This window comes from Pogona vitticeps, chromosome 2 (assembly GCF_051106095.1).
Source record: "Pogona vitticeps strain Pit_001003342236 chromosome 2, PviZW2.1, whole genome shotgun sequence".
NCBI classification, from domain to species: Eukaryota; Metazoa; Chordata; class Lepidosauria; order Squamata; family Agamidae; genus Pogona; species Pogona vitticeps.
The window spans coordinates 112,579,569-112,867,926 of record NC_135784.1 but is presented as its reverse complement, the minus strand read 5'-3'; the positions used below and the strand labels follow the sequence as shown (position 1 = coordinate 112,867,926).

The 288,358-nt window shown below is 42.4% G+C and overlaps 3 protein-coding genes across 20 annotated transcripts in view; all 3 read right to left on the bottom strand.

The window, feature by feature from the left end:
* The window catches only part of GRPEL2 (GrpE like 2, mitochondrial), a 14,277-nt gene extending 11,390 nt beyond the window's left edge, over positions 1–2,887 (bottom strand). The window contains exon 1 of the mRNA XM_020780460.3: positions 2,649–2,887. Within this exon, the coding sequence (XP_020636119.2) occupies positions 2,649–2,734 (86 nt within the window). The 5' untranslated portion in view covers positions 2,735–2,887. The remainder of the gene's footprint in view (positions 1–2,648) is intronic.
* Positions 2,888–13,389: 10,502 nt separating this feature from the next.
* On the bottom strand, positions 13,390–104,458 carry AFAP1L1 (actin filament associated protein 1 like 1). Of its 2 annotated transcripts, none has more exons than XM_020780459.3 (19): positions 104,270–104,458; positions 50,136–50,264; positions 46,934–47,017; positions 44,906–45,003; positions 43,084–43,195; positions 41,903–42,001; positions 40,408–40,619; positions 39,206–39,385; positions 35,196–35,291; positions 34,195–34,288; positions 32,996–33,148; positions 32,267–32,478; positions 30,377–30,522; positions 25,402–25,480; positions 23,213–23,324; positions 21,547–21,711; positions 17,960–18,138; positions 16,082–16,210; positions 13,390–14,997 (listed from the first exon to the last, which is right to left on the bottom strand). In XM_020780459.3, exons 1-19 carry the CDS (start codon positions 104,283–104,285, stop codon positions 14,974–14,976), a joined length of 2,319 nt encoding a protein of 772 aa, XP_020636118.2. In that variant the 5' UTR covers positions 104,286–104,458; the 3' UTR covers positions 13,390–14,973. The 2 variants fall into 2 exon arrangements, with proteins under 2 accessions (XP_020636118.2, XP_020636116.2); XM_020780457.3 differs by lacking the exon at positions 104,270–104,458 and adding an exon at positions 94,852–96,143.
* A 9,411-nt stretch (positions 104,459–113,869) lies between these two features.
* ABLIM3 (actin binding LIM protein family member 3) lies at positions 113,870–275,282 on the bottom strand. 17 transcript variants are annotated; one of them, XM_078385807.1, is made up of 24 exons: positions 274,624–275,030; positions 271,833–271,955; positions 191,306–191,446; positions 180,371–180,554; positions 177,162–177,274; positions 169,752–169,878; positions 167,577–167,670; positions 149,191–149,278; positions 144,068–144,126; positions 141,753–141,824; positions 140,997–141,152; positions 139,024–139,053; positions 138,507–138,636; positions 137,423–137,521; positions 135,497–135,547; positions 130,366–130,500; positions 129,853–129,917; positions 127,538–127,685; positions 123,919–123,948; positions 122,044–122,102; positions 119,662–119,722; positions 118,328–118,335; positions 116,433–116,513; positions 113,870–114,575 (listed from the first exon to the last, which is right to left on the bottom strand). In XM_078385807.1, exons 1-24 carry the CDS (start codon positions 274,634–274,636, stop codon positions 114,462–114,464), a joined length of 2,181 nt encoding a protein of 726 aa, XP_078241933.1. In that variant the 5' UTR covers positions 274,637–275,030; the 3' UTR covers positions 113,870–114,461. The 17 variants fall into 17 exon arrangements, with proteins under 17 accessions (XP_078241933.1, XP_078241918.1, XP_078241917.1 ...); XM_078385792.1 differs by lacking the exons at positions 113,870–114,575; positions 116,433–116,513 and having other exon boundaries at positions 117,287–118,335; positions 130,366–130,485; XM_078385791.1 differs by lacking the exons at positions 113,870–114,575; positions 116,433–116,513 and having other exon boundaries at positions 117,287–118,335; positions 191,306–191,443; positions 274,624–274,985.
* Positions 275,283–288,358: the final 13,076 nt, after the last annotated feature.

Genomic DNA, 288,358 nt, shown 5'->3' with positions numbered 1-288,358 from the left:
GGGCAATCAGGCTCAAAAAGGTTAGCCATCACTGTCCTAAACCTTCATTCTATCCACTACACCAGAGTGGGCACTATGGTGGCTTACTATGGTCAGTTTTAATATATTATTGGTTTTGTTTTAGTTATAACTTAATGTGGTTTTTCTTCTGTAACACAATCGTTTATCAATTTTCTTGCAGTAAGCTGCATGAGTGAACATTTTTCCAGAAAAGTTGGACAGAAGGACAAACAACATACAAGACAACACAGATTCTTCTGAAAGCAATGTTACTGGCTAAATCAGATTCTACTTTTACCATGCCTTTCTTCTCTTATACCAGTGTCCACACAGGACACAGAAAACTATTGCACGTTTATTATTTATCACTGGAGATATCGATCTAAAAAGCTCACAAGAGAATGCCAAAGTATAGCTATGCAATCTTCTGTGACAATATTTTCTTAAACATCACACTAAACTAAATTTCAGCAATGTATTTGTAGGCTGTTTGTCTTTTTACTTTTTTGTTTGTTTTGCTGTTTTGCTATTGCTAATGATTTTCTGAAAGACTAATGCTGAGAAATAAGGATTCTTCTAAGATATGAATACTCCACAGAAGATAATATGAAGAATCGATTTTGTGGCCTGAGGCTCATCGTACACCATCTGTTACTAATTCCTGAATGTCAGAACTGAATCTAGTTATGTGCAGGATGTCAACAGACAGGAAAGCATGTAGAAACTGAACCCAGGTGAGGTGATTCCTCAGCAACACCCCCTCCTATGCCTTTTCTGCAGCAAAATGACCAAAGTGTCTGCATCCCTCTCTGGTGATAGGCATTCTTCAGTCTCGAGAGACTATGGTATCGTACTCTGCATGGAGGACTTGGAACAGTGTCTAGTGTGGCTGAGGAGGCCAATTCGAGAGTGACAATCTCTTCCACACTGAAGACAAATCCAATCTGTCCCCTGTCCAGCTCCCTGATTTTGCTGCTTTTGTGACGTCCTCTTTGCCTCGGCCTGCTGGGCAAGGGTCTCTTCAAATTGGGAGAGGCCGTGATGCAATGCCTGCCTCCAGGCTGAACGCTCAGATGTCAGGGTTTCCCATCCGTTGAGGTCCATTCCTAAGGCCTTCAGATCCCGCTTGCAGATATCCTTGTATCACAGCTGTAGTCTCCCTCTGGGGCGATTTCCCTGCACTAATTCTCCATACAGGAGATCCTTTGGAATCCGACCATCAGCCATTCTCACGACATGCCCGAACCAACGTAGACGTCGCTGTTTCAGTAATGTATACATGCTAAAAATTCCAGCTCGATCTAGGACTATACACAGGGAAAAGGGGAACACCTTAATGATGCTGAGATGGGAAGAAGAGATGAAATATGGGGCAATGAACCTGCACACTTCAGTCCCACTCAGATGTCATACCAGACCTGCAGGCAACTCTCACCCCATCCTCGCTGTGAATATGAAGAAAGTCTGAAGGAAAACTAACCATGCTTTTTGGCTGAACCGAGGGACATTGGTCTTGTGCAGTGTGTGTGATTGAGGAGAATTCTCCAACTGTGTGGAAGATTGTAGCCACATTGCAGCACAGGGAAACAGGAGATAGAAAATCATGAATCTGCCTTTGCAACACTTGAAGAGCTCTATCAGCAGCAATGCAACAGAAAGCAAATACTGTACTACTGCCCTGTGGAGGTAGAAATAAAGCTGATGGAAGACAAGAGAATTGGATGTGAAACAAGATAGGGACAAAAAAGGAGAGAAAGGAAAAAGGGGGTGCAGATTTGCCACACCTACTTCTATTGTGGAGACTGAAAGGAAGGGAAGGTATGCAGCCCTCAGACTGAGAAAAGTTTAAAAAAAACCACACCTGGATCAAAGAAAGCCTTGTGGTCTGATTCAAGGGCCTGCAACGCTCTATACATCATTTTAACGGCTACACCGAAGGAGGAGCAACTTTTCCTACAACGCGGCGCTGATGGGGCGCAGGAGGGAGACAGAAAAGAACCCACCCCCCCAAAAAAAACAGGGAGAAAACCGGGCCGAGGGTGGATCTCGAACCCTGTCTTCTTTCACACAAGGCCACCTCCCGAGCCCGCTCGTGGCGCCTCCCATGTCTTGGCACAGGAGGGAGAGGGAGAGGGAGAAGAAAAGGAGAAGGCGCCGGAGCCGCGAGGCGAGGCGAGACAAGGCGGCGGCGGCGCCTTGGCCTCGTGATCCCTCCGGCGGCTGAAACGGAGCAGGCAGGCAGGGAGGGCGCTTGAAAGGAAGCCTCGCCCCTCTCCGAAACAGCCCCGCCGGCCCCCCGCAGCGCGCCTGGGCAGCAAGACCCGGCTTGGCAAAAAGCGGGAAGGATTAAAAAAACACACACACACAAACGATGAACTCCAGCTGGACGGGTGTGTGGGTGTGCGCACCGGGTCACACACGGTCGCCCAGCTCCGGCCCCAGGTAGCCCCCGCGGGGTTACCACGGGGACAAAAAGCCGGTCTGTCTGGCCCACGGGCGCGAACGGGGGAGGGGGAGAGAGCAGCCAAGCCGGAGGAGAAAGGGGCGTCCGGTCCCCTCGGGGGTCTAGGATGGGTCGGGGAGAAAGAGGCAGTGCAGGCAGGACGACATCCCCCCCACCATCCCGCGCCTCCTCTTCCTCCTCCTACCTGTTGTAGTGAAGCTGGGGGTGGCCGAAGGGACGCAACGGGTGGAAGCAGTTCCGCGCCGCCCGCACGCACCGGCTGACGGCCATCCTCGCCACGGAGCTCAGCCAAGCCAAGCCAAGCCAAGCCCCGACAGGAGGGAGCGAAGGAGAGAGAGGCACGCGTCCACGCCCGAGCACTACGAATCCCGCCAGCCCCCGCGCGCGGGTCGGGCAGAGGGACTGTGTGACTCCCGCCCGCCCGCCTGCCTACGCCTTGGGAGGAAGCTCCGCCTTTCAACACCGGTTGGGATGATTTGTGATGTGCTGCTGTCCGTTTGTTACAGGATTCTTGCGTCACTATGACCGCTTGACTTCCGAAAGGTCCTCCTCTTGAACAGCTGTGCTCAGCATGCTGGGCCAAAGGCTTTATTTACATCACTTAGGATGCAGGATGCAAGATTGACAGACCTCTCTGGAAGAAGGGATGTCTGAGTTTGTTTATTCATTTATTTGAAATATTTTTAATTCACCTTTTCTGTTATAAAGGACCAAAGGCGGTTTAAATCATTAAAAGACAATGTGTAAATAGTAAGGACAGTAAGTACACAAATATTGAAACAACAAAAAAAAAACGGCAAACAGAATCAACACAAAAAACAGGCAAATCAACAAGGCACAACATCTCTCATCTCATAGGCATCCTTCAGTCTCGAGAGACTATGGTAACGTGCTCTGTATGGAGTACTTGGAACAGCGTCTAGTGTTTTGACGCTGTATGCAAAGCTGGAGTGTCCTCTCCAGGGCACGAAGCCTGGGTAAAATAATATGGAGGATAGGCTGTTACCCAAGCAGCAAATCCCTCCTCTCCACGTCACTGAAATAGTCCAATGGAAAGGCAAGAGCCAATACAACTGGTTTCAGTGACATCGCAGGAGTTGACAGAATGACACGAACTGCCACAACGCTTCACTTAAAAAACCCACGCATGCAGCTGGCCATTATGGGAAGGCTTGACTGCTTGCAGAAGGACAGCAAAGATGGGGCCAGTCTGGCCTCCTGTGGGAGGAAGTTCCACACTCTGGGGGTAGTGACAGAGAAGGCCCTCTCCTGTGTCCCCACCAAGTGCACCTGTGACTGTGGAGGAAGGCCTCTCCTGATGATTTTAACACCCAGGCAGACTCATAAAGAGAGACACAGTCCTTGAGATAGCTTGGGCAGGAGCTGAGGTCCCTTCTCTCAATGGTTTTTTGTTTTGGCTCATGAATGACTGCTGTTTTTCACCCTAAAGATAAGGACTGTGTAAAGTCTGTCTAATCTAGCACTCTTCCACAACCTTATTGTTTCTGACCCTTTCATTTTTCATCTTACCTGAAAAATCCATTGAGAAAAAACACAATAGATGCAAAGTGCCTTCTTCCTGAGGAGCCTTTCATCTAATTCTCAGGAAAAAAAATTCAAAATGAAAACATGCACAACATTATACCTTGTTAGGATGAAAGAAGCAGAGACAATGAGCGCTGTCCTTTTAGGCGGAAGTGACTGGCTATTAACTCAGAATTGGGTCATCCCTCTGGTTTGAGCATATAGTATTTAACTCTTGAAATATACACATTACAAACTCCCCCCCCCCATCTGTGTGTCAGCAGGGCTACAGCTGTAAGAGCTTAAAATGGCTTGTGCTGATGCAGCTCGAGCTGCATCCCAAGTGAGACCATTTATTTCTGGACTAGAATGTTTATTTTTTACTTATTTCACAGCTGAGAATTAAACATTTTGGAAGTTTCCCCCAGATGGATCACAGAATTGTAGAACAGTTGAGTTGGAGGGGGCCTAAAACCCATTGGGTCTAACCCCCTGATCAACACAGGAGTCCAGATTAAAACAGATCTGACAAATGGTTATCCAATTTTCTCTCGAATGCCTCCAATGTTGGAGTACTCACCACCTCCTGAAGTAATCGGTTCCATTGTCAGACTGCTCTAACAGTTACAGTAAGAACAGTTTCCTGATATACAGTTTAAATCTGGCTTCCTGTAGCTTGAGCCCGCTATTACATTAAAAGTGGCTGCATTCTGGGATGATTGAGAACAGATCCTGCCTCTCCTCTGTATGACTGTCTAGTATTTGAAAAGTGCTTTCAGATCTCCCATTGGTCTTCTTTTCTCAAGGCTAAACATGTCCAGTTCTTTCAGTCTTTCCTCATGCAGCTTGGTGTGGTGTTCACCCTTCGTGCCCCTGCCTGACTCTCCAAACACAGAGCACACAAAGGCAAATACTTCTTTTTACCCGCTGCCACCAGTTGATCACTAAATCATCTTTAATGATGGAAGGATGAAGATGAAGGTCCAAATTTCATTGTCTTTTAGATAAAACTTCTTTATTGATTACAGATGTTTGATTATTAATCATAGGTAATTTCTATTATCAGCGATCTCAACCTGTCATAATAGTTCTTATTCACTCTTCACTCTAATCACACCTCAGATCTCCCAAATACCACACTCTGTCTCTCCACTCTCTCTGACTCTGACTCTTGATTACATATCTCTTGGCTTCGCCTCTTAGCAACATTAGTCTGCAACATGAATATGCATGACTACTACATAATAAAGGTGAATGCTACATAACCCCCCCCCCCTTAAATATGTTTGTTTGGGAGGGGAAACACGTTTTTTCTCCTAAACAAACAGGCACAATTGCATTAAACTTTACTTACCATACCACACAATTCTATAGGCAATACCACATTTAATATAACAATTACTATACCTTATACACTAAACATTTCACTATTATTCAGTAATATACTTTACCTTATCAGTGACAATTATTAATTTATATTTAACATTACCAACCTTACAGAAATATCACAATCAGGAAATTTGTACATAAATAATTAACCTGTAAATCATAGTCCATTTCAGTTTATTTTAAAAGTCCTTGCATCATTCACTTAGCCTCCTGGAAAGCACATCCGTGACAATGTTGTGGGCTTTGAGGCATGATCTGAGTCTCCCTTGCAAAGTCGAAGTCTTTCACCTTCCTGTTGTAATAAGGGGCACCGTGGACTGGTCCGGTTGTTATCATCTCCTTCAGCTGGACACATGTTTGCTGGCACACAGGAATCTCTCTGTTGATCACTGGCTTCTTCTTCCGCAACCTTTTCCATCAACTGGCGGTCATCGGCCACTCAGTTGTCCACTGGATGTCGTCTGCTGGTCATTTTATAGTGAAGCCTACTTTAAGTCTGGCTCGGGGCTTCACTTTCTCAGCTGGGGAAAGGGTAGGCAGTTCCCTCTCCTCCTCCCGATGTGTCCCTCTTTAAGGCATCAGGGCTTACATCTTCCTCTTTCTGAATTACATAATTGACAGTGTTCATTTTTGAAACTACTTTATAGGGAACCCTCCCAAGCTAATTGTAGCTTGTGACCCTTGACTGGCCTAAGTAAAAGAACTTCATCTTCTGGCTCAAAAATTATTTCCTGGGCTTTCCTGTCATACCAGGTCTTCTGCTTGGTCTGGTCAGCCTTTAGGTTCTTTCTGGCTATCTCCAGAGACCTTTGCAGGGTTTTTTGCAACCTGTTCACATAGTCAATTACTGACTCTGGGTCATTTTCACTATGGTCTTCCCAGTTCATGCGAAGCAAATCTAACGATCCGCGCACCTCCCGTCCTAGCAACAACTCGAAAGGATTGAATCCAGTGCTTTCCTGCGGAATGCTCCTATAGGCATATAATAGGGGTTGCATTTTGCAGTCCCAATAATTTGGGTTCTCTGCTAATTGGCCTTAATCATGTGCACTAATGTGCCATTAAAATTTTCAATTAGTCCATTAGTTTTGGGATGATATGGTGTAGAGTTGATCTGGATTATTCCACAAGCCTTCCATAACCTCTTTATCAGTCTGGAGGTGAAGCTAGTTCCCAAATCACTGACTAATTCACTAGGAAATCCCAATCGGCTCATGTAATTTATTAAGGCATGTGCCACCATGTCCGTTTCCATGTTACATAATGAAATTGTCCCAGGATATCTAGTGGCAAAATCCATAATGGTCAGAATGTACTTATTCCCCCTCCTGGTGGCTTTAGGCAAAGGGCCCACCAGATTGATTCTCAGCCTTTGGAATGGGGTAGAGATGACTGGCAAAGGACATAATTTGGCTTTAGTCGTGTCCTGCTCTGTCCACCGTCTCTGACATACATCACAAGTTCTGCAATAATAAGTAATCTGTTTACCCATACCTGGCCAAAAGAAGTTCTGGGCAACCCTTCTTTTGGTTCATGCGATCCCCATGTGTGCCCCAAAGAAACTACTGTGAGCTTGATTTATGATTTTCTCCCTTTATTTACTTGGGACCACTAATTGCTTTTGGGGTTCTCCTTTTCCTCTGTATGGGGTGGCTAAAGTTTCCTTATACAAAAGGTCTTTATACATACAAAATCTCTCAGGGCATTCGGGAGACAATACAGTGGACGTTCTGGCTGCTTCAAAGCAAACCCCCCCCCCCCGGCTAATCTCCTTCTGCTCCTGGGCAAAATAATTTTTATTGGGATTCTTCAGAAGCATGGAATCAGCTTCAGCACCACTATTAATCTGGTTATTCAAGGGACTCTCTCCTGGTCTTCCTCTGCTGCTGTATCCAATTCTGCTGCAATGGGTGATGTTTGCCCCCCCCCTTTGAGTGTGTAAGTACAAAAGCACTCTTGACATGCTCTGTTAAGTCCCATCTGATTAGAAAAGCAGCTGGCATTTCATCTGAAACTGCCACCTGCCACTTTCCAGACCAACTCCCGTAGTTTATCTGAACCTCTGCCACTTTCAGCACTACAGATTCTTTCCCAATTCCTTTTAGGGTCATAGTTCTGCCTGGAATTATGTCATCCTGGGCTATCAAATCAGAATGTACTATAGAAATTTGAGACTCTGTGTCCCTTATAGCAATGCATTTCTTTCCTCCCACTAATATCTATTCACCAGTGTTTTTGAGAAGAGTATTGTCATTTTTGATATAAAAACACTGGACTGTAGGGGCTACAGGAATGTCTTCTTGCTCAGTTGCTGTGGTTGCCATGGAGACAGAACCTTGGCCACAGTTTCCCTCAGAGGCCTCCACAGTTCCCAAGCAGTATACTTTCTTGATCTGGCCATTATTCTAAATATTTTAAGGTTTATTTTTTGTATAATTGAATTGTAAATGACCAGGCTCGCCGCATTTGCAGCATCCATAATTCCTTCTCTCATCCTGAGGAGATCCATTAAACTTTTCCTCAAGATTCATTTGGTTCTGAGAACTAGGCTGGGGCAATGCAGGTGAAGTACTACCCTGGCCTTCTTTTCCTGTTGTTTTGCAGAGGTAATTTTTTATTAAAAGGCTTCTTATTGTCGTCCTAATACTGCTTGATAAAATTTACCTCAGATTTCATTTGGGTCTGAGAACTAGGCCATGCTAATCTTTTCATTTCTATTTGAAATTCCATTTGTTTTAACTCCAACTCCATTTGTCTTTTTTCCTGCTCAAATGCCATTTGCCTGGCCTCTTGCTCAGCTTTTCCTCTCCTTTCTAATTTCCTGGTTCTTTCTTTGATCGTGAATTCTTTCAATTTAAATTACTGTTGTAATTTCCATTTTTGAAAATATAGGGATCTTAGGACACCTGGTCTTTCTGAAGTATTTTGCTCAGTCTCAAACTGCTCTCCTGGAGTTAAAGGGTCCCCATTTCCCTCTATTTCCTGAGGTATTAAACTTTGCGACTCTTGAGACTCCGTTTTCACAATTGCTGGTCTTTTAGTTCCTTTGGGAGGCATATTTATCTGAGTTACTTATTCTCGGGTGTATTTATACTGATTTTATAATGGACCTGTCTTTCTTCATTTCCAGTCACTGAAATGATTTCTATTTCAAGCAAAGGTTTTTTCTTCTATTCCCTCAAATCTGCTCTGACCCCTGGCTTCTGCTTTTTCCACAAGCGCTCTCTAAATTCTTAGAGCCTTGAACCTTAAGCTAGCCCACTGGGTCTTCAAATCTTGAGGTAAATACACAGGAATTATCTCTCTGAGTCATTCCCTATCTTAGACCCCCCAGATCTGGATTCAGAAGCCCCCACCACTAAGCTTTTCCCAAAAGCTCTAGTGAGGAACCAAACTTCTTTACTACAGACTGCTGTCTAAAAGAAAAATTCAAGAAAAAATTCTTGAAAAAATTCAAGAAAAATTCTCTTTAAACTTAGGCTTGACTGGATTTCTTCGTATCCCACCGCTGGACACCAATTGTGGCGTTCACCCCTCATGCCCCTGCCTGACTCTCCAAACGCAGAGCACATGAAGGCAAATACAGTACTCCTTTCTACCTGCTGCCACCAGTTGATCACTAAATCAACTTTAATGATGGAAGGATGAAGATGAAGGTCTAAACTTCACTGTCTTTTAAAAAGAATGTTTATTGATTACAGATGTTTGATTATTAATCATAGGTAACTTCTATTATTATCAGTCTCAACTTCTATTTGTCATAACAGTTCTTATTCACTCTTCACTCTAATCACACCTCAGATCTCCCAAATACCACTCTCTATCTCTCCACTCTCTCTCACTCTGACTCACTGACTCCCTCTCTGACTCTTTATTACATATCTCTCGGCTCCGCCTCTTAGCAACATTAGCCTGCAACATGAATATGCATGACTACTACATAATAATGGTGAACACTACACTTGGTTTCCAGACCCCTGATCATCCTTGTTGCCCTCCTCTGAACTTACCCGTTTGTTGGTATCATTCATAAAGTGCAGAGTCCAGAACTGGATACAGTACTCGATATGAGCCCTAACTAGTGCTGAATAGAGGGGGACTGGTACCTTGTGGGATTGGGAGAATATACTTCTTTTAATTCATCCAAAATTAGCATTTGCCTTTTTTGTAGCCACATCATACTGTTGGCTTATATTCAGCTTTTGATTTACAACAAATCCAAGATCCTTCTTGCTTGTAGTATTACTGAACCAAGTATTCGCTATCTTGTAATTGTGTGTTTGGTTCCCCCCCAGGTGTAGAACTTTGCGCTTATTCCTGTTAAATTTTATTCTTTTGTTTTCAACCCAATGCACAAGCTTATCAAGATCTTTTTGAATTTTGTTCCTGTCTTCCAAGGTACAGTATTTGCTATTCCACTCAACTTTTTGTTATCTGCAGATTTGATAAGTATTCCCTGCACCCCCTCATCCAAGTTGTTAATAAAAATGTTGAAGAGCCCTTGTGGTACCCCACTTCTTCCCTGCTCCCACTTTGAGAAGGAGCCATTGATAAGCACTCTCTGAGTACGATTCTGTAACCAACTTTCTATCCAGCCCACACCTAGTGTTAGTTTACTAATCAGAATACCACGGGGCACTTTGTCAAAGGCTTTGCTGAAGTCAAGATACAGTATATCTACAGCATTCCCACCATCTACCAGGGAGGTTAACCAATCAAAAATGAGGTAAGATTAGTCTGGCAGGATTTGTTGTTGACAAATCCATGTTGGCTGCTAGTTATTACTGCATTGTTTTCAAGGTGCTTGCAGAGTGAGTACTCCAGAATTTTCCCTGGGACTGATGTTATTCTGACTTGTCTGTAGTAACCTGGTTCCTCCTTGTTGCCTTTTTTGAAGATAGGGTTGTTAGCCCTTCTCCAATTATCCTGTTGTTAGATTACAAGAATTTCAGTGCATGTTGCTAATGACACTGCTAAGTAAACAACAACACAAAATATTGGCCTTTTTGTTCTTGTTGAGTTATAAAACAATCTTATACCACCTGGCAGTTTTTTCTGTGAGGCATTTTGATGAGCTGACACACCCTTTTCAAAGAGGATCAGAAATCTGTCAATATTTGTTACCTCCTTATTCTAGACTAGTTACTGTCAGCAGCATTATTATAAGAAGTAGTGGCTTGGGCTAAAACATATTTATTTAGTCAAAATAAGACTAAGTGACCAGCAATTATGAGGGGAGGATATTCTGAAATGCCTCCCTGAAAAGCAAAGTTTTAATGTACTTCCTGAATATTAGGAGGGAAGAGGCTTAGTGAACCTCCACAGGTAAAGGATTCAAGAAGGAGGTGACCACCACTAAGAAGACCTGGTTCTTAGTTGTAGACTTCCTGACCTCCCTCAGCGTGGCCACCCACAGCATCAGTGCTCCGAGGTGCAAGTGGCATAGGAAGCTGATCTTGGGGAGATGTGCTCTGATAGGTATGGAGCCCCCAAACTGTTATAAGTCATCACTAGTACAGTACCTTGAATTTGGCATGGAAGCAAACTGACAGCTAATGCATGTGAGCCAGGTCTGGGGAAATACAATTGTATCTTGAAGTTCCCGAAATTAGCCTGGCTGCCACATTTTGTACTTGCTGCCGCTTCCATGCTGCCTTCAAGGGCAGTCCCATATAGAGAGCATTGCAATAGTCAAGCCTCGAGACTACCAATATATGAACTAGTGTTAACAGGGACTTCCTACCTTGGCAGGGTCTCAAGTACACATTCTGCCTAAAATGAAAAAAGGCAGACCTGGCCAGAGCCAAGGTCTCTTTTCTCCATCAAAAGGGCTAGATCCAGAAGCACACCCAGATTAGGAACCTCTCTTTGAAGGTTTCCTGTATGGTTCCATTGCACTGGCTCTAGATTTGCCAACAATCTATTGCTTTTACTGGCACAACCTGTAAAACACAAACAGCAGACCCATTTTCTGGTAGATAACCAATAATATTGTCTGAAAATGTGACCGCTGTTCTGAAATATTTTTCTTTTGCTCAATTTTCTGGTTTGGGCAGTTCCTGCCCTGCATCTTTATGAAGAGATACTATTTATTAACTAAAGCTGCTGGCATTACACCCTTCCCTATTCATTCCTGCAATGTACGGACAGTTTTGTGGCCCACTGTGCCATGGGAGTAGGAGCTGTTGGCTGGCATACTAGGGTCAATCCACACTCAGTGCCCAGTACCAAGATCTAGGTGGGTGGTACAGTGCTGCAAATCATCTTGTCAGGATCATAAACAATGTATATGTTATATTTTGGTATTGGGATGGCAACATGTCGTTCTTACTATTTAAAATTACTGTATGTAATGTACTTGTAGGCCAGTAGATACTATTTATTAAGTGGGTTGTGTACTCCTGTATTAATTTAACAGAGACAACACTTTACAGGTGCAAAGTTAGATTAATCAAAGCCTGTCATCTGCTTAGAGGGCTACTTGCCGGCTTTGTTAGAAATAGGTTGGGTCTGCTGTCTTAGCAAGGCTAATGGAAACTTTTATAAGATGAGATATTGAGCAGATACTTACGCATGTAATTTGCAAGCATAGCAAAGTTAGCTGATGGTTGACAAGAACTGATAAGAACTATAAATAACTGTCTGGGAGTGTTAGTAACAGGAGGGAGTACATCTGCTAGGGACAGACTGTTAGGATGATGGTGGTGGGAAGAATGCATTCTCTAAATTTTGGTTGATGTGATTATGTTTGCTTGTACTTTGGATTTGTTAAGTTCAGTAATTTGATTATATCTTGTTAACCAATAGTCTTTAACTTAAAGAATCCTGAAGCATTTCATCTTAGACAAAGTTGCATTAATTCATTTTTTATCATTGTACTTAGTCATGTAAATACAGATTTTGTAAGAAGCAATTCACTTGCAGCTTTGAGTGTTTTTGTAGAATTAAAAAAGAAGGAAAACCAGAGATTTTTTTGAAAGTCAGCCTATCAATCTTGTTGGGGAAAACAATTTAAAATATATTCACCATGAAAAGAAAAAAGTTACATAAAGTGTAAAATTTCATTCTGGAATTAACCCTTTATTGGGATAATACCAGCTGTGAAGAACACAAGCTTCTGATTTTCTTCCTGGAGGTCTATTAAGTTTTGTAGGACTCTTAGGGAAGTCTCGGGTGTTCAATTCTATAACCTGATACCCTAATCCTGCACTTGTTTGCAAACACAGTTGCTTGCAGGGCTGCATTATTTCAGAGCAACCTACCATCTTGATACCCGAAGCCAGTTCTCTTGAAATTAGTGCTTAATGCCTAAAACAAGATTTAAGAGGCTGGTTTCTCTACAGACAGTGTGTGAAGCTTCTCCTTTAGCTATCCAAGCAACTAGAGATAATGGCTACTGTGCAGGAAGGATCATGATTCTGTGAAGAACTTGGCCCATAAAAAAGAAATTGCTCTTGGGGGTTGATTTCCTCTCCTTTTTTCCATGTTTTAATAATTATAAGCTCTAAAATGGGTGTGAAGCTTCAGCCTTTGGAGCTGAATCCCACACACCTGGGGTCCTTAGTGATCCTCTAGCTTTCCCCAGATGACCACATACATTTCCCATGGCTCCATCATTAGGTGGCTTCCCATACTACTGCTTTCCCCTTCCAAATGTGTCTTTGAAGGCTTAGCTACTGGCTGAAAAAGTCTTAAATTAAAATATATTGGCATTTTGTTTCCACCCATTTGGTTCTAAGCTTTGCCCAACACTTGAATGTCCTTACCCACCAGAATTCCTGAAATTCTGTCCTGATCTGAAAGGGTTACCCCCCCTTACCTCCAAGAATAAGCATTAAGCATCTTCTTTCAACCAATGTAGCTGCATACATATTCACAGTCACTCTCCCACCAAACCCTAAAAGATGGCCATGTATGCACAGATGTATGCCAGAAAAAACTCAGGTGCCTGTTTGCAATCCAAACTTGCTTTAGAAGTCAGAAGCCAAAACAAGAGAAGATCAACGGACAGGTCTGTATAAAGGGTTTTTTTTTATTGGGAGGAAAAGCAGGGGGAGAAGATGCAGATCGTAAAGTGCAGACAGTTCTTAAATAACAAAAAGTATGCCACAGTATGTATCCTGACAGAGACGAGCATCTCGCCCACCACCCCCTGTGAAAAAAAAAAACTAGGTCGCTCCAGTTTCTGGTCTGCTGGAATGGCACAGCAGTGAAGAACTACAAGCGTCTGCTCCTCGGGCCTTGCTCAGATTATCATCTTCCACTATTGAAGCAGGCCTGAAATGGATGAGAGACCTTATGCACATGAAGGCAGGTGGACACCACGGCTTCCAAAATGACCTCACCCACCTACTCTCTACTAAAGAAAAATATGCTTTCTTTTTAATAGAAATGGCAGTATCACATCTTTGTGGTTTTGAGAGTGCAGACAGCATCTTCCAATGGCTGATTTACAGAGGAAAAAAGCTTTCAGCAGCCTTGATGACTAAAGAGACAGTCCCTTTTAAAAAAATAGCTCAGATGCTGGGAAATGTTTTGCAGCAGTCATTTCTCCTGCTGCCTTTGTCCTTTTGTTCATGCCTCTTTCTCTCCCATCACTACGAGTGGGAATCCCAGCTCTGCTGTTTAGCAAAAAGAGCAAGGATGAGTAGGGAAATGGATTGCAACAAAGGTAAGGCAGGAGAACTGAAAAGACTGACCTTGGATGGATGGATGGATGAATGGAGAAAGGAACACTCCCTGTGCCCTTCTGTAGCTATTGATTCTATTTTTCACATGTAAAATGTTACTTAGTAGCCTGAGAAAGACTATGAAGGTTGACAAAAGTATTCTTAGCACATGTCAGTACTGGCCGTCCTGAGATTTAAAATAAAAGGCTGGGTTGTCAATGACTTTTCTCTCTCTGGCTTTCTGTTGTTGCCCTGCCTGTGGGCTAAGTTATCGGCAGCTGCCCAGATCGGGATCGTGAGACAGGCTGTAAAGAGCATCCTTCCAGAGGACGGATTGCAAGGCACTTCTGTGTCATGCCTCGTTTCCTGGAGGTGATGGATGCTCACCTGCCTTCTGATGGGAGGGGAAAGGCAACAAGGAAGTTAAGAAGGTGACTTGCCCAAGATCATTGCCTGGCTTGACCAAATGAGGCTCTCCTGAACCATGTCACCATCACCGTCACCTCCCCACCAGACCAGAACATCCACTTTCCTGTTGCATCATCACCAGGAGCAAAATGGATCCATCGAGATAGCTGGCATGCCAGGCCTATATGAGGTACCCCTCTTAGGCCATTCAGAGAAAAAATATTCTGAGAACACACTTAAGAAAACAAAATCCTTGAAAGGACTTCCCTTCCCCCACCCGGCTTTTCCCAAGCTCCCTCCCTCCCCAGTTACCCAGACCCATTCTCAACAGCCTGTCTGTTGGTTAATCCTTCACTCCCTGGAGGGCGGGTGCTCTCCCTGTTGAAGGGCACCAAGTTCCTCAAAATCCTTCCGCAGTTTCCTTGAGGGATGAAAGGCGCTTGCATTGCTGTAGCCTTTCCCAAATGTGTCTCGATGCTTGAGAGGAGATCTCCTCAGGGATGGCGGCCTACTGACCCTTTATGTCTTCTTCATTTCCCACTCCTAGAAAGAAGGAAAGGCAACAGCTCTGAGAACTGCTACTTTGCAGAGTGGATGGCACGAAGCCCATGAGGCATGCTGAGGGGCATGAGTCCTGAATCCATGCAGGTTTTTTGGGACTGGATTAGGGTGGGGAACAAGTGGGAGTCCAGAGATTCCTGGACTGCAACTCCCATAATCCTCATAATTGGCTATGCTGACTGGGGGCAATGGTGTTGTGGTCTAAACAAGATTATGTATGGCCACACATTCTCCTTTATGGTACTAAATGAAGCTTCTTAGAAGGGAAAACCCAGTGAAACTCTATAAAAGGACTACTTTTATACTGACTTGGTAAATTTTGTTTTTTACATTAGTTTTGGATCATGTACAGGAAAAATCTCCATATCTTTCCACAAAAATGGCTCATCTTTGCTTTCTGAATTTTTAAAATGTTTGTGAGAAGAAAAGATGTGACATTTAATGCCAGGAAACCCACATGCAAAGCATTACGAAGCGCATGTGCTCCGTCTCATCTACTGCGTTCAAGGTTTTGGCAGTCATGCCCCCTCCAGATGTGTCAGAAAGCTAGGTAGGCACCTTGACCAGCCATGATGAGAGTTGTAATTTAACAGATCTGAAGGACACACAGGTAGGAAAGACACAGCTATGCTTCTTGCAATATATAGGACTGCACAGAATTTAGAAATACTTGAGAAAGGATTGGGTTTGCTGTTGGAGACCTGGAATGTTGTTTTGACTGTGGTGCAAGATCTGAACAATTAGGATCTGCACTGAAAGACAGGATGTTGTCTAGCATGCAACACACCCCTGATTACCAGGACCTATTTATACTGGTTCTGGTTTCTGAGCCACTGGCAAATTCTGTCATCATGCTTATTATTTTCTCACTCAGCATCAATGTGGGCAAGAATCTTAGTGAAAAAACAGATATTCCTGGAATCCCCTGTCCTCCTCTCTTTTAGTTCAAACAAGAGCTCAATAAAATTATTTAGATGTTTTTACATTAGCCTGAACCTTTGAGGAGTAGGCAACATGGACGGAGGGACTGCAGTACGAGCATTTGTCAACCAAGCGGGGCCTTCACCTTGGCCTTCTGGAGCACATTCCCTTTGTTGGCTGGGACAAGGGAGGGGCTTCGCTTCCTCATTTCTGCTGCACAGTTGACTGGGACCAAGGGCTCTGGAGGGTTTCCATTTGGCTGGATGGCCGTCTCCTGCAAGGAGAAAGAACACAAAAAAGAAATATATTTAAAGACATGGGCAAGATGCCTTGAGAAACCAGGTTACAAATTGTTGTTATGTGCCATCAAGTCGCCTCCGACTCATAGGACCCTATGAATGAGCGATCTCCAAAATGCCCTCTCCTCCCCAGCCCTGCTCAGCTCTTGTAAACTCAACCCTGTGACTTCCTTTAGGGAGTCAGTCCATCTTATATTTGGTCTTCCTCTTTTCTTGCTGCCTTCCACCTTTCCCAGCATTATTGTCTTCCCCAAAGAATCCTGCCTTCTCACGATCTGCCCAAAATCGGACAATCTCAGCTTCGGTATTTTTGCCTCCAGAGATACAGTAGTTCAAGCTCGATAGTTCAGGTTACAAATTACCACTCCAAAAAGATTATTTGCATCGTAGCCAGTAATTTTCTGTATGGCCAGTGGAGTTACAGAAGGGAAGGGGGGGAATCTTGTGAGAAAGACTGCCTTTTCTCACATAAATCTGCCTGAGGATGAAGATAATCTCTGGAGACCATTCTAAAGCTCTCTGTGCTTTCTAAGTGTATGTTGGTGGCAACGAGGAAAAGGGTCTTCTCCATTGTGGGGCTTGGCCTTTGAAATGCTCTCTCTCCTCAAGGCAAGCTCACCTGGTGTCTGAGTAGGAGGCAAAAGACTTTTTGGGCTTAGCTAGGCAGCTCATTTGGAATAGGCTGGTGTGGGATAAATAGGGTTGCTTAAAGTCAGGTAAGGGTACAATATGGTATGTGGTATGATCTTTGCATCCACATGGTCTATGCACTTCAAGCAACCCTGCTTGGACCACCTCCAAAAAGGAAAAGGAAAGAAAAGAAATCCCTCTCATTGCCTTTTTCTGACGCTTCTTGCTTCTGGGAGAAAGGTTTAATTTAAAAAAAATCTAAAAAAGTACAACACATAACACTACCATAATAGGCTTAAAAACAAACCAACCAAAAATCTTTGCTGCTTCTCTCTGCCCCTCCATGGAGGACCAGAGGATTGGAGTTTTTAATTCTGGGAATAGATAAGGGAAGCCCCCCGGAAATGTTAGGATACTTACACTTTACTATCCTCAGTCACTCAAGTGGTCACCCCCTTTCTCTGTTCACACAGGTCAGTAAAACATCAGTTTTCCTGGTGGCTCATTTCTAAGACAAAATCACTACCTCAACAACATTCAGTAGAAGGTTTATTTATTGGATTATTCTTGCTCTTGCTTTTCTGACTGAAGTAGTAGCCTCCTGCCCAATTTCCATTTGCTGTCCTTGAATATCTTTGTCATCTGCCTCCCTTACATGATCTAACCATTTCCAGCGACCTTTCTTTCCCCATCATCTACCAGGAGAAAGAAGGGTAGGAATCAAGTCACCTCAATAGTCGCCCTTTCCTGAGGTTTTGGGGAGCACTACCTTGTTAAAATCTGGGCTGAGCAGGTAGGTAAGAGGCTGCAGGTTAGCACCACCCATGGACTGGGATTTCCCTCGCCTGCTTTAGGTGCAGGAAAGAAAGCCCTACCATACCACATCATTTCATTTTGCAGAAACATAAATAATATATTTTTAAACTCCTTAGCAGAGAATAGAAAATTCATTGTACAGTAATGGGTTAATTCAGACTTGAAAGCGTGCATCATTATAAGCAATACATTTTCATGACTTTCATGTGACCATTTTATGTTGAAATGGCCCTAACTTGAGGCCAAAGGAAAAAGAAGAGTCCCCGCCCCTCTTTTACCTTGTTTTCTGCTTTGCTGGTCACAGTCAGTCCCAGAGCTGGCCCTCCTGCCAGCGACTGCTTCAGCCTGTCCTTCACCTCTGTCAGCTTAAGCTCTAGGTCCACACGCCGTGCCTCGTTGGCTTTGCATTGCTCCTCCAGGGCAGCGACACGCTGCTCTAACTCTTTGAGGTCTTTACCTGTTTTCCAGCACAGAAATGTGGAACAAAGTCTCAGTGAAATTCTTAACAACCCCTGATGATATCTGTGAAGATTCTCAGTCATTCAGGTGTGGGTATCTGGAAGTTGAGTCATGGCAACTGGACTTCTTTCTTGTTAGGTTGAAATGTTTCACTACTCATCTGACTGAAGAAGCTACGGTACTTGGTTGAGTAGCGAAACTTTTCAACCTAACCAGAAAGAAGTACAGTTGCCATGACTCAACTTCCAGAATGACTGATGATCTTGCAACTAGCATTCTACAGTAGGACTCAGGCATCATGACAGCTTTCAAAGATGATGTTCCAAACCCAGAAAGCATGTCAAAGTACCAAAATAGACTCCACACCATGAGTCACTTAAGTGAGAAACCATGATATGTTGAAATAGCCCCAGTCTGATGCTACAGGAATAAATTAGGAGGGGGTGTCCCTCAGAAAGCAGGGAAAGACTTGTTCTCAACTGTCATGAAAAGCAGGACTGGATCTGATGAACTTAATTTACAGGAGGGTCAGCTTGGGATAAAAAAAAAATTAAACTGTTGGACTTTAATTCTCAGCCAGTGCAGTAGAAAGTAAGGGATTCTGGGACTTTTAGACTAACAACATTTAGGGACTTAAGTTTGGGAATTACTATTGTAGATTGTAAGAGCAGTTGGACAACAGAACCATTTATCTAGGAGAACAATGGTCTTTCCCCTTACTGGAAGTCTTCATATAGATACTGGAGAGCTGGATGCTGTCAGTGTTCTAGTTCTCAATATTGTTGGCCTGGTATTCTCGAAACATTGCCTCTTAACAGCCCAGATGACTACAAGAAGCATTGGGGAGTAGAATAGACAGAGATCCTGTCCACCCCTAGACTTCTATTTCCTCTTGTGTCTGTGATGGTTGGGCTGGTATTCTCAGGGGACATCTATCAGTCTCACTGCCCTTCTTTTCCTGACTCTCTGAGGAGCAGATATGTTGCTGGCCATCTCCCATGTGCCTTTCAAGGACATGTGTCTTATCTAGTTAGAATTAGGGTTTAGCTTCTTTTATCTCGTACATAAGTTTTGCAGTAAAGATTAGTTGTTTGTTTTAACTGCTCCCACCTGCTTTATTGCGGGTCTAACAGTCCGCATGTCTACACAGTGCTTACTCTGCTACTGAGAGGGAACCTAAAAGGTGATCTCTCACACACGCTGTGAACATTCACAACACGTATGGCTCTTTCTGACTTTATGGTTCACTGCCCAGCACTTATAGTGTGGCTCCCGGTTCAGAGGATTGGCATAAGGAAGATAAAGGCTGAGGAGATTAGAGAAAGGTTGGAATTTTCTGACAGCAAAAGAGAATCAAGCTCAATTTTATACTATACTGCTGATGATACGGTTGGGAAACGGGTCGTGTAAATATTCTGTATCATCTTCTAACATTATTGTGTCCATGAATGACAAGAATGCTGTCATTCTGCAACATAAGTGGCTAGATCTGGATTTTTCCAGCTTCCAGAGAATCAGCCACACAATATTGAAAGGTGAAATTCTTCTTCCAGTAGATGGTGCACTTTGGCTTTCCTCCACTGAGAAAGCTTGGCAACTGTGTTTTTTTCACCAATTTCCAGCTATGCTGAGTTGGCCGCACTTAGTAGATAGATGCCAGGCACATATCCAGCATGGAATAGCATGTGCTGAGGCTAAGGAGTAAGACCCAAAGCCAAGCAGCAGATGTTGACATTGTGTGGAGGTGAACACTTTGCAACAAACGCCTTGCATCTTGGCCTTTTTCATCACCACTTAGACCCTTTTGTAGTTAGGAGTTCTAAAGGTAGGAGGCAAGATTTTCGGCAGAGGCAGCTGCAAGCAGCAGCTGGGAAATAATTAGTCCCTAATTTGTTAAAAACTTTAAAGCTTGCCGGCTAAAATCCTGTTGTTTTAACTGGCGTTGCAGGGGGAGTCTTTAATTTCCAAAAAATCACTGCTGGAGATGGTACCTATTAGAAATTGAAGACACCATGCCAGCCTGCAGCCCCCCACAGCTTCCCCACCCTAAAAGGGGATCCCAAAGGAGCCTCAGAACTTTTGAGTGGGGAGGAATTGGAAATATTTAATTTAAGAAAAATTGCCACAGCTGTCCTTCACACAAGGTTACACAACAGCATTTCAGCCGTTATTTTAATAGTTATTGACAGTGACATTACTTTTGATTAATGATGACTGTTTCTTGCTGCTTTAATTCATTGATAGCCAGTTTTAGTCACTCCAAATTGCATTCTTAATTAACTAGCCAGAATACTATTGCCAACAAACATATCCAGAAACTCTATCAGCACTTAGTTAATAAGTGACAATATCTTGCCAAGAATTATGCATTTTATCCTCGGCAAGAGGATTTATCAAAATAATTTTATAAAACACTCTTAATTCAATGCACACAATTTTTTTTTTAAAAGCAAAGCATGCTGCTTATATACCACCCCATAGTGCTTCAAGCACTCTCTGGGCGGTTTACAAGTTATTTATGCAGCCTACACATTGCCCCCCCCCCCAAATTAATGATCTTTATAGGCAATATTAATACACTAGAATTAAAAATAATATTGGCCAACCCCCTGCTACATGCTCAATGCTGTGTTGGATTCAGCAGGTGAATACAACTCAGAACAGAAGTATCTACGCAAAGTGACTGGCAGTGCAGGAGAAAAGATCACAGAGATATGAAACCATGGGCCTTCCTGACAAAAAAAAATATAGTAATTTCTGGATCTCTGTGTCCCTCCCAGCTCAGGCTCCTTCACCAGCTCCAGTCCAGATGACTGGCATTATTGCTTTCATTCTATGCATTGCAACTACAAAGATAATGGTGGGGATCTTGCAAAAGCTGGGAGAAGGAAAATATTGTGATGCAAACACACACACACCCCAAACATTGTGCACAGGCAAAGTAAGAGTCACTTTTAAAATTCTACCCACTTTTGGTCCTGGTCCCATCAAAGCAGTAACAAGGAATTCTGTTTCCTGAGGCAAAGGACAAGATGGCACCCTCCCCATTCCACTAATTGAAGTGAGCAAGTTTGGCAGATGAATCTCACATTAACACCAGCAACAGAACAGAGTCTTCTGATGTATGCAAGAGCTACAAGCCACTTTAGGAACCATGAGACAGGCTAAACTAAACTAAACTATATTCAGGGGAATAAAACAAAATAAAATATATTCAGGGGAAGAACAAGTGGGCAGGTGCCAGACGTCATGTCACTCTAGTCAGGGATAGGCTTGAACCCCGATTCCTGTCAGCTTCTGGCTCTGGCCACATTGCAGCCAGGATGGGGGCTCTTGGCAAGTTTCATCCAAGGAGACACAGACTTCAGTAGGTGAAAGGTTCTCCACATCTGCAGTAGGGGCTTACCTGAGCTGTTCTTCATGGCCTCTCGTAGCTCCCGCTTTTCTTTGCGCAGACCTGTAAGCTCATTCCGGATGGACGCCTTTTCTTTCTCCAATTTCTCCTTCTCAGTTAGGAACCTCCTGGCATCTTCTTCAGCCCGGTTCTTGCCATACTTGTAGTTGTTGGCATCTGGACACATGCAAAGAGATAACAGTATGGTCTTCCATTAAGGTGTCTCAGGAAGGAAGTGGTCCTACTTTGCTTTGGCAGGACAGAAGGATAAATGTAGGTTTGAGGTTAAGCAGTGGTAGTTCAGTGCAAGCTCTAAAGTTAAACTAAGCTAAAATATAAGCAGAATGATACATATCCTCCTGGGGAATTCTTGGAACACATCACCCCTCTATTGCTCTCCCAATATGACTTATTATGCTGTCCTGTAAGCATATGACAAGCATTCTTATAAAACTGATTCAAACAGTATACAATTCACAAGATGCATCACTATTAGGGCATTTCCTATGTTTTGGAACAACACATTTTTGCAGCTCAGACTTCACTTAAACCTGCACAGAAATCCAAGAGGGATTAGCCAAGAACTCCTTCACAAGAATACAAACGAATGAACAAACAAAAAGAACATAATTAACAAGTTAACATAAATCCATTTAGACAATACAATTAAACAAAATATCTTGTAGTTCTTTAGGAGGTGCCCCCTCATGAACCTAAAAGACAGTGAGATTGCAATTTCCAGGAAGCACTGCAGCAGCTTCCTTTTAAAAAAAAGTAATAAAAGAAAGCAAGGGGAGAGACAACTATGAAATTTTGGCCCTGGTCCAGGTGAATGAAATTTAAGTATCCATAAAGTGTTTGTAGGTGTGGGTCTATGGGCTGGAACTTTGAGAATTCTGCCTGTGGAATTCTTGGAAAATTCTGGGGTTTGGAGTCCAAACAATGAATGGAACCTCTCTATTCATTACCAAATCTGTCGCACCCCAGCAACAAGAACTAATCTTTTTCCTCTCAAATATTTGCTAAATGTACCCATTCTTTGATTTGTTTTTAAGTTACAATATTTCAAATTTCAGATAAAATAATTGGGGGGAATCAGGTTGATGAGTGTGTGTGAAATGTTAATATTTATCAAAAGGAGGCATAGGTTAAAAAGTGTTGGGAAAGACTGATCCTGCTCAGTCCTCTGTCCACACAGGCAATAGCTTTCCAGGATTTTAAAGAGGGACATTTCCCAGCCCTGCCTACAGATGCCAGGGACTGAACCTGGGAGTGTCTATGTGCAATGTCTGTACTCTGACCCTGAGCTTGGCCCTTCTCTTCCCAGTCGTTCTCTTATTTCTACCAGCAATTCCCCACAGAAAAACATCAGTTACTGCAAAAGAAAATGGCTGACATTGTACTTTAAATCCCACTAGACAGGGCCTGCATACTTACATGCCTTTGTAGTCACAGGTACAGTATAAGCAATCTGTGCCCATTTGGAAGTGGAGCACCAAAAATAAGTAAGAGGCAGAAGCATGCCGTAGTTAAGCAAAGAGTGAGTGGTGCCTCATGTTAAGTAGTTGGGAATTGTTTTTCAGAATGGCAGGTCTGAGTTGATTCCCCGCTACCTCTCAACCTGTTTAATAAGGGAGCTAAGGCAAACCCTTGGTAGCTGGCTCATGCCCAAACCTACTTGAGGCATGTCGCTTGACTTTAACTTGTGGATCCACACGGCGGGATTTCTCACTGCAAGAAGAGCCATGGCGCTTCACCTGAGATCCCGAGGGCCTCCCTGGCTTTTCTGGCTGCATGCGGGAAACAGAGAGGCAGAACGAAATTGACATTTCAGATGACATCATGAAGGACATCACTGATCGGTGTGAGCAGCAGTTCCACTCCTCCTCCCCCCCCCCCAATAGTAGAAACTCAACCAAGTGCCTTTGCCTCAGAATTTTCTCCTTACTAATTGCCAAGCATATGTGGATCAGTGGAGGGTCATATGCTGATCTGAGAAAAGGGAGCTGTCAGGGAAAGTACGAGGTGGGATAAGACAGGACTGTCTTCTGTTTTTTTAAGCTTTTTTTTTTTAAAATCTGCTTTCAAAAAAACATTACCTTTGAGTTTGGAAGTAATTCATTACAGGCAACCTGGTTACCTATAACCATTAAATTTTGGCAAACAAGCACTGTAATAGTCGGTTACTTTTAGGTAATACAGTACCTAACATGTAACACCTAAGTTACTTAAGTGTAATTGGTAACATCTACTTATATTCCAAATTTACTTTTAAAGGTAATTTCAACACATTTTGAAAAGTATTTTCACAGGCATTTTTCAGGAATTATGCCTTTTTCTTATCAATGTAATTGAAGGACTCTTTGGTTTCATCTTTCCTATTTTTAAAATATATCCATAATGCAATATATGGACATGGACAGAAGCCAGGGAGTATTTCCCTATTCAGTGGGCCCTCGACTTATGAATGGCCCTAGTTACAAACATTTCGGGTTACGAACCCGATCTCATCGCAAGTAGTAAACCCTACTTGCGAACGCAGATCGGGTTACAAACCCAAAAGGCAGGTAGAAAGGGCGGGAAATTTGAATTTCCTGCCCTTCCTCCCTGCCTTTGGAGCTTTCAAAAGGCTTCCTCTGATATTGGAGGAGGCCTTCTGAAACCTCTGAAGCCAAAAAGGCAGGGAGAAAGCGCAGGAAGTTCGAAATTCCCGCGCTTTCTCCCTGCCTTTTTGGCTTTGGAAGCAAGCTGGGCGGCTAGGGAGAAATTGGCTCCCTCCTTTCACCTGATGCTGAGTCCCCTTCGCGCTGGGCTGAGCTCAGCCAACGCAAAGGGGACTCACCGTTGGGTGGAAGGAGGGAGCCGATTCCTCCCTGGCCAGCCGGCTTGTTTCTCGTTTGAAAAAGCAAGCCGGGCGGCCAGGGAGAAATTGGCTCCCTCCTTTCACCCGATGCTGAGTCCTCTTCGCGCTGGGCTGAGCTCAGCTGGCGCGAAGGGGACTCAGCATCGGGTGAAAGGAGGGAGCTGCTTTCTCCCTGGCAGCCCAGCTTGCTTCCGAAGCCAAAAAGGCAGGGAGAAAGCGTGGGAAGTTCAAACTTCCCACGCTTTCTCCCTGCCTTTTTGGCTTCAGAGAGCTAGGAAGCCTCCCATCGTGGCGGCGGGGACCCCCAGGGAGGTCTCCCAGGGCTTGCATGCCACCATGGGAGACCTCCCTGGGGGTCCTCACTGCCGCAATCGGTGCCTTCAGAGGTTTCAAGGGGCTTTCCCCGACATCGGAGGAAGCCCTTTGAAAGCTCCAAAGGCAGCGGAGCGCCGGGCGGCTAGAGCAGGCCGGGCGCCTGGCCGCTCGCCACCGGCCGCGTGGAACCAGCAGAGCGCCGGGAGGCTTCAGACTGGTAAGTCCTTTTTTAAAAAACTTTTCTGTGTGGGTTTTGGAGGGTGGGTTTGGACTGGAGGGGTGTTATGTTTCTGTGGTTTGCATATGTGTGTGTGTGTGTGTGTGTGTGTGTGTGTGTGTGTGTGTGTGTGTGTGTTTGCAGTCCCAACGTGGGACTTGCTCTTTTTATTTTTATTTTTGTATTTGTTTTTTGAAATGCTGGAACAGATTAATTCCGTTCCCATGCATTTCAATAAGAAATGGTAGGTCGACTTACGAACTTTCCGACGTACGAACGTCCTCCCAGAACGGATTAAGTTCGTAAGTTGAGGGCTCACTGTATTCCTCTGACTGCCAGTAAGAACAACTCAGTATTCTTAATGTGATGCAGTGCAACAAATCACTTATGTGAATGGGAGCAATGATGATGGCAGCTTGGTTGCCAAGAAACGCAATGAATCCCTTCTGAGATGTTCTGAGCTCTGATTTACCTCCACCTTCTCATAGGGGACTTCATCATATAACACACGGGATGAATCCATTTGGTTCTCAAGGGAAGAGCTGGCCCACCTTAAGAGGCAGAGAGAAAGAAAAACTGATTTATTTTTGTTTGCCGAAGAAAGTGTCAACATCCTGATAAGCAAAGATTTTTTTTTCTTTTTTTTTTTGAATTCTTTTTTTTATTTAATTATAACTATAACAAAAAAATCATATACATAAAACATATACACTTACAACACAATAACAGTGTTCCCCACCACCATATACGGGACCTCTTGCCATATTCTTCTTTTTCTTCTTCTTCTCATTCTTCTTCTTCTATTGTCTTCCTCTCCAGAACTGCATAGATTCTTGATTTGGAGCTCTCCCTTTTCCCCTTATTAACACATATTCCAAAAATTTGCCCCATATTACATAAAAATTATTCTTTTTCAACTCTCCTTTCTTCATCTTTAAATTACAAGTTAATTTATCATTTAATGCTATATTCCATATTTCTTTATACCATTCTTCAATTTGTAATTCAGTCTTTAATTTCCACTGTCTAGCAATAATCAATCTAGCTGCTGTTATTAAATTAGTTATCAATTCTTTAATCATTTTGTCATATTCCACATTCTCATATATTGATAACAAAGCAATCTCAGCCTTACATTCTATATCTTTTCCACAGATACAACTTAATTCTTTAAAAATTTGTCTCCAGAAACTTTGTACCTTTTCACATTCCCACCACATATGAAAGTATGTACCAACTTCTTTCTCACATTTCCAGCAGACATTCGGATGACTGGTGTTGATTTTGTTTAATTTTACTGGTGTTAAATACCATCTTAAACTAAGTTTAAAAAAATTTTCCTTTATTCTTACTGACATCAATCTTAAAATCCTCATTTTCCATATCCTCCTCCATTCTTCTTCATTTATTCTTTTCCCAATATCTTGTTCCCACACCAATTTCAATCCTTCTTTCTCACTTTCTTCTTCCTCTAAATTAAGAAGTGAATAAATTTTACTCACTGTACCTTTTACTGAGTCAGTCATCTGAATGTCCTCATATGAGAATAAAAATTGCTCAAATTTTGTGTGTTCTCTACCTTTATTATATTTATTTGCCCATTCCTTAGTCCATCTTTCCAGTTGTACATAGTTCAACCATGAAATAGTCTTGTTTTGAAATACTTGTTTCATTTGATCTATCGATCTCATTTTATACAGCCAATCTTTCAGTCTAATCACTTTTTCTTCTTTAAATAAATCCATATACACCTTCATATTGGTAGGAAAATCTTCTATTTCTGTCACTAATCTAAATGGAGAGTATGATGAACATAAATTCTTTTTATACTTATACCATATATTTAACAGTGTCTTTAAAAAGGGATTATTAACTTGACTTATTTTGTCTTTCTTACCTTTAGCAAATAAATATTTTTCTATATTTCCTTGTAATTCTGATGATTCCATTTCCCACCAAATTAACCTTTCCGGATTATATATAATTTCACCAATAAATCTCAGTTGGTTAGCTAAATAATAGTTTCTTATATTTGGTAAACCTATACCACCTTTTTTTGTTGTTTTATACCAATACTTTTTATTTATTCTAGATTTCTTCCCTCCATTACAATATTTGTTAACTATTCCTTGCCAATATTTCAACTCATCCTCTGTTAACTGCATTGGTAACATTCTGAATAGAAAATTAATTTTTGGTAAAATTTTCATTTTTACCAATGCAATCTTTCCAAACCAAGATAATTTGAACTTATCATATTCTTGTAGTTTCTTATTAATTACTTCCTTTAGTTTGTTATAATTATAATCCTTTATCTTTTGAATATTTTTCGCTAAATCTATTCCTAAGTATTTAATTGTTTTACATATTTTAAAATCATGTTTTTCAGTAAACTTTTCTTGTTCTATTCTACTATAATTAAACAACATTAAGTCAGATTTTTGCCAGTTTATGTTTAATCCGGTTATTTTTCCAAATTTTTCTAAGTGTGTTTTAATTTTATCTATACATTCTAACGGGTTTTTCACTGTCAATAAGGAATCATCCGCAAATAAATTAATCTTTATCTTCTTTTTTCCTATACCTTCAATTAAATCATCGTTCCTAATTACATTTGCCAACATTTCAATAACCAGGCAAAACAGAACTGGAGAGAGAGGACAACCTTGCCTAGTACCTCGGCCAAGAGCTATTTGGTCTGTCATCCCATCATTAACTATTGCTACAGAGGTATTCTCTAAATATAATTGGTCTATTATCCCCCTAAACTTTTTTCCAAAACCCCAACCCTTTAACAAAGTCTTTAACGTTGGCCATTCCACACAATCAAATGCTTTAAATATATCTAATGATAAAATGCCAGCCTTCAGTTTATTTTTTTCTATATTATGTATAGTATTCAAGACTCTCCTTGTTAAGTTTTCCATTTGCCTACCTTTCAAGAAACCATTCTGATCCTCTTTGATATATTTTATAATAAATTTATTAATTCTATTTGCAAGTATTGCTGTAAATATCTTTGCATCCTGATTTAGTAAAGAAATAGGCCTATATGAACTTGGGTCTGTTAGATCTTTATTAGGTTTTGGGATAAGAGTTATCAATGAATGTTTCCATGAATCTGGTATCCTCTCTCCTTCCAAGATTTCATTATAAAGCATTTTTAATTTAGGGATCAATAGTGATTTAAAGGTTTTATAATATTCCGAACCTAATCCATCAAAACCTGGGGTTTTACCATATTTTAGTTTATTAATTATCTCTATAATCTCTTCCTCTTTTATTTCTTTATCTAAATCTTTTTTATCGTTCTCTGATATTTCACTCTTAACATTTTCTTTAATATAAGTTTCTATATCTTCTTTTGATGCACTATTACTTTTATATAAATTTTGATAAAAATCTTGTATAATCTTTAATTTTTCTTTCATTAAACTGCAGTTTTTTCCTGTTTTATCTTTAATCACACCAATGTTGTTTTTTGTTCTTTTGGTATGAACCATTCTAGCTAAAAGTTTTGAATTTTTATTACTATGTTCAAAAAAATTCCTTTTAGTGTATATCAGGTCCCTCTGTACTTTTTCTAATTCTAAGCTTTCCAATTCCTTTCTTTTAGCTTGTATCTCTAATAATTTTTTATTGTCTCTATCTATAAAATATTTAGTTTCTAAATCCTTTAATGATTCTTCAATCCTTTTTACATTTCCTTCTCTCAATCTTTTTAATCTACAAGATTCTCTTATAGCAATTCCTCTCATAACAGCTTTCATGGTGTCCCATAACACGCCTATTTTATTCCCACCCGCTTCATTAAATGACCATATTTCCAACCATTCTTTCTTGACTTTGTCTATCACCTCTGTATGTTGAAGAATATTGGAGTCTATCCTCCATCTCCTAGCTTCTCTATAATCTTTCTTCACTTTTATTTCCATCACCATCAATGCATGGTCTGTTATCTTTATCACATTAATATTTGTGTCTACTACTTTTGAAATTAAATTTTGTGATATAAACATAAAATCTATTCTAGAGTAACTTTTATGTACCGCAGAATAATATGTAAACCTCCTTTCATCTCCCTTCAATTCTCTCCATATATCTTTCAGATCGGTAGTATTTATTATCTTACTCAGGGGGGTATCCCTTTTATGCAATTCATCTTTTTTATGTGTAGATTTATCTTTCAACTTATCTAAGACCATGTTGAAATCTCCTGCCATAATCACATATCCTTTCCTAACTTTTTCCATTTCTTTAATGACATGTTTGTAAAATTCTCCTTGGTTCATATTCGGTGCATACACATTTACTAATGTGTATTCTTCTTCCCCCATTTGTCCTTGGATTATCAAATATCTGCCATTACTATCTTTTATTATTTCTTTTACTACAAATTCACAATGTTTAGATATTAATATTGCTACCCCTCTAGATTTGGATGTCCCAAATGTTTTTTCATATATATGTATATTTTGCAATTTCAGTTCATTGACTCCAAAGATTGAGCTCTTTTTTCCCCACCTGTTGTGCTTAAAAAACAAATTCAAATACATGTTCCTTTGGCACTGCTTTAATAGCCTGTAGATGTTGTCCCATCCTTTGCCACCTTTGCAGCCAAATCCAGCATTTTACATAACGCAGAAGAGGTTATGATTCTTAAGGAGCAAAGAACTGAGGCACGGAAATGACATGGAAATGTGTGAGGTGCTTCACACATATCTAATTGGATGCACATGTGAAAAAAATGCACAGGGGACATTGAAGCTGCTGTGTGTAAATGTGACTGTGGTGTTTCTGTCAAGAAAGCAGGATTGCCTGAGGTGCCAATATCTATGACAAATCTGGGTTTGTTGTTGCTTCATGTGATGAAGTAGGCTTGTTTGCACAGAGTGTGGAGTTTTTAAACTCTGAGTGAGAATATAATTAATGAGTAAACACTTTGGACTGTGATATTGTCTCTGTACCCAAGGGTCATTGTCACACATAGACAATATCACACAGTTCGAAGTGTTTACTCATTAATTGTATTCTCACTCAGAGTTTAAAAACTCCACACTCTGTGCAAACAAGCCTATTTCATCACATTCTTGATTACTCTTTGAAACCTGAATTAGCTCGACTCCACAGTTACAGCTATAATACAAAGCAGAAGTCATGAACACAACAGGTGTTGTCTTAGTCCAGCACCTGCTTTCACCATAACTATGGCCTAGACAAGATACTTTCCCCCACCTTTCTAGCATGTTGTCACTTTTGATTTAACTATGTTTTAGAGGCATCAGGAAATCAGCCCTGACAGATTTGTGGCAGGTGTAGATGGTCTTAACAGACAGCTTAATTATTCAAGGTATTTTCAGGTATAAGGGAAAAGTCAGATGGCCTGTCTACACAAAGCTGTTTTCCCATCCAATGAGATCCAAAAACACTACAGAGGAAGCCCTTACATGTAGGAGTGTCTCACAGCATTAATGATGTTGGCTATTTTCTCCACATCCACATAGTCGTAGTGCAAAGCCTCTGGTGTTGTCTGGGAACCAGTTTCAACGAGCAGCAGCCCAAGCCAGCGCCCCAGATCTTCATAGCTGCTCGCCTGAGGGGTTAGACAAGTGTCAAAAGGGAAAAGAAGCACATATTTCTCTGGGTAGCAGTAAAGACTGTTCTTTTTCCACAAGTAAACATGGTCAAGGCTAGGTCTTTACAGTAGCCATTGCCTTTTAATCCTTAATTTCTTGTTTTCCTAATGTACAGCTTAATAGCCCCATTCAGGGATTTAAATTTTTTTAGTTAATTTGAAAGCACATGCAGGAAGGAGTTCTAGCCCTGACCCCTTGCCTGTTGCTGTCTCAAGGAATGGACAAAGAGGGTCTATTCAAGAGGAAAAGCTTGTATAATATGTGGAGTCTCTCTGTTCAGAAGGGAATCTTGGCAAATCAGGGTTGCTAGTAGCATGGAGAGGCTGTACACACAGAAGACTGTCTCCTCTTCAGACTATTCTCTCTCATGTGGAGGTAGCAAATGGCAGAGGGCAAGGTTAGAACATTCTCCCTGCCTGGACTTTCAAATGAATCCTTGCCTGTGTTTCTGAACAGGGCTATAGTCATGTTCACTGCAAGAATTAATCCAAGACATCCTGTGCACAATAATCACACAGCTCTGAAAGTGAAGCTTCTCTAAAGAAGCTGTTCCAGATATTGTTGAATTGGAGTTCGCATCTTGTGTTCCAAATAACCAACCTGGTTAGGGCTGATGGGCACTACAGTCTAATATGATCTGGAGGACCATAAGATGCCTGTCTTCGCATAACTCATTAACTCATAATCATTGCTTTTCCAGCTCTCTGTTTCCACTAACCATTTCCGCTGTTCTTTCTAGGCAGAAACAGACACCCAACATGCTGTTTTGCAGAATTCTGAGTGATCCTGAAACCAGATTGTCACCGAGTCTGATAGTACGTGGCAGAATTTGAGCATGGAATATTAAAAGGAGTCACAATATTGTTTCACCATGTACACCTTTCCACTGTCGCTCTACTACAAGCTGATATTTTGTCTTACCACCACGCATGAAAACTTTTGCAGTTGTGTAGCAAAACATCAGCTTTAAAGGAAAGTGGCAGGGGATGGAAAAGGAATCAAAACAAGCAAGTAATCAAAGAATATAAATACTTTGCATTATGCCCGAAACAAGGTTCTAACTCACTATTCTCCTTGATCACCTGGTTTATCCAACCCTGCACTTTTTTCTCAATATATACAGTATTTTATAAGTTTGAGTATCTGATTGGATTACATTAAAATCCAGATGAAGTTAGGTTGTGTAAGTAGACGTGTAATGCAAGATACATATCAAGTTTCATGATAATTTATGAGACAAGCAGTATGAACTATGTTCTTTCTGAACAGATGATGAAAAATGGCTTCTCACTGCTGTATATAAATACTGCATGTTACCAAAGAGGAAATGTCAATATTGAGATCACCTGATGCTCATAAAGAAGAGCACTGTGCAGTGAGCTCTGGCTAGAACATTCATCTTGTTTTAATGCCTGCCTTTGTCAGATACATCACTCAATGCAAATGGATTTCACATCTTGGTACAGCACAGGAAGGACTTCCTGAATTTTCCCAATATCCTAGGTCTTTTTATGGAACTCTTGGGTTTTTCAAGATATCTTGCCCTGTTTTCTCTCTGTAAATATGGCAGAAAAGATTGCACTCCAACATGCACATAGGCTGGCAAAAGTTCTGCCAAACTCACCCAGACTTTTTCTCTGTAAACATGTTTAGGATAGCACTATTAGGCATTCTTACTCCTCCTCAACAGTGAAAGCTCACCTCCAAGGCAGAAACTTCTTGTCCATTGCGAAGGATGCGAAAAGCAAGAGGGTGTTTGGGGCCCAATCCTGGTGCCACCTCACAACCCCGCAGAACAACGGCATTCACATGCGTTCTCAAATCAGTGCGGTCCTTGTGGAAATACAGGGTGTTGCCTTTCAAACGGCACCAACGTTCCTTCCAGCATTGGTTCACCAGAACATTCAAATAGCCTGCAAGAAGACAATAAAGCATTTAAGGAGCAGTGCAATGACTAACACACTTAGGACAAAATGGGAGAAATCTAAAGTCTAAACAACCGTTTCCTCAGAGACCGGAAAGTGTAGAGCTAAGGTATGACAGATCTGAAATGAGAATTATGGGATTCAATTGTTTACTTTAATTTAGGGGAAGGAAATAAGTGGCCCTCCAGTGGTTTCTGGGCCATAAATCCCATCATTGGTCACGGCAAATGTGGCTGATGGGAGATCAGGTTTAGAGTTTTATAAAGAAAAATGCTGTTCCATGTAGCAGTTCCTCTGTTATCAACTTGTGATGCCTGGAAAGAATGGGATAAGAAAGTTATGAAACCATCTTATGAGAGGGCTGGATTCCTGTACCTTCAATAATGGTGTAGATAAGCGAATTTCAGCAGATGCCACTATTAAAAGTGCAGAGGCCTCTTTTTTTTTTAATCTGACTATCCAACTCTCATTCACCCTCCCCCCCCCCTTGTATCCTGCTACAAACCACAGCATGGGATGTCTTCCTCTGTAGAAGATGTCTGAGTGTCCTCAGGGGATGGCTTCTTCTTAGAGAAGCTGATAATCCTGGTGATTTTCCTCCCAGCTGCTCGACTTACGGAACCCTTTAACTCTGCCAAGCCGCTCTTTTTACCTTTCCCTAGAAGGAGGCAGAGAAGCAGAGTTTAAAATCAGAATATGGTTTATCTGAACCCAGCTGAGGGCTCTGCTCCCAATCACACACTCCCATACCACCAGAACAGATTATAATAGAATTTGAAGGGTCATGAAGGAAGTGAAGGGTTAATTATGTGTTGTCAAATTATAGCAATCCTAGTAGAGCTTTCAAGGTAAGTGAGATATTTAAGGAGTGGTTTTACCCGTTCCACTCCCCCAATGAGTTTTCATGGCCAAGTTGGGATTTGAACCCTGGTCTCACAAGTCCTAGCCCATCATCCCATCTATGGTACCACACTGGGTACTCCAGGAAGGGGAAAGGTGGGGAAAAATTATTGGATTGGTGTACAGTCAGAACTGACAGGCCTGGAAGTATCACACCGGGGTGTTAAGGTTTAGTTAAAATTGAGGCGGCAACATGCAGGGCATGTTTAAAACCCAACTAAAAACATGGTTCTTCACTCAGGCCTTCCCTCCAGCCAACTCTTGATTTTCTTCTTCTTATTTTTCCTATTTTTATTTTTATTATAGCTGTTTTGTATGTTATGTATTTGCTGTGTTTATTGTTTAAATTTTATGTTGGAAGCCGCCTAGAGTGGTCCATTGGTCCAGATAGGCAGGGTACAAATCAAATCAAATCAAATCAAATCAAATCAAATCAAATCAAATAAATAAATAAATAAATAAATAAATAAATAAATAAATAAATAAATAAATAAATAAATAAATAAAAGGTCCTTTCACCTTTGCAGTGTGAGTTTTACTAAATTAGTGTGTAAAAACCCCAAAGTAAAAGGCTTGTCCTAAACTAACTATTACTGGCATTGACTGTTAAAACAAGTTAGTTTTGCAGGAAATAGAACCAGAATTTTGCCCTTCCTTAAAAGACCTTTTCATATCTTACACCCTCCAAAGACAGGTGGTTATTGGCCCTGCACTCAGTGCCCACCTGTCGTGTTGCATTTCTTCCGACCTCAGTCAAAACAGCCCCTGGCTCTTAGAAAAGGGAGAGAAGCACCAGGGACTCACCTTGCTCATGGGGCTCCCTTCGAGCCGCAGAGGAGCAGTTTTCTGCTGTTGCCACACTGTCAGAGTCAGAGGTGTGTTTGTCCTGTGAAGACCTCTGAGCAAAGGAGAAAAGGACATGTTCAGTTGTTCCCTGGTTCTCTATTTCCTTCTAGTTCTCTTCTGGTGTCAGCTGAAGACTTACAGCCTGCAGGTTGTTCACTGAACCAAACGCATCATGAATGGGAAGGGATGTTGAGCAGTATTCAAACTACTGTAGTACCCAGGTATTCTTTGTGTTCAAAACATCTGCTAGTGAATAGCCAGGCATCTGCAGTGGGACAGTTTGTTACTCAGTTTCCTGAAGCCCTGGTTTACTTGGCATCCCAAGGAGACTTTGGGGGGGGAAAATCTATTTTTGGGCAGCAACTACACCCTGGCTGTGCTGGGTAGGTAATTCTGGGAGTTCTATCCAAATAAGGTAATTTTTCCAAACTCCAATATTAAGAAAGATGATAGCTTCCTCCCTTTGAAAAACCAAAACACACACACACACACACACAACAGCAGCCAAAACTAACCCAGCAAATATGAGAGTTTTCCTTTTCATACACCCCATGACTTCAATGCTGTAGCCCAAATATGGTTTTACTGTTGGTATCACAACACACTGGCCAGATCTTAAAAACTGCAGCAAATGTGACTTTGTGTCACATGCATTTTGCCATGGGAACAGCATCAAGAACCTGGGGCTGGAAATGAGGGGGTCAACCCTTTTCCCCCCTCTAATAATCAATATGGAAATGTCCCTCCTGTTGGAAAAAGAGGGTTTATTTTTGTTGGCGCTATGGTGGGATGAAGTCTGTTACACACCCTTTTTCGTCCCTGCCATCCCAGTGCTCCCTCCACTGGCTCCTCACAGCTAAAATTTACATGGGAAAACCACATTTATGCAATTAACTTGGTTTGTCCCTGAGAGTGTCTGAAAAGAATATTAAAAAAAAAGGAAAAGGAAAAGGAACTACCTTGTCATGGTCCACCTTGCACAAAAGTACAGGAGATGTGGGAACTTCAGCTGCACTGGGTCCGCCTCCACTTGGACTGCTCGCTTCCTTGATCACCTGCAAGAGCCCAGTATTAAGTGCCAAGAGAATGGAAATGCTGATGCACCCCTCCCACGATGTATTACTTGTGCCTTACAACAGGTGTAGTCCACTCTTCAGCTGGATGAGTCTCCCCTTAAAATTTAACAGTAGCAAGACCAACCTCTGCCTCCCGGAAACATTGTATGTCTGCATTAATTACCCTGGCAAATTACAATCAAGGTTACCATAAAATATTTTCTTATACATTAAAAAATTAATTTAAATTTTTAAAAAATTCCTAGGGGAAGTGATGGAATTAATTCACACCATAATTTTTCAACTGTCTCTGGGATTTATTATTTTTTTGCAGTGCTCAGCTATTTTAAAGGGCACATACTCTGTGAAACTCTTCCCAGTGCTACAATTTCCCACTTTATATAGCCTGATGACTCACAACATGGTCAGTGAATGTGGTAAAGGACCACTTGTTTGGTGTGGTGATTAATGCATTGCGCACAAACACAGCAATTGGCTAGCCTGACCCACATAGAGTCAACCTACATGGTTGATGGGGACACAAGAGAGGGCCTTTTCTGTGGTAGCTCCCCGGTTATGGAATGCTCTCCCTTGGGAGATTAGGTTAGCGCCTCCCCTTTTACGCCTCCATCGACAGTTGAAGGCCCACCTCTTTTAATACTGTGAGCCACCTTGAGCCCCCTTATCAGGGGAAAGGCAGCCTATAAATAAGACAAATCAATCAATTTTAGTATTTTCTCCCAATTTAACTCAATCAGCAGAGGGAGAGGGATAGAGAGAGATCATGAAGGCCCATTACTATCTTGCCAATTTACTAATTAGATGACAGTGATTTTCTGCTTTTCTTACCCCTGGTTTCTGTAATGTTTCAACTAAGGATGCTAACAAAAGTGATTATAGAGGATTCGTTTAGGACTTGAGGTACCGCAGGACATTTTCTCCTTTATTTCTTCAGCACACCCTCTATACTTGTCCTGTCACATTCACACTAGGTTATCTTCAGGCCCCCTAACAGGTCTGGTAGAATTCAGGTTATCTGCTCATGTATATTATTTCAGGGCAGGCAGTTTCTCAGAGCCAGGTTTGTTGAACCAGTGCTGCTGGATCATTGCTGAGAGAGTATTTAACATTCTGAAGAAGGGAGGATAGTTGAAGCCCAAGACAGTGGGGTGGGTATACTTAAGAGGTAGTGATGTATGCCCCAAGGGCAAGAATTGAAAACTTGAATAAAATCATCCACAAACAAGCAAGGACATTTAAATGTTTGCTGTGCTGGACAATATCCAACCAAAGAACACTTGCTTGGTCAAGACAGAAACAAAGCTAAGGAGCAGAGTACAGTGGTGCCCCACATTACGACGACCCCGCATGACAACGAAATCGCTTGACAACAACTTTTTTGTGATCGCTATAACGATAGCAAAACAATGGTTCCTGTGGGGTTTTTTCACTTAACGATGATTAGGTCCCTGATTCAGGAACCGTTTTTTCGCTTGACAATGATTTTCCCAGTTGATCGTCGGCTCCGCAAAATGGCTTCCCACTGTTTTCCGACCCTTGTTTCAGAAGGCAGGCATTAAAAACAGCTGATTGGTGCTCACAAAATGGCCACCCTATGGAGGATCTTCACTGGATGAGCAGGTATTTTCCCAACTGAAATGCATTAACTGGTTTTCAATGCATTCCAATGGGGATTTTTTTTTTGCATGACAATGATTTTGCTGTACAGCGATTTTGACAGAACGGATTATCGTCATCATGCGGGGCACCACTTTACATTATTAAATGAAGCCTCTTCTATTCTGGTACTTCAGATTCTAATGAATGCTACGTAGCTTACACATTTCATACAGCTCAATCCTTCTAAGTCCTGTCAAGCATGAATTCCAAGAGGAAAGAAAACAAATCCTGTGCAGTTCTATTCAGTCATTCTTTACTACATTGAATCAAGACTCATGGAAAGGCCCATGGAAGCCTATCCCTTTTGTCTCTAGTTCTGTTCCCTTTCTATGTGTGGTGGGCAACTAGCCTGAAGAGGCAGAGTGATATTGTTTGAGACAGTATTTTCTGAAAATACTGAAAATCAGTATATCCTGATTTTCAGGATTCCAACTCATGGGGAGAGCCCATTTCCTCTTCAGATGTGTTGCACTCCTCGTATAGGAAGGTGACAGAGAGGACAACCCTTCAGTTGAGGTGTGGGCGGAAAAGCTGTCATGCCAAAATATTCACATTTGTGCCCTCAAGCTGAACTGTAGAGATACTCTAACTGCCTTCCATGGAGATCACATCAACACCCTCCCACATGCTCACTGTCCATGGCCAACACACTTATTACAGTAAATAAGTGCTGTGTTGTATCAGCTGCTGACCTGCTACCATTTCAGTCCTGCTCAAGGACTCATCAGCACACAACATGGAAATGGCTACTAGCCTGAATTTAAACAGGTACTTAAAAGAGAAATCAGACACGTCACCTCTCTGAGTATTTTGACTTATAACCTCTGATCATTTGCTGTCCTGGCAGGGGATGATGGGAATTGCAGTCTATAACATCTGGTGTGCATGCGTGCATGTGTGTGCGTGTACGTGTGTGCATGTGTACGTGTGTGTGCGTGCGTGCGTGCGTGTGCGCGCGCGCACCAGATTGGTGAAGGCTGCATTGGAGGAACAGCTAAAGAACAGCTTTCGACTACTTAGTAACTATTGTTAAGATTTAAAAACAGTTTCACAGGAGCTGAGATTCTTGATGAAAGCATCCATTTTCTGCTTCCAGGGACTCAGTGTGAAACACAGCATACCTTTTCCCTGGAAAGATTTGGGGTGCAAGATTATGTGGGGCCTTTCAGAGAAATAATGTAGAACAAAATCATGGGTTTATGGCAAAAGTTGTGAACAACTAAAACTGATCACCATCAGGCAAAATTTGTAATATTTATGTCCAGCCTTTCTTCCAAGGAGCTCAGGACAGTGGACCTGACCATCCCTCTCCTCACCCTGCAGATTTATTCTCACAGAAACCCTATGAGGTAGTCCAGGGAAAAAGAGAATGACTAGCCTGAAGCTACTGCAGTCCTAATCTGACCTAATGATTACAACACACTGTTGTACAGGAGTCCTCAACCTTCCTCAGCTCCAATTCCCCACAGACAGAAATCTATATTCTGCCCACTCACTGCCAATGCCAGACAGCTCCTCTCTTCCTGACACACACACATGGAAAGAAAATAGGGCTTTATACTTGAGATGTTTCTTATTGCAATACATTTAGAAGTTGGAGAGAAAAGAGAAATGAACAGAAAAAGTCAGCAACCAAGCTGCTGGGCTTTTTTAAAAGCATCCAACCTCTGTGTTTAAAACAGATTGAAGTAACCAGGCATGTAGGGCAGGGAGAAAAGACAACCCTCTCGTGCAATTTTTGATGTCCCGTCTTTCCCAGACACAGACGTCAGGCTGAGGGGGGTGACTTCATCTTGCAGAGCTTCCTACTGAATCAGTACTGCTTTAGAACAAAAGCAGGAAAGAATGGAGGCGGGGTGGGGGGTTAAGCAAACACTTCCTCCCCTTGCCGCCCTGTAATTCCAGACTTTTGGAGGAGGGGGGCAGGGTGGTAAGGGTCTGCCCTACCAGCTGGCTTCCTCACCCACGCCCACCCCATTACTGATGCTGCAGTCAGGCAGACCTGATAAGAAGACTGGTAGGAAAGCTCCCCCCTCCCCAAAGAAAGATAACAAATGATCTTTTTCCCGTGGGATCCAGGCACTTTTGCCCATTTAAAAAAGTTCTCTTTCTTTCTTTCTTTCTTTCTTTCTTTCTTTCTTTCTTTCTTTCTTTCTTTCTTTCTTTCTTTCTTTCTTTCTTTCTTTCTTTCTTTCTTTCTTTCTTTCCACAATACCGAGGGCCCCCCAAACTACCTTCAACCACTCTTCAGCCTGCTCTTTGCTCTGCACTGCCAGCACCAGGGCTTCGGCTCCCGGCAGGGAAAAACGCAGCTCATGCTTCTTGCGGCGTCCATCTTTTGGCACGTAGACGACGTTGCAAACACCCATGGGTACCTCAAGGTGTGGCTCTCGGTGCTTGGAGCTTTTGTAACACTGCAATGGAAAAAAAGGGAAAGTTTTATGTTCATTGAGTTCAATATTGCCTGCATTTTTTTTCACAGCCCACCTCAGCTTGGCAAGAGCAAGCCATTAGGTGCTGGGTTTGGGGGTGGGGTGGGGCAAAAGGGGTCAGCTAAAAAGAGGAAAGAAGAGAAACATTCAGGAACTTCCATTGCTTGGTAAGTGGTAAGTCCATCAAACACACTGCCTTATAACCAGAGACTTTTACAGATAATATAGAAATTCTCAAATGGCCTGTTAGCCAGTTCTGCTCTAAGATTCTCTCTTTGTATTTGTTTCTCTTAAAATAGCCAACTCTCCCAGTAAAGGCCCACTTCAATTCTCTGCCAATCTCCAAGAAGAATCGATATTCAGCAGTCATATTCTTTTATTTTTTATATATATAAGAATCTCTCTCTCTCTCTCTCTCTCTCACTCTGTATATACATACAGTGGTGCCCTGCATAGCGAAGATAATCCGAGCAGCAAAAATCACTGCAAAGTGATTTCGTTGCTATGCGAAAAGAAAAATCCCATAGGAATGCATTAAAACCCGTTTAATGCGTTCCTATGGGCTTAAAACTCACCTTTAAGAGAAAATCCTCCATACGGCCGCCATTTTCGCTGCCCGGTAAGCGAGGAATCGGCGCAAAACCACAGTGGGCGGCCATTTTGTTTACCTGGCGGCCATTTTAGAACCGCTGATCAGCTGTTAAAAAATCATTGCTATGCGATAATTGGTAAGCGAAACAGCATACCGATCATTGCATTTAAAACATCGCAATGTGATCGCAAAAGCGATCGCAAAATCTTCGTTGCTATGCGGATTCATCGTTAAATGGGGCGCCCGTTAAGCAAGGCACCACTGTGTGTGTATATATATGTGTGTGTGTGTGTGTAAGTTTCTCTTCTTTCCTCTTTTTAGTTGACCCCCTTCACCCCACCCCCAAATACACACACACACACACACACACACATATATACTCTCTCTCTCTCTCTCTCTCTCTCTTACTCACCAGAAGTTTGTTGTCCTTGATGACCGTCAGTTGTTTGGCCCACTGCCCAAAGCGCTTCTTCCGCAAAAGGAAAGCACAAATCCTGCAGTCCTTCACCAGGTTCATGGATGCTTCCTTTGAGGGCCACTGGTGTGTCAACCGCTGGCCCTTCCCATCCTCCTCTTCCTCATCATAAGACTCATAAGAGCTGCTCATTGCATCAGAGTCATTGTCTACAAGGAAGCAGGGAAAGCTTTGTCACCTAGGATGCCTCTATCAACTTGGGTTGGCCTAAGGCAGAGCAGCAAGAGGCACCCCCTTGAAATATGTTGCAAAATCTGGTGCTTGAGGCAGTTGCCTTATTATCTAATAATAGCAGAATTGGGCCTACTGCCAAAAAACCAAAATACCAGGACAGGTTGTTTTATATCAAGTTAGACCATTGATTTAATACCTTAGTATTGCCTACAATGACTGGCAATAACTCTCCACAGTTTCAGACAAGAGGAAATTAACAGGATACTTTTGACTCTGTGTGTGTACGCACGTATCTTAAGTCAATAGTCTGGCAGGTGGGGACCAGGAGGCAGTTTCTGGAACATATATGGTCTGCATTTCTTTTTTTTTTGTGTGTGTGTCTTTCTGAGTCCATCTGCAGCCCAAGTTCTTCTGTGGAGCAACTTATGGACTGGATGATGGGGAAATCAATATTGCAGATCCCAGCAGTTTCATGTAGAAGTAGTATAGGAGATAAAACTGAATCCTGGGCAATGCCACAGGCCAATGACCCAGGTGACAAACCGTAGTCCCCCAGCAGCACCATCTTCTGGGTTCACCCCCCCCCCAGGAAAAGCCAGAGCCGCTGCAAAACAGTACTGAACCGTGCCTTCAAGTCCCATTTGAAACAAGCGGCCTAGAGGGGTGCCATTGTTGGTGGCACTGAAAGCCACTAAGAAGTCCAGCAGAACCAACAGAGATAACACTCCCACTGTCTAGTTTCTAACATAGATGATCCACCAATTGACCAAAGGAGCCCCTGTCCCATAGCCAGGCTTCAAGTATGGTTGAAAGGGATCCACTGGCCACATACAGTTCCTGGGGTGCTCTTTTCCCAGCCTTCATGACTAAGGAACAATCTTCTACAGCTCAACATAGTAACAGAAACAAAATTCTCTGGACAGGAATGCTGAAATTGACATGTAGAAAAGCATGCATGATGTTCTGTCTATAACAGCTGACATTGTCCAGTGAATTGCCCCACCTTACTACTGCTAACAGAGAACCTCCTTGTTTATTGCAGTGTGTGAAGACAAGAAGATTCCACATTCCTCATTTACCATTCCGTGCATAACAGACGGGCTGCAGTACCACGGGCAATATGGTGGTCTAAGACTTTCAGAAATCATCTGACTGCTTGCATTCTTCCCCACTCCTGGGCCAACGGTTCAGTACTTAACAGTCAGTGGTTTCTGTGCCCCTGTGGTTTCACAAGGCATATCTTTGCAGCGCTACTTACAAGAGTTTTTCTGTTCTCCATTCATTCTGGTGACAGGGTAATTACTATCTGCATCCTCATAATACCCATCTTCGATGGAGTTGGGGGGACTGGAGCTGTCTGTATGGAAAAGCAGATGGAATAGTTCAGCCCACTGGCTAAGTCAAGGCCTCCAGCGTTTGGTAGCTCCCTCTCCCACCTTTGGCACAAAAGTTATATGAAATGTTTCATTAAAAGAGAGTGAGAGTAGAACGTCATTTTTTTAAAAAAAGAGCAAAGATGTCTAAATAAAGAACTAAAGTTTTTTTAATTTTTGTTTTTAACTAAATCTAGGGGCTACCTCCAGCAAAACCAAACACCATTGCATCACCTTTGTCTGTAGCTGTTGAGCACTGTGTTCGAGCCCCTTCGCTTTGGTTGTTGTATGATATCTATTAGAAATGTGAATGTTTTGTAAAACTACAACTCCCAGAATTCCACAACCAACATGCCCAATAGTAGTCTAGCTACAGGACCTGAAGAACCATAGTTCAAGACAGAAAAAGAGAGAGAGGAATGCTTCACATCTTCATGTTTTATATACCCCACCAGAGTTCAGAAAACATGGCAAGCAGAGCCCCAGAGCCAAAAACTGCCTCCCCTCAGTCCTCTCTGAAGCCTCCACATCTTCTTCTGGACTTTCCTTGTAGGGCTCACTTGTTCCTGATATTAACCATGGCATAGATGCTGTGAGACACCCTTAGCTCAGTGAGGAATTTTTACTTATTTCTGCTCCTGCTCTGCTAGATTAAAGCTCAGTGTTTATTCCAGTCAAGAGAAAGAAGAGCAGGTGCTGGGTTCTCTTCTCCGCTTTCCCTAATCTCTCAGACAAGCTGAGGGAGAGGTTGTTCTTAGGCAAGCCCATCACTTTCCTGTCACTCAGGGTTCACTGGTATGTTTCCAGGCAAGCCTGAGCAAACAACTGCTTGTGACATCTGAGAGGCTGGGGGAGGGCAAAGAGGCAGGAAAAGGAGCGTGACAGCTCCCACACAAGTGCCGTTTCCTCCCTGGGGCATATAAATTAGAAGCCTGTCACTTGTCAGACACCTGGGAGGAGACTTTGTTTTTTAAGGCCAATATGGGAGTGCCAGAAGACAAAAGGGGGTGCCAAGGCCCAGGCAGCTGTCTGTTTCCTTCCTCCTGCAGACCCCAAGTAGACTTACTGTGAGAGGTAATGTATTCAGGGGCTTTGCCTGGGCCCAGGGGCAGGGCCTCCTCGTAATAATCTTCAGGGGGTGGAGTGGTGGGCAATGGTGGAGGTGGCTCCCCAGAAACCTGTGAGGAGATAAATCAAAGAAGCAGCAGGGTTGATGATGAAACAGAAAAAGTCTTGTGTTGTGGTTGTTTACCCTCAGCACATACATCCCAACTGAGTGTGTTCATGCACTGACCTTGCCAAAGTTACTTCAGGAGCCCTCTGTGCATGTGGATTCAGAAGAGAGAGAGAGAGAGAACCTGCATGAAAACTCTGTGTTCCCACAACTTGGCCAGACTGACTGGGGGATATTGGAATCTGAATATCCCCCTGTCAGTCTGGCCAAGTTGTGAGAACACAGAGTTTTCATGCAGGTTCTCTCTCTCTCTCTCTTCCGAATCCACATGCACAGAGGGCTCCTGGCTAAAGCCACCTACCCTCTTCAAACCCTTGTGGCTGACTGATGGCCAACAGCACAGTCAATGTGGACTAGACAGTTTGCACGGCCATTGGTGCATTTTAAGCACAGAGAAATCTCATGGTTTTATGAAAGGAACACAGTCTTTAGTGCAATGAAAAGCAAAAAGAGGTTACACTCAACAGCACTTCCTAAGGAAGCCTTCCCCAACTAGGGAACTTCCAGGCGTCAAAGACTACAGCCCCCACCATCCTCCACCAGCTGGTGGTGATGGCTGTTGTAATCCAGTAAATTGGGGAGGAGTACAGGAAGATAATTAGGTTGAATTTCCTTAACTTGCATCTTTCTAAATGTGCTGGATTACAACAGACATCATTGCTTCCTGGCTAGGGATGATGGGGACCATAGTCCAAAACATCCGAAAACTTCTCAGCTGGGGAACACTGACATAAAGAGTGCTGTTCAATATAATCTGTTCTTGCCCTCATCCATTGGAGCCATTCCTATCAGAACCAAAGATGGGTGATTTGTCTGCTTCTCTACATGTATCGCCTCTTTCCACAGATACAGCAGGTTTGGTTCCAAGATTTTCTCTTCAGCCGGAGACAGACATTTTGTTTTGAGAGTTGAAAAATATCTGAAAGAAGCTGCTCTTTCATTGTTGCAAGGTACACACAGTTCTTTGGGCCCAGTACTGCATCCTGCCAAACAGGTTTGAGAAATAATGCAAAAGGTAGCAAAATCAAAAGGCAAGCATGGGCTGGGTGTTTTGTGCTGAAAGTAGGAAAACGCCTCCAGTTCTCAAAAGAGAAGTAGGTCTCCAGCCTCCTCTCACATCCTACAGTGACGGTATCTGTTGTCTCAAGGTAGAGCAGGTCTGGACCAATATCAAGAGTACAGCTAAGGTTTTGTTTTGCTCTACTTTGTTTCTCCACATACATAAATCATGTGAGGGGGAAAATAGCACAAACATATATGTGTCTCCTCTTTGCCATCATATTTCTGGAAATATCACAAAATGAATGTATTTACAGGTATCACAAGGTCCAGCACATGCTCTCCTTAAGACTTTATTTTTTGCTATTTGCTTCTGCCTCTCTGCATGGGCAACAGGATGTGCTGGATGGTCCCGTTCAAGACACAAAATGCACCAGTCAAAGGTATTTTGAGGCCTTATAGTTGGGGGCATAGTGTAGTGGCCAGGCAGATGCTTTGCATCCAGACAGTCCCCATTTAAATCCCTGCCAGCTCCAGGGAGGGCTAGGAAAGAGTGAAGAGAAAGGATTGATGACCAATGCCCCGATCCGTTCCACCTCAAGGCAGCTTCACACATTCGTTTATGAGGTACAGGGGGATGTACCTCACAACTTACACTTTTAGCAGACTGGCTCCTTGAAAGCTCTAAGCTGACGCCTTCTTTAGCCTCACCATCATCTTCTTGCATGTCCTGAAGATTGCTCAGGTCACAATCTGGGAAGATCAGAAGGCGGGAGGGTGTTGGAACAATGCAGTCATGAAATCAAAACATGCGACTTCCCTGTTGCATGACAAGAGTCCTCTATCTCAGTAGCTGGAGGTATTGCAAATCTAAATATTCTCACATGTGCAAGGATACAAAGTGGTGGATGGTTTGGTCCTTTTCTTCTGAGCCACAGTAGGGGAAAGGGAAAAGAAGGTGAAAGCTGTCTGAGAGCAAACTGGATAAAATTCAAAGGTGCTCTCTGTATCTGGAGTTTTGAGGAAGAATGGAATTTAGGGATATTAGTCTAGATGAAACTTCTACCAGGAACCTCTGGGCCAAAGGAAGCACTGATGGGGAAAATATCTGTGAAGATTCTCAGTCATCCAGGTCTGGCTATCTGGCAGCTGAGTCATGGCAACTGGACTTCTTTCTTATTGGGTTGAAAAGTTTCGCTACTCATCCAAGCACTGCAGCTTCTTGGATGAGAAGCGAAATGTTTCAGCCTAATAAGAAATAAGACCAGTTGCCATGACTCAATTTCCAGATGACTGATGGGGAAACTTAGGAGCAACACAAGAACAATTCTCCTATAGCAGGGATCCCCAACCCACCCACCCCCCCGTCCGCAGGCCAGTCCTGGTCTGTGGCCTTGCCAGGACAAATCTCCTGCCCCCCCACATGCAGACACATGCATGCCCCTCCCCCCACAGCCCCTCCCATGCAGACACGAATGCACACACACACCCCTGCCTGCATGCTAAACTGGTCCATGGAGGCATAAAGGTTGGGGACCACTGTCCTACAGGACCAAGCAGGAAGGAAAGAGATAAATCCTAACCTCACCTGCTGTAATCCCAAGTGGCTACAGTTGTTTAAAAATACACATATCAAATGCATGGACACTGTTCAGATCCAGTTCTAATTGGATCCTCGCTTTGTACAGGAAAGGAAGGGAATTAATTCAGGATATGCAAGGATTTCCGCTTGAGGCAGTGGAGCCAGTGAAGGTATTGCAGGAGCTGGCAAATTTTCACAAAACCATCCTGACTCTAAGCACTTATTAATATTTTTGTGACTTTGCTGAAGCATCTTAATTAGTTAAAAAAAAATATAGAAGCCAACGGACCTATTTATTAATCCTTTCTTTTTGAGTTCTATCTATACTCTGCCTTTTCCCCCCCAAAAAATAAAAGTCAGTGCATGTGGTTTTCCTCCTTGACTCTCCACCTTCGGAAATCCATCCCTGTGAGGTAAGTCAGGCTGAGGAAGCACCGCTGGCCCAAGGTTTCCCAATGAGAGGTGCAAAGACTGGAAAGGAGGCTTACAGTGAGCTGACAGGCACATGGGAGTTTAAGAGCACAGTAATCGAAGAGTGCTTTCCAATGAAAAGGCTCACCATTTTGTTGAGAATGAATTAGGAAAAGGCCGTGTGGTCTTTAAGGTTACACAAATGTAAGAGTAGGTGATGCCTTTTATTGGACCACTAAAAACAATCAAACTAATTGCAAGCTTTTAAGGAGAAAATATCACTTCATCAAAGCTAAGCACTACCACTTCATGGATGGTGCAGAACAACTGTAGATAAGAGTTCCAAAAATGGAAATTTAAGGAAGGTGCCTGTGACAAATCTGTTTGGAGATGTGATTTCAGACTCAGGTTGCAAATACTGTCTTGGGGGGGGGGTGCAGTCTCAAGCACCATCTCTTGTGGCATGGTTGGAATTTTCCACCCGGCTCTTAAGACTTTGTCATTGAGGTTTCTGCTTTGCAGAACAGATGGAGGGAAATGCTTTTAGGATTGGAGAATGATGCAAAGAGCAAATTGATGTTGAATGCCACAGTTTTGTTGTGCAGGATTTGGGCTTGGAGCTCAGGCACATGAAAGCCAAAAAGGAAATGAACATGAGGGCAAGTGGTTGGAGCTATGTGCAATACATACCAAATCCTTCAAAGAGTGACTCTACAAAGCTAGTGCCATTATGGAGAGTTGCTGTATTCATATACATGTAGTTCACGTCCTTTCCTGTAAGAGAGAAGACAATGTTACAAACAATAAGACATGACAGCATCAGACAGTGCTCTAGACCAGCTGGCTTTCAAACTTTCTTAGTTCAGGAACTTCCTTTTATATCAGCATCTCTAGCCAGGAATCCCAATATATTCCACAAGATTTTGGGAAATATTTTACTGTATGCTCCATGCCTGCAGGGTGATGGCTAGGCCTATTGGGTTTTAACAACACTCTACATGAACAGATTCAAATGCACACTCAATGCTTTTCTAGAACTTCCTGTTTTAGGACAGCGATCAGTAACCATGAGATAACAGTTTTCCAGGAAAGCGCACCTCCATGTGGCAATGAGATGGAAGATGAGCTGTCCTGCAAAATCACTACTCCCAAGGCCAGGTCAAGATCTAGAGGTACATGTCAATACAGAAATATGTGTTTTCAATGCTTATGGTTCTTTCAGTTCCATATCTACTGAAATTATTGGATTCCTGGTAAACAATGGGCCTGGCTCATAGAGGCAGAAGATACAATACGATTCTCCATCAAATGTCCCAGAATCCAGGACACAGGTTGGACTGGCTGGACCACTGCTTAATTTCTTCTTTCTTTCCAGAAAACACCAAATTCTCCTTTTCTTTGTGGGGTGGTGGTGTTTGTGCCCAAGCTTACTGGGTTGGAGATGGCACTACTTCGCCAGGGTGCTAAGATTGCAACATGGCTCTGCTTTGGAAGGCTAGCATTAAAGCTTACAGCTAATGAATGAATACTGTCATCTGTTTCCCTAGATCCCTGAAAATCCTCTCCTGCCAAGCAGTTACTTGACTCCAAAATGAAGCAAGCCAGCTAAGTTTACATTGATAGCTGCTCTCTACTGATGACAAAAGGAGGACCAAGCTCACCCCTTGGGAAAACCCCAGGAAGGAAGAAGAAAGAACTATCCTTCAAGAAGATGAGAATCATCACCTTCTTTCAGAGATGACTGTTTGGTCAAGTCTAACACGGAGATATGCTGGCTGTTGTTGCAGGGGGACAACAGATGAGAAAATATGTGACATTTGCTATTCCCATGGAAATCTCCCTCTCAGCAGAAATCAACCGGCAGGAAAGCTACTGGGAACACACATTTCCACAGGAAACACCGAGCACTTCCTGTCCAGTTATAGTGTAGCCAAAAGGTGCTATTCATACTGTCTGAGGGCTCAAGTGCTATAAGCATTCTTCTCTTCTCTTCTCTTCTGTTCTCTTCTCTCTCTCTCTCTCTCTCTCTCTCTCTCTCTCTCTCTCTCTCTCACACACACACACACACACACACACACACACACACACACACACACACACACACACACACACACACACACACACACACACACACAAGGAAAGGAAAGGCATAGCCACCTCCTTAGAACACCTGAACATGGAAATGCTTCCACTGTTTGAAGCCTGGGGTCCCACCTGCCACATACAAGAGATGCCATAAATATTGGGAAAATCCATGTAGATTTCTAGAGTTCAGATAAATCAAGGAACAGAACTGTTAGTTTTTAATGCCTGTTTATCTCTGCTCCTCAAGGTCAACCAGAGGACTTTATCATCACTGAACCTTCCACCAGGGGGAGTCCTGGACTTCTAGCAATAATCAAGTACCATAACATTCATTTTATAAAGGATTATTTTAAAAAGGATGATGGGACAGACTAGACACGAGGAAGAAGCTGCAGGACAGCAGTTCCAGAGAATATAGAGCAAGCAGATTGCAAAGAAGGCAGAACTGTTTAGCTTTGTAAGTAGCTCTGTATTTCTATTTCATCCTTCCCATTTTCTTACATGAAGGAGACAGAATGGCACAGGCAGAAAAACTGTACAGCCTGAGGTATTCCCCATGCTTAGTCCACCGCAGACAGCCATATCAGATGAGATGTGGGAGAGCAGGGAGCAGGGTCGAGCAAAAGTTTTTGACAGGGACTGGGGAGGCAATTTTGGCCAAGACTGAAGTGACAGGGACGTGGGATGGTGGCAGAGTACATATCATCACAACCCCCACCAAGAGGTTCTCACTGGCCTTCCCTTTCAGAGCTGCAATTTCCATCATGAGGGCAAGCCAACACGAGGGCAAACTTATAGGTACACTTTTTTAGCTAACTGTCTAAGAAGGGAGAGGATTGCCTTCCTATGTGACTTCAATGTGAGCCACTCCACCTCGGAACTAATGTCACCTTTGCTCTTCTTCTCCATCTGCTGCACTGCTGTCTGGGAGTCACACTGGGAATCTGAAGGCCCATTTGCAGAAGATCCCGGATGCCTGAATTAGCATCTGCAAATCTTCTAACACAGAACCCCAAACCCATTTTTGGACAAAAATTGTCACCTCAACCCATTAACATTTTTTCAAGAACAATATGAAAAATTGTTATTTAAATCATTAAAGAGCAACAGTGCTATTTCTGAGCAAGGAGTAACAGTTCTCATTACTTCAATTCATTGCTGGTCATTTTAAAAAAGGTATTTTCAATGGCATTGAATGATTTAATTAGTTCCCACACACATTAATTTTCTAAAGCCCTCTAAACTTTCTTTTAGCAATTTACTTTTAAGTCATCAGTGTGCTAACACAAACATTTCTAACCTGTTTTACCTCCCCCCCCCCCTTGAATGGCATTTAATGAGACAACAAGCTTTTAGCTCCATAGAAGCCCTTAAGGGAAAGCCAACAGGCACCACTAGGCACCCAACCTGCAGCTGTTACACTGGAGACAACCAGCCAGGAAACAGGCCAGCCCACCCCACCTCTCTCTCAGACTTAAAACAGAAGAATCCTGCACAGAGAGAAGCCTGCATCAGCATGTCAAGAGCCAGAAATATGTCACAACCTAGGAGGCAGGGAGACAGGTTTTTGCTTTGTGTGTGTGTGTGTGTGTGTGTGTGTGTGTGTGTGTGTGTGTGTGTGTGTGTGTGTGTGTGTGTGTGTGTGTGTGTGTGTGTGTGTGTGTGTGTGTGTGTGTGTGTGTGTATTCGTTCTTTAAAGTCACGTAAGCCTTAGGAATAACGCAATCCAGCTACAAGCACAGCAAGAAGAAGAAAAGGAGTAAGCTTGTTGTATGGAGATGACCAAGGACAGCAAAGGCTTCCTGACCTGCTGGGGGCTGCAGCTTCTGCAAGATATTTGAGACGGTTGTTTTCTTCTCTATGGTGGTGGAGCTCAAGTATTCATGGTCTAAGAGCTTGAGAAGCACAGTGAGTTCAGGGACGAGTTGATCCAATACTGTTGGTAGAAAAGGAGAGAACAGAGTTAAGAGTCCATCCACTTTCACCCACACTACATAGAACATAAAACATGGGTCAGAAGATGGACACCAATGTTATTAAAGTCAACATTCTGCCTCCTGAGAGGTATCTCCAAGTTCCTTCCTTCCTTCCTTCCTTCCTTCCTTCCTTCCTGCCTGCCTGCCTGCCTGCCTGCCTGCCTGCCTGCCTGCCTGCCTGCCTACCTGGAAAAAGTTCAAAGGATGCTAGGAGCAAACAAGAATATTTGCAGTGCTGACAGAAGGCATTATGAAGGATATAACATTAAGTATCTACTCAGGCAACTGCCTTCCAGTAATGTAGCAATACATTTCAGATTAAGCATAGCGCTATTAAAAGTAAATTATAACCTTAAGTGCAGGGATCTATGAAGATATGCCTTGGATCTCTGTACTTGCCCCAAAAAACTTGTTGAGATACAATCATGAGGAAATACAATGTCTCATCAAAACAGTCTTCTCAGATTATTAGGTTCCAGACTGGCTGTCAGGGTGGCCCCCTGTGTAAATTCTAGGAGATGTAAAACTGAGATTGCCATAAAGAAAGTGTGTTGTTGTTTTTTTACTAGCTTAAACAAATTTGTGTGATATACAGTCATGTGAAAAAGAAAGTACACCCTGTTTGAATTCTCTAGTTTTATATATTGGGACATAATAAAAACCATCTCGTCCTGAGCAGGTCTGAAAATTAGGTAAATACAACCTAAATACAACAACACATGACATATTACACAGTGTCATTATTTATTTTACAAAAATAGAGCCAAAATGGAGAAGCCATGCATAGAAAATGAAGTACACCTTATGATGAAGTAGTTTGTACAACCATCTTTGGCAGCAATAACTTGAATTAATTGTTTTCTGTATGACTTTATTAGTCTCTCACATCATTGTGGAGGAATTTTGGGCTACTCTTCTTCACAACATTACTTCAGTTCATTGAGATTTGCACGCATTTGTTCATGCACAGCTCTCTTAAGTCCCACCACAGCGGTTCAATCAGGTTCAGTTCTGGACATTGACTAGGCCCCTGGAACACCTTGATTCTTTTCTTTTTCAGCCATTCTGTTTTTATGTCAAGTTTTGATTTTAAATTACAAATTGATTTTTATTTATTTATTTATTTGGTTAAAAGAGGTCAGGATGACAGTAACTGAAAGCTGTGAGGACATGACAGTTTCTCAAACTTCAGAAGCATCCGAAAGGGAGTGTGAGGCTGAAAAGTTTGGGAATCATTAGCTGAAATCCTGTTGCTTGGTGTAGTAAGTTGCAATCAATGAGATGACTCATCAAATCCCCACTGATTCAGTGAGCCTACTCTAGTTGTGATGATGCTAACCAACAGGAGTTCAGCCATTGTCTTAGATTATCCTAGCTCCAGAGCCTTACTTTTGGAAGCTTAACGTCACGGCTGGCCCTTCAGCTGTTGGATGACAACTATCATCAACTGATGCTCCTTACCACCAATTATGCTGGCTAGAACTGGTAGAAGATGCAGTCCAAAAACATTTGGAGGGCTACCAATTCCCCATTCCTGCGTTGTGTAAACCAGTGGTTCTTAACCTTTGTTACTTGGATGTTTTTGAACTGCAGTTCCCAGAAACCCCAGCCAGCACAGTTGGTGATGAAGGCTTCTGGGAATTGCAGTCCAAAACTCCTGAGTAACCCAAGGTTAAGAACCAGTGGTGTAAACCACCTCTCCTTGAGGATCAGATTTACATGCTCCAAACTTAGAGCCAACATCTATTTTATCAGAAACATGGAAGTGGAGAAGCCGGAAGGGATGCCCTACCCAGTTGACTGGCGAGCTGCACCCTTTCATTATGCTGTCCCTTTTAAAAGGCTCTCAATCTCAACTTGGAGGGAAATCTTTGAATTACCAGCTTGAAAAGACAGAAGACTCCTCCTTTGTGCTCGGTAATGGGAACAATGCATCCGCTACAGCACAATAATGATTACCAACCTTAAATGACACATTTTCCAAAAGGTTTTATACTGGCAGATGAGGGAGGGAAGCCATTTCAAGCAAACAATAAATGGAAAAAGAGAGGCTACAATTAATTTTTTGAATCCCAGCTCAGCCTGTTTTAACTTGACACCCAGCTGCATGCACAAGGGTGTTGCTTAACAGGCCACCTCACCCTCAGCACTGCTTAAAGCTTGTCTCTCCCAGCATAATTTAGAAATATTTTTTCCACTCTAAAGTTAGCTTCTTTATCTCCCACAATTTATTTATTTTCCCAAGGCAGCTTACACAATTAAAGACAATATTAAAGCTAAAAACAGTAAGTACAGTATTCAAATACTAAAAAGGATCAAACAAATAGCATACAAAAAAAAAACAAACCCAAACCAAACCATAGGCCACACCAAAATGTGTTTTTCAAGGGCTGTTGACCAGCACAATTACCAATTGCTTTCTAGGCACCACTCAAGGTGTTGGCTTTTAGCATTTGAACCCCTAAATCGCTTGAGGCCCAGCTATATAAGTGACCACCTCTTTTGTTATGAACCAGTGTGGATGCTAAGATCTTCAGCAAAGGCCAACTGGAGAATACTGCTGCCAGGTTTTACAGGCACTTCAGAGGGGACTTTTCCTTGTCTTGATCCCAGACCATAAAATACATTCCCCTCAGAGCTGCAGTTCCCCTTTGAGTCTTGCTACTTTTGGAAAGGTTGCAAAGATGCGGCTTTTCAACAGGGATTTGTGAACTTTTAAAAATGATTATTATGGTGATTCATTTTGAATGATTTTTTTTCTTTTGCAAAAAAGTGAGACATTTCAGTTCCAATGCAATGTTTCCAATATATGATACACTTTGAGACTATGTATTTCACCTGATACCATATCCTGTTGGGATCTGTGCTCCTGTTTCTCTCTCTATTTTTGAATAAAACAAAGGTGAAGGATAGAAAATAGGTGCCACTCTTACGATGTCACATACTTCTTTTCAATCTTATCTATTTAAATAAACTTTAAAACTTCATTTTGAAGAAAAAGTCAGCTCAGATAATCAAATTATTTGCCTCATAATCTCAGTTTTGCATTCTTTTATTTTTCTTGAATGAGCAATGAGATGTTCAAGAATTTTTTTTAAATAAATTGGGTTCACATAGTTTTAACATTTGAGCATCAGACACTATTTCATGCCAAAGATATGTGCAGGCAAAATGTTAACTTGTTGTGAAAAATGGGATGGGGGTAGGACGTAAATGTCTTTCTTGTGAAACAGAAGGGTATTTAGAGATCCTGATTTCCACATGTGTATCGAGGAACACAAATTTAGTTTCCAAGAACAAAGAGGTTCAAATATTACTACACACATTTTATGAAATGGGTCTTATGATAAAGATATTACAAAATTAGGACATCATTCAGCCAAAATGAAATATCTCAGGTCTCAATGATTTAAGCACAAGTAAGTCAAATGCATACTTAATTCTGTGATTGAACTTGCTGGGACTTTAAAAGTGCTTAACGTTGGCTTAGAACAGTGGTTCTTAACCTTGGGTTACTCGGGTGTTTTTGAACTGCAACTCCCAGAAACCCCAGCCAGCACAGCTGGTGGTGAAGGCTTCTGGGAGTTGCAGTCCAAAAACACATGAGTAACCCAAGGTTAAGAACCACTGGCTTAGAAGGGAAATGTGCGTGCAGCAGATGTCCTTGCCCTCTGCTGTGAGATATTCACTGCCTAACAGTGTTATTCTTTTAGATTATAACTTGCAGAATCCTCCAGAAAGCATGGCCAGTGACTGTCCTGGCTGGGGATTCTGGGATAGGTTGTCCAAAAGCAGTACGACAATAAAAGCAATTACCTCAGGAGATGGTGAGTGCTGCAACGCAGGAGCCATTCAAGAGAAAATTGGACAGCCATTTGTCAGATCTGTTCTAATCTGGATCCCTGCACTGAGCAGGGGGTTGGACTCGATGGCCTTATAAGCCCCTTCCAACTCAATTATTCTATGCTTCTATGAAAACATAGCTTTGCATTACAATTACGGTAAATGTCATTTTTTTCTTTTAATGTGCAGCTCCACATCCCTGACCACTGTATCCAATGTTTGTTTGTTTGTTTGTTTGTTTGTTTGTTTGTTCGTTCGTTCGTTCGTTCATTCGCAGGACTGTACCACTTGCACAAGTGTTGTGATTGCACAAACGAAAGGCAGATTTTCCTCAGGGAGATAACTGCTTGCACAATAGCAATGTCTGCACATATGGCACTGCCCCACATTGGCAGGACTTTCCACTTAGGGGAAGCTCAATAGAATAGTGGCCAAAGAGGGGGACTTTCATTTTAAATAAAAAGTAAGAAGAGAAGTGCACTGCACTGAGCACTGAGGTGAGCAATTAGATTCTTCTGTGGAAAACATAGGGTTCTAACCCTCTGCCATTCCATTTTCATGATTAAACTATTTCTGCAACACCAGCTTCTGAAAATAAGGAATTTAGTATGTGTAGTGACACTTCCTTGCTTTGCACCCAACAATAGTTTGTATCAGAGCTTTTCAATATTGGAATACAACTCCCAGAATTATCTGGAGGATTGTTGGATTTGTAGTTCAAAAAGCTAACTTCACCAGAGTTACAAAGTGAGCATCATAGCAAAAGTATGTTTGTCATGTAAACATCGGAACAGCCCATACTTTGGTTGTTGTGGGTTTTTTGGGCTACACAAAAAGACCAGCTAATGACACCCATCAATCACAGTGACAGATAATCTCTCCTCCTTATCACAACAATACACCCACAACAAGACACACTAATCACCCATCTCCTGAAAAGGACAAAAGCTGATCTCACAGCCATAAATACTCAACTCCCAAGCAAACTACACCAGAGCACAGAGTGCTGTCCTTTGAAGATGCCGGCCACAGAGACTGGCGAAACGTTAGGAAGAACAACCTTCAGAACACGGCCAAAGAGCCCGAAAAACCCACATCAACCATTAGATCCCGGCCGTGAAAGCCTTAGCGAATACATAGCCCATACTTTCAATGGGAGGACTCAAAACAATATTGCTCCTTTCCTCTGCCCATATCCTGCTATCATCTCCTTCAGGCTGAGCATGCAGCACTAATTCTAAGTGCAAAGCACATAAATCAGGAAGTCTGGTTCCTGAATCTCTCTCTAAGAGTCCTACAACACTTTATAGACCTCCACAGAAATATCAGACACTTGTGTTCATCACAGCTATTCATCACACACTGTTGCTATGCTGCTACATGATTGTTGTTGGCATTCAGTGTATGTGGTGTGGCATGTTCCCTTGCAATGTGATGTTTCATCTTTTGTTGATGAGTTGAATGTAGCTGTGTGTGTACTACCTATATTTATATTTCTCTAAGATGTCTAGACCTTCACCCCAATCTCTCAACAATCTCTTTTCCAGGGTCTGCTAGTTACAGGGGATCTGATGCACCCGCAGAAATTTTATAATAGGAATCTCTATTGTTCCTGCACCTCATGTAACTAAAAGGCCTTATAACTCAGAATCTGGCAAGCTGCCATTATGATAATAAACCTAATTGTCATGACTAAAATTTGCAAAGCCTGGAGGAATAAAGGCATGTATAATAAAGGATCTCACTCACCAAGTTACTATAAAACTAGAGTATAGTAGTTACAGAAGATGCAAGTTGTAGGACAAAGGCAATCTCTGGTTAACACACTGCATATTAACACATTGCAACAAAAAAACACATTTTATTTATTTTTAAAAGTGCATTTTAATACCCCTTCGATTATCTCTCATGACTCAACTGACAGCTATGAATATAATTCCTTTTGATAGACAGTGTTTATATACAGTGACCTTGCTCCCAGGCTTGGTGGGAGAGCTAGCTAACTGTTTTGCAATGACATTTGGTAAACTGCTGTTCAATCCTCATTTTTAAAAGCACATTCATTGTTATAGTATAATGCACATTTCCAGGATTGAATTTTCTACACTCACTTAATTATTTTAATACTCTACACACATACAAATTCATATCTTGTCACCCAGATGAGCCACATAATTTAAGAAAGCAGCTCTAACTGAATGATGTGCTTATTCATGTTGGAGGAAAACAGCAACAGCTAAAATAGACCAAATGCCGAATTCGTGGTGACACCAGTCTCTGGGATGAATTAACTGGGAGAGAATATTAGGATACTTTTCCTGACTTTGTGCTAACTGATTAAACTGAAGAGCTGGAAGAAAATATACAAGTGATGGTATAAAAATGAGATTCTTTCCACATAACTAGAAACCTTGAAAAAGCCAAGAACTACATCCACTGCACTCCAGATGGTTTGGATTATAATTCCAATCACCCCCCCCCCCAGCTAGCAGACTAATGGAAATTGTAGTCCAACATGCTGAAGGATGGCAGATTGGGACAATCTGACCCATGCAATACATATGGATTCTTTCCATGTGTATTGTATGGAAACTCTTTCCAGGCCTTTGACAGAACACCTGAAGGTCAGGATACACTCAACACCCTCCCTCCATTCCTCCCCCCTCCCCAAATTCACTGAATGCAGAATTGTTAGCTAAACAGGTATATTCTGCAGGTGACAAATAAATTAAGCAATGCACTCAAAGCAAAGTAAAAGCAAAATGTGCTGCTTATATACCACGCCATGGTGCTTAAAGCACTCTCTGCATAGTTTACAGTATAATTAGGCAGGCTACACATTGCCTTCCCAGCAAGCTGGGTACTCAGTTTACCAGCCTAGAAAGGATGGAAGGCTCAGTCAACCCTGAGCTGACACCCTGAGCCCACTGGGATTGAACTCAGGTTGTGAGCAAAGTCTTGAGTGCAGTTTAACCACTGCACCATGAGGATCTTCACACAAACATTTCAGGCGATATAGAGGTGCAGCGAAGTTCTGAAAGTTGAAAAGAGTTTCAAAACAACTGATCTAATCAACAAGATGACATACCTGTGGCAGTTTAAAGAGCCTCCACTAAGGGCCTACTTTTACAACATGTCTTGTAGAATTAATTGCTTCTGGTTGTGCTTATGGAGTGTGGGATGCATCATTCTGCATGGATCCTCTCCCTACCCTGCACACTACCACTAGAATTTTTGAAAGGACTCACAAAAGAGGAGGCAAAACCAGACTTTTTGCAGAGATCCACAGCTGGCTGTTAAGCAGACATCATTGTGCAAGACATCACTGGCTGCAGTGTGCAAGAGAGACAGAAGAACAGACCTTTAATCCCATCATAGATTCTACACTGGCAATAAACATTAGCCAGATTATCTCTGTTATGATTCACCATTTGACTAAAGTAGGTTCCCCAGAGAGGTCCTGGTTTCTGCAAGGAGAGGTCTTGCCGCAGGCAGCAGGCTCACAGGAGCTGACCACTGCGGGGATTCCAGTGTGTTGAGCAACAAAGATGGTAAGGAAGCAGGGGTGTTCAGGCATATGCTTCACATTCCTATAGCCATGCGATCAGACCGAAAGAACCCCAGTCGTCCTGTGAATATATATGTCTTATGAGAAGTGAGAGAACTGACAGCCCACAAAGCTATTCACCCATATTGCTTGAAAAAGCCCTGATATTTTCATGATTATGCCAAAGTATATCTCCCAAAGGTCTGGCCTTTCTTGGGAGCAAGAATAAACCCAGGAGAATATTGGAGTGGGGCCAGTCACCTCAATAAAGCAAGAGTGCCAGCTTTGTCCCAGGGCTATGCATATTTCTCAGCCTTCTATCCTTCCGAGGTCGGTAAAATGAGTACCCAGCTTGCTGGGGGGGGGGGGGGGGAATGTGCAGCCTGCATAATTAACTTGTAAACCACCCAGAGAATGCTTGAAGCGCTATGGGGTGGTATATAAGCAGCACACTTTGCTTTTGCTTTGCTTTTCTGCACTCAAAAGGAGACAAGCCATCACTGGAAGCTCACCCATTAAGGCAAATGGGGCACTGCCCCACCTCAGGTTCAAGATATCCAGTTAGCCCAGCCCTTCCAGACTTGCCTGCCCCTCTCTGTGTTCCTGTGTATCAACATATTCTTTTTCATCCTTGGTTCTACCATCACCCCTGGCTCCACTCCGCTTTGCTGTGCCTTGCCCTTCACCAACCAGAATACCCACTGGACACCATTCCAAACTGTACAAATTTGTATACAGTGGTGCCTCGCTTAACAATTGCCTTGCATTACGACGAATCCGCTTTACGGAAATCTTTTTACGATCGCAATTGCGATTGTAAAACGATGGTCTAAATGGGGGAATTTCGCTTAGCGATGATCAGTTCCCTGATTCGGGAACCGATTTTCGCTTTACGACAATCAAAAACAGCTGATCGACGGGTTTTCAAAATGACCTACGGGTGCTTAAAATGGCTCCCCGCTGTGCTTAGGGACAGATTCCTCACTATACAGGCAGCGAAAATGGCCGCTGTATGATCTTCGCTGGACAGTGAGTTTTTACCCCATTGGAACGCATTGAACGGGTTTCAATGCGTTTCAATGGGGTTTTTAATTTCACTTTACGATGTTTTCGCATAATGGCGATTTTCCTGGAACGGATTATCGTCGTTAAGCGATGCACCACTGTAATCTCACTTTACCACCAATTCCTCAGCAAATTTGAACATGGACGGACAGAAAGTCTTTTGAGTATTTGAAATTACACTAAAGCATACGCTAATGTAGCATCACTTGTGACTCAGTGGAGATTTCCTCTCTGCCACCAGGAGGGGCTAACTATAAGCCCTGTTTCTCACCTGTGCACACCTTTACCTGCATGGGACCTACTTCTGCATGACTTTTCCCATCAGAATAACTTTGTTCATGTGGAGCAGGTCTTATCCAAACATGATCCCTTACAGCATGACATTGCACAATGTGAAAGAAATTATGTGTATTTGTATTAGGGACGGACAGACAGAAGTTTTAACTCATGAGTAAATTGAGCCAATACTCAAAGGAAGACTACATACTGTATATGTCCAGCTATACCCTATTCTATCTGTCTACTCCTGCTCCTGCTCCTCCTCCTTCCTACCCTCCATTTAGATCCAAAGATTCCTGGTCTCTTGTTGCTGGAAACAGGTTTTCCAAGCCCAGTTCACAGCAAATGCAGGATGCAACCATCATATGCCTTTTCCTGCAACCTCCACTGATGCGCTTTTATCTCCATAAGCCTTCTGTTTCCTCCTCTCTCACTGGGGCCAAGCTAAATAGATTGTTAGGGTAGGTGGCTATAAAGAGAGCAGAACCCAGCAAAGGGATCTGCTGGGAATCCCTAGGGAAGGGGGTTACACCTAGGAGTTGCCTGCAAGAATAATGGTGTGGGAAGTGGGGGAGGAGGATGTACCTGGCAAGCCAGGATGTGGAGATAGTAGCAAAAATCATTTCTATTTCTAAGATGCGTGGCTAGTCCAGATTCTCACAGCAAAATCCACAGTTTGATCTTGGTCTGTTTCAATAAAGTATATAAATCAATGCACTAGAACTCTCAAACTCAGTGCAGATGTTCTATGACTTGTGGTCACAGAACATCTGAACTGAGAGATGGGAGGTTTAGAGGAGAGCCCGGGAGGAATTTCCCCAGGTTCTGCTTTAAATGAATACCTTTGGCCTCATTTGAACAGACACACCACCCCAAAACACACCCTGGAATCAATTTAAATCAGAAAGTGGGCGCTTTCCACCCTATTTTTGAAGCTGTGCCAGATGGAGAGAGGGGGAAATGACTATGCTTGGATTCAAGGGGTCTCTTCCCCAAGATGGAGAGCTATAGTCATTAAGCATGACTTCTGATTCAAGGCACGGTCAGTACTAGCATATCTTTAAGAGAAGAATGGCCACATAAAGAGTCCATGGTAGGCATCACTCAAGTCAGTAGCTTGACTCACCTGCTAGTTCCCAGCCACTATGTTAAATTGTCTGCAGAAGTGGACTTGTCCACAAAAGCTCATTTTAAAACATAGCAGTCTTTGAAGTGTTTCTCTTATTTTTTTTTTCATTTTCATTTTGCTTTTGGTGATATGTTAAATTAGTGCTTCACAGTCCCTAGACACAAATATCATTTTTTAAACATGACACCGCAGTTTATGGTTTGTACCGAAACGGAAAACAAACATTTCCATTTGTGCCCTCCGCTTGTAGATACTCCGAAAACCAGGCACCTGGGACGATCTTTTTCATGATCAAGAGGAGTGTAAGGCACCTTGTACAGTATGTGCAGATCCGTCCATCAACTTCCTCTTCAAACTCCCACTACATAGTAAGAGTGACCTGGATGTTCATCTTGCTTTGACCACAACGTTGCCAGTAAAGTGGGCAAAGAGAGAAAAATATGCCAGTCTGCCAGTCTTTTGACTGATAGGCATGTTTGTTGCAATCAAAATTTGCAAGCCTGTGAACTCATGCAATGCTGTCTTAATACATGGCTCTGAAGATGGGGTGTCAGCAACTAGGAAATCAACCAACACTGTGCAACCTCATTTGTTGTCACTTCTTTCCTTCTTTCTGCCTTGTTAAATGTATGGGGGAGGGGGAATAAAGAGAAAAAGAAGCACTATTCAGAGTGTCCTGTTATGTGGGGCACCTAGCTGCTGATCTGAGGCCAATCAAGAGAGAAAGAAGAATGGGAAGACAATGGTTGTTGTGGGTTTTTCGACCTCTCAGGCTTTCAGTTTAGAGGTGGTGACTGTGGGAAATGCATAAACCTCTGGACAGGCACTTGAACAGATGAATCACCTCTCTTTCTTCTTACTCGTCTTTTTAAGGTCCAGTTGCCACTATAGTAAGCATTTCTGCAAGGGAGTACTGTAGGTTATAAACATTTCCAAATTTGGCTTCTATATGGGGCACTCATGTAGACCATTGTGAGCTACCAGCAGGAAAACTACATGATCTGGCTAAATGAGAAAGGGAAGTGTCAAAGCAGGTGACAAAAGAATCAATCAGTCAGAAGACTCTACCAATAACTATCAAATGTAATTTATAACAATGGTGGAACAGAACATAATAGCCAGAATCCTATGGATCTTCATGAACAGTTTATGTAACTTGCTGTGGCTAACTGCAATTAATTGACAAAATGCCAGGATGTATCCCAAACATTTACCTGGTCACATGCCACACTGTACAACCAAGATGCATTCTGGCACCTTGTCAGTCAGCTGCAGTTAGCTGTAAAAAGTTACACAAACATTATATGAGCACCAACAGAGTTCTGGCCAGTGAATGTTCCAAAAACATAAATCTACATCTGAGCCGCTTGGATCATCCTTGAACTCATTTTTGACACATTAACATGCAAAGGCACTAATTCCCTCCCTCTTCCTTCCATCAGTTACTGAAGTGCAGCACATGTTCCTTTCATCGCTTCAATGGGAATATGATTCCTCCCATATTTTGCACATGGATACCTTGCATAGAAAGAAGGAATCCTGGCTGAAACCCTGCAGATCAATTTTTGGTGAGAACCCTGGATGGTTGACAGTGTTGGGAGGAAGTGTTGAGGGAGGTGGACAAACGGCCCCTGATTATTTGTTTCTGAATTGCTGAATTGATTGATATTTGACATGTTGTGATTCCCTTTAGGCGCTTATTAGTGGGAAAGCAAGATACATATAGATATATAAATGAATGATTAGAAGAATGAATGAATCAGTATCAGGCAGCTTCCTATGTTCCTCTGATTATAATAGCTGTGTGTGTAAGAGACCCAGATGTCGAGATAGAGTTAAGGTCAACATTCATCTGGATATCATAAAGCTGATAGATTAAGCGTTGCATTCCCAACATGAGTAGTCAGTCTATGACATCAAAACAGACACACTGAGACCACCTATGGCATAGTGCCTAAGGGCCAAACTTTGCTAAAGGGTACAAAGCACCAGTACATTTTCATGTGCAGTGAAAGAAACAGAGTGGAGGAGGAGATTTTGATTTTAAATAAGGCCTATTTGGAAATGGTTAGGTACACTCCCCATGTTCTGGCTGGCCACATTCATGCCTTCCAGCCGTTACATTGTAGAAGGGAAGAAAAAAAGATAGATAACTCCAAGATGTTACTCCAGGCAAGTGTTACTCCATGCTTCTGGCCCTATCCCTAACTGAGTTTTGATTTACTTCACTCCCACAGTAATCTAACATTAGGTAGTAAAATAGCCCTTCCATGAGAGGGAGGAAATTTTTGGACAATGCATGGAATGGTGGGACGTGGTGGCGCTGTGGGCTAAACCGCAGAAGCCTGTGCTGCAGGGTCAGAAGACCAGCAGTCGTAAGATCAAATCCACACGATGGAGTGAGCTCCCGTCGCTTGTCCCAGCTCCCGCCAACCTAGCGGTTCGAAAGCATGCAAATGCGAGTAGATAAATAGGTACCATCTCGGTGGGAAGGTAAACAGTATTCCGTGTCTAAATCACACTGGCCATGTGACCACGGAAAGATTGTCTTCGGACAAACGCTGGCTCTATGGCTTGAAGAGCGGGATGAGCGCCGCCCCCTAGAGTCGGACACGACTGGACAAAAATTGTCAAGGGGAACCTTTACCTTTATGGAATGGTTACTTAGTGGCACAACAGCTCTCAGATGACCAGCAGTTACCTGGAGAATTCTGAAAGTTGTAGCCTCAGAAAAAGTAATTTCTGAAAGCTCTCTCTTTTAAAATCCAATCTATACGGCATTCACACGGCTTCCTCACATGGACTCTGTGCCTGTATAACACACCATCTTGCATTCTATGGCCCTTAGACTACATTTCCCTATTGAGCAATGCCCAAGCACTTCTCTCTGGAGAAGTTTTCTGCTTTGGAACTCACAATCTGGATCAGAGGAAAGTGTTTTTAAAAGGATCTCCAAAAGACCTAATGTCTTGGGAGTCCGGGGACTGTGGAATAAAGAAAAGCTTCCAAAAATCCCGCCGGCTTGAGTTCCCCCTAAGGATGCAAGGAGCGTGCATGTCAATAAACAATTACTAGCCACAGCCGCCTAAGCCAGCTCCAGAGCCCTCAAAAGGGAAGACTAAATTTAAACAAACGGGAACATCAAAAGGCATTTCTGTATTCTTCACAGGAACTGAACTCTACATCAAAGAGGTGGGGAGTTCACCAGGTGAATGTGCTCAAGACAAGAACTTTCCCTCCTGGCCTATTAGTCTTCCAGCGAGTATCCCAAAGGAAGGAACCACACTGGGTTGACCTTCCTAACTTGCTGGTTACACCCTATTTATTTCAATTGCATTTTGACCCAACTCTGGGAGGCAGTGGAAGACAGGAGGGCCTGGCGTGCTATGGTCCATGGGGTCATGAAGAGTCGGACACGACTAAATGACTAAGCAACAACAACAACAAATTTCAAAAGCCCATTAATTGGGAGGATGCATTTTCAAGTTGTCTCCAAATTTATAAATACACCCTATTCTGCTGAGATGAGAAGCATCTGGGAGTCCAGTCTAGCCCTTTTTATTACTGGCTTACTCCTGTGCAAACTATCACCACTGTCATGAATTCAAAGCCTATGGTCCTTCTTTCTCTGTTATCCTCTCTGAGATGGCTTGGCACAATTGCTGCCTTTGCACAGCAGGAGGAATTCCCACCCCCATACTTCCCGTTTTCACACTCAAATCCTATCCTATCTGAAAGCCAACCCATGGGGGGGGGAGAAAGCTCAAGGGGAAAAACAGGGATGCAAACTCCTGTCAAATTCCTTGAACATAGAAAGCTATCTCAGAGCTAATGTCCCTTAATCAAGTGGTTAAATATCACAGGAGAAAAGATGTCAAGTAACTGAAAACCTCTCCATGCCTACTTAGAAGTCAACCCCATCAGGTTACACTGGTGTTCTCCAAGGTAAGGAGTTAAGATTGCAGCTGGAATTGCTGACCTGAGGAGGGATTCTTTTCATCTAAAGTTAAGTGGAGAAAGGAAGTATAGAAGATAAGATTTGGAATTATTTGTTTTGTGGTCATTCCCTCCATGTAGCCACCATGCCGTCATCTACCCGACATCCTTGTTAGCAAGCTCTGGGATGCAGAATCTCCCAACTGTGGGAGCTCTTAGCAAACCCTCTCTCTCCCCCCCCCCATACTTCCTTCCTCATTACACACATTTCCTTCTGGTTCCAGGTGAAGGCTGAAAGAGTGGGGGCAGAGAATAACCATTGTTTGCAGCTCTGTACAAAACACTTCCTGTTGCTCAGGCCTCAAGACAATCAGGGATCCTAAAACAGAGGCCTACTGAGAGCATATAAACAAAACAGCGAGCGAGCGAGAGAGCGAGAGAGAGAGCATTTCCACCTGCTCACCCTAGCCAAACTCCTAAATACAGTAGATGGGTGCATCCAAAAACAGAAAAAGAAGCAAATCCTCAAAGGAATTTGTTTAGGTGGATATGATTGTGCATCTTCACATAGATGTGGAAAGATTTCTATAAACTGGTGAGAGAAAAACCAATAGGACACCTAAATCCATGGAAATCATTAAACTCATATGAAAAATGTGCAGACTGTCAGTGTGTCGATATTGTCTGTCCTTCTAGGTAGAGAAACCAGGATTTCCAGTACAGTATTGCCCAGAGCCTGGAAACTTCAGTTTGGGGGGTTATGGTTCACAGAATCCCCCAACTGGCACGCTGGTTGGTGGATACTCTTGACAGAGTGTGAATTTTTGGCTAAAAGCTACTACCTATGCACTGGAAAATGCAGGAACCTACAGAGTAGAATTAGTTTCAAGTCTCCCCAGAGTAGACCACCCTTTATGATTCTCATCAACTGGCACTTACACTCTTACTAACCTACTCTGAGACTCTGGTAAGAGAAAGAATAAAGTTTTCTGTTTACTCAGTTCTGAATAGATCAGAAAGCATATTGTAGAAAATTGACTGGTTACACAAACAGGGCTGAACTGATTCAATGTACTGTATACTTATTATAAATACTACACTAACTGCTTAATTACTGAAAAAAGACTCTTAAGTAGAGAGCTGTGGCTCTCTTTAGAATCAGAGGCAGAGAAGGAACAACCGGCTACTGCTGGACCTAGAAAGGTCCCTCTCAGCCAAAATCTCTTAAAGGCAGCATACAAAGGTTGCAAAAATTCCAACAGATATGGGGAGATATAGTCCAACCAATGTGATGTTTCAAAGCTCTAGTACTGAATCAGAACACTGCTCCGTTTAGCTCCTCGTTGACTGCAGATATGCAATGGTTCTCCAGACCATGAGACAAAGCACTCACACATCATAGATACCCTGATTCATTCTCTTAGAAATGCTAGGGCTTGAACTCACATCTGTGTCTGTTATGTGCCATCAAGTCAGTTCCAATTAAAGGGGCCCTTTTGAGGTGGGTGAGATATTAAGGGAGTTATCTTACCATCACCATTTCCTCAGAGTTTCCATGGCTGGGTGGGGATTTGAACCTACCGTATTTCCCCGAAAATAAGACATTAAGATATTAATTTTTGCTTTTAAAAAAGCATTAGGGCTTATTTTCAGGGGATGTTTTATTTTTTATGTACAACAATCTACATTTATTCAAATGCAATCATGTCATCTGGTGACTGCTCAATGGTGGAGGGCAGGGTTTCACTTAACTAGGGCTTATTTTTGGGGTAGGGCTTATATTACGAGCATCCTGAAAAACCCTACTAGGGCTTATTTTCAGGTTAGGTCTTATTTTGGGGAAAACAGGGTATGTCTCCTTTTTAGTATTATGTAAGAGTGGGTTAACAACTGCTAATAAACTATTCATTCAACCTATGTCTCTCAAGTCTTCATCTGATCAGTCCACTACACCTCGCTATATATATAAGCTATATGGACCCACCACATACAGCTGTGTTAGGTGGCCTACTTTACAAATAATCTCTAAGTAAATAAGTGAGTTTTTTTTCATATATTCCAAGGGAGATTTCACCTATTATTTGGCTTATTCTGAGAATAATCTTTTGAAGACTAGGTAACTGTGATAATAAGAAAAATCTCACAGTTCAAGACTTATCAACTTCTGCTTAAATTTGGAACTGATCTACACACTTAACCCTTTTAACTTAGCTTTTAAAAAGTATGCTTCAATGGTACACACACAGTTTAGACAGATATAGGGGAGGGGCCAGGAAAAGTTCGGCCTTTCTTTTTTATTCATACAATTCTTGTCTGCACACTGCTGCCTCCACATCTTTCTTCTTCAGCAGTTCAACTTACATCAAGCCCTGCAGAGATCCCCAAAGACTCTCACTTCTTAGCTGGTCAGGGCTTGCTACTTGGTGTCATCTAAAGAGAGGGAACATCATAGTGTTGTGCTTTGGAAGCCAGCATTCATGGTATTTATTGTCTCTCTTGCCATTAGACTTCACAGATCTGGCCCATTAATCTTCACTGGAAAAGAAGGTTCTGAAGTACAGTGGGGTCTTGTCTTAAGAATGGCTTGAGTTAAGAACATTTTGACTTAAGAACCACTCTCATAGGAAAATATTGACTTGACTTACATACTTAGATTTGAGTTAAGAACTGAAAAAAACCACGTGGGAGGCAGGGAAAGTGCAAAATGTGAACTTTCAGTTAACTGTTGGCCAGTGAAAAGGGTGCCTGTCTGCTTCCTCACTCCTCCCAGCATTTAGAGAGTGGATTGGGAGACAGTCTTCAGACTGCCTGGTACTGCCTGGACTGTCTTTTCCCTGCCTTCCCTGAACCTTTCTTGACCTAAGAAAAAAGGAAACAAAATATCCCTCTCTAGTGGTCGAAGGCGAAATAGCAGCTTCCCATTAGTTTCTATGGACGGAAAAGAGCAGATACGGATCAAATGGTTTTCAATGCATTCCTATGGGAAATGCAGATTTGACCTGAGAACTTTTTGACTTGAGAACCGCCTTCCAATACGGATTAAGTTCTCAAGTCAAGACCCCACTGTACAGCTCAAAGATCTCTAGGAAGTTTTTTGCTAGGAGAAAACACAACTTTCCCACAATTGTTTCTTTCTTCTTGTAGTTTCCAAGGTCAGTTAGAATTGCAGCTAGCAGAATATAACAGGTTAGCTCCCTTTCTATTAGTCCATTGTTTTACAACATACTCTTAAGTACCATAGAAATTGTAAGCACTTCAAGTAGCTGACCTCTGCCACAGAGACAAAGGTGGTCAATAGCCAATGTTGGCCAAGAATTATGCTTTCAAATGAAATGAATATCCTTTTGTTTTCATAGAATCTCAGGGCTAGCTGTCATTGTCCACAGGCATACCTATAAATTACCTTCATGATCTACAGACATATCTGTAAAACACACAGTGACTAGGGCTGGAAGACTTGAACAATAGCAGATGAATCAATTCATATTTTTGTTGAGTAAACATGATAATGACCAATGGAAAAAGGGAAGGTACATTTTAATTCCTAGAGTTGTGAGGAAATGGCACCAATACTTATTTTTCAAATACAGTTTCAATGTCTACCATTGAAAAGATGCAGATCATGGTAGAAGTGTGGGTAGTATAATGGCACATACTATGCAACCTTGGCTTGGGTGAGTGTGGGGTGCCATTTATAATTCTGCCCCAGACATGCAAAGTATTTTGTGCTAGTCCCACACCTAGACGGCCATATGCACAAACATGCAGACATGGGGGAGGAGGAGCGAGAAACGAAGGAAGGGAGAAGGAGCACACATATTTTTTGGAATATGCATATGGCTCATTTCATTGGATTGGACTATGTAAGGGTCAGTCTCATCTAAGAGCTCCCCATTACTATTTGTTGCATTTACTCTAAGAGCATTCTTGACAGCAGGTAGGAGTTATTGTGGTAATATATATTCTGGGGATCGGCCATCATGACTAGGCTTGCAAAACCTCCGTCTTGACTGACAAACCTACAATTCTACTCTAGCTACCTCAAGTGTTCTGCTCTGTTGAAAGAAGAAGAAGAAAGCCAGGACACAATACAAATTCATAACAAATTAACCAGACCTGCTGACCTTTCAATATTTGCACAAGAAAGAATTAACCTGCTTGGGGGCAGGCATCAGCCTCAGACATCAAAGACTGGCATACCTCATTCTTGAGATCAGATTAAAAAGCAGAGGGGGAAATCAATCATGATGAACTCACTTTAAAACAAGGAAAGATTTGTTTCTCTAGGGGCTTTTATCACTGCAAGATTGAGATGATTCATGTTCTCTTCTGATAAGCCCAGAAAACTAACCTTTAACGATGAGCATAAAACCGAGTCATTTCAAAGAAGGTAATGAAAAAAACAAGGGGAAGAAAGCATTGTCTGGTTTCCACCGTCATGTCTAGCTGACCTGTTTATTAAAATAAAAAACTGCATGATCATCAAGGTAAAGACAAAATCTCTCTGGACCTGCCTCCTCCTCAACTAAGTTTGCCCTTCAGTAAAAACAGTCCACAGGTGGTAGGTGGGTGTCACTTTGCTGCTGTGAGAAAACTAGGCGAAGGTGGTGGTGGGAGAAGAAGAAAATGACAAGAAAAACAGCAAAATTTACCACAGACCGGACACTCTGTTAATAAAAATAAATGTCTGAAGTAGCTTCAAGAATTCAAAATACCAGGGAATGGACTCAGAACAATCCCATATGTTGACCGACTCCCCCAAAGAAAGTAAACATTCCTTCTGAAAGTAAAACATGTATACACTGTTTGATCCCATCTTATTATTCTGACACTGTTACTGCCCAGGCCCCTGAGAAGAAAAGTCTTAACTTGAAAGAACACCCACAACTGATTCAGTATGCTCTGCCTATAAAATACTGTTTTCATTTCAGCACACCCTCAGAATATTTTTAGATGACAAAGTTTCCCAGGTCTTCCTTATTGACATGGAGTGGCCATCGTGCACTTGCTGCAGTTCAAGATGAACACCAGGAAACATTATCGATAAGAGTTCTAGGGAGAACAGGAGGAGAGAAAAGGGGCAAATATGTCCTGAAACACTTTGTTTTGGTACAGTCGATTTTCAAACTACACCATCATCAGCCCTCCACACTAGCCACCAAACCAGAATAATTCCTCTGCTAACATCTGCTGTCCATAACATGTGAAGAGATTACCTCTCATATCTCTTTAACTTTAAAATGTTTTCCCCCAGTCATTTATACATTCACACTCGCACATGCTTCATGTTTATAGTCACGTGGAAACTGCAGGTAGAACCACAGGAAACTGTGTTATATTTGGTCCGATCATTGACCTACCTAAACTAGTATTGTTGACACCAACTGGGGGACTCTCTAGAGTTCAGAACTGAAATATTTCCTGTTTTTACCTGGAAAGGCTGGAGTTAAACCTAGGACCCTCTGCAAGGAAAACAGATGACCCACCATTAAGCTACAGACCTTCTCTGAAGTTGTTACACTTGAAACAGAAGGCATGGCTCTCAGCCACGAGGCCTCCACAGCCCCTTAGGTGCAACCTGGAGCATGTCTACAATGCTGCAAACATTACTGAACTATATTCTTGGCTTGGAAAGGATCTTCTAAAGGAAAGAAATTGATGTACCACATGCCACTTCTACGTTTGTCAAAGTCATCCTTTCTTCTTTTCCATTTAGGTTATGCAGGGAATAAAAGAATGACAAGTTTTTCAACTAGTAAGCATTTTTTGAAGGGATACTGGTGGTCACTTGTAGCCAGTGAAGGAAACTGAGTGCTAGAGAATATGAGCAAAGGATCTTACTATGGGCAATGAGAAGACTTTAGAAGGGAAACAGTAAGATGGGCAATCAGATATGTTTTAAAGATACTCTAACATTTACAAGGAGTATTCAGGGCCTTAGAGAACATGTCAAGGGCTGATGAGGAGACTGGGGCAGACAATATATGACAATTTGAGAAGGCATATTTTTAGAATTGACTGCAGGTCCTACTGCTAGCCTACCATCAAAGCTGGTATTTAATCCACAAAAATTAAGGGTGTGGACCCTGGAATCTGTTCAGTGAGAAAGGTGTCTAGTTCAATGGTGCAGACCCCTGGTTCTGTTCTGTACTATCCCACAGAGCTGCTGTCAACGCAGGCAATAGTCATACTTATAGAAGACTTCACATGTTCACATACATGTGCGTTCATATGAAGTTGGCCCTATAGCCCATATGAAATAGAGTGAGTGACCATAGAGAGCCTTTGTGTACCTGAGGCATGGGCCTCTATTTCATGCCAAAAATACCTTGCGGTAGAGATGCAAAATCCTGCTCTTTGCAAGGATGCAAACAACCAAGGGAAGGAAAACCTAAAACTGGCCATTCTTTAATTTTTTTTCTTGCCCTCTCCTTCCCTCTGCCCTGCAGCTGATTGACTACACAGATGGATCTGCCTCTCTATAATTGCTCCTTTTGTACAATGACAATGCCTGCGGCTCAAGTAAACAGAGACATGGTGTTTGTGCAGACGTTGCTATTTCTGAACTTTGTTTGTTTGTTCTCTAAACATTTTGTAGATGCACCTCCTTTGGTGTTCGGCATTCTGTGCATGAAATTGCCCGTTTTTGTGGATGAAAATAACTGACTCCTTAAAAGCAGGAAGGGACAAAGAGGCTAGCATTTACTACCACTGTCTATTTAGCTTCCGACTGAAGATGCTATCCAGTATCCAAGGGAGACTCTAACTCTGATTGTTTCCTCAAAGAAATGCAAAGAATCGGATGCTAAGATTCCCCAGAGGAACACACAGTACATCCTCTGATCTGCAAGCTATTATTTGCCTGGAATGCATTGAGAGTCAACACCTACAGGCAGGCTCCTGCTTTCCAACTGGCTGTTATCAGGACGGATCCAAGAAACTTTGCTGCCTGAGCCAGTATAGCAAATTTTGCCCTTTGGGCAGCTCATGGACTAAGCCAGGGCAGCATCCCATCTCTGAGCCCCTCCCCGACATGAAACAGAGGTGATTTCTCCCCACCCCAATACAACAACCAATAAATAACTTTTTTGTATTGTATTTCTTTCTGCCCTCATTGCTTTTGATGTATATAATTAGAACTTATCTGAATTCAACACAAATACTAGGGAAATAGTATGTGTTAGGGGAGGCAAAGGAAGATGCATAGGGTCATATGACTGCTTAGTAAACCTCAAAGGTCCCAGAGGAAAACACTCTGGGGGAATTAAGTGTCCTGTCATTTTCAAAAGGGGGGGGGGAGGAAGGAGTCTTTATGGTATTAACTCCAGGCACAGCTAGGAAGTAACTCATTTTTACAACAAGCTATTTTTGGAATGAGTTATATATTCTGCAGCAACAAGCTGGGGCAAAGTTAAACTTTTCTTGTAATGACCATGGCTATAATCTACTGCTTTTTCAATGGAAGGGAAATGAGTGTCTGCTGGTTAGAAATGGGTGGCCTAAAGAAGCAAGACTCAGGAAGGAGAGTCGCATGGGTGGTCTAGTCTTCACTGCTACCTCCCCCTGCCGTTCTTCATGGAGGAGCTTAGCGGCAGGAGGGGAGCTGCAGAGGGAGAAAAGCAGAGGTGAAGAGAAAGGCAGCAAGGAGAAAGCAAAGGAGGGTGGGTGGGTGGTAGCAAGAGAGTGAGAGCAGCAATGAGAAGAGTAAGACGACAGTGAGAAAGAACAAGTGCTTACCTGAATGTACAGAAAAGTACAGATGTGTGAGCAAGAGAGAGTGAGAACGCCTGCAAGAGAGCACATGAGAGCAAGTGTGCATGTGTGAGAGTGAGCAAGATTGGGTGGGTATGCAAGAGAAAGGGGAAATGTGCAGAGACAGAATAACCAAGGCAGAGGGAGCAGATGAACCTGAGAGACAGAAGGTTAGAGAGAGCAAGGATACCAGAAAGAGAGAGCGAGAGAGAGAGAGAGAGAGAGAGAGAGAGAGAGAGCAAGCAGGTGCATGCAAGAGGGCTTAGAATCTGTGTCTTAGACAGGCACTATATAATATTAGAACTGCAGAGCTGGAAGAGACTCTGTCAAGGAGGCACAGTGGGGGAATTGAATTCCCAACCTCTGGCTCCACAGCCAGACCTCTAAACCACTGAGCTATCCAGCACTACATCACGCCTTCTGATGCACGTGCAGGCCAAGTGATTTGCTTCAAGTGAGATGCCACGTGTCAAGTCCAGTTTTGGTTTTAGAACTCATATTCAGGATATGTGGAATCAGAAAACCTGTAAAAGTGTTCTCCATACCAATCCTTAGAGTCTATGGCTGGCAGGCAGTGCCCTGGTAGTACCTTAGGAGCATCCATAAGTAATGCCCTTTTGCACTGGTTGTCCAAAGTATCTGGTAATCCAAGATATACTGCCCCTGAACACAGAAGCTTTGTTTAGTAAGACTTTTTGTAACTTTTCCAATGAACTTGGCCCCTAACCTGATATGGATATAATTTTGATTATACTCCGGGAAGGGCCAAGTGGATGGAGTTCTACAGAAAGGCTTTTTTTGGGGCAATGCTTCAATTAATTCAATAATTTAAAACCCATTGTAAATACTTCTCGATAGATTTCCTGGCACTGGCACTTCCTCAATAAACTGGTCTACAAATCTCAACTTATCCCAAATTCGATTGTGTGGGGGACTGTTGCAGTTCAAGGCAGCTGGGAGAAGAGAGCCAAAGGAAGCTTTGATCCATAATGTGTTCTTCACAGTATTTGAAATGTGCAATAGACAGAATTGGCAATTTGAAGAACAGCTAACCAGAAATGGGGGCTGGAGTTGTGGGACTCCCTCTCAAGTCAGATTTAAGTCACACTTGCGACTCGACTCAGGGTTTTTATTTTCCAACGGCTCAAATTTGACTCGTAACTCAAACTCCACCTAATCCTCCCCTTTCTTTTCTGAGGAAAAAAAAGCTGGTTTTTGTTAGGGACTCAGGACTTGGTACCAAAGACTCAGACTTAGGACTTCGACCCCAAGAATTTTTTTTCAATGGCTGTACCAGTAATCATGATTCGTCAGTAACAAGTAACCAAATGAGTCATTTATACATGATAAACAGAAACAATGTGCTGGTGACCCAAAGCAGCAAGTAGCAGAGAAAGCACCTTTTAAAAAGTAACGTTCCAAGCTGTGTCTCTAAGTAGCATCCATCATGTCTTGGGAGTAAAGGAAAATACATGCAACCCGTTTATTTTACTCTTGTTTTATTTCCTGAGAGGTCTGAGGAGAACATGAGCTTTGCGCTGCAGCTAATTAGAAGTCTTTAAAAATATTATTTGTACTAATTGAAAACTATGGCGTTATCCATCAATTAGAGCAGTGAACATGTGAGACATGTTTCTTCAAAGTTCTGCTGTTTATCCACTGGAACGCTGAACTCCACAGAACACTCATGTCCTATGCACATTTGTTTCTCAAGCTGAGTTGAAAATGTAAATTACATATCTGCCAATTTTTGAAAACTTGAAAGAGAAAAAGCCGAGGCTCATCTCTAGGAAGCCCCCCTACTTGGTCATAATGATGATAAAAGTAAAGCCAAGAAAGCCAGCTAGACGGACTTATATTTGCATTCTTGGATATCATATTTCTAAATGTCCTGCGGTAAGGCTTGAGCCCGTTTTAAGTCTTTGTTATTCTGCTCCATTGGTAAATTCCATTCCACACATTTCTTACTGGCAAAGGTGCAACAAGTTCTGTTTTGGTCTACCAGTTTGGATTTTGAAAGTGTTAGATTAATGAGGTTGGAAAGGCGCTTGCAGTGGGGCAGAGCAAAACTGTGAAAGTGAGATAAAGCTAGATGAATGGCACATTCATATGTCAAACAGTTTGAGCAGAAAGCCTCAAAGAAACTAATGTTTAATAGACAGTTTCATTCAAATGCCCCAAACAAAAAGTTTTGACTTCCATGTTAGTGTGTGTGAAAGTGAGGTTTCACTAGGAAAAAAACACACCTGCATCTGAACTAGACTTAGCATGTTTTAAATCCCATTTTTAAAAGATGACTATACCACGCAGATGGAAATGCAGATTGTTTTGATGGGGAATCATGTTTTGGTTTGGAAGCAAGGTATTTTACTCTTCTAACTTATGGTTGTTTATTTTAACTCATGGATGTCAAATCAATTTATTTTGAATAATTTTGGCATATGTGAATGCCTCTGTCAGTGTAAATTGTGTCTGTGGGGTTTGCCAGTCACTGGTGTGCCTTCCCTGCTCCCTTTCCTTCCAGGATCTCCCACCTTCCCAAGCCTAGCCATGTCTCTGGTCCTGAAACTGACCACACACACACACATACAGACACACAGAGGGTGTTCCTCCTTCTCCATCCCCCTCTGTGTGTGTGTGTGTCTGGTCAGTTTCAGCCCAAGCTCTGTGTCTTCCCTCTCCTTCTCCACCCCATGTGTGTGTGCTTGTGCATGTGCATGCATGTGTGTGTGCATGAGTTGTGCCGCAGAGAAACCTTTGCTTTATTTTTTTTCCTATCTGTCATTCTGTTCTAGTGCTATACCAGACTGCAATTTTTTTTTAAATTGTAAAAATCACACTACAGCAACAGCACCACTAGCTGTGAGAAGCATCCAGCATGAGGGCAGGTGGGCGCAAAGCAAAGCCTCAAATGCAACGATTCTAAAAGCCTGTGCAGCCCCCCCCCAACTGATATATAACACATATTAAAAACTGATTAAAAACTTTCTCAAGAGGACAAACACACTGATATAAAACCCGTGTGACTGCCACACAACTTGAAACTGAATTTAGAACCCTGATCTATCACCCAATTTATTTAATGAATGTAATTGCACCCTGAGATTAGACTTGGGGGTAGAGAGTAGATTCCAATTTATACCCAGCTCCTAAGAAATGTTCCTTTTTTCCCCACTATAGCTCCAGGAACTCCATGATCATGCTGGCTGGGAGATCCTGAGAGTTGTAGTCTGAGAACACAGCTTTTCCAAGCCATGCTTTAACTGAAGGATAGACCACATTGAACACTACTATTGTTGGACAGGATGCTCAGCCAGTGCTAAGCTCATGCTGGGCTCCTGGGAGATCCATCACCATGGCTGGGTCATCTGGATGTTGCTGCAGCTGCTGCACAGGAGCTTCTTTTGCAAAAGCAATTCCCATGTGGTGAGGATAACCTTGAAGTGTCTCTCAGCAAGCATGCAAAAACAAACAGTTTTTGCTGCTTCCCTCCATGTGCTCTAAGTGAAGCGCATCCTATTTACCTCAGTGGAACTTCCCTTTAGGTTAACATGATTAGAATCCAAATCCTGTTGTTTTAGAGCTAAAGACACCAAGAGATGACTTCATGCCCACTGAAAGAAGTGTGTGTGTGTGTGTGTGTGTGTGTGTGTGTGTGTGTGTGTGTGTGTGTGTGTGTGTGTGTGTGTGTGTGTGTGTGTGTGTGTGTGTGTGTGTGTGTGTGTGTGTGTGTGTGTGTGTGTTCTTAGTTGTTTGAGGTATTTTCTCTCAGGCAGTCTCCATTATCTGAAGTGAGTCAGGACAGGGAAAAAGCCCTCAAGCAACAAAGCACAGGAACGTGAGGCAAAGGAAAAGTAAGCTATTCCCCCCCTCTCTGTGCATGCCTTCAGGATAAAACAATTTATTCTACACCACATCATAATGGAGCCACTGTGGTATAGACATGGGATATGAATGGGAAAAACACACCAAAATAAACACAAATACACCCAGTTTGGTCCTTCAGTTCTTTGTTTCACATTCCATAGCAAAGCATGTAGCTTCCAACATTTCAGTTGAACACAGGGGCATTGATAGGTACATGTAACATCCCTCTTTATTCATCAAGAGCTGTCGTGAAAAGATTTGCCATTCTGACCCTCCCCCCGGACCTTGTATATGGAACACTGGTCTCTGCCCATTGTATTCACTCACATCCATTTGCTTTGGCACTGGATTCCATCAGTGGGTGTGTTAATAAACCAACTGTGATACACAAACCTGAAGTCTGTTTAACCTGATCAAGGATCTTGCTGGACATATCCAATAAAAACTGCAGCTTAGAACACAGCAATATTTTCTGTTCAGGTCTGTAGTCAGGGCGGGGGTGTGTGCAGGGAAAGTTGGGCACTGGCATGCTGACTCTTTCTGCACTATTGCATGCATTAGACAGGCACAAGTGGGCAGCTGCATCCCCACCTCTCAGATATTAAGATTCTGAATATCCCCAAAACATAAGGATAGGAACCAAATTCAGACAAACTGGAGTGCACAAGCTCTGTTTAGGCAATTCATAGCCTGAGGGTGCAGAGCATGTGAAGAAACAATCACAAAAAGGCCCTTAGCTGATGTATGATTGGTGTCAGTCTGAAGGACACCACATGTAAGGCAATAGAAGTCCCTCCATGGGACTGAGAAGAGCAGAATTCTGTTAGAAAATCAATACTGGGATTTATTCAGTAGTATATATGAATAGAGGGGGAAATTATAAGAAATATTGGATTGAGTCATCAAGATAGTCATGATGTCTAATTAAAATATGGACAAATAAATATATCTTTGGCATTGTATCTAGTGCTGAATATTGGCTTTCGGGTTTTTTTTAATTGATGGAGATCATTACTATTACCATGAATTTTTATTCCACTCTTTTTCCAAGAAGCTCAGGACAACACTCTTGGCAGGGTAGCCTTACCAGAGTCAAAATGACATGACCGTCTCACTTCCCAACATGTGCCAATGTTGTGAGGTGATCTCCAAACTTTGCAGTACACACCACATGTTGATGGCAACACCTCACCTTGCCATAGGCACCCTATGGCAATGCAACTTTGCAGTGTGTACCATATGGCTTGTCCCTATGGCCCCCAATACTTCCATTCCCCAGATAAAACGGTAGAGGCTATCCCACAGCCACTGTTTAACAAAGATTTAGCAGCTAGTCCATTTGCCTTTTGCCTGGGGGAGAAACATAATCTTGTTCTTCACCTCAAATAGCCACATGTTTTGGGCTGCTCCTGTGGTCCTCCAACTCTTTGATCTTCACCAGAACCTTCTGAGATCAGAAGAATATTAAGAATATTAAATTGTCTAGATTAACTGTGTGCAGTCAAGCACATGTCTATGTAGCTGGGAGATAATAGATTGTTAATCTCGAATAATTTCACAGGAATCTGGGGTGCTTCTGCCCCATGCAACCCAGTGTTGCATGGGGCAGCCTCTGCATTGGGAAGAATTCTCAAGCATGTTCCATCACGGTTCTTTTCTCCTCAAGAGTGAAGCAGAAAACATCCAGAATTTGAGAGAAGACTAAAATAAAGGTATGGGTGCATGTTGCAAAACCTTGTTTTGAATTACTCTCAGAGATGTGCAGTGTGGTCTTTCTTTTGAAAAATGATGCTTACTGGTGATTTACTTGAACCTTTGGGAGGGAAGTGAAATAGCTCAATTTAGGGCATCTGATTGATTGTCTTTTTGGACTGAAAAAATTCATGTTAAATCAAGTTCAACACTCACCACCTTTCTGTATTTGCTGATTGGCTGTTCTAAATTGAGATAAAGGCAGCAGCACATATTTTCAATTATTCTCCCAGCCCCCTCAGTAATGCCAGAATTTATGAATTTACACTTTCTGTTTGAAACATTGGCATCATCCAGATGTCAATTAAAAGTAAGAGCAGCAGCAAAGATCAAGTTCATTTGGTACAGTGCTTCAGCAAAGAAAAATAAGGCTCCTGATGCAAATGAGAAGAAAGTTGAAAGATCTTCATCCTCTGAATCTACAACATCTGAGAACTAAAATGTGTAATCAAGGCCATCTCTCTCCATACACATCTGCAATCAGTTCAACAGGAAGTTCACTCATGAGTGTGACTGATCATCTGGATGTATAAGCCCCTGTCATTTGCCCCCAAAAGAGAGGGTTCATTACAACACTTGATGATCATCCATATGTTCCAAGCAATAGATAACCAGATAACTTGTTGAAAAACAGCCCTGACAATTGCTTTGTGTTTGCGTGAGAAGTGGTGAACTGACGAGAAAAGGAGTCAGGTTCTGGGATTTTCTCTGCTTGGTGCCTCTTTGTGCATAGTAATGAGCACAAGAGGGTATCCTGTAGACCATCTTAACCACTGCCATCGGTGTCATCAACATTCAGGCAACCCTTTGCTATATAAAGTTTGGCATCCCTTTTCCTGCTGGTAATGTGGGCATGATATTGTGCAGCAATATTGGGCCATTTCCTGGTTTTTTGAATTGTGGATACAGAAGGATGATATCCCATTTATAAACTAGTTTTTTTTTACAAATTGAATTTCCTGGCTTTTAAAAATAGAAGTACACATAAACTACACATAGTTCCAACAACAGCTTCCCTCATGTAGAATTACCCAGTGCTGAAAGATGCAAGAAATTGATCACATGATCTTTAATATGGGTGCTGGGGGAAGGCAGAACCATGAACAGCTGGAATGTGTCTGTACTCCCTCTGTGCAAAAATATTTTGAAGGACTCTCTAGCACTTAATGAAATGGTGAAGCAAACACTTACAAAAAATATTCACTCCGTATTTCTGATGCCAAACAGTCTCCTAACTCGTCCTCCCGCCCCCCACCTGGAGTGGGCAGCCAAGTGGTGCTCCGGATGCCATTGGAAGGACGAATGGGACTCGTGCCACAGCAGGATGGATGAATGGATGGTCCAGCCCTGTGGGCGAGATCTTCGTTAGGTCCAGCTGCGTGGGGATATTCGTATTTGTATACAAATATCCCCATCTCTAGTGAGGAGATTGTTTGGCATCAGAAATTCTGAGAGAACATTTATCAAAACTGTCAGAACAAAACACAGCTGCCATCTTTTTTCTAAGGTAAGGGGAAATACTTTGAATACGTCTTACAAAACGTTATGCTAATTCCCTGAGGGTACATGGCAAAATTTCCCCCTTTCTGGAGAACTGTTAGCCCATTACTTTGATCTGTTTTAAACTGGGGCATGGTTAAGGTTTCTGCATGGGGGAGAAATAGTTTTACTTTTAAAAAAAATCACAACTGAAAATCATTTGCCCAAAGGTCTCAAAATATGTCACAGAGTAGGAGCAGACTGTCTCCTCCACCTGTACCAAATTTGGTACTGATCCAAAGCCAAAATTCAATATTATAATTTTTTGTTTGGGCTGCTCCATTTTAAAAACTCCCTTGCAGAATGTTGATTTGCTCGCTGCATAATAACGCTGCTGTGCTATCATGCAGATATAATGAAAGGAAACAAAGATGAATGATTGACAACTTATATTAATAGAAAATCATTAATGTTCTGGGTCTTTTTATAGACACGTTCAAATATGGTCTGAAAAAGGAATTTAAAATCAACCCCATACAAATGCTTGACATATCTGGGAGAGGGCCACTACGTAACATGACCCATTCCCTCACCACTGGGGGTCTCTGCAATCTTTCACTATACAGTAATTAATCTTATGTGGAGTGAATGCCACATGAAAGAGGCTTCAGAAAAATTCAAGAAACACAAGGTATCCATCTGGCTATTGAATGCAACAGTTAAGTGCACCAACTCCCTCCGGTAAAATGTTCAATTCACACCTTTGAGTCACATAACTGGATAGCAGTGGGCATCACTTATCATAGAACATTTAATGGTTTTAATTGTTGGGTCACTGCTGTGCTCTGTGAAAGGGGATGAATTATAATAACAAGGAAGCAACAGGGAAAGAAGATGTTACTGGTTTGTTTAAAAGAACCCTTGAAATGTTTTTGTGGCCTGCTAACAAAAAAGAAGAGCAAACAGAATGGAAAGATTTCCAGCTGTTAGGCATACTAACTGCACGGAAGCTTTCCAGCTATGTATTTTTTTCCCCCTGAAAAGTTGAATCTACTACACTAGAAGATGCCTCATCATTTGCTCTACCGATAACAGCTTTGGCACGACTGACTGGTTTTATTGCTCAAATGGCCAAAATAATCAACCTCTCCTTGAGGTTCCAGTAGCTCCTTAGTCAATTTCTTTCTTTTCCATTCCATTCATCTTTCATGTTACACCTGAATAACTTCCCTTCCCTTCTCTTGATCAACACAACAATCATAGCCCTCCTGCCCAGACCATCATTTCCTACAACGGTGGTTAAAAGTTCAGCACTCCGTAGGAATCATTCAACACTATCCATCTGCCCAGTTATTTGTCCTCCTATACACCTTCCTCTTATTTGTAAAGACAACAGGGATGTTTGGCCAAAACTACGGAATAGCCTTAGTTTTTAGTTCCTTAGTTTTTAGTTCCTTTTCAAATGAGTTTTCTGCCTTACTTTTTTAAAATGCTGCTGTGATTCTATTGTACATTGCTTTGAACAAGCCAGTGAGCAGAAAAGTGAGATGTAAATACCTGCAATAAAGAAAATACAGTGTGGGTTGCTAGATGTGTTGTGACAGCCAAGAGAAGATCTGCAGGCTGATCTTGGCTGGCCTACCTGGCATGACTGATCCGGCCCATCACCTCCCACTTGTCTGCCTGCATAACAACTGAGTATTGGAACTGTACAAGATTATCCTGTGCCACCATCTCATACTGCACTGAGGTTCTCCTGCATGGAGCTTCCCTCAAATTATCCAAATCCCTCAAATTACCCAAACCGTACAGGAAAGATTCTCCAACTTTCACACTGACTCCACACGATACACCATGTACACCTAGAAAGCATAAGGTAGACCTGGAAAAGATGCAGAAAATGGCAATCAAAATGATCCAATGGCTGAAAGTAAATTTCCCTATGAGCAAAGTTTTTTTTTTTATTACGAAGCTTTTTCTCCTTCTTAAGAATCTTTAGACACTTAGCATGAGACTCTTATTCTCCCTCTTTCATAATTCTGGAATGTGGGGTCATTCAATGAAGCCAAACAGCACAAGATTCAGGACAGACAAAAGGAAGGTGGGAGGCAGCAAAAAAAGGCCAGTGTGGCTTCACAAAAAGCTCAGGGAGGACCTAAAAACCAAAAAGACATGTACAGGAAGTGGAAAAAAGGCCAGGCCACCAAAGATTAATACAGACAAGTTGCAAGGAAATGCAGGGATGGCATTAGGAGGGCAAAAGCTGAGAATGAGCTGAGGTTAGCTAGAGACACTAAAAGCAATAAAAAAGCATTCTTCAGGTATGTGAGTAGCAAAAGACAAACAAAAGCACAGCTCTGCAATGGAGAAGGAAAAATAACAAAGTACAAAGAAAAGGCAGAGGTGCTCAATTCCTATTTTAGTTCAGTCTTTTCCCATAAGACAGACTATGAACTTCCAAATAAATTGGAAGTGCAAGTGGGGGGGGGGAACAGGATTGCAGCTGGAGACTGATAAACTTAGGGAAGGAATACCTTGCCACCTTGAACAAATTCAAATCTCCAGGGCCAGATGAACTGCATCCGAGAGTACTGAAGGAACTGGCTGAAGAACTCTCAGAACTGCTATCCCTTATTTTTGTGCTCATGTCCTGCTTGTGGGGTTCTCATGGGCCTCTGATCAGTCCCTGCATGAACACAATCCTGGACTAAGTAGGCCTTTGGTCATATCTAGTACGGCTCTTCTTAAAGTTCCTACCACAACCTGCCAGTCTCCTTCACACCTTTGGTGGAGAAAAACCACATCAGTATCACATCTCCAAAAGCCATCCTACAGAGATATGCCCTATCAAAATCTCCCTTCCCATTCTTAACCATGCTAACTGGAGTTTCCAAGTGATCAGATTGAGGAGGAAGGAGACAAACCAGCTGCTTTTTCAAATGTTGAACAAGTTGCCTGAATGTTGTATATGTAAAGAAACATAAATCAGTTCAGCTATCAACTTCTACCTCCCACCCTCCCTACAGTCTTCAAAGCAGTCAGCAGTAACATGCTAATTGAATCTGCGATAGAACAATACAAATCTTGCATTTGCACTCGGCTGAGGGCATCAGCTTGCCCACTACAAGACTGCAACACATGCACGTTATGTCTTCTTCCAAAAGCACAGTGCAGTGGAGGACAGGAGTGTAGCACCATAGGGCAGGAGAAATGGGGAAATGTGGCTGCAGTGTGGTGTATCAGAAGAAGCTGTGGCCACTGCAGTTGCACCAGCTTCCCTATGCATCTTCCCTCTTGAGGTCAAGTGCTAACTGGTTACACTAGCAGAGGTGGCCTGATGGAGAGGAACACATAATGGGCATGATTTAGATCAGAATTGCTGTGTCTATTAGAGTGATGTTTTCCTACCAGGCGCAATGACATTCCAAGCAAGGAGGGAGAAAGGCAGGGCTTGAAATGAAAGAGAGCCATCATGTCTGTTTAAGAAACAGCCAGACCTGCTGAGCAATGTATAAAAACAAACTGGAAGACCAAAGGAGAGATGTTAATATAATTCACAATCTAGAATAAACTTACTTTTTGTTTTGTTTTGTTTTAAAAAGCAGAACTCTGGTGTAGGCATTTTCAAAATAATTGCCCTGAACTGGAGAAAACAGCAGGTCTGCATGGCCTTGGAGACATGCCCTGCTAATAAACAGCACATGCGCACATACAGACAGACAGACACACACACACAGAGAGAGAGAGAGAGAGAGAGAGTCCATGGGAGATTAGAGGCTCTACTCTAGAAAAGCTCCCTTGGCAAAGAGCTGAAAGGGAAGCCAACGCAAAGGGCCAGACCCTTGATGGTGGTGGTGGGGAGAAATGCCTTCTCCTCTGTGGTGTTGTTTTCAAGCTCCCCCAAGCCCAAGGGAATGACAATATCCTGCTCTGGGGTGCTCTCTCCCCCCCAGATTGGTGGTTTTGGGAAATCGGATGGTGTAAATAGCTTATAAGAGACATGGTGGTGCTGCAGGTTAAACTGCAGAAGCCTCTGTGCTGCAAGGTCAGAAGACCAGCAGTTGTAAGATCGAATCCACGCAATGGAGTGAGCTCCAATCGCTTGTCCCAGCTCCTGCCAACATAGCAGTTTGAAATGCAAGTAGATAAATAGGTACCATCTCGGTGGGAAGGTAATGGCATTCCATGTCTAGTTGTGCTGGCCACATGACGACGGAAACTGTCTATGGACAAACGGTGGCTCTACGGCTTGGAAACGGGGATGAGCACTGCGCCCTAGAGTTTGACATGACTGGACTAAATGTCAAGGGGAACCTTTACCTTTAAATAGCTTATGAATTAAAGCCACAGACAAGAAGGGGCTTCAAAGAACCTCCCAGAAACCAAGGCCAGCAGACAGGAGAGGCATTTATATTAACAGACAAACAAAACAGGAACAATAGTGCTATCGGATGAAGATGTAACCATAAAATAAGATGGAGGAGGAGGGGGAGAAAAGGAAGTTCTTTCAAGACCTTCCCCTTAGAGGAGAGACCCCAGGTCAGTTTCACAAGGGGCAATACATACAATGAAGTGTATTCCTAGGCAAAGCATACATACTGTATAGTAGAGGTGGACAACCTGTAGCCTTTCAGCGGGTAATGGGTGGCAACTCCAACAGTTCCCTCACCTTTGGTTATGCTAACTAAGACTGACAGAATTGGAGTCCGACATCAGGAGGAACACAATTTCCTCCCTTGTCCCAGGTGTGAAGCGCAGTGACTGTAGCCCTTGATTGTGTGCTGTATCTTCACAGAAGTTCAGGGACAGCCTTCTGCTTTCATTTCTGGCTCCAACTATTTGGCAATTGGTCAGGGGAGGAGGGACTTGATTTGGTGTTGGACATCTAAGGTGCTCTCCCCGTGCTCTTTGCGTGCTCGTCAGTAACACTCAACCTCACACTCGAGGAGAAGCGATCTTCTCTCATCATGACACTTAGCCACCTCACATTTAACCCAACTGAGGGAAAAGACAACTGAGGGATCTCTTCTCCCTCTGTAACTCCATGGTAGAGAAGAAAGCAGGGATCTTTCTTGCTACCCTCACCCAAGGGCAAGGCTGGCAAGTCAGAAATGAGCATCATCACAAAGCCATATATTGAGAGACAGAGAAATATTTCACAGTGCTTTTTAATGCCTGTAACTATTTAGCCTTTCCTCCTCAGCCCTGACCATCGATAGCCATTCTCAGCACGTAGCTACTAGGGTAGTGATGATGGAGAAGGATATGTGTGGTATTCCAGCCTTTATGAGTCCCTTTCAGCTGCATGTCTTACTTCCTTCTTCCAAGACGGCTCAATGGTTATAGCAAATGGATGGGTGGAGTGGGAATAAACCAAGATCATCAGGGGAGACCTTTCTCTTAGTCCCACCACCCTCGCAGGCATGCTTGGTAGGAAGATGGGAGAGGGCCTTCTCTGTCGCTGCTCCCAGACTTTGGAGCTCCCTCTGACAAGGGGCCGGGATGGCCCCATCTTTGCTGTTGTTCTGCAAGCAGGCAAAGACCGTTCTCTTCAGGCAGGCTTTTCTTTAGTGGCTGGCACTCTGAGAGAGGTTTTTAAAAATTGGATTGTTGTACTCTGCTGCTTTTAAATGTGTTTTTAGTACTGACTTTATTTACCATTTTTAATATGACACTTGTTACATTCTTTTTAAAATATTTGTATACTCAGTGTTTTTAGCTTTTAAATGTTGTCTTTTAATTGTTATAAGCCACCTAGGGTCCTTTTAAGGAGAAAGGCAGGATAAAAAATATTTTACATAAATAAATAATAAATAATACTGTGTGGGTTGAACCTGTAAACTGCAGAGTCCGCAAGACCGTGACTTTAGTTAGAGTTAACCAGAGCTGGAAAAGCACAATAGTTCTCAAGACGTAAGTGAAACATCTTTCTCCTACAGGAACTGCAAGAACCTGGATGTAACACCAGGAAATCCGGCTCTAGCGGATGCTTCCTCAGAGCATCCAAACCAGAAGCTCCACCCAACTCATTAGGATTATTTTAGTTCAGTCTCAATGTTCCCCCCCTCCCCCCCCCACACTTCTATTTCAAAATCAGTGTCTTAAATCCAACCTTCGCTGCAGGTTTCCAAGCACCAGTGAAAACCTGCAGTGAAGCTTTGACTTGCCCAGCATTAAACTAATTATACTGATCTGCTGAGTTCTGAAGGTCATATCCTGTGGCTCTTTCTTTGACATAGATACTCATGACTGAGGAATGCTCCCGAGAAATTAGGTGTGAGGCACTCCCTCCCAGTCCATGAACTGACCCTGTTCTTTAGTACATCCAACCTATGCTGTAATTAACCTGCATTCAGTTACTGAGAGCCCTGGAAGGTACTTACAAAAAGTAATTCATTGCATTTATATTCCCCAAACTAGTTAGCTAAACGAGTAGACATGGTCTAGAGGGGCGGGGTAAAAATCAAATAAATAAATAAATAAATAAATAAATAGATTTTTTTAAAAAATTTACTTTCCCATTATCCAAAAGTAACTAAAATATTTCCTCATGGTTAATTTAAAAAAAACACACACACAACCCCAAGAATACTGTAAGGCAGTGGTCCCCAGCCTTGGGCCTCCAGATGTTCTTGGACTTCAACTCCCAGAAATCCTGGCCAGACGATGTGGTGGCGAAGGCTTCTAGGAGTTGTAGTCCAAGAACATCTGGAGGCCCAAGGTTGGAGACCACAGCTGTAAGGCACTGGCCTGTGATAAAAAAAACACACACCAGACAGCATTTAGTTGTGCTGGCATTAAATGCAATGTCATAAATTGCTATGGCGATTTGCCACTAGATAACAAGGCATCACTGGTATCCCTCATCACTAGCTAGTCCTGTGAGCTGGTGCATGATGATACAAGTAATTGATGCCATTGCACTTAATGCTGTTGATAACTAACCATTAGGATTCTGACTGCCTAGTTAGTGAGAGACTTTTGGTAACTATAAAAGTGCTGAAAACATTACAGTTAGCATGGTAAATGCCATCACAATCAAGTTAGTTATGCTTTACTTACTGAAAAACAAAGTAATTATAAGGAACCCATTGTTTACAACTAGTTACTTCTAAACTCTGCCTGGAAGAAAATCCCATTATGTCCAGCTAACTGAGCATCTGATTGCAGCCTGGGGTTTACCACTGGGAATATGCATGTGTGTATCTACACCTGCAGTATCAATCTGATCTCTTTCATGGTTCTGGATGCTTTTGATGTAGGATGTTAAATAGATATGTTAGCACATGGATACTTTGAAGGATTGAAATGGTTTGATCACCTGAGTGTGGGCAGGGGTTTTCAGTAGATCACTCCACCTCCAAAATGGGACCATTACCAAAGGAGGGGAGTAGAGTACATGTGAAATTTATTTTGATGGGAGATGAAGCCCAAGGAATGTGGGGACTGAGGGGGTGGTGGTTTAGGCTTTGAAGATGACAGAAAACAGACCTGTATGGTGGCAACAGTGGCTGCTGTGAAGGACAGAAGAATGTGAGAGAGCAGAAACCTCTCCTGATAAAGTAATCAACTGAAAACAAAACTCTTTGGCTAGCTGCAGTCATATACATGCACTCAAACATATATCCAGGATAGAAAAGCCATAGAGCACATTGCCTTGTCAGCTTTCTCGTAAATAAAAAATGAGGCTTCTAGCCTTTCTGGCTGCAAAAAGGAGCCTGAAAGCATGTGGTCAACGTCTGGTGAAATCAGATGACACTGGGCGAAGCAGTGGGATTTCTAATACTGAGGAAAGGCACAGAAGCCCCATATAACTCCTTGCCCCTTTCCCTCCCAAAGCACAGAATTTGTCACATAGGCTGAGGCAATATCTGTGAATATCATTGCCAGCTTTTGTCCGATGGAGTTCTTCCTCTAATCCCTGGAGGAACTCTTATTTTGTTTGTTTTGTTTGCTTTAATTATGTGTATTCTGCTTCTAGCCAAACCCTGGTCCCCCAAAGCAGTTTACGATCCAGCTTTAAAAACAAAAGTAAGAACTATATATAATGAACACTCAGTTGACATCATAAAACAGTAACATAACAGAAGGAAATAAATGTCACCATCAGCAACCATAAATCCCACAGTCAATGTGGAATCAATGCAAGATCGCTTTGTAAGAGGTACAAGAAGACTATGTCCCAGAGAGAAAGAAAAAAACCTGACTTAATTTAAAGAGAGATAAAAATTAATATCTGCCTACAATGAGAAAAGAAGTGGCCAAGTGGGTGTCCCTAGGTGGCAAGTTCCTTGTGAAAGGCACTTCTATGGAAAATGCCTTTGTTTGGGTAATTATACACAGTAACTCAGAAGGCAGAAGTGGGCCTTTCCAGGGGTTCTGAAGGCTCTCAGAGGGGAAGTGTAAAGGAGATGTGGGGTGGATCCTGAAGCAGAGAGGGAATCCTAGTAGTGTTTACATAAGGTCTAATATGCCACTGCTCGTTCGTTGGTTTAGTCGTTTAGTCATGTCCGACTCTTCGTGACCCCATGGACCAGAGCATGCCAGGCCCTCCTATCTTCCACTGCCTCCCGGAGTTGGGTCAGATTCATGTTGGTAGCTTCAATGACACTGTCCAAACATCTCATCCTCTGTCGTCCCCTTCTCCTCTTGCCTTCACACTTTCCCAACATCAAGGTCTTTTCCAGGGAGTCTTCTCTTCTCATGAGATGGCCAAAGTATTGGAGCCTCAGCTTCAGGATCTGTCCTTCCAGTGAGCACTCAGGGTTGATTTCCTTTAGAATTGATAGGTTTGTTCTCCTTGCAGTCCAGGGGACTCTCAAGAGCCTCCTCCAGCACCACAATTCAAAGGCATCAATTCTTCGGCGGTCAGCCAGCTAACTATGGCTAATTAACATTGTGCCAAGATACATCTTAGTTATGCAATCAGGCATGTGACCAGGCATGTAACTGAGATGTCCCCAGCACCTCACCAAGTAGCCATAATTAGCTGTGGCAAGTTGTGCAAATCTTACTCAAACACCAGTAGGAGTCTGTCACTGTAATGCTTACATGAGCCTTCCCCAAGCTGGTGCCCTCCAGATGGCTTGGATTGTAACTCCTATCAACTCTAATAGCTGTACTGGCTGGCAACAGCTGCAGATGGCACCCTCTAGATATGTCAGAATACAAGTTTGGGATGGCTGTCTTACAGCATAGCCTAATGTGCACAGCAGGGTTGTGGTGGCACTTTCAAAGCTTAGGTGCATAACGACCATTGTACCTCTGCCTACACACTCTAGAGATATTCAGAGCTTGTTGAGCACAATACCAAATCAGGGATCAACCTCACTTTTTCATATGCACTTTGTTGTTTCGTTGTTAAGTCATGTCCGACTCTTCATGATCCCATGGACCAGAGCACGCCAGGCCCTCCTCTCTTCCACTGCCTTCTGGAGTTGGGTCATATTCATGTTGGTAGCTTCGATGACACTGTCCATCCATCTCATCCTCTGTCATCCTCTTCTCCTCTTGCCTTCACACTTTCCCAACATCAGGGTCTTTTCCAGGGAGTCTTCTCTTCTCATAAGATGGCCTTCCAGTGAGCACTCAGGGTTGATTTCCTTCAAAATGGATAGGTTTGTTCTCCTTGCAGTCCATGGGACTCTCAAGAGTCTCCTCCAGCACCAAAATTCAAAAGCATCAATTCTTCAGCAGTCAGCCTTATTTATGGCCCAGCTCTCACTTCCACACATCACTACTGGAAAAACCATAGCTTTGACTATGTGGACTTTTGTTGGCAAGGTAATGTCTCTGCTTTTTAAGATGCACACCCCAACCAAAATTTGGCACTCAAGAAAGAGATGGATGCTTATCTCAACATTAGAAGTCTTCCAGGGTACCACAGAAACTCAGCAGCCTAAGCCCTCCTCTCTTCCACATCCTCTGTGCATGTCAAAGAGAGAGAAAGGGGGCATCAGTGATGACCAAAAGAAATGGCTATCTGTCAAGGCTGGCCCAATTTTGTGGCCCTCAGTTCAAAATCTTTCTTTTCATCAGCAGATTTTATATTTTGTTTGACCAAAAAAAAGTACTACAGTAGAAGAATTATTTTTGCTGGTCTTTTTTTGGGGGGGGGGGTGAGAAGCACACTTTTCTGAAGCTGCTTTAATGCACTTTGGCCCAGTTGTCTGTAACAAAATGTCCCTGTCCCGAAATCTCAAGTGAGAAAATGCTGACATTAATTATTCTCTCATTCTTCCAAAGAGAACATCACAGCTTTTGGGGTAGAAGTCAAGGGTTAAGTCACACCTTTCCATGACTTCAGAAAGGTAAGATAAGGAGCCTAGGGCAGACTTACTTTCCGCCACTTATAACTAACCACAACATATCCGGGTGGGATGATAAAGAAAACATATCCTTTTGTTCTAGCAACATGGAAATGGGTGTGGCCTGCCCTCTGCTTATTCCTGAGCAGTGCTCTGTTGCCTGTAATGTGATCTGTCAGAGAAGCTCTCAGCACAGAAACCTGTACGGCCACAACAGCTGTGTAGTAACTAGAGACTTTTAGAGTACATGATGAAGAAAAGGACTGAGATCCATAAATGGTGCTCCAGTAGCTCATTCTAAGCTAAGGATGAGAGTTTGCTTTGTTTCTTTTTTCTTTTTTTTAACTGAGTCCAGATTTTCCATTTCTGCTGTTGGTGAGAATTGCTGAAGAACCAGGTGCGGCACCAAGCCCGCCACATGAGACAAGCATTTCCTCTCCACACAACCCTTCCTTTGCTGGTTTATAGCTTCTTCACGAGGAGCAGCCACACTGGGGGAAGGTGTGTGTGTGTGGGGAAATCACAGGTAAATCTTCCTGTAAGGAGCAGGAATTTCTCCAGGATGGCAAAATTCTTCTGCACACTATTTGTACAATTTTAGCTGGCTTATAAATTAGATCGCCTCAATATGGGATTTGGATTTTATTTTATGCCGACATGGGTATCATTGCTTCTGCCCAGGATGGATGAAGATCTAGTATCCTAGAGACCATAGGCATCCTTCAGTCTCGAGAGACTATGGTAACATGCTCTGAATCGAGGAGTGTCCTCTCCAGAGCATGAAGCCCGGGTAAGGTAATATGGAGGATAGGCTGTTACCCAAGCAGCAAATCCCCCCTCTCCACGTTGCTGAAGTGGTCCTATGGAAAGGCAAGAGCCAATACAACTGGTTCCAGCAACGTCGCAGGAGTTGGCAGAACGACACGAGCTGCCTTCGGGACTCCAGCTCCGGATTTTTCCTCAAGGTTAACTCCTGAAGCCTTTTCCATGAGTGGATATAACCAAAAGGCAGCGGAGGTTTGATACCCCTTAGGATTTGTACGAGAAGGACATTAAATGTGAAAAATGTCAAAATGTCTCCAAGAATATCTGAAAATACTGGTAAAAATTTTTTTGAAAGCAACTATGAAGTATTTATTTCACTAATAATGTCTCTCACTGCAATACTTTTGAAATGTAATTCTGGCACAAAAAGTAATTAGTTACAGGTAACATTAAAGTATTTCAAGCTCTGCTCAAAAGAATGTAATCCTAGAAAAATTTCCTCATACACAAGTTCTAAATGGAATCTGTCCTCAATGTATGGATATATTACTTTGGAGGAACCAGAAGAGAACAGTCACTTTTACTCACAACAACCCTGTGAGGCAAATCAGGGTGAGAGATTACAGCTGGCCCAAGATCACCCAGGGAATTTCAGAGCTAAGTGGGGATTTGAACTTTGGTCTACAAGAGCCCTCTTCAGGCATTACACTTGAAACCATGTAGGAGACTAAAAGGGTGGTGTGGAAGAGGACTTCTATCCTCTGCATACCTGGGAGTCACTGAGAACCTCACATGAAGAATGTAAGCATGTTCAGCTTAATCTGCTTAAAAGTCCTTACATTACTGGGGGCTCCATCATATCAGGGTTCCCATTCACACAGAGCTAAACCCACTTGCAATAACCTCCATTTTAGACCTTCATGTTGTTTGTGCAAAAATCTCTGTGACCTTCAAGTGAGGAGGGGCTGGCATATGTATACATCAAGCCCTGTGTGGATTCTGGGTGTAATGTCTGAACAGGGCTTAACTCCGATGTCTGTACCCTGCTGGTTCTCTGTTTGTTCTCCAAATGACTCTTCAAGCACAGGTTTTTCTTTGGATTACAACTGGTGACATGTTTTACTCTTCCACTACAGTACAGTAAATTTCAAAGAGGGAGCTGTGCTAGTCTGTTTCAAGCATGTATCACATAAAGTGGCACCTTTAAATTTGTTTATTGTAAAAGTGTCACAATAATTTACACATTTCACTCTCCCACTCAGTGTATACAGGCTGAAGTCTAGTACTGTAGTAATTTGCAACTTGAGCAGGCCTGTTAGATCAATGGGACTCATGGACAAGTTAACTCATTAAATCCCCACTGATTTGATGGACCTGCTCTAGTTTTGATTTTGATTTTTGATTTCAGCCATTGATTGGGTTTTGATCCACTTGCAGAATGGTGGGCAAGTATTCTCTCTGTAAGCATGGAGTAAGCACTATTCTTACTATGTCTTGGGCCTCTTGCCTTCTCTGTCTAGCCATCCAGAGTGGAATTGTAACTATAGAGTTCTGGTCTTTATAATAACAATGACTAAGGAGAGAAAGTGGTGGTCCATATTTCAAGAGCAAAATACAGTAGTCATTGGATGTCTTCGTTTTTCAAGGTGTACCTAGACCAGAAGCTTTGTAAATATACAACATAATTGATTGCGGATGACTTTCCTCTCTTCTGGGGGTAGTGATACAGTGGTGCAAGGGCTCACAGAAACAGAATACTGGTACTTTTTTAATCTGCAAGGGTGATAATGTCATCCCCACTCCAAGCTTCCGTGACCACTCTAAAATTTGTCCTACACAGGGGTCTCAAACTCAATTTACCTGGGGGCCACTGGAGGCAGAGTCTGGGTGAGGCTGGGCCGCATCAGATTTTCCACCAAGCGGAGCAACAGCCCGAGGAAGCTGCCCAGGAGTTTCCTTAGCCCGGCTGGGGCTCTGAGGAGAAGGAGGAGGGGCGCACGAGCCCTCATTGCTTGGCCACAACCCCCTCCGGCTCCTTCTTCACTACCACCAGCAGCAGCAGCAGGACGAAGAAGTGGAGAAGGGAGGGAGTGCCAGCAACTGCCTAGCGGGGGGGAAGAAGGGCATGACATAAATTTTAAAAAAAACTCACAGAATCGCCTTGCCAAAGGAGAAAAGCCCCCATCGGTACCGGTGAAATTAAACAGAACGGGGTGGGCCCCCCACAGGAGCATGCATGCATGCACGCACGCACACACACACACGGAGGTCTGGCAACCTTCCTCTCAGGGCCCCCCTCAAAAAAAAGGCACACTCAGCAGCAGCAGCTACCCCCACCACGACAGAGGAGCAAACTTTGCAAGGCGAGCCCAGGCATCCTCTAGAGCTGAGGCGGATGAAGCAGGACAAAGAGGAGGAGGAGGAAGCACCGCGGGGCCCTGAGGTGGCCGCTGGCCAGGCTGGTGCTTGGGGTACTGAGAGAGAAAGAGAGCCAGAGAGCCGCTTGCCTGGAAGAGGTGGCGGCAGCTGCTGTTGGCGGCTTGAAGGTGCTCTTCGAGGACGCGCCAGGAGTGAGCTCTGCTCTCAGGCATTGCGCAGCGACGGCTTGGGGGCTCGGGGAAAAGGACCAGCAGCATGCCTCGCTCGCCAGCTCTCCCCCAAAACAGCTCCTCTTGAACCCTCCATCCAGAACTGCAGCCTGCCAGCTGTTTGACTGCCGGGCTGCAGTTCCGGGTGGACGGTGCAAGAGGGTCTTGGGGGAGAGCTGGCCAGCGAGGCGAGGCTTTTTTTGACTCTTGACAGCAGAGGACACATGGGCACTTTGGGGGGAGCAGGCAAGGCGGGGGCCACAAACTATCATCCGGCGGGCCGCAAATGGCCCCCGGGCCACATGTTTGAGACCCCTGTCCTACAAAGACATGTGCATGCAACAGAATAAGGCAGGAGAGAATTCACCGAGTGTTTCTTTACTGATAGAAACAGAGAAAGATAAAAGATTCCATAACCCCTGAGGAGAAAGTTGGCATCCCCACTCCTAAAGCTGGTTCCTCAAGCTGACAGTTCTTAAACGTTGAAGTAACTGCAAATCTTGCAGCTTCAATGTCTATTGTTGCTGTTGCATACTGTCAAGCTGTTTCCAACTCATACCATCTTTATGAATGAGGGACTTCCCAAAAAGTCCTATCATCATCAGTCCTGTTCAGCTCTTGTGAGCTCATGCAAGTCTTCTTCCTTCAATATCTAGCCAGAAAAGATTTGATTTTGTGTCTCCCACAAATGCCCCCCTGCCAGGACTCTCCATAAGGCTGCTATTGCAGAGACTTTAATGGTACTTCAGTGGGCCAAAAGGGGCATTACCCAATCCTAATTATGGAATGTATTTTGTTATCCCTGTTGTAAACAGAAGCACTTTGGAATGTCTGCATGGGCAATGAAGACTCATTGACCTTAGGAAGGATCTAATGAAAATTTCTTGGACTGGTTTGTTGAAAAGGATTGCCAGAGGTTGCCTGCAATTTTTTTGTTTACTCTCCTGGGGGCACAATTATGAGAGAACCTGCATACCAATATTTACCACTACAGCACTGGAGCTCGGTTGTGCTCAAATAAGCAAAAGCAGAATTAGCTGAACTTTAACAGAGTATTAATAAAATCTGTGGAACTCTTAAGTCCTGGTGCTTCTAAAGACATGAGAAACCAGGGCACAAGGAAGGAAGGTATTATACCACTAGGAGTGGATCATGTCCCAGAGCTAGCACAATCTCACAATTGCAACAACCCCACATCCCTTCTGTCCCAGTTACACAGACAGTCATTCTCATACGGTTCACAGAATCCAGGCCTCAAGTCACTAAGGCAAAGGACAAAGCACATCTTGGCTGTTGGCTACAGAAATCAAGATACTATTAGCACATTGTCACTGAGCAGATTTTCTTTGGATTGTGTGCTTAAAACCATTACAAGATCTATGTGAGTCCCATTAACAGACATTTTTGTGTGCCTGAAGGAACCATCAGAGCTGCTCATCCACCAAAGGTTTCATCAGCAGGAGCTAAATGAGGAAGTTTCCCCGTGTCACCTAATACAGTCAGACAACAGTTGAAGCTATCAGACCTCCTGTGCCCACTCTCTCATTTCTATTTTGCACACACTCCGGAAATCAGACACATTTTTTTTCTGCTGTATAGCACAAAGCACCACTAGAGAAGAAATCTCCCATCAGTGGCTTTATTATAGAAAAAGTAGAAGAGCCCAGGTAGAGCTTTGTTCTCTTGATTTGCTTCAGCGGCTTCTTGGACAATGGGAATTGCTCCAACGATAATCAAAAGCAATGATATGCATGTTGCAATGTTGACTCCTCGTCAGTATCAGGCAGTATTTCCACGTCTCATTTGTATCTATTTCAGCACTGCTGATAGGTAGTTTAAAGAATTGCTGTCAGTGATAAACACAGCATAATCCGCAACAGCCACAACATGTTTTGCACTGTGCCAGTTCCTTGTTTCCTGAGTTCAGATGTAATTGAAAGAATGCAAAAGTTTCTTTGGAGGGGTGGTAAATATAAAGGTCCGAAAGCTTGACCTATGCGATATACACAGCAGAAAGGCTAGTATGAATACATAGAAAGTGAAAGTACAGAAACAGTATTAGAAGGAAAAGAAGACTATCACCCTTTTGGTGATTTCTTGAGAAAATGCCATACCAGCGTAAGAAGGAAAAGGAAAGTCTCCACAATGTCCAAAATCAATTTAGAGTCACGCAAGAAGCCACCCATCAAAGAAGATGAAAGCAAACACTGATGAATGTTGTCTCCATTTAACACTCACCTTCTTCCACAGTAACCATGTTTGCACCTTGACAATCAGTAGAAAGCTCTAAATCCACACAGAGGGAAACAGATATGGGGGAAGCTGCCTCAGTTTCCTCTGCTGTAGTATGTTACAGATTCTGCTTAGATTCTTTGTCCAGTGCAGTGCCTCCGTTCCAGGGGAAAGAACTGTAGCAACGTTGGGGGGCAGGGCGGAGAGAGCTCTCTGCTGCGCTCAGTAACAGCTGGGGGGTGATTCTATCCATTCCCCACCCTCTTGTACAACTCACACCCTTCAATTTGGCTGCATTTTTTGAGAGGGTGGAATTCCCATAGTGGATTTTAGGCAGTAGATCAAGAATGATTCAAGATTCCTCCCACCCAAACTACTAATGTCACCCTTTCTGACTGATCTAAAATGACCAGAATCCAAGAAAGCATAAACAAGTAATTGCAGGGTCCCCTGTATTGCGTCATTTAGCTCTTGGGTAAAAAACAAAACAAAACCCAGGACTTTGCAATAGAAAAGGTGCATCTGCAGGACTTTTTTTAAAAAAAAAATCGAATGATATAAACTACAATAAACACACTTGATACAAAGCCAGCACAGCACAGCAGACAGAAATATATCTTTGTTTGATTGCCAGCTGTTGTACAACATTTGACCACACCATTGGTTCCATCTGTACATGTGGAAATCAGTACACTGTGAAAACATTATTAATAATAATATTGTTTAAACTGTGAAATTAAACACAGCCTCTGGAAGCAATGGCTAGGGATAACATTGTCCTTGCCCTTTCACCCCATCTGCTGTAGCCACCCACCATTTCCAAGCTTTCTCTCTCTCTCTCTCTCTTTTTTTTTTTTTTTTTTTTTTTTGAAAGAAACCCCTGGGATGTTTCAGTATAGATCACCCACCCCTTTGGTCTGCACGTCTTCCTCATAGATGAGATGTGTGCTAATTTTACAGTAACGTGTAACTGAGCCTTGGAATCAACTCAACTATATATACAGGAATATGAGAAGAGTGTCAGCCATATGTTTTCCCATTCTGCACTAGTCCTGGTTGAATTCAAATATCTTTACAGTATACTCTTCCTTCTGAGTTGGAATACAGTAGCAAGGAGCTTGAGCACACAGAAGTGCAGCTGTCTCCTCTTCCTCTTCGGTTTCCTCCTGCCTGATGTTGGACATCATCATAGACTTTGGACATGGCAAGTCTAAACAATGAGCCTCATTTTCAAAGCCTATTTTAAGTTTTTAGTGCATATTACACTCTAGCCTAAGGAGGCTACTCCTGACTACTATATTCTGACTTTTGTTCCATGGATATGTTCCCATTGTTTGTTCAATCAAAGTGAAAGTAATCCTATTTTTTCAATGACAATGTTAATGTCATTAACCTTCCCAAGTAACCTTTGCAGACCATCTAAATTTTCACCAATAACACTATATTGTCCAGATGTTGATCGTTGTTTTTAATTTCTAAAATTTTCTTTAACTGAAGCAAATTACATCAATGACAGGATTTATCTACTTTAGAGATAACTTTTCACCTACTTTGCTTTGATACTTCTGATTAACTAGAATACAAGTCCTTTGGTTCCTTGGCTTATAACATTCTCATTAGTGTCATCCTGCATGGATTTCCATGTAATTACCTCCTTGATGATAATTTGGTATTGTGAGTACAAGTTCTTTTCCACAAAATTGTATGGTTCATTTTCCATATTCATCATCTGTTCCTGGTCCACAGTTTTCAAGAACATCTCTGCAGGCTCCTTTTCCTAGCATTAGAATCCTTTATTATGAAATTCAGATGTTGCTTTTTCATATGTTTTATAAAGGTTTTCAGTTCTTCCAATGGGTTTCTAAAGCTTCTTAGCATAGTGGCTCACAATTAGATTAGGCCTATTTGAATCAATGGAACTTATGGAGGAGCTGTTTCACCAGATCTACACTCATTCAGTGGGCCTACTCTAGTCTGAATTACTACACTAAGCAACAGGTTTGTGGCACTGTGGGCCCAGCATCTACATGTACTTGTCTGGCTCTTGGCCAACATTTTTTTTCACTTACTGCAAGAATCTGACTGTTCATCTTTTTCAGTTCTTATAGTAATGTGGGTTTTTCCTACCTTGTATATACTTTTCATATTCTAAGTTCTTAACCTGACTTCAGTTCAGAGATTCTCTGCAATTTCTGGCCACTTAGAGCTTGCTGAGCACTGGCTGGATAGCTCAGCGCTTTACGTATCTGGCTGCAGAGCCAAAGACTGGGAGCTCAATTCCCCACTGTGTCTCCAGTGAGAAGAGCCAGCCTGTGTGACCTTGGGCAAGCTGCACAGTCCCAGGGTGCTCACAGAAGAAAGGAATGGTAAACAGCTTCTCTGTATTCTCTACCTAGAAAACCCTGAAAAGGGTTACCGTAAGTCAGAATGGACTAGACGGCTATCATCAGAGCTTGCTGGGGCCTTTTTCTATTTCTATACAGCCATGACATGTTCTTAGAAGATAAGATGTGACAATCTTTTGTTGCCTTCCACATCTTAGTGCTACTGCCAGTGGTGATGACTACTATCACACCCATAATTTTCCATGCTGAAATCCAAGTAGCATCCTTTGTCTTTGGTCTTGGATGAGCACTGACATCACTTCTGCCCAAGGTCTGGTGGCATTGAGTTCCTTATGGCTTCAGAGGCCTCTTGATCATGCTCCTCCACTAGAAGATGCTGGATTTTCTGGGGGCCAAGTGAATTAATCACCACCAAGTATTTGGCATGGCTGAAATACATGTTGGTGCTACTGACCAAAATTGGTTGAGAAGCTAACTGCTGTACAGGAGGAAAATCAAATATGTAAGAAAAAAATATGACAACACAGATCTATGGACCTGATACAGCGATACACAGAACTGATTGGCACTATGTCCTAATGTTAGGATTCTTCTGTTTCTTTCCCATTCTTCTTCTTCTTCTTCTTCTTCTTCTTCTTCTTCTTCTTCTTCTTCTTCTTCTTATTATTATTATTATTATTATTATTATTATTATTATTATTATTATTATTATTATTATTATTATTATTATTATTAAAATCACAGTACAAATACTGACAAATAGAAAACATTTAATAAACATTAAAACATCTAGAAAAGAAACCAAACGAAATTACATATGCAATGCGTCCATCACTGGAACCATTTGGGAGTAACCATTTGTATAATTTACTGCATTTTATCAGGTACATTTTTGAACCATCTAATCTGATGGAAGAGGTCTACAGAATTAAAAGATTTGTGTATGCTTGTGGTGATTTGATTGATCTTAAGATATTACCCAACTGCAGATTTTTTTTTCTTGGTTCTTTTTCCTCATGGGCCAGAATGGCTACTGAAGAACAGTAGTACAAACACAGTATCTTGTCGTCAAGGAGTTCTGTTAATGTTGCCTTTGCTTGAGTCCTGAGTTTTTAACAATAGCTTATAGGGGGTCAGATAATGGAAAGAAACTCTTCTTCCTGTCCCGGAAATATTTACATAGGTAACAAATAGGATGGCTCAAGAGCATGATCTAAAAGAATCAATACAGTGGATGTTAAGTGGTTTGAATTTGTACCTCAGACTAGCTGTCTGGATGATGAAAAAATATATCTTTTAGCTATTTGGACATACTTCAAAGGAGCCTCATTTCTCCATTGACAAGTACCATTAATTGGTCATTTATGTCTACAGGCAAAGAACACGATGCAAGTGCAGAGGAAATACACTTAACTGTCTTCCTATTGACTCTTCTGAACAACACTGTCCTTGAATTAGCAGTACTATCGAGTCTTCTCCGGTTGGTAATGATCCTCAATCTCTCTGTTACACCAACTCAGTAAATTCACAGAGCTTGGAAAGGTGGCAAGACTTTAACTTAATCCAGTGCAGTCCAAAGTGCCAGCATTAATTTGTTATAAACAGGTGGTTTTTTTTTTAAAAAAAGTTCTATCCACTGAAGTCCCCCAATGTCACAGCAATTCCAAACACAGGCATTTCTATTGTGTTTAAGTAAGTCCTATTAGATCTAGGAACCTCCCCTTAAAGGGGAGGTTGCCAAAGTAATAGCAGTCCTCCCCCCCCCCGCCTTTGCTCTTGCCGTAGGAAGAGAAAATAAACCACCAGACAATGTTTTCCTGAAGAGTTTTTCCATGGGTGCATATTTCCAGCAGGTGATGCAGGATTTCCTACTCTGCTTTTTTCTCTCTCCCAAACTTGCTTTCCCTCTTGTATTTTCAGTTTTTAATACAAATGTATAATGACAAGGGGAGGGAAGAAAGAACAGATCCCAAAGTCATAGGTTCCCATAACCAATTCTTACACTTTAAACCCAACTAAAAATATAATAGCCCAGAGATTGCCACTGGAGATGAGAAGATAAATGCTCACCCCAGCAGGTGACTCTGTGGGCCAATCCCTTCCCCAGTGTGACCTACAGTCTCTCACAGGATTATTGTGATGGAGGAAAAGAAATATAGGTTCCACCTCAGCTTCAGCAGAAGTAAGTTGAGATATAAATGTAATAAATAAATATTTTCAAATGAAGCTATCAATTCATGGTGAACTTTACAGTTTTCAGCAGTGTTCCCAAATATATCAGACAACTTACACCATCTTCAAGCTGCCTGGAAATGACAAGGTATCTTTTCTAACTCCAGGCTCGAGAAATCTGTTCTTCATATTTTTGCTTTATAAATGTACATAAATTTATCAAAATTAAGATTGCTTCCAGTCAAAGACTTTATAGTCTTTATGCTTGAGTGGAAATTGCTTCACATGGGTACTTAAGCACAACACCCTTTTTAAATGTACTCCAACAGCAAGCATTTTATGAATATATGCAAATATTGTATTAATTTGCCTGTAAAGAAAGTTTGCATGATTACCTGCAGATTTGGCTCCTGGGGTTTTAGGAGCTATTTTTGCCACTGAACAGGATGGATGGGGGAAATGCAGATGTTAGAACTCCAAAACTAGACATTTCTAGGGGCTCATAAGCAGGAATGGCCAAGGTGACATAGAACAAATTCCAAAATCCATTTCAGAACAATACCTTTATATTTGTGTTTCTTCAGCGGAAATGCTTCCCAATTCAAAAGGACTGAAAATAAAATGGGATCACCTTTGTGGCCCTGCCTGAAGTTAGGAATAAGGATCTTCTCACTGAAAGTTTGAAAATATTAAGAGGACTATAACTAGTCTTGCTGGTTAAGGAATTCTTAAGAGTTGTAGTCTCAAAAAATAACCTTCATGAACTTTGCTCTGGCCCTGAAAATGTTGGTGGATTCTAGCTCACATTAGCCTCACCCAGCACAAGGATGATGTTGGGAACTGCGGAAAAAGGCTGACTAAGTGATCTATGGGCTCAGCCCACAAAAGCTCAGACGCCCTGAGAGGAAAGATGCCATGAAGAGGAGGGGAAGGGTGGGGAGGAAGACCACATAGTTTCCATTGAGGAAGCATCACTCATCCTTTGCAAGTGGAGGAGAAAGGAGAACTCTTGACTTCAAATTGTCTGCACTCTAGTGGTGAGATTCCATTACTGCTTCCAACTCCTCAGGTCCAAAGACCCTCCCACCCCACCCTTTCTGTAGGGCAAAACAGGAGGGAGAAGGAAAGGGGGGGGGGGGTCCTTGAATTCTGTGCCACTGCCCAAGGAGCATCAGAATGGGATTGCATTATTGGCATTTTCTCTCTCCTGCCTAAAAGACACACCTCTTTGGCTGCCTCTCCCTCACCCGACACCCACGTTTGCAGCACTCAGCAGAAGCCTGTGGTGGTCAAGTGCAGAAAGGGATTTATTTATAGCCATGCATCACAGAAAGAAACTTATTGAGACAGACCCAGCAGCTGCCGAGACTGTTGCTGGAATGCATACACTGTATATAGAGGAGATATACATACTATTTCCAGACATGAACAGTTAAGATTCCACTCAACCCCAGCATTTCACTTTGTGGCAGGAGAGGCACAGAGAACAGGGAAAGGATTCCAGCTTTGTATGAACTCCCCTGTAGCCCTCTTCAAAAAGAGGCTAAAATCCGGATAATGGAGATGACACCTCTCACTGCTGACACAAAACCCTTCAACTCTTTGCCAATTTTTAAAAAAGGTTAAGCAGAAATTTTATTTCATTCCAGGAGTTACGGATAGCAACAAGAGACAAATCTCTCTCAAAACCACAACCACAGTATAGTACTGTACTCCTTTAAAGTGGAAAAATCTCACTGGAGCTAGAGTACACCCACTGAATCTGTGGAACTTATGGAGGAGCGAACTCACCAAATCCCCACTGTAATTCAGAGGGCCAACTGTAGTTTACTCATGGATTTCAGCCTGTGTAGGATAAATGTTAAGAAGGCCCTGTGTTAATAATCACAACACAACTGAAGGGCTCCTACTTGCAAGTATCTGTGTGAGGAAAACATGGCCAACTGCCACCTGAACAGGCCCCTTTGTTTCCCATCAGGCCTCGCCTCCCACTGTGGCCCTCTGTTTCTCTGTGTGAAAACTATGTGGAGAACTCCTCATAAATGAATGAGGGCCACAGTGGGTCAGATTATGCCTGGAACAGGAGTCACTACACAACCTGGGCTGATACACACCTCACAGCAAGGCCCTGGCCCTAGCTGGCTGGAGGATGCTGGGAGTTGTAGCTCAAAACACATCCAAGCTCTGCACAAGCTATCTGCTTGCTCCTGCACAAGCTGGGAGCAGTAAAACAAAGCAACAGTGTTGGGTCGGTGGTTTGTTTATGGCACCAGCAGGAGAGAGCACTAGAGTCTGTTTCTCTGCCAACAGGCTAGAAAACAAATAAACCCAAGCCAGCCTGTGGATTTTCTTTGGCTTATTGGGAGACAAGCAAGCTCCTATCACTCACTAGTGTTGTTCTCCATACAAACAGACCTGTGCACAAAAGCTGACGGGCAACCTAGCAAACCACTGCGAGACTTCTAGAAGCCACTCCCAAACCACGAGCAGTCCTTCTATGTAGAAGTCCAGGCTGCAAGCAGGATCCTGCCCTGCCACACAAGTGCCTCTATGCTTCTAGGACAAGCTGCGGGAATGCTATCGCTTATAAAGCCATTACAAAAGTATTATTTTATTATGATGATTATTATTTACTTGGTTTGTATTGAAAAAGTAGTACTGAAAAAAGTAGTATTCAAAAATCAGTTGGAGAGAAGCAAGATTTCTGGACTTCTTATATAAGAAGGGTCTAATCATGCCACCATCAACGCCACACACAAAACTCCACACGTCAGAAGCGCAGCCTTGCCCATCATTAACTCACCACGGGCTACTGGACATTATGTGCCCAGCATGGCCTCTAGGCACACAGAATTCTCATATTACTGTCCCTACTGGTAGAATGTTACAGATTTGTCCAGACTTTCCTCTAAGGCAGGGCTTCCCAACCTTGGGCCCCCAGATGGTCTTGGACTGCAACTCCCAGAAATCCTGGCCAGCACAGCTAGTGGTGAGGGCTTCTGGAAGTTTTAGTTCAAGAGTATCTGGTGACCCAAGGTTGGAAGCCATTGCTCTAAAGAGCTCAGCAGCTTAGGAGATTCTCCCCTTCACATTTTTCTCCTCACAACAACCCTGTGAGGTAGGTGAGTCTATGCACAGGCTGTAAACTATACACTGCAAGAGGTCCTCTAAACAGGCCTTCTATGCCTTCCAGGTGCAGAGATCTGGAAGGGTGCAAACGCTGCCCCCTATAAGATGGACAGACCATGAGCTTTCTCCTCCACTTCAAGGAAACAAGGTTGCCATCTCTGTTGTTTCATGGAGCAGTGGTTCAATGCAGCACTGCAGCCAAAATACTGATCGGGACTTCAATTCCAGATAGCCAGCTTGAGGTTCTCTTAGCCTCCCATCCTTCCAAGGCTGGTAAACTGAATACAGTAACCGTGCTTGCTGGAGGTGGGGAGGAGGAGGAGGCAATATGTAGTCTGCATAATTAAATTGTAAGCCACCCAGATGGTGTTTTAACTACAATGGGGCTATATAGGCAGCACACTTTTTCTCTTTTTTTTTTTTCTTTTTTGCTTCCTTGGTGGTCAGTCCCACTGAATTCAAGGGGACTTAATGCCAGGCACAGGATTCGACCAAACGTGTTTTATCTTAGGTGCCTTTCAGGTGGGACTTTCGGAAATCATCAACTCAGGCTGCCGTTTGTTCTGGATAGTAAACACACACACACACACACACACACACACACACAAACTCCACTTCGCGGAGATCGCGATGTGTTGGTGGAATTATAATCATGAGGACATAATGGCACCGGCCGGGAGCCAAGGAATTTCATTGACTATACATTTGGCAACAGGGCGCTCCCCGCCCCCGGATCCCCACCGAGCAGGTTACACACAAAGGCCCCTGGAGAAAAATGCCCGCTCGGGTGCGCACACCTCGCCGGTTGTGTTTTTGTTTTGTTCAAGGGTTATTGTGGGCACCAGTGCCGGCCACAGCTGTAACAGCTCCATGACGACGTCCTCCGACTGTTATCTCAGCAACAGTAATAATAATAATAATAATAATAATAATAATAATAATAATAATAATAATAATAATAATAATAATAATAATAATAATAATAATAATAATAATAATAATAATAATAATAATAATAAATAAGCTTCGAAATACAGTACAGGAATAAATGTATGAGTAAGTACTTTCTCCTCCCCCAATTATTCTCGACCACACACACACACCCCTTTCTCCTTTTCTCTCCTCCTCACATTCAAAAACACAATGGCAACACACACACACCCGGCGGAACGTGCCCGGAATGCCAGCCCGCGTGGGCGTGGCCCGCCCCTTAATGCTGATCAAATGGATCGATCGATCTCCTCCCATCCGGGCGATTCTTCGCAAGCAAGCAAGCAAGCGCCAGCCCGCGGCGCATGAATGGCACTTCCCGCCCGGGCACAAGCGGGGCTCTCGGTTGGGGAACGGATCCCTCCTCCCATAGACGGAGCTGGTGCAAACACCTCTTTGAGCGCCATCGCGTCGAACCGGCCGGGGGCCCCCTCAACAGCTGGCGCCACTATATACTCTTCAGCCTGCTCGATACCTCCTTGTCCTGCCACCTCACCCAAGTCCCTTCCTCGCCCCCACCGGCAGAGGAGCGAGCGGGATCCTGCGACCGCTCTCGTTCCCCGCGCGATACCCATTTGCAGGGGCCAGCGAGCGACGCGAACCCACGCAGGCAGGGCTGCTGCCCCCGCTCGCATTTCCCCGGCAAATCTCAACACCACCCTCTTTCTTTCTTTCTTTCTTCCTTCCTCCCTCTCTCAACAAAAGCAGATGGCAAGCCGACGCTCCCGCCTCAGATGAAAGCAGAACAATCGGATCGAGGAAGTGCCATCCTTTGGCGCACGGCTTACCGTGGAGGCGGTCCATGGTCCGGGATAGGAGCGACCCGACGGGGACGCAGGGCTCAGACCGCGCAGCGCCGGCTTCTCCGTCAAAATCGCCGCGCGCCTGCTTCGCCTCAAGCGCTCGCGAACCACATGAATGCGCTCCACTCCTTAAGCGGCACACACGTACACACACACACACACACACACACACACGCAAACGTCAACCTTTAAACCGGCTCCCCCAGCTCGCTGGGACGAGTCCCTCCCTCCCTGCTGCTTCCTCCGTCCGCCTCAGGATATCCAGGGTCTTAGCGCCCTTCCGTGAGGACGGGCCACTCCCCTCTGCTGGGGCCGGGGACTCGGCCCGAGCGGCTTACCCCCCCCCAGCCGCCCTTCCGGATCAGGTGCGGCCATCTGCGCACACAATGACAGGGGCCCTCGGCGGGCTCGTTTCCGCCACACACACCTCCAGAGGGTCGGCGTGGCTTGCCTCAGGGCCGGCCTTACCCTGAGGCAGAGTGAAGCAGTTGCCTCAGGCGGCTGAACTGGAGAGGGTGGGTCGGGGGTTGAAACGGGGCGGAACGGTTTCATTTGTCGTTCTTGCATTTTTACCACGGCAGAGGGGAGACACTTTTCTGCCCTAGGTGCCCAGAAAACTTGACCAGCCATATTATCCCTTTGGACTGAGGAGGGGAAAGGGCATAGGCAACACGGACACAAAGGTGGGAACTCAGTCATGTTACAAACCTAGTTGCCAGCTCTGTCCCCAAAGCAACACAACTGCACACCCCAACAATGTCACACAAAAAGCCAGGGGTGCTTTTACTTGTTCCTCTGCTAATGTGATCGATGCCATCCCTTACCAACAGTGCCCTTTTGCACTCTCCATTGGACAAACGGGACAATAGATGAGTGAAAGAATGAATGGCCACAACTCTGACAACAGGCAACACAGAGAAATTTATTTCAGAACATTTCAGTCTATCTGGACACCCTTGTGAGTGACCTGCTAGTGACGTCTGACAAAAAAACACAACAAAACTAGACTTGAAAGAGAAACAACTGACATGTGGTATGCAGAGATACTAGAAATCCACTTGAAAGGACTGAATATCAAGGGTTTATAAGTCACTATGTGTGAAAGCCAAATTGATTCCCAAAGCTCGTCACTTGTATCAGCTATGCTATTATTACCTTGTAGTTATTCACATATAATGAGCCATTCTCATTTTCTCCATTATCTGAGTCTCCACCCAATGAAGAGGCCATCTATGAATGTGACAGTCTATCATTTCACTCTTATATCTGAGGAAGTGGACTTGATCCCCCAAGGATCACATTAAAGTACATATAACAGTTGGTTTTAAGGTGCTACAATGTTTTTGTTTTTTTTGCTTTGTTTGGGTTGGGTTGGGTTTTTGGCTGATATGCTTGCACAGACTAATACAGCTATTTCCTAGATGTGTGGATTATGTGATACTGTACTAATCTAATAAACTAATCTACTAAACTCAACTGACCATGAACCAGTGGTTTTATATTATCAGAGAAGAAAGCAAAAAGATAATTCCTGTAGTAAAAAGAAAAGAAAAACCTATGGTGGATGAAACACTTAAATTGCAAAGAACTGATTAAAAGGAAAAGGTGACAGAACTAGAGTCAGAACCCTGAATGCAATTTTTCAGCAACTGTCATGTAGAGACAAAGAGAACTAGCACTACAACCAGTGCAAAGAAATACAGGAAAACAACAAAGGAGGGGGTGAAGACAAGGGATCTCTTCCAGAAGATTCAAGAAATCAAAGGGAAAATGAAGCCTAGACTAGGAATACGGAATGACCAACAAGGAAGCACACTATCCGATCATGCGAAAATAAAGAAAAGGTGGAAACAGTATACTGAAAGCCTATATAGGAAGGGACAAAAGGATGACAGACTCCTTTGAAGAGGAAGCCTATGATGAAGAACCTGCAGTTCCAGAAAGTGAAGTGAAAGCTGCTCTGAAAGCATTAGAAAGTAATAAATCACTAGGGTAGATGGAATACTGATATCTGTTTCAAGCCGGAGAGAATAAATCTGTCAAAATCCTAAGAAGAATAAGAGAAAAATATGGAAAACAAAGCAATGGTCCGCAAACTGGCAATGTTCAATATACATTGCAACCCCCAAGAAAGGAGATACCAAGGAGAGCAGTTAACCCTAGGACCATAATGTTAATTTCTTTGCAAGCACAGCAATGCTCAAGATGTTGCAACAAAGTCTTTTACCTTATATAGAATGAGAAATGTTCGAGTTGAATTTTGAAAAGGAAGATGCATTCGAGATTAAATAACAAATACCCTTTAGCTATGGAAAGCACTAAGGAATTTCAGAAGAAAATCAGTCTATGCTTTATAGAATACAGCAAAGCTTTTGACTGTGTAGATCATGAGAAACTATAGATTCTTCTGAAAGAAAAGGGAATGTCTCAGCACTTGATTGTCCTGATGCATAACCTGCATTGTGGACAAGAAGCTACTGTTAGAGTAGAATAGTGAGAGCACATTTTACCCCCTTATCTATTTAATCTATGTGCAGATAATATACGGAAGGCCAGCCTGGATTAAGATGAATGGGAAATGAAAATTGGTGGAAGAAACATCAATCATTTAATATATGCAGAGGAGATTATTTGATTGGCAGAATGCAGCAGTGACTTGAAACAACTGTTAAAGAAAGTTAAAGAAGAAAATACCAAAGCAGGATTGCAGCTGAATGTTAAGAAGACAAAAATCATGGCTGCAGAAGAACTACACAACTTTAATGCTGACAATGAAGAAATCGAAATAGCTAAGGTTTCTGTATACTTTGGTTCAATCATCAATCCAAATGGAGACTGCAGCCAAGAAATCAGAGGAAGACTGGGATTAAGAAGGACAGCTATGAAGAAACTAGAAAATATAATCAAATGTTAGGATGTGCCATTGGAGACCAAGAACAAGACCATCCACATAATTATATTTCTGATCACCATGTATGAGTGTGAAAGTTGGACAGTCAAGAAAGCTGACATGAAAAAAATTGTTCCATTTGGAATATAGTGCTGCAGTGAAGCATTGCAGATACTCTGGATTAGCAGAAAGACAAACAAGGGGTCTTAGATCAAATCAATCCTGAACTATCTCTGGAGACAAAAATGTTGAAACAGGCTATCTTACTTACCCTACCTAAGAAGGCAAGATTTTCTGGAAAAGACAATATTGCTGGGAAAGGTTAAAGGAAAAGAGGAAGACCAAATACAAATGGATTGATTCCCTAAAGGAATCCACAGGGTCAAGTTTGCGAGAGCTTAACTGAGGTCATGAGAACAGGACATTTCGGAGATCACTCATTCATAGGGTCACCATAAGTAACAACAACAACAACAGTAAGGATTGTCAGAAAGACAAGCAAGTGGGTCCTAGATTGAATCAAACCTGAACTATCTCCGGAGGCGAAATTGATGAAACTGAGGCTGTCCTACTTTGGGCACATCATGAGAAGACAGGATTTCCTTGAAATAATGCTGGGAAAGGTGGAAGGCAGCAGGAAAAGAGGAAGACCAGACATAAGATGGACTGACTCACTAAAAGAGACGACAAGTTTGTGTCTGCAAGATCTGAGCAAGGCTGCTGAGGACAGAACATTTTGGAGAATAGGTTTGCCACAAGTCGAAGGTGACTTGATGGGACATAACAACTTTTTAAATTTTTTTTTTGGTTGTGCCTATTAAATTTCAATATGAGATTTTGTGGATACACCCACTTCATCATCATCATCATCATCATCATCATCATCATCATCATCATCATCATCATCATCATCATCATCATCATCACTATTATTATCACTATTATTATCACTATTATTATTTTTACTATTACTATTACTATTATTATTATCATTATTAAGTTAGTGCTTCTTCTTTAGTTAAAATTGTAATAATCACAAGTGCATGGGATTGGTCTCAGTTGTTAGTTTTTCTCTGCATGTTTTTAAAATATGTTGTCCATGTGCTTAAACAGTAATAAGTCAAAGATTTTCTGTACTCTCTATGGTTCAGTTATTATATTTTTTGAAGACAGGAGATTATTTTGTGGAGGCACATAGGGAAGAAAATATTCATTTGTCTGTATATATTTATAGCATTTTTATCCTGCACTTTCCACATTCATGCATTTGGCACATTTCCTCTCTGGGAATTTCTAAATGGTACTTATGGGAATTCTTTTGCAACCCACATATAGCTGATAATTCCTGAAGTGTCTGAATGTTCTAAGAATGCAGCACTAGAGAATTCCAGTCGCAGCAACTAGTATGAAGGGCTGTCACTTCAGTGGGATGTGAACAAAAGGATTGCAGTTACGAGGAAGGAGATTTTAGCTAAATCTTAGGAATAATATCCAGATGGTGAGAGCTGTTCAGTAAGAGAACAAACTACCTCGGCATGTGGTGGACTAGATGACCCTTGAGCTCCCTTGCAACTTGACAATGTTATAGAAAAGGTAGCCATGTTAGTCTTGTTAGTCTATGCACGCATATCAAACAAAAACAAAATTTGAAAAAACAAACACAAAAGCGTTATGACATCTTAAAGACTATTATATTTTAATGCAACTTTTTGTGGGCCTTCTTAAGCTCTGTTCATCAGACATATGAGATGGGAAACAGTGAGAAGTCCAGCATGAATATTTTACAGTATTAATCCTTGTGCCACAATGCTTCTCTCTCTCTCTATCTTTTAATTGTTTTTACCTGATATGACAGTTTTATGATTCTGTGAATCTGACTTTCCTTTCCTTTCACTACTAAGTATGTACAGGCAATATCAGATAATCTACACCTGTTGTGGAATACTCCCCAGAGACGTGTGTCCAGAATTAGTTTTGTTGATTTAAAAGATATACAGTATAAGGTTATACAAAGCACAAAATTCTTAAGCGTTGATATCTAGTGTAGTGTAGTGCATCGAGACCTGGGTGTGACTCCCTGCTCAGCCATGGAAAATCACTGGGAGGTAGGTGAGTGGAAATGGTAAAATCATTCTTTAAGCATCACACTTACCTTTCAAATCCTATTGGGGTTGCTGTAAGTTGGTTCTGAGTTGATGGCACACAGCATAACATTTGTTCAGCTAATTCGAACAAAGAATTAAGAATTATTTAAATAATAATTGGATGCTGTCATATCAATTTTGATTAATGGTGACTCTTTTTAGGGTTTTCTATGTAGAGTTCTCAGAAGTGGTTTACCCTTCCCTTCTTTTGAGGGTGTCCCGGGACTATACAGCTTGCCCAAGGCCACACAGGAAGAACAGTGGGGAATCGGACTCCAAACCTCCTGCTCTGCAGCCAAATATCTAACTCAGTGAGTTAGCCAGCCAGCCAAGGTTTGTACACATAGGACTTTTGAAAAAAATAGTCTATTGCTTAAATCTCTTAAAATTGCAAATGGCCAGGAATGAATGCATTATATTAACTCCAATCTTTAAGAGATTGGTGGTGATGACCACATGTTTTGCTGCTTTCCGTACTAGGAGATTATGCAATGTTGTAATCCAGTTTTAGTTTATTTGGCTTCATATGGATTAATAAACCCCTGCTTTGTTCTAATTAGAAATCCATAACAATATATCACCTTTCTTCCTATGTAGACCGGTTCACTTAATAGGGTTTGTTAGTCCCCTTCTGGTTTTCCCTTAATGGAGGGTGGGGGGACTGACTGCCCATATCCAACCATATAAATCTTTCTTCTCAGTGCTGAAACTATTAGGAACAGGAAAGGAAGAAGAAGCTACCTGAAGCAGAGAGACAGCCCTATCATAGAAAAATGTTATAAGTGAATTAGTACAGAATTTATCTGGCGGAAGTACTAATCTACAATTAAGCCTTCACCTCTTTATTTTTGTAGCTTATAGCTGACCTTTCCGATCAGCTCATAATTAGAAATACTATACTGTATTTTTTCACCTCCTGTATTACAGGAGCCATCATGGCTACAGATTCCTTGAGTATTTGTAAAATATTACTTGAAGGAGAAATTCTCATTTTTTTTACAGAGTAATGAACAGTGATTGCCATCTCTCTCTTTCTCTTTCTCTCCGTATGTATGTATGTATGTATGTATGTATGTATGTATGTATGTATGTATGTATGTATGTATGTATGTATGTATGTATGTATGTATGTATGTATGTATGTATGTATGTATGTATGTATGTATGTATGTATGTATGTATGTATGTATGTATGTATGTATGTATGGTGCCCCGCATAGCAACGATAATCCGTGCAGCCAAAATCATTGCTATATATGGATTCGTCGCTATGTGAAATAAAAAAAGCCCATAGGAATGCATTAAAACCCGTTTAATGTATTCCTATGGGCAAAAAAATTACCTTTATGCGAAAATCTTCCATACGGCCACCATTTTTGCTGCCCGGTAAGCGAGGAATGGGCGCAAAACACAGCGGGTGGCCATTTTTTAAAATCGGTGGCCATTTTGGAACCGCGGATCAGCTGTTGGGAAAACATTGTTATGTGAAAATCAGTAAGCGAAACAGCTTACCGATCATCGCAAAGTGATATTTTCCCATTAGAAACATTATGTGATCGCAAAAATGATCGCAAAAAAATCGTCGCTATGCGGATTCGTCGTTAAATGAGGTGCCCGTTAAGCGAGGCACACTCTGTGTGTGTGTGTGTGTATGTGTTTATGTGTGTATATGTATATGTATATATAAACAGCATATATATAAACATATATATGTAAATTCTTTGTTTCTCACAAACATACATACTTCAAATATTCCATATCTTACCTAAGTAAAAGACAATGTCCCTTGGACTTTAACAGATCAAATTTTAATTCTCTCTCAGTTTTGTTTGCAATATAGCTCTTACCTATACATTACACTGCAGAAATGACAAAAAATGTGGGCAGAAATAGTGAAATTCTATGCATGCCTACTGAAAACAGAGCCCCACTGACTTCAGGCTTTATGTGCGCACAGGACGGTAGCCTTTATGAAATGTATGGTGAGCACTGCAGACTCATCCTGGTTGTTGGAAATCTATGTTCAGTATCCAGGAGGGCAAGTGGGGAACATGTAGTCCTCTAGATATCGCTGGACTGTAACACTCATCAGCCCTAGACAGGACAGTCAGTTGTGGAGAATACTGGAGTCCAACAATGTATGGAGGCCACAGAGTGGCACACCCCATAGATCTCTTGTATTAAGTCTGGCATTCATGTGTTACAATTAGAAGTGGGGAAAGTGAAGGAGGGTGAAGATGCTCAGTTGGCAACAAGAGAGAAGGAAACTCTTTTACCTTAGAAACAAACCCTCCTTGCCATTCCTGCAGCAAAGTATTGATTAAAGCACCAAAATCCATACTGTGGCTTTAGCACCACTAACTTCAGATCCAGGAAAGGGGGAGAGAGAAAAGATGGGAAATGCAGAGAGGAGCAGTCTCCTTACATTGCCCTTTTAAGGAAGAACCACAGGGGCATAAGCTTTTAAAGGCCACCCCTTCCTTAGGCTGTATTAGGAAGCCTCCTGGAGCTTTCTCCTGGCAGCTGGAAAAAAGGCAGGTTAAAATGAAAATAAAACAGAGTGCACAGCTCTGCAACTGCTGCTGCTGCTCCGGCCAGAAGCCCTCCTCTCCTACCTGCACCACATATGCCCATGCCCATCCATACCCTGGTTGTGTTTCAAATACAGTAAATGGGGCTTTTCATGGAGAATTAAACATGCACACACTGTGAGGCACCTGGATGAGGATCAGGTCAGAGTGTCTCCCAAAGTATCCCTCTCTATGGATAAGGAGGTACTACTTTATGTTCCCTTGTAGTTTTTTTTTTCTGTATATATATATCTCCTTTTGACTGGTTTTATTCACTTGAGTGGATGGAAGGAAAAGGAGATGTGGCTGGAAAAAACAAGGAAGGGGATGCAATTACATGCATAACCCCTTGGGCTTTGGAATGCTGTAGAGATGGGACAGTGGTGTCCTTCAAACAGTGCTCTCAGAGTTCAAGCATCAGGCACTTTTTCAGTTAGTGAGGACAGTAATGACATTTCTCCACTCCTCCCAGAATGAGGAGCTTGGACAGCCAATAGCTAGCTACCCTTTGCTTGCAAATTATGCACAAGTTCACCACCTCTTCGTAAGGATTTAGACAATTACCAGTGGATAAACAGAGATGGACTTTAGCACTCTGTTTCAACCATAGTTTGGTAAAAGACAAAACAGTCACAATTTATGCAGAATGGCTGGACCCAGAATTTCTCACCTAGCAGGGACAGTCATGAGATTTGTAGTCGTAAGTGCTAGTGAAGATAAAGATGAGGCAACACGCAGTTCTTTTGTTCAAACAGTGTATTAGGTAAGAAATCTTTTTTTAAAAGAAGGCAGAACAAACCTACAATTCCCACAGAGATAAAGACATTCCATATACAATTTTTTCTTCATTCAGAAAGCTATCATACTGATTTAATACTGAAGGCATTGCTAATGGTCTTGAAAGACCTGAACAAATCTGATAAAATCCACACAATGTAAGGATGAGCATGATATTCCATTTTCTATGCCCATTTGAAATTTCAAGGTTTGTTCCCACAGGTGCATACACTGCTTCTTAAGAACAGTATAAATTTCCATATAGACATCTGACGCAACGCCTCCAGTATCACAACTGTCTGAGTACAGGTTCATCTCTTCACAACACAAGCCCATGTATATTTAAAGGACACAGTTGGAAGAGAAGAGAAAGGAAGAGAAGAGAAAATAGATGAGAAGAGGTGTTATATCTGTTCCTTTGAAAATGGAATAGTGACACTAAAAGTTTCTAGCAAAAAATTAAATGAAAATAGTGTCATTTCCCTACCCCACCCCCAAGGCAGTGTTTACTGGATTAATTAGTTCCTAGCTAGACTTCCCATGGATTGGTTGCTAGACAATGACGCTGGAAGAATGGAAAGGAGGCCTGTTATTAACTAGGCACATTCATAGATAATTCTCCTAGGCCACAGCCACACTGTGTACATTCCATGAACCTGTACAATTGCAGAAGAAACCAACACTTCAGTACCTATGGGAGCAAAACATTCAGCATCCTAGGTATCCAAGCTTTCATATACTGCAAAAGCAAGGATACCCGGTGGAATCTCTGAAGCCAGAGTAGGATTCAATATGTGTTCTAGTCCACTACTTCCAAAAGATCTTGGTGGAAGACAGGGACAAGTCTAAACTCACCATGGCTAGTAGAAGATAAAGGTGAGCAAGCTAATATAGTGTGTGTTTACAGGCAACTGATCTATCAGTGGCTATCTGTAATGGTAGCTAAAAAGAGCCTCCGTGTATAGAGGCAGTCCAGCTGATTAGATATTTGGGGCGAACTCCAGAGATGGCCATCAAATTCAGGATATGTTAAGTGCCAAAGACATTCATATGGCTGCTGTATGAAGCATGAATGTTAGCCTAGAAGAACTTTGGTTCTTCTTCTATGAAAACATGTTTAATGCATTTAAGTCATACAACTGATTCTTCTTTTCGATGCAGAAGTAAATAGCACAGCAGGTACGTAAGGTTGGACATGGCTACAGCAGAGTAATGGGAATGTAAGGCCAAATAAGCATAAAGTGTCTGGCTGGCCATTATTGGAAAAGAGAAACTGGACCACATAGACCTTTGGCCTAATCCTGCAGGATGCTTCTGAAGTTCTTAAGCCATGTTTTGGTATGACGGATGAAGTTAGCTACTCGCAATGTGTGTGCCCCGATATCTCTGCCATCCTTATCTCCTTTCAGCTGGACTTAAGATTTAAGAGACTCATAGGTGAGATCCTATAATGCCCAAGATTACCTGACATTCATGTAAGAAAAAAGATAGTTCCATATAAAAACAGGATCGCGGTTCCTCCCCCAATTTGAAAACTTTTAACAGTTACATTTAAAAAAGGAATAAAAGAAACAAAGAGCATAAAAATATTTGTGAGACTTCAGTTCACTCTAAAGGCTTTGAAAGAGAGTAGCCCCAGGTTCTACTGTACAACAAAAAGAGTTATACAGAGTTTCAATATAGAGCTCTTTCTATATATATAATTATATATATATATTATATAATTATATATATGTATGTATGTATAAATTTATAGGTATGTATACATATATATATTTATTTATAATGCACTGCTTTCAAAATAACCGTGCCTGCTTCTTCAACTCATTCCTCTTCCACAAGGCCAGGCGATCAAACTCAGCAATGGTCATGCCAAAGACCTGGTAAAATTCCTCTGGCGACAGATGGCGCTGGAGGGAGAACAGAGAGGCACAAGGTTGCACAGGTGTGGTCAATGCTCAAGGGTGACAACATATATATTTTGAGGTGTCTTGTAAGAAATATACAAGTGACTATATGTATTTAATCTGCTTTAACAGAACTGTATCCTCATGGTCTTGTACTGAGTTATCTGGGTCCAGCAAGAGCAAACTGCAAGAGCAACCTGCCATTATGTGGGCACACATGTGGGAAGGGAGAAGGTGATTTGGAAGATTGGAGATGAGTGTCTTGCAGCAGAGCAGTTATGATGCACTGGTGCCACTTATGATGCACTCCATATGGCACTTGGAGTTCCATCAAAAGAAAGGGAGAGAGAAGTGTCGTAAAATGGACACATCATGAATGTAGTGGCTGAAATCCAGTAAAAAGTCACATGTCGACTCACTGAATCAGTGAGAAATTTGTGAATCAACTCCTCCTACTGAATTTCAGTCATTATATCATTAACATATTTGTTTTGCTGTGTACAGCTTGCATTGTCACCATCATCATGCTCTTGTGCATTTAAAGTTATTTTACAGTTATAAACTCCCCTTCTTTGATTCTCCAGTTGGGAAAGGCTCTTTGGATGTCACTAGCTGCTGCCAGAAAAAAAAAAACACAAGAAAACATAGAAAGTTTTACTTTCAGTTGTAAATAGGGAACTAGAAAACTAACAAAACGAACAACCTACTGACAACTGACTTTGACAGACAAAAGAGAGGAAGAAAGAACACTCAGCAAAATGGTGGGGTTCTCTTTGAATTCTGAGTTGGGAAGGAATGATTGGTTGATGCTGGACAGACTGACAGTCACTCCAGACCCAAAAGGTCACTCCAAGCCAAAGTTTAGGCACCAAGCAAAGTTGTAAAAACAACAACATAAAACAAAACCTCCAACAGAGGAAGTGTGTGCGTGGAGGTGATTTTACCACAATTTCAGCCCTTCCAAAGCCTAAAATAGGGCAGGGGAGAGCAAAACATGGTGTTTCTCTTAGAGAGCAAAAGGAATCTTTTTTATACGAAGCATTTTGGGAGCAGTTTTCAGGGACAGGGAGTGGATGTCCAGAAAGACACAAGGGAACTCTGGAACTCCCAGATGTTTTGTACCTCAGTGTAATTTAAAATCACTGGACTGTATTGCATGTCTTATCACTGATATACAAGCTATCTTGAATGTAGGCACATATTGTGCATATGTACAGAGTAGCCATCAGCCATAATCCCTGACTTAATTTTCTCACCTCACAAGCAGCAAACTGGTATAAATGTAAGATGAGCTACTGCAAAGGAGCTATTGAAATGTGTAATGAACCTGGAAGTTCCTTGTTCAAAGGTCATTTCTGCCAAGGGTATACTGACCAGATGACTCCAGGGTTATCTCTGAAACTCAGTCGAACTTCCTGTAAACAAGGGAAAGTAATTCCAGCCTACCATACACTACCACTATTAAGATTACTATGATCATGGATGTGAAATACTTTGGACCCTTAAATGCTACCTAGGTCAAGGGCTGAGAACCCCTGGCTCTCCACAAACTTTGGACTTCAACGTCCAAAATTTTTACTTAGCACAGACAGTGGTAGAGGCCTTGGGAACACTGGCCCAAAATCTTTGGAGTGCTAAAAGCTGATGAAACTCATGCTGTTAGGAACAAAAGCTACGAAGCACAAACATGCCTGCACAGTTGACTTAGCTGCTGCTTGCTCCACTAACTGAGCTCCTCTCTTTGGGGTACACCAAGGGACGAAGAACATAAAACAAAGACAGCTCAAAATGTATTGTTGAATGGAAAAGAATGAATGATTGAGACCCAAGCCCTGGAACGAACACAGAGATTTCATATACCTCTAGCCGAGTTCTGTCTGCATCTTTAGGCAAACGGTTTCTTCCCCTTGTTGTCACCAGAAGCAGCTCGTAAGGGTATATCTGGAGAGAGAGGTAGGAAAATTGACTGCTAGGCCAAGATGCTATGACCCATGAGCGTACAAAAAAGAAGAAGAAACAGCTAGACAAAGCCTTGAGGAAGGTAAAATCTAGGAGAGGCACATGCCATTTTTCGCTTTTATTTTCAGCAAATCTCACTTGTTCATCTTAATACTATATAATATAGATTAGCAGTCATTGATCATTGTTTTGTGTGATCCTACCTCTTGGGAAAAAGGGACATGGTGGCGCTGTGGGCTAAACCGCAGAAGCCTGTGCTGCAGGGTCAGAAGACCAAGCAGTCATAAAATCGAATCCACGCGACGGAGTGAGCACCCATCGCTTGTCCCAGCTCCCGCCAACCTAGCGATTCGAAAGCATGCAAATGCAAGTAGATAAATAGGGACCACCTTGGTGGGAAGGTAACAGCGTTCCGTGTCTAAGTCGCACTGGCCATGTGACCACGGAAGATTGTCTTCGGACAAAAACGCTGGCTCTATGGCTTGGAAACGAGGATGAGCACCGCCCCCTAGAGTCGAACACGACTGGACAAAAATTGTCAAGGGGAACCTTTACCTTTACCTTTTTACCTCTTGGGAATTTGCTTGGCAAAAGAGCAATGCAAACGGAAAAGCAGCCCAAGCAATATTGTTGTAGGGATGCCTCAACCAATGGACTGGATCTCTCAAAGATTCAAGAGCAGTTTTAATTCTTTCACTGTATTCTTTTCAGAATACAGAGTCAATTAAGTAAAGGACTGTAGCTTGGTGGTAGAGTAGATGCTGCCGGGGGGGGGGCGGGGTAGAAATCTAATAAATAAAATAAATAATAAATAAATAGAGGCCAACCTTTGTATGAAAAAGGTCTCAAGTGCTTAGTCTCTGCCCTCTTTACGTAGGGCTGGCAAAGGACTCCATCTCTCAAACCCTGGAGACTTTCTGCCAGTCACCATAAATGCACAGGTAGGTTTTGGTAAAAGGCAGCTACACTACCTACGTACCTTCCACTACTCCAGAGTGAACCCGAACCTGACATCATACCCATTCACCACCTCCTTGATGTTAATTGTCACTTACAACATCTGAGCAGAAAACAGCCCTTTGGTTCACACAAATTGCCTGAAAGTGTTGAGTTGGGCCCAAAAACTGTTGCTAATAGACACCAGGGAAGCTCCAGATTCAGCAGTGAGCTTTTTTTTTTTTTTAATGGGATGGACTTTTCACATCTATAGGAAAGGAGGAATGTTCATTTCTAGTTGCCTCCAGAAACTGAGTAGGAAGCACAAGTCCCAAGCACATGGCAGCTTCCAGTGAAAGACCCAAGAGAAGGCTAGAGGTAGTAGGTGGCAACCACTCTCGGTGCCTTCCTATCTCCTTCCTTCTTACGCCGCTAGTCCCAGTTAATTCTTCAAACACCTCCTGGCCTCTCTCCTGCTTCCCCAGTGGCTCTCTATTGCTCATGTCATTCACCTCCTCAAAAGTGGTATTAAAAGGAGAGTCATAGCTTACAATCCATCCAGTGTGATTTCTTGGTTTTAGAATGTTATAGAAACCCCAATAACAAGAGCTACCAGACTGTGTCTAGGCATACATGGAAGAGGAGGCTAGGACTGCTTAAAATGCCTATATCCAAATAGGAATATTCAAAAACATCACAAGGAGGGAGCACACAGGGGTTGATGAGATCTCCATATGGCCCAAGCAGCTTCTGTGCATCATTGTTCAGCATGTAAGAGCAGTTCAGGTGGCAGATTCCTGTTTCCAAAGAAAAATGACCCAAGGTTCTAGGATTCGACGTGATTTTTGAGAAAGTGTTACCTTGTATTCTGTAAGAGATAGATGAATAAAGAAAGGAAGATAAAGGAAGTCAAACCAGACATTTAGGGCAATGCATATTTCCCCTGATTCACCTGTTTCCCTCCTACAACAGGATTTTCTCAGATGCATAGCTGGCTAGTCATATTTGCAAATTAAGCCTCTGTTTACCAATTGATGACCAATCACAAAACAGAGACTGCCAAATGCAAAATACATAGTTGCAAAAAACATCACATGCTACAACAATCAGACTTTTTCATTACTTCAGGAAGCATCTCTTCTAAAAACCTGGTAAGCATATCATCTAGTCCTATCCCCAAAGAGGGAGAGATCATTCTCTAATTTACCTTTTTGTAATAACAATGACTCTGGACTCCTAGCTCTCTTAGGATTGTTATATCTAATGTTCAGATGATCTAATATTCAGTGTGGGTTATTTATTATGTCATGTAGGACTGTATGATACTCTACATACGGGGCAACCCCATGCTCTGAACCTAATAACACAAGTAAAATTCTGCATCAGACTTCTTTAAGCTTTGTGCATTGTTTTATTCACAGAATTTTATTCAGATCCAGACATTGTCTTCCATCTGCAACACTTAAATTTTTTCTCATTAGTTCATCCATCTTTTTCCCTACCATAAAAATCTGTTCTGGAGGGGAAAATGGAATAGCTAGATATTGTCTTGACTGAATAATTAGCAGTTTGTACTAAGGCATTATTAGTCTTTAGGAATTGTATTAAGCTTTGTACAGAAACCTCACCCTCTGACTGCTAGAAATACTACCTAAGCCCCCTGCTTGCTTCCTAGATTTCACCTGGAGCTTACTGTTTACTTTCAAGGCTTTATGTATAGCCATCAAAGGTAGAAACCAGAAGCCCAGTCCAGCCATTAACTTCAGCTGGGTTTAAGCATGTGCTCAGCTCCGGTCAAACTAAAATCAATGTGACCTAAAACAGCTTATTTATAGCTGGTTCCTACTTTTATTTAGAATAAAAAAATAACACTGCAATCCTCACAAAGTTGACTTGTGTTCCCTGGACCAACACTGATAGCCTGTTTGTGCTTGCCACACACATCCCTGGCTAAATTGTAACCAACATCAATTGTTGTGCTGGCTTTGCACTTAGAATTGGCTTCATCATGGCTTGTAATAACCAATACTATTGTATCCGTCCTGGTTTTTAAAACGTTCTGCAGAAACTTTCCCCAGAAAAACTTGTTGTCTAATACACAAATAGCATGATCTCTAGCAAGCATTAACAGCTGAACAAGAACTTTCAGACTTTACAAATGCACCCTGTGGAATTCCTCAAGCCTTCAGCTCACCTCGCATCCCCCAGTTGACGGCATTGGTACTGTCATAGTGGAACAGCTCGGCACTGGGAGGCTGCAGAACAAATGACAAACACAGAGAAAAATGAGGTCAGCATATTAGGAACCCCATCAAATATCACCATGCTCTTTTAGAGCTGCTTCCATTGGCAGAGTTCTGGGAAAAGATGGTTGCTTAACCCTCTTGCACTAGGATAAACGCATGCAGTGTTTGAATTATGGGATATTTTTGACCCCAGTGAGAATGCCAGTGTAAATCTAGGTTTTAAAATGGCCCACCTCCCAAGATGTACTTGTGAGTTTGCTGAACCAAATCTGTTCCATCCAAACATCCAGAGCCAGAAAACACTAGGCAGAGTAAAAGTAAACTATCATAATGTAAAAAACCAAGCCAAATGAAAACAACACTAAAACTATGTTTCCTGTGCCGTCAGGCAATTCTTGACTTCAATGAATTCTAATGTCTCCCCAAGAGAAGAAATTTCAATTTTGTTCAAATGGGACTTGTCTACTTAAGTGTGTCACTTCTGCTTCACTGCATCATGTTTCATGAAAATTGGCACATGGCATTTTTTAAAAAAATCCCAATTTGGCTGGCACAAAAATAGTCTAAACTAAACTATTAGTTGATTTACCGGGACAGTTGCTTTCCCCGCCATTTTAGGATAAAACTATTCCTGGCAAGGAGCTTAAACTGGGAGAATCATTTTGCAGGTGATGATGTTGTGCAATGACCTACATTTCTGGGTATAATCTGCAAGACACAAATGTCCCACTGTTACATAGGAGGGTTAATGGGCTACAAACTGATTGTTTATAACTGTGCAGGAAATAATGTCATAAAATGCCTATCTTGTAGATTGCACTTTGGTGTGAATTCTGCAATACAATTTAACTCTGGGGGACAAAATCGTTCTGTCCTGCTGTATGATGATTCAGAAAGGCATTCTTAAAACTTACCCAGCTTGTGTGCATAGCAAGGATTAATCAGCTAAATGATGAGCCAGGAGGAACATCCTAATGACCAAGAAGTCAGGATTCTTAGCCAATGTTTGAGAACAAAACCATTTATCAGCATCAAACCAACCAATCTAAGAATAATTGTGGTAACATTTTGCCATGATTTATCTTGACTCATTAGATGCTATTCTGCTCTTAAGGGCATATATAAAATACCCAATTTTATTTTTTTAAAAACCCTGAAGGTCAGCACACCAAGATCATGTACTAGCTTATAGTCTATGGAGCTTGCCAGACTTATGAAGTACGTACAGTAGTTCCCTCTAAGGAGTAGATTAAATACCACTAATAGTTTCTGGATCCTTTGGATATGATGGGAAAATTCATGTAAACAGTGGTTTTCAGGGTCAACCCAAGACATTTTGCTGCCTGAGACAAATGACAAGATATGTCTCCCATCAGCACTATACACATTCACAATGGAGCGAACTGCTAACTGAACCTCACTTCCACATTGCTAGCGGGACACCATCCTCCATCGCATTTACTTATTTATCTGAAATATTTTTACCCCGCCTTTTCTTCTTTAAAAGGACCCAAGGTGGCTTACATCATTGAAAGACAATATTAAATCTAAAACAGTCAGTATACAAATAATAAAGAGGATCAAGGACCACTCCGCGAGATGGTAAACACAACGGGCAGCTCTGTCCTCCAGCCCCTTAACACGATCTGTGTCACCTCAGTACCTGCTGCACCTGAGGCATCCGCCTCCCTCTGCCTAATGTGAGGGCCGGTCAGTTGCCAGGCAAATCTCCCTTGGGGATCACTTACTACCAAGTTCCATCTTACCCTAAACCACTTTACTCTCATTTAAACAGCTGTTTGTCCCCAACCGCTAGTCCTGAGCTGTGGATTTTTTTTAGACCTTGCCGGAGAAACATTATCTGAAGCACAGGGTGTGTCCCCCCCACCCTCTTTTTCCTTTGCATAACTCTAGAAGCTTGGAAACAATTCAGAACTAGTGGGGAGGCATCAGCCACTCCTGCATTTTCCAAAGTGTCTCCGGCTTTCTGGGTCCCCAGTTCCCACTGGGAGTCTAACCGGACCATGGCTTTTCAGAGGATCTTCACAGCTGTTTCTTAGCAACTGCTTCCCAGCTCAAAGCCTTCCTGGTATGATGGGAATGCATATCCTCCCGAAGAAAGGACACTCTCTTTGCTTTTGAACCTGGCACTGGGGATTTCCATCATGCCTAACAAAGATACTTTGGGGGAGGCGGGGTGGTTCCTCTTCCTAATGGCTCATCAAAGAGAAGCATCCAGGATGCTTGTACCACCAAAGGAGGAGACATGACCCAGGAAGAAATAGAGTTGGAAATGCTACTGCCATCTACTGGATGAGAGACACTCTTACCCTGTGCAACCCATTCCTTCTGTACGCAGGAAGAGAGGCAGATTTTGAAATGAGGGGATCTAAAAAAGAAAAAAAAAGAGAAAGGCTAAGTAGAACAGGAATGGATAGGCACCAGGAACAAGAGTCTTCAGGAAAATCTGCTAGCCATTGGTCCTGCTGACTGCAGGTTTCTATGAGTCGCAGCGCCAAAAAGTTACTCTTGAAAGCTCTGCTATTGCTCTTTATTGCTATTTTTTTATCCCACAACATTTGCTCAGTTCACAGTGTTGTGTATGGCTCTGCCCCTATTTAATCTTTACAATCAACTCCTGTGAAGCAGGTTAAATAATAACTACGTGTTATTAGGTTAATTCTGACTTATGTTGACTCTTTTCATGGTTTTCAAGTAGAGAATACACAGAAGTGGTTTGCCATTCCTTTCTTTTGGGGGCACCCTGGGACGGTGCAGCTTGCCCAAGGGTACACAGGCTGGCTCTACGCACAGGGGACAGAGTGGGAAATCAAACTCTAAACCTCTGGCTCTGTAGCCAGATATTTAAACCACTGAGCTATCTAACCAGCTCATGAAGTAGGTTAGGATGGGAAATATAGGCTAGCCCCAAACCTGCCCAGTGAGCCTCTTGGCTCAGTGACAATTTTTAAGCCAGGTCTTCCTGGCTGTTGTCAGCACTCTTACCACACTGACTCTCAAGAAATCATTATATCTCCTAGACTGGTAGATGCAGTTCACTGGAGAAACATGAAAAGTAGTTGCCCAAAACATCAACATTAATGGTAAAAATATCTAAAAATAAACTAAAAAATGTTGGCAAAATAAAAAAAAGAAAAGGCAACATTTTGTACCAGTTTAAAGACTAATAGTTTTATTTCACTGTGAGCTTTTGTGGATCAAAATCCATTTCTTCAGTCAAAGGAATACAAATAGACAATAATAGAAATACATTCCTATAGCTATCATGATGAACAGGTGAGGACATTGACAATAGACACAGTGACAAAGAGCAAATTAATATAGGAACGAGACTATCAAACTGTTAATTACTTCAATTGGCAGGTCCTAGCCAGGGGAACAAACTGAACTTCGCTGTCACAGGAATGCTAAGAGATGTTCCTGGGACAGAGGTCAGAGTCTGTCCAGTGGCCAACTGTCTTATGTCCACAAGAAACCTGGGTTATTAATATTTATGGTGAGATGAACAGCTTTGGATTTCCAGTATGGTGTAATGGATAGGTGATGGACTAGTACTCTGGAGAACAAGGGTTCAAATCCCCACTGGGCCATGGAAATTTACTGGAGGAGTGGAACTGGTTAAAGAACTCCTTAAATAACTCACTTAACCTTGAGAGCCCTATTAGGGTAACTATAATTTGGTTCTGTCTTGACAGCACAGAACACACACAGCAGCCTTAGATGCTATTGCTCTTGAAGCCTGTAGAAATACACTGAATCTTTTTTTACAGTTTCTACTGTCTTTTTTCTTCCTCTTGAGTTTCCCTTTGTAAGTTTTCTGCCCCTGTAATAGCCACTTTGAGATTCTTAACAGAGTGTTCTGGTAAGTTTAAATCTAGTGGATACCTGAAGTCTTCCTTCTGAAATAACCCATTTCAACCTGTATAGTGGCAATGCGGGCTCTGCCACTCAGTCTCTCTCCCTGACATCCTTCTGGTTATATTTGTGAGAAGCCTCACATCAAGAAAAGCACTTAAGAAAGATCCTAGCCTGCAGCTCACTAGCGAAACAAAGATTGTACAGTTTTGTGTACAATTTCTACAGTCTTGCAGGTTGTTCTGGCTGCATAAGCTCCCAAATTCACAGACTTTCTCTAAGTTGGATGAAAAAGTACTACAAGAGGTAGAAAATAGGGATAAACATACCACTGTCTGCCAGATAATGTGTCCGAGGTGCTGTAGGGAAAGACAAAAATAAGAAATCAGGAACTAAAACGTACTTTCACTGTGCTACCACTGAATTACTGACTTGTTCTTATAACTTGGTGACAAAGTGAAAAAGGCAGGATGTTCATTTTAACCCAAGTTTTCCTCTTAAGACTTGCCGTCTGATTTGTTTACAAATAGAGGCTTCTGGGAGCATGAATCTATCTGTAAAAGGAAAAAAATATGTGCAGGAATCATGCACCTTGTTTTAAAGAAGAAAAGGTACTTTGAATATGAAAAGGACACTTTGCTCTGTTAGATTTTGGCAACAAATTCAGTTGTGGCAGTGATGGCGGCAGCAGTGGATCTGACCCTCTCGATAAGAATAGCATTTTCGCATCTCTCAAGAAGAAACACACCGTGCTCCATGAATCTGCATATTTAGCAAGACTTCTGGGTGTTTAGAAAAAATAAACACACAAAACTGTGTGCACATTTTAGAATGAGACTGGCTAAAATGGAAAAACACACACACTTTAGCTAATCAGGCATATTTGTAAATCAGGTAGAATGTTGCGCCAGAAACCTTGTATTTGTATAAGAAATCTCATAGTTTGTACACAGCCATTTTTTTGTGAAATATTTATTTATTTAACTAGAGATAAGGTTTTATTCTATTGTATGGTATTTATTGCAAGGTACTTGGTTTCATTTATTATAATGTGGTTTTACAGTGTTGTGAACCACCCAGAGAGTGTATGCACTGTGGGGCAGTATACAAGTCAAACAAACAAATGAACAAACAAACAGACGGACAGACAAATAAACACACACACACACACACACACAAATGTTCACAAAGATAAAACCTCAATGCTGTGTGAAACAAGGACAGGAAAAAATGCAGGTGGAATTCAGGGATTCAAGAGTGGAAATTAAAACTGTTAGGTTTTTCCATTGCTACTCCCAAAGCTGCTTGAAGGAGAGGGAAAGAGGATGGGTGAAACAGTACAAATGATTGCTTGCTGTGTCTACTTGTAGTGGAGGCAGCCTTTTGTGGCTTGAAAAATACAGCCGCCCAAAACGAACCAAGAAGGACTCAACCATCCCATCTAGTGGCCAGCTGGCACCACTGTAGGACTGCACTTTCCTGTTCTCCAGCTAGCCCCTCACCCACACTCCCTTTGCATGAGGGGAAACAAGTAAAAGTGGATAATATGGCATTCCATCAAATATTGATGGCGGGCTACTTCAGGCTCCAACGGGTAGGGTGCCCCAGGGAACACTATAGCGTGAGTGTCTACGTGTGGAAGAAGGTATATATGTTAAGCCTGGAATGCATACACAATTTAACAGAAAGTCACAAATACTAGCACACATGCCTGCACATATATCTGCTTATATAGAAATTTGTTTTTTAAGGATACTTTTTCTTGTAAGCATTCTTTTATTGTGAGACTTATCCCACAGCTCAAGCTAGCTGAAAGCATACTAATTATTCTTCTAACTTCCTGAAATTTTGAAAATCTGCATAAAAACACACAGAATTACCATGCTTGATACAATATATTTAGCCTGTGACAGATTGGGAAATGACAAAGAATCTTGGCTGGACACCCACTCATCTTCTTCTAGTAGAGTTAATTTCCCTAAATGGCTTCCCACCCTTAGCCCAAACATGGCTAGGGTTTGGGTGCGTGGGATCTTGGCAATTTTCCTTTTAAAATCACAAAATCACTTCAAATTAAGTGCAAATGATTGGTTCAGAAATGGTTTGTCTGTTTGATTACATTGATATCCCGCCTGTTTGATGAATGCCCTCACGGGCAGGCAACAACCATGAAAACGCAAGCCAATCAATCAACAGACAACCAAACCAAATAAGAGAACTGATGGCAGTATTAAAGCAATAAAGACATACCAAGTAATAAAAGCCAGTAATAAAATAAAGAATAAAAGCAACAACTAAGAGACTGAATACTTGCCAGCAGAGGAAGATCTTAATGCCAGATTTCTGGCAGCTGGGAGAACATGTGACAGAGAGTGGAAGGGGACATTACAGAGAAGGCTTTTTTTTTCTGCTTTGCCATCATTCACCCCAGTGGGATGTGGGTGGCATCCAGACATTAGTAGGTGATCCACTTCAAACCATCCAATGATCTACTGATAGCTGCCCATGTACTTGCTCTTATCCCTTCTATGTTCATAAGCCAGTCTGACACTTTCTAATTTTACTTAATGATCCTGGCTGTTTCTCCCTTACCATTGAAAAGGCTGAAGGGTGGTTTGAACAAGGCAGGGAATGCCAGTGCAAATGCAGAGTGATAAACCCAGACAGAGACTTGGGGCCAATTTACATGTTGTAGCTGCTCCTGTTTAAGAGGTGGCTCAGTCGCCCATTGATCTGGATAGCAGAACCACATGCCTTGAAGGAAGCACTGGTCCTATGGGATGTGGGTACAGTTACAACTCTCCCTGACATCAGCTATGATGTCAGCGGTGGGAGTGTTCTCAGTAAAGAGCAGGACTGCCTCTGGCTGATTCTCTAACTGGGGTGGGCAGTTTGGGTTTTCTCCCCACCACAGCATCCTCTCACCTTCATGCCTGGCAAGTTCAATACAACACGCTGCCCCCCTGCCCCAAATCCTGATGGCCCCAAGTCCTCCTTCAAACTCTTTAGATTTTTTTATCCATGTTAGGAAGAAACCAACACCTTCTTCTTCACTAAAAGGAAGCGTCCACTAGCAAACCAGGCAACATCAAGGGAGGGGCAGGAGACAGAGCAGAGAATGGGGATGAAGGGAGGAGACATGTTGTCAGTGTGAGAAATCCCATCTTGCTTACACCGAAGGAAAACTGACTACAGGTAAGGAACCTTGCAGTGAGTAAATCCAGATCCATGGGTACAATGGATCCAATGCACATCAATCCAAGCCACAAAACTTTTCTGGATGGGCCGTTAGTCATCATCATCATCATCATCTGAAAACTGTGGAGCTGGGCCCTATGGATCATCAAGTCCGGTCCTTGTCAAGGAGGCACAGTGTGGAATTGAACTGCCAATGTCTGGCTCCACAGACAGATACCTCAACCAATGAGCTATCCAACAATTCTTAAATTAAATGCTAGTTTGAAGGAAAGTGATCAGAATAATTTCTTCTAAAAATCTCACTAGACTTTGTTAGTGTCTTCATTTGCAGTGCAGATTCTCATAATCTCTGGCTGAATGTACTGTCTAGGTTAGGCAATGAGATCCAGCTGGAACCAACATGTCTAAAGGGGCGGAAAAAACCCTGCTCCAATTTAATTTTGTTCAACTAGGGGACTGAAGAACTAGATGGTTGGATTATCATAGAGTTAAATGATCTGTTCTAGTTGTACCAATAGCAGTTGAACAGCTGCTCTTTCCAATGCTGCAGGCTTAGCACTGGAAGAGAGAAATCACACTGTGCTGGGATTACTCAGCACTGCCTGTGATACTTCCCACAAACAATCATTTCTGCCACAAGGTTGCACTTGATGGCCTGTGAAAAGACAACCCTTCTGTGCCATGGGTTCAGAGCAACGGAGCCTCTGCTGGCATGGAGGGGGATAACTGGGTTTTCCTGCTATCACTTACAGCCATTTAAAGAGCCTTCGTAGCCAGCTGTATGAAGAGCCTCTCGACTGCCGGCTGAGCTGCGCGGTGGCGTCCAAGGGTCAGCATAGGAATTGGATCGTGCCTTCATTTCTTCCTTCAGTATCAATCTGCCAATGCCAGTATGGATCTAGGCATCACAAAGGGTACAGAAAAGGAATACAGTATGTCACATATATGGAAATAATTAGTTACCTTGAAATAGTTCCAGCAACAAAGATATAACCATTATCATTTAATGAGGGATACATTCACTCTTTTTTGTGTTAGAACTGTATGTTTTGGGGCCTCAGAAAAAGGACATGGCAAACCACTTCTGAGTATTCTCTGTCTAGAAAACCCTGAAAAGGACTACTATAAGTCAGAATTGGCACATGATTATTATTATTATATAGTCCTGGGGCAGAGTGATGGAGGAGGAACACAGCATAGCTTAAGCCTGCCCCATATCATGCATTGCGTTTTTTTTTATGAGTGGTGAAGTGATGGTGAGGTGCTTGGGAAGAGAAAGGAGAATAAAGTTAGTATCACAGAATAAAGTTAGTGGCTTGGAGCATTCGGATGCTTTCGGAACATCTGGAAAGGAAATTATTTTAGTTACTTTTAAGAAAATTCTAGCTATAACAGCAAATTCTAACTATAGTAGCAAAATATAACTGGGTTTATAACCCCCTTAATTGGTTGCCACAAAAAGAAGCAAGATGTCTTTGTGGTATCTTACAGGTTAACGGGTTTCATTTGGCATTAGCTTCCTTGGACTGTAGTCCACGTCTTCATATGCATAAAGTGTTGCCTCAATAGACAATAAGCAGGCATTTAGATGACAAAGACAAAAGCAATGATGTGAAATGTAATGGAAATGCAAAAGATGCAGTGTGGTAAAAGTCAATCTTTAAGGTCTTTAAGGTCACAGATGATCCTTGTAGTGTGTACCAGTGTGTCAGATAGGGATCTTAAGAACCATTTAAAGGTCTCCGATAGGTCACATCAAGGATACATAAGCAGATTAAAATATGCAGGATGACGAAATGTCTTTGACTATATCTAGTATAATAAAAGAGTATGGCTCATAGTTTTGATAGGGTTTTTTAGTAGCTATCATAGAGGGCAGAGAGAATAAGAATATAAAATTGACAAGCAGAAAAAACTGTCTGCACAGTTGTAATTAAAAATACAACAGCTGTGTAATAACACAGATATACTTGCATGATATATTTACATTAACATATGTAGTAAGATTAAAAACCCCTGTTTCTGTTCAAGCCAAGGGAGACAAAGCTGAACTTCTTGGTGATTTTTGTTTAGCTGTTTCTCTCTAGAATCTGTCGTTTAACTTCTTTTGTTTAAGGGTGCCCACCTTAAGGTCAGAAACAGTGTGTCCAGGAAGACTTAAATATTTTGCTGTGAGGTAACAATTTTATGTAAATGTATCCTTTTGTGTAAATACCAGCCTGTTTCTCTTATGTAAAATGCTGTGCTGGCAAATGATGGCATATATGACATTGGAAACTGAACTATTATACAAACTTGTAATGTTGTGGCTTACGTTACTAGGTCTGTTAATAGTCTTTTTTCAAATGCAGACACATTGACAGAGTTGGCATCTGGGTCTGCTACAGGTTCTTGTTCCAACATGTCAGTATTTCTAAGAACTGTTATTTAAAAGTATAACTCCAATTGATTACTTTTTTAAAGTAATGAACTGATTACTTTTTTAAAGTAATGGATACATGCAGGCAGGGTCTTGTATCTGAAATCCTGTTGCTTAGCATAGTAAGTTATAGTAGAGTAGACTCATTGAATCAATGGAACTTATGGAAGAGTTGAATCACGAAATCCCAGCTGATTTAACGAGTCTACCCTAGTTGCTACTTACTATGCTAAGCAACAAGATTTCAGCCACAAGTTTGTATGGTTTCAGTGGAACTGAGGTTAGCAGGTATTTATTTAAAAAATCTAATTCCACATTTTCATAAAGGTATGCACTCAACAGCAATTCAATAACATACATTAATCACTGTTGACAAGAACTTGATGATGCCATTATTTCCGCAATGAAATGACTAACTATGGACAATTCCTCAGAAAGGAATGCTAGCTGGAGAGAAAAAGAAAACAGCCCAAGTGCTGTCTGTCTTTCTTAGACGTACAGTAGCAGAAGTACGTACAGTACAATGAAGACACTGACAGCAGACTAACCCCGAGGAGGAAAGAACCTTTGGAAGCTGGGGTGCAACAACATTTCCCAGTGTGGCATGAAAACAGGCAAAGATGAATCAATGAAGGTAAGCGCTCACTTTATACATCCCTCGATCAAAGCCATCTTCTTCTCCTCCTGATGAGAATCTCCGCACTCGTGGTGCTGCAAGGAAATGATGGCAAGGCAATCAGGCAACAACCACGACAACAACAGATGTAGCATCAGATTAAGGCAACAGCATGCCTTGGTTTGCTAAAGATGCAGCCAAAATTAGACACGGATTTCTGAAGCATCAAAGGACTGGTGCTTCTTTGATATAGACCTTTGAATAGGAAGTGGCTTATTCTCCTCAAGCATTACCACTTGAAATGCCCTGAAAGGGAAAAATTGCAAAGCAAGACCAGCTTCTTGAACCTTGAAGCCTTTAACTGGTGGAAAAGAGATTTCAGGAGGTTTTCTACAGGTGGCAGGAGGCCAGTGTCTGCAGATTCTAGGTATAAGAGCCTGCTTGTCCCTTATAGTTGGACAGTCTAAGACTACTTCTGTACCTTAAGCATCTCATTTCCCTAGGGCACAGTTGAGGATCGTGCCCTGCAGTGCTGAGTGTTACCTTTAGGTGATCCTTGAAAAGTCCAGTATTCCGTCTCCGAATGGTAGTATGGGTCTGGAGAATAGGCTGGACTATATTTGGAAGTCTGGGCAATATCTTCACTGGTTTTGCTTTTTGTAGCTGCAGATTGGGCATCTGAGAAAGCAAAAGATAAGGAGAGTAAAAGGCAGAAAAGAAAACTGAACTCTGCAGAAGGCTGTGGCTCAAATGACTTGAGGTGGTGGCGGGCCTCTGTATCCAAGGCAATTAAAATTACATACAATGTAGAGAACAGGTGGTTCCAGTTGTTGATTCAATGGGGACATGAAAGAAGAGCCACCATCTTGGAATTACAGCTCACATCCTTATAGCCACTGGCTGTTATTTGAGTAAAAATGTGACCAGGTGAAGTTAACACTTGGAGGGAAGTGTTATTTATTTATTTATTTATTTATTTATTTATTTATTTATTTATTTATTTATTTATTTATTTATTTATTTATTTATTCATTCATTCATTCATTCATTCATTCATTCATTCATTCATTCAATTTATACTCCGCCTATCTGGACTAACAGACCACTCTAGGCGGCACTAGAGTGCACTCCTACCTGCTCATCCCTTTTATGCTAAAAATTGTTCTTTTGTATACATGATCAGGACAGAGTTGTGTTTAAACATGTGGAACTGCTACTGGCATGTTTAACTTTAGCCACCGGATAGTTCAAGACAAGGCATTTACCATGCTATTCACATGCCTCGTTCGCTGATTTTTATGGGGTGAGGTCCTCCTTCACTCACAATTCCTTTTCTCTTCCCACACGATACTGACCTTCAACTCCATTCCCTCCATCCATTATGGACCAAAAGACTGAATAATTGTATCGTGCCTTCTATTTGCTATCACAAGAAAGCTCTGTCTGAAAATGCCATGTATTCTAAAACATCGGGTGGCAACATTCATTCCAAAAAAGTGCTTAGCACAGAGGTACACTGGCATCATAATGAATGGCAAACTGTAACTGCACCCCAGAATATCATCCAGGAACCTGCCTTGGCTATCTGGAAATGCTCCTTCAACAGAGGTTCCTGAATGGGATCACACTTGAGCCCCATGTCACCCACTGGCACCATTCGTTGGTCACAGTTTTTTTTAAAAAAAAATCACTGCCAGATGGCCAACACTGGTCCCAGTACTTATGGAGGAGGTCTGGCTGCATTTTTGATTATTAAAGGCATTTCTCATTTAAATAGTAAAAAGGAACAGATACCACATCCTCTCTCTAAATGGTCCAGTCTCATGCTCCAACTAGACAATTATGCAGTTGTGCCCGTGGCTCTTTAAAAGGAGACAGCAGGTGTGGATGGGGGAAGCTAATCTCATTTGTGATGGAACAGGCTACCAGACCTCCTGTACTTGCCAAAGTGAAAAGCAAGAGATGCTTCCAACATCAATCAATGTTAGGGACTGAGGTAGATGGAGACTGGGATTGTGTGTGTGTTTGTATGAGGGGTTAAAGCTCTGCTTCCTTCCTCTGCTTGGATTTTAAACCGGGGTACAATGTCTGTGCCTAGTACTTTCATGTACTTTGGTCCTTACAGCAGAGGGAACAGGCAATAACTCTAAAAAAGGAGCAGTATCTCCCAAAGAAGGCTTTCCAAACTTTTCAACATCATACCACCTTGATGATCACACCTCCCTACATCTCCTTTGTCATCACCCAGACCACTTTTGGCAGAAAATCCAATTCATAATTAAAATTAAACACAATAGTCAGAACCCTCTTGGTGTTTTCATAAGATCTCTATAACTTGCCACAGCTGTCACAGGCAACTGATACGGCACCAGGGTATCATTGGGTTGCAGGCCTGATCATGCACCCAACTGAGCAACGAAGATGTGCCCTACTGTCTTATCAATTAGTCACAATTAAATGCAGTAAATTACACAAACCACATGTGAACACCAATAGGATTCTGGCCATTAACTGAATAAAAATTATTTTAAATTCATACTAAGCACGAATAATTTCCCTCCAGAAACCCAAATTCCTCATACCGCTCCCCCCCATACCCAGTCTGAAGCCCATGCATTAGAGCATGGCTTGGTGTGTCTTGAGTGAATGAGGTGTATTACACAGAAGAGCCCTGTTACAGACAGAACTTAAATGTCAGTATAAGCCTCATATCCTCCTTATGCACAAATCCGATCTTTCAGAAATAACATTAAATGCATTAAACCACTCTCCCCAACCCCATTTAACAACCATAGCTGCAGGGAGGGGAAAGGATGAACAGGAAGCTGGGAAAGGGCCGCGCGTCCCTCTAGCCCAGTATTATCATCTTTGACCGGCCGTAGCTCTTCAGGAATCCAGCTAAGATTCTCTACCTCCTTTCACCAGATAGCCTAGTATTCCTTGATGGTCTTCCATCCAATTATTAATCAAGCCTGACCCTATTTAGTGTCAAAAATCACACAACATCGGGTCAGTTCAGGTTGGTAGGATGGTAAGAAGGGTTCCACTGGCACTATGGAAAGCTTATGTTACAGGGTTAAGGGTAATGCATATGTGTAAATTTTTAAATCCCTTTTTTGATTGTCCATCTTGGCCCTGATGAAAACTCAACCATCCCCATCTCCAGGTTGTGATTAAGGCAGAGAGAAGGAATTTTCTGTTGGTGCCAGGATCAGCTTCCCTCTCAAGGCCTAAGTAGAACTTGGTGACAATAGTGGGGGCATCAGCAGATTTAATTAACTCTAACAGCAATCACCCCTTGCTTCGGGAATCCTTGCAAACAAAGCTTACGTTATCCACCATTTTGTATCATGCGTTTTCCAGTAGTTTTATTAGTTTGGAACAATGTTCATCCCCAGTTCACAAGTCAGGAGTGCATAAAGTGGGACTAAACGATAACTGGTTTAAGTTATTTGTGTTTTGAATGTGTGCCCTTAAATGTGCATTAAAACAACAGGCAACACTCCAGATTCAGTGTACAAGAGGATATTTTTAGAGTACTTAAGAATATGTAATCTGCATTACGTGATTGCAATTCCACTAGGAGTCATTTTTCAAAATCTCCTGAGAAAGCTATTTTACATCCACCAAATAGAGCAGAAATGCAAGTTTTCAAACTAAAAAGGCTGGCTGAGGGAAATCTGAGGGAACATGCACACAGGGGTTTGCTGGTGTAAAGAAGAGAGGCAAAGGTAGGTTACTTACAATGCAGTGGGGTGCAGCCAGCAGGGCAAGGTGTAAGAGCAGACAGCAAATATGGAAGGGGGAAGGAAAGAGAGGACGAGATAGCTGGTTACCATGTTAAAGGGAAAGCTGAAAGGCTTCTAAAACAAAAAGGAGATTGGTGAGCCGAGTGCAAATCCTTCCTCCTCACTGCTAGAGCCTGTCTGGTGGAGGGCGTGCCTCCATCTTCTGTGACCTCTGAAGGCCTAAAGACAAACTGTTTGTGTGGCTTCCTTGCCAAGAACAGTTGAGAGCGTAGAACATCCTGCCTTGAAGCCAGGCCTGCCCTGCCCTGCCCTGCCCTACCCACAGTACCTCTTCCTTTACACCAAGTTCAGATCAGCTGTACATGAGGCTTTCTTTACTTAAAACAGCCTATCTCATTTTGATCAAGTCTGATTATGTCATGTGTTGGCATTTATGAGTAGACAGTTAACTTTAGTGGCACAATTCTTATTTCATTATCTGCACTACTGTTTGTTGAGCACATCCACGTAGGGCGTACAAGATGGTGATGTACTGCTCCTGAAACATTCTTCCTCCAGAATCAAGGTTCCCACAATTACAGCAAATTTACCCAAGGAGGTACAGGATGATGATCTTTCCAAGGGCAGAATACCTTCTGACCCACCCTAGAACAGGGATGACTCACGCTCCAAGCAGTCAGGACATCTTTCCCCAAAGTAGCACATTGAGCCCTCCTGCCCTTTACTCAGAACACAGGCTGCCTGTTCCCTAAGAGTAAATAATAGTAGGCAATGTGCTTTTCTTCCCATCCTGTTAATGCTGCCCATGGGATAATCCCTCTATTTACAGCTTTTAACTTACCTGGGGAGTACCCTTTGCACCAATATGAAGGCTTGTAAGAACTACATACTTCTCTGTATGCTCAACTCATGATTACAATAATATTTAATTGCATGCAACTGCCCCTGTCAAGATTTAAACTTATCATAAAATGAACCCATAGAAAAGTATCCCCCATGGCACTGATAGAGTACCCAACCCCGCATCACCATGTGGTTCTCTGGTATTAACATTTGGATGTTGTCTTGCCATCCCCAGGATCAAAGTTTCATCTTTCCAGAGCATCACTCTAACATTCCTTAGTTATGATTTGTTTCAGCATGTCACTATATTTATTCTTCTTAAAAGTAACTTTTCAAATTCTGGTCTTGGATCCAGTACAAACCTTTCACCCTCAGGTCTAAAGCCTTCCTCCATGACTTGTCCTCACACCGTGTCCATTCTTATTTCCTTATAAAATCCATGTCCGTGACCTTCAATTGTTCAGCGCCATCACCTTCATCTCCCCAGATGCTTCCCTGTCCAGAGTTGTTGGCTCTCCGCCCACCCCATAGCCCTCCAAGAACACAGGCCAATCATTTTTGCTGCCCTTTTTGGCTTGGACCTGGCCAAGGAAGTGATGCCATTTCTTTTACCTCCTTCTCATAAAACTGTCTTTACTGGTGGCAGAAGTAACAACAGTATGCCACCTTAATACACAGAGTGGGGCATGTAGTCCTTTAGTTTTCTCTTAAGTTAGTAAGAGAATAAGAATTGTAAACTAAACAGACCATTGTTGCTTTGCCTACTTAGGTGTGATTCTTCTTGAAGGTAGTCTAAGACAAAGCTTGATGCCCCCTACCTTATAAGGAACCTCAAAGGGAGGTATAGCATATCCGGACTTTTCTACTCTTATCTTTCTCATCCCTACTTCAGAGGCCAGAGATACCCCAAAGTACATTTCCCTTTTTCTCAGGATCCATCGTGTCCGGTTCTGGTCCCTTGGCACAACTGCTGTAAAGCTCATGGAACCACTCCACATTCAATGCACTGCACTGTAGCTAAAGTGGATCTGGACTTTGTTATGCATGTTCATATATGTGCCAAAGCCATGCCCAAACTGTACCGTGTCTTTTATAGATGGGAGGCTTCCGGTAGATGTTACTCTCTGCAGCAGCTGGAGGCAAAAAGAAAGAGAATGAAGGAAAGAAGAAGAAGACAGAGAAAAGGGGTAGGAGCCAGAGTGTGAATAGTAGAGTCACAGGAGCCACTGCATGTGTGGATAATATGCCCACCCATGACCAAACTGCCCGTTCACTCTGTTCAGTAGTCCCCCACCCGTGTCCCTTTCCAGAGTATTGCACAAAGCGAGGCAGCCTTAGTCTAAGTATCTGCAGAGCACAGATAGGTTGGGAGCTGGTTTGATGGGGGAAGAAGGAATTAACCCTGTTTAGAGTGATGTGTGCTGTAGACAGCCATACAACAGAGAATGTGTCCATGCACAAAGGTCATGCTGTGAGCATGCTCACTATTAACAGCATGCAGGGCAGCCAGACATTTTTCCTTCTGGTACATCTGGCAGCTTGCCTCAGTTCAGGGGAGGGAAGGGCTTAATTCAGGTGGCACTGGAGGCCATCATCTTGTCTGCCAGTGGCACCAGGTGATTTATGAATTGGTTTCTTAGAGATACAGGGACATAATCCACACCCCATCCCTTATAAAAGAGCAAAACAAATCAGTCAAAGTCTCATCAAACAAGAGAGAAGCAAAGCAAGCCGGGAAGAGGAGCTACCATACCAGCACGAAGGCTTACTGATGAGCTGAACTGTTGGAGCAGGCACCAGGCCATCCATAAAAGACATCGGCAAAAGCTACAGGATCATGCATGTGTCGGAACCTCATTTCCAACAGAGGCAAGGATAGAAGGAAAAGCGGCAGGGAAAATTCCAGAATGCTACTGGACCTTTTTAGGTAAGAAGGGGATCTTGCCTGCCAGCAGTGAAGGCCATGCCTTCAACTCTGGACTGATTTCATAAATGGCATTGCATGACTACAAGCTTGCTTCATGCCCCTCCATTGATCCAGATAATGCACTGAGACTGAGAGCTCTCTATGAATGTTTCAGAGTGCTTAAGAACTGAGCTCTAACTCGGAGCACTCCCAGCAGGACCAACTGCTGAAGAAATCTTGAAGGGAGTAAAATCAAACCCTAACCATAAGGTCTTTCACCTGGGTTCCTCTGCTATGCACAAACTGACTGAGATTTGCCATCTTAGAAGTCATCAGAGTGCATGTCAAAAGGTTCTGAAGCCCCCCCCCCCCCGTTTGATTGGTCATCAGTCTAGGCTAAGGGCCTGAGGAGGGCTAACAGGGCTGCCTGGCAATTAGGCAGGTGGGGAACCTGAGGAGCTTTGGTTGAACCAATGGATCTGGATTTATCTCATCAGCAAAGCTGGTTGCAGACAGATGAGGAGGATGTGTATATATATATATATATATACTTGTGCACTGACAAAGGAAAGGTGTTCACTCCCATCCCTCCCTCCCTGCAGGAAGGGCGAAGCAGTGGCCCTTACCTGGTGGCCCCTGGAGTCTCGGCTGGAAGGCAGCAGCCATCTGACAGGCCCAGAGATATCTGGGGGAAAGGTGCAGTGGGCCCTGAAGGGAGCAGGAGGAGTATTAGATAAATGCTCTGTCAAGGATGGGTGCGGAAGAACACCTTACCCTCTGCTCCTCAAAGGAAGAGAAAGGAAGGAAAGGAGCAGCAGAGTCTTTTCTTTCTACAGGAGAGAGAAGCTGTAGTGGAGGGTGAACACAGATGGTGGAGTAGGCAGGACGAAGGCAGCAGGTCTTATTTATGGATGGCCTCTATCATGCAAATGTCTCTTGCTGTTGCTAGCTTACTCTAGGCTGGCAAAAGCGCTAGTCATGCAGTATACACATGTGGCACATGCATGCATACCAACTGTAAAAAAAAAGAGAGACTAAATTAAAAAGAAAAAAAAAGGACACAACGCTCCTTCACAGGCTGGCCAGAGCCTACACAGCCTACCTGGAATGTGGAAATGCTTAGGAGCTTGGTATGAGGTTGGTGTAGAAGACCTCACATCTAACTGGCTATAATAGGGGGAACTGCGCCCACTCTCTGTTCCTTGAAAGAGCAGATTGGAGGGGAGCAGCAGGGAAAGAAAAAGAGAGGCAGAGGAAAATTGGTGTTATAAAAAGCAGCCATGTTAGAAGAGTAGCAAGCCACCTGTGAATCCGTGAGCAGGGTGCATGGATGGAAGGGTGGCGTGATGGTGATGAGGGTGAATCCTACACACCACGTCGAAGGAGAAGTGTCAGGTTCACAGATGAACAGGAGCCAGAGGAAAATCCCACAGGTGCATGCCATCAGTGGCAGTTCTAAATCCAGTGCAGGAGTGCCAGAAATTCCATGCCGGGACCTACCCGCCTGGCACCTAACTGGCACCAGCTGTGCAGAGTCCAGTGACAACTGTAACAAATACTTTATTTTGGCAGAGGGTGAGGTTCTGATGAGCACATATATTAAAGAGAATTAGACCATTCTGCTGGACATGCTTTTATCTGTGTTTTTTCTTCTCTGTTGTGCCATCTGCCTAGCACAGCATGCCAAAACCCAGTGTTGTTTGCATGTCTCATGCTGAAGGAAAATTCTCTAACACCTCTATGTGTGTGCACATATGAGTCCTGTGGCATCCATTGCTTCCCACATCATCTGCTCCTTTCCTTTTTAGCTCTAGACTGGAGTCCTCATATTGAACGTGCCACAGAGAGAGGATGCCATATACGCAGTGGAGTGAAGTCCCAGTAATAAACTCATCTTAGATAAGACTGTAATACAGTTGGTCACTTCTCTACCACTCTGTCAAGAACTGGTCCTGCACAACACAGAAGACGATTAGGGGCATATGTGCCATTCTTGCTCTATTCCCACCGTTTCCCCCTAAATAAGACTTCATGTTGCAAAATCTTCTGGGAAATGGAAAGATGTTCTGGCATCGAATGCCTCTTGGGGAGAAACATGTATGTCCCGATGATAACATTACAATGCAAGTTTCTCACTAGCAAAGACACACAGCTGAATCCTAATGAAAAGAGAGCCATGTCCTTACCTGAGCGGTAATAATGATGTGGAGAGCGTGGAATGGTAGGGGACATGCCTTGGCGGCTGTAGATGGGAGAGTCAATGTAGCCTGGGCTGGAGGCGCGCCGCTGCCTGATGTCCATGCTTTCATAAATATCCTGGAAGAATAAAAGGTTATTGGTAATAAAAGAGTCAATTTGTAGGGCAGTGTGTTTAGAGACCACAGTCTAGTCCTATACTTTTGATTTTATTTGGGGCAGCCACTTCACCTTCCCAACTGAAGGTAGGGTATAAGTGTGTGTGTGTGCCTGTGTGTATTTTTCTGTCTGTGCATTCACAAATGTGTTGTTTACAGAAATACAATTTACTGTGTTACCACGGGCACTCCTAATTTAATATCATCTGAAGCTATTTTCTACAGTGGCTGAGGAGCAACAGAGTTCAATTCCCTCGCTGCTCAACATTGGGGCCTTTATGGCCTAGCTCTCTGAAAACGCTTCTTCAGCTCTAATTCTACAAGCCCTCACAGTTGCCTGCGTGATTACCTGAGAATACGGAGACAACGTTCCCAGAGACTAGAAGTGACAGGAGGCCAGAGACAAGCCAGGAGGGAGTGAAGAGTAAGGAAAGAGAGAGAGGAAAATATGATTACAAGCTGACATGACTGCTCAGGGCCACAACACAGTTCACCTTCCCCCAAGTTACTGTCCACTTCGCAAAACTACAACCTTACTGGAACTGTCAGGGCACTGGGAAAAAAACAAAACCAAACCTGGGAAAGAGATTCTAAAATGACCACGTGGAAGGAGCAACTATATGTTTCTCTTGTCATGTTGTGTGAAACAACAGACAACAGAGACAATACTTTTATTCTCTTCAGATATATGTTCACTCTTAATGGGAATGTCTTGACCTTCAAGAAATGGCCTACACCAGGGATGCTGGCAAGTCTTTGAGTCCGAGTCCTAAGCCCAACTCTTTGATACCAAGTCCAACGCTTTGGTCCAAAGTCCAAGTCCCTATTAAAAATGAGCTTTTCTCTCTCTCCAGAAAAAGGGAGGGGATGGGTGGGTTCTAAGTCATGAGTCAGGTCCAGGTCATTGGGGGGGAAAAAAGCTGAGTGAAGTCCGAGTCAAGTCACAGGTGCAACTTAAGTCCAGCTTGACAGCGAGTCCCATGACTTCAGTCCCCATCCCTGGTCTATACTGAACTTCACGTGCTTCCCTCCTCTTTTCCATAGCCCTGTGTTTACAGTGCTGTGAAACATCCCCTGCATGTGAATAAATATGACTCTAATAATAATCCAACAAAAGAATGTAAGACAGCACACCCAGTTCTGCAAGTTTCAGGTAAGATTTCAGATTATGTTATATTAAACCTAAGGGCATCCTTTCTGCATTTAGTAATATCAGGTATTAAACAATTAACTATAGAGGATAGATAAGGCCAGCTCAACTATTAGGCAGAGAGGCCTATTACACAGATCAATCAGACAGCAAATGCTGAGCGGTAGCAATAGCAATGCCCCAGTGGTACCTTCTTAGACCTTCAGCCATTGCTCTGTCTTAGTGAGTGCAACTGTGGGTGCCAAGCCTTTAATATCTGGAAGTCATCAGAGGTGTTGCAAAATCTTGAAAGATTCATGAATTGCATTATTTTGTGGTCTCTAGTCCAAAAAAGGCAGTATCCTATCACCATAAAACACTTATGGCAAACTGATTCTTGCAGTTTCCAAAGACTGCTGCCTATCTGAAAGACACATATGCTGCAAACAAGTGGAATGCAGGGTGGTATAGATTACTAAAGATGTGGTCTCCTGGCCCACGTACAATTCTCCCTGTTCATTGCCATTTCACTAACCATCAGCTTCGTAGAAGCTAGCAGGCTGGACCAATATAAACCAGCCCTGTTCCTTCCCTGCCTGCTCTCCACCTAAAAGTTCAACCTGAAGCAAAGGCCACTGGTACGAATGGAATGTAGGACAACCAGAATCAGCCAAAGGCTGTAATAACTTCAATAATATCAACTGAACATGTCACACACACACACAGCTGATCTGCTTCACATTCTATTTCAGGACTATCAAGATGCTCATTTTTTTCTGCTCATTGAGGAAGTCAGAACATGTTGAGACAAGGCTTAAGAATGTTCTTAAGGCATACTAGACATTGAGGCCTAATATCTGAGAAAATCTTCCAGCCTTCTATCAAGGACTCCTCCTTCTTAGTTCAAATTATACTGCATTTTCATTACATCTGGATTCTCAGCTCCCATTTTGGGGCAGAATCTATATGGCCTGTAACTGGAAAGCATTTTCCATCTGTGTCCCAACTACCTCCAGATCAGGCCACACCTGGGATTTTTCAATTTATCAAAGCATTACTGCTCATCAGTAACTACTTTGGATTTTTATTGAGTGGGTGGGATATATTGTGGATGTCAAGTCACTCCTTAAAATGAATACAGATGAGGCTCACAGGCCCTCTCCATCCTTGGAGAAATTGCAGAGAAGTTGTACCTCCCCATAGCTATATCTCTCCAGCGTCTCATCCGATGTATATCTGTGATAAGGCTCATAGGAGATGAGGTCAGGGCGTTGCACCTCATAGATGGCCTTAATCTTGGGAAGAGCAGCCAGGTCTTTGTAATTAAGGATCTCATTATCCACTTTAGCCTAAATAAAGGTAAAGACAAGAGATGGACAAGCACAGAAAGAAAAGAAATAGGAACTTGGGATGCAGGGAGAGAAGGGGCAAGTTGGAATATACAGGTTGAATGCATAATCAGAGCAAGCGGAACCAGATTGTTACCACAGAGGTTAGAAAAGGGAAGATAACAACACTTTGGAAAAGGCAACAGGCTTTCCCAATAATAATAATAATAATAATAAGGCATCAGTGGAAAGGGGGAAAGAGGGTCAGGATTGAAATCAGTGCCATGAATTGCCTTGGTGGTTTACATCTGAATTATTTAGTCAGATGATGCTCAAAGAAGCCAGGTTGGCATCAAGGCTCTTTGGCAGTCAAGGCATTCAAAAGATGAGTACAGGCATCTCAGCCTGCAATTGTCAAATGTCTGCCTTCGTACAGGTGACTGGATCTGGGAAGACTCTTCCTATACCATAAGAGTCCAGTTCTCAACAGCAACCTGTGTGTGTTGGACAAGTTGTCTTTCTCAGCCTTGCTGGCAGCCAGACAGGACGCTTTCCCAAGTTGCATGTGTAATCAGCTACCTTACGCACATGGGCCTGATTCAGTTGTAAGAGTGTACTTACGCAAATAACTCGGTTGGGGGACCCAATGCTGGAGCCAGGTGGGGAGATGGATGTTTCTGAAGTTCTTCTATGCTGTGTGGACACAGAAAAGGACAGGGGTTAGCAGTTAACCTTGCTAGTCTCCGCCTAAGTCATAACACTGAAAGAAATAGTATATTCAGCGTTGACCTAAGCTAACAGCATATTTTTAATGATTTTGAAAACATCACCTACCTACATATCATTCTCCTGCCTAAAAAGCCTGAATTGGTGGTTGTGCTGTTGCATTTTGCCACCTAAGGCCACACCTTGCATATTGTTTCATTCCATGTATGTGATTCACCTGAAGACTTTTTTTAATTAAAAAAAAAAACAGCCTTCTTCTCCAACCATGATCCCTCCAGATGTTGTTGGATTACAACCTCTATCTTCTCTAAGCAATTAGCCATATTGTCCAGAAGTGATGGGAGGTAGAATTGAAAACATCTTGAGTGATCGAGGGTGGGGAAGGCAGGTCTAAAAGTATGCTGCCAAAGGGATTTGTTACTGTTGTTTGATGCAATGAACTATGCTCTCTCTGTTCATCACATAGTAATTCTGTCAGTCTCTCAGCCAGTTTATGCTAGTAGCCCACATGGCACAGTTTACAACCAGCTCTTCAATTCCTTGGGGCAACGAAAGTTTAGGAGTGCTGTTGAACAATGTGGAATCCTAGAGTAAGAGTCCAAGGCTTTCTTGTGATATATGTGGAACAGAATTCTGTCTTCCTTGAATACAGAGGGTACTAACTGGATTCAAGTATTTTTGTGGCCACCAGCTCCAGAAGTAGGAATACAATAAGAAGTCTAGCTAATATGGTGACAGATCCAGCTATCTAAGGGTCTCACTACACACCCTATTTCCCTTTTTTGTTTGTCTTTATGACGTATCCTGAACAGCTGCTCAAGTTACTATCTATAACCAGGGTGGGGACATCCACTATCATTCAAAAAGCCTGTGCTGTACTAAGGATTCTTTCATCATAATGTACTTCCTTTGTCTTCAGTTGACTGTTTCCTTGCTGAATGTGCCAACTTAATGTGACCTCCCGCTTTTCTGATATGTGGGTTGCCATGTTTCTAGTGCCTCGTCTCCTAGCCAAACAGGAACCACATGCTTTGAAACAAAGTAAAGGAGGAGACGCTGAGTGACAGGCAATACTTTACAGAAACAGTAAGATAATATCTCAAACTGGTGCTACAAGTCTCCAGCTTCCATTTATTTATTTAATTGATTTTGATATCACCCACCTGACTGCCAAGGCCATTCTGGGCAGTTTACAAAAACAGTTCTCTCTTGGAACTGCACTTTAAACCCAGACCTTGAAACCCAATATGCAGCCAGCAGGATGCTTGGCCTTTTCTGTTTTTCTCCGCACCCTCTTCATAATGAAGAATTCTGAAGGACTAAAAAACCCACCTGTTTTTGAGATATTTTGAAACATTTGAGAATATCTTTATTGCCGTCTAATAAACCTATTACTCTCTCATTTCTCCATTATACCCAAGATGCATTTTCCACAGCGAAATGCAAAGCGCTGGAGCCAAACCATACAGGTGGTGATGCAGTTCCTGCACTAAACAATGGGCTTGCTCTTGATTGAGAGCTTAGGATTTAAAAATAATTGTTTCATGCATAGGAATGTGAATCTAGGGCAAGAGTAAGATGTAGCAGTTTTAAATGGCTTCCCAGAGGGGTGTTTGATCAAGGATACACATCCAGCAGTTCTACTTGCATTATTGTCCTGTCTGAAAAGATAAACGGCTACGTAGCATGCTGCTGCTGTGAACTTTTCTGTAATTGTGTGCTGTAAAAGAGTTTTGTTGTGGATACCTTGGTGCTACTGTTTACTTCTGTGTATTTGTGAAAAAGCAACAGACATTTTTCAGGGAATGGGCAGATTCCTTAATGGGTGGCTATTTAGTATCCTTGTCTGGAGATACACAGAACTTTCTCATTTTGCATGTTTACAACAAATGCTGGTGGCAATGCTGTAGACACAACAGCTGCATAGAGTATGAATGTTTGAGAAATAAGAATCAAGGTCATGGTTATGGTTCGGCTTCCTTGGTTACAGCTTCAACGTTGTTGGAGCCTGTAATGTTAACCCAAGCACACACATTGCTGCTGATCAAAGTCTTCAGATGCTAAATTTCAAATTTCCTCCTCTCCCCCAGCCAGCAAGTAAACAAAATTTCTGGTGTCTTCCAGTCCTTACTGTATTCCTACTTTTAGGTACCCCACAACCAGCTATTACTAAAGATCTGCTTCCCATCCACTCACAACTCCATGTTTACCTTTAACTTCTTTTCTGCTCTTGCTGCTTGTTTGCATATGGGATGCCATACTTCAGACCCTGAAACAGAAGAGGATATACTGTAACTACAAGCTGCCTGACTGAGAATGTGATTTACGTTACCAAGGTTCATAAAAACCAGATTACAGAAAGCTCCCAAGCTTGGCCTCGCCATTCATGGTCCTTGCTACCAGCACAGCATTGCTCCTGTCTGTAACATGGCCCAGAAATTCTCCCCATCCAAGGTCCTGGATCTCTTTGAACCAAACATTCCATTTGGGTGAACATATTTTGGATTGCAAACTTGTTAGAATAAAGGATGCTCTGCATTTGTACCATCAGTCAAGCTAAGTATATTGCCACTTGCATTTTAGCATTCTTAATAGTAGCATCTACATTTCATTGAGAATGTAAGCTGGAATTTGACACCAAACCACTGCTTCTAAAAAAAGGGGGGGGGGCAATAATAACCTGGTGGCCACTTTTTAAAATGATGGCTCCTTACAGAATTAGAATTGGAGTGTGGAAAGTAACCAAGTATGTCTTGGGGTGGAGGGCTCCTCCTGCTAGCAACTAGAGGGCACTGCACAGCTACTCCAACTATTTCTTCTTAATGGATTTTCTACAATAAGGAAAAAAGGGTGGCGGCAGCAGCAGAAGATTGGGCTTCAGGAGGAGGATATCACTGTTGGAAGCCCCCCACGGGATGCAGCAAATGAGGCAAGGTAAAGGTGTCCTGAAAGCCCTGTCTGGAACCACTCTACAAAGCTGTCAGGTCTAGCAGCCTAAGCACCTTGCCACAAGATACAGTCGTTTATTCCAAATCCTGCACTTTATTTAAGGGCACAGGTATGCTGCAGTAATATACCTCAAGAGCAATACATTTCATTAACTTAAGCAATGTTAATTGACCACAACTCATTCCCCTCAACTATGAAGCTTATGTATAAGATCAAGGGGTAGTCACTTGCTTTGCTGTTGCTACATGCTATCAAGTAGCTTCTGATTTATGGTGACCTTGTGAATTAATGATTCCCAAATGTCAAATGGCATATTGCTCCTACACGCCAGCTAGACCTTGTGAAATACCATCACCACATGGTCTGCTTGATGTAGTTTCTCTTTCCCCTCATCTGAATGCTTGGGGAAAGCTGGGGCATAGTAAATGGTGTGACAATTCTCATTGATTAGATGAAACCTTGTTCCCACCCCTTCCCCTGGATGAGCAACATAGCTGTTAGCATTGCCCATGGCAGTTGATAGTGCTAGTATCACAGAGCAGCAAGAGGAACCAAGGGATAAAGGAATTAATCAAAGACATCAAATGGAGAAGCGGGAGTATGATGTTCTCCAGGTTCCCGAATAATCAAGGGCCAGCTTTGAATAAGACGACCAATTAAACACAATAAAACCACCTCAGGCACTGTGGCAGAAATGTAGAATATGCATACAGCAAATACATTAAAAACTAGAAGTAAGCAATGTTATATTTTGGGATAACAGTTCCCAGAATTCCCCACGAAACATGGTCATGCCGGGAGCTGCAGTCCAAAAAGACAGAAACCTGTCCACCTCTATTAAACGGCCAGCCCTTAACTGGATGTGGACATTCATTTTTCAAATGATGTTCAGATTCTTTTCTTTCCAGCCTTGCCTCTTTTTTGTGGTTCCATTTTGAAAGAAAGAAAGAAAGAAAGAAAGAAAGAAAGAAAGAAAGAAAGAAAGAAAGAAAGAAAGAAAGAAAGAAAGAAAGAAAGAAAGAAAGAAAGAAAGAAAGAAAGAAAGAAAGGCTTTCAGACATAGTGATGACGCTGCATGCTATTGATTTGTGGTGGGTTTATTGACTTTTTTAAGATCCTTCCACCTTAGTGGTGTGGTCAAAAGAACATACTATCAGCTGCAGCTGAAATCAAGGATCCTGGGGAAAGGCACAACATTGACATTGTAATATGATTCTGCACATTTCACATTTGTAATTGTACGGCCCCATAGATCAACTTAAGCCTCAAAACTATTTCATCCTAGCTGCTGGTGAAGGTCAAAACAAGAGCATACACTCCCTCCACCCCTCACATCCATTCTGGTTACAAAGGCCTCTGTGGGGTTCGAATGATCAAATGTGTGTGTCTCTACCTGGCCATATGATTACATCATGCAAATTGTGAGAGAGATGATTGGGAAATGTAGGAAGTTCTCATCAGCTCTAAGCTGACCCAGAAAGCATTATCTTTAGAGTCAACATACTCAAACATAACAGATTCCAGCACAGGAAACATCTCCCATTTTAAGACCTGTGTGTAGGAGCCCATGAAATGAGTGTTCTCCTGTTGTATAGCCAGTTGAATTCATTTTAGGTTATTGGGGATCAGGAGAAGACAACCCATTGTCTGCTATGTTATTTTTAATATGTATCCTTTGTTGATTTTAGTGGTTTTTAATGTATTTGGAGATATTAAATTGGAGATATTAAAGGAAAATTTTGTGCAAAGATGAACATGATAAAGGACAAAAATGGGAGAGACCTCACAGAAGCAGACGACATCAAGAAGCGGTGGCAAGAATACACAGAGGAATTATACCAGAAAGATTTGGATATCCCGGACAACCCAGATAGTGTGGCTGCTGACCTTGAGCCAGACATCCTGGAGAGTGAAGTCAAGTGGGCCTTAGAAAGCTTGTCTAACAACAAGGCCAGTGGAGGTGATGGCATTCCAGTTGAACTATTTAAAATCTTGAAAGATGGTGCTGTTAAGGTGCTACATTCAATATGCCAGCAAGTTTGGAAAACTCAACAGTGGCCAGAGGACTGGAAAAGATAAGTCTACATCCCAATCCCAAAGAAGGGGAGTGCCAAAGAATGCTCCAACTATCGTACAATTGCACTCATTTCACACGCTAGCAAGGTTACGCTCAAAATCCTCCAAGGTAGGCTTCAGCAGTATGTGGATCGAGAACTCCCAGAAGTGCAAGCTGGATTTCGAAGAGGCAGAGGAACTAGAGACCAAATTGCTAACATGCGCTGGATTATGGGGAAAGCCAGAGAGTTCCAGAAAAACATCTACTTCTGCTTCATTGACTATGCAAAAGCCTTTGACTGTGTCGACCACAACAAACTATGGCAAGTCCTTAAAGAAATGGGAGTGCCTGAACACCTTATCTATCTCCTGAGAAACCTATACGTGGGACAGGAAGCAACAGTTAGAACTGGATATGGAACAACTGATTGGTTCAAAATTGGGAAAGGAGTACGACAAGGCTGTTTATTATCCCCCGGCTTATTTAACTTATATGCAGAATACATCATGCGAAAGGCCGGACTGGAGGAATCCCAAGGCGGAATTAAGATTGCCGGAAGAAATATCAACAACCTCAGATATGCAGATGATACCACTCTGATGGCAGAAAGTGAGGAGGAATTAAGGAAGCTTGTAATGAAGGTGAAAGAGGAGAGTGCAAAAAACGGTCTGAAGCTCAACATAAAAAAAAAACAACACAAAAAACACAAGATCATGGCCACTGGTCCCATCACCTCCTGGCAAATAGAAGGGGAAGATATGGAGGCAGTGACAGATTTTACTTTTTTGGGCTCCATGATAACTGCAGATGGTAACAGCAGCCACGAAATTAAAAGACACCTTCTTCTTGGGAGGAAAGCGATGACAAACCTCGATAGCATCATAAAAAGCAGAGACATCACCTTGCCAACAAAAGTCTGCATAGTCAGAGCTATGGTTTTTCCTGTAGTGTTGTATGGAAGTGAGAGCTGGACCATAAAGAAAGCTGACCGCCGAAGAATTGATGCTTTTGAACTGTGGTGCTGGAGGAGGCTCTTGAGAGTCCCCTGGACTGCAAGGAGAACAAACCTATCCATCTTGAAGGAAATCAACCCTGAGTGCTCACTGGAAGACAGATCCTGAAACTGAGGCTCCAATACTTTGAGAAGAGAAGAGAAGAGAAGAGAAGACTCCCTGGAAAAGACCCTGATGTTACGAAAGTGTGAGGGCAAGAGGAGAAGGGGACGACAGAGGATGAAATGGTTGGACAGTGTCATCGAAGCGACCAACATGAATTTGGCCCAGCTCCGGGAGGCAGTAGAAGACAAGAGGGCCTGGTGTGCTCTGATCCATGGGGTCACGATGAGTCGGACACAACTAAACGACTAAACAACAACAATGTATTTTGCTGAAATTTTCAGGATTTTTTTGGGGTGGGGGGTTACATGATTTGTATTAATTTTTAATGCTAATTGTGGTTGTATCTGTTTTTATTCTTTTAGAAGTTTGTAAGCTGCCAGGGCCACAGTCGCCATAGCAACAGGGTACCTCTCACAAGCTGATGATCACGGATGATGGCCAGGTGCACACCTTAGAGTGGGATCTCCCCTTTCTCCCTGCCACACCACAGTGGCAGAGTTTTCCTTAACATCACAGTGGTTGATAGACCAATGTGAGACTAATGGCACATGTACTCTTCCACAGTGAACTAACTGCCACCCCCTAGAGAAAGCAGCTTATATAGTTCCTTCAGTGTGAGGGTGGGAAGATAGCAACCCTGCAATTAACACAGATAGACATAGTGTAATTAACGAACTGGGGTGACAAGCACCTAAAGGTTGTCTAAGAGACAAACATTCTTCCCTCTGTGCTGAAAATAAACCTTTGGGAGAAAGACGATTTAAACACTCATACTGAGATCCAGTTGCTTCTCTTTCTCTCTCTTCCCCCTGCCCCCCAACTTCTACTTTTCTTAACCTCCTCAGTGAGCTAAAGCTTCTTGCAATCAGAACATTCAAAGAAGTTTGCCTTGGGGCTTAATCACAAGGCCTCTATTTGAAAATCTCAGCACACCCTTCTTGAAATGGGACTGATAATATGAATCTATATTCCATGCAATGTGTAGTGGAGATTAATCAACATATCTCAAATGAAATCCACAGTGTATCAGGATGAAGGACGCAGTGACCTTCAGAGAGGCAGCACATAGCTCTCAACGCATGTTTTCTCAGTAGCATTAACAAACATTGAAAGTGCACGTTCTGAGTACAGTACTAGGGTTCTCTGTATGGCAGAAATAGACAGTTTGCTCCATAATGTAATCTTTTGCCCAAGGAGCTGTTATCCCTACCTGTGAGGTACATCTCTTCCCCTTCTGTGAACATCTGGTGGCAACGGACACATCTGGCACAAGTGGGGTGGTAATGCTTCCCTCCTGCCTAAAAGAATCAATAACAAAAAAAGAGAAACTCATATAAATAAAACCAGCCAATTCACATGGTTCAGCATTCTCCTGAGCATTCGTTTGTTTAATATTTCAGTGTTGCTTCAGGAAACAGCATCCACCATACCTTTTCAAAATGTAAGAATAAAGCTATAGACTAAAACAAATTTAACCGGACCTACCTATCTACCTGTGCTAAACTCAAGGTTAGTTCTAAACATGTATTTGTTCTGTGCCATTAATTCGGAACCAATTTATGATGACACTAATAGGACATTCAAGGTAAGTGATATATTTAAGCAGTGGTTTTACAAGTTCCACTCCCCCAGTGAGTTTCCGTGGCTGAGCGGGGATTTGAACCTTCTTCTCCAGAATGCTAGTCTGTCACTCTATCCACCACACTGGGAATCCCAAGTTCCAAACATAGCAGACCTACTTCAATCAGTGGAATTTCCATAACTTGTGACTCCTTCGTCCATTCATTCATTTCCATGGGTTCATTGCAGCTGGGACTACCAGTGGGGGTTATCAATTAAATACAATTTAAAAAACATAAAGATAAACTGAAATGGATGTGTATTAAGAATATATCACATATAGAGTTAATTCGGATCTGTTAGGTGTTGGATAGCAAGATAAATTTATTGAGGATTTGCACTGACTAATAATGCAGAGTTGGCCCAAAGCGTTTTTTCCCCCCTGAGGCAAAGCAGGAATAGCATCCTCTACTCAATCTGGTCATGATGCATAGAACAGTCCTCTTTCATGTCACCCCCAGATCTATTGCGTGAGATGGCTGCTTCACTTTTCCTCATGATATGGTTGGCCCTCTAGTCAGTGATGCTTTTTCACCCATGCATTCTTGGTGGCTTCATATCTGTATTACCAGTACCCCTGTGCGGGTGAAAACAGCAGCCCTGTTTGTCAATCTTTTCAGTCTCTGCAATTTCCTCTCATAACTTGTTTCATTTCGTTTTCTGATAGTGAAATAGCCCATAGTCTACTGTTGCCAATGCTTGCTTCATAAAAAATAATTGCAGGTATTAGCTACAACACAACTTGTGTGTGTGTGTGTGTGTGTGTGTGTGTTTAGTCGTTTAGTCGTGTCCGACTCTTCGTGACCCCATGGACCAGAGCACGCCAGGCCCTCCTGTCTTCTACTGCCTCCCGGAGTTGTGTCAGGTTCATGTTGGTTGCTTCGCAGACACTGTCCAGCCATCTCATCCTCGGTCGTCCCCTTCTCCTCTTGCCATCACACTTTCCCAACATCAGGGTCTTTTCCAGGGAGTCTTTTCTTCTCATTAGATGGCCAAAGTACTGGAGCCTCAGCTTCAGGATCTGTCCTTCCAGTGAGCACTCAGGGTTGATTTCCTTTAGAACTGATAGGTTTGTTCTCCTTGCAGTCCAGGGGATTCTCAAGAGCCTCCTCCAGCACCACAATTCAAAGGCATCAATTCTTCGGCGGTCTGCTTTCTTTATGGTCCAGCTCTCACTTCCATACATCACGACAGGAAAAACCATAGCTTTGACTATTCGGACTTTTGTTGGCAAGGTGATGTCTCTGCTTTTCAAGATGCTGTCCAGATTTGTCATCGCTTTCCTCCCAAGAAGAAGGCACCTTTTAATTTCAGGGCTGCTGTCTCCATCTGCAGTGATCATGGAGCCCAGGAAGATAAAATTTGACACTGCCTCCATATCTTCCCCTTCTATTTCCCAGGAGGTGATGGGACCAGTGGCCATGATCTTAGTTTTTTTAATGTTGAGTTTCAGACCGTTTTTTGCACTCTCCTCTTTCACTCTCATTACAAGGTTCTTTAATTCCTCCTCACTTTCTGCCATCAGAGTGGTATCATCTGCATATCGGAGGTTGTTGATATTTCTTCCGGCAATCTTAATTCCGGCTTGGGTTTCTTCCAGTCCAGCCTTCCGCATGATGTATTCTGCATATAAGTTAAATAAGCTGGGGGACAATATACAGCCTTGCCGTACTCCTTTCCCAATTTTGAACCACTCAGTTGTTCCATGACCAGTTCTAACTGTTGCTTCCTGTCCCACATATAGATTTCTCAGGAGACAGATAAAGTGGTCAGGCACTCCCATTTCTTTAAGAACTTGCCATAGTTTGCTGTGGTCCACACAGTCAAAGGCTTTCGCATAGTCAATGAAGCAGAAGTAGATATTTTTCTGGAACTCTCTGGCTTTCTCCATAATCCAGCGCAAGTTAGCAATTTGGTCTCGAGTTCCTCTGCCTCTTCGGAATCCAGCTTGTACTTCTGGGAGTTCTCGGTCCACATACTGCTGAAGCCTACCTTGTAGGATTTTGAGCATAACCTTGCTAGCGTGCGAAATGAGTGCAATTGTACGGTAGTTGGAGCATTCTTTGGCACTGCCTTTCTTTGGGATTGGGATGTAGACTGATCTTTTCCAATCCTCTGGCCACTGTTGAGTTTTCCAAACTTGCTGGCATATTGAATGTAGCACCTTAACAGCATCATCTTTCAAGATTTTAAATAGTTCAACTGGAATGCCATCACCTCCACTGGCCTTGTTGTTAGCCAGGCTTTCTAAGGCCCACTTGACTTCGCTCTCCAGGATGTCTGGCTCAAGGTCAGCAACTACATTGTCTGGGTTGTCCGGGATATCCACATCTTTCTGATATAATTCCTCTGTGTATTCTTGCCACCTCTTCTTGACGTCTTCTGCTTCTGTTAGGTCCCTCCCATTTTTGTCTTTTATCATGTTCATCTTTGCGCAAAATGTTCCTCTAATATGTCCAATTTTCCTGAACAGATCTCTGGTCTTTCCTTTTCTGTTATCTTCCTCTATTTCTTTGCATTGTTCATTTAAGAAGGCCCTCTTGTCTCTCCTTGCTATTCTTTGGAAGTCTGAATTCAAGTTTCTGTAACTTTCCCTATCTCCCTTGCATTTTGCTTCCCTTCTCCTCTCTGCTATTTCTAAGGCCTCGTTGGACAGCCACTTTGCTTTCTTGCATTTCCTTTTCTTTGGGATGGTTTTCGTTGCTGCCTCCTGGACAATGTTACGAGCCTCTATCCAAAGTTCTTCAGGCACTCTGTCCACCAAATCTAGTTCCTTAAATCTGTTCTTTACTTCCACTGTGTATTCATAAGGGATTTGGTTTAGATTATACCTGAGTGGCCCAGTGGTTTTTCCTAATCTCTTCAGTCTAAGCTTGAATTTTGCTATGAGAAGCTGATGATCAGAACCGCAGTCAGCTCCAGGTCTTGTTTTTGCTGACTGTATAGAGCTTCTCCATCTTTGGCTGCAGAGAATATAATCAATCTGATTTCTATATTGCCCATCTGGTGATTTCCATGTATAGAGTCGCCTCTTGTGTTGTTGGAAAAGAGTGTTTGTGATGACCAGCTTATTCTCTTGACAGAACTCTATTAGCCTTTGTCCTGCTTCATTCTGAACTCCAAGGCCAAACTTCCCTGTTGTTCCTTTTATCTCTTGGCTCCCTACTTTAGCATTCCAGTCCCCTAGAATGAGAAGAACATCTTTCTTTGGTGTCAGTTCTAGAAGGTGTTGTAAATCTTCATAGAATTGTTCAATTTCAGTCTCCTCAGCAATGCTGGTTGGTGCATAAACTTGGATTATTGTGATGTTGAATGGTCTGCCTTGGATTCGTATTGACATCATTCTATCATTTTTGAGATTGTATCCCATTACAGCTTTTCCCACTCTTTTGTTGACTATGAGGGCTACTCCATTCCTTCTACGGGATTCTTGTCCACAATAGTAGATATGATAATCATCTGAGCTGAATTCGCCCATTCCTGTCCATTTTAGTTCACTGATGCCCAGGATGTCGATGTTTATTCTTGCCATCTCCTGTTTGACCACCTCCAGCTTCCCAATGTTCATAGATCTTACATTCCAGGTTCCTATGCAGTATTTTTCTTTGCAGCATTGGATTTTCCTTTCACTTCCAGGCACGTCCACAGCTGAGCGTCCTTTCGGCTTTGGCCCAACCACTTCATTAGCTCTGGAGCTACTTGTACTTGTCCTCCGCTCTTCCTCAGTAGCATGTTGGACGCCTTCCGACCTGAGGGGCCCATCTTCCAGCGTCATATCTTTTAGCCTTTTGTTTCTGATCATGGGGCGTTCTTGGCAAAGATACTGGAGTGGCTTGCCATTTCCTACTCCAGGTGGATTGCGTTTAGTCGGAACTCTCCACTATGTCCTGTCCGTCTTGGGTGTCCCTGCACGGCATAGCCCATAGTTTCTCTGAGTTACTCAAGCCCCTTCGCCACGACAAGGCAGCAATCCATGAAGAAGACTTGTGGCAGGCATTAATAAGGAAGTCTATATTTCTTTGTGTGGTATTGTCTTGTTAGCATCATTGCAAATAGTCAGTAATAAAAGGGTCACATTTTATAACTTGTTTGATTATCTGTTCTATTCTTTATAGAATTTTGCCCAAAAATCTATACTGACTTCACATTCTCACTACGTGTAGAATTAGTTTCATGTTATATTCATAACAGTACTCTGAAGCAATGTAGCTACATGCGTAGCTTTGAATTAAGAGAGATGTATTACCTATGTTTAATTTTAAACTCTTTTCTCTCATTTTGTGCTATACAAATTTACATTAGGCTCCTATTGCCTCACTTTGTGCAGAATCTCTCTGGCCCCACCATCTCCCACACCTCTTTCAAGTCAACTGAATCTCCCATAGATTCTGTGACTGTATTTTGTTTTGTCTGAAGCTATGTTCTTTTTTCAGTTGCATAAAGAAACATTGTGGTATTTATAACCCCTTACTATGCCTTTAACTTATTTAAATTCTTTTATTCAGTTGTTTTAATATGTAATATATTTAGTTGCTTTCTAATACTGTCATTTACCATATTTAAACCTGTCCTTTTAAAATTTTGCAAGTTGCCTTGATTCCCTGTATTTGAAGAAAGGCAGGGTACATATTAAATAAATGAATGGATAAATATTAAGCTACTTGAGTTTGTGATGCAAATGATAAGGGGATGTGTGACCACTGGCTTCATGATCAAATTGCTGCTAAAATGGAATAGTTGGAGTAACTACATGCATCCAAATTATTTTAAAATCTCTCAGTTGCTTTCTGTATTTGTGCTTTCTTTTTGTGGTTTACCCCAACAAATAAACTGTGTGATCTAATCTAACTGTGTAATAAGTTTTTTGAATCTCAGCTCTTCTATTATTAATTGTTTTGGGGTTGCCAAATAATAGGGGTTTTCAGAAAGAGATATGTGGTAAGATTAGAGAAAGTTAGCTTTTTTTTGTCCTATTGCCAGTGTAGTGTAATGGGCAGAATATTAGACTGCAATTCATTATGCTCAACTCTCTCTCTCTCTCTCTGTGTGTGTGTGTGTGTGTGTCTGTGTCTATGTGTGTCTGTCACAAGTAAGATTATGCCTTAAACATCTCACATACCTTGAAAATGCCAATTAGGTTGCTATAAGTCAGAAGTGACTTCATGGCACATAACACACACTTCTAAATTAATAATACAAAAGGTTAAAAAATTCTTGAGGGTAATGGTCAACTGTTCATTTGTACTAGATATTATCTCCTATATTGAATAAAATGGGTGCAAGCTCAACACAAAACATGGCATGCTGATGAAATAAAACACTAAGCATTGTGTTGTGTTTGAAATGAAGGGAGCCATTGTAGGATTACAATGAACACTACTTGAAGGAACTACCTTCCTGTTAGCTCTGTGGCAAGGAGAGGCCAGGGGGCGCTCAGAGCTGTCACACTGATTCAAAGGACTGCCTCTTCTGTCAGCTTTCAGCTCTTGTCAGTCCTGTGACTTTCCTAGAGTTGGGCAGGAGGACAAATCATGGCACAGCCAAACCCAAAGAGTCATCAGGGTGGTAAACAACTTGTGAAATAATGGAACATCCCTGTTTTGCCAGCTGTCACTCAGCAAACCACTATCATCTGGCCATGGTGGGAAGTGAGGACATCTGCCACAGAATAATAAGGGTTAGGAAAACAAACAGAAATCGTTCTTGAAACATTCGGCCCTGATTTCTTTATCCAGGGTTCTGATCACAGGGCAACAACTTCTGTTGCCTTCAGTGACTCCAAGAATAGAAATGGCAACCTACTATTTCGCCCACTTGTGATGGAGCAGGGAGGGCCTCTCCCCCCTGCCCTTTAGCAAGGATAATAGACTTAATTGGTAGCTTGTTTCAACTCAGAAGTGTCTGTTAGGATTTCAATTACAGGCTCGCTTTCAGGGTTTTCAGAGCGGGCTCAGATGTAGCCACTCTGTTTACTTTGGTGCAATCATTGCCATTCAGAGCAAAGCACTGCTCCCAAAGGGGCACTTTACTGCAGCAGTGATGAGAACCATGGAAGAGAGAGAATGAGGGACTACGAAAGGGTGTGGGGAAAGAAAGGCTAGGAAAGGCTTTTAATTAAGCAAGGACTCGTTTATGTTAAAGCCAGTATTAGGAAGGGTATTTCTAAAAAGGGGCTACTTATATTTCAAAAGTGCGGTGTTGCTAATTAGAAAACCAGCGCAAGCTCAAGCAAAGGCACATTAGTATTGTCAGATCTGCATCAATGTCACTGACTGTGAAACTGGACCAAAATGTGAGGCTCTGCATTGATTCATCAGCTGCTTGCTTCTGAAAATGAGTTGTTTGGTCTAAGCCACAAAAAACAATCTTGTCTCTTAACTATGATTAAGGGGCAACCCGCCCATACCCTAAATGGTTACAGGTACAACCAAATCTTGGGTTGCATTTCCTCAGATATGTGTCCTAATGCAATTGACACCTTGCACAATCTTTATTCCTTAAGATTCAAGTTCTGGACTTTTTTTAAAGGGAGGTTTGGATCACACTTCAAGGTTAAAGTATATTTCCAACTCTTACAACATTATCTCTCCAAGTGACACAAATCATAGCACTACATGTCATGAGATATCACATATGCAAAGAAAGCAAGCAGAATCTCTCAATGGACCAGTTACCAATAATAATAATAATAATAATAATAATAATAATAATAATAATAATAATAATAATAATAATAATAATAATAATAATAATAATAATAATAATAATAATAATAATAATAATATGAGCTGAGGCAAAGTTCTGTCAGAATATACACATGGTCTTTTCTTCTTAAGAGTGAACTGCTTCTACATGAAGGATCAACATCTTGTCTAAAAAGGTCCTGGAAATGACTACCTGAAGTTATGTCCCCTCAGTGCTCTTTGCCCAGATAAACAATGCAAGACAACACTCTGCTCCCAGAAAGTTCACTTGTTTGAAACAATTACCAATCTCATTAGCCCAGAGAGAAAAGATGATTCATGCATTTGTAGCCTGCCGATGTAATGCTTGGGTTTTTTTAACTTATGCATGAAATCGATTACCACAGCTCTTCAGGTTGCTGTTTGTGATGCATACTGGTATAGCTACCGTAACCAGATTTACTTAAAAGCATCCTAGCTTTCCTGGGTAAATCTATATCGCCATTGGCTGTTTTAAGCAGGAAGCTGAGGACTTGTGGTCTAATCAATTTCACTCATTAGGTTAAAAAAAGAAAGCTGAACCGTAGACAAATGCAAATATAAAATGCTCTTGCTGAGCTAAAGGCAGATGATTATGCAACTAGTGCTTCAACCTGTTATACTCTTGAATACTTGAAGCTGGAGGTTTGGGGGACAGGAAACATCCTCAGCAACATGGAGGGACAGTGCCAATCCTCCTGCCAGTAGCTGCTACATCAAATAGCTAGCACTAGTTGATGAGCTATGTGATTCACATGGTGCTCTGGTGGGGATAGCCATCGTAATGCCAACCGTCAGGACTTATAGGTATACTGTAATTCTAACACAGGCATTACTTCTTATTTTGCCTTGGTAATACTATCACTGTGGCAGATAGTGGGAGATGTGCTGTCTGGAAGGGTAGCTCAGTAATTAGTGACCTGTGTTAGGAATCCAAATGTCAACAGAATCAAACACCATGTATAAAAACAATGACAATGGAACAACTGAGAAACAACCCAGATAACACGATCCTACATTAGTTCACCAGTTCTCTTTTTAAAAAAAGATTCACACACCTCTAATCCAAGTATCTTCATGAACATACTTACTTACTTACTTACTTACTTACTTACTTACTTACTTACTTACTTACTTACTTACTCACTTACTTACTTACTTACTTACTTACTTACTTACTTACTTACTTACTTACTTACTTACTTACTTACTTACTTACTTACTTACTTACTTACTTACTTACTTATTTGGCTTTTATACTGTCCATCTAGAGAAATCTACTCTTGGTGGTTGAAAAAACAAAACAAACAAACAAACAACAAACCGAGGGCCAAACTACAGTAGCTATTAGGGAGGATGCATGACTACTGTTGATCCATCACTCCTCAACACTCCTTCCCAGCCATATATGTTAATAAAAATGTAGCTGCATACACAAACTCAGTAATTTCCCACCCAAAGAGCTGAAACAGAGATGGGGAAAGAATGCTGAGTACAACATACTTCTTTCACTAGACACTCTTGGAGAAAGATGTAAAGGAGAGGTAACTTGATAGCAATCACATGTCTCCCCTAATAGGAGCAGGAGACATTGCCCAATACAAGTCAGCCCACTGGTCCCTTGAGGTCTGTACTGTCTACATCAGTGGTTTCCAACCTTAGGTCCTGAGATGTTCTTGGCCAGCACAGCTAGTGGTGAAGGGTTCTGGGAGTTTTAGTCTAGGAATTTGGGGATCCAAGGTTTGGAATGAATGGTCTACACTGACTGGCAATAGCTCTTCAGAGATTCAGCCAGGAGTCTTCCAAACCCCACATGGAGATACAAGGCATAGTTGTAACTAAAAGGCAATGTGGCATGGGCTTTGTTGCATGGTGTCGAAATTTAGAGGATAGAAACATTTGCTGTTGCTAGTGGGCAAAAACCACCCATTGGCATTTGCTGTTGGAAGGGTACAAATCTCCCAAGCCTACCTTCTGAGTGAATGTACTGCCGTCAGCCACTCTTCCCTAGCCAGCAAAGAAAGAAAGAAAGAAAGAAAGAAAGAAAAGAAAAGAAAAGAAAAGAAAAGAAAAGCAGACCAGGCCAGGCCAGCTCAGTATACAAGCAACCTGGCCCTTGGATGCTTTGATGCAGGCATGCCTCCCCATTCCTCCTTTCTCTCTTTGCATAGGCCAGTTTCATGTGACCCAAACTTAACTAACAAAGCATTGAAAATCTAGGTGCCAAAACTGCTAGTTACTGCTCTGATCCCAGGAATCAAACACAACAGATTCTGTATGCAAAGCAATTATTCTACTGCTGAATTTGGGTGCTTTCCCTTGACAGGCCCCAGAACATCCTCAAATTAAAAGAAAGAAACACAGTTCCTTCACCCACTCTGTACCCATCTCTATTCTTTGGGCACTCTTTTGTCAGCAGACTGCAATGCCATAATTGTGTTTTTATCTTCCTTCACATAATAAAGAGCCAGCCTTTGTCCCCATCACCAAAAAAATCCAAATGAGTTTTCTCGGATTTGACTCCAACCTCATTCCTACTTTTCTTGTTATCCAGAAAGGCTGGGTTATTTTTTATTCCAGACGCTATCAGGAATCAATTGGTCCATAAGACAAGGCACGTCAACATGTTAAAAAAAAGAAGAAGAGGTGTGTGTGTGTGTGTCTGTGCGCGCGCATGTGTGCTTGTGGGCAGGGAACTGATCTGTTCAAAAAGCAGCCAAGCCCAGCATTTCAACGGTGTCTCATGTGGCTGCATCATCTGATGCTTCTCCCGCAACACTTTCATAAAGAGTGGAAATCTGGAAATCAATAATGATGGTGCAAATGAACTGAATTCATCACTGAGACACTCACAGCTGAAAGCAACAGAAGTCTCCCCCCCTCCTTTCTTTTCATAAATATTCTGGAGCCTTCAGGAAGACACATTCGCCTGTTAATTCACATACCGTGTAGAACTCCATGGAGATTTATGAGAATGAGCTAGTTGCGTTACCCCTAGATTTGGCTGACACTAAAGCAATACAAGTATCAAATCAAATGACAGATTGATGTTGTCTAACGCTACTGTGTCAAGAAAGCAGGCCCCTTAAGTCCAAGAAGCTAGCCTTGAGGTCTAAGAAAAGGTTAGGTGGGATTTACAGCCTGAGCCTATGAGCTACAGGATTGAGGCAGCCGCTCACAGGATCAAGCACTAAGTTCTCAGTGCCCTTTTGAAGGCAAAACCATGACCGTACTGCTGATTCAGCTGGTTCAATAGCATACACTGGTATTAGCAACTTTCCACTAGCCCTGATTTTCTGCTACTGTTTAGCTGAGACCACCTTCATTGCTTAGAATTGACAGAGAATGGTACAAAACTTGAAAAATTCCTGACAAAATGTCCTTTATTTTAAAGGGTATCTTTAAATTACCCCTTTGCTCTCTATTTGGCCAGCTGTAGTCTCTTCTGGACCATGGCAGTCCCAGAGCATGATATAAAAATATGATCAACAGACAGTTTCTGCACTGCTTGCTAGGAATCTCAGGGTGCAGTTACACTACTGAAATACATCAGGAGCTGGATCAGGGTTTTTGAAGTTGGTTCAAAGTCACTTGGTGGTCACATAGTTTTGGGTCAGTCCCTCTTGGAACAACTTTTAATCCTGATGCAAGATGTGTGGTATAGATAGCTACACAGAATTTTAAAATTGTAAAATTGGCACTGTGGGGTTCCAGCTTCCTATGTTTCTCCCTCTCAAGGCTATGCATCCCTGGAATGAAAGTCTGCACCAGAAAATTAAATTAAACCCTGTGCTGCCATAGCTATGGAGAGATGCTCTGGTTGCTTCAAAAGTGAAGTTCAAGAAAGACTCATAGAGTTGTGTGGATCCAACCATCTGTTCATTGCAAATACATGCTTCAAACAACCATATCTGGACATCATTAGGGGGTCAATATAGAAACCAAATAGACTACAGAATTGGAAGCAGGACATTGAGAAGCTGTGCCCTCTTAGCCAAAACAAGACTAGGAGCAGATTGTGGTACTGATCATGAACTGTTAATATCCAACATTGGAGTGAAGCTGAAAAAGAACACTAAAAGAATTGGAGTGCCAAGATATAATTCAAACAACAGTCCTGATAAATTTAAAGTCCAGATGAGGAATAGATGAGCATTACTAAACTCAAGTGACTGTGAACCAGAAGAGCTGCGGATTGAAACAAGAGATATTATTAGGGATGAATTGAAGAAGACAATTCCTGTAGTAAAAAGAAAAGAAAAACAGAGGTGGATGACAGAAGAAAGGCTTAAAATTGTAAAGGACAGACAACACGCCAAAGTAAAAAGTGACAGAAATAGGGTCAGAACTCTGAATTTTTTCAGCAAATTTCACATAGAGACAAACAGAACTACAACATCAGCCCATGCAAGGAAATAGAGGAGAACAACAAAGAGGGAAGAACAAGAGATCTTTTACAGAAGATCCAAGAAATCAGAGAAATTTAAGTTTAGATTACGAATGCTGAAAAACCAACAAGAAAGCACACTATCTGATCAGGAGGGGGGGGGGAAAGAGAAAAGGTGGAAACAGTATACTGAGGACGTATACAGATGAGATAAAAGGATGATAGACTCATTTGAAGAGGAATCCTATTGTGCAGAACCTGCAGTTCTAGAAAGTGAGGCTGGTCTGAAAGCACTAGGAAGAAATAAATCATCATTGCAGATACTCCGGCTTACCAGAAAGACAAACAAAGGGTTGCAGATCAAACCAAGCCTGAACTATCTCTGGAGGCAAAAATGTTGAAACAGGCTATCCTACTTACCGTACCTATCATGAGAAGGCAAGATTTTCTGGAAAAGACAATATTGCTGGGAAAGGTTGAAGGAAAAGAGGAAGACCAAATACAAGATGGATTGATTCCCTAAAGGAATCCACAGGCTCAAGTTTGCGAGAGCTTAACTGAGGTCATGAGAACAGGACATTTCGGAGATCACTCATTCATAGGGTCACCATCAGTTGGAGATGACTTGATGGCACATAACTAACTAACAACAATAAGGATTGCCAGAAAGACAAGCAAGTGGGTCCTAGATGAAATCAAGTCAAATCTGAACTATATTGGGAGGCAGGTAGTAATTATAATTCTTACTCTGTAAGGGCTACTGTTTGTTCAGTTATCAAGTGCAGAACCTTAAAAGAGAAATTGATCTTCCAATTTCAGATGTTCCTTATTCAAAACATAAACACAGATCTCCTCATAACCTTACTTCGCTCCTTTGAAGGAGTACTGTTTACACATGTGCTCTTTCAAGAGACCTGCCTCATCTAAGCGAGGTTCTGCAATTAATTCAGAGTCCTAGGAGCCACCCCTGTTTTTTTTTTAATTTATTGAGATAATATGTTTACATTTGTATTCAGATATGGGATGCATAGATCATCATGGATGTAGAACATAAGAAGAGCCGTGGTGGCGCTGTGGGCTAAAACGCAGAAGCCTGTGCTGCAGGGTCAGAAGACCAAGCAGTCGTAAGATCGAATCCACGCGACGGAGTGAGCTCCCGTCGCTTGTCCCAGCTCCCACCAACCTAGCGGTTCAAAAGCATGCAAATGCAAGTAGATCAATAGGGACCACCTCGGTGGGAAGGTAACAGCGTTCCGTGTCTAAGTCGCACTGGCCATATGACCACGTAAGATTATCTTCGGACAAAACGCTGGCTCTATGGCTTGGAAACGGGGATGAGCACCGCCCCCTAGAGTCGAACACGACTGGACAAAAAAAAAATTGTCAAGGGGAACCTTTACCTTTACCTTAATAAGTCACATCAGGGCTACCATCCTGTGTATATTTACCCAGGAGTAAATCCTATCAAACTCAGTGGGAATTTCTTCATTATAGACTCATACAGGGTTATACTGCAAAAGTATGTGACAAAAGACAGCCAGGGAATTCTGAAAAGCTTGCAGGCATATAAAGAAATGCTTTCTGCTCAAGAAATCAACCATTCCCATAACTTGTCCCTGCTACCTGCTATCCAATGTCTTCTGCCAATGTCAGTTTTTGGGACTAAACTTCTGGAGTCCTCAAGCAAGCAAGGCCAGTGAAATATGCTGGCTGAAGGATGATGGGAACTGCAGTCCTAAAAGGTAAAATTTCCAGGCTTGGTTCCATAAAACTATAATGTCAAAGCACCACTGGTAGTTCATGTCCAGCAAATTTCTCTAAACTTTTGAACCTGATGGCAAGCTAGTAGCCATCATTATCTTCGATAGGAAACATGGGTAAACAACCCAGAGTACAGTGATCCATCGCAAAAAAAAAAAAAAAAAAAAAAAAATCACTGGACACATGTTACAATTAATTTATGCACCAGCTTTCCTTCTAGTCTGGGAAAGAATTCAGCCAATGACATAGCTAGAGCTCCTGGATGGCTCAGTGGTTTAGATGGTTGGGAGTTCAATTCCCTACTGTGCCTCCTTGATAGTGGCTGGACTCAATGATCCACAGGGTCCTTTCCAGCTCTTCAGTTCTAGGATGATGATTGTTAATAAAACCAACCAACCAATCAAAGTAAGTACCAAATGTACCTACACATAATAGGTATTCTAATAACAGAATTCAGTTTGCCTTCTTTTTCAGTGACTTGGCCAGCAACCCCTTTCGCTTGCCGCTTGCTTTGTCAGATACTTGGCCAAGCCAGTTGTTAGATGGACTTTTTTGTCTTTGGTCTGGCTGGATCCTAAACCCTGCTCCCACCCGGCAGAGGCTTCTTCTACAAGAGATACAATTGCATGACAGACCAAACCACAGCAGGCTTGTTTATTTTATCCTGATTAGAATTACAGTCATTGCAAGTGCCTAATGCTGCCTAGTATTGAGAGAGACTGCTTATTATAATTCAAAGTGGGAGGGGGAATGGTCTCCTTTCGTTAAGACTCATTAATCTTCCTTGGTTGGCTGCACATCTTAAAAGTCATCTGGGACAGCCAGAGGCTTAAGCATATGAAGGCTGATCATGGCTGATGGTTCAAGGCACTCTCGTGCCATGCTTTATCAAGAAAGATGATCAGAAACTATTTGCTTTGAGGCCAGTAAGATGCCCATATGATGTCTGGCATATCTAATAGGTACCAATGTCCTGATCACCTTCACCAAAGTAGCTAGCTGGTTTAGTGTTTTGAGAGATGCCACCCCCCCCATGCCCAGCATAAGGAAGAAAAAAAAGGTGAGAGTTTGATCTCACATGTCAAGATAAGCTTGGAGAGAACTGTCTTTGGAATTTATCCAAAGAGAGGTTGTATCATGCCCAGCAGTAGTTACACAATCTGAATCACCCAGCAGTAGTTACACAATCTATGAGACATGGCTCTCTGCGACAAGCTCCAGGGTCAGATTCTTCCCAGAACCCAGCTATTTCTACCCAATCCCATCATGTTTATCATGAGGTGCTTCCTTAGACTAGGCTCTGGCAATCCTACACACTATGATGACAATTGATTAGATAGTTCAAGACAGGTGAGTACCTATCCTCCCTAACAACCCCCATGTTTCCATTCTGACCTGCAGAGGGGAAATGCAGATCTGGAAATACGTCTGAAAGGCTTACCGAATGAGAATGAGAAGCTTGTTTGCTGTGGAATTTCATATGCACAGATCCCCTCCCACATCTGTCTTAGAGGTACAAAATGTTGCCTTTCTCATGACTAGTGCATCAGCTCATAACCAATGCCCATTGGTGAGGAACTTAGTTCTGAAGTGAAAATCCAAGTCCAGTGAGCTATGCTACTCTTCCAGAAGTCCTCTGATCATCTTCCTCCTCATTCCAAAGATCCCAGTCAGATCCTCTGCACCACTGAGAGTTTGCAAATGCATCCTTAATGCAGCTCAGTTAGACAACCACATGGTATCAAAAGTGCCCAGTACCAGTCCACATGACTTGGCTCAACTTTCTTGAGCAGCCATATGGAAAACGGAGAGATGACCGAGTTACAGTGAACAAGCTAACGGGAAGACCAGCCTCCCATTCTTTGGAGACTGCTTTGCATGCTATGAGTCTTAAGATCCTTTCTCTGTGGTTTTTGAAGAGTCAGGCAGTTGAATGCATGGCAGGTTCGTGCCAATTTTACTCTAGGGACAGGTCTTTCTGAAAGACAGACAACAGATGGTCTAGCACAGTGCACGGGAGGCTCCATATGAAACTGACAAGCATCTCATAATGCAACAATAACTGTGTCATGGATCTCTATTGAATCCACAAAAAAGGTTCATCCTGGGTAGGATTAGAACACTTCTTTCCTTCCCAACCAGTGCTTAATTTCTTGCAAGAAAGACGAATGTCAAGCCTGTTTGATATTCCCGCCATGGGGTCTGATCCTTAATCCTAAACAGAGTGAGGTGGGGCATAACTACTTAGCAGTTACAGCAGAACACATTCTGCACAAACTCAGACACTTTTCTCTACCATAACCTGCCGTTCTGAGAAAGACAGCTTCTAGAGCTGAATCGGAACCATAGTGTCAATGAAGCCATGTGGTGGCTGCATACATCAGCAGTGGGGAAATTAATTCCCCCTTGAGGTTTTTCTTTTCTAAAAGACTGAAGATGTGACGGGATGACAAAGCAAGGAACCTTCACCGATCCCTATTTTCTGGTGAAGGAAAAACCGACACCCCCCTAACCCACTTGACTTGCCACTGCCAGGAATGTAAAGTGCCTGCTCTTTCATTCACTGAAGTCCAACAGCCCAGAGTATCTCTAGTGTAACTCTGTTATTCAAGAAGTGCCATGGGCGGGCTCCTGGAATGCTTCCCTTGGGCTCTCTCGCGTCTCTTTGCAGAGGCAGCCTCCTCCAGCCCAGGCTCTCTCATTTGCTAGCATACGGTTGCGTGGCTGGCAGCTATGCTGGGTTTGTTGCTACAGCAACAGAGCAGGAGAGAGGCAGGGTGAAACCTGGCTACAGAGCAGTCTCTCAGGCAGAGGAATAAAAGGGGAACAATGGCAATTATCACCTGGCAGGCTGGTAAAGTTGTTCATTCAGGGTTAGAGCAACCAGACTCACAGTTCAGCTGTGCTGCTGAAATGCCTTAGGACTAGGAAAGGAGAGGCATGGCAGAAAAGTAGATTATTTTTCCCCCTGTGCAGCAGGAAATGGCTCCAAAGAACAGGGCATGAGTCCTCAGGAAATGAGACTCCACTTGCAACCTCAAAGGAAAGGTACCGTATGTAACAAGCGCCCAGTTATGTCTACTTCATTCCAAGAGGAAAGTCTTTAGACAAATCGATGGTAGTGTGGCTACATGTTGAGGATGGCTACCTATTGGATTGGAGCAACTCAAAAATGACATTGTAAAAATAAAAAGAGGGCAGAAAAGGGCAACTGAATGGGCTACAAGGCCGGAACAATTCACCCATGAGGAAAGATTACAATATTTAGAACAATATGGTAGGAACGGATGTGACTGAGGCTTAGAAAATTATGCATGCCATAGGCATAAATAGACACAGACAAATTGTATTTCACCTCTCATGCTGGATGACTCAGGGCTGCAAAGCCAATGATAAAGGACCTGTAGTGGGATTTATAGTTCAGGTCATCTGGCATACCACCCCTACCAGGACACCCAATGGGGAAAATCCAAGGAAGAGACCAGCGGAGAGTTTTCTTAACAGAGTTAAACTGCAAAACTGGTTTCCACAAGATGATGGGAAGGCCTCCTCTTTTATACAGCTTTCAAAGGTGATTAGACAAATTCACTCAAGACAGGGCCACTCATGACTATGACGATGGCTATATTAAAGCTCCAAGATCAAAGGCAGCATGAAATTGCTTGGAGATAACAGGGGATGATGGTTACAGCCTTCATATTCTCTGTTTTGGTTTCCCAAAGGGATCTGGTTGACCAAAAAAAAAAAAAAAAAAGGAGAATACTGAATTAAAATGGACTAGAGACCTCTCTGCAGTACTTATGTTCTCATATGTGTGCCTATTGGAAGTTGATTAGAAAGCTGTGCTTACAATCCAATGCATGCTGTGCAGATCAGAGACATTTGCTTAAATAGCTTTATTTGCATACTTCATTTTGACTTGTTAAACTGGGAACTGTTGTGGTGCTAGTCTTTGTTTCAGGCTGAGAAAAGAGGGCTTGGAGTTATTGGCAGAACAACAGGCGTACAGAGAGACTACACATTAGTAAAGAGAGTAGAACCTTTGTGGACTGTGTTGAAAGTATACTAGGAGATTACCAGATGTACACCCATATTTGGTGGATACTCAGTTCTTCACATATTCACAGGTCTTTTTCCTATGTCACCAGGAGACCTGGAAACATACTTTCAGCGACAGTGCTTGCATATGCTGGATTCCGCTTCAGCCACCAGATAATAAATTAGAATCCACATTTCACCCTCTATAAGGCGGACACAGCCATACCCATTTTTAGCACTTCCCGCTTTGCCTATATATAGCCCGCTACATTTGACATCCTTCCAGGCTTGCCTATAGATCTCTGATGTACAGCTGCTTATTCTTCTCTTGTCAGTCAGACGCCAAACTACATGGCACTCTTTTTCAGGAACTAGTCTTTTACAATAATATTAATGTAGCAAGCCACTATTTTTATCTTGGCAGTACAGAAGAGCAATCCAGTGTCTCTCACAGATCCTAGGAACATAAGAAAATGCCTTTCACTGACCATCGAGACCAGTGGTTCTTAACCTTTGTTACTCGGATGTTTTTGAACTGCAACTCCCAGAAACCCCAGCCAGCACAGTTGGTGGTGAAGGCTTCTGGGAGTTGCAGTCCAAAACTCCTGAGTAACCCAAGGTTAAGAACCAGTGATCTAGACCAGCACTAAAAACTGGGAGCTGCAGTGGCTCTCTGGGATTTCAGATGCTTTCCTAACCTTACATAGAGATTCCTGTTATTCTCTTGCGGTCTCTCATCCATCTATTAAGTAGGGCTAATCTGTTTAGTTTCCCAAGTCAGATGAGGTGACGTGTTTTGAGTGGTAGACAATCGTGCAAGGCCTATCCAACTATTCTTTGTAATGAGACATGGCACAAGTTCTAGCAGCGCTATGAAATCCTTAGTCAGTTACAGAGAGGCAAGAATGCTCTGGGCACCTGCCTATCTTTGGATGTTTCTGGATGTCACGGGAAATGTCGGGGGATATCTCTCCTCTGAACACAAAGTACTGGCTAGATACGTCCTTGGCATCATGACATCATTTGAACTGTATATTACACAAAGGAAACTGTCTGCCTGGCACTCACCTCCAGAACGCGGCCGCTGATATATCGGTTGCAGGTCTCACATTTAATGCCAAACTGGGAGTGATAGTCAGATTCACAGTAGGGGATGCCGTCCCTGTGAGATCAAAAACAAATGAGGCTGAGGCAGTTTCAGTGCACTGGGATGGGTAGGTGGGTGGGCATCTTGCAGTCCATGAGCCATTTCTGCAGGCTCCCAGCTCACCTGGGGCCCTCTACACCCCTCAAACTTTTAAATTTTTTTTTGAATTGCTCAAAAAGTCCCACTTGCTCTCTAATATCATTGCCACATTTGGAGGGGTCGCCGGCACCCCTAAAGCCCCCATGCAGTCCCCATTTAAAAATTATTTTTGGCTACTAGAAGGTACAAGGGGGCTTTTTTTGTTTACAAAAGTTTCTCTTTTTTAGTTAAATCCAACTGAGAAAAATGCACCATTGCAACCTTTACAGTACATAACTACTGTACCAATCAATCAGTTAGTCAATCAACCTACGCATCAGCCTGTTTGGCCATGACCTCCTCCTATTATTCCACTCCCACGGAAGTGTGGCCCTGGGGTTGCCAGTAACTTTTTAAAAACGCCTTTGATCCAACTGAGATTGCCCACTCCTGTTCTATGGGAAGAGAGATGCCTCCAGTCAACAGGCGTATTTGTCTATTTTATTCCCTGTTCTTATGCTGCTTCCTATAACTAGACCTATTATTCCAAAATGCCAGTCAATACTGGTGGGAAAGAAGTCCTACTTTAGGGGGAAAGAACTGATTTTTTCAGTTGGAATATTGGATGCTGTGGAGTAACGTCTGCATCTGTTCATAGTCTACCTACACCCGTTTGGATCAGACTACGGCTGCCTGAAGGTAGTGGCTGTTTTTCAAGAAACAAGGCATGCATCAAAGATGAAACAATGAATAAGCTCTTTGAGAAACCCTTTTCTAGTCACCAGCCTTCAGTTGGGTTAAAGTGTGCTTGAAAGGCAAAAAAGGGTAAACAACGACATAAGGAAAAAGAATTAGGCTAATTAAGGGGAGGACAGAACTGTGACCTTGATTAGTACTATGGAGAGAAGGACTCTGATGTAGTCCTGAGTGAGATTTGATGTATCCAGAGGAAGAGGCAGTAGGGCTTAGGGATGACAGAGGGCCTGAAAGAAGCAAGCATGCATTAAATTTCCAGTATGATTTTTTAATTAATGGCGAGTCTGGAAAAGCCACTTCACAAATTCATTTTTCCAAAGAGTCATTTATGTTTGTTCCTAGATTTTGAAAAAAGTTATTTTTATATTCCATTCCCAATGAGTGTGCAGGCTGAAGGATTCTAGAAGTTATAGTCCAAAAAGAAAATAACTTCCCCAAATTATTTCTTTCTAGGGATGGAAAATCAGTAAATAGTTGAATTGCTAGGCCACTAGTTTTTGCTTGTTCCTTGATGCCTGCATGCTAGGAATCGAACTATAAATCTCTCATTAACACACACATGTTCATCTCTTTGTGAAATGGCCCAGAGGATTCTTTTCCTAAACATCCCTGGATTGCTCCAGGGCTAAAAGTCACAAACAATTAATCAGAGTGATTGAATAATTGTGTGCTATAACTGCCATGTGGTTTTCAAAATAGATTTTAGAAAAAAAGTCATCTGGTGACTTGCATTCCTATGGCACTTCTACAAACAATTATCTTCAGCAGACTTATCTGTAATAGAGATAATTTCTCTGCGACATTTAAGGGGAAATAGCCTCAAATAGCCATGCTGCCTGTGGAATTCTGAGAGCTGTAGTCCAAAGATGCAGATATATTCATCTCTTTATTTAACTCTAATGCATCTCTACACAGTGGAGGGACAGGTGGGAAAAATTACAGATGATACTTGCGTCCTCAGCAATGAGTGGGAAGAGATGATTACTGTCCTGTCATAAAACAGATTTTAGATGAATGCAGAGCCTCCCAGTCTCACCAGAGGAAGGGATGCACAACTGTTCTCTTTTTAAGGGGAGTGAGAAAAAAGCAACTCGTGCTGTTGCTTGCCCTGCCTGCTGGCAATGTGTACAAACACACCAAATACACTGGGTGGAGCCATCTACTGGTCTTCAGATCCTTAGCTTGGCACAATTCTTGCCTCATGGAGCAGATCCATGAAGGGTGTAGGGACAGGAGAGAGGGAGAGAGAGAGAGACACGCACTTGCTAATGTATTCTCCAGTTAGGATGATTCCGCAGGTTTGGCACTTGAAGCAGCTGACATGCCACTGTTTCTCGAGGGCCAGGAGCGACTGACCTTGCTTGATCTCCTCCTTGCAACCTGCACACTCTAGGAAATAAGACAGACACAAGAGAATTAACTACACACCAGCAGCAGGATCCAGGATGGTTTTAGAAACTGGCAGTGAAGAGCTATGCCCCAAAATGCCTTGCTTTCTGGGGCCACCAACAGTGAAGGGTTCAGGAGTTCTAGATGTCACATGTCATAATCAGGGTCTTGATTGTATTACAAATAGCTGCCTGACTAGCAGGAAAGGAATTCTACCATCCAAGTGAATGGATCTGGTGAATCCCAAGGGCATGAGCCTAAGAGATCTTCTGCACAGCCATGCCAGGCAGATACACGAGCACTCAACGTGGTGGCATCCATGACATGGTTGCTCTAGGGAACTCTTTAGAACAAGCATTGCGAATACATGAGCCTTTCCAGGAGCTGTTGTGAAATCCCTTTATCTCTCATGACATATGTAGGACCAACAGGAGTTGTAGTCCAGCAATATCTAGAGGTCTTCTTTTTGAATGCTTCTCCTTGGCATCTTTACCCTAGGGGTGCCATTGGTATTGCTGATTCACAGCCTCTGATGTATGGTAGCTTTCCTGCAACGAAGTAGGTGCTAGCAACAACAGCAGCACTAGTGATGCCTGTGCAGTGCGAAGCGTAGGAAAGCAGTCTAGATCCTTATTGGAGTGTCCACATTACAAGTTGCCATCTGGATTGCAGATCCAACAGATTGCATAGACTCATTATCAGACCGTATTTGAGGAAAGCTGAGGAGGAGGATAACAAGGAAAGAGGTGACAAAATAATAGGATAAAATAGTTTCAAATGGTATGGGGGAAGTAATGTAATGATATAAAAAACAAAAACAAGGTATATTCTCTGTAACCATTCAAAACATGATGAAAATTTCACCTGACCGTACCTTCAGCTGTACACCTAAAACAGACAGAAAGTGCCTTTTTTTATGTCACTTTGTTTTTCAGCCCGATTTCGTTTTTCACATTTTAACATCGGCAAGTTGTCTGGCAATATGTCTCCACAAAGAATATGCAACAATTCAGCTGACATTTAACTACATATTTTCTTTTCTAGTGTATTTAAGATGCTTAATTCTCATTGCAGTCTTGATCCAGTGACTCAAATCAATGTTTATATAATATTACAGTAGTACGTTTATTTATAGAAACCTACTAGGAGACCTGGGCACGGAGGCAGACTAAACCAAACCAAACCAGTGTGACAAGTATCTGAAGCTTCTGCAGCCATCAGAGTTAGAGGCTGCCAAGGGCCACTTATAAGTGAACTTTTTTGTTCAAGCACAACATAATCTGAATATGCCTTTAAAGATGTCTTCCACTGAGGGATGCCAGACAGAAGGATGTTTTCAGATACAAGCGGATGAAGGAAAAGCTGCTCCCTAACTTCTGTCTATCTAAGGCCATGTGAAGGTATTTGAAGGCCTCCCTTCCTTTCCCATTTCCTTTGCCGCTTGTTGAGACCAGTGGCAGGAAGCACATGGGCCTGGGAGCTGTGACCTTGACACTGTTTAGACCAGCAATCTCCTTCAGCACTGGGAATCCCTCATATTTTTAGAAGTCCCTCTGGCAGAAGGATGGCACAAGAGGGCCTCTGATGACTTTGGAAGCTCATTCTAGTCTTTCACAGTTTGCAATACAAGTAAACACAATGGGAAACGCCCCCAACGTTTTTGAAGCTGTTGGTAAAAATAAATAATCAGGCAACACTAACTGACATGACATTTTAGTGTGAAAGGTTTGGAACGATAGTCTGAAAACAGATCTGCAAGCTAATTCTATTTGACTTCTTCCCCCATCCCACCCTGTCACTCATCTGTTGATACTAAACTAACTCTGCTCATTCTTCCTATAGCAGCTTAAGCTGCATCTACATTGCAGCTTGATTCCTAGCCTATGTTATGCTTCTATACGGATTAGGTGATCACATGGAAGCCATGGGTTTTGGTACCAGTGCCCACATTGGACCCACAATCTGATTCAGTTTGATCAATTCCACAGCTACTGCCCTCCCTTCTTTTGATCTGGCTCTGGGCCAATTGCTGGCTCCCTTTTTATGGTTCGTTGTAAAACTGGTGGACAGTTTAAAGTGTTGCACACACACAAAGAATGGCATTCATCTGTTAAAACTATCTTAGGTCAATTAATTATCCTTTAAGTATGCTTTGCTATTAAGGTAGCTTAGCAAATCTCCCAATTTTCATAAGGACAGAGATAGGAATTTGGGCCTATATCCAGTGTTGCACAGTGCTTGGGAAAAGGGTTAATTTTCCAAAGTTTTCCAAAGTTGTCGGAGATGTTTCTATTTCACATCCAGTCTTATCTCTCTTTTTTTTCTGTGCAGAGGTGATCTAGTGCTAAACTAATGTACCAATGCAGTGAAAAGGTGATCAAGCATTAAACTCAGTAGTTTGTTTTATTTTATTTTTTAAAAAACAACAACAACAACCTTGAAACAACTAGGGAAGAAGATTGTGGACATGGGTGTTTTCCCCTGTCCCAAATATCATGCCCAGCTTAGTACATCACCAGCATGCTACTAACAGTCACATACAGACATCTTTTTGTAGAACAAAACAACCAATCACAGGGGAAAACACCATGTGAATCGCTCTTGCTTGAAAGAAGTAGAAACCCCAAGGGGCAGGGAATTTTTTTTTCATCTGAAGTAAAAAAGGGGGTCAAAGCTGATTCACAATGGCTTTTATGTCACGTGATTGGCTAAAAAAAGTTTTAATTCACCCATACACACACACACACACATACAGAGAGAGAGAGAGAGAGAGAGAGAGAGAGAGAGAGAGAGAGAGAGCAGAATCCTATTGGTAACATGCTTCTGTAAGAGAAATTATGTAACTTTTAGAGGCAAATCACTGGTTATTAACCATGTGTTCCTGGGCATGTGCCTCATCAGACACATGAATGCAATCAGCACTTTATGAGCAGGTGGCAGTTTGCTGCCATGACTTATGTGATCTCCCTTACACAAGCATAAACTGCCAACAGGATTCTGGCCAGGCAGAGACAGAGAGAGATCAGAACATTCTCATCAAGTAGTCTTTATATACTAACAAGACACTCTTCAGGCTTTCCTTTTTGAAACTACTACTAGATTATATTTGATATTAGAAGTCCTGGTGTGGGGCGATGGCTAACAAATACACAGAAAGAATGGCATTCATCTGTTAAAACTATCTTAGGTCAATTAATTATCCTTTCAGTATGCCTTGCTATCAAGGCAGCTTAGCAAATCTCCCGATTTTCATAAAGACAGAGATAGGAATTTGGGCCTAGATCCAATTTTTTTTTATCCCAGCTAGAATGAGCCCATTGAATCAATTGTGTCTTTTATTCAATAGATCTACTGTAACAGGTACTGTCAATTAGCCTTAGACCACAAAGAAAGAAATAAAGAGAGGGAGGGAGGGAGAGAGGGAGGGAAGGAAGGAGAGACTGAGCCGGTTTCAACCTAGAATCTTTGCACACCAAGAATATATTTGTCTGGCACCCTTTTTTGAAATAACTACCAGATTCCGGTTGATGCCCTTCTAGAAAAACAGGTAAGGAAGGTATGTTAAACATGGTTGCTCATCAAGGTGCAGAAGCAACAGCAAAGAGATGCTGTCCTCTGCCCGTGCCAGTCCTGAATGTGGCTTGCAGCTGGTTATGAATAATCCATGTTGCCCTGAAGTAACCTGAGCCAGGCAGCCAAGCAGAGGAATATATTTAGGAGTGAATTTCAGGAGAGGAGATGGTTTTCAGGTGACCTGACAGTGGCACACAGCATGGGGAGGAAACGTGTGCATGCGTGCGTGTGCATGTGTGTGCACGCTTGCAAAAACAAAATAGTGGTTTGCAATTGTTTTTCCCCCTTCCTGAAAATCAAAAAGAGAGGGAAGGGATGAGCGCATTTGTGCTGATTCAGCAGCTGCTATGCTCCCAGCTCCATCCATTGCATTTTGTTTCTGAGCTTCCAGTAGGAAGTCTAATTCTGAGAGGTCTGTTCTGTTTGAGAGCTGAGTGTTGTCCATCCAGCCTCTCTCCCAGATTGGTAACAATAAATCTCACCACAGTGACTTACGCAAAATTCCTGAATGGGATTTCCCTCTATGCTATATGTTTTACAGTTGCATTATGTGTAGATTTACACAACACCTTGATGTAACAAGTATCACAAGAACAGAAGCAAGGCCAGTCTAAGGCATTTTTATGCCTGGAGACAAAAATTCAAATGGCATGCCCTACTATCACCCTGGCCAAATTATCATGGGACAAATTTCGTCACTGGCATACACTACATTGCTAATGCATACCTCCCACTTATTTTGTAAAAATGTGGGTTTTCCCTGGGGACTACACCCCATGGGTCCAAATCTGTCTGTTTCCCCCACCTAAAACTTTGAGCACAAGCCTACTGAAGAGGACGCGTCATCTCACCTCATAGGTATAGTACGCTTGAGGTGCATGAACCTGAAATTTGAGCTTCTAACAAACACAAAGCAAAGCAAAGAACAAATTTCAACCAAAAAAGTGTGGATGGAATGCCACGCAAGACTCTCGTCATGTTCTGTGACATATACTTTAATGAGGCACTTGGCAGGAACAACTGGTAAGCACTGGATTGTTGATGCAATCATTTTCTGTTAGGCATGATGTGAACAGAGAAGATGATGGAAGAGAGGGTGTACTGTCATTGTATACATTTGTGCTTCCTCCTTATTACTTTTCTGATAATAATTCTTCTGCCCCACCATTGTGATGGAAGAAAAATTACTCGGTGTGTTTCAGCTTTCCAAGTAGATTTATGAAAAGCAAAGAGTTCATGTCCTAAACTGCATCTCACAGTTCAACTCAAAATGGCCTCCATGATTCTTTGTCAGGTGAATACATTTGGAAGAAACCATGAAAATTAAACCTTCTCTGTATCCACACATTCTCTTGCCATATAGGACGGACACAGAACTTGGAGAAGTTTATTTTTCAGATTACAACTCACAGAATCTTTTGTTGGCTGATATATCAGACAAAAACAAAAGAAAAATAAAAAATAAAGAAGACAAAAACGTTGTGGTACCTTAAAGATTAACTGCTATATTTTAATGTGAGCTTTTGTAGACAAGCCCACTTCCTCAGGCATAGGAGGCTAGGTGATTTGGGCACTTGTTCTCAAAACAGGGGCTCTTCCAAGTTCTGATGGGACATCACCCCCTCCTGCCCATCATCGTTGCTGACTTCCCCAACCCTTTCCTGTGAAAAACAAATGTGCTACCAAATCTGGATGTTATCAGTGGGATGCAGCCAGCCAGCCAGCCTGCCTAGAGCACAGCTGCAGTCTGCAAATGCAGTAAACAAGACAGAGAGTATGTCCTGATTTTCAGCTGATAAAGAACAACAAAACAGTTCAATTTCAGGCACCTTATCAAAAGAAGACCCTCCTAGCCATGCCAGAAGCAAAGGGTCAGAGCCATCCCTTATGCTCAGTATTTTCTGAAGAAAACAAGCAAACTGTAACTGTGTAGTTCTTGTTGGGTGTGATTCTTTTTTTTTTTTTTGGTTTACCTTGTCTGAATATTATATATTGAAGAATGATGAAAATAAGAGCAGCGACGGCTTTGCAGTCCTAAGATAAGATTATTAAATACAACCATACTACAAAATCAAACAAGAAAATGCACATAGACACACACTGACTTCTTGCAGAATGCCAATGGAATTTTTTGTTCCTTTGGCAACCATGTTATATGCAGACCAGAATGCGACCTAGAGCCCAACTAAAATCAATAGGCATAAGAGCCCTTAAGTCTCTGTTGAATTCTGGCTACAGTGTTGGTCTTGTTTGGCAGCTCCCAACAGCCGGCCAGGAGCAGGCCGTCTCAGGAAAATACTGTTTTGTAATCATAGTGAGGAACGCTGTACACTTCCTTTCTTTACAATCCATGTGTTTAAGTAAACAACAGGGAACAACAACATCTGCTGCCTCTGCTTAGAGATCACACAGCCTGCATTTCAACTGCATCCAGCTGGTTCACATCCCAGTGTGTCAACTGCTCCTCACAAGGTTTTTTAAAGGCTAGCCACTGCTTCTAAGTTCAGTTCACTGCAAAAAGCCTTTCAGAACAGATGGGTAGTGATGGCCTCAGGTGTCCCGAGGACAATGGCTTCGCCAAGCTCCTTCTGCCACCAACTTCAGTACAAATGACCTGGCTGCTTCTTCAAGGCAGAAAGGCACAACAGATAGTTTGTCCCACAATCTTCCATTTTTGAAAACCTGCCATTGCATAAGCAAGGGCCTCCAGGCCCTATGGCCTGATTGTAGTGCCTGCTGTGATGAAGAAGGCTACATGGATTCTGGACCTTTCATCAGCCCCTCTCTCCTTCAGATCAGAGAAGGGCTGATACAGGAAAGAACAGCAAAGTCCATGTACTCCATTGCTTCATGGAACATAGATTTATCTCCTCTCCTATTCACAAGAGCCAGTGAGGATCCCTCCAACTGCAGTGATGTCCTGAACAGCAACAAGTCACCCAAAGAACTGTAAAAAGTGGCACTGTGACTCCCCCCTCTACCCCCCTTTGTGTATCCAGTGTGTAAATCTGTGTGCATCCAAAATTTAGCAAAACGAAGCACCATGCTTGCAATAACATATAGCAGCTCTATTTATTTACAGCTTTGCATAATGCACAGGGAAGAAAAGGAGACAAACTTGATCTGCTAAACACAATGGTTTCTCAATTCCCATCTGTACTCTGGATACAACAAGGAATTGACTCACTACCAAGCGTGTCTAACCCAGTGGTTCCCAAATTTGAGTAAAGCAGGTGTTCTTGGACTGCAATTCCTGAAAGTCTTCACAGCCAGCTGATCTGTCTAGGGTTTCTGGGAGGTGCAGTCCAAGAAAACTGGGACTATCCAAGGTTGGGAACCCATGGCCTAAGCCATGGAAAAGGTTCCATCCAACATGGAAAAAACAAAAACTGCAGTGACACAAAGCCAAATCATGGAGCCAAGTATCAGCTCCCCCAAAACATCCAGCAAGAGCTCAACAGACTTCGGCCATGTTGGAGCCTCTAAGATCAGAGTGTGGTTCCACCCACACCTGAGGGCTGTAGTTTTTATTATCTGAGATGGAACTATACTAGAAGGCAAGAATCCTAACAGATTTCTGAACACCACATACATGGTCTTCCTCTGATGGTAGATGTTCTTTGGCACCATTAAGGGCTCCAAAGCACCTCTCTTCTTAAACACATCTGTTTCTAGATGTTCCATGAAGAAGTCAAATTTGCTTGACTTACGGCTTGGTCCATGAATCTTGATGGGTTTATTGCTGATCAGTGAATGTGAACAGGTTTGACAAACGCAGTCCTTTCCACTGAATGTAACTTTGTCTCCTATGGGGAATGGTTTCCTGAAATAAAGGAGAAACCAGGCAAACATCAGAAATGTACAGCATTGAACCCACTGTAGAACTTTGGATCTTTATGGATCACTTGACCGGTTTGATGAATCCACCAGTATCTCTCCCTCCAGGAGACTAAAACAATATGGCCCTCATATTTACTGCAATTGAGCAAATCTTCCAAATGTATTGCACAGCATACAATATTATGATGATTAAGGAATTTGCAGTCCTTTACCATCCATTTGAAAATGTTGATGGAAACATCATTCACAGCTATGATATTTTAAACTTTAAAGATTGGAAAAATAATTGGTAGTCTGAGACCTGGTACCACTGTTGTTTGCCTGCGTGAGCAAAATATGTATCTGTACAAAACTAAACACAGGAGAGCAAACAAGCAGGAACACAGATATACCCAAAGGCATCAACTGGAGCGATATATTTGGAGATTCCCCTACACAAGAACTAAGGCATGAGAAAACATGCCTTCACCTGTGCTTCAGGGGTGCCAGATGTGTCAAGCAAAGGATTGCTGGGAGATACGACTAGAAAGGAAAGTGCTTAAATTTTTCTTGGGCTCCATTTCACTAACATCGACAAATAATGCGAGAACAAGGGGAGCAGGAGGTACTGTGAATCTCTATTCATTCAGGCATGACAGTTAGCAGGCAAGCTTGAATCTTCAGGTATATAGATAATGCAACCTGCTTTCCAACCCAGGAAAGATTATAGCATGCGTGCGCGCGCACACACACACACACACACACACACACATACACACACACACACACACACACACACACACACACACCCCACATACAAACCACACACACAGTGCAGCTATCTGTCTGCATGCATGCACATGGTATAGGCATGTGCTCATATGCTCAGTTTTTTTCCTATGGGAAACCAATTTCAGGATGTTGCTGTATCATGGTAGGATATGTTTGCTCCCTAGATGATGGAGTAGGGGAAAGACAACATTAGTTCTCATAATTTAATCAGAAACTGTGCAAAGGGTTTACCATGCAAATTTATTCTTCCAGATATAGATATGGGGTCTTTTAATAATTCAACCATTCTTTTCTGCTGAAAATCACACAGGTTAAATATTCACAAGTTAATAGTGCCTGCCGCCACTGCCACCTATGCACGTGCACAGAGTGACAATTGTGATCAGGTTTTTCACTGCAAGAACTTAGTGGCAGTTTTTCCACTTTAATTACATTAATGAAAAAAAAAACCCTCTTGTGCACATGCTTGAGGAATGCAAAGTAACTTCTGTCCATAACAACACCTAATTGGGGAAGTTAATTGGAGATACTTGGAGAAATTAATTGGGGGAAGATGCAACTTGCAGCAAAGGAGATACCATTGGGAACTATGGGAAAGACCAATAAACTTCATTTACATAAAGGAATATGTTTGAAAAGGGCACTCTGAATATACATGCTTGGAAGAATGAATCTATTTCGATTTAACAGATCCCCATGTTGAAGAAAAAACATACTGAACAGGGTAGCATTTGTACTGAATAATTTGCATTGCAACTGGGAGTCAAAATGGTTCATCTGTTTCCACTAGGTGGAAACAATGGCCAAAATCCAACTGTTGGTCCCAACTAAAGTAGACCCATCAAATCACTTGCTGAATGTGACTCAAATTCTGTTGATATGATGGCTCTACTGTACTTGGGACTATCCTCTGAATTCAGGTGAATAATGATGCATGAAGGAAAGGAGGCTGGATATACAAAGAAATATAGCTGCAGATTACAGCCCCCAATCTTGTATTAAGATGCACAATTCCATCATTTTATGCCACCATGAAAGCTGATCCACAAAGCCAGGTACTTTAGTTTTAACCTATGGTGAGTCACTGACAGGTCTCATACAATATTTTTCCAAATGCTATGTATTTCACAGATGCCCCCAGATTTTTCAAGCTGATAAGCAACTTCCTCCTGTTCATCTTGACTTGCTCAGCTACAGCTTCTCAATACTGGAACAACTGTGGCCAGCCCATATATTACCAGCACTCCCACAGAAGCTTGCACACTTTCCTGGTAATCTTTGTAGAAAACAGATTGTGTAGAGGCATGGTTGCTCTGAAAACCAGGGTCACCCTCCCTGTAGCCTGCTAACACTGGACAAATGAAGCCCTTGGTGGCAAGCAAAAGGATCCAGAATCGGTAGAATGAATGCCACAATACAACTTAATCACTGCAGCAGCAGTCCATAGCAATGGGGGTAACTATGGTGTGAATGTGTGTTTGTGTAGGCTATAAAGCCAGTGGGGCCAATTTAAGACTAACTTTTTTCTGTCACTCACCTACCCCCATCTTTCATTTTAATGTTCCCCCAAATGCTCTCCCAAGGCTCTGAACGACAAAATAATAGACCTATCCTACCACAGTATTTCTGAGACTAAGAATCATTCATAGCTCACAGCAGTTTCCCCATTCCCCTGGGATATTACAAATGTTCCCCCCTTCTGTTTGTAGGACCATCCACCCACGCTCAAGCTAATGATTAGATTGCCATACAATGCAACATCAATATACTATCAGAAGTAACCCGATTCTTGCTAGACATGCTCTTATATCCGTCAATGTAGTACCAGCATAAATCATAAAAGCAGTTCCTACTTAAGAATATTCATGTTATTTTCCTCTCATGTATGCACTTTTAAATGCAGACACATTTGCTATTTGGCATCTTGTACAGACGTGTTATTTTATATTATTTTAGAGGAAAGACAATGCATACGGTACATTATTCTTTTTGTTGTGAGGACACCGGTCTTTTGGTTGTTGTGGGTTTTTCGGGCTCTTTGGCCGTGTTCTGAAGGTTGTTCTTCCTAACGTTTCGCTAGTCTCTGTGGCTGGCATCTTCAGAGGACAGGAGTAGCACTCTGTGCTCTGGTGCAGTTTGTTTGGAAGTTGACAACTCCCAAACAAACTGCACTAGAGCACAGAGTGCTGTCCCCTGAAGATGCCGGCCAGTGTACAGTCGTCAATGTGGGTTCAAACACCTTGTGGATTTTGCTTGTGATCCTCAGCTATTGATGGGCATGAAAGTTACTACCAGATGTTTAACTCACCTGCACATGCTGCACACAAAACACTTGGGGTGATACGTCCGGCCCAAAGCTGAGATAACCTCTCCAGTGATGAAGTCTTGGCAGCTGTCACAGCGGGTGCCATAGAGCTGCTGGTAGTCATGGGTGCAGATATATTCCCCATTTTTGAAGAAGAAGCCAGATTGAGCTAGGTCACAGCCACACACTGCAGAGAGGTAAAACATATACAGAGGTAGAAGAGTCAGCTCTTCAGTAATTTTGCTTCCAAACCAGGCACACTCTTTTACAGGGAATATTTGATGGGCTTGCAGGGAGCTGAAGGTGCAGAGACAGTTGGAATATTTCTGGGTCAAAACAAAGAGGAGTTGGATTCTGTTGTTCCTACCTGGGTGTACTACTAAAACTCAACTAGTCGTGAATCCCTGATCTGTGTTAACCTGCTTGGTTAGGAATGCACACGTACCATCCAGTAATCCTTACTGGCTTTCAATCTGGTTCCAGATTAAATTCAAAATGCTGACTCTTAACTACAAAAATCTACTGGTTTAAGGAACTAGGATAACTAAAAGACTGTCTCCCACTGTGCGTTGGCTTGCTTATGCTCCCTAGTTGTCAGCCGAGCCCTGTTGCTTGCCACCAGTGTCTAAGGTTCAGTTGGCAGGGAGGTGAAATACTATCTTTTCTATTGTCATGCCTAGGCTTTGCTATCCTGTGTATGCCATACGTTATTTGAGGATGTGGCTAAGTACTGTTTGTATATAGTGGGAAAGCCCTGTGTGAATCAGCCATTAGAAGAGGAGCTGTGGAGAAGTCCACACAGAGTAATAAAGGCAGGGCCAGAATAATTAATTGTGTAGATCTGATTTTTTCTGCAGTGGATAAGAGGCAACTGCCTGTGTGAGATTGCTCTACGGAAAAGCGTTCCTGATGAGGACAGGCAAGAGAGCTCTGCCTTCAATGTTAGAGAGGTTTGTCCATTTCCTACACAGAAGTCATCACTGATAATAATAATCATGTTCCATTAAGTCAATTCTGACATATGGCAATCCTTTTCAAGGTTTTTTAGATGGAGAGTGTTACATACAGCACTGATGTTACCTGTCTGTCATGGGTTTGGAGGGAAAGTTCCATCCTATGGGGAGTGGAAGGCGGGACATCAGGAGGAGGGGCTGTACTGTATATATATGTGAAGCCTGTGTGGAGAAGTTAGAAGAAGCTGGAGAAGAGCTGAGAGAAGAAGCTTGAGTGGGAGTCTGTGTGTCAGACAGGGTACTACTGTGTGTCAGTCAGTACCAACCTGATAGGTTCGGGTGTCTGTATGGGAAGCCAGAACTGATAGGTTCAGGGTCTGTGCTTCAAGTTAAGTGTTCTGTGTGAACCAAACTGTGTGTATGTATGATTGAGACTAAGCCACGTTACTGTATCTTATTCACTTGATCATTTTATCTTTCCCTTTGTGTTGTTTAAATAAACCTTGTTCTTTTATTTGTTAAAAATCCATCCCTGGTCTGTGTGACTTCTTATAGGGAATGGTTGGTGGCAGCTTAGTAAAACTGTGGCATATCCCAGTAGGTCTGGGTTTGTCACAGAGAGTACCCAGAAGTGGTTTGCCATTCCTTTCTTCTGTGGCTGTGCAGCTTGCCCAAGGCCACACAGGCTGGCTCTTCTTCTTCTGGATGTAATACTGGGGAATTGAACTCCCAACCTCTGGCTCCATAGCCAGATACCCAGTTCACTGAGCTATCCAGCCATCACTAGATGCTGATAAACATTCATACCCCTAATTCAATGCTGAGTCTTGCTGTCATGACGACTGGCCAACTCCAAGTTTCCTCACTGGTTATTTAAAGCATAGACCCTTTTCTGGAACAGTTAATAAAAAGGGGAGTTTCTTCATAATGCCTACCACCACCCTCCCTGTTAAAAAAAAAAAAGGATAAGAAACTTACAAAGGGCAGAGTGCATCTTTCAGCCCCACAAGATGTCACTGTTGGGTAGCCGGCAAGGTGTAAGAAACAGGAGGCAAGTCCTGTTTGGGGAAGGCTTAGTCCCTGCTGAGAGAAAGCTTGGCCACTGCTTTGAGGGAATTGTCTATGAACCTTGGTGCATGACAGCAAATGGAGTGTGACCTCTTGGCTTGAGTATTATGAGGGAGCAAGATGCCACCTGGGCAGGGAGGCCTAGTGGTGGAGAGAAGTCTGACCTCGGCTCAGGCAAGCTCCGAATCATGCCAACACCATCTATCTTGCTTCTCAGGATGACGTTAGCACATCAGATCATTAGTGACTGCTAAAGCCTTGAGAACAAATGGAGAGCATACAGAGCCAAGCTCCCTTTATTCCAAAGCAACTGTCCCTAATATGCGACTGGCAGAAACTTGTATTGAGGTCGACAAATGGCTCATTAGCTAAAGTCACACACCCAAGTCCACTGAAAGATGGGAAGGGTTGAACTGCAGCATTTCCAACAGTTTGCACCTTTAGGAAGCAAGCTGGTAAGCAACAAACCTACCACATTGTCATGTGACTCAGACAGGTGGTCAGCTGATCCACCAGAAGTTGGGAATTTGATTTCCCCCTGGGCTTTCTTGACAGGAGTGGATCCAATGATCCATAGGGTCCCTTCCAGCTCTGCAGTTCTAATGATGATGACAATGACAATGATAAGGCCACATGTGACCAGATCAGTTCACATTTAGAAACTGTCTGTAGGAAAGATCTGGTAGTAATCAGGGGCCAAGGCTGGTTAAGGGAGATAGAAGTTGGGGATTCTAAAATGTAGAGCAAAGGACAATTTTTAAAAAGTTTTACAGTGGGGTCTCTACTTAAGAACGTCCCTACTTAAGAACAATCCAACTTGAGAACAGCTCCATTTGCTAAATTTTGCTTCTACCTGAGAACAGAAATCCAAGATAAGAACAGGAAAAAAAACCTTTCCTGCTCTTTTTTTAACCTTAGGTCATCTTAGGTTAAAAAAAATTCTCCCCCTAGTGGTAGAGTACGTATTAACCAGCTTTGCATTAGTTCCTATGGGAACTAATGCTTCAATGTACGAACGCACCTCTACATAACAAAAAAACAGCCAGAACGGATTAATTGGTTTTCAGTCCATTCCTATGGGAAATTTTGCTTCAACTTAAGAACGTTTCAACTTAAGAACACCATTCCAAAACCGATTAAGTTCTTAAGTAGAGGTTCCACTGTAGTTTCTATGGACGGAAAAGAGCAGATACGGATTAAATGGTTTTCAATGCATTCCTATGGGAAATGCAGATTCAACATAAGAACTTTTCAACTTGAGAACCACCTTCCAATACGGATTAAGTTCTTAAGTAGAGACCCCAGATCTAACCCCAAGCCCTGGGCATGGACTGCTTGGGCTATGGAAGACTAGAAGTTGAACTCTGTTTTTTCAGCTAAAACGTTCAAATAAGGGAAAGACTTACTGGAAATATGACACTGACAGAAAATGTTATAAGGGAAGAGAATAACTAGGTTTTTATTCAAAGGCCTTTTCCGAAATGCTACCAATGCTAAGTAAGGAGAAATGGAGGGAGATTTTATGCGCATGTTATCAGAATTGGAGTGATAATTTGGGCAAATTACTATCGTCCTGAGTAAAACACAGAAGAAAAATACTGAGTGGCCTTCATGTGGAACCCAAATGCAATAAATAATAAAACCTTTATTATATGACCAATGTCTAGCTTTGGGGTCTTGCAAGACCCTTCATCTGATTAAACATGGCGGAGCTTCAGGAGGGAAGAGAAACAGAAAAGTCTCCCAAATATCTTTGCCAGATGTTAAGGCCAGACTTGTAGTTGGAAGTGAAAGTCCAAAATGAAGGCTGCAATCTTGCAGAATCATGTGAGTTATCAGGTTTCACATCAGTAAATTTAGATTCCATGGTTTTTCTCCACCTCTGTAGGTAAAGCATTGCCAGCCACTCAGCAACTTTCCCACTACTTTATGTCCCTAACTGGTTATCCTCAGTAATCATATCATATTTCATCTGGTGGAGGAAAAGATGCACAGGCCAAAATCCACAAGGGACTCATAGTAGAACTGTATACAGTCGTGCAAACTACAGAACTAGGAGAAGTTACTTCTTTGGTCAACAATGATCTAGATGTACTGAAGGCTGAGGTGTTATATTAAAAAAAAGAAATAAAATTTCCAAGGTCTGACCAGCACTTGCATAGGACTGTATTACTAGTGAGAAAGAGAGCTGAAAACAAATTGTTTACATAAACAGATACAGGGTGGAGTAGAGGGAAGATGGGTATGTCCAGGATGGGGAGCTATGAGGCAAAGATAGGAACAAGTATTTCCTTTTTCTTTGGAAGCTGGTGGAAACCCACTGCCAAGTTCTTTCCTGGCGGCTCTGTGTTCCTTGTGATGCTAGAAACAGTCTGCCTTCTTTTGTCTTGCAGAATAGTCTGCACAGAACTGCAGGAGGCAGGCAAGGACACAGGCTTCCCCTGCAGAGTTCGAGAAGCCAGCGTGGTAAGTGGTGTCTGACAGATAAGCATGAAAATATAGGAGAATTCTGGGTTCATTCTATACCGAGGCATAGGAGTGCTTCAAGAGATGATCTGACATTTGGGGGGGTGCCAAACTGAAGCCTGGTGAACTAGCCCACACACTGCCCCTAGCGCATATGATATACCAGAAAATGGCAAAACTGGGTGCTACTCCTGCACTTTCCTTTGCTCAACTTCCTCCCTGGCAAGGAGGACTTTGCCACTGCCCCGGAGCAGCCAAAGGAGGAGGAGCATGAGAAGAAACTGGGAGGGGGGGGAATAGGTGGGAGTTATTAATGTTAACGTCTGAGAGCCTGGATTGTGTGTGAGCTCACAATTATGCAGGGTACTGAGTCCTGTGCTGGTTAATTCACAAGGACACTCTGTAGGTCCCTTAGCACGAGCATCACAGCTGTGTTGCTGTTATGCCAGGACAGTGCCAGTGACCCTGTGTCTCCATGGGAGAAAGCGAATCTTCTATTCAGTACTGGCTGTTCCATGCCACAGCCACTACCTGGTTCACCGTTTTGAAGCAACCTGCACACAAATAAAATGTGAGGGGAAATTCAAGCCACGACTGCTCCCTAAGCTTTTGTAAATTCTCTTTGATCTCTCCCCTGACTCCTGGTTTGCTTACTGAATACAAATTCTGGCTTGTTGAAGGCTATATGTTTTTAAAGAAAGGCCCAGGTTAACCATCGCTTTGGGACATGAACAATTTTTTATGAATGGGGTCTACATGCAAATACTCAGAGCTTCAATGTGAGGAAAGTCAAATGCTCAGCATTCATGGTCCCCAGGCATTGACAAATGTAGCCATTCATCCTTTGTCAGGCTGCTGATCTTGGCTTGCTCTCTTGCTGCATTTCCAGCAACATGTTTCGCAACTCTTGCCAGGGCCCACTTGTTGATCAGCTCTCACCCTGCGCTCCTCAAGAAACGAACCTCTCATTTTTTTGTGAAGTTCAGCCCATTCTTTTTTTTTCTTTTTGCTGTTTGTGAGGGAGTTAATTGCATTTAGAGTTAGCTCTGGGTTAGTCCTGCACAAGTTGCAGCTTCTATTCAAGACCATTAAGGCTCAACCAGTGCCTACTATACTCAGGTCTACAGAAGATGGAGATCTGTCTGTGGTACAGGGGCACTTCCTGGGAGGATTTTCAATGTGGGATACAGGCAGCATGCAGACAGCCCCTCTAACAGCCATTGATTAAAACCTCTTGGAAGGAGCAACATCTGATTTTAATAGGCCTAGGATTCGCCTGGCCTCCAAAGAACCAATGCCAGTCCAAAGTGGTTCTCCTTCCTTCTGCCCAAAACAAAACTGAGCACAGCCTGTTAAAAGTCATGACAGCTGGGTTTGCCTCTTAAGGAAGCAGTACAAAACAAGGGGCGCTGTGCATTAGCTCCCTGATTACTGTGCTCAGAACCCTAGGATATACCTCACAAAAGCTCAGTAGAGGGTACCTCTTCCCAAAGGAAAAGGAATACATACTGTAGGTCAGAAAAATGTGTCTGAGTATAATGTAGGCTGAACTGCCTGTCACACTTCTCAGACATGGGAGCTGCTCCACAGCACCTGCTTCCATCAAAAAATAAGAGTTGCCACTTCACAAGTATCCCTGGGCCTAAATCTCTGAAACTCTGGGTGGGCCCTTGTGATGTTACAGAGGCAGCACTGATCAGAGTTGGATGGACAGGGTTTTGTTTTTCTTTTGCACTGGTACTGCCAGGTTCCTATACCAAGAAGATTCATGAGTTATAATGCTGGTGCTCCACTTCCTGCCTTGCTCCAGATGGCACAAAGGGCCAAATGTTGGTATGCCAAAAGCTGGTAGTAAGAAGACCCAAGAGAGCTGGTGGATACACATGGTAAGGCCCTTTATGCCATTTGAGGGAACACAGACATACCTTCATGCTGAGCCAATGGAGAGAAAATGGAGATGGGTGTCCAAGTGTCAGAGTATCCTGACATGTAAAAATCAAACTCATGTTTCTCTTGTGCTGCTTACCCTTAGAGTTGTCTCCCTAACTGGAGACACAGAGAAACATAGCAGTTGCCTGCGACTTCATGTCCTGAGACCTGGCAGCCCCAAGGAGAGGGGGAGGCACAACACAACAGGGGCAAAGGTGGTATCTGGTTATTACAATGGAGTATTTGGTGGAATATATGGCTTAAAACAGAGGCAAGATTTGGGACCAAGTGACTGAGTTGAAAAAGGAGGACAAGAATTCTACCTACACCAAGGGCAGCTGAATGCCCACCTTATGCTGCTGTACTGAACTGCAATAAACATGACCTCAGAGTCAGAGGCTGAAATCCTGTTGTGCAGTTACACAAACAGCATTGTGTTCAAATGTTGTGAGGGTTCAGTCTCTGCCTCCCTGTTTTTGCTCAATAAACCAGGCAATGTTTCTAATTCAAAAGCTTTCTTGTGTTTTATTTCTTTTTTCCAACAATAACTGTTCATTAACATTATGCTTAGATAACTTCTCAGGAGAGACCAACGGGTCCCTCAGGGGCAACCACAGTTCTGTTTCAAACGGGTTCAAACTTTTAGATTCCCAAGGTCCCAGGGTGTGAGGGGTAAGTTCCGGCAAATCTCTTTCCAACACATTGTCTATGAGTAAGGGTGAAGTTGCCTCATCTCCTTCATATTCCCAAAATGGTGATCCCTCTCCTTGACCACGGTCCGGGGGGTATCTCTTCCGGGGGGTATCTCTTACATTCTTCAGCTTCTCTGGCAACTGCCTCTCGTTCTTCTCTCAGCCGTCTCCGCCACTCCCTCGCCTTGGATTCTCCCGAGTATGAGGGTCGTTGGGGAAGTCCTTTATGCCGCCTGTAATTGGCCTCTTCCCTGGGGACTTTCACCTGTTCCCATAGTCCGGTCCAGGGATCCTGAACCCAGATCAGTTCCCAGCCCCCCGGTATATTGTCCTGGGCAGTATTTATATCCCCTAGACCCGCCTGAACTGTAGACCGGCCCCCTTCTCCCCTTCCCACCAAAACATTCTCTGTTTGCCTAGCCACACTTAACCCTTTCATACTTGATACCAACTCTTGGGTGTCTATGCTTTGATGTACCATCCAGGGCAGAGTCGGCGGTGGCGTGGTTTGTACTCCTCTATTGGCCTTAGGGAGAGATGGCACTCCAACGGGGGCCTCAGCCGCCTCGTCTCCTATATTACAGATGTGAATTGCAGTATGTTAAGAAATCTCTGTAGGCGTTATCTGTTGCATGCCAAGTGGTACAATGCTGTATGCTACAGGTAATGTTTATGAACATTTCTTAACTTACAGCGATACAATTTAAGGGCTTCCTCTCACTGGCCTCTGAAGCATAATAGTTCATGGTGTGCAGCCACAACATAGAAAAGAAATGAGCCAGTTTTGTCCTATTTTCTAGACTTTCCTGTTATTCCTGTGGCTTCTGCAGTGCTACCTGCATTGATGTGCATGCTTTGTGCACATGCTGTAGTTTGCTAAGAATCAAATGCTTGTCCCTGCCCTGCTGGTGGGAGGCTGAACAAGGAGGAGCAAGACTAAGACGCCATAAAAGGTAATGGCCCAGAACAGATATTAAAAGGTTCCTTAACACACTGATTGAAACAGCTGCTTTCATGAAGGAGTAGTAACCTGATCTATAAATTGTAGAGGGTGAGTAGCCAGAGCTTCATATTGCTCCCTGCTCAATCCCACTGTCACTGGTTTTTCCTAAGCAGTGAGTGTTTTTTTTCTTGATACCTTCAGCACTCCCAGTGCCTGTGATCAAAGTACATAAGGACTTAAACATCACTGCTGCCATTTTAATAATATATAAACAAACGTACACAAAATTGTGAAATGGGATCCTTGCCTTTTAAGCATGTATGAAGCAAAACAAAGTGAGCTTCCAGGTACCAGCAGAACTCTTCTTCATGAAAATATGGAATACATCTTTGCTTCATAGAGAGTTCTCTTAGAACCCAAAAACTCACTATGCTTGTGCTGTGTATGCAAAGTTTTTGCAATCCAATAAATGTAGTATTCCAGCTACAACTCTGTTTCTATGGATGCATCACATGGCTACTTTTTGCTGGTTGCTTTTATTATGGTTTAGCAGACATGGCTTCTCCCAAAGAATATTGGGAATAGTAGTTTGGTGAGAATGCTGATCATACAATTAAAGAACCTTCCTTCCTGGGTGACTTCAGAAGGTAGTGGAAGGGGATTCCTACTCAATACCTTCATGATTGGCCTAAGGTACTTACCTATCAAAGGTCTATCAAGTCACCCATGCCATCTAGCATTTACTGTACATGAAACTATGGAGGTGGGGAGCATTGGCATCTGATGTTTGGAGTCTTGGAACCACCAATATGTGGATGATACTCAATACTATCTCTGTTCCACTCTTTTTTATCTCATTCCAGAGTGGCCCTAGAGGTAATAATAAGCTGGAGGTGGGCTAAGAAAATAAAATGGAATCCACTTAAAATAGAGATGTTGTGGGTCCTAAGAGTTGATCCAAGAACTGGGGTTGAATAATTGTTCGATGAGATAACACCATCTCCCACTGGAAACTCAAGCTCATAGCCTGAAGATGCATTAGATCTGGCCTTACCCATGGGTGTAATCAAAAATATTTCTGTCTGGATCCAACTACTGCACCAGACAGACCCCTTTTCTGAAGAATGCAGAACTAACTATGCTAAAACATGCGTTAGTTACATTGCATCTGAAACACTGGAATGCGCTTAGCAGTGGACTGCACAAGAAAAGTATTTGGAAAACACTTCTGGTCCAGAATGCAGCAGCTCGATTGTTAAGAAGGTCACATGCAGAAAGCAGGAACTCCCTTGCTGAAATGGCAGCACTGCTTTTCTTATTGTTTCTGGGTACAATTCAAAATTCAGGTTATGATGCTTCAAGCCTGTTTCTTGAGGAGACCCTGCTTAGTTTCAGTTTGCAAATAAGCTGAGCTTTGAAATGTTTTTGTTCATTTGGGGTTTTTTTTTCACCACAGATTCCAGAAGCCCCTAGTCAGCATATTAACTACAGGATTTTTGAATGTGTAATAATTTAAAAATGAAACAAAATAATAACAATTCCCCTCAAAAAAAAAAACAACAACCCTAGAACAAAAACAAAACATTCAAAGCAAACTATCCCACAACCCCAAAGTTCTGCAACTATAACACCAAGTGCTCTTGGGAAGGCTTCAAAAACCATGGGTCTATCATATAAGAAAATGTCGAATCAGTGGTATGCAATGGCTACCAATTGCCGTTGTGTAGACCAGTGGTTCCCAGTGTTGGGTAACCCAAGTGTTCTCGGACAGCTTCTGAGAAGCTTTCAGCACCAGCTGTGCTGGCTGGGGTTTCTGGGAATTGCCGTCCAAGAACATCTCTTCTATCCTGCCTGAGAGCCCCACTCTCTCCATCTATGAATTGCCATTGCTAGAGGTAGCAAGGGAGAGGAAGCAGCAACATCGCCATTGTATTGAAATCTAGGTCTATGACTAGTTGTCATGCAGAATAGAAAGTAAAGAGAATCCAAAGTTGAGCAGAAAGCTTCTGCTATTTCAGGTTCCTATAGAAGCAACACAACTGGCTTGGAAAATCATATTCCGAAAGTGGGTGAGGGTTCTGCAAGGAACAAATTTTGAGGGTCACGCATTGCAAGAATCTTCTGCAGTTACAGTTCTTACTGCTTCAGCTGCTACTATAATCACCACATATTGCTGATGTCATTTCATATTGTCAGATAACCGAAAATAACTTACTACATGCAATAAAGCAACCTTTTGGATGTCTGGCAATAGAGAAAGGTAGCAAATACATTGAAGTAGATAAGAAAGTAGGCAAATAAATAAATATATAAATAAATAAATATTACATGTAATCGTATATAAGAAGCTGAAATGTCATTTTGCTTCTTTTGTCTTCTACCGTTTGACTGATAACATGGAAAAGCATTTAATACCTAATGGCATCTCATAGATAAAACCCAGTAGGAATTAGGATGTGATATCTGAGAGGTTATTAAATTTTATTGTTTGAAGCTCCCCAAAACCAGGCAGAAGGCACAAGGAAGTTTAAAATATTTTATTGTTGAAGCAAAATGTAAGTGCAGATTTTCATGCAAAATGCACCGCAAAGCATTTGAGTAACAAAATTGAAAGAAGTTACTCACTTCCAATGTTTACAAATATTAGTTTCAGCTATAGCCCTAAGTCAGAGTGTTACAGTCCTGGAACAAGTGGGCAAGACGCATAACTTAGAGGCACTTCCTCACTGCAGTGATCCATAAATGGACACAGAGTCCATAGGCTTTGACCAAGTCTTGCATGCCTATCAAAGACTATGCTGAATGCTGCCTTGGCTCAGAACATGTCTCACACTAACCTTTGTGCCCTTCTTGAGCAAGTCAGCTCCAGATCCCCAAAAGCACTTACCTTGACAGGTGAAGCATCTGATGTGGAAGTGATTGCTCTGGACACGCACCACCTCTCCTTTACAGGTATCTCCACAGCGATAGCACTGGATTATGGCAGGACGACCCCCAGGGTTGTAGGAGTTTTGTTGAAAAGGAACTGCTGGTGGGGAAAAAAAGGCACAGCTTGTTAATAATGAGGTATTCTCTAAGCCATTTTAGTAATATCCACCAGCTAATTTCCTTTCTCTGCCTAGCAGCCTTCCTCAACCTGGAGCTCTCTAGGTGTGTTGGACTAAAAAGCCCACCATCTATAGCAAGCATGGCAAGGTCTGTGTAACTAATCTGGACCAGGCTGAAGAGGAACTTTGCACAACACAAATATGGGGACTTACAAAGGTTTCCCAGTCAGAGATTACACCAGCGCAATTACACTCTTGGATCCCAGTCTACATCGCCCTTCTCCAAGTGTCTTCATAACAGAAGCACATTGTGAAGATACAAGTAAGAGGCTTTGGTTCCTTCACTCTTTCCCCCCTTTGAAAATATATTTCTTTGCGTAGATATTTCAGCTTATAATAGTATAGTATGGTTTTAGCATTAGTTGGTATTATCTTTCTCAATATTAGATTTGTGTTTTTCTGTAGTGGCTTTCAACACCTGGCCTGCCAGCTCATTTTAACTTTCAATCAATCAATCAATCAATCAATCAATCAACCAACCAACCAACCAACCAACCAACCAACCAACCAACCAACCAACCAACCAACCAACCAACCAACCAACCAACCAACCAACCAACCAACCAACCAACCAACCAACCAACCAGAATGACCAATAGCTTGACTTACTTTAAGGCAACGTCTTATGGATTCTTATATTGAAATGTCTCTGTATGGGGCATCTGGACAATTCCTGATTATATTCCCGGCACTTTCTATAAACGTGATCTAAGGTGTCTTGAAAAAGTGTCTCCCTATGACAGTGGGGAATTGCTTCAAGTGGAAGGCTAGAAAACTTGTAATTCTGTTTCATGTTGAATTTCAGCTCCCATAGCCATCGTGGCTGATGGTGAAGCAAGAATGGAGTTTTAGCTCATCAACATCTGGAGGTTCAAATGCTTCTCAGCCCTGAAGTAGACAACATTGGGCTGGATGGACCAACAAACTCACTAAGTATAAGGCAGCTTTTTAGAACAATATTTACTTATTCGAGCCTATTGTTTAAAACCCATTAGAAAATGCAACATGCATTGCATACAAAATGTCTCTGAATACCTATCTAAATAGTTGTTCATGCAGAAATTGAACATTCCACAAATAAACAGTGGGGTTATCTTCTCAGCAGCCAAACTATCCCCATATCTGTATTTTCATGAATAGACAAGTGTGCATAAAAACTACTGGTATTACCTGCTATTTAAAGCAAGCATCTTTCTCTCCCCCTCCCTCCTCCCCCCCTCTCTCATACACACACACACATAGAGCACTGCTGCTGCTTGGGAGAATAAAAACAAAAGTGAAGGATCAATACATTGTTCACAAGGGTTGGCGTTCCAAAATGATCTCGATATCTCAGGGGAATGCTCACAACAAAACCGAAGGTCAGATTTGTCAGAGTCAGTTTGACTAGATCCTGAGAATTCTCCAGGGAAACCTCAGATGCATGAGCCCTCTCAAAATAGGTAGAAAATTGCAGAAAGCCTCAGGAGAATTTATTTATTTATTTATTTATTTATTTATTTATTTATTTATTTATTTATTTATTTATTTATTTATTTATTTATTTATTTATTCATTCATTCATTCATTCATTCATTCATCCATCCATCCATCCATCCATCCATCCATCCATCCATCCATCCATCCATCCATCTATCTATCTATCTATCTATCTATCTATCTATCTATCTATCTATCTATCTATCTATCTATCTATCTATCTATCTATCTATCTATCTATCTATCTATCTATCTATCTATTTATTTATTTATTGAGAGAAGGCATTTCTAACCTGTTGGAATCCTTTCTTTACAAAGGAAAGCATTTTCCCTACAACTGTTTCTCTTTCCTTTAACAAAACTATGTAACCCAAAGACCATTAAGGGCCTGTCAAAATGGCCAAACCCCTCACAACTATAACTTCAGTGCCACACTATTATCCCGGGCCGGGACTCCAGGACTGCTGCACCACCAATATGATCTAACAGGAGCAGTGATGCCCACTCTCACCCAGCTGTGGCACTAGCAACAAAAGCCGCAGTGTGAGAGACAGAGGCAGAGCACAGGAACGGGCACTAGTCAGCCCCATCTGGCTCTACTGGTTATCCTTGAAAGGTCTTCAACAAAACCTGGGAGTCATCCTCTAATCCCACTTTCTGAGACAAGATTCATAAGACACCCTGTGACCTTAACAGGAAGTTGTCTTGAAAGGACATTCCCTGGACGGTTACTGCAGAGAATTCAATACTCAATAGTGCTCCATCTAGACCCCAAGAAAAATGTAATACTGTATGTTCAAAAGAAACCTCTAAAGCAGGAAAATTTTATTTTGGATTATCAATAATTTCATGGGCTTTAACCAATTTGTTCTGATGACATCATAACCTGCACATTTATTTATTTATTTATTTATTTATTTATTTATTTATTTATTTATTTATTTATTTATTTACTTTGTACACTCTTCCCCCCATTAGTGCTGAAGCACTACTCCGGGTAGTTTACAACAATAAACAAACCAAACCAAAATAAAACTAAAACTATTTAAAACCAAAACAACAACTAAACAATAAAACCAGACATGAACATTCCTAGAATAGCATGTGTGGGGGGGGGGAGGGCAGGGAAAAATTCCCATTCCCATACTATGAACAGTGCAATATACATACAGTACTACAGAATCTCTTGCTTGTGAAAAGATGTATGGATTTGTAGCATCATCAAAGAATCATGAAGTTCGAAGGGTCCTATGAGGTCACCAAGTCCAACCCCCTGCTCAGTTCAGGAATAAAAATCAAAGTATATCTGTCAGGTGGATGTCTAAGTTTCTCTGGAATGTCTCCAGTGTTGGAGCCCTCGCCACCTCTCCAGGTAATTGGGTCCATTGCCGTACTGCTCTAATAGTTAGGAAGTTTTTCCTGATTTTCAACTGAAATCTGGCTTCCTGTAACTTGAACCCATTGCTTGCATGGCCTGCACTCTGGGATGACTGAGAAGAGATCCTGTCCCTCCTCTGTATGACAGCCTTTCAAGTATTTGAAAAGTGCTATCATAACCCCCCTCAGTCTTCTTTTCTCAAGGCTTAACATGCCCAGTTTGTTCAGTATTTCGTCATAGGGCTTGGTTTCCAGCCCCCTGATCCTCCTTGTTGCTCTCCTCTGAACTTATTCCAATTTGTTGGCATCCTTCCTGAAGTGTGGTGTCCAGAACTTCAAGAAGGATGCTAACAGAAACAAACAATGTGCTTGGCTCAGGCATTTCTTCAGATCATCTCAGTGGCTTTGCATCTGCTTCTGCATCCATCACAAACGTCTCAACCTTTTCTCTGAAGCCCTGTAATGGAGTTGCTGCACCTTATCTGTCTGTCTTCTTTATCTCTTGACATGTTGATGCCTTTGCCCTTCATTCCTCTTCCTCCACCAAGTGCAGGGAATCCCGCTTCCTAATGACTCTACTGCCTTTATGATGGGAACTTCTTCTCAGAGCCAGGATACACTCGTGGTGGTGCTATGTCCCTCTCCCCCCCCCCCGACCCATCCTAGGAGCCTATATCTGCCCAAGAAGGATTTCCTCAATCCTTTTGTCCTCTTCACCCCCACCAGTGGTGAGTGTGCATGTGCGTGCGTGCACGTGTGTGCCTAAATGCATGTAACTATTCGTTTTCAAGTCCAGCTGTTGCTACCTTTGCATCCTCCATCTTCTTCCTATGTTGCCTCCCCATGATCAAAACGGAGGTTGTAAACTCCTTGGGGCAGGGACTTGTTTCCCTGTGAGTGTCTGCAAAGCCCTGCAATTATGTCACACTGTGAGAGAAAGATGGACTGACCAACTGATGGTACTGTACAAAGTGTTTTGTAACAAAATGAAATACTAACTGTTACTTTGGATAGGATTGCGGGTGATTAAAAAGCACAGTGGCAGCCCTTTTCCGCAGTGCCTGCCTGCCTCCTGCAATGAGAACAAAGAACTTGCCAGACGTTTGGATGGAAGCAGGCTTTGAGCTTTTTTGCAACAAAGGTGAAGGGCTGTTTGAGTCAAGGAATTAATCAGCATTTAAACAAACATATATATATTTTTTTAAAAAAACACTATGCTGGATGATTTATCCATCAATTATTATGAGTGTTGGGTCTCTAAGGGAAACTTCATGGTGTCCATAGCAACCTACCACCAAGCTAGTGAGCTCAGTCTGATAATGGGTGAGAACAAGCTGGATAAGGAAAGGTACGATGTGGAGGGGAAGGGGGAGCATGAACAGCATGGGCTGGAAATTTAAATTAAATATCAGAGGAGAGCCTATGTGGCTGTGATTCTTATTTCACCACAGAAATTGATGGGGTTTTTTTTTTTCCAAAGGAAATTTAAGTAAGGTCAAGATCCTCCCAACAGATCAGGCTTTCCTAATTATTAATCTGCTCAGCATTCAAGCAGTCTTTCCCAAGTTCAGGATTAACTCTGGGCTCCTGATGGAATCCCCTCCCCAATCTCACATGGCCTGCATTGTTTCTCTCTGTCTCTGAATGTTTTCCAGAAGCTTACTACTCTCTCTTGCCCCCTACACAGAAGCCTTACACATTGCATTACCCCTTTACAGAGGGACAGCTGATCAGGGCAAAGCTCATTATGCTGGAATAATCCAGTAATAATGTAAGCAGCATTAGGAAATTTATAGGCTGAGATGCAGCAATCAGAGAAAAGAAGGCAGAAGGGGGTGGGAAGGGCAGGAGAGAGAAAATGAGTGGAATGCCTTAATCTCACACTAGTTCACTCTTGCCTGAAGCAGAGACGGTGCTTAGTTAGCAAGAAATTAAAGCCAAGTCCACCTCATCATAGTTAATGCACCAGTGTACTTTCTGTAACAATACAAAGGGGTACAATCTCTCTGGTGCAATTCCAGCACCAGTGTACTTTCTGTAACAATATAAAGGGGTACAATCTCTCTGGTGCAATTCCAAAGACTCCATTCAAGGACAGTGTAAGGAATAGAGTTTGAGTCATTTCCAAGCCCTTGCTTAAGTTATTGCCATCCATATTGATGTAAAGCCAGAGTTATTATTTAGCAAAGGGAGAAATGCATCTCAGGTAGCAGATGCTGGGGAGCAGGACAGGAAGTGGGAGTGACAAGGAGGGCAGAATTGGGCTGGTTGGGTGCCGCATGCCTTGTACCCTATGAGATGGTCATTACAGATGTAAAACCCAAACAACATGTTAGTCTGGCTCTGGAGGTACCAGCCTTGTGGCTTCTCTTTGGAAAGGAAAGTGCTCCTTGTTCTGACCCACAATGGCCTAGAGCATTGTTTCCCAACCTGGGGGTTGTGCCAAGTTCTTTTAGTCTTTCCTCACAGGGCATGGTTTCCAGCTCCCCTGATCATCCTTGTTACCATCCTCTGAACTTGTTCCAATTTGTCAGCATGCTTCTTGAAGTGTGGTGTTCCAGAAATGGACACAATACTCAAGGTGAGGCCTAACCAGTGCTGAATAGAGGGAGACTAGCACCTTGCGGGATTTGCAAACTATACTTCTATTAATGCAGCTAAAAATAGCATTTGCCTTTTTTCTAACCACATCAGACTGCTGGCTCGTATTCAGCTTGTTATAGACAATGATTCCAAGATCCTTCTCTCTTGTAGTATTGCTGAGCCAGGTATCCCCCATCATGTAACTGTGTGTTTGGTTTCTCTTTCCGAGGTGCAGTACTTTGCATTTCTCTCTGTTGAATTTCATTCTGTTGTTTTCAGCTCAGTGCTCAAACCTATCCAGATGAGTTTGAATTTTGTTTCTGTCTTCCAAAGTATTAGCTATAACACCCAATTATGTGTCATCCACAAATTTGATTAGCATTCCCTCTATCCCCTGATCTGGGTCATTAACAAAAATGTTGACGAACACTGGGCCCAGGATTGAGCCTGGGGTACCCCACTTGTTACCTCCTCCCAGTTTGAGAAGGAGTCATTAATCATCACCCTCTGAGTATGATTCTGTAGCCAACTGTGTATCCACCTGACATTTGTTCTATCCAGCCCACTCCTAGTTGGCTTATTAATCAGAATATTATGGGGCACTTTTTCAAAAGCTTTGATATACTATGACTACAGCATTCCTTCTATCAATCAGGGATGACTTTGCCGCATTGAAAATGCCTTTTTATTCAAATGGCATGGGGTGGGAGTCATCAGTTTCTTGGTTATTATAAACGGGGGTGGCAACTTAAAAAATATTGGGAACCACTGGTTTAGAGCTACTTAGTGCATGTTTGTTTCTAGGGTACTGTGCATTTCTAGGCCATTTCCTAACAATGGCCGCCAGAGGAAGGCTGATGGAGATGCTTGCAACCTGGTGGGGTAGATTTTCTACACAGATGGCAAATGTCGTAGGACTACTTCTGCTTTGTTTTTGTGAATGGAACACAATGTATGCTCTTCTGGATGTTTCTACAGTCCTCTTGCCTTGCTCACAGAATTTTCCAGAGGCCTTAGACAACAAGACCATCAATTTGTAACCCTGCCAAGTTTCCCCACTCTTTTTTCCAACTTTTTCTTCTTACAAGAAAAATATTGTTGGTGGGGGGAGAGAGATTGAGAGAGAGTTGTTTCACACACAAGGCCTTTGGGTTGGTAGTGCTAGGAGCCTTTTTTTTTTTCTTCATTTGGAAGCACCCTTGGCCTTCAGTCTGGCCAAAATGTGAACTGCGAGTTTTCAGTTCCCCCATTCAAAAACTCAGCATGCTTGGTAGCGAGAGGGAAACGTCAAAAGGGCAGCAACATATTTTATCTTATCTGGCAGTAACACCACCGCCACCCCCTGCCATCTGAAGAAGCATTGCTTGGCATTGAATATGTTGGAAATCTTGCTTCTCCCACAGCTCAGCCGCAACAATAAATGATGTGAGGTTCCCCATTGGTGCCTCAGGCCTTGTCTGCCTCTTTGGCTTGCATTTTCCAAAGCTGTACAGAACATATAGAGCAATTATGGATTAAGGTAGTGGGGCACTCTTTTTCCTTGAGCCACATCTGACTCTACAAGAGCAGAACATGTGGCGAGCCAGGGCTTCTGAAGGAGTCAAGCTAAAACTTAAGATCTGCAGCTTATCATCACAATATTTTTGCCCCATGCACATCAGCAGATACCTTCCCAGTACACCCTGCAGCTCCTTTGTTCTACACTCTTTATCTCTTCTTTGCCAATACCTGCTGCGTTCCATCTTAAGCATGCCTGCAAATGATGGAGGGTCAATCTGTGTCAATGTAGGGCTGCTTGAGGTTAGCAAATTACTATGAATATGTCAGAGGTGGCCACACATCCTTTTAATTTTTAACACAGAACGGTCTACTATTTGCATCAATATATGTACATTAGCAATAGTATTTTATCAAATTGGTTTCCTTCCTCCCTCCCTCCCTCCCTCCCTCCCTCTAAATGGCTACTCTGGAATTTTATTTTTACTTTTTTTCCAGATTATCTTCAGCCAGAAAGGGACAAGCTCTGATATTATAAATGTTTTATAAATGGGGGTGGGGGGGGGAGAACCACACGCAGATACAGTATTACAAATAACTGCTTTTGGCACGTGTTCAGATGGTGCAGTGTACAATAGCCTGAGGCTCTATCTTTTGCAATGTCCATTTGCCTGCAGTTGCAGGAGTCCATACAGGAGTTCATACTGTGTCTTATTGCATTTAACAGTAAAAATTACTTCAAATGGCATGACGAGACCGACATTGATGCACCACAAAGCTGGCAATGGGAGGATAAGACAGAGGGTGTGTGTGTGTGTGTGTGTGTGTGTGTGTGTGTGTGTGTGTGTGTGTGTGTGTGTGTGTGTGTGTGTGTGTGTGTGTGTGTGTGTGTGTGTGTGTGTGTGTGTGTGTGTGTGTGTGTGTGTGTGTGTGTGTGTGTGTGTGTGTGTGTGTGTGTGTGTGTGAGAGAGAGAGAGAGAGAGAGAGAGAGAGAGAGAGAGAGTGAACTCAGGTCCATTATGTCATTTGCAAATCACACATGCACAAATCTTCATGCTGATCCAGTGACCAGTTGGGAATGGATGGAGACAGCTGCCAAGCCTTGGAAGCTGCCCCTTTTCTCTCTCACGAATCAAACCATCTCCTCCTGTAGTAGTGATCGCCCTGAGGTGTGACAGTTTGCCTGGAGACCTGGAGAAGCATAGCCACTCCCTAAGACTTCAGGAAGCACTTTAAAGACCCGTTGATCCTGTCCAGCCTATCTTGAAGCAACCTTAAGGTGCAGAGCTGTGAACCATTGGGGATAATACTCCAGAATGCCAGAAGCAGTAAGTTTGTATTCTGAAATAGAAGAAACACCTAATTTCACTTTGCATGTTTGCTCACCTAAAAACATGATGGCTGCCTTAAATCGCTAAAGTGTAAATGCTACACTTGAGGGTCTCCTAAATGTTTCACACTAAAGCCTTTACAAACTTTAAAAGCAGTAGGCACAAGGGGTTGTCACAAACAGAGTTCTATAGACATGCTTCTTGATGTGATGAAAGTGGAGCCTGAGTGCCTTATTCAACAAGTCAACTGGTGCAAAAATGTGATTTAGAGGAGAAAAAGCAGAAACTAATTTAAAATAGGAATGAGATTATGCTGAACAGTGGCTGAAATCCACATAGTGTAGTAAATGGAACCAGAGTAGGCCCATTGAATTAGTACAAATTTGGTGAGTCAAACCCTTTGTAAGTTCCATTGATTCAATGGGCTTACTCTGTTTGCTACTTACTACACTAAGCAAGAGTATTTCGGTCACTGACTTAAAACAGACCACCCCATTGAATAGTATGGGGGTTCTATGAGTGGAAATGACATCGTCCAGCTGGATTGTCTCCTAGGTCAGGGCCACTTGACAGGAAATGAATGCAATCTAGGCAGTGGCACGTAAGTTGCAGTAGGCTGAAGACCAAGTGAAGCAACTTGGAGCAGGAGGTATAGGGAGGAAACAAAACCCACTTTAGATAGTAAACTACTTGGGGAAGATCATTTACCCTTGAAAACAGTTTAAGAATCCATCACAAATTAGTCACGGCTCATTTTCTGTGCACCACCCACTCACAGGACCAGCCCAAGGCACTTTCTTCCCAAGGCCAAAGAGGAAATATTGGCCTCTTTCATTTTCTGTTTGGAAACTAGCTGGCTTGGCAGCTAAACGTGACATGAACACTAAGAGCAAGATAGAGTCTTCCACCACACCAGAGGCTGGCAGACCAGATTAGGAGGCAGAAAACAAAGTGGAAAGCATACACATTTTTGTCCTCTGAAAGGAAAAAGGCCAGGGAGGTTCAGGTGAAAGATCTGGAAAGCAGAGAGTGCTGCTTTGCCAGCATCTATCATCTGAGGTGGCTACTTCACTCTGCCTAATGACAGGGCTGGCCCTGCCTTCCTATATTTCAGCCTCGTCCTCACCACATTGTTCCCAAGGCAGGCGTGGGTGAGAAAGCTACAGATTATGATCAGCAATACATAATTGTTAAACCCACCTCTGCAAGCACCCTACTTTATCATTCCATCCCTTGGTGACATGTTGGCATCTCTGAGTTATCTGCTCTCACTGGGTTATAGAACAGGTTGGTCTAATTAACTACCTGTAATTAATTTTTGTGAAGTGCTTTGAGAAGGCACAGGTGAATAATATGATAGGAATGCAAAACAATCCCTGACAGCATTGCCATCACCTATGCTACACACGTCAGTTTGCCTTGCAATCTGGCTGAAAGAGGAAAGACGCTGTTATGCTTCATTGGGTGGGGCCTGAACCGAAGATGTGAGGATCATAGCTTGGAAGTTAGTTACTGTATAATACTAACGCCCCAAGTGTTCATTGTAGTTATAGTTACAAGTTCTTAAAAGTAATTCTTTACTGTTACTCAAATGTAACATAATAATAGTCTTTTAGTTACATTTTCTGACCATATGCATTTTTCCTAAGCCACTGGTGTATGGTATAAAACACATTTTCCCATCCAGGTACCTACCACTACACATTAGATCATGGGATATTATCCCCCACCATTTTGTGAGGCCATATATTCACAACTATGAAAGCAACCACAAACTTCCAGTTAAATCACAAAAAGACTGAATGGACCCAGTCTTTTTGGATGAATAGCCAATATCCCATGTCCAGAACTCTCTGCTCCTTTTTTTCAATTGTTCTGCTACCTGTTGTCTTTTTTTTCTTCTTCTTTTGCATACAGCGGTGCCTCGACTTACAAACTTAAACCGTTCTGGAATGGTGTTCGTAAGTCAAAATGCTCGTAAGTCGAAGCACCATATCCCATTGAAATGCATGGGAACGGGAGTAATCCGTTCCAGCATTTCAATAAAATAAAATAAAATAAAGCACACAGAAAGCGCTGGGGCTTTTAAAAAAACAACCAAAAATAAACAGAGCAAGCCCCTAAGGCTGCAAAATAAAAAATCACCAAAAACAAACAACACAGCACAGAAACATAACCCTCCTCAGCCGAAAACCATTCAAAACCCACCCAGAAGTTTCTAAAAAGCAAAAAGCAGCACCTTACCAGGCAAACGGAAGCGTCCTCTCATGGCACTCACTCGCCAGCGGCGTAGGGCAACCGAGGCAGCGGCGGCCCTTACTCATGAGTAGACCCATAGCAGGGATGGGCAGGGAGCGCACCGGCTTCCTGCGCCCGACGGTGATCCAGAGTCGCTCCCGCCTTGGCTTCCTCCTCCTGCGACGCAGGAGTAAAAAAGTTCCCTGACCCCCTGCTCTAACCGTTGGGGCGAAAGAGCTACAAAGAAGCAGCCTCTTTGCTACCAACAGTTTGAATTTCCCGCCTTTTTCCCTGGCCTTTTTCTGTTCTTACATCGAAGCTCCGCTCACAAGTCGAAGCAAAATTTTGCGAGCAGAGCTGTTCGTAAGTTAAAATGTTCATAGGTAGAGGCATTCATAAGTTGAGGCACTACTGTATTACATAAAAAGTTTTTTTTTTCATTCATTGCTGGGTGTACCTTGAAAATAGAGATCAAGACATATGTATACAGTGAGGCAGAACATAGGTGCCTCTTCCCTCCTACTCATTTACAGCACTAATAACATAACATTAATTTCTTTTATAATTTTTTCAGATTTTCCATTCTAGTGTGAGATAGATCAGCTGGGAGTTAACTGAACAAATTTTGTACTATTCTGATGAACCATTTCAATGCTATGTTGGCTGTACTTTTTTAAAAAAGGACTTTCAATTAAAAACCACATGCAAAATTATGCTTCCAAAAACGGTAGTTTTAGCTGTAATTATTGCAGTAATCATAAGCAAAAAAGAGAGTTTTGTATGGTATTGAAACACTGCTAAACCATTTCAGCCCTATCTCTGTTTAATTTTTTTAAAATTATGTTGAATCAAGAACTGTATGAAATGGACACATGAAATACACATACAATAATGATAATAAAAAGATCTGGTAAATCCATGCCTCCCAAAACTGGTTTTAAGCCAAATGGTTGCTCCATTCCACAATGTAAATAAGTTTGGGGATATACTGCTATACCACAAAACTATTTTGGCACTATAAAAATGATTTGAAAAAGATGTTGAATCAAATAGCAATGGAAGCACAAAATACATGTAAGACAAAAACCATTTGGGTAAATCCATGTCTTTCAAACCTTCAGTTTATATATTCTTATGCATCAGAGCAGGCAGCAGATAGGAAGGAACAAGGTGTAAAAGGGCAGAGAAAACAAGGGTGATATTGGTAGTGGAGGATGACAGGTAGGGACGAGCATGCCTGAAAGAGAAATGTTGCTAAAATCACCCACTGTGTGGATAGCTGAAAAGCAGGATGCTGGGCTAAAAGAGACATTGGATGTATAAATTATATAAGCATTATGATCTGTGACTATACTGTATGGGAAATATGTATCCCTGCAGAATAATCACCCTGTCTGATTGTACCTCCAGTTAGGTAACTACAATACAGCCAGAGTAGTGGGGGGGGGGGAAGAGTAAAAAAATCCCATCCATTATTTTACTGCCCTCCCTGCTTCTGCATTCCGGTTTTGAGGTTGCAAGAAAAGGAAGGAGTTCCATGAATTTTTGAAAAACCAAAATCTGCAAACTGATGCACATTTGCTAAGAAACCAGTCCTATTGTGTTCTTATTCCTATGATTCCTATTCCAGACATTTTATCCTATTATTCAGTAAACCTATCTATTTTTCAGTACAATACATATTTTTGAAGATATGTTGAAGGAGAGAGACGGGGGTTGGAAGACACTTAAAATGCAATCCTGTACCCACTTACCTGAGAGTAAACCACCTTCTATAGAGTGGGATTTACTTCTGAGTAGATATGCATAAGCCAGTGCTCTTAGATTTTTTTTCTTAAATCATAGAAATTGAGCTTGTTACATAAATTACTGCATGAGGCTCAACCCTTCTTAAGTATTTATGATAGTTGCAATGCTTCCTCTGCTTAGCTGGGAGAAAACACCATTCAATTCAGTGGCCAAAATCCTATTACAAAACACTGCATGAATAAGGCAGATCAGCCAAGCAGTTTGGGCAATTTTCTCACCATCTATCACATGGAAACAAGGACAGAACTAAGTGAGCAACTGCGATGTGTTCAAATGTGAAACAGAGAACTGACACAATTGTACACACCAGTTCAGTTATTTCTGGTTAGCTTTGTGCGAACCAATTAGGATCTAGGCCAGTGGGATTTACTTCTGAGTAGAAATATAAAGGCTTGTTTAAATCTCCACTACATCCATATGGATCTAGTTTTAAAAGCAAGGGAGCATTCCCATCACCTTTCAATAAATTAGATATGAGCAAAACAATTGCTAATGGTAAATCCTAACCCTTCCTCTTCTCAAACAGAATAAAGGCACATTTCTGGGGGAAAGGGCCCCATCGGCTACTGGTTCTTAACCTTGGGTTACTCAGGAGTTTTGGACTGCAACTCCCAGAAGCCTTCACCACCAGCTGTCCTGACTGGGATTTCTGGGAGTTGCAGTTCAAAAGCATCCGAGTAACAAAGGTTAAGAACCACTGGGCTAGAGGATCCGGCCAGGGGGACTGGATCGTAGGAAGAAAAAGTGACTTGCCAAGCATCTCAGACATATTGGATGGAGTGAATATAGCCTTCAAGTCGCAGACCTGATACAGTAGAAAATTCTGAGACATTTTTCTCACTCACTCAAAGATTCCTGTGGAGTACCAAAGGCAGTACCAGGATGGAACACACAGGTCAGGCAACCGGCTTAGGAGGGAAAGGTAAGTGAGTCTACCTGCAAATCTTTGCTTCTCCACCTCTGCATCCTTCAGCAAAGGGATGAAGTTGGGTGTGGTGGAGACAGCAGCAGGGGGAACTCTGCAGGCATTGTTGCCCTTTCTCAGGTCTTTCTTCAGCATGAATTAGTAACATAATTAGGGGCACCAGTTTCAGTTCCAACTTGCTTCCAACAATCTGCAGTTTAAATTTAAATAAAATTTTCTTTGAATTCCTCTCCAGTTATCCAGAAACCTAACAAAACTGGATAATTTTTTTATTAATCTCTGGTTACATTGTATCCATACTGCAACGTGGTTATTCTTTAGTTTGGAGGAAGAAAGGAACTAATCAGAAGTAACTAATTACTTGCATTTTTAAGCTCTGTTAAAGATGTCAGCACAATTATCTACAGCAGAGGTAACTGTATTCCTTATGTGATAGAAAGCATAGCAGTGCATTTTAATGCATGCACCGGAAGCCTGTATTTCAGCAATGAACAGGAAACATAACAGTACACAAATAACCGTGAAACCAGCAACTGCTAGGTGGGATCTGATTCATGCATTCTTTCCATTTCCCTACTGCTCCTCCTCTTGCTTCCATGTGATGATAGGAGCAAAGGAATGATTCATCACATTAATTTTTGCAGATTTCCTGGAGTAATTGGCCTGTAAATCATCTTCTCAGAAAAATCCACACAGTAGTGGCAGTTGCCAGACTACAGAATACCCTGAATGTTGTGTTTAACAGGAGAACAGAATGGCTGCTATAGGTTGGTAGAGTTTTGGTTTTGGAGATGCAGCACAGGACAGCTAGCTCTGGCGTAGCCCCCAGCTAGGTGGGGCTTCAGTGAAATCAGAAGGAAAATCTGGCCTTTGTGAGGGGGTCCTGAAGGGTCTGGTATCAGGCTGTCCCCATGCCTTCCACCTTTATCATCTCACAGGTGATTTCACATGGAAGGAACCATCCTCACTGAAATCTCCAGTGGAGGCGGAGGAAGAGAAGATGGCAGAAAGGACTGGGCCAGAAGGTGCAGAAAGGGTGAAATCCAGGTGGGAGAATCAGGGTGCAAAAGATCTAGAAGAGAGGATGGAGATCCAGAAGTTATAAAAGGGAAAAGAGAAGGCAGTAGGGATGAGTCAAGGAAGAGGAGGCCAGGGCGGAAGAAGAGGAAAAAGGAGAAACTTGAGTGGATGCACATAAGGAAGTGCTGTAGGTGTCAAGTCTTAGTTGGCCAAGGGATGCTATTGCACAAACGAGATGTCAACACCCACCCATGGAATCAGCCCACACTCCTACGCTATTGTGATGATGGAGGTGGCAGAGACAATTTAATTACCTCTGGTGATTGGAGGCCAAGATATAAGCCATTTAACGTGTGACTACCTCTCCCCATGGCAAAGAAAAGAGATGAGGGCAATTCTGAGTCACTAAGGACATGTACAGGAAGAGTGAACTAACTACTCCCCATCTTTGTACTCGAGGACTGCCCTAGAGTGCACTAATAGGAGCAAACTATTTGAAGGTTCAAATGGTTGGAATCATTTGTAGCTGTTTCCTTGATCTGTTCAGAAAAGTTAAATTACAAAAGAAACATTAACTCTAATCATTATGCCTGGTCCAGTGGATCCCTTTGTTACCCTCCTCCCCACTGAGGACCTGGCGGCATGTACAACATGACTGTCAAAAATGCAACTCAAACAACGTAGTTATTGTCAAAACCAGGGAAATTACAAACAGTTAATGCTGAATAGCTTCTTCAATCAAATGATAACTTCCTTAAGTATGCCTTATTTAAGCACCCAGCCAACACGACCACCTTAAAACTATTTATTGCTTGAGGCAGAGGGCAAGATCCACCCCCTTGATGTCCTGATTCTACATGTAGAAGCCATCCAGACTGGCATCTCAATTTTATTTCAGCTAGAGCAACTATCATCCAAATGTGCAGGTTGTTTCAAACTTACTCTTGAGGTACTTTTATATCTCCCACCAACATGCCATAGGAGGTTCCCCAGAAATATCAATGTAGGCTGATGAACTTGCTTACAACCTGTAATTAGTGGCTACCCTCTCAGCAAAAGAAGGATTAACTAGGTCAGTGCTCCTCATTTAGCAGTCTGAGCCTCAAAGCAATAAGAGAGGCCCAACTACAACATTTATATAACTAATCACTTAAATGAAATCCAGCTTCACTTGATGTGTAGATGTCTCCCTATTCATGTAAATACTTCTTTTGTTGCTCCTTTGCTTACTTAGTAAATGCTCTTTGACAGCAAAACAAAAGTAACAAAGGCTGTGCATATCTGAACACATGCTTGCACACAGAGAGAAATTAACATATATTTTAGAGATCTGGAGTCTATATATATTAATGACACACCACATTGATCTGGAGTCTACTTTTATTGTACTGTACACGGGCTTTCTTGTCTTTTGTGGTTTGTGCATCTATTGTGAAATAGCCTATGACTATGTATTTACTTAAATGTTGATTGACCTGAAAAATGTATAGAAGATAGCATGTGTGTGCTTACTTAGGATGGATTAAGAAATTACAACAGCTGTTAGTATAACCAGTTGCTCTGATCCTATAATGGGGACTTAGTCATGACTTGGTAAATAGACTGACATAGGACAATCTACAGCCAATTCATGATAAACCATTAAATGAGATGCAATTTTCCTGGCTAACTAAGGTCAAATAGATTCTGAATACAACTAGTGACAAAGGAGAATTAATTCAATAGTCATTAAAACACACAGACACATACCAAAACACACAAGGGGAGAAAACAGAAGAAAGAACGGGGAAAGGGGGAAACTAATTTTATTGTTTCTTTGTTTCTTTATTCTTTCCACTCTAGTCCTCCCACCTTGCCTTCACGGAGCCATTGCTTGTTAGGACTTTTTCTCTTCTCTTCTGTTTCAACAGAGTGTTTGATCTGGTTAGGCCTACGGCCAGCCATGGGCAATCCTTGCATGGCAAATCCATGCTAAGTCATCCCTGTACCAAGAGACAATACTTGTGGTTGCCTTAATGCATTAGTCTACATGCATGTGATTTAGGAAAAAACTTGAGCCTCTTACCCAGTCAGTGGAACAAGACGGCTCCATTCCCGGGAGAGACTGCTTGTACATCCAGCCCTTAATTATAGGGAGACTATTAGCAGCAGTATCTGGATGATGAACTTGGATCCTGTGTCTAGCACCTTAATATCCCGCTGATAAGCACATTAGAAATGCTACAGAGCTGGAGATTGCTAATGAATGCCGATTACAGGGCTTGTAGCCTGAACAGGTGGGAGACTGATTGAGAAGATCCCCTTCCTTCCCTGAATCTCCATGGTGACTGATAAAGAGTCACATCACTTTTTTCAGTGATGTGCTGTCTCTTACCACATTGCCACAAGTCTTTAGATGCATGCCTTTGGGATGTGCCTTTCGTCAGGTGCTGCATGCATTTTAAAAAGTGACTTTGAATCTAGGAAGGGCACCTTTACAGCTGTTTACATCCAATCAAAGAAGTTTAAAATCTGATCTAAAGCACTTACTGGCTATGAGCATGATATGTACATCTACATAGTAAACATGCTAGTTTTTTACCACTATATTTAGAAAGTCCAGATTTCCATAGAAGAAGGGAATGGTAAACCATGTCTTGAGTCCTCTATATCTAAAACAATCCTGGAAAGGGTTGCCATAAGTCAGAATTGACTCGACATCACAAAACTGTAATATACAGTTGCATGATCTGAGGCACCTGGGCACAAAAACTGGAGTATACTAGAGTCTTTTGGACAGATACAAATCCCCAAAATGATCACAACCATGCTTCTGAGTAATATTAGGAGTTATAGTCCAACAACAGCTACAGGCCCAAGCTTGGGAACAACTGCTCAAGAACAATCAAATCCTTGACACATAGCAAACTGCAGCCTGTGTGTACAATAGACTCTTAAAGTTACCAGTCCATGTGGGCAGAGCCTATGCATAGACATTTTGTGTCCTGATCCCCAGCCTCTGTGCATTCATTTATCCGAAAAGGTCGTGGAAGAAAAGCTTATATGATCATCACACACATGCCAAAATACAGAGCGGTTTTCTGCCTTATTCCATGTAGGAAATAAAATGGTTCTCAGCTCATTTCAGAAATGACAACAGGAGCCAAGAACAGCAAGCCCAAAGCTGTGTTAACCTAATCATCTATTTGTTAAGATATAAAAGACTTCTTTCTTTTGGCATCTCCTTAACAGCATGAGATGTAGTGGACTGTAGTTTACAAAAGCTCTGAAAATAAAACAGATTTGCCTTTAAGGTACTGCAACACACCATGTCATGGAAGATCGTTTTATAGGTTGATACAGCAGCATCGGAATCTCAGGTCATAACTGGAGGACAACTGGAGAACAATGTAATTTGTTTGTAGAGTGTTATTGTTACATGCCATGACATCAAGTACCATCCAAATTATAGTGATTCTACTAGGGTTTTCAAGGTGTGAGATATTAAAGGAGTGATTTTACCCGTGGGTTTCCATGGCTGAGCAGGAATCTGAACCTAGGACTAGTCTGTATTCTAGTCTGTCACTCTGTCTATTACACAACACTGGCAGCTTAGCAGAGAAAGTATTCTCCATCAGTAGGCAGGCCATTGTATTATAGCTTCCAAATAAACCAGAGACACCTTTATAACATTAGCCTGACACAACCTTTTATTTTGGAAAAGCGTCAATAATGGAATCTCAGTTCTGTGGATGGCTCCAGATAGAAACCTCCTAGTACTACCTGTCAAAGGGCATTGTGTGGCTGTTTCTCCTTTCCCTCCTTAACAGATACTCGTGGCACAGAAGAGGGAAAACATGGGAGGGTTATAAATTGAAAACAATGTCCTCCAGACCTTGTGTAAAAGCCTGCATTCTCACCAGTGCAACTGCACCATAAAAGCCTTGTCTGTATGCACCCTTAATAGGAGAGAAAGAGTGGCAGACTTCTAAGGGACTACCTGAAATTAACGTGACACGGAAATGAAACATGATGAGACAGTTAAAGGAACACACAGATCATAGCAAAAAACCGTTTCCTGCCATTCCATTATGGACAACAAAGTAGGCATCTCCTTGTCATTTTTGGAGGTGGTGGGGGAGAAGCTGCTCCTGACTTCTATCAAATATAAAGCCATAGGAGAAGGATTCATAGTAGATTTTTCCTTTTCACAGGAAGCAGTACTGAAGGGTCCATTTGAGTAAAGGCAGCTCAAGATATTCTGGCTGCAACACAGCAGAAAACTGCACACCTTTTGCTATATCAAGATGCACAGTACTCAAGGTCAACCAAGTTAATTTGCCACCCAGGACTGAAAACCCCAGGCCTTCTTCTTATTGAGGATGAAAATGCAACAGTAATCATTCACAGAACTAACCATTTGCAGCCTCTCTCTCCTTTTTTTTTTTTTTTGCACCCAAAACTTACAGGCTGAAGTGGCTACCCATCCTGTCTAAGGGCAGGGCTAGCTCTGCACCTGAACCATCCAAGAACAGAAGATTGAAATACTATATCCATAGATAAACAGCTAAAGCAGCCACAGAGATTTAGACCCATTTTCCTGTGTTCATTCCTCTGAGGCCAGAAATGATTCCAAGTACAAAACTGCACTCAGGTATGTATCTACTACGGAAAAGAACAGACACCATTCTGGGCACCAAAGCTTCATTCATTACAAAAGGTATCAGAAAAGTGAGGAAACAATGAATGTGCCAGTGAGGAGTCACAAATAAGACAAGCCCTTCTGCCTTTTTACCCATCAACAAGCTTGCCTCCACCGACAACAGAAGCCTCCCACTTGTCCGCCTCAATCTACTGAGCAGCATATGGTCCCCGGAGCGGACACCCTCCAGCCAATATTTCTGCATTCATGTGTGGTGATGAGCAAACACCAGACAAAGGTGGATGTTACTCACACAGTTGCCTGCTGCCAAAACTAGGAAGGCTGGCAAGGGCATCAGCAGCTGGCACATTGCTGGCTTCACCAGCTGAGACTTTAGCCTTGAGGTGTAAATGTGCACATAAAGGAAAGTGCTGATTCACAGCCAGCCGAGAAAAGCTGCCATCTATCCGCTGCAGCCAAACCCATGGTGCTGATAACGTCTCGGGATTCTAGTGATGTTAAGAGCAGCGGGAACTTATTTCTGAAGCCCTTTCTCTATTCTCAGCTATCTCAAACCCACCCAAATAAAGAAAACACGAGTTCAAGAAAAATGTTCTTTACTAGAGCTTCAGGGGGCAAAAAATAGCAATCAGGGGAGGGACAGCTCTCTGAATCCATGAGCGACAATGGGTATAAGCTGTCAGGAAAAAAAATGTATTTATTATTTATTTTTTACTTTAATTTATATACTGCCCAGTTAATACCAAAGCACTATTCTGGGTAGTTGACAAGCAGTTAAAACCAAATTCAACAAACAATAACGCTGAATAACAACATAAAGAATAATAACAGCATAAAGGCATAAAAACCAGTGGCACCAAAACAAATTTTTATAACAAAGCAGAAAACATCTAAATTAATAAAATAAAATAAAATAAGCGTTCACAGATTGCAAGCTGGTTGTATTACATGAAGTGGGCTGCAGTTCATGAAAGAGTGTGTCAAATAAAAGTTATTAGCAATTAAAGTACCACAAAGCTCAAATTAACTCCTCAAAGCTTTGTGCATTTCAGTGAGATTTGAGGACACATTGAGGCAATGTGAAACGTGTTATTTAAAATGATGTCAATTTGCTGTTCTACTTCAAAAAACAAGTGCGGAGAACCCAATCCAGATGGGGACGGCAGGGCAGAGAGGGAGGGTTGACTCTCTCAGATCTGCTTTGACTTGGATCCCTGCATTGAGCAGTGGGGTTGGACTTGACACCCTTATCTTTCCAACCCAAATATTTTATAATTCTATGATTTCCCGTCATAGTATTGAAAAATATCACACTGACACCACCAATAGGAAAAGATTACCATTGTCATCATATTTTAAACACTATTTGTAGAGACACTGGCTGGCCATCTCAGTGTCAGGTTGGGAGTTCAATTCCCACTTTATCTCCTACATGATAAGGCAACCTGTGTAGTGCTGGGCCAGGTTCACAGTCCCAGAGCACCACTAGAAGAAGAGAATGGTAAACCACTTCTGAGTAATCCAGACCTAGAAACCCTTGGCAAGAGTAGCCCTAAGTTGGAAATGACTGCATCCAACTATCATTATTATTTACAAAGGGGCAGGGGAGGTTGGAACTGTTTGAGAGAAGGGAATGGTTAAGCCTAACCTCTTTATGTGCTCTGTACATAATCTGAATCAGTCCCACATGCAAGTCCCATGCTTGTTTTAATTTTTATAAACCTGATATCATGTCTAGTCAGATCCTGGCCTTGGGAATCCACGGTCTCCCTTTACCACAATCACTTCTCTAACATCAGTTCTGTTCCGGCAGTGATACTTTATTGGCATAGCAGAATGGAAGTGTTGCCAAACTGAACAGGAAGTAGAGACAGATATGTTTTCAAAGAGCTGAAACTGGCATCGCTGCACATAAATCATCCCACACTCTCTAATAAAACATGATTACAAGTTTTCATAAAATATGGAAAACTTTCAAACTTGTGCCACAGTTGACATTGTGGGGCAAAAAGAAACGTGTTTGTTTTACAAGTGTGTGTGAGAATGTGTGGAGTGTGAGAGTGTGCGTGCGTGCATGCACAGCTAGGGAAAGGATGCTTCTCTCAAAGTGTCTTACAATATGCTGTCTCTGTCATCAGCCTTAGAAACATGAATATCATCTGCTCCCAGGAGGAATGTTGGGATGATCATATGGAAGGATAGACTCTCCAATGGGCGGCACTTTACATTATGACTGCTATTAAAGGGTAATATCTTGAGTCAGCTTTGAATGTATCAGCTGGGATAAATAAAAGGAGGTTTCAGGCCACAAGTGGAGAACTGCCAGAACTACTTTCCAAGAGCTCAGAGCTGTGATAGCTAATAGATTTTGTGAGAGAAGGATTGGAAAGAATTTCAGCTGACAGGGTAGCACAGAACAAACTCTTTCCAGATTAGTGATAAAAGCTTCTAAAAGCTGGGTCAGGGTGGGGAGGAGTCTAATTGATGTGAAAGGGTTGTCTGGGCATTTTCAACTTTAGTTGCACATCTGGATGAAGTCTGAAGAAAATTCACCTGCAAAGCTGAGCTCTGTTTCGTCTTGCCCCTCCTCATCTGTCAAGTAATCCATGCATCACAACACAAAGGGCGCACTTCTGTGCTGCAGGACTCCATCCTCCTAATTAGACTACAAGCAGCTAATGCTCACAGATGCTTTCCACTGCTACTCATCTTAGCTCTCACTTTCCACTGTGAGAGGAAAACAAACTAGATGAGGGGGTTGTGAGGAAGCCCTGAATTTTAGCCAAAATGGCAGATGTGCCAGGTAATTATCTCTCCTTTGGCTTGTTCCATAGAGTGGACCAGGATGCTGGACCAATCTGGGGAAAAATGTGCACCCTCTAAATTTGGCACCCTGAGGCAAATCCCCAGTCACCCCTCCCCTAGTTATGGTCCTACCAGCACCTTCCAATTTTGCTATCTTTGAGAAGACTAGAAGACCATCATATTCTCGTGTTAGAGCTGAAGGAGGAAGTTGCACATTGTCTGTTGGACAAACACCTATGCCTCGGTCAGACAGGTTGCTTAATTTCTGGACAACAGTGTGGAGAAACACGTGTGAGCTGTTAGAAACCTGATGTCACCTGCCAGGGCATGGTAACAAGAGGAAGGTTTTTGTTAAGGCTTAGGCCGACAATGGGAAAGAAGAGACAGCAAGGAGAAAGCATCAAGCTAAAGAACTGGTTAATAAAGATGACAACGCTGGCAGGAGAGGAGCAGGGAAATGAAAACAAGAGAACAACAGAAAGGGAGAAAAATACCAGATTTTATTTCTGGCTGGGCTCATGGAAAGTGTTCTCTCAAAGTGCTCAAGTGCTGAAGGAAGGCTGGGCCAAAGGAAGCCTGCTATTGTGTGTACTCTACTGAGTAGCTCTGTCACCTGGCACTGTGTAGCTGCAAGCTTTAAGAGCTGGTCTGTTGCCTGCAGGATGTTTACTCCCCCTACTTTTGGCAGGCTGCAAAGCCATAAGGTGGCCCAGTAGGGGGCTGGTAGGAATGAATAAGCTAAATGCAACTTCCTGATCAGGCACAGGCCTCCCCTAAATTGTTTGCTGGACAATTCATGATGTGTGTCATGCTTCACATTGCACCCACACCCATTCCAAAACACTGCTTTTGGATCTTATTACACTTGCAGTGGTTTATGCAGTGGATCACACACAAGGCAGCCCAGGCTTTTTCAGATGATGATGATTTCTACAAGTGCACCTAGTCTTCTGCGGTCTTGGGATATCCACAGTGGCAGCTTGTCCAGAAAGGCAAGTGGGGTCAGGATACCCATAGCCATCTCAATCCTCCCTGTTTCCAGAGGGAGAAGGTCTCAGTATTTGTACATGTGTGTATACTTTTCTGCTTGCCCCAGCCCTCTCTCTGTACATGAAATACCTACTTTGGCCTCTGCTTCCACCCACCATTAGAGGTTGCACCCCACCAACCATTTGAATTGTTAAACTGTCTTACAGCATTTTAATTCTTTTGAAGTATTTGATCAATTTCATATTGGTTTAATATGATCTTACTGATTTTACTGATTGTCCTGTGCTCTGATATTCAGATATAAAGTTGACAACAAATATTTGGAAATAGGAATAAAATAAATAACAATCATTTCCTTTTCATTCACATTGAAAATGCTTTGCTTTCTGAGCATAGCTCTGTTTTATATACTATTCTTAAAGGCACACACACCCTGCCATTAAAAAAAATGGGATGTGCTATATGGTGCCGCTCCGCATGTCCCAGAACCCACAAAAAGTGCATGTAGGCATTCAGTTGTTGAAGAACTGAAGCACAACCCACAAAGACATGGATAACCTGCGTGCTCAGTGAGCTCTCAGCTTAGGTTGGCTCCTTACATGTCACCAACAAGAAGGGGAAGAAAAGAGGATGCTGATTTCCATGAAATTGCATACACTGACTTATATAGGAAACGTCAAGGTTGACTTTCATAATTTTAACAGAAATGCAAGGTGTCATGCTTCGTGAATGCTAGGCAAAAACGAAACAAAAAAAATAAACGAGACCAAAACAATGTGCCAACTTAAAGACTAACTGCTATATTCTAATGAGAGCTCTTGTGGACAAGTTCACTTCTTCAGACTGAAGAATGACGGTGACTAGGTGGCCAATATGTCAGCTGTGCTGTCTAAGAACTCACTGTGGGAGTGTTTTTCAAGGTTTCTGGTGTTCTTCCGTGCAGTTCTGAAATCTAAAATGAACCTTGAACTAGGCAACCCTGCCAACTGAGGAATGAAGACTATTCTCTGGCAGTGCTTCAAGTGTAGGACTGTCCTCCCTTAAAAGAGGCCACCTGGCCACCCCACTTCAGTCCAAGGAGGCTTTTTTCTTATATTTCCAATTTATGGCAAAACACTCCAGTGACCATGGCATGACAAGCCCAGGCAGCACCTGCATGCTTATATTCTGCTGCACCAGACTGTGTTTTACTCTCTTCTCCTCATAATGTATTACGGTACTACAGCTGCTTCCCAGCCACTAGACTGGAAACCAGCCTTGACGAAATATATGTCCCAGAGCTGTGGTAAGTCTTGTCTTATAAAGATTCACTCTCTGTTGTACTGAGAGGCAGTGGAAATGGCCCAAGGCCCAGACAGTTCAGCAGCATCAAAGCAAACCGAGATGAAGAACCCCTTTCCCCACCATTAAGCCAGTTATTTAAAAAAAAAAATACAAGAAGAAAAGAAGCCACTTTGATATTTTCCTGAATCACAAGTGCATAAAGGCAGACAGCTTATAGAACAGAAACCTAATCCAACAGAAATGGCCTGGAAAGCACGTCAACAATGTGAGCCATTACTGAATTCAAATCAGATCAATACAGAATTGTTTACAAGACCTCCTCTAATTTGCAAAATGGCTGGAACAATATTTGCTGCAGCAGAGATGCTTATCAGCTCGTATCTACAAAGGGGATGCTGCAGATTTTAAATTCTTAATTTTTCATGGGGATTAGACAACCACTGGCCCTGGGTAGGTGAGCGGCTTCCCATCCAGCCCATCAATCTCTCCTCATATCTGAGGCCCGTCTTACTGTACCATGCCATGCAGAGTGGGGGTGGGGGCCTTTCTTGAAAGTCTCACAGGATGTGGGAGGTGCCTTGTGTGCAGCTAATGCTATTAGGAAAGAAAGCTCTCATTGGAGTACTCATTTACTTACTTACTTGGAGCATTCCACTGGAAACAGTTCCCAGAACAACTTAGTAAAAAAAAAACCCTAGACTTACAGACTAGAGGATAGAACACAGAAAAGGAATGGGATTGGAGGTGGGAGAAAGCAAAATCTGGCAATAAATAGGTCTTAGCTATGCAGTTTCAAGAGCAGTACAATACGGAAGGTAGCACCTTTATTAGTCCACTAAAAAAAAAATCAAACAATCAGCACAAGCTTTTGTGGATTAAAACCCACTCCTTCAGGTATGCAGGAGTATCTTGAGGAAAAAGCAAAAAAAGTTATAAATGAATGTCCCAAAAATTCACAGCTCCCAATAATACTTCTTAAAGTGAAGGTGGTTACAACTGGCTTTTGGGGGGGGATGTAATTTAAATGCTTCCTTATAATTTTTCATGTCATTGATTGATAATTTTTCTGCACTGTCCACAAGATATTGGTGCACGCCTGAAGAAGTGGGTTTTTCTTCGTGAAAGCTGATGCTGTTTGGGTTTGTTTGTTTGTTTGTTTATTGGTTTAATAAAGGTATCACCTTCTCCTGCATCGGCAATGGGTAAGAACCACAAGGCTCTCTTTGCTGGTTTCACAGGCAGTAACTCAGCAAACACAGAACTTTGGAGAGGTTGCTGCCTTCACTCTGTTTGAATACCATAACAAAGGAAGTTGGTAACTGGACAGGAGGGAAGAGTCACTGAGCAGAGCCTGGATGTCACAACGTCCCAGCGAAACATAGTTTGGATTTATATTAGGGAAAGTGGGGGAAAGGTAAGAATTGGTATACAGTATGTGTCGAGAGTCAGAAAGCATGTGGGCTGGTGGGTGTACACCTGTCCAATTCTGATACACCACCACCCCTTTACTACTCATGAAAGAATGTGCTTTTTAGTCAAATAAATTTCTCTTTGTTCCATGAGTTGCCAGGTCTCATGGTACCTGGCAAAATATCAGAGGACTGTTATGTATGCCTGAAGGCTCCAGGCAAGGAGACAAATCTGAGGATGAGCAGTATTGGAGGCAGTATTTGTGTATGAGGTACCTTAAAACTCCGCATCCTGTCCCATCCCGGTTGGCACCAGGGCTCACCAGCTTAGCATGAAGATATTTGTGTGGTTCTTGTGCTTTTGCAACATTGTTCTGCTAAACAGCCAGGAGCTGGGGACCAGGAGGAGAGCTGGCGGGGGCAAGCACTTGGGCCGATCCTGCCAATTGGAGGAAGACAAGGAACACTTTGTGCCTGCCACAGTTAGGTGGCCCCAAAGCAGTTCCCGTCTCCCTCTGAAGTCTTGCCTTCCCCTCTCTTGTGACTCCAACTGGGTCTGCCCCCAGTCTCAACTTTTGTTTGCGCAATCTCAGGGCATAGTATGCTGCTGACCCGGCTGCTCTGCCCACCCCACCCCACTTAACAGAGCATGATGATACTTTAAGGCTGAATTCTCTTTGACCTTAATGAAAAGGTGTAGAGCCTCCAACCATCAAATGTGAGAATAAATGGTATCCTTTCTGGCTTATAAGCCATGGAACCCCGCCATGCTTTATATTACAACAGCAGAGCCTAGATGGCTGGTTTTGCTGGGCCTGTGCTGGGCCAGTCACCCCTCGCATCACAGGACACAGGTGTAAGAGCAGCACAGCTCAAAATGGAACTACATCACATCCATTGCTTGTACTGTAGCAGCAATGCAGGACTTTATCACTGAACTACAGTACCCATCATTTCCTCACCAACAGATACATCGGCTAGGGCTAGAGCTCACAAGATGACAGTTTAAGAGGAATTCATTGCATTGTTTCTTCCTTCTCTGTAGCCATGTTGCCATTATTGCTGTTCCCCTTCGGGACATAATTTGTTGCACTGCACATTATTAAGGCCTTGCATTGAGAGGGTCAGTTCTCTTAGTGGCCAGTTCTGCTGTCTGATCTTGGAAAAAAATTAGGGGGAAAAAAAGACAAAACCAAATACTTCTCTTACCACTTAAGGACAATAAGAACATGGCATAAAACTTGAACAGCTTCTGACAAAAAGGCCTCTAAAAATACATTAAAATACCTTTAATAAATAACTCATTAACATAACTAGTTGTTACTGTTACATGTACATAACTAGTTGCCGGTCATTATGCTTCTTGTCTGTAGTTACTTTCAAGGTCCAGCTAGGGAGCTGTAACTCAGCAGTCTCTGGAGGGGCTGCAAGTTCCCTGAGGTGGTTCCAAAGAGATCCTAAGTAGCTCTCAGAAACATCCGTCCTTTTTCATTCATGAGGAAATCAGCTCAGGCTTAGATCCACTGGAGAAAGCCACGGAGCTGTAGTCAGCCGGGTAAACACTGAAGACGGGCTGCTTTGACAGAACCACTTCACTTGTCAGCGTGGCATATTTCCATCTTCAATCAAAGTGCCTGGCAGTTGCTAACCCAAACAACTAAATAAATGAAGAGGCAAATGGGATAAAGAGTGTAATGGCGGTTTAGGGCTCCCTGCCACCTGGCAAGCTCTGTAATTCAAGACAACCTTCCTGAACGCTCCTGGCTCCCATTCCTTAATCTCCCTCCATCTCCTGGGAGGTGCTACCAATATCTTTCGTTCCCAGCAGAAGAGCCCTGCCAGGAAAAACCTGTTGCTATGCTTGATACAAGGTATGTGTTCAACTGACCTGGGGGTCGAAGGCCCTTCTTGTGTTTGCACTTAGTTGATGGGACATTGAGCTGATGTACAGTGGGGTTCACTTGGTCCAAAGTCTGCTGGCACAGTTCTGTCCAGTGAACGCATGCTGAATTAGCTGCGACGAGATTTTTGGACTACAGTTCTCGGAATCTCAAAACCAACATGACCAGCTGGGAAATTCTGGGAGCCGTCATCAAAAGAAGTAACTTTTCCAAGCTGTGATTCTATTCCTTCAAACCAGTTTAAACTATGCAAAAGCAGCAAGAGTTAGAGACAGCCTGCTCTGGCAGATTATCAGATGGAGTCCTTATAAACTGTCTTCATTCTTTCAGAATCAGGAGGGTGGATTACTAACAGGAAGGCGAACGTAGCCAGTACAATTGTTCACCCGTTTACAATGGAGAGGGTGGTCAACTCAGTCACAATATCTTCTGAACCCATTCAACTGGAGATCACATAGTAAACAAAATGACATCATCACAATATGTAGCCAGTCAGGTATAGCTTTTTGTGGCCTTTGTTGGTAAACCAAATTCAGGAAGCATTGTGTATGCTCTTAATGAGCTTGGCAAACACCTTTCCCCTCTTTTGGCATGCCAAAATATTTGTGAAAAAGCCAGCATCCTCAGTCAGCCTCCAGCTTAGTCCTAATTAAGTGTCCATGGAAATCATATACTGTAGTCAGGAGGAATTACTTTAGAAAATGGATTTTTTTAAATAAATTCTTCCTGAGAAACACATTTATTCTTCTTGCAATATATAAAGTGTCCTGGTCATAGGTGAACGGCTCATGATGACTCGCAAAATGCAGTTACATGGCTTCAGTTACCCTGATTCTAGCCAATAGTCTATGGAATCTGGAAGAGCGTAGACCCTATTGTGAGGCACACTGAGCTGCTTTTCTTAGGCTGTAGTTTGGGAGCAGTGGCAAAATGAGTGACACCTGCACGAGCCCCTGCCACACTGATGCAGTTTCCTCACACCCCCACCAGCTGTTGTTTCTTCACTAAATCCCATAACACCCACCCATGTATTCCATGACAAAATTGACATTCCACGACAGCAACTGCCACACTTCAAATGAAAAACAAAAGCAACCAATTACAACGGCCTAGCCAAGCACTCTGTGAACACCAGTCAGTCCATCTAGGCAAGTCAGCAGATGGAGCACCCAAATGAATAGTGGGCATCCAGAGATTGAGGCCAGATCGTGTGGGGAGAGCCCCTTTTTTTTAATAAAACTCACCCATATCTCTCAAAAGGCCACAGGGTCTGAAGAAACTTGGCCAAGTCCCATGAGAGGTTGCCGAATGATTTCACAAGTGTAGTAAGACATTGCACCTCAGAAGACTGGGACAATGTCTTGTGGTGTGTAAGGGAAACTTCTGCCCTGTGGTGTCCCATGGAAACAGGCTGTTGCTGGATGCAGAGGGAAAGCATTGGTGATAGTGGTCTCCATCTTAAAAAACACGACCTGACCCTGAGGGTGTGTATATGATTTTATTAATTTACAGCCTAGAATTACACCAGCTGGGTTGAGGGCAAGTGACACGCTCCTCTACCTTATTCAGAGAGGAGACTGCAGCCATTAGAGAGCATAGGAACCAACTGGGGAGGAATATTTGATATCTTTGGATCAAAGTTAGGCGAGGTAGCCTGGTTTATGAACTATTTTCCTGCAGCTAACTCAGGAGCTAGATGATAAAACCTATCTCCCAGTTAATGAAGAGCTGAATTATTCTCTATTGTCTAATGATGGTAAGTCATTACTTATTAAATGCATATGCTGAGAACATGCATCACACAGCCTTTCTCCATATGTTCCATATCTTTGCATGATCCACCTGGAAAGCCTGCTGATTCCAGAAACAGACACTGTCGTTTTTTATGTCACTTCTTTGCAGATTAAGTGTGTGCTACTTAGCAGGTCTTCATGTGATGTCCAAGGGATTCCCTAGATAACATTCCAACATGTGTTTCTTCAAACTCACAGTGCACTAACAGCCTTGGGACATCTGCCAAGGGCTTTCTACAGTTCCTTTCTTCAAAGCAGAGCTAAGAGTATTGCTTACTTAGTGCTCTGAACCACACACCCAATTCCAGCATAAAATCAGACTGATGAATGCATCTCAAAATAGGACATAGTCATAAAGAGGGAGCTGCCCTATTTATCAATCTAAAATGGAACTGACATCTGAAAGGTGATGAAATGGTCAAAGACAGCTGCTGCCCTGAGATAAAACAGTGTTTAAAATTTTTGCTCCTATCTTTTAATGAATTTTCAGGTCAGGGAAGTCAAGATTCTCCCGACTCCCTGGCAGAAGACAGAGCCTTCCCTACCTTCTCTCCTCTCCACCACCCCACATCTCACCTTGTTTCCCTCTCTCCCTGTTCCTTGTGTTGCAGAGGTGAGGGTCACTGATAGAGTGATGCCAGAACTCACAGGGTCAAAGCCCTGGGACTGTCTGAGTAGCAGAGAGAGACTATAACATCACCCACCACCTCTCTCAGCTATCCCTGTTGCTCTGAGTTTAGCTGCAGTCTCATAGCAATTGGCAGAGAAATGGATTTTCCCAGAAAGATTAATATTGTTGCAATCTGTTCTAGTAATACAGGGTGTATAGGGATGGTTTGGTCTTGCATGGATAATGAAGAACTGCTAATTTTACAAAAGACTTTTTCCTCATTGGATCGATCTAACTTCCTGCATTTTTAAAATCTCCATGACAATGGACTGGCTGTAGGACTGTCCTGATAAGCCCCTGTACTTCCAAGATTCTCACTATCGTGTTTTCCCCAAAATAAGACAGGGTCTTATATTAATTTTTGCTCCAAAAATACATTAGGGCTTATTTTCAGGGGATGTTTTATTTTACAGTCATGTCATCTTCTGGTTCCTGCACAGTGTGGCACAATGGTGGAGGGCTGGGTTTCATTTAACTGGGGCTTATTTTGGGGGTATGGTTTATATTGCAAGCATCCTGGAAAATCATACTAGGGCTTATTTTCAGGGAAACAGGGAATACCACTGGAATAGATGCCCTACTTCATGCCAGTTCAAAGCACCAGTTGAGAGCAGGAAAGAAGTGCTTTCCCTATAAGAGGGTAGGGAAGCAGCCGTGCATGTAGCAAAATGGGGGGAAGAAGGAGGAGAAGATTGGAAGCACAAGGCGAGGTTGCAGGGAAGGGAAAGGAATTGGAGGTGCAAGAGGGAAAACAGGGAAGAAGTATGGAGGCAGGGCAGATGACAAAGGGGAGCAGCCATAGCAGGTGAGGCAAGGGGGAAGAGAGGGTGTCATGGGGCACAGTCACAAAGCATAAAGGAGGGGAAGGGAAGGGAAGGGAAGGGAAGGGAAGGGAAGGGAAGGGAAGGGAAGGGAAGGGAAGGGAAGGGAAGGGAAGGGAAGGGAAGGGAAGGGAAGGGAAGGGAAGGGAAGGGAAGGGAAAATGGTGACTGCATGAAGGAGGAGAAAAGAGAGGGAGATGTGGTCACAGGAAAGCTGGTCCAAGAGGGAACCAGTTACACAGTGTGGCACTCCTGGCACTGCACCCCCTTAGGCAATCACATCACTCTCTTTTACAAACAGGCTGACTTTGGCTTCATGGTGGATCTCTTTGAAGTCCGTCCCCCACCCAGGAGCCAATTGTGAAGTGTGCAACATCCTAAAGTGAGATGTGGTCACTGAAGCACTGTGTTCATTGCAGAACCTGGAAAAGTTACTTTTTTGGAGTATAACTCTTACTCACCCACAGTCAGCATGACCATTGCACGTTTCACAGTTCTGTCAAGAACACAGTAGGAAAACGTAAGATGACATTGCCTGACCAACACAGTCAATACTTACAAATTATTCTGGTCCATTCCTCGATAGGGTTCCCAGTGATGCATCCTGCTTCACAGAGGATGGCTGGGCATTTCATGGACTATCGATGGAATGGATAGGATAGTTATCTGAAGGAACCCTCACTTTCCAAGTAAAGAATCAGGAGAAAGGAACACAGTTCTGGAAGCTGCCCATCAACAGCCACCACAGAGAAAGCAGAATGGCTGGTATTCAAGCCAACTGGGCACTCCAGCGATGGTGAGATGTATTGTATTTCAGCATAAATTGCAGTTATTGGGTGAAGTCCAGCAGTAAGTCACAACCAGAGAAGACCTACTGACTCAATGGGCCTACTCTAGTTATGATGTACTACTGGATTTCTGCCAGTGTGTCTAAATGTGTGTCGATTAGAATATGCATGCTTTGTAGGCATTGGTGTCCTCTTTTTGAGTGACGAGTCCATTGCCACATTACTCCTGCGGCACTCACAGCCGTGTGCTCTCAATATGGGCTACTCCCTCCTGATCCAGGAAGGCTTCCTGTTTCCATGTGGGGAACCACAGTGGGATTAATCAAATCCCTGCATTTCAGCCGGGTGACCTGCCAACAGTAAACATCCTAAGCTTGGCTTTTAGAGCTCTTACTTGGTCTTATATGGTTTTAGCTCTTTTGCATGATCTGCAGGAAGAGGGCCAAAAGCAGAGGTGGGGTAAGGGAGGGCAATGCATTCCTGCGTATGAGGATACTTGGCAACAAGAGGCTTTTGGAGCTGGGTGTTCAATTGGTCAAGAGAGCCATAACATTTATGTCTTGGATCATGTTACACCAGATATGCCTCCCCAACAAGAGGAAGGAAAGCTTGGTCCCACGCACACCAGATAGATGGACAACAGCTGTTTGGAGCCTGCACTGTCTTCTCCCAGCACAAGAATCAAAAATTCAGGGGGAATTTGGCTGTTGCTACAGATCATTGACTCTTGGAGGCTGCTTTGTGGGATGTTTAGCAGAAAGCTCTTTTTTGCTGCTTATTTTCCTTCCCTCTTTTTTTTTTTTTTTTACATATGAGCAGATGTGCTTGAAAGCACCTCCATCTATGCCAAATGGCATCTCATCATCATGGCAAAAGTTCCCTACAAGCCAGAAGAAAAGTTAGCAGGCTTTTGAAAGAGGAAATCCCTAGCCGGAAACTGAGCAGAGCTTGGGAGATTTGTCATTCTGGATACAACTCCCAGAATCTTCCACCCAGGATGGCAAATGAACAGCCGGTCAGGAACATTTGGAGAATCCCCCCCCCCAAACAAATTCCTGAGCTCTGAAATGGAGTAGTCCTGTCTTGTGTAAAAGTTGGTCATCTCAGCTTGCACATAGTACATCCATCCCATGATGGTCACTCAGACTTCCTTGTGATACTCTGATATTCATGTCTACAATCCATCATGCAGTTTTCTCTCATCCACTACTGACATGGATGGGGCTTTTTATGATATTTACACTAAGCTACTACACATCAGCAGCTCCCCATAGTTGCCATATTACCCAGTTGACCCAGTTTCCCCCATATTTTAGACATGCTATTCAGGACCTGCTCTGCCCATAAAATGTGCCCATCAGCTAGATCTTATGTTTTTGTTTGTTTCTTTTTAAAGTAAGTCTCTTTTTCTTATAGAATCAGAGATACAAGGCAAAATATACAATCCCTGTTTTGGTCAACTGTATTATTCCAGGTAAATGCTGCAGTTCTGGGAAAGCTTGGTCCCTAGCCAGCTTGCAAACAGCTGACATCTTCCAAAGAGTGCATGGAAAGCAATTAAACCATACCAGGTAACTCTGTCAGGAACAGAGGTTTTAGGAGTGTAATTTTAAAAAAAACCACCAAAACAAAACAAAACAAAACAAAAAAACGCCAGGAACCTTTCTGAGCAATAATATTATGCACCTTACTGCATTTTAAGCCTGGGATTTTTTCCTGGTCTATAATCTCATGAGTCTATGATTCTATGGCCTCCCAGAAACACAAAATTATATTTTATCTTCCACAGGCTTCTCAGAGCTTAGATAGGTGCTGCCCTGAGGAAAGTAAGAACTGGCATAAACAAGAGATGAGAAGTTAGGAGGATACACTAATAGAAGTGTCTGCTTGTTTCTCTTGCCGTTGACCTTGTAATTGCTATGAATCTTAAGTTTCTGGGAAAGGTTTCAAACAATGAGGAGGAAACTATAACCTCCTTTCCAAAGAACTACCGGTAAGTGTATTTCTGTTTACTTTAGTATGGCTGTTGGAATCACCTACTCAGATATATATCCTACTAATATCTGTACTTGTTAGGAAGCAAAATGTGGCAAAGTTACTTTTTCAGACTGCAACTCAAACAACCCCTTAGCCAGCATGGTCAGTTATTATTCTGGCTGAGGGATTCTGGAGAATGTAGTCCAAAAGGTTAATTTTCACAGTCTCATTTCCTACTACAATAGCAGTGAAATGAAACAGCAGCTGATGCAACTGGAGGATTAGGAAAGAGGTGCAACACTGAATTAGCACTTGCTTTAGTCTGTATGAAAGTCAAAGAAAGTTAAGTTAGATATTTTCTAGTTCCAATAAAAATATTCACTCTTTATCTCTGAAAGAAATTACCCTTTGATTTCTGCAGTTTGCCCCACACTCCCCTGAAAATTATCAGAATGCTGTGTTGCTCATGTGGTACTCTCATGGATCTGTTGAGGGTTTTTTATGGGGGTCATTAATAACAACTGATGGTAAAAACTAAAGCCATTTCACTACCAGAATCTCAGTATATGGCAAATAATCACAATGTTTTTCTTTAGCTGCACTAAGAATGTACATGGCTGCTTTACATGGTTCCCTATCCCCATTTTATTCCAAGACCAACCTTTCAAGGTATATGTGATTGAGAAGTACTGACTGGCCCAAGGATAACAAGGAAAATTAGTGCCTAAGCAGGGTTTTGAACTTAGGTCTCTCTTTTTCAAGTTCAACACTCTCACATTATACTAGCTTTCTTGTATTGATAGCTGGTATATAATGTGATGGGCTGAAACATAGTAGAGAAGCAACACAAAAATTATTGTGGTTACATAATCTAGGGAGATTAACATCAACTTGCACAATATGCAAATCACCCTGCCTACTTTTTATAATACACAAATTATATTTTCCCAAATTTGTTGACCTGGAATATAACTAGCAAACCTAGTCTTAGCATGCAGAAGTGTATAGTTATGTATAGTACTGACTGTTATCATGTAAAATCTGCTCTTTTCAATCTCCCCACAAAAAATCTGAAAGTGTTCTTCTCAGGGCCAATTCCAAATATTGCACTTCCCTTTAAGATCTCTTTGCTATGTTGGAAAAGTTGATGCACATCAGGATTGTCTGGGGAATCATTCCATTTGAACAAAGCATTCTCCTATCAGGATCAACAACAGTTTTTTCCAACTCAGATGAAGCCATCCTCCACAACATGAATAGCTGAATGAATTCTTGAAGGAGAGATTTTTGTTTGGATCGTGCAGCATAAAGTGCCAATCATACATGAGCATGAACTCTGGGTCACACACTCCATTGCATGCACAAAAATGCAGAAGCTGCTCACACAATTCTACTTATACCGTACCTACATTACTTCACAACAGGATTTTGGTCCATGTGCTGATTTGCCCAATGCTATTTCTACACATCTTCTTCAGTCTCACAACTAGAACAGCATTTTTAACTGAGGATCTTGGAGGAGCGGCTAAAGTCAGAAAATACAAATGTTTGGGAAAATATACTGTAGCGGTTTTCCTCCAGATTATTCTGGAGGAGCTGTAGCAGCTAATAAAATACATTTTCTCATTATGATCCTTCAGAACCATTTATTGGGTGGACAGAACCACCAACGATAGTGAGGTTACTCTGCAATTAAACTTAAAACACCAGGATGCAAATTAAGTCCTGATTATGGCCCCTCTGCAATCCCTTTTGGGTTGCTCTGTGACTATACTGGCCATCCATTCCACTCCTCCCAGACTCCGCCAACTGTCTCCCCTGTACATTGGCCAGATGTGTGGTGTGTTCCAAGATCAGCATATTGGGACGGGGAAGGTTTGTTTGATGAAGATGGAAACAGAATCCCACTGAGTAGCTGAAGATGAAATTTCATTGTTACATCTGTTTCCACTTAGATGCATTGCCCAAGCTGTTAAAGATACAAACAAACAGTGTGTTATACTAAGACAGCATGTGGGATGGAGAACTGCATCTTCTTTATTTTCCCGCAAAGAGTTCTGAATGTTTGAAAAAAATGACAGTCTTTGGGGAAACAGTAGTTAAAAGCAGGAGGATCATCCCCACTGCAGTTCTTCCAGAAACTACTCAGGGTTAAAGAAATTTGTAAAGGGAGAGGTCTGAGAGAAAGAGGCGATGACTCCCACACAGAGCTGTTCTATGTATGACCTCTATGGGTGGTTGCAAGCCATCTCCTTAATAAGGCAATATGCTCTGCAGGAGTCTTTCAGGAAAATTAAGGAAATTTCCCCACCCTGTTTGGCTTGCTCTATTGAGTGAATGAGGGGTCTGAATGATTCCTGTTGTGAGCCAAAACACAAAATAAATCTATACAGAGACACTTGAAATGTATACTGAGAAGTGTAGCTGCTAGTTCTGTACAGCAAGCTACGAAAATAATGTCCAGTTTTAGCAAGCCTGCACATAAGTTTTGGGAGAAGCCGCCATGTATGACAAAGAAGACAACTAAAATAGCCACAGTTGGCTTCAGGTTTGAGGCAGCTCTTGGCAAACTGTCCTCTCCCCCATTAGTGGGTGTACATCAATGTGGCTTTAGGAGCAGTGGATAGCCATTTAGGTTTCCCATCACATCCTGGAACAACAATGCACTAGAAGCAGTGAGAGGTTATGGGAGATTAAAATGGTGTCTCGCAGCCACAAGTGCCAGTGAAAGTATCAGTGCAGGTAGGTGGGCCCTGCCTGGAAATCCAAGAGTGCCTGATGCTGATGCCACAGCTGACAGACAGACTGCCTTTCTCCAGAGCATAGAGTCCATGGCTAGGATCCTTGCCATACTGCTCGTTTCCTCCCCACCTATTTCTTCGTTAGCAGGAAATCACTCCTGACAGGTATGAGTGGTTTCCCAAGGCTGTTAAACATACATTGTCACATCCATCTTACACACCTTAGTGAAGACCAAAGCTGCTATAGAGTTTTTAAAGCTCTAAATGTGTGTGTGTGTGTGTGTGTGTGTGTGTGTGTGTGTGAGAGAGAGAGAGAGAGAGAGAGAGAGAGAGAGAGAGACAGAGACAGAGACAGAGACAGAGACAGAGTTTTAGAAGCAAGTTGGTTTTCAGGAAAAACTGCTGCCACAACAAAAGCTGTTCCCATGATGAACCTCTGGACCACTGGCTCTTAAATTGACTGGGCAACCCAATGATCCACACTAAGCAACCAGAGATCCAGAGATTCTGTACATTCCATTTTATCAGCATACTGTATGGGTCATCCCCAGTCAACAGGAGAGAACCACCAGGGCAGAGCCATCTGATTTATTCCCACTTATTGGATGAGGCAACACATTAATGAAAAAAAAATCAACTCAATGCAGTGAGTTCAACTTCCATATCTTGAGTTCTGAACATGACATTTGGAAATGCAGAGTGATATGTCCCATCCCTTTTCGTCCTAATGAAACCACATCCTGTTCAACTAGCACATGGCCAAACCTATCTTGAGCTGTTTCTGAAGTCACCGAGAGCAGCCTGAGACATGACGCTGATGCAGGAAGACGGTGCATCAGATGTGCCTTGCTTGTTCTGTCACTGGGCCTTTCCATCCCATTCAGAACAGAATCTTTACATCATCTCCACACAAAAACGAACACTTCTGATGCACAGACCACTCACAGGGTTCTTATTTGAACGAAAGAGGAAAGCAAGAAGCACAACATACTTCTGCTTGCAGTTCCTCCTTTTGCTTTGTTTCTTCTTGTGCAGGGAAAGGAGATATTCATATCTGAAGTTGAGTGGATATGATTAAGCAGCATATTAGATTATGTACAATACCCCAGTTCTTGAGCATCAAAACCGGAGTAGTTGGCTACTACAACAATGCAGGAGGCCCATATTCACAATTCACAACAGGCTTTCGACACAAGACTGAAACCCATGAATAATCACTGAACACGCAAGTTTCAGGAATGCAAATGCCTGAACCACTTGACCCACTGTCACACCCTGTACATACAATAAATCAGAAAATTTACAAGCTGAGTTGTCACGATTAAGGAGGATGCCAGTTTCTGTAGCTTATTCTAAAACACAGTTTGTCCACCCCCCAAGGCTGGCTTCACATCTTATGATAAAGGCACCCCAGATTTCCAATCATGAGTAGCATATTGACACACACCACCTAATTGCTCTCACGGCAAGTGAAGAGCTATACAAGCCTTCAAGTCATGCATCGCTTATTGTAATCTCAATGGTTATCATCCTGGCTCGACTCTTCCCCGACAAGCCAGAGAAATAAACAAACAACAAACTGAATATATTTCTTTGGCATGTTGGCAACAAGTCAAAGGGTTGGGATGTTGCAATATGCAAACTGTGGAGAGATTATCAATGACTTACTTAGCGACTCCTTTTGCAAGCATGGTGCCTCACTCACAGTAAGCCAGAATTCTCAAGAACTCCAATTGATCCCAATATCCCAATATGAACCTGTGTCACTACATCAGATTGCTATTCATCCAATAGCTAACAAGCAAAATTGTGGGTTAAGCCAATCAGGCATGTGAAGCACAAGCACACCTGCCACTTAACCATGCTTGGTGTTGATTTTTTTGAGACATAAGAGGGCACTACAAATGAGAGCTCTGAAGACAACAGTGAACGAAGATGAAGGGTTGACCTTGAAGATGGGTACCGGATGGTCCCTCCACACATGAGCAACAGCACCATGAAAGAGAGGGCAAAGTGCACATCAGAACATTTAATAAGTGAGTGATGAAAGCTGAACTGCTCACCCAGCAAAGCAAGATTTGACATTTCAACAATTTGTACAAGGTACTAGGAAAAAACTAGACCACAAATGGCCACACAAGCAATAGCATAGCCTAATTGTCATTCAACAAGTACCAAAACTGTATTTATGGACCTATCCACCCTGTGCTGTCTGTCTGATCAAAACTGTCACTGATTTTTGTGATATGGCAGGAATGAAAACAAACCAAAAGAAAACAAAATATTTGTTAGAAATATGAGAGGTCAAGAATGACAGAAATTAATAGAAAGAACTAACTTTCAAGACGAGTCAGATACTTAAGGATCCAAATCGCAAAGAAAATGAGTACATTATTCAAAGAAAATGATATGAAGTTGATTAAAGAGATACAGAATAACTTGGAGAGACGGGACAAATTACAGCTATCATTGATGGGAAGAATAGCAACCATCAAAATGAGTGTTCTACCTAAAATTTTATTTTTATTTCAGACAATTCCCATAATATTAAAACAGTCATTTTTTTTCAAGAACTTAACAAGATGATCATGAGATTTGTGTGGCAAGGCAAAAAACCAAGAATTAAAATCAAAGCAATGCAAGATGCCAAACAAAGAGCAAGTTTTAGTCTCCCAGATTTTAGATTAGGCATCCTTCAGTCTCAAAAGACTATGGTAACATGTTCTATATGGAGGACTTGGAACAGCATCTAGTGTGGCTGAGGAGGCCAATTCGAAAGTGACAATCCCTTCCACGCTGAAGACAAATACCATCTGTACCCCATCCAGCTCCCTGATTTTGCTGCTTCTGTGACTGCCTCTTTGACTCGGCCTGCTTGGTATTACTGTATATTGTACTTTCCCAGATTGGGCATTGTATTATAGAGCCTGTGTATTAGTCTGGATAAAGGAATGGATAACTTTAGATAATGATAGACTACTTAAGTTGGAAGGACATGATTTACAGTTAGGTTGGCATGCTTTTCTATGATACAAAAAAGATGAAGAGCAGAAAAGTTTTAACTCGCATATGATAAGAAGAGCTCTACTAAGAAAAAACATCATCCAGCAGATTTACCAAAAAACACCAGGCTGGGTATCATCCACAGAGGCCTTTACACAACCTAACCTCAGGGCAGAAGCGAAACTTTTAAGATATCAAGATCTATTAAAAAATGATTGTGAATTAAGGTACAAAGAAGAGTTAGAAACACAAAACATATATCTAGACTGGTGGTCCAGAGCACAAGTGGAATCTACGTATAGAAAAGATAAAATAGAGGGCTTTTACACAGAACAAACGATATTCGATAAATTTCTGCTGGGCTCAAATAATAAAGCAATTAAGAAAATGTATGATTATTTGCTTGAAACTAAAATGCAAGATGAGATGGTAAAAGAATGTATGATTAGGTGGGCACAAAATATAGGACATAATATTGATATTGATCAATGGTTGCAAATATGGAAAAATAACATAAAGCTCACAAGATCAGTACATTTCAAGGAGAACATATATAAGATGTTTTATAGGTGGCATATGACTTTGGAAAAATTGTCAAAGATTTATACAGAGGTGTCAAGTATTTGTTGGAAGTGTGAAGCACAAGAGGGAAGCTTTTACCATATATGTGGTGGACTTGTAGAGTAGTGAAATGGTAACAGAAGCAGTACATACTCTGTTACAAAAAATACTGCTTTGTAATGTTCCACTAACCCCAGAATTGTTTTTACTGAGCATTATGCCAGATCATATAGATAAGACAAAGAACTACCTAGTTATATATATAGTCACTGCAGGCAGAACTGTAAGTTGAAACCTGGAGGGCAATCAAATTGTAGAAAGGTGAAAAGTTGACTTGATATTGCAACATGAACAAACAGAGTGGATGACAGTATGTTTTGTGTTCTCCTTCCCCCTCTTCCCCCCATATCCCCCTCTATCTTTTGTACTCCTTACCTTATCCCTAGTTTTTTAAAAATTAAACATAAATTAAAAACAAACAAACCTGTCACTTCTTCTTAGAGACCAACAAGTGAATACCAAATGGATAGTGGTTACCTGAGGAAGTGGTATGAGGCTGTGCTCAGTTCTGAACACACCGTTTGCTCTCTGGACATGAGAATGTAAGAGAGAATATAATGATAATGATAATGATACCAATGCTGGATTAGCAGTTCAACTGCTGGACTCCATCCAGGGAGATCTGGCTTTATGAATTTCAGTGGGTGATCTTAGGTCAATCCCAGTCTCCCAATATAACACACATCTCAGGGTTGTTGTGATGCTAAAATGGGTGAGGGGAGAACTAGGAAGGTAAAATAGGATAATGCAGTACAAGAAAATCACTGTTAGCATTCTGAGATGTGCCTCGTACATACTGTACATATACGCACATTTTATGATACCCTTGATTACTATACAGTTGACATTCAAAATGTGTACAATATAGGTGGGGGGGATGGCCATGTAACTTACATGCATTTGTTTCAACATCTTAGTCAAATCTATGCAAAGTACTCAGTGCAAGCTAAATCCCAAGACTACCATAAAGTCAAAATGCTGCTCCCTAGAACGAAAGGATACTAAACAATGAAAAATAAAGTGGAATAAGTTTAACTAAAAGAGAGTTAAGAACTTTTAATTATTATTTTTCAAGGAACTCATTGCATTACCATAGCTGTGAGTCAATCAGATTAGCTTTGTTTTCATTGTTGCTTCATTAACAAAAGTAATTTGCTGCATAATGCATCATTAATACATTATATTGCCATTGCCAGTGAACAAATACAGGGAAATACTCTGCTGTTCCCCCCCCCAAGGGGCCAGTACTGATACTGCATCCTCAAAACAGAAATTTACAGATGATGAAAAAAAAGTACTTCCCTTGCCACTTTGGATTGATATGGGAGAGGAACAAAAGGGAGACATACCTATCAAATATCTCTAAAAATACCTTAAAGTAGCCTTTTAAAAGTAAAACTGAAAAAAACCTAGAAAGCATTAGAAGAAAAATTCAGCCAAAGATCAATCATCATAATATTCCTGTTCAAAAATTATTAAGAAACTGCAGTAAGCAGGGGTCAAGAATGTATAAACAAGTGGACAGGGCTCTCAATCTGGCACAGCAACATCCTCATACATGCTGAGGGGAGTAAGCAGTGTGTCGTGCACATGTCAAAACTCTAAAACCAAAGAGGGCAGAAATCAGCTTAATTGCAACTGTTCTGGTTGAGTCCTTCCAAATGTGTTTTATCTGCAGTTGGTCATAACTGGCACATTCTACCGTCTTGCTCCTCTATACAATTTGTCTTCCCCATAACCCTTTTACATGGCTGTTGTGTCATAACGCACTTGGGAAGATCTCCATCTTTAAACTGGTTGAAAGAGCTATAAATGTGGAATTCTGTGGTATATAGAATGGCACACTGAAATTTAAACTGATTAGGAGAGACAGAAAGGAAGTTTTTAAGCATTGCTAGACCAAGAACAGATATAGACGCTAAAACTGAGGGAATGAATAATCTGCCATAACTCATTAAAATGGTTGTCACAGCTCTCCAGAACTTCTGTCAAGTTATAAGATCTAGTGAGTAGACAAATCATTTCTGGAAGACCTGGGTTCGGGTTTTATCTTTGCCATGCTCTTATTTTATCATCTGGGTGATTCATGGCTTTCACTTTCACTTCTTCTCACTCGTAAATAGAAGAAAATTAGGATGACTCAGAGTGCTTCTGTGGAGTATTTATACAATTAGCATGGTGAAATGATGCAAATTAAAGGTATTTTATACTGTAGGTTTCAAGTATTGTGGTATTTGAATGTGCTTGTCCTGGAAATCATTTCCCATGTAAGCTGCCTCCAGAGCCCCACCCTAACTCACCCCCAGGGTGTGTATGAAAGGAAAAGTAAAATGGTTTCATAAAGAAATAATTTTTCAGAAGCATTCACGCAATCATTTTTCAGAAGCATTCTACATCCAGGTACATCTTGGAATTTGAATCAAAGATGATACCCAACATTTGCTTAACAATCAGCAAACCAGACACTATTATTATACCTCATTAGACCCTGACTTCCTTCCTTCCTTCCTGATTGTTGTTTCAATGTTCCCCTCTGAAATTATAGGCACAGACCAGATCAAAGCAGCAAATCTAATAGGAAACCAGAACCCTGGGATCAAATTGCCCTTCTGGAGCTGGAAGGTTCAAGGATCTCAACACACTCAGGAAACATGTATGTCTCTAGGGTGATTCTTGAAGACTGAAATGAGATTACCCTGACCAGAAAAAAATGACCACTGACTAAATATTAAACTCTGGAACCACATCTTTTCTGAATTTTGGTTTCAAGGTTCCCCTTGACAATTTGTCCAGTTGTGTCCAACTCTAGGGGGCGGTGCTCATCCCCGTTTCCAAGCCGTAGAGCCAGCGTTTGTCTGAAGACAATCTTCCGTGGTCACATGGCGAGCGTAAGTAGACATGGGGCATCGTTACCTTCCCATGGAGGTGGTATCTACTTATCTACTTGTATCTGCCTGCTTTTGAACTGCTAGATTGGCAGGAGCTGGGACAAGCGACGAGAGCTCACTCCACGCAATGTTGTTGTATAAAGAAATAAATTTCCCAAACTCTGATTAAGGGATACTGAGCTCGGCAAATATGTTGTGATTTAAAATTATTCAGGCATCATCCAAGGGAAGGATCTCATTCTCCAGTGTGGAAAACTCCAAGGGAATATAGAGCCCAAGCTTTGTTAACTTTTACCTCTTTGGCTTTAGAGAAAATTGAAATAAAATAATTTAAAAGCATCTTGTGCATAATACAATAAACTTGAGATCAAAACTAATCAAGGCAGCTAGTCAGTAACATTTCGGCGCCTTTTGGGGTAGAACAGAGGAATATACAGTAGTATAAAAATAATCTAACATCACAGGATCATTGTTCACTGCTGTGAGCATACAACTAGGAAGGTAAGAAACATATTGGTGCCTAGTTAAAGCCATATGCCTTCTTTTCCATCAGACCCACAAATAAAGTAGAACGATGTATTTTGTGAACAAATTCCTATTATCTAATTAACTAAATACATTTTATAAATGGCTTCCCTTCTCCATACTGTGCAATGAGAAGTTCAGAACCAAAATCCTGGTGCAGGGACAGATTGCTCCTGCCTTAATCCACCAAAGCCAAAATATATTTCTTGAACTTCAGCAACAGTCTGAATGGTTGTCATCAAACTAATAAGTATCAAGCAACTGAGGAATTGCTTTTGCATGTAGACAAGTGCCATTCCGACAAACCCAGAAGGAGGACACTAGGAGCAAGATAACAGAATGTAGAGAACAATGTCAATTTTAATGATTAATCTCAAGCTAGGGTTCATTCAGAAAGCTTATGCCACACAGCCATTTCCCAAGGCATGCAGGCATTGTTGATAAACGTCTGGATGCTGAAAAAAGCTTGTGCATTTCCATAAGTAAAGATCATGCTATTGATATACTCTATAAATAAGCATACAAGGTTTGCTTGTATCCTCATTTTTCCCCCTAAAGTAAAATGTATTACTCAACAGAATTCAATTCGTACTATTTTTATTAAATGTGTGGACCAAATCACACCTTTTTTTCTTGGCACACTAGCTCTGTACAGTAGTGCCTCGCTAGACGATGATAATCTGTTCCACTGAAATTGCTGTTTAGAGAAATCATTGTTTAGCAAAAAGCATTTCCCCATTGAAATACATTGAAACCTGTTTAATGCGTTCCAACGGGGAAGAATCACCATTGTCTAGTGAAGATCGGCCATAGGAAAGCCGCTTTGCGAACCGCCGATCAGCTGTTTAAATCGCTGTCTTGTGAAGATTAGGTCCTGAAAACACCTGTTTTGCAAGCGCAGAGGTAGCTGTCAAAATCGTTGTCTAGCGAAAATCGGTTTGCGAAGCAGGGACCAAACATTGTCCAGTGAAATTCCCCCATAGGAATCACTGTTTTGCGAATCGCTATAGCGATCGCAAAAAGTCAATGTCTAGTGAAAAAACTGTCATGCGGGGTAACTGTCTAGCGAGGCACCACTGTATATGAAATGGCAAAGAGAGAACTGGCCACTGACAGGCTAAAAACCAGAGCTAGGAAATGTTACTTTTCAGACTACTAGTCCCAGAATTCTGTGCCAACTTCCCCACTAGAGGGATTCAGGAAATTTGAAGCTAAAAAAAGGAATTTTCCTAAGCCCTTAGTATGGTCATCTTACACAGATTTTGACTGCAGTCCTGTTGCTTCGCATAATGTGTCACAACTCAAGTAGGCCCATTCAGTCAATGGAACTTAACAGAGGACTTGACTCATCAAATCCCCACTGATTCAATGGACCTACTCAAACTGCAACTTACTACCCTAAGCAACAGGATTTCATCCCCTGTATGTGACACTAGGTTTCTCCCGCAGAAAACAGTGGATGGATTATCCAAACATACCTAGAGACTGAGGAAATTCTCTCCTCAGTTACTCTTGGTAGCAATACCTGTTCGACCACAGACTTTCTTCTGCTGTAAACACCTACCTGAAAACCTCAGGTCTGACATAAGAGTTAGCTATTGAGAAAATTATTGTTTTTGAATTATGACATCCAGAATGCCACAGCTAGCTGCACTTCTGCAACATATGGTTCAAAAATATTCACTTTCCTGAGCTGTGCCCAGACTTCATTGACTAGCAATTGCTACTGATGTAGAGACCCCAGATGCTTATTCATTGAGAGAGGCAGGTTACTGTAGCTGACAGGGCCTCTTGCACTTTGGCTTACATGTCTAGGAAACAAGAAAGAGCAGTTCAAAGAGCTGGCTTTTTCTTTTCAGTCATGTATCAGTTTCTATTGGCTGAAAATAAGCATTTTTGCTTCATGATAAGATGTGACAGCAGCAATTTTTCTCCTTGCCCATCTCGTTTGACTGTATCTTTTCTCGACCAGAGTGAGGAAAATGGTCTGGGTGCCAACCAAGCAGGGACTGTGTTAGCACACAAAGCCTTTTTAACTCTCAGACCCTTCAACATATGTCCTGCTTCATGATTTCTTTATTGTTCCTTTGATCTATGCTCGGTGATGAGACACAGGGCATATTTGTTACTGTCAGTTCTATGACTCCAAGCAGCATTTCAGAAGTCAGATTTACCTTGTAGAATTGACAACGCCCATTAATTATTTACTATACTTTTACATTATGATGTGGACCCCAGAGAGAAAATGCCATTGATGTTCTCTGTGGTTTGACCATCCTTTAACCCTACCTGAGTAGCATTCCTACCATCTCTCATTTTTTTCCCAGCCAACAGATGACTGATAGACTGGATAACACTATACATTCAAAATATGCAACTGTTCCTTATTTGTTTTATTAATACAAAAACACCATTATCCCACAGGGTAGCAGATCAAATTTTCTGGATTTGGCAATTTCACAAAATTTAGAGATGGGTAGAAACGTGGATAAGATCCCACGTGGATAGAAATAGCTATAGTGGCACAAAACCAAAAGCCATTATCAGCCACATATAGAAATGAACACCTGTCATAAAAATATTATTGCATCAGTTAGAAATTGTATGTGGAAGAGGGACTTCTGCTCCTGTCCAATAAACATACAAGTGGACCCTTGACTTACAGACGGCTTGACTTACAGACTTTTTGAGTTACAGACTTCTGTGGCTGCAAAATTTAGGTTTGACTTGCAGACTGAGATTTGACTTACAGACCAGAAAAAAACCAAAATGGAACAAAAACGGCCTGTTACGGGATTAATCGGTTTTCAATGCACTGTAGGTCAATGGAGACTTGACTTACAGACTTTTTGACTTGAGAACCGCCTTCCAATACGGATTAAGTTCTCAAGTCAAGACCCCACTGTATCATGCATTACATACATATTTTCAGAATTAATTACAGGGAACGTAAAATGGCACAAAACCTTGCTAAACACATGTGTAAGTGAAAAGAACACCACCCCGAACCCTTCTTTGTCTTTTTCTTTTTCTGTAGCATTGTCATAAAGAAGAGACTGGAAGATTTTCGTTGAAGTTCTGATGCAGTTGCTGAAATGACATAACTTTCAGATGTGGAGCAAGTTAAGAAATATTCATAGGCATACAGTAATATGTTGCATGTTGAGTCTACAGAGATTTCTCATCTTACGGTAATTTGCTTCCAAAAGGAACACTGCTTGTGTAACTGCATAACAGGATTTCTGCCTTTGCTTGTTTGCTTATTTTATTTTATTTATGCAGTCCCCAATTTGCCAGGGGCAAACCACACTTATTTTTAATGCTGATTTAAGAAAACCAGCCAACTTCAGACTTTGATCTTGTCTTGATGATGTGTCCTTTCTGCAGTTATTTCTTATTTACCAGGTGTTCCTATGACCAACTAACTTCTTTTCTGCAGAACCAACCATGGGCCTCCTAAAGGTGTCCTACCAAGGATGGGGTTGCACGTTTTGTATGCTCAGTTAGTGCATGGCAGGAATTCAATATCTCCCCTGGCCAAATACACAAAGATAGCAATTGAAACACAGAACAGGCAAACTTATTTTCAAGGCTTGAACAAAACATAAACAATGGTAGGTCAGTTGACCTGTCAAACATTCCGTTTCTGTTAAAATTGTATCTCTTCTAACATTTCCGTGAACTATTCCAACTACTTACTTCACCTTTTAACCACACCTCTCAGCTCCACAATCTTTTCCTTCAAGCTCTTAACAACAAGAATTGCCTCCCCTTGTTAATGGACATACCTCTTAATGCTAGTCTGGTCTGGTGGGAGAGGCTATGACATACACTTGCACCACACACGAATCCACTCTCTCTCACACACATACGCAAAATGGTATTCCCTCTCAACGTCATCCCAGCAGGCAGGACCACTGTTGAACACTGCTGAACATCACCAAGAACAATCTTGGTAATGATTGCTGGTGTCTCCTCACCCCATGATCAGTGTAATAATCAAACCTAGCCAGCAGGGTAAAGCAGCCAGAATGATACAAAACTGTTCCGTAACATTAAATTGCTGGGCTGACCACTTTCTGTCAGACCAACTGCAAACCTGTGTGAAAAGTCCCATGAGCCTGAACATTTTATAAGAAGAGCTCGCTCAGATTCTCTCCTTGTGTCACACTTCAAGATACAGCTGCCCCTGAAAATTCACCTAGAAGAATATTTAAATTAAATTTTGGCATTCCTCCCCAGGGCAAAACATCAAAGGGACTCCCAGGGAAAAGAAATGTGTTCGCTAATAAGACGGGCAGCATTCTCCAGACATCTGCAGGCCTCACCACAGTGTTACAAGGGTTTGCTGTGCTAAAGTGAAAAGAGGAGTGGATTTTTGGAAAGGTTCTTCAGATGAAACTGAGGAATTTTGAGAGAAGCCAGAGGAGACTGAAGAAGACGAACAAAATTCCCAAAGTATGGTTCCCCACATTACTATCTGGGTATATGCTCAGTCTGTCCTCATTTTTGTGAATCTTGTTGGTCTGAACAGAAAACTGCCATTGTGAAAATGTCAGTATAATCACTTTTAATATCAGCCATTCCAATGAACTAATGCATTTATATGAGTGTTTTTTTTACAGTGCTTGTGGAAATGACAGGGCCACGCCTCTCCCTTCAGAACCTTCCTGTTGTGAAAGGAATCTGGTAAAACTTGCCTTCCAAATCAGCTCACTTGAATCATACACTCCACTTAGATGGCACTTGAAGTCTTCTCCCCATTATAGTACTATTTGCATTCATATTGGGATCCTCAAAAGAGAGTGAGTCACGCTTATGGCATCGCTCCCCATATTTTTATGGTCTGTGAAACTGCAGCCTAAATCTTTTAACTTTTTCCCATAAAATCAAACTGATATGTTCAGCTAAGTCAGATATTAAACATTACTCTAAATATAGAGTAGTGCCTAAAACATTTGGCAGAAAAACAAATGAAAAGCATATTACTGAGCTCCGAAAATGTTTCTGTTGTGTAGCTTTTCTTCCTCGGCAAGAGGCATGCAGGTTTTGAGTTGTCTGATAAACAGATTTAAGTTAGCATATACACAGACACTGGCCTGAGGCACGAGAAAATGTGCAAGGAAATCAAGTAATGCTTTAAGTGAATAAAAGGGGCATTTAATTTGATTTATGAAGGATCTTTTCCCAATATTAATTGATTACCAACCCTGCCCCCCCTTCGACAGAGGTTTAGCAACTATGTAGGGGATTAATGTCACTTACAGAGTTTAATCCCTTGTAAATATGCTGGGGCTCTTCCCAAGTAAGAAGCTATTTTCATGTCAGCTTTCTCAAAGCAAACAGCAGCATTCATCAGCATTTCATACGTATATACCTTCCTTTCCTTGCTCCTTAAAAATGGATCAGGCTGTTTCTAAAGTTCAACAAATACAGTACTTGCAATGCTACAAGTATCTTGGTTAGAGCAAATTTTTTATGGAACTCCTTGTGGGTGGAATTTATCCCCCTCAAAATAAAGTCAGGCTTCCATAATACTGGACAGAAGCAGTCAGGGTGGCTCCAGCATTCTGGAGCATATTCATACTTTGCACTGTTGTGGGACATCTAAACCAGATTACTGGAAAGGCACAACTCGGATTGCACCAGAAAGGGTCACTTTCCAGAGAGTGGTTTCCCTTAAAGTGACCCCTTCCATCTGCTGGGGTTTTTCTCCAACCCAGCCCACAAACGTTGCAGCCCTACAGCTGGAACAAAAAGGTCCAACCTGGGCAAGGATTGGGGTTGTGCTGTAACGCAGTTCCATACACACTGCATGATCACCAGGAAACAGATTGCACTGGATTGCTCCACAAGCAGTCCAAACTGCTATCTACAGTGGGGTCTTGACTTGAGAACTTAATCCGTATTGGAAGGCGGTTCTCAAGTCAAAAAGTCTGTAAGTCAAGTCTCCATTGACCTACAGTGCATTGAAAACCGATTAATCCCGTAACAGGCCGTTTTTGTTCCATTTTGGTTTTTTTCTGGTCTGTAAGTCAAATCTCAGGCTGCAAGTCAAACCTAAATTTTGCGGCCACAGAAGTCTGTAACTCAAAAAGTCTGTAAGTCAAGCCATCTGTAAGTCAAGGGTCCACTGTATTTCCCCATGTGATCACGCTCTCAGTGTCTGAGTCGGGAGGGAAGGATCTGAATTTCGGTTCATTCACTGGCATTTAAAGATTATAGAACAATTTATAGGCTCAAACAGATAATGTCCCTTGTAGACTAAGAAAAAGTCGCAGTGTTACAGAGCTTCCTTTTTTCTCTCCTTTCAGTCATTTCTGGTTCCTAAAAGGAAAAAAACAACAACTAGAGTGGCCACCCAGAGAAGACAGTGCTGTATCTTCTCTGTTTGAAGGACTGTCCAGTCCAACTCTGATTGAAAAGGTATACAAGACCCTGAAGAGGAACAACGGAGGCTCTGAAGTTCCTCACCAACAACTAGCATCGGGATAGCAGACTCAAGAGATAGACAAGTTACTTGCTCACAGCCTCCCCCCATTTTGTTGCAGGTCTTTGGCCACGTCATTCTGGGTGCCCAGGGTTGGGAACCACCGGTCTAGGTGGTGACTGTAATGAGCAGCTACAACCAGACTACAGCCCTATTCATATTGTGGATAACTGACCCATTAAATAGGCCCATCAATTTAGGAATTGTGATTCTGGGAGTCATAAACACACCATGGATGGAAAGTGTCCTGGTGCCATCCCTTATGTTACTCATCTCTTTGCATCGAAAAGGGACAGCTTGCAAAAGCAAGTCTCCACGCACAAGGATTACCTTCATCCTCAAAGTCAGGTCGTCTGTATACAAAGGATGACAGAAGAGTAGTACAAGGCAGCAAAAAAACTGGCATGTCTCCTCTCCTCATGTATTTATTATTCCAAGAACTGGAACACCTGAATAAGTCTTATGACTCCTCCATGTTGTTACAACCAGAGCTTGTGTCATATAAATGGCTGATGGAGTGTACAAATATTAGATGTATTCACCATCTGCTGTGAAAATTAACATGGTTAAGGCTGTGCCAGCGCTCTTTGGCAAAGTCTTTAATATTCTTCTTTTTATAAATGATTCCATGCTATTTCCATGCACAATGCTTGATGGACTTTTCACAGTGTATCCTGCTTACAGTGCACAGACTGTAAGGAGTGAATCAGACATAGGGAGGAAGAAAGAATGGAAAGAAGGCTGATCAGATTTTAGATAATATAAGATTAAATTTTAATGGTGGCACTTTCTTTGTAATGACTATTATTATACCTCTTTCCTACATCATTGTTATTTTTGCTGTTGCGTGCCATCGGGTTGTTTCTAATCTATGGTAACCTTACAAATCAAATACTGTACCTCCAAAGAGTCCTATCATCAACAGCTTTGCTCAGTTTATGTCAACTAAAGGCCATGGCTTCCTATTTTGAATCAACCCATCTCATACCTGTTTTCCTATTGCTTTCCACTGTTATTGAAGTGCTGTTAAGCAATCCTATAGAGAACAACTTCAATTCCTGTGCAGTAACTAATGAATTAAGCACTAGATTTTATGTGAAGAAACTGAAGGCATTTTGCTAACTGGAAAATCCCAGGAATGGAAAAGAAATAGGGAAAAAATTACATAGAAAATATGAGAACCAGCTAAACTCACAGCCACAGGGCATGAAAAGCTTTGGATCCAGAGAAGAAGATTCAGTTTCACACTTTAGTTGAATTGATTAGTATAAGGTGAATTTGCCTATTTTCCAAATTACCAAATCAGTGCCTGAACTGAATCTTGTGGTTTGGTGTACATCCTTGGCACTTCTGAATTATAGCAGAAGTTATTGATTTGCCAAGGATCAAGTAATTCCTAAGGAATTAGCCTTTGTGACCTGGAGCATCTATATGTGTCAGTGGGGAGAAAAAGAGAATACATCCTCCTTAAATGATAATCCTGTCAGGTCAGAGAGCCTGATGCCTCAACGTCGCCCTGAGAACTCTACAGAACTGTATAGACCACTTGGGGAAAAATCAGAAGCCCGCGTTGGTCACGGCTGCCATTTATCCCAAAAAGGGTTAAGTCCAGTATGAACCAGAGAATTATTTTGCACCCTATACAATTTACTCCTTTCTTCTAAATATACTTTAATTTCTTTGTTTCAAGCAAGAGACAAAGAAATTAAACTGAATGTCCAGGAAAATCTCTCCTTTTTATTGAACCGGAGCATGCAAGCAGATGTATTTGTGGTTATACTGTTTTTGGATAAATAAAAATTGTAACTACAAAACTTAATAGGATGTTTTAGGAATATAACTATGAGAGCATAATGAACTGAATAGAAGATTAAAGTATTCTAACAAAAATTCATACGATGCTTCAGAGTGGAATAATAAGACTTATACAGTATCTTCCATTCAGTTCCTTATGCTTTGATAGTTATATTCCTAAAACATTATACTGTATTAAGTTTTGTATTTACATTTTTTGGATAATCAATAGATAAAAAACAACACAACACACATATATCTGCTTGCGTGTGCCAGTTCAAGCAAACGGGGGAGAAAGTATAGATTTTCCAGGACATTCCATTTTTTTGGTTTTGCTTGGGGCAAAGAATTTAAAGGTTATTCAGAAAAAGGGAGTACGTGGCACAGGATGCAAAATATTCCTCTGGTTTATACTGGATTTAATCCTTTTGAGATAAATGCCAGATTGCTGTTGTTGTTGTTCACCACTAAAAGATGCACAATATCTGGAAAGGCATTATCTTTACCCAGACTAGGATTGTGAACTGGTGGGTAGATATCCTGACCCAACTACGGTTCACTGGATGCCCCTGGATTTTCTTCAGGCTATTTTGTCTCATAGGATTGCTGGAACATTAACAAAAACATCCTTGGTGGGGCAGGAGGAGGAACCATATAGGCTGCCCTGACCTCCCTAGAAGAAGATTAGGATGCAGATAACATGCATGCATACATACATTACAGACACACATTAATGAGGGTGTTTTGTAACTTTAAAAAATCGTTTCATTTTTCCCCTTCTTCCTTTGATTCATTTCCCTCTTCACTAGACTAACTTAACTCCTTGTGCTTTGTGACTGTTCTCATGTGGATTTTTCAAAGAGCTGGTGTGCACATTGAAGAAAAGCTAGTAAACCATGCTGTTGTTTAATGGGTATTTGATAAGGTATTATACAGCATTAAATTAATGTCTGCCAGTATGTGGCAGAAAGCTGCTAAATCTAAGGAGACAGCCCTTGCAGTTACAGTTACTGTATGTTACCACTACTAGTGTCTCATTAAAAACATATTTACAGAAGATTAACAGCTATAGCAGGGAGAGACTGGTGTGATCTTGCTACATAAGTAGTCTTGTATCGCTAGTAATAGTGGCTTCTCCAGTTGAACTGCATTAAGATGTTCGGTGCTAGGCACAAAGAGGGGTCCACATGAAAATTCACGTATCAGATCATGGCATCAACCCCTGCATGAACTGCCCTGTAGTCTCAGATTAACTCAACATTTGATACGCAACTAGTCTCTGCAATCTGAACTGCTAACTAGACAGACTTCTGGTATGATTACAGAATGCATGACTGCACTATGGCAGGAGCTAAAGTTGAGTTTTCTAGAGATCTGTACTCTGAAAAGCTTTGGAAGATTAGCATTTTTCAGTCCCAAAATGTGCAGTCCTTCCACATTTGCTTTGGAACCTGTCCTGAGACTCCTGAGGTGCCCAGATTCATATAAGGTACCACAATGTGGTGGGGCCTGCCATCACTAGAGTTTTTCCTTATATTGCAAGTTAGAATGGGTGTTTTTTTTAAGGCCTTCTGTCTTGCAGCAATGATTCTGGAAGCTCTTCTGATACTGTGGGCCAATCTGGGCATGTACATAACCATGTGATCCTGCTCAAGGACCCCACCAGGGATCTCAATCTTGCCCTCTAGGATTCCCCAGAGTCCACATTCACTTTTCCACGACACCATTGTCAGGCAGCTTCCCAGCTTTTGTACAGTATTTTTCCGATTCTAAGAGACTGGAATGCCTCTCCTTACACTAAATCAGTGACTGTTAAGAGCATTTAACTAAAATATGCCATTGATTTTTATCCCAATCTTTTACCTTTGACCCTACTCACAAATGAAATATGGCTCCACAAAACCTATATGAATTAGATGCTCAGTAGAGATGGGCCATGAACCTCAGTTCAGAGGTTTGTGCCACACGTTCCTTTCCCCCGCTTCCTGGCCGTGACTCACTCACCAGCCAGCAAATGCCCCCCCCTCCTCCTCTTTGGCTGTTCAACCAGTCCCTGGTAGGAGCATGGGTTTAACTGTTCCTTCCTCCTAGTCTGAGTGGGTGATCAGCCAAGGAGGCAGAGTAGGGAAGCCCGTGCTCCTGCCCGAGATTGGTTGAACAGCCAAAGAGGACGAGAGGAGCGCGCATCAGCTGGTAAGTGGGGGATCCAGCCAGGGAGGCGGGAGAAGGGAATGTGCAGCATGAACCTCCAAAGAGAGATTCATACCCATCTCTTGTTGTTGTCCAGTCGTTAAGTCGTGTCTGACTCTTCATGACCCCATGGACCAGAGCACGCCAGGCCCTCCTGTCTTCCACTGCCTCCCGGAGTTGTGTCAAATTCATTCTGGTAGCTTCGATGACACTGTCCAACCATCTCATCCTTTGTTGTCCCCTTCTCCTCTTTCCTTCACACTTTCCTAACATCAGGGTCTTTTCCAGGGAGTCTTCTCTTCTCATGAGATGGCCAAAGTATTAGAGCCTCAGCTTCAGGATCTGTCCTTCCAGCGAGCACTCAGGGTTGATTTCCTTCAGAACAGAGTACCCATCTCTACTGGGGATCTAATTCAATAGTCTTACTATTATCTCATTTGAGCATGCTAGGATCCTACTCTGTTGCAAGGAGGCATTCACCATTCCTCCTTCCCACTCAACCAGTCCCTTTCTCACAGCTTTTATAAGCCATGAAGGGCAATGGTCCAGCAGACACCTGATCGCCTTCACCCCTCCAAGGGTCCAATCCACATCCCCAGGTTGCAGAAACTGAAACTCATTCACTAACACTGGACAAGCAGGTGCCATAGTTACATTCACAGCACCTGTATCAATTACAGCATCCAAGTCAGAGCAGATGTGAGCAATGTTGTGGGCAAATTCTTCACAGCAAGCTGCAGTGAAGTCTGCAGTATCTTCCTGTAATTGGCCCTTGACCACTCAAAAGAGCTCCTCTTGGCAATGCAATGGTGGTGGAGAAAATTGACTTCGCCGCCACCACCACCACCACTCGGTAGCGAGTAGGCCTTCCGATGAGCCCTAGCCCATGTTTGGTCAGATTCATTCTGATTTTTCCACCATTGTTGCTCAAATCTATGCCTTGGAGCCAGTTTGGCTCTACTGTGTGCCGGGAGACCTCTGGAGCGATCACATCAATGGCTTTTGCCATTTCCCGAATTTCCTGAGGTCAACTAGGGATTTGACAGAATCACCTGCCAATGTGACAGGAAACTCCCCAAGAGCCACCAGGAAGCAATTGGGATCCATCAGTCTCCTGGGGTGGACCATCTTAGCCTCACCCCCATCTCACAAAGGCTCTGAGTTCCAATGAGTCCAAATTGCATCACATAACAGTCTGTCCATGACAATGAAACTACAGAACGTTTATCCACACCTAGGTCACCAACATCTATTGTTGTTCAGAAAACCAGGTCTATAATGTGCCCTCCAGAATGGGTGGGGGTAGATAGCATTTGGGACATGCTCATGGTTATCATGGAGGTCATGAGCAACTCCTGCCAGACCTCCCTTGTGGTTGGCTTTGCTCACAAAATCTGTGCAGAGGCCTCTTCTGCTGCTCCGATATGGCAAAGTGATTGTGCATGTAAATACGAGATGTCATTTACTATTGCAAAAATTCAGATGTAATTTGTGATTTGGAATGTAAAACGACCTGTTTTAATTTGTGCAAGACCTCTAAGCTTATGAGATTCTACCATGGAACACTTTTAAATGCATTTCTGATTCATTTTCCTGCATGTTTCTTTTGCTGGCTATGAAGACTACCTCTAATCCCAAAGCAAAGACAGTATCATATTGATAGTACAGGTAAAAGCAATTATAATGTGATCAGAGCTGCTTCTGAAACACTCAAGGGAATATATAATGCATTGCATTGAGAATGACTGCTAAAGCTCTATCCGTTCTGTTCAGAAGCAATTCCAGACTTAGATATCAAACCTTCCACCTCCCCACCCCCGGTGTCCATCTCCCAATGATACGATCTATCATTATCTTTCTATACCTTTCTGCCCTCCATACACCCTTCCTGAAGAAATGGCAAATCCAGGGCAATGCCTCCTTTAAAACAAACAGTGTAGAAGCCAGGCAGCATTGATCACCATGGCAACCCTACTGCAGCTAAGGTGAACAAAGCTATCAGAAATAACAGAGAGATGGAGAAAGTACATTTAGTCACCGCTGTCTACTAAACATGCACTAAAGTCATGGGTGAATATCAACAGACAGGAAATTGATATTGTCATCTTGAGAGGGAATCCCAGCAAAACACTGATCTGCAGATCCTTCAATTAGCCTAAAACTCTTTGTCACTGATATGAGTGGGAGTGGAGAACACTCTTATTTCCTTGAATTTGAAATGGATACTTCCTTGAGAAGGTAGCACTTTGCCACATGGACTGCTGGACTAAGCCAGGCTTCTGTATGTGAGGCTGCCAGAAAAATCCCAGTGTCTTCAGTTAGATTCGTAAATAAGGATATATCAGAATGCTGCTCCTCACCTCTGAGGCAGGAGGAGGAAGAAAGTTATCCCAAAATAAGAGTGGGATGTGTTGACAGAAAATTGTGGTTTAGTACTGTATTTATGTAGATCTGAAACTTCTGAAAAGGCAAAACATCAGCTACATTTTGTCTTTACAAAGTCTGGATAGATCTGAAACCCCTGAATTTACACCACAGTTTGAGAAGCACAGTGTTCACCTTCTTGCAGAAGAAAACGTTCACAATGGGAAAGGCCAAAAATTTGTGGAAGTTCATTCCTTCCCAAATGGAGGATAGCCACAGAAAGGAAAATTAAGTGCAAGGGCATATATCAGTATAGGAACAAAATGGGTGGAATCAGCTAAACATGTATGAAAAGGATGCTACAAACTGAGGCCTTTAACTGGTCAGCCTGGAGAGCTGAGGAGACACAGGAATTAAGTTCATACATCAGGAGTAAAATCCTTTCACTGGATCTTTGTATGTCATCTGACTTCTCATTTGAGGCAGCCCATTTCTCATTATTCACTAGCAGTGACAGAACAAAGTTTTTGCCAGCTGCTTCCTCTGTGCCACATATATAAATGCAACAGAGACCAAACTAAAGATGCTTATTCCACAGTTCAAGGGCAATAGCTCCACCTTTTGAAATAAAGTGGGTGGATGTTAGATTACAACCAACACTCATTTTGCTATTAGCTTATGAATCAAAACATGTCCACTATCTTTGTCCTCAGACTATCTCTGTCCTCTGGGCTGAAAAATCGAATTAGAGGAACACACACTTACACTTCAGGTTAAGCTTGGAACCCATCAGCTGAAACTTGTCAGCTGGAATGGAACCTACCAGCCCACTTCAGCCACTGATTCTAATGAAATGTCCAAGGCCTAAAGAGGATGTTCCCTCCCACCGAGCTGCCCTTGTAACAGTTAAACGCCAAGTATGGGAAGAGCTCCTTGTGTCGAGACAGCAATTGCCTCAGTCTGAGGAGGGAGGAGGAGGAGGAGGAGGAGGGAGAGGGGCTGGTTGCCTGGGAGAAGGCCCAAGAGAGCACTCACATAGCAGAACAGAAGCTGTGGAAAAACTCCTGAGGAAAAGACTTATTGCTCAGTAATTGCTGCTGAGTGAAATATCTGAGTCATTTTAATGACCCAAAATAAGGGCAACGGAAAGAGAGAAAATTAGGAATTACAGGAGCATGCGTGCCAGCTTAATGACCTAGGAACTGTCAATATGAAGGGACATATTCCTGTGATGGTGCCCAGGTCAGGCTCGCTCAGAGCCAAAACCACCATCCAATACAATAAAGACAACTCATAAACAGATGGGCAACAGAGTGGCCATGGCCCATTCCGTGCAGACAGAATTTTCTATAGCAGCATCTAAATGTTAATGTTAGGTAGAATCACAGGAAGTTAGGAGTTGAAGGGACACCACCTCTTCATCTCTTCGAATCCCTTGCTTGGCAACAGGTTAACTAAGGCATTCCAGAAACATGCCTATGCAGCATTTTCCTGAAATGCAAAGAAGAGTTCACATAGTTTTCCTAGGCAAAGCACTGCAAAAAGAGACAGAAAAAAAAATTGCCCTCAATAATGGACATCTTGTTCAACACTGACAGTGGTAAGTTATGTTCTCTCCTGTTTTGCCTGTTAGGAATGTCAATGAAGAAGCTTCAACAGAGAGAAGAATCAGCTCACAGAAGGGGGGGGGGAACAAGCCTTGGTTCTTCTGAGCAGCAATTTGTTCGGAGCCCACACAGCCCCGCGGTACAACCCTTCCTTGAGTTCAACCTCTGGTATATCCCGTTAAAAACATCAGGTAGCAGGTGATGGGAAATATTTGACTGATATTTTGGAAGGTCATTGACAAGCAGAGCAGGCAAGCACTGGATGGACAAAGATCCTGGCCTGATAGAAACAGGCTTCTTGCATTTCCACGTTCAGCATGCAGTTGGTTGTGTGTCAGACGGTACCTGCTTATAACCTGCTATGAGTCTGAAAAGCCCAAGTGCGGCTGCTGATGAGAGAACCTTCTGCAAGCCACTAATTCATAAGGTTGCCATAAGTCAGAAATGGCTAGATGGCACATAACAACAGCATGTGCCTACAGATTATAAAGTCAAATGTCTCTGTACAGTGAACAATAGAGGCACATGGCTATTACGTGCGATTACCTACACACAGGGCTGAGTTCAGTCCCAAAGTTACAAAAGTTACATTTGGATTACAAATCCCAGAACCCCTCAAACCAGACAGGCCAGCAAATTCTGGGAGCTATAGTTTCAAAAAGTAACTTTACTAAGAGCTGGTTGAATTTTTATATGAAAGAGAAATCTAATCCAGTATGAAGCTCCTACATATCACAGCAAAAGTATGTGTGCTTGCCAAATTCCACAAGGACACACTCCATGCAACTTCTGTCATCAGAAACCAAATTTAGCATAGCACATGGTTAGACTTTGGAGACTGAATGTATTGCTTGTTCTTTTGTTTGTTTTTAACAAAGCACCTTTTGTCAAGCATGAAGGAGACAACCAAGTGGCAGAGCTTGCTGCAAATAACAGGCCTGGTTTTAAGGAAGGTTGATGCAAAGATGTCATTTGCGTACCTTCATCTCTCCCCCCCCCCATTATTGCTGCCATCCCTTTCTGTAAAGCACAGAGAACCAGAGTTCTAAAAAATCCTGTTGATGTGCAAGACAACAGCAAATGGGCATTTAGTGCTTGCCCAGCCTTCCATCTCCATCAAGTATTAGAACTTGTTAAAAAGCCTTTCCATGCAATGCCAGGTCATGTGGTCCAGACAGGCTGTCATACAGAAACTGATACACTTCTTGCCACATAGGGTGGATATGTGATTGGTAGTGAGAGGGTGGCAATATGCAGTCCAAGGGCTTTATTTTCTTCTGCAGAATTAGCTTCTTTCCTCACTGCCCCACCCCCAACTCCACAACATAGACACAAATAAATCCATCTGTGTACAGTAAGCACAGGAGATCCTCTTAACACTCCATGCTCTCTGCTGCACAATCAGCATTAAGCACAGGCTCAGAGTACGCTAGGTATAAGAATAGAGGCATTCTCTGATAACAAATCCATTCATGCAGTTAAAGTAGTCCGCTTTGAGGTCAGCACTGCCCCTCTGCCAAACCACCACCAAAAACAAGTCACTGAGGAGCATTCTTCTCCAGATGAAGTGACATTCTATCTCCAATGGCCTCTGAGAGCCAAGTCTTCCATCTTCTACTCATTAGCACCAATTAACATGCAGTCAGCAGCAAGCCGGGCCAAGCTAGCCTTTTCCAGACCTGTCCTCTTTTGCAACAGGAGAGACAAAGGGAAGAAATATGTAGAAGTTTATATAATTAAACTAGATTCTTCAATTGAGGGAAAAAACTTTCCAGTATTTTTCTTTCAAGCCCTAATTTTCTCCCAGATGAAGAATCCCTGGAGTAAGTAATGAGATTATTCCAAGTAAGGTTTTGAAGAAAAATAAAGCACACACTGAGATATGCAATCCTAGACATACTTACCAAGGAATAAGTATGAAGTATATTAAGTGGGACATATCAATCTATATAGGATTGTACCATAAGTAAGCTTACTGGTGATTGATTTATAATACAGGAGAACATCCCACCTCTGTAGCAACCACTGATACGTTTTAAAAAGTCACATTAATTGTGTACACACAACATCACATTAAAACTGGTGCTCAAATAAAGATCAAAGGGGCCACATAAAGCTCCATCTTGCCACCCAGTTCACTCGGCCAGTGCCAAAAAAAGGGATATGCTTTACCAGAAAAGAAGGCAAAACAGGATACCAGTTTATATTAAAACTGTGCATACTAGTTTATATGTACCCATTTTTTAAAAAGTGATTTGAGCAGAATTATAATGCATCTCACACCTGAAGAAGACGATGACCAGAGGACATATGTGCCCACTGAATCTGCTGTCCAGATGCTCGCTGTGATGGGTCTTTGTTTTTAAAATGGATAGATTTTCATAGAGAGGACATAGGGGCAAAGGAGATTGTTCTCCAAATGAAGATGGTCCTTTGTCAATGAGGATATATGGTCACCTTAATGACCAGCCAATTGCCTCTCTCTCTCTCTCTCTCTCTCTCTCTCTCTCTCATCCTGATGGAACAACTTTTTGTTTTATAGACTATCCAATCTATTCAAGTGAGAACAGATCAGAAAGAGATTCTGAAAACAAAGAGTGAATACACACCACACCATGCCCAACAGCAGGCCACACAGCAGAGGGGATCACTGCTGCACAGACTGAATGTCTGAACTAAACAACAGACTGAGCTCTTTGTGGGAAACTGACAGCCAATTCCTATCCCCATTCCACGGTTACTTTGTGGTAGTCAGCTTGTGGACTTGAATCATGTTTATGTATTTCATGTTGCACCCTTCCTTTCAGTTGGATCAACAATTTTAAGCACCATTTTCATTCTCAGTGACCTAGAATTAGTAAAGTTTGACTACACTTATTGCAGAAGCATTTTGGCTTGAGACCAGGGATTCCTGAACTACCTGCTAAAACATTATTATGTGTGCAACAAGCACATCTGAGCTGAGCCAGGGAGTGGCGGCACTCACTGAGAATGGGGAGGAAATGGGCATGTGGACGTCAAAGCCACCACACACAAGAAAATCAAGCTTGCTCTTCTTCGACTGCTGCCTACCTTGAGATTTTGTCTCCCCACTAGAAAAAAAAAGCAATTTGTGGAGACCTCCCTAAGCCGGCATCCTGAGACCTGACTGCCATATTGTCACCATTACTCTGTTACAATTCCGCTAACTGTGCCTCATGACATGTTAGAGGATGATGGGATAATATCCAAAGGGCTGCAGGCACTTTGTCCTTCCTCTTGGATCTCTGCTAGTACATGTCTTACAGCTAGAGATTTCCTGAGGAGCAAAGCAACAGAACACACCCTCGATTGTTTAAACAAAGGCCATTATTCGGTTCTTGTTGGGAGTCTCTAACAAGCAAGGTCCCATCGTCTATTGGAAAGAGATTGTTCTAGACATTCTGTGTTGCCATTAAAAAAAATTAACCAGTCCAGTAAAAAAATACCCACTTGGGATTAAATGTAGAAGGCAGTCTGAGAAGCACTGTGGACATTTCTTAATTTTAAATAATTAAATTGCTCACAAATGGGGGAACTTTGTGGAAAATATAAACAATTTGTAAACAATAGCTTTCCAAACTGTTTAGCAATCCAGATGCAGGGGAGATTCTGGACCTCGCCAATAAATCCACGGGCAAGCCACCTGACCAGTTACTTCAGCAGGAATCCATCTCTCTGTCTGGAGACCAAAACTGGACACCTTGACTGCACCGATTCTTTCAGCTCTTTGTGGATGCAGAGGATGGATTCAGTAAATTTAAATGTGCTTTTTTTTGTCCATGCAATGTTATTTGGATACTGTATATATGTTCTCCTTCATGTACTACAAAGTTTTTGAGCTTGGGTTCTGGGAATCATGGCACTGCCCACTCTAATTTACACCTTCATCCAAGCTTGTGGGGGAAGCTTATGGCTGCAGTACCAGTGAGTCCTGCAACAATAAATGTTGTATTAACAATGAGAGGTGAGGTGCAATCCATCTTCTCTGCCCTCTGGCTGGAGATTGGAAAAAGTAAGCAGGGCATTGTTTCTTGTTCCATTGTAATTTGTTGTTGCTCCTCGTTCTTTTTGAAAATATACATTGCTTGTTGTTTTTAATTAAAATATTCATTACTTAAAAGGAAAAGGTTGACAAGATAATGGCATGGCCCTTGGAAAATTCATAAAAGATGTCCTAAAAAATTAATTGGACCAAGGAATTAGCAAAGGTTACTCATCATATTCTTATTTTTAATTTATCTACCCCCACTTTCCCATGCAGATCTGTGTTCAAAATGGCTGGCAAACATAATGAAGCATCATTAAAAACACATCTAAAAATAATTTAACACCATTAAAAGCATATTAAAAACCAGTTAAAAATAAGTACGATGTCTTCTCTGCTTGATATACTATTGAAATTTAACTTGCTTACATCTTTGTCACACACAAAAACAAATGAACAAACAAACCCACCCACATTTTATATGGGAACTTTATTTCTAACTTTTTATTTCTGTCCCAGTCTATGCATTCCCGTCCTTCCATAACCCTGTACCCCAAGAGCACAAGAAGGCACATATAAAATGCACATGCACTTGGGAGCAAGGAAACTAAAAGAACGAAACTACATCCTTGATTGTACATTGGAAAGTATTGCTACCTAGGGTATTCCGGACAGGGCTGGCTCTACAATTAGGCAGGATTTTGCACGTCAGGAACGGGCAGCTAATCGTTATTTCACCACACTTGTTTTTTGTTTGTTTTATAAAAGACAGAGGGGGAGATCCTTGTGGTGGGCTTTTCTGCCTTGTGTGCCAAAATTAGCCGAATTGCACCTGGTGCAATAAGGATACCCAGTGCAGCTTTGTCTTAGGCAGCAAAATAACCTGGGTCTGCCCTGTTTGAGGCTGGGCATAATTACCTCATTCCCCAGATGGTGAGAAATTCAGCTCTCTGTCATCCTGGCTCTGTCATTTATTAAAGTGGATACTTAACACCACTAACGAGTTTTGTGGTACACAAGTCAAAACATTTACAGAAAATTGCTTTGGCAGAAGTTAATATTATTACCTTAAATCAGTGGGTGGCTAAGAAAATAGACTCTTTTTTTCTGCAGTAATTTGTCTCCTTCCCTGCCATACACTCCTTACATTTAGCTACTTACTGGAGGAAGATCTTTCTTAGCAGCTGCTCACTGAGCCTTGGCCTGACCTAACAATCTGTGCCTGCTCCTCACACCATTTCTCTGCGCCCAAGAAATTTCCCATAAGTCTCTCCGCTGTCATAACAGCAAGAATCCTATGGTCAGTTGAACCCTTAGTAGGTTCACCTCTCACAAGAGACAAGTGGGTTGCCCTTTGATAAGAAACAGCCTAAGCCGTCACATTTCACAGAAGGCCTCAGTAGCTCCTCCCGAGGTTTGGAATTTGTTGCCCCAAGACGTCAGGTTGGCTCCCCTCCACTTTATCCTTCCACCATCGGGTAAAGACCGCTCTCTTCAGGCAGGCTTTTAAAGCAGTAAGTTGTCTCAAGAATGCTGGTTTTTAACTTACAATTTTTAAATAAACATTTTAAAAATGTTTTTAATCCTAGTTTTTTAAATCTTAACATAAGTTTAACTGTTTTCAATATGATATTTATACAGTATTTTAAAACTGTGTTTGTTTTATAACTTTGTCTATTAGGAGTTACCTATGGGGAGAAACATTGCATCTAAATAAATAAATAAATAGATTAATTAATTAATTAATTAATTAATTAATTAATGTCCTTAGGGTGTCATGATGATGAAGCAAGGTACTTGGATACCTAACACAATGATTGTTGATATTCATTATGGACTGAAGGGTGGGTGATGAAAAGGAATGAGACGACATACCAGAGTATATCATAGTTACACTAGGAAGGAAAAGGTCCTCCAAACCTATGGACATCTAAGAAACACCCAACAGGACTGGCTGCTGGAATGTACTACAATATTTTCTCTGCCCCTCACCCACCCCTCTCTGCAGTCCTTGGTTATCATACATCTGATGGACACAGAGGGCAGAGCAGAAGTGGGATCGTTTCACAGGACGACAGTCCTGGAATGTGTTAATGGTCATTTGTTCCGGCACCTGCACCTGCTGCAATGCAGGGTGTCAGGGAAATTTTGGCAGCAATTGACATAAACGTACAAGTCGGTGCACATTACACATACAAACACACACAGAGAGAGAGAGAGAGAGAGAGAGAGCACTGCTGTTCAGCACAGAGGGTGTAATATAGCGCAGGGATTCACAGCACATTTCCCATGACCTTTTCACCTCACATTTCGGAGGCAGGGAGCAGCACCCCACCGGTTCACAGATTGGATTGCACACAAAACCTGTATTACAGAATACTCTTATTAGAGTTCTTGATCCCAGGCAGAGCTCAGGTAGCAATTCCACCGTTTGCAGCCTTGTGCTCCGTGACTCTGAAACTAAAGACATTTCAGATCCATTTGAAAGTTACATTGAACCTGATTCAAGCCCCCCCCCCATACAAAATACCCTGCAGTTCTTAAGTTTAATCAGACTTATACATAGCCTCTGACTGCAAAAGAAAAGGGGTTTTGTTGGTTTGTTTTTCAGAAGGAAAAATTTCTAACCTGGAAAGCATACAAAGAATGTAATTATATATATATTTCCCGTGTGTGTGTGTGTGTGTGTGTGTGTGTGTGTGTGTGTGTGTTTGTGTTTGTGTTTGTGTGTGTGTGTGTGTGTGTGTGTGTGTGTGTGTTCCCATTTATGTAATGATTTTCAGAGATGCACTTTGAGATCTATCGACAGCAACTATGAAACTAAAATTTCTAAGCTCTTGGGGAAATTATCAAAAGCTGGCTAAACTAGGTCTGAAGCAATTAACTGCATCCAGAAATATACCAACATGCTTCCCTTAAATGGAATTTACGCAAAATATATTTGAGGAAAAGAAAGAACAGCCAAGATTCAGCAGAAAACTCTTTCTTCCTATTGATCCCAGACAGCTGGATGTACAAAATGGCTGCAGAGGGGATAAGGAAGGCCATAATTTGCTTCAAGCTCTTCTTGAAAATGAAAAATGTAATGTTAAATAATAACCCTGAGCTCATACACAAGACTAGCAAACTGTTTTGCACTAATTGTTTTAGAGAAGCTCTAACTAAAAGCCTAGATGATATCAAGCAGAGGTAGGCAATGGATGATTGATTTTTCGACCACCAAGTTTCATCCTGATGCAACCATTTGGGATGTATATTCAATCTGCTACAAAGGCAAAATCCACCACATTTTAACAATGACAAGACCTTTGTCTCCAGTTCTTTTTCTTGAAGTATTCAGAGATGAATTAGTGACACCTGGGTGAGTTAATTAAGCATTCTTGGGTTTGGGGTGGATGAACAACTCATAGAACAAGTGAACTCCTTTCATGGATATGTTACATTTTCCCTTTTATCAGTGTGCTGCATTAATCTGAGAAACCATTCATTCCCAGTGGATCACAGTTTCGATCTCAAAATCGCTTTACAGGTGTTTTTGAAGAGAAGAGAAGAGCTGCTTTCCTGAGCATGCAACAGCATCTGTGACATGAAATGGATGTTCCAAATAGATTTTCCAAAACGCCACAGACAGCAGACAGGCTGCAGAATTGGAAGGGGCTGCAAACTGACACCCGTGTTTCCCACTGAACCTGGAATCCTCACCCTGCTTTGCATGCAACCTTCCTTCACAAACAATGGCCATCCCACCTAGCCAGATTTCAACACCCCCCTCAACTTCTCACTGCTTCTTCCCCTATCCCATCCCCCCAACTCTGTGCCATCTCTCCCAGAAGAGCAGCTTTGGAGCACTCAAAAGCTTGTCTTATTTTTTTAAAAAAATATATACAATAGGCAGATTTATTTGAACATATATCACATTTCCTAGTGCAGTGAACAGGTCTACCATCCAGACACCATCTGATGGTACGGACAAGACTCAGGCTCTTCCTGTTCACGTAAAGGTAGCACAAGAAGACCAAAACTCCACATGGGAGTGATCCATTACCTGCTTGGTTAGAGTGCAAACTATTTCCATTACTTCCCTAGCCCCATTTCTCCTTCTTACCTTATTAAGGAATCAATCCCTCCCTCCTACTCCAGTGATGGTTGGCTATTTTTAAAATCCGATAGAACAGACACACTTCTGACTGGTACCCTCTTTCAGAGATTATCGACAGAGAAGCACAGGCAGAAAAGCACCCCATATCCTTCATCAAATAGGCAGGAACCATCCATGAGCTTATGAAGAGAGGTGAGGCCCATTGTTCCTGGGTGAGAGCTCGGCCACGAGCCTTTCCACTCATTCCAAACCACTCCAGCAAAGAAGGGCAAAGCAATGATTGCCTTCTGTTTATGATAAGAAACCCCAGCACCTTAAGATAAACAGCTGTTTATCCACAGCTATTGGTTTTCAACTCTCAACAGCAGTCTCATCACTCTCAATATATTTCCTTCTCCAGGGGGAGATGTTTGATAAAGTACATGAGTCACATGTAATTGCATGAAGGGGCCCCAGCATTTTCCCTTTTCATTAGCAGCGATGACAGAAATTCACCGGCTCCAAATATTTAAAAACAAAACAAAACAGTACTGACGAAAGATTAGTCAAGAAATTCAGCTCTGGAGAGGACAACTGAGGGCCAGAATGAGAGAGAGAGAGAGAGAGAGAGAGAGAGAGAGAATTTTATTACACATGTAGGTTTGAATGTGACGAATATCAGCAGGCATTGCGTTTGGAAATTGTTTGTGATGCAACCATCAAATTCCAACAGTCTGACATAAAGTTAGGTTAACTTACAAATCAGCCATCACTACCAACAGGATCGGTTTAAAGAGAAGGACTAGAAAAATTCAATATATTTCACTAGCAGGAGTGAATATTCTCTATATCCTTATGGGCAAGAAGACTCCAGAAAACCCTTAAGTTACAAATCTATTGGCTCTCCATCCCCATGCCAGAGGACAAGGTTATCAATGGCTACAAGCCATACAGTGGCTACATATGACCTCCAGCACCAAAAGCAGCATGCCTCTCATAGTACCAATTGCTGTGAAACATCAGTGGAATGATCTTCTTAGGCTGATGTTCTACTTCCAGGCTTCCCACTGGCATCTAACTGGCCATGCTGACAAAACATACGCAGACTAGGCAAGGCTTTCATTGGATCCAGCACAGCTTTTCTTATTTTCTTGTATGAGGCGAGGGTAACATAGAGCAGGAGAAATGGATTTTGTCCAAAGGATACAGTACCTTTAGTAAAAAGGCAGTTGATCCGGTTCATCAAAGTGGGAGGAAAAGGAATGCCACACATTATGCATGCTTACTCATTCTCTGCATTTGGGTGAGGCTTACTTTTGAGTAAACATGCAAAGTTATGTGCTGTGAGGCAATTTTCAGTGCCTCAAGACACTTACTCCTACTCTAGAGAAATAACCTGTCAACCTTGATATGTCTTAAAGTTGATAACAAAACTAGATAAACAAAAATCTGACTAGCATAGGATCTAGCCGTGATGATGCCCACAGCAGTGGCTTAGGTGTTCTTGTGACTGTTGGTGGTTCCAGTATCCTTCCGCCCTGTAGTGCAAGTTCTCATGAATGCTGCAGTCTCTTCTGTGCAGTGGCTTCCATTCACCATTTATCTATCCTGCTGGGCCAGTCACATGCTAACCTAGCTCTAAGGCTCCCATGCCCTGATGGGAACCCTGCCCTGTGCTAACATGGGGATAGTCAAGATTTGTTTTGGCTCTTGTTTCCTTTCAGTCAAATGGTTACTAAAATCCAGGCATAGTTACAAATGAAAGACTCTCTTCCAGGACACCCTCTCCATCCAAGAACCAGCAAATGAGAACATACAGTAGTAATGGCTAGAACCCTACCAGTGTTTGCATAAGGGCTGAGTTATTTGTCATGGCTAATTGCAACTAACTGACAAGGTGAAGAGTCACCTCTCAACTGCAGTGAAGCACATGGCCGACATGGCACCATGTACCTTGTCAATTGATCACAAGTAGCTGTGGCAAGTTACTCAGTCCTTATGGAAATGCAAACAGGATTTTAAAGAGGTCAGTAGCCATTCTCATTTTATAGGCCACTTACCTCTTTAAAATGTCACAGGCTTTAGAGGCATGGGTTTCATCAAGAATAGCTGTACAAATCAGGAAAGCAGTTTGCTAAGTAGGCACAACAACAACAACAACAACAACCCTTGTTGTCTCTGTATACAATCTGAAGACAAGAGTGGATAATATTTTTATTATACCATTAAAATATAACAAAAAAAAATGCTAGCTTTTGAAGCTGTGCTAGTCTTCATCCAGCTGGGTACCACAGAGCTGTAAATGCTGCAGGGGAAAAAATAGAAGTTCCAAAACCCACAGCCAGATGAGAAAAGCAGGTACCTTAGTCAATAATAAGTTTCTAAATGGGAGTTACAGACTCAAATCAGGGGTACAGGTTTCTGATTCCACCTTTGGTAATCTTGATTGGAAAGGTTCTCTCAGTCTTGTTAATAGCATATGGTATACTGCATGCTCACACTGAAGTCAACCCATTTTTTAAGCATATGCAGCAGACAATCAGACAGGAACATCTCCCTATCCCTGGCAGTAAAAATACAACAAGAACAAGTAACACAACTAACAATTTATTGCCAAAAACATGACATCCAAAATCTGCTGCTAGAAGCAACCATCCCACTCTGCCTAATGGTCAAGCTGACTCTGCTTAGAAGATGCACCAATAGTGTAATGACATTTTAAACATATGGTAAAAGGAGGAGACCATATTAAAACCTGGAGTGAACCTTCCACCCCCACTGACACTGGAGCCAGTCCAGCCTCCACTAAGGGAAGCAAAACAGCTCTGTACACACGGACTGTCGTCGACCCAGACTGGGACAATTGAAAGGGTCACCTCACCTGCACTCTCTCTCTTATTTTTGAGACATGACATAGCAGCAGCCTTCCAAACAAATTGGATTTTATAGCTCTTACTAAGAAGCCACAATAAACACCTCAAAACTCACCTTGCACCACCTTAATCTTGATCCACTACAGAAGCTGACAAGGTTGCTAGATAACAATGTGATGAAACGTGAAAGGGAAACTCCCTCCTCAGACACTTGATTTACATGAGATACAACTCAAAGGGATTATTTAACAACAGTTCTCTTTCACCAAGGTAGTATCACTTCACCCACTCACAGACTTCCAAACACCTTTTTGTTTTCTTCAGTGTATTCCTATGAATGACCCTCCACTTTCTTGTGTTTCCTGGGTCACTGTTGATATGGTAATGGCCTACAGGAACAGTGATCCAAAACATGTGCCTGAATTCGAAAAGTAAACAAGCCGTACTCCCTCTGAAGCAGCACAGGGCAAAGGACTCAAAACAGATCTGGAGGTAATTAACTCTGGAAATCCTAAAGCCCCCCCCCCCATGGGAGAGACTACAGGTCAGTGTTAGAACATATGCTCTGCGTGCATAAGGACCCAGATTTATCCCCAGGCATCTCCAGTTAAAAGGATCTTAGACAGTGTGAGTGGGAAAGGTTGTTTGCTGCTTGGATCAGAAGATAATTGTCCTTGGTGAACTAGTGGGCTGACTTAGTGTTAATCAGATCCATCTATTTGGGGCAGTGGATGAATCTATAGATGCCTGCAAAAGATAAGATGGCCAGGTGTCCTACTTTAGAGACGACTCCTCTACTCAAAGTTTAGTTGTATCTGAAGGTTATTCATTCCCATATCTGGTTGCACTCATTACCTTTTAACAATGAAACATAAGAAGAGAGAACAGGGCCTTGATGTTTCCAGTCAACCCTTAACTCCTTGACAGAAAAGTGGGCAGGAATACAGATAACCCATATATATTCAATTTCTCTTTGAATCATAGCAATTATTTCTAACTTTGCACTTACACATCCAAATTATTGTTATGGGCCATCAAGTCACACAGGAGTTATGGCAACTTCTGTGGGGTTTTCAAGGTATGTGAGATACTTAAGAAACAGATGATTGGGGATGACAACCTGAGCCTCATGAGTCAAAATTGACCATACGATCCACGACTACACCATGCTGGCTCTCTGCAAAGGCATACGTATAACATTGAAATATTCAAATTGACTACATGTTCTTTTCTGTCTTCGTTTTGGGGTGATGGATAACTTGTCGCTCTGAAGAATTACTGCATCCAACTTTTCACTGAGAAATTATCCCTGGAAAAGATTCATCCCATAGCAAAAAGGAAAAAAGAGCACACCAGGAAATGAAATGGCCCAAACACTTACCAAATGACAAATCAACTCTTCTAGACACAACCACTTAGTCAGTTAGTTAATGGGGGCTACAACTGACCATTTTACATTTTCCTGTACCTGCTGCATGGTAAAATTAGCCATAATCCATGGTAGGTTTATACACGCGGGTTCTTTTAAATGTCTGGGCAGCTCAGTGGTTCAATTGTCTGGCAGCAAAGCTAGAGGTTGGGAATTGGATTCCTTACTACAGTGGTTTTTAACCTTTTTGAAAGAAACGCCCCCTTGAGCCATTGAGGAAGTTATCACCGCCCCCCTCCCCGCGGTGATGATATCTTTCTTATTTATTTATTTGTTTATTTATTTATTTATTTATTTATTTACTTATTTATTTATTTATTACACTTAAATCCAATGACCCCTGAAAACAAAATTCAATTCTAAGAAAATGAAATGCCCCAAAAACATTTAATGATTTAGTTGCAAGCGAATTTTAAGACGCAAAAAGAAATATAAAAAGGGCATAAAAACAAACCACAATGCAGGAACTAAAAATTTCAAGACAAAAACTCTGAAACTAAATTAAGATTGGAGGAAAATATATATTCATGCACACTGTAAAAAGGCTGCAGCCATCTTAACAGGTTTGGCTTGCTCCAGGGCCCCCCTACCGCCCCCCTTCTGCTCCAGCGCCCCCACACCGCCCCTTTTCGTTCTATCGCCCCCCTGAAAAATGAAATCGCCCCCTGGGGGGCATTATTGCCCACGTTAAGAACCACTGCCTTACTACACCTCTTTGACAGGGGCTGGATTTGGTGATCCATACGGTCCCTTCTAGCTCTGCAGTTCTGATTATGATGAAAACAACAACAACGATGATGATGATAATGTTACCATCTTCCTGTTTCCTAACCCTTCTATTTTTCCAGAATTTCAACAAGGTACAGAATTATAGCAAAAATATCCTCGCCAGAATGGCAACCAGCTTCCACATTACATCTCTGTCATACACGTGAACATGCATTGCTTTTAGTTAAACAGTCATCTGTCATTAGGCAGACACAGAGGCCTTGCTGACTTATTAGGAAATCCTAGCTGTAAATCTGGAAATTTTCCTTTCCTAGACTACAATTTCAAGAACTCCCCAACCAGCTGTGCCACTCTGGGAGTTGTAGTCCCCAAAAGTAACTTTTTTGATGTGGTGGTCAGGAAGCGAGATCCGTTAAGTCCTTCATCATTCCTAAATCTTTTCGTATGTTGACCTATCAGTCACTGCTAATACATTTCAGCCTTGATCTGGGCTTGAAATTGATGTGCAGTCTTCCCTGAACCCTGACATCCCATGTCATCCTTCTGCTTAAAACCCTGATAATACTGACAACAGCTGGGAGGTCAGGGAATTCCAGAAGTGCCACTTGACGGGTTCCAACAAATGCCTTGGAACAAGGGGAGAAAGTCACTGCCAAGTAAAGAAGGACGGAATCAAAATGATAAAAATAGTGAGCTGCCTTATATGAAATACCCATATTATTGACTGGAATGGACAGGGTAGCCAAAATATATAGTAAACTATTGCGTACTGCAAAGAAACAGATATCACCCACTGGCCACAAAATATCAAATAATGTATTACATGCCAAACAACAGGTGCCAAATATCAAATTCCATAGACTGCTGATTGCCAAGTAACAAACGCTGCTCCCTATCAAATATCAAGCCAGCTACAACATAAAACTGTATAATATCTGATTTGGGCAAATCAAAAACCACAGAGAAGATGTTTAAGACAGATTGACAAGGGTAAACTGCAAGAGGCTATCTCTCTAGTGAAAAATATACAGGAAGACCAACACCAAGAGTTTGAACACTTTCTTAATCTGTCAAATCTTACTGTTAAAGCATCTGGCCTGCTATATAGTCCAACATCCTGCCCAATATGCATGCATTACTAAAATTTATCCTCCCTCTTCCCTTTTCTGCTCACGGCCGTTTCATGCAAAAAGCAGTTGAACTAATAAACATTGTCCAAGGTTTGGATGGTCACTCACTCATCACACGCATTAAGAGAAAAGATAGTGCGGCACAGAATTTGCACATGCTAGTTTCAACTGAATACATGCAAATTTCAACATAAGGGTTATAATTTAAATGAAAATACTGTACAAAGTGCACTGCAGCCTAGTAGGGAAGATGGTGGCCGCACAATAAGACAGGCTTGGTCAGTGAACTGTCCTGGCAGCAACTTCAAGGCCCTCCTCTCCCTAATGATAATGGTTCTTGACATGAATTCTACAGCCCTTCAAAGAGACGGTGCCTTCAAATCAAGCACTACATGTCAAGACCACCCATCTGAAGGCTTCCCAAGGGCAAAAATATCCTACGCACCAGAAGAATCCTGTTCTATGATCTCTAGGTTTCCACACACATGGAAATCTAGAAGAATGGTCAACATGTGACCCTTACTTTAAGTTTTAGAATTCAGAGTCAGTTTAATTGGCCAGTTGTACAAACTAGGCCCAATGACTTGGCCAATCTCACTCACTCCTCCGAAGGTACTTCACAGGACTGTTGTGAGGATTAAGTGGGGAGGGGAGGAGGCATGCTTGCTATCTCAGGCTTACCACAGGAAAAGTGGGATATAAATGTAACAAACAGACAGACATTTAACAGGGATATTGCGTGTGAGAGAATATCAAGTTATAGATGGCTAATAGGAAGAAAAACAGCAGCAGGTTTCGATACTCTGTTGAAGGATTTAGCATTTTAATCAGTCTCCTGGAGTGTCATCAGAAAAGTATTCTAAATGCAAAAGCATTAAGGGATGGATTTAAGCTAAATTAGCTGAGCTAGGGTCCTATTAACCCCTGTGAGATAAGTTATCAAAGTCATAACTTAAGTATCATTGACTTCAGCAGGGACTTCGTTCAATTCATTTAGGCTAGGATAAACTAAACGTGAAGCAAGGAAAACCTATTAGGAGGTAACACGGGGGGGGGGGGAATCTACCAAGGCTACGTTAACTGGCTTTTGTTCTTCAGAATCTCATATTTACCAGAGATTATAAATAAAAGTATATATTTCCTCTGCCTTCTGAAACCTTCTGTCCCCAATCTTCTCTGGAGGAGAAAGAAACCCTTCAGAATAGATTTGGAGGTATGTGGAATCTATGAAGAAGGAGAGGAAAGGGAAATCCACTTCCACAAGCGGACATCTGCTTATATCATGTTGGAGGGAACCCTCAGGTTGGCCTCTGATGTAGTTCCACCTTCACCTAACAAACATGTGCCTTCCTTTTTTCCCCCCACATTGATCTATGTCTCTTTTTTCCCCTCTCCTTACCAGCTGCCCTGCCAATATCACTCAACCTCCTGGGATGCATTTCTGAGAGGAGGCAATGATTTTGTTCTAAAGTAACTAATTTAATGTCTCAAGTGTTTCCATCAAGTCTGTGTTTCAATAGGAGTCCAGTCTGCAGCAGCCACTGAGCAAGTCTGCCTTCGCCCTCCCCTTGGCTGTTAGAAGGCAACAAGAGAGATCAACCACGCATGCGCACGCCCCATCTCAAGCCCACCTCAGAATCCATTCACTTCGCTCCTCGCCCTCCTGTTGCCACCACAGACACATGACTGCTGGGCTAAATTAAGTGCACTGCTATCATGAGGAAAGCCACTCTCAATTTTATCTCACAACTAGCGCTCAGATAAAATAATGTGGTTTCTCCACTCAACATCATGGCTTGATATTCATCAGTCTGTAGGAGTAGATGAGTGTCCCCTTCCTCTCTCACCATGGTGCTGCCCCCTTGTGCAAGAAGGCCCAAAGAGGAAAAATTTTCCACCTAGGGTTGACAAAGAGGTCAACCCCTGGTGGAAAGATGTAAGCTGCTGCCTGACATGAGTGCATGTTTGCATTTGTGTTTAGATGGATGGCTTCTAACTAGGCAGTCCTATACATACTGTATGTGATCCAGCAAGCCAAAGGCAATACAGCCGCTGCTACTGAGAGCAATACACCTGCACGGGGCTTGGTGGATCACATGTCAGACAAACCTCATTAAACATACAATATATGCAAAATATTATGGTGTGGATCCTGAGTTAGCCTCCTGCAAACAAAAGAAATCTTTCTGTTCATGGATGGGAGTTCCAGATGCAAAAGAGGTTCCTATTGCAGAAGATGTTATGACATAAGTAGAAATCGAAGCTTTCCATTGAATGCACAAACCTGCAGAACCTCAGAGAATGTGTATACCACTCACTTTGTGCAGCTACGGAAGAACAATGGAAACTTTCCATTCTGAACAAATATTCATTATATGCAAACTCTGGGAGCTATGGGTTAAATTGTACCTTCTGAGCAAGCAAGGATCCAAAACCAAATTTGGATCCTGACTAGTTTTAATATTGTTGCCATCATGTCAAAAACAACTTACAGGAGCCATAAAAGGAATTTCTTGGTAAGGAGTGGGTTTAGTAATTTCTCACCCCCAGTGAGTGGCTGAGCAGAGATTTAAACCCAGGCCTTCTGAGTTCTAGTCTGTCACTTTATCCACTACACCACAATGGGTAGCTAGTTCGTATATTATTATATTCTGTGCTGTGAAGTTGGAACTGACTTATAGCAACCATAACAAGGCTTTCAAGGTAAGTGAGATATTCAAGGAGTGGTTTTACCAGGTTCCGCCCCCTCAGTACGTTTCCATGGTGAAGTGGGGATTCAAACCCTGTTTGCCAGAGTCCTAGTCCATCACTCTTTCCACTACACACTAGGAATCCCAGTTCTTATATACTACAGTTTAAACAAAGCAGAATATATACTACAGTTTAAAAAAAAAACAAACAGAAATCAGTACAGTATTTCTCTGTTGTGTTCAGGCAGCAACAGAGAAATACTGATTGTTTAAAAGCAGAGGTGAAATCTTCTAAGGAAGACCCTGCACAGAGGGCCATGAATCCACTCTATAATAGGGGAAGGAGCTCATCCTAAGCTTTAAAAAGTTGCTTTTCCTGGCCACTAGAAAATTTACTCTTTTTTTGGGATCACAATTTGCCACAGCTCCTCAGCTAGCTGAGGAATTTTTCCAAGCACTGTGACCCTCTCCATCTGGATGAACTGCATTAATGTGATCTTCCATTCATCTTTTAGCAACAACAAAACCCTTGCAAATTCTACAGTAGTGGGGAATCACAGGGAAACAGTGCTTAGGCCCTTTGCCAACAAAAGAGGCATAACAATGCCTTGTGATTCTTGTTTAAATACAGAATGCTGGTAAACACTTTGTAACCCCATGTCTCTGGAGATTATTGGGCAATAATACTTATTGGACATAGCTGGGATCCTGATTCAGATTTAAAAAAACAACAACAGTCATTCAGTGCTCTGTCCCTCTAAGGTACTTAACATATAACCTTTCCTACAATGACATAGTGATTATCAGGCAACTCTGCCCTAGAAGGGTCCACCCGAAGAGCCTGAGTATCCAGCCAATAAAGAACGGAACTGTGTCAAGCTTTCCAACAAACTGTTCGTTGCAAAGCCCTTCGTGCTGTTCTTAAGTGCTTTCTTGGAGTAAATTTTCCCTCTGAAAACAATGAGATATTTAAGGAAATCTCCACGACTAATAAGAGGGATTGAAGAACCAACATGGCATATCTATTGTGTACACAAAAGCTTTCTGGAAGAACTGGCACCAGCTTTTTTTTTTCCAGGGATGTTTGGCACAATTCTGCCAGTGAAAAGACATAATCCCCACCCCTCTAGTTCTATCAGCTACCACCACCACCTTATATGCCTTCAGCAGACACTGGAAGCATTAATCAAGCTGCGAATATTAAAAAAAAACAGCAGACAATTTATATATCTTACTTATCTTGAATGGGTCAGAGCTAACTAGGCACAAAGGGACTGATTCCAGTCACAGCCCTGTGACAAATCATAATGTTCATCAGCCTGCCTTCTGCCATTCTTCCCTCCTTCCATACAATATGGGCAAAAGGGGGATACACAGTGAGGTTGAAGGTATATTCCAAAGAGATTTGTGCCCTTTTACCTCTCTCTCTCTCTCTCTCTCATCAACTAAAGACTACAGTAACAGGGCAAAAGGTTGAAGAGATTTTTCTTCTTCTAAGGGTCAGGCATCTTGAGTTGCCTTTCAGGCCAGGGTGGACCAAAGAGGCCCTCATCAGGGTTAGCTCAGTTTAATCTCCTTTGGGCGGATTTCCAGGACAACATTCTTTCTGCAGTGGAGAGTCATTCACACAATGACACGTTGTTTTGAATCTGTCACTTTGAAGAGAGCGCCCTGTCAAAAGCTCCCATGTGGAGGCTGTGATGGCAAGCCCTACCCTTCTGCAAGGTTTGGAGGGCCTTCAAGAAACGACTCCTTGGCCAATTAGGTGGGTTTAGTTCCTTTCAAATCAATGATCCTGCGCCAAAGGATTTCACTTTAAAATATCACAGATCCCACACAGCAAGAGGTGAATGGGATCAATACGGTTGAAGAGGAGACCTCAGGATCCAGATGCTTTTATAACTTTTTTTGGCTAGGGATCTTTCCAAAATCTTTCTTTGGCACTATTGCTCTAAACAGCCACCGCAGAAGAAGAACTGAGGCCACAGATGTTCAGGTGAAAACTGCAAGTCCTGTTTCATGTCTATTTATTGAAGGAAAACTATGGTAAATCCTACAAAGTTTGGAAATGCTGCTTTTTGGATTACAACTCTCAGAATGGCCTAGCCAGCTCTTGGGCATGCGGGCTGGAGGATCTTGAGAAATGCAGTTGAAAAAGTAAGTTTTCCAAGGTCACCACCTCTTACCTCCAAGAAGACATGGCTAAAACAGGAGCCAATCTGAGGCTGCAGAGAAGTCCAGAAGCGAGGTGTAAATGCAACAGCCCCCCCCCTTTTTGCCATGGCCACCTCACTAGTGCTGGGTAATCACAGGCATAACACCCCAGAGCCTGGAGACTGGCTGCATTTTGCTCCTCCAGTCAGCGTTCACTGACAGATATCACCTCCTGTCTCTTCTCCATAGGAGAATTCCACTCCACCTTATCATGTGTTGCCTCTTCTCCAGATAGTGGCTTCATGTTTTGTTCCCCCCCCCCCCCCCGCAACTTTCAAACAAAATAAAATATATTCAGTTATGGCTATATGTTCAGGTATCCATTCACTTGGAAATAAATTCAGCAGAACGGGCCAAACATGGAATGAGGGGCAGGAAAGGTATTTGTAGGATGTTTTGAAGCAACTGGTTAGGAAAGAATCTGAAAACTCCTTTTCTGGTGTCTACAAAACCACTTAATATATCCGATGATATTAATTAGGCATTTGAATTCTGAGACTATGAAGATGTATATGCAGATGTTCATTTAAAATAAATGCAAAAAGGCTTTAATAATAAAAGGAGAAGGCTTTGATGTGTAGAATGATGAACCCATTCCTCCCTAAGAGCTATGCATGCAGGCGTTGCAGGAAATGTGCAGTTGCCCTTTAATGTACAGATACGACATAACAATGGAGATAGCCTGAGCTGGCTCGGAAGATTTGGGGGGAAAGCTGTTCTTTGTATTTTTTTTTTCTGGCAATGACTTACATCAAGGGCCCAGCTTCAATAGAAGTGTTCACGGGCTATTTATAACCTTATGAATCTATTTGTAGCTCATTAGCGCAGCTAACTACAACAGAAGGTATATTAATAGCTTTACACATGTAAATACCACCAATGCTACAGCTCCTAGTCCCACCCTCTGAAATGCCAAATTAAATCCAGTATCTGTGAAAGAACAAAGAGCCTTTCTCCTCATTATGTAGTTCTCTCTCCAGCAATCTCCTGTCTCTCAGCGTGTCATGACCGCCATATGTAACAGGGAAGAAGGCCGCATTCTTTGTTGTTTATTAGCACCGCTCGCATATACTTTACATTGCCCGTTCACAGAAGTCCAGATAAGTAACAGGTGTGCATAAAATTAGGACGTCTCCAGCCATGCTATGCCACACTTGCATTTCTGAGTAGGCTTGCAACCCAGCAAGAATGTGTCTGATGCCTGTGTTGCTCAGACTGGAGACATGAGCGTCATGGCAGAGCCCGCTCTTAACTCACCAGTATCCTTCATCTGCTTGACACAAACTTGCAGTGGCTTCTAGACTGGCTGATGGTTTGTAACCACCTGAGAAGAACTGGAGGATGGGTCTGAATCTCACAAACAAACATGGCACACAAGTGGCCTGGTGTGCTGAGCAGACAGGACACAGATGCCATGCCAGACACCATTCACGCAATGGCCATTTCGTGGGCAGGGGTCTTTGATGAAAATAGGATGTCTTTAGGCCCTAACAGCTGTTCTCTCTGCTTTACGTCTGCCAGACAGAATCCTGATATCATTGTAACGCATGGCTTAGAAATAAGAGGCTTAAAGGAATCTGGGAGGCAGATACTCAGCTGCTAAAAATTGGCACAATTCCACGAAAGTCAACAGGGTGTGGTGCTGATTTACATCAACAGAAGTTCCTGCCCAGAATCTCTTGTCTTGCTGTGGAGAATAAGAGAATTATTAGTATGCTCAGTTAGGGGTCAGTAAATAGCTTTTTTTTTTTTTTTTTAGTTTGCTAAACAGCTTTGTGATGGTTTGACTACAAATCTCTGAAGCTGGACATAAATATCAGTCTCTTAAAGAAGAGCAACTAAGGCTGAAATATTTTAACTTTTTAACAAAGAGTTCCCAAGATCAGGTTCTACCAAGGTCCACTGAACCAACTGGTTGCTTAATTTCATCATGTAGAGATATTTGTGTCTGCTCTCCTCTCTGCTATGCCATATACAAGGCATGGTTTCAATTCTCATGCTAGGATTGCAAGTGCTTGACATTGCTGAGAGCTGAGTCAAGTGTAACTATCTTCTCATGTAGTCCAGCACACATTGGATGGTATTTTGGGTTTGGAAACCTAGAGAGCAAGGATTCAATGCCAAGTTTCTGGCAAGAGCAAATTTATGCATAGGATGATATCAGACACATAAAAGCATATACACAACTATCAGCCAGGAGCATAATTCTGATCTGACCTACCCTTGGACAATAAATGAGAAAGCACAAAGAATTTATCCTTCCCCTAAGACAATAAGAAATGTGGAACATTCTTTTAAAAAAAAGTCTTTGAGACATTTTTGTGCATTTACAGGACTGATTTTTGTGCTTTTCTCTGAGCATTATTAAAAAGTATGGATTTTGCCTTCTTGCATCATCTAGCAAAGACAGTACCATTGGATATATTGCTTGTGTCTTTCTGGATGCTCCAACTGTCTTTTTGTGTTTGCTATTTTGTCTGCACTCAGGAAAAGTCACTTATTTTGTATAATGCATTTTATGCAAAATATGATAAAAGCAATTTTAAAAAATTCCACTGGAATCAAGAACTTGTTAGAGTTGTCATGCCATGTTGAGGTGGCCTGTCCTCCACACAAAATGACATTTGTGAGATTTCTGTACGTCCTCATGTTGTGACAGATGTTATTGAGGCACTGAAAGAGTAAGGCATCTTACTGTAGAGCATCCTGCATAGACCCCAAGAGCTGTCTTCATAATCACTGCACACAAAAACAAATAAATTTGGGAGGCTAGCCCCTGAACCTGATGTTGGGAAAGTGCGAAGGCAAGAGGAGAAGGGGACGTCAGAGGAGGAGATGGTTGGACAGTGTCATCAAGGCTACCAACATGAATTCGACCCAACTCTGGGAGGCAGTGGAAGACAAGAGGACCTGGCGTGCTCTGGTCCATGGGGTCATGAAGGACACGACTTAATGACTAAACAACAACAACAACAAAAGTCCCTGAAATTGTGATTTCCTATCATAATCGGCACCAAGTACCTGTCAATGAAATATTTTCTGATTGTATTAGCTAGAAGACACAAAATACATGGGAGTTTGTAAGATGGGTATTAAAGTACAATGGGAGGGTATGCACTAAGAACAGTAAGTAGCTCAGCATTCCACTGTAGGACTCAGGGTACTGTATAAGACATGCAGTGCAATCCTAAACTTGTTAACCTAGAAGTATATTTTTCTTTCTTGAATGAACTGCTGGATAGGTCAGTGCTTTAGTTTTCTGGGTTGGGAGTTCAATTCCCCACAGTGCCCCCTTGTCAGGGGCTGGACTTGATGATCCATAGGTTCTCCTCCAGCTCTGCAGCTCTGATATTATGATGATGATGATTAAAGGAGCCCAGAATTCTTCAGCCAAATGCTTGTATAAATGGCTACATATCAGCCTCTAAGAGGCAGCATGTATCTTAAGCTTCTTATGCTCTTATAGTATTAAACAGGCATGATTTATAACCCACAACTTGAAGAATGCAACATTTCATGATGGGACCAGATTCCCCACCTTGCATGCAGAGCCTGCTTTAAAATGACCAAAACCACAAACAAAACCCAGCATGGACCTTTGCAGACAGAAGCAGGTGGGATGGTCAGTGGTTGAGGTTTGCAGGTGGGCAGGCATTTAATCTCCATCCCAACAGCATTCTCAGATATTTCCCTCTGATCCTTCCCATATCTGTGAATCACTGCAATGGAGAAAAGGAAAGGGCAATTCTCATAGCTTCTGTTGCAGGAAGAGCAGTAGGTGGCAGCGTTCATTGATAAGGACCTTGGTGGGGTGGGATCTTCTGAAAGGTTCTTGCCCTGCAAGCCCTTACTCTGCGCACATCCAGTCCATTGTAATGAGCAACATGGTGCTGATGACATAACAAACCATGACCTCTTATGAAAGCAAGCATGACCTGGGATCAAAGAGCTACCCACACACTTTCTGTTTCTGTTTTATCCTACCCACTCCAAGGGTCCTGAATATTTGGATTCGGATTTGTCTGAATCATAAAAAAGGAGGACAGTTACTTTTCAGCCTTCCATGAAATATTAATAAGAAATTCGTCATTGTAACGCCCAGAAAGAACACAAAGCATTTTGCAAAAGGGAGGAGAGAGTGTCATTCCGTCTGCCAGTGCCATGGCACAGAGGGGGGAAGACAAAGGCACACAAAGGTGGCGTGACAGATCGATTCAGCCAATCTTCACCAGTTCCACTTTGGATCAGCCAGCCCGCCTGCCTGCCAGACATGGGCAAAATAGGGAACAAACCACAGAATTGAGGTAGAAGGCCATGCTTTACTTAAAAGGCCACACTGTGGGTAAAAGATCGCTCGGCTCCCTTTCCATCCTCTTACCACCATGCTACTGCAGATGACAAATGTGTCTGTAGAGGTTGGTGGTGACGATGGCACAGAAATGCAAAGCGCACGTACAGGGGGCAATGCTCAGTGCTACAGTAATGGATTTATTTAAACATTGGTCCTTAAAACAATAAGGATCAGCACCCAAACTGGCTATTAAGCTTTAGAGAAAGAATCCACTATCAAGAAATTGTCATTTATTTGCATCTGCTTCCCTTCAGAGGAAACTCACTCACTCCCCCCCCCCCCCAAATCCTGTTCTCCTTTTGCTTTTGTGTTCTCTGTGGATGTCTGAAATGAGACAGGCAAACCAGGCAATGCCATTCCCTCTAAAGAGTTGCTGAACTATCAATTTTTGAATTTAGCACTTCGGTGGCTGATGTGGGTGAACTGGTGCCGTGCGCTACCTTGCATCTACCAGAGAAAGGAAGGCTCAATTTCCTGTGGTCTGAGTTAACCAGCACACTCTCCCTATCACCTGAACAACTCTTCCACAGCTCAGGCGTGGCTCACGTGGAGCATGCCTGGAAAGTTTGCTCATCCATGATGCTGTCCAAAAAATCCAGAATCACCTGTTCCTTGGGCCAAAACGTGCTCACAAGAAATGCCTCCCTGGCACCACCTGCTTGTCTAGAGTGGATCAAGAAGACACACACTGAGGTGGCAGGGATTTAAACAGGAGGAAGTCTAAAGGAGGGACACCAAAACTAATTGGCTGATGCTCTTTTGGAGGGAATCCCATGCCATACCTACAGCACTAGTAATTCAATGTCAAACTCCAAGGTGGTGAAGATTTAACAGAATAGACTATATGAACAGACAGATGAACTGGCATCGTTTTGTCAGACTACTGGCTTGCTTCTTACTTAATCAACTTGATATTATTTAAATTGACAGACGTTGGCGATCGAGGAGGATCCCGAGGGGAAAAGGTTGCCCTAGTCCTCCTACGCCCCGGTTTTGAAGCTGCAACCCAAATCTTCAAGTATATACAGTAAAGGCTGTTCTATACCAAGCAGTGACAAGGTCCTTTTGTCGGCATGATTAGGGGCCAGGGCTGCAAAGGTGCTTCAGGTTGGATTTGTAGCGACGTCAAAGTGCTACCAGTGGTGTAGACGGATGACTGGGCAGTATGGGAAACAGGATATACTGCCAGTAACAGAAGAAGAAAAATGAGAGAGAAATAGACACCAGTTTGAAATCTCCACACTGAATCTGTTCTTTATTTGCCATCAGTGCTACAAAATGGGCACGCTTCTGTGCTCAGTGGGTCCCCAGCACCTCCCCCCCCGCCGATTTTTTAAATTTAGGCATCCAGATGTGGTCTTGCTTAACACCTCTCTCCATTTACTGCATTGTTTTAAAACATACATCAATGTCTCATATACCAATCCTTACAGTCTTGCAGAAAGAAGGGTGGGACGCTCGGTGCCGATCAGTGGACACATATTTACTCCTCGATATGACCACCAGCACCTCGCTCGCTGGCTCTCTCTCTCTCTCTCTTTGAACTCTGTCCTGGGACGCCCAGTGATGGCATCCTGCCGATGTCTACTTATTACACAAACCGGCAGTGGCGCAGGTTGAAGACAAGAGTGAGCCTACTAGGCACTGGAGTAAGTGAGTGAAGTATGTGCCTGTGTGTGTGTGTGTCTGTCTGTCTCTCTGTCTCTGTCTCTCTCTCTCTCTGTGTGTGTGTGTGTGTGTGTGTGTGTGTGTGAGAGAGAGAGAGAGAGGGAGAGAGAGAGAGAGAGAGCGACAGCCCTGAGCTTTCAAAGGGGAGCACACGGGCGAGGAGTCCTCAACCCAGCTGCCGCCAGGGCAGAGTTGGAAAGGGAAAAGGTCCAGGATGATGTGCCTGCCTGTCAGTTCTCAAAGAAAGACTGGCACGGGGGGACCCTAAGCCCAGGAACGGTCCGTCATCCTGCGGGGCCGCTCGCCTTCCCAAGCCCACGAAGCCGCCCGTCCTCCTACAGCCAAGCCAAGGAAAAAGCCCTACTTACTGCTGGTGCTCATGATGATCCGGCGCTGCTCTTCTCATTCAACAAAGGGAGGGAAAACCGTCCTTTAAACGCTCTCCGGTTCTTTGCAGCTCTGTTGCTTTCGCTCTCTTTTCTTAAAGGAATATAGTATATAATCTATTCTCCCTCAGAGAAATCGATGATCGCCATCTAATTCATCGGCAGGTGTCTCCTGCTTGATCCCATGCTATTCTCTCTCTCTCTCTGGGCTTGGGTCTTTTGCCCTTAATCTTGGGCAGGAGGATAATAAGGTCAGGGTGGGGTTAAAAAAAAAGAAAGAAAGCAGGAAAGAGAACGAGAATGGGAGACGGAGAAAGCGGAGGAGCTGTGGGGCAAGGCCCCCCCCACTGATGACACTCCCCCCAGTCTCTCGTCACTGATGACACCCCCCCCCCCCCAGAGGTCTAGGGCGGGCAGCCTGCCTTCCAGCAGCCGAGCGCGGGCTGAATCAGGAGCCGGTCGCGGCTGTCATGCAAGGCAGACCGATTTCCCAGCTCAAGCTCTTCTGACGGCTCAAGGGGGTGTGGATCAGGGGAAGGACAGCCAGCGGAGGGGATGGGTGGGTGGGTGGGTGTGCTTCTCTGTCTGTCTGTCTCTGTGTGTGTGTGTGTGGAGAGAGTCTACGTACACAGCCTGCTGAGCGAGCCGATCCTCTCCTCCGCTTCTCTCCCCCCTCCCCTCCCGCCCCGCTTCCTCTCGTCGTCGTCGTCGTTCGCGTCAGGCTAATGATCCCAAGCGCGGCTGGCGAGGAAGCCCCGCCCAGCGCTCACCTCGCTCCTCTTCAGGGCAAGTTTGTCAAGCGGCGCCTGGTTCAGGTGCAGCGGGAGGAGTTTGCGCGGAGACGGGGCTGAGTGGCTGCACGCTGCTGCGATGAGGAGGAAAGGCGGCGAGAGACGGGGGGAGCGGCGGCGGCCCGGGGGGGGGGGGGTAAGAGAGGACGAGGGAGAGAAAACCAGCTCTACTGGGCTGGGTTTGGGGTGGTTTACTGCCGGGGGGGGGGGGGGAATAGGATGAGACTGCCTGCTGCCCTCTGCTGGCCGAAGCTGGGAGTGGTGTCCTCGCCACCAGCCAGGCATCCACTTCGTAAATGGGGGGAAAAAACAGGGGGCAGGTGTGGGGGGGGAGTGATAAGCGAAGAAAATGATTTTTTAAAAAATATGCCAAGGCAAGAGTGGCGTGTTGTAAATGTGCTTCTTTCTTGCGCGTTTAGTATACAGGGCTTTGGTCTAGCTTCCAGAGTCCATTCATGGACCCTTGAGTTCACCGTTCTCCATCTGTAAAATGGGCACAGCAGGGACCTGGGCTACCATTTTCTGGTGGCCGGAGATTAGAGGCGACAGACACATATGTGAAGCCTGACATCCATAGATCTTGGAAAGTGCAGTAAATATTAAATTGCCATAAAATTGTATGGCTAGAGCCTTCGTTGCACTTGCTTTTTAAAGGCGCTTTATGCTAAAGCAGTGGTTCCCAACATTGAATATTGAGTCCCCAGATGTTCTTGGACTACAGTTCCCAGAAGCCTTCACCACTAGCTGTGCTGGCCAGGATTTCTGGGAGTTGCAGTCCAAGAACACATCTGGGGACCCAAGGTTGCGAACCGCTTTACTGAAGAGAGAGGAAGAATTACATGTGTCCTGCAACCCAGGGGGTAGGAGGACAACCAGACCCATTTTCCTTAAATGTTTTCTTTTGGTAGGCTTCCAATGAGGTGACCAAGGTGGCTAGTCATCCAGTGAAATGAAGACTTAACAGATGTTTATTGACAATCCTATCCAGTGGTCACATTTCACAAGGTCCTCTTTCCATCTGAGGCTGTCTGTAGAGAAACAGATATTTCAGGAGAATGCGGCCTCCCTCCCCCCCCCACTCCCACAATCATTCTGTGATGAGACACTAGGGGGGTATAAATGACTGTGGTGATGTAGAGACCCTCAAGAATCTTGCCCACACAAGGTACACTTGTTCAGCTTTCCATATTTCTGTAAGTATGAGGACAGTTGTTTTGTGTACCATGGCAGGGCCTTTTCCCTATATATTCAAGGTGAGGAGCCCCACCACTCAGTCTGTGAGTCGCTCTGGATGATAAATCGGGTAACTCAGGAGCAACTGGTTGTCAAACCACTTCCTAGCTTTCTGGAACTGAGGATGTTGTGAAGTAGGAGCTTCTGAGATAGGGGAGGGGAAGGCTTTTAATCTGGCCTGTCTGGATCCACAGTCCAACCTGTGGGTGTTTGGGTCAGGCATCCCTGACAGGAGGGGAGCAGGAGGACAGGAGGGGAGCAGGAGGTGGACGATGCAGAGCAAACAATCTGAATGGGGCAAAATCTTTATTTCCTTGTGAATGCCAAGAGATCCATATGCTTTCTAGGCCTCTCTTAACTCAATAGAGGCTTGTTCCTCTGTAAACTCTGATGCCAAAACTCACAAAACCAAAACACGCTCCCATCACTCGAAACATGGTCACAAAGTAAGAAGAACACATACCAATAACTCTGAAATATCCTGATTTGAAGCTGGGTACATCACTATGCAGGATGACAGCCAGCCCCCCAACCCCCGATCTGAATGTGGTGAGGCTGGCTGCACAGGGACAGAATGGAGGTGGCAATGGGCTAAGTGAGGGCCAGGAAATTGGGACTGAATTCTGACCACAGGAAGATGCTGTTAGTGGGCATTCCTGGGTTCAGGAAATATGTCTGGGGTGTGTGGGTGGGCTGACTCTGAATGTGAATGCGCTCTCTGAGGAAGCAGGTATATGGTCTGAAGGTTCTCCTGCATCCAGTTTTGCCCATAGAGGCCCAAGTGGCTGCTTGCGGGTATCACTGGTTTGCTAGCAATGCTCTTTCCTAGGTCAGGATTGCCTGCCAACAGTAATCCATGCTTTCATAAGATCACGTTTTTATTACTGCAGGTTGGATTTGAATTAAATCTGCTTGATTTAATTCATGATTTAAGCCACCCCTTAGGACTTGATTTAATCAGGTGATTTTTTTCCACACACAAAAAGCACCCTCTTTCTTATTATAACCTTTATCCATAGTTCCATTTGCCTGAGGAGTCTCCACCTCCAGTAATCCCCCAGTATTGATATTTCCAGTTTTTCCAAAGTGTGCACCTTAAGAGAGAGAGAGAGAGAGAGAGAGAGAGAGAGAGAGAGAGAGAGAGAGAGAGAAAGAAAGAAAGAAAGAAAGAAAGAAAGAAAGAAAGAAAGAAAGAAAGAAAGATTGCCACTCTAAGGGAATAAGCATTGCTCAAGGAAACTATTGAAAGCCATCCTGCAGGCTTTCATAGGCTTCCAAAATGGCCAACTTTATAACACAGTGGGGTGAGGTGGGCAAAAGCAGCAGGTATAACTTCAGTTAGAGTTGTGGGGGGGGGGGAGGAAAAGACTGTTGAGGCTTGTTATTTCTCATCTCTGTTAATCTCTGGAAACACAAACCCCGTTTGAGAACTGCATCTCTGATAGTACCAACCAGACTGAGTAGAGGAGGAGACACAAGGGTTATCCTAAATCATTTATACAGAAGAAAATGGACTCTTATAACTTTGAAGCTCCTGTCAAAGAACTGTTGGACCCAATTAATAAAGCTTTTTTTAAACATTGTACGAATACTTTGTCTCATAATACAGAATTAGAATTATAAAATTTAAAAAGTACTTTGAATAAAAAATGATTTTTTCAAATAATCTGGATTTTCATTTATTAAAAAAATTCACAGATTTTTATCCATTCTGGATTATTGTAATACACTCTGCATGGGGCTGCCTTTGAGGGTTCAGCTGGTTCAGACAGCAGCTGCTTGGTTATTGACCGGTGAACAAAGTCAAAAGTCGTATATTACACAAATTTTCCATAACTTGTACCGGCTGACACTTCCTTTCTGAGCCTAATTTAAGGTATTGATGTAGCTTTATAATTAATAATTATGTCCTTCAAGTCATTTCTGACTTTTGATGGCCCTTCTCAGGATTGTTCTATACCTAAAACCCCTGAAGAAGGGCCATCCTAAGTTGGAATCAACTTGATGACACATTGTTATTATTATTATTAAAATACCTGATATCACCCGTGCTTTGCTTTGTTTGTCATATGAGCTATTTCTGGTAATAAGCAAGGGAGGATTGGGGCCAGTCTATCCCGAGGAGGTCTCCATCAGGTATGTCATTTAACTTTTATATAAACTCGTGTGAGAGCTGGAGCAACAGAGATGTAATATTTTAGAAAGAGGCGATTGGTTTGTCACCCTGTGGGCACTTATGCTGACACAACTTCACATTCACAAAGCGAGGCATTCTGCAGTTAGGAGATGATGGGACTGGATGTTCCCGTGGCTTAAAGTTGCTGTTTACTGTCTACCGTACAAAGGGTGCCTATATGGTTTCTTCGATGCACACAACTCTGCAAGCTGCGATAACCGTGTGTCTTTTCAGTGCCAGCCTGTCAGTCTGTATCCGCGTAGGCTGCCCCCCCGCCACACCAAGATAGATCATAGGCTGCTGTCAGGTATCATCTCTGAACAGAGACTCCGTCTGTTCCAGTGATACTTGAGGATCCTTTGAGGCGCTTTGCCAAAGTTCAAGGCACACAGGTCTGGAATTTCAAGCCAATGAAAAAGGCCTCTTTGTGCTGCATCGCAAGGTCTCTACTACTTCTTCACACCCTTCACCCGCACCCCATCCCTGTCAGCGATCCTTCAGCTGAACACTGCCTCGCAGTTATGCCTGTGGCAGAAGCCAGGGCCTCTCTGCTGTTTGATTTGGGGGAAGCAGTCGCTGTTTCTTCATGACATGAAGAGACAGGTAGAAGGCGGCGCACATTCTGTACATGCCTTTAGTTATGCCTGGAATGAGATGATTCTAGATGGTCTTATCAGTCACAATGGGGGGGGGGGTTGAGCTGCTCGAATGGAGGCTGCCAGCTCATGTGAACAGAGGGAATTCTTTTGCGTCAAGTTATCTCCGTCCCTCACTTTGCCATTGCCACCCTAGTACATATTTCTTCTTCCTCAGTGTAATGGCTGAGTGCTGGGAGTGCCTCTACTCCACGTTCCTTGTTTCAGAGAGCAACTTGCAGAATGTCCCAATTGCCTTGACTGGTGGCCATGCTGCTGAGAAGCTGCAGTCCAAGAATTAACTGCACCCAGCAGTGATCGAGGTTTGCCTGTGGGGTAAAAGCTGGAAGAACAAGACGCCTTGGTTGCCATACATCTGTAACATTTCGATAGGAGAAAGTACTTCCTAAAGCATTTTGCTCTTAGCCTTAGAAGTGGTTTCAGACCACAGTTCCCATCTGACTCACCCCAGTTTCAGCACCCATTTCCTATTTGAACTCTGAGCTGCCCTTGATCGGAAGATAATGAGTAGAACTTTTTCTTTTCTTTTCTTTTTGAAGGATCCAAGTGGCTTCTGAGGATTTATCATTTACTTCTGGCCTTGATACCTTGGTGGGAAGCATTACTGAACCAAGAATTTTAAAGCACATAGAAAAAGGATTGCCAAGGAAGAATCAGCATGGCTTCTGCAAATGAAAGCCTGGTCTTCTTCAACTAGGCAAAGGAAAACTTGGTCAACTTAAGGTCCAAACTAGCTCTGGCAATGCAGGTTGTGGGCCACGTGCCAACGGTAGGTGGGCATCGAGTGGCATGTGCCCCGCAATACAATTGTCAGTTCCTCCCCAAATGCGTTGCCTCACATGTTGTAACTGGGCTTTAAAAAAACAAAAACAAAACTTGGTTAGCACGGATGGAAGAAGAGCAAGAAGTAGGAAAAATCCCACTTCTCTGAGCAGTAAGCAGAACAGCAAAATATTGTTTGGTTGTTTTTTCCTGCCTTGGAGGGAGGGAGCAGGATCTCTGGAGGAGCAGGATTGTGAAGAGAAGGCAGATTTTAGGACATACAGTTGGTCTCGTGGGATCTTCTATCCGGCTGATGGGGCCTAATGGAGACTCTTCGCCTGTTGTATTCATCCCACAGGCTAGAATTTGCACATGCCTCTTTAACCTTTGAGAGTGGAAACAAGCCTGATGATAGAGATGATCCAACAGACACTTGGACTTTGAGAATGCTGCCAGCAAAAGCCCTGCTCTGCCAATACATTCATGACAGTGGGATGAATACACCAGGAAGGACATTGCTTTGTTCGTAGTTTCAGCACCTGTTTTGGTAAAAAGTTTGTGGTCACATGTGAGCAAGAACCCTGAAAAATCTGGTTTCTTGCTCATGTGTAAAGGCTACACAAGAGCAGGAGCCTTCTCCTCTTCAGACCTGGTGCTGAAGAATGATGACAGAGGTGACTGGACAAGGCATGGCATGATATGGCACAGTATGTCCTTCTGAACATGTTCACAGCTTTGGTATTTATGATACCTGAATAAGGCTATAATATTTCACCAAAACTAAGGTTAGCAGAAAGGGACGTGGTGGCGCTGCAGGCTAAACTGCAGAAGCCTTTGTGTGCTGCAGGGTCAGAAGACCAGCAGTCGTAAGATTGAATCCACATGAGGGAGTGAGCTCCTGTCGCTTTGTCCCAGCTCCTGCCAACCTAGCAGTTCGAAGGCATGTAAATGCGAGTAGACAAATAGGTACCACCACAGTGGGAAGGTAACGGTGTTCCGTGTCTAGTCGCACTGACCACGTGACCACGGAAACTGTCTACGGACAAGCGCTGGCTCTACGGCTTGGAAACGGAGATGAGCACCGGCCCCTAGAGTCGAACACGACTGACTAAAATGTCAATGGGAACCTTTATCTTTATCTTTACCTAAGCTTAGCAGTGATTGGAGAAGAGAATAGCTTCTCTTCTGGACTGCTGTACTAAGTGGATAGAGATCAAGATGGACAGATATCATAACGGAGGGAAGATACAGAGGTGGTCTCCTTCACATTTGCAGATTTGGATTTGGATTGTGGTTGATTTTGTTCAACGTGTTCATAAATTATCTGCAATTAGGCAACAGCCGCAAAGGACCTGAGTTTCCAGATGATGCAGTATTATTATGCAGGATGGTAAAGCCCAAAGCAGACTGCAAATATTTTGAAATGAATTTACTTAAACCAGATGAAAGGACAATAAAATGACAAATGAAACCCAAACTATAACCTTGTTTAGTGCCTGGAAGAATTACTTCTTGGACAACAAGATGCTGGCCGGAGAATCTGGGTAGTCGACTACATAACTTTTCCAAGGTTTGATTTTGTGCAGTTACCTGGAAGTAAGCTCCACTGCCTTAAATAGGCTCAACGTCCATACAAGGTGTATATGACTTTTCTTTTATTGAAAATAAATGAAAAATTGACATAGGGAAGCCACTGCACCTAACTTTATGTCATTGTCAGACTGAGAGTTGAACAGAAGAGGGCTAATGAGCTTACAATTGGTCTTTAGGTTGATCAAACACCTCCTGGGCAGGTTCGGCCAGGCACATCCTTCTTTTAGGAGTTAGGCAGACTACGGGGAAATATGTTGCCATGGGAACTGAATAGGTATTCCTCCAGCTAGAAGAAGCATTTGAAGAATATTCTGCATTGGGAAAAAACTGATCAGAAGAAAGGGTGGAGCTCTTCCCTCCTTCCAACTGACATGATCTTGGTGTCTTTACCTTAGGTGGAAACAAAAGACAGGCTGCTGTTTTGAGACACACAGAACAAGAAAAGCATAGAGATACAGGGAACTGGATATATGTTAAGGGAAAATATGATGGAAGTCGTATTTCATAATTAGGAATCATGTAGACAATGTGGACACAAACTAAAGCAATTAAAGTCCATCTTTCTGTGAAGATGAAAAGATGAATCCTATGGAACATATTTTTGGGAGGCATCAAAGTCTTCACAAAGAGGGGAAAAGGAAGATGTCTCTATTGTGCTACTGTTTGCAGTACAACTCTAATTTTGGTTTGGTGCAAGTTGCCACCGACACCACCCTGCATGAGTTATTGAGAATGCTGCTGACCAAAGAGGAGGCTCCCAGTTCACCACGTCTAGATGTTTGAAGAAGTGGACTTGTCCACAAAAGCTCACATTGAGATACACCCGTTAGTCATTAAGGTGTCACAACATGTTTGTCTTATTTATGTTTTAATTTTTGGTTTGTTTTTGCCTGCAGTGAGGAAGGCAACTTTAGTCCTTACTTCGTCCAAAAATAACATAATGTGTTACCTTATACCAGAATATTCCTCCTCTGCCATCTTAAGATCTTGGTTCTGCCTCCCTCCTCTCTTCTCCCTCTGTCATAGGTCAGATTGTGAACACGTCAGATAGAAGAACCTGTCTTTTGACTTACCTCACTGGATGAAGTGCCGAGAGAGAAACCAGCTGGCCGGCCAGACCTAGAGCTTTTTGCCACAAGAATCATGGATCATCACTTTGAATCATCTATGGAAAGTCTGTGGAGCCTTGCCAGACGCAAGACACATGTGTGGCAATTTCTGTATCAGAAAAATATATATGCATGTAACATCTTTCAAATTACTTCCCTATATGCCATTTCAAATGGTTAGCAGAAATACCCAAGGACCAATAACTGAACAAATCAATAGCATTTGTGGGGAATGGAATGATAGCTGTGCCAGCAGACAACTTTGGCAAAAATGGGCAAAATATTCTACAGTGAATCTCATTTTTCTTACTTGGAACCCTCTATCCTATACATCATCTGCAGCTGGACCCTGCTGTACAACCTGGATTGTGACAGTGAATCTGTGGAAGGAAGGAAGGAAGGAAGGAAGGAAGGAAGGAAGGAAGGAAGGAAGGAAGGAAGGAAGGAAGGAAGGAAGGAAGGAAGGAAGGAAGGAAGGAAGGAAGGAAGGGGTTCTCAGGCTGCCAGTATTAAAATGATCATGAAATTATCATTTATTTGGAAGCAGAGCCTCAGCAGGATTTTGTTGCTGGGCAAATATCTTGTGCATAAAATAAAGCCTGCCAGCCAATAACAACTGTGTTCTTCTGCAGTTGGTATGAGAAACACATGAGCTCAGATTTACCCGAAGCTGTGATGGCTTTGCTTATCTAGTTATAAGTAATCTGCATTACCCAGAGTCTACAAAAACAAATTCTCAGATCAGCATTATTGTTTAGGATACAGTTTCTATTTTTTTTAAAAAAATTTGTCCAGGAAGAGCTAGAAAGAACAAAGAGTTTGTCAACAAAGCAAACAATGGAAAGAGATAGATGCTAAACACACCCACACCCACACACCCCAGCACTAACATCCGTGCCCAAACAATCTGGCCGGCTGAAGGGATAAATGCCCTTCTGGGAGGGAGTGTAGAGACCTGACCATCAGAATGCTTTAAATATTTGTCGTCCGATTCTATGCATATTTACTCCAAAATAAATCTCAAGGAGTTGAGTGGGTCTGCCCAACAAAATGTGTGCAGGGTTTCAACCTCTAATTTCTTTTGGACCTGGGCAAGACTTACTTTTGGAACAGAGGTGTAAAGGATTGCATAGTTAGTGGAAATTTTGTGTGCCTAAGGCTGGATAGCTCAGGTTGAGAGTTAATTCCCCACTGTGCCTCCTGAGAGAAGAGCCAGCCTGTGTAGCCTTGGACAAGCTCTGCAGAAGTAGAGCACCAGTAGAAGAAGGGAATGGTAAATCACCTCCAAGTATTCTTTTCTTAGCAAACCCTGGAAAGGGTTGCCTTAAGTTGGAATCAACTTGACAGCACACATCTGTTATTATTACAATTAAATGTAAGTTTAGGTGACAAACACCAAACTCAAAAGAAAACAAAAAAGCCAGATATGCACCATCAAACTTACAAGCAAGACAAAGAAAGCTTAAAGCACAAGACTTGTTATCTGGTGCACGGAGATCAGTAATGAATCAGGGGCTGTTCAAATCATCAAGGCATTTAACCATCTCAAGAAGTACAACCTGAAGGGTTTGTGAGTGTATGCAGCCATTTGATTGAGTGATTGATGGTCAGCCAGCTAGAGATTCGCCTCAGTTTGCAGTGCAAAGGAGGCATACTGTTGCTTTGCTGTTCACCCAGCTTGTCTCTCAGGGGGTGAGAAGCCCACAAAGAAAATGGCATGCTCAGCTCTAGTTGGACATATGGTCCTCAACCCCAGATACACAGTATATGGCACATGTCCTCTTCCCTCTTCTTGGCATTCTAGTTTCCTGTTAGTCAATTTGCATCAAGTGAACAGTGAAAAACCGATAGAAAGAGCAAGGGAATTGCAATTTGTCAGGTTCGGGTTTCTCTTTCTAGCCTGTTCATCTGGCTGGAATGGGGTCCAAATGAGCACATAATCTGGCTGATTGCTCGCGGGTGTTTCTGGCAGGGTTGATTGCCAAGTGCAAAAAGATTTGATGCTCATGAATAAAATGATCAACATTCGTAAGCCTCAGCTGAGACTTTGGTGTACTGTAGAGAAAGGAAGAAATAGGTTAATACACAGAAAGGTAGGCTCTGAAAAGAAAAGCGGTACATTGGTGGAGACCTGTTCCTTCCTGGGCAGATGCAGTGCAATCAGAAATGTTACACTAAGAGAGAAGGATGCAGCCAAGTGCTGTCCAGATGCTCGGGACTACAACCCTCATGTGCCCTGATCATCATCACCCATGGGTAGGGGTTGTGAGAACTGTAGTCCCAAACATCTGAAAGGTGCCATGTGGCGGCGACTGTGGGAATCAGAACCCTAGTCTTAGGAAACACCCTGAGCCCCATGTATAACTGTACAACAAGGCAGCAATAGCTAAAAACCTCTGGGTCTCTGTGTGAATGGAAATATCTTAAGAAAAGACAGCAGACTGTTGAATAAAGATGTGAATTAGGCTTTCAGTTGTTGTACAAAATTACTGATTTAAAACTCAGAAATTACATTTTATTTCTGGCAATGAAAGACAGAGAATAAGAGAGAGAGAGGATTTTTGTTCTGAAAGGGATATAATGAAATAGCAGCCACCTTTTCAGCATCTATATTTTTGAGAAGGTGCAGCCAAAATGTGGGGGAGCCTTCACATACAATCAAACCACACTCCTTTTAGCCCAGAGACTTGCTGTGAAACTATTCCTTCTTTTCCTCCCCAGCAGGCTCAATGGTTGTTTACCCTGTTATTTTGCAGAGACTCTGTTAAAGAAAACACAGACGTGTAGTCACAATCCAGCTTTGGCAAACCTTTAAAATTTTCTCTTTGTTATTGCTGGACTGGCTTTATCAAAAGCCTTTTTCCTTTTCTCGTGTTTCTCACATTGTTTTGCTGGAAAGCAGACTCAAAGTGGTTCCTTTGAGGTAATTTTTTGTTTCTCAGTGTTAATGGATTTATTACCTCAGACCATCACTTTCAATATGAGGTTAATAATACTGGTGTACTAACGAGTTGCAACCAAGACACTAGAGGCCCAGGCTCAGGAAGACCTGGATCATCTCTCACAGACATGTATCATCAATTTTTTGACTGTTGGCTATCATTTTTCTGCACTATCCATGAAGGAGGTGTGCTTAGACTGAGGATGTGGATTTCATCCATAAAAGCTTTTTACTTGTTTTATTTTTTTAGTGGTCCAATAAAAAGTAGCACCCACTCCTGCATTTTGGGTAATCTTGGGTTGTTGCGACATTTACTGAGATAGTCCAGGTGACTAGGGCTACCAAGTGAGCTGCATCCTATTCCTTGAAGTCCAGGACCAAAATGTGAGATCGGAAGTAGGTAACTTTGTGATGTCCCTGAGAAGCCACAGAGGCTAAGTAGGCCAGGCTTGGGAGGAGTCTATAATTGCTTTGGAGCCAGCTGATTGTGGCAACGGGCATGAAAGGGATCCATATCAATGGCTCTGTGTGTATTATGTGCCATCAAGTTGGAATCAAATCATAGCAGCCCTAATAGTGCTTTCAAGATAAATGAGATATTTACAGAGCAGTTCTAGCAGTTCTGCACACACACCCATAAGTTTTTATGGCTGAGCTGGGATTTGAATATAGGTTTCCTGAGTCCTAATCTCTCACTCTATGTAGAACATCACATTGGGCATCGCAATGGGTCTAAAATCCTGATAAAACCCAGAGTACCAGATAATAAGAGCTGGGGGGGGGGAATATTTTGCAGGAGTTGAGCCTGTAGCAAAAGGTAGCCAGAGGTTGCAGCCATCCCTGGTGCATCTCATACTCTAAACAGTGTGATCTACACGTGACCTATGGGGAGTTTTTTTTCCCAGAGCCTGCACTTCTGCTACTGCTGCAGCAGTGGTTGCTGGGGCTTTTTGGAACACTTACCACTGGCCCTGGAACACTTTTTCCAAGCCTTGCACAGTACTGTCATGGTTTGTGCAACAAGCAAGCTTTGCAATGTGAGTCCAAAAGCTGGCATCCCACTCCTTACCTTCCTATCTTTGAGGTAAACATGTTTCCTGATGGCCTGACAGGCCCAAGGGTATCCACTCCGTGTTCTCTTCCATGTCTCTTTCCTTTGCTTCTGCCTTTTTGGGGTAGAGTTCTGGTACCAGTTGGGAATGAATGGAGATGAGCATCCAGGCTTTAAATCAATCAATCAATCAATCAATCAATCAATCAATCAATCAATCAATCAATCAATCAATCAATCAATCAATCAATCAATCAATCAATCAATCAATCAATCAATCAATCTCTTTTCCTCATGGTAAGAATTTTACAAATCCCAGTCTATTAGCTGGTGACTCTGTTTTCTACTTTCATTTCCAGACAGGCCCACTAGACTTCTTCTCTTTAGGAATGTAGAGTTGCTTTTGTTTTTAAGTAGTTATTAAGAAAAATACAATTTCTGCCTGAGGTATAATACATTCACTCTTGCCCATAGTAGCTGGGAAGCCTAGATGTTTGAGTTTATGGTGCTCTGACATAAAATAAGACTAAGGAATGGAGTGGGGAAACCGGAGAAGCTGAGGATGAATTCCTTTCTTTAAAAAAATCTTTATAGAAAGAATATGGAAACAACAGTGACAATAACAAAATAATAGTACAGGTTTTTAATTAGAAATATATCATCTGAATTAATAAGGCTGAATTCCTGTGCATATCTGCCTGGCAGTGAGTTTCACTGAACTGAAAAGAGGAGAGTTATAAGTAGAAAGCAAAGGATTGCATTGCAGATATATAGTGGGGCAAATACATTCAATGTCAGCCTGTTCACAGGGTGGGGCTCCATCAATACTGAGATGCTTTTAAGGCTCAACTTCCTAAACAATCTTTCTGTGGTGGGAATGTCACCTTTTGGTAAATCCTTTTGCTTTGATGCAAGATCATAAAAACCAGTAATGAGCAGGATTTATTTCTGGTCCTTTTAAACCTCATCAGGTATGCTGGGAGAAAAAGATGAGAACTTTGAGTGCGTTGATCCATAGGCAGTCAAGGGAGCGGAAGCCTAATTTCTCTCGTCTCACAACTAGAAGCGTAATTTGCCACGAGACTGACTAATTAAGTTCAATGTCTCTTTGGAATTTTAAGAGTTAACATGCAGGGAGGTAGGTTCCTGCTTCAGCCTCAGGTATGTCAAATTCTAAAAATTGTTGTTCTTTAGTCGTTTAGTCGTGTCCGACTCTTCGTGACCCCATGGACCAGAGCACACCAGGCCCTCCTGTCTTCCACTGCCTCCCGGAGTTGGGTCAAAGTCACGTTGGTAGTTTCAATAACACTGTCCAACCATCTCATCCTCTATCGTCCCCTTCTCCTCTTGCCTTCACACTTTCCCAACATTGGGGTCTTTTCCAGGGAGTCTTCTCTTCTCATGA

Coding starts and splice junctions, on each gene's coding strand:
- AFAP1L1 (XM_020780457.3), bottom strand. Junction 35,292..39,205: donor AGGCTGAAGAGTGGTTGAAG/GTAGTTTGGGGG, acceptor GGGCTCTTGCAG/GTGATCAAGGAAGCGAGCAG. Junction 18,139..21,546: donor GGCCATGAAGAACAGCTCAG/GTAAGCCCCTAC, acceptor GCTGGAAAACAG/GTAAAGACCTCAAAGAGTTA.
- ABLIM3 (XM_078385807.1), bottom strand. Junction 169,879..177,161: donor CAAGATTCATGGACCAAGCC/GTAAGTCAAGCA, acceptor CTTATTTCCTAG/AGTGTGCAGGTTGCAAGGAG. Junction 167,671..169,751: donor ACTGGAGAATACATTAGCAA/GTGCGTGTCTCT, acceptor TTGATCTCACAG/GGACGGCATCCCCTACTGTG.